Genomic DNA, 215824 nt, shown 5'->3' on the forward strand with positions numbered 1-215824 from the left:
GACCCTTCTTCAGATTCTAATTGATGTGCGACAGGCTCCGGTAACCAAGCGCTACTTTGAGTTTCTTTCACACTGTAAATGGGTCGATTGTAATTGTGTGTTGTCTTTCCGCTGACTGGTTAGCACGCAACAAAAAAGCTTTTCACTGTACCTCGGTACACATGACAATAAACCAAACTAAACCAAGCTGAACTTGTTCAGCTAGGCCTCTGAATTGCCGTGATCGTTTACCTGCGGCCAGCCTTGGAAATTTCACTGCAATTTTGTAAACCCACTTCCTCGAAGGCTCCAAAGGCATCCTGGGAAAGCACCTCGGCCCACTCGTACGCATAATATGCAGCCGCATAATTACCGGCGAAGATGTGCAGAAATGTGCAAGGGACACAGTCCTCCTGAGAGCGTGCGCGCGCGAGAGAGAGAGAGAGAGAGAGAGAGAGAGAGAACACATGGGGCACAACAAGAATGATAACTCACCCACCTCTTTATCTGCGTGAATCCTTAAATATCCTTCCCTCTGCATTTGAAAACACAGAGTGCTAGAGTAACTCAATGGGACAGGCAGCATCTCTGGAGAACATGGCTAGGTGGCGTTTTGGGTCAGGGCCCTTCGTCAGACTGATTGCGGTGTGGGGCGCAGTCGGGAATGGGAGAAAGCTGGAAGAGAGGCAGGACAAAGTCCGGCAAGTGATGGGTGGATACAGGTGAGGCCAGATGGTTAGTCAAAGGGCAGAGATGAAGAGACAGAAAATGTAAGATAAGGGTGGAGAGTTGCAAATTGTGACACCGGTGGAAGGAACGTAGGTGGACGGGGTGGGGCGCAGGGAGGAAAGGGGTGGAAAAGGTGGGTTGGGGGAGGGAAGGGGGGAGGGGGTGGTTAGTTACCTGAACTTGGACAATTCAATGTACCTACCATTAGGTTGTAAACTAGTCTTCCTCTCCTCCTCCCCTTACAATACACAATTGCTTGGTTTACCCGTGATTGTAGATTGAGTCTGGAGTAACTCAGCGGGTCAGGCAACACCTCTGGAGAACATGGGTAGGTGACATTTCGGGTCGGGACCCTTCTTCAGACTGAAAAAGACTCCTGACCCGAAAAGACACTTATCCCTGTCCTTCATAGATGCTGCCTGACCCGCTGAGTTATCCGGCACTTTGTGTTTTGATCTTCTCTGGTTATTTCTTAACAAATGTGATATCCTTCCATATTTCCAAAACTCCCAACTTTATGCCACATCATTTGATGACTTCAGAGCAGCAAATCAACTATTAATTAGTGAAAATATCTGTTATTTCACCTTTCCCGAAGAAATCCAACCTTATTTGTCATTCACTGAGGTGGAACCTTGTCGAAGCTTGCTGGATGTACAAGCAAGTATCCACTATTCCCTGCCAGAGCCCTGTCAACAATCCCAATCGTCTCCTCCACGATTCGAGCAAGTTTGTTCCACCCGCCCTCATTTCCTCGAAGCCTTTTGGCAGAAGCATACAGTAAGTGAGAACTCTACACATATCAATGACTCTAATTACTCACTGGGAGTAGCTTCATCACCGTAAATCTTTCAGCAACTTCATCCATCACTGACATCCACGAATCTGAGCTGGAGAAACGTGGGAGAATTAATGTGTCATGTTTGGTTTGGTTTAGTTTAGTTCAGAGATACAGCACAGAAGGAGGCCCTTCGGCCCACCGACTCCCACCAGCTCATCCTTTCTCTGCTACTTAAAGCAGGTCCTATTTCCTATCAATAGACAATAGACAATAGGTGCAAGAGGAGGCCATTCGGCCCTTCGAGCCAGCACCGCCATTCAATGTGATCATGGCTGATCATTCTCAATCAGTACCCCGTTCCTGCCTTCTCCCCATACCCCCTGACTCCGCTATCCTTAAGATCTCTATCTAGCTCTCCCTTAAATGCATTCAGAGAATTGGCCTCCACTGCCTTCTGAGGCAGAGAATTGCACAGATTCACAACTCTCTGACTGAAATTTTTTTTCCTCATCTCAGTTCTAAATGGCCTACCCCTTATTCTTAAACTGTGGCCCTTTGTTCTGGACTCCCCCAACATTGGGATCATGTTTCCTGCCTCTAACGTGTCCAACCCCTTAATAATCTTACACGTTTCTGATCGAACTGATCATCGACCTGAAATGTTAACTCTGTTTCTCTCTGCACAGATGCTGCCTGATCTGCTGAGTATTTCTAATTATCATTTCAGATATCAGACCTCCGTGATATCTCCTGCATTGCTCAGTGCCTGACCAGGTTTCGAGCTGGGTAGAAATGCAGATGCTGGATCGAATCGAAGGTAGACACAAAATGCTGGAGTAACTCAGCGGGTCGGGCAGCATCTCAGGAGAGAAGGAATGGGTGACGTTTCGGGTCGAGACCCTTCTTCGAGCTGGGAAGCAGTTAACCATTCTTGATTCATGAGGACGTCAAAGGTTACGGGTGGAAAGTAGAATGGGGTTGAAAGGGAAAGATAGATCAGCCATGATTTGAATAGCGGAGTAGACTCGATGGGCCGAACGGCCTAATTCTGTTCCTATGTCTTCTGGTCTAAGATAGATGGGACGACGGTTGGCGGGCTGAGCCGGTCATGGGTGACAGAGTGGATCGGAGAACGAACACGCGCGAATCTGGACTTCCAACCGGATGAAACGGCGCCACACAATGTCGCCGCCATTCACAATGGCGCCTCCACAATGTCGGCGCCGCCATTATTATATGCAAAATTAATTTCACGATGTAATGTTTAATTGCAGATGTGACAATAAATATCCATTAAACCAGTGAACCATTGAGATCGGAGAGTCGTGATGCAGACTCATCTGCCCTTCTGTCCAGATCTAATGATCTTGTACGTTCAACAGCTGAAAACTGAACCTGAATCCTTCCCACTCTGCACTTAGCGCTCTGCAAGTCTGATTCACCCTGTACACCCGGGAGAAGGTTTACCTTGTGTGTAACTTCATATCCAGTGCTGAAAGGAACACCTGTCTCAGTAACACAGACCCTCCCCGGTACTGGTGTGCTGCAAAATAGACACAAAATAAAACTGTGGAATTATATAATATTATTACTTTAAAATATAGATTTTATATCCGTGACCTGCGTGGGTTTTCTCCGAGATCATTGTTTTCCTCCCACACTCCAAAGACTTACAGGTTTGTAGGTTAATTGGCTTGGTAAATGTAAAAATTGTCCCTAGAGGGTGTAGGATAGTGTTGATGTTTGGGGATCACTGGGCGGCGCGGACCCGGTGGGCCGAAAAGGCCTATTGTGGTGCTGAATCTATAAACTAAACTAAAAACTAAAAGATCATGGGGATGATACAGAAAATATCTCGCACAATGCCATAATTCGATATTCTCCGGATATTTTGACCTATTTTCAGGGCCAATCAATCATCCATCATTTGAAATGCATTTCTACTTTACATTAGAAATTCCCTCTTTAGTATAACAGAAAGTGTTGGAGGAACTCAGTGGGTGAGGTGGGACTAGTGTAGATGGGGCACCTTGGTCGGCATGGGCAAGTTGGGCCGAAGGGCCTGTTTCCACGCTGTATAACTCTAGAAAAAGACTGGATATTTTAATGAACTTGAAGGTAACTCTGAGCCTCAGAAAAATTTACCATTTTTTTTGTACTATAACCAATGCACTCTTTTACTTATGTGCAATTGTATTTTTAGATTTTTTTTAGATTTAGAGATACAGCGTGGAAACAGGCCCTTCGGCCCTTCGGGTCCGCGCCGCCCAGCGATCCCCGCACATTAACACTATCCGACACACACTAGGGACAATTTGTACATTTGCCCAGCCAATTAACCTACATACCTGTACGTCTTTGGAGTGTGGATTACTACTCTCAACGTACCTGTACGTCGTTGAGAGTAGTAATCAGTAGCCCAAACCGCAGAATGTTCCAGCTCGTCTTTAGAGGAGAAAAACACAATGTATAAAGAACATAAACAATAAACAGACGCCGACTAAACCTTGAACAATAGCATGTTAGGACCTTATATGGGAAAACTGACTTTGTTCCAACACTCGGCCGTATAAGGGAAAACTGACTTAATTCCAATATTGATTGGTTGTGCCACTTGTAAATAACTGTGAATTCTGCGGTTTTGGGGGATAAAAGGGGCTTAATTCTAGGGGCTGGTGTGACACGTTTCCACTGGCCCCGGAGTCCGCAACTCTGTGTGTGCTTTTAGAAACCTGTCCACGAGATCTCTAATAAACTAACAGGTAAAGTCTGTGCCGTCTCTGATTATTGTCATCCAACTGACCGCGAACGCGAAGTCGAACTCGACAGGAGGAAACCGAAGATCTCGGAGAAAACCCACGCAGGTCACGGGGAGATCGTACAAACTCCGTACAGACGGCGCCCGTAGTCAGGATCGAACCTGATCTCCGGCGCTGCATTCGCTGTAAGGCAGCAACTCTACCGCTGCGCCACCGTGCCGCCGTATGTATGTACGGTATGATTCTGAGACGCAAGGAACTGCAGATGCGGATTAATGCAACAAAAAAAAAAGGCACAAAGTGCTAGAATAACTCAACGGGTCAGGTAGCATCTCTGGAGAACATGGACGTTTTAGTTTAGTTTCGTTTATTGTCACGTGTACCGAGGTACAGTGAAAGGTTTTAATAATAATAATAATAATGCATTACATTTATATAGCGCTTTTCAAACACTCAAAGACGCTTTACAGGGATTTCTAGAACATAGAGAAGTGAATAAATAGATAAATAAGTAAACGAACAGAGAAAGGAGACAGAAGGTGAGGTGACCTTCAGTGGTTGAAGGCAGTGCTGAAGAGGTGAGACTTCAGTGATGTTTTGAATGTGGTGAGTGAGGAGGAGTCTCTGACGGTTTGGGGTAGTGAGTTCCATACAATACAATACAATACAATACAATATATCTTTATTGTCATTGTACCCAGGGGTACAACGAGATTGGGAATGCGCCTCCCATTCGATGCAATAATTTAAGTAATTAACAGCAACCCAACGAAACGAAACAATTGTAACAGTTTTTAGACAGGGTAAAGTGCAAGTTGATCTATGCGTTGTGGCCATCCGGCTCAGCAGGACCGGTTCATAGCAGCTATGGCCCTGGGGATGAAGCTGTTCCTGAGTCTGGAGGTGGGAGCAGTGATGGAGAAAGCCCTGTCCCCCCAGGATCTGAGTTTGGACCGGATGGGGGGGGACAGGAGATTGGCAGCAGCAGAGCGGAGGGTGCAGGTGGGAGTGTGCCTGTGGTGGAGGTCAGTCAGGTAGGATGGGGCCAGATTATGGAGGGCTTTGTAGGTCATGAGGAGGATTTTGTATTGGATTCTCTGGGGGATGGGGAGCCAGTGGAGTTTGTAAAGGAGGGGGGTGATATGGTTACGGATCGGGGAGTGGGTGAGTAGACGGGCAGCGGAGTTTTGAATGTATTGAAGTTTACTGATGATTTTTGAGGGTGAGCCATAGAGGAGGCTGTTGCAGTAGTCCAGACAGGAGGTGTTGAAGGCGTGGATGAGGGTTTCTGCAGCTGTGGAGGAGAGGGATGGACGGAGACGGGCAATGTTTTTGAGGTGGAAGAAGGCTGTCTTTGTGATGTGTTTGATGTGTTTGTCGAAGGAGAGGGTTTGATCAAAGATGATTCCAAGATTCCGGATGTGAGGGGAGGTGGATACTGGGAGACCATCAATATTGAGGATGAAGTTTTGGGTGGATTTGGTGAGCGTTTTTGGACCAATGATTTCAGATTTCAGATTTGTTGCAGTTGAGTTTGAGGAAATTTGATTGAAGCCAAGATTTTATTTCAGAGATGCAGTTTGTCAGTGTAGAGTGTGTGGTGGTGGAGATTGACTTGGTGGAGATGAGGAGCTGGATATCATCGGCGAAGCAGTGGAAGTTGAGACCATGACGGCGGATTAATTGAACAAGGGGGAACAGGTAGAGGATGAAGAGGAGGGGGCCAAGGACTGAGCCTTGGGGGACACCTTGGGGGAGGGGAGCGGTGGGGGATTTACAGTTGTTAATGGAGATGAACTGGTGCCTGTCAGAGAGGTAAGATTTGAACCAGGATAGGGCTGTGCCGGTGATGTTAAAGGAGGTTTCAAGTCGGGTGAGGAGAATGGAGTAATTTATGGTGTCAAAGGCGGCGCTGAGGTCAAGTAGGATGAGGATGTTGAGGTTGCCAGCGTCGGAGGAGAGGAAAGGTCGTTTGTGATTTTGAGGAGCGCAGTTTCAGTACAGTACAGTTTTAGTCGGGACCTTTCTTCAGACGTTCTGCAGAAGTGCGCTGACCTGACCTGAAACGTCACCCATCCATGTTCTCCAGAGATACTGTTTGCCCTGCTGAGCATATTGTGTCTTTTATTGTAGTATGATTTTACTGGATTGATTGCACAATGATGCTTTTCACTGTACGTGTGACAATAAAGTATTTATTAAAGTATACTATTGAGCTATTGCACCAGGGTGATAAATATTTGGGAACATCAACAGCGCTGAGCTCTGTCCAAAGATGGACACAAAAAGTGCTGGAGAAACCCAGCGTGTCAGGCAGCATCTCTGGAGAACATGGATGGGTGGCATTTCACTTCAGTTTAGTTTATTGTCACGTGTACCTAGGTACGGTGAAACTTTTGTTACGTACCACCCAGCCAGTGGAAAGACAGTAGATGATTACAATCGAGCCATTTATAGTGTATGGATACATGCTAAGGGAATAACTAAGTTTAGTGCGAGGTAAAGCCAGTAAAGTCCGATCAAAGGTAGTCCACGGTCGGGTCCAGGCACTTCGGCAGAAGGTCTGAAGAAAGGTCCCGACCAGAAATGTCACCTAGCCATGTTCTCCAGAGCTGCTGCCTGACCCGCTGAATTACTTCAGCACTCTGTGTCTATCTTTCATCAGGTGATGTTTCGGTTCGGGACTCTTCTTCTGTTACGCAAGCCATCAGCGTAGTCCCACCAATTCACAAGTATAAAATCATTTGTAGGAATGTTATAGTCTATACCTTTCAATAGTTGTTCAAAGACGTCCTGTGGCAGCGGCTCCCCAGTCTGGTAGTGGCCGCTGATCAGTGCTATGGTGTTGTTATCATGCACCCAGTTTTCCATGAACTGCGAGGGGAATTCAATAGCATCCCACTCAATGTTGTTGAGTCCGGCTGCCATCACGTAGGGCACTGTGGTCAGCATGTGTTGCAACGCATGTCCGAACTGTGTGGGCACAATTCACAACAAACATAGCCTGAACACAATGATGACAGTCGTCACCCCTTAATGTTATCATTTAAACATTCTAAACAAAACCTGATCAGTGCACACGGGGTCCTTTCCTGCGTTAAGAGAGTCATGGAGTCATTCTGTCATGCAGCAGGGACAAACAGGCACTTCGGCCCGACTTGCCCACTCCGACTGAGATGCCCCATCTACGCAAGTCACACCTGCCCAGGTTCGGTCCATATCGCTCTAAACCTTTCCCTTCCATGTGCCTATCCAACTTTATTTTATAGAGCTGCTACCTCACAGTGTCAGAAACCCAAATCCTGACCTCGGCTGCTGTCTGTGTGGAGCTTGCATGCTCTCCCTGAGACTGTGTAGGGTTTCCTCCACGTCTCAAAGGCGTGCGGGTTTGCTGGTTAATCGGCCTCTGTAAATTGCATCCTAGTGTGCGGGGAGTGGTTGAGAAAGTGGGATAACATGGAACTAGTGTGAATGGGTGATCGATGGTCGGCATGGGCTCAGCGGGCCGAAGGGCCTGTTTCCATGCTGTATTTCCAAACAAGAAAATGCCAGCTCCTGAACCAACCAAAAGACAGTCAGCACTTACAGCCTTAAATAAGAATGAAATCAGTCACAAGAGGCCAGAAGTAGTGCATTCACTGTCTAAGCAGGTGGTAATGAATTCATGATGAATATTGGCAGCAACATTTTCACTGAGATGACAAATGCTAGCCTTGAGCCTTCAACCATGAAATGCTTTCTCAAAAGATTTATGAGGAGGATATCAGGGCTGGAGTATTAAATTTTTAAAGGCAGGCTGCCTAGGTTGTTTTCTTTGGAACAAAGGTAGACTGAGATTTAATTGAGATCTATAAAATTTCGAGAAGGTGAACAGAAGTAACTTGTTTTTCTCACTGGAGAAGGTCTTTCGGTGGGAAGAGTGGATTAAAATTAATTGATGGGAGAGATGGAGAGGATTCTGCAGTTGTACAGGGCCCTGGTGAGACCACATCTGGAGTATTGTGTGCAGTTTTGGTCTCCTAATTTGAGGAAGGACATCCTTGCTATTGAGTCAGTGCAGCGTAGGTTCACGAGGTTAATCCCCGGGATGGCGGGACTGTCATATGAGGAAAGATTGGACTGGGCTTGTATTCACTGGAATTTAGAAGGATGAGAGGGGATCTTATAGAAACGTATAAAATTATAAAAGGACTGGACAAGTTAGATGCAGGAGAAATGTTTACAATGTTGGGGGAGTCCAGAACCAGGGGCCACAGTCTAAGAATAAAGGGGAGGCCATTTAAAACTGAGATGAGAAAAATCTTTTTCACCCAGAGAGTTGTGAATTTGTGGAATTCTCTGTCACAGAAGGCAGTAAAGAGGCCAATTCACTGGATGAATTTAAAAGAGAGTTAGATAGAGCTCCAGGGGCTAGCGGAATCAAGGGATATGGGGAGAAGGCAGGCACAGGTTACTGATTGTGGATGATCAGCCGTGATCACAATGAAAGGCAGTGCTGGCTTGAAGGGCCAAATGACCTCATCCTGCACCTATTTTCTGTTTCTATGATTCAGTAAAACATCGCTATGAGCAGAGGGGGTCGGGAACTCACGGGCTGAAATGTTGGTGGAGGCACATTTAACATTGTGGTGAATATTTGATGAGCTTTCACCCACTGTGACATGGACAGAAGCTGGAAAGTGGAATTAAGTTAGTTAATTCTTGTCAGGCAAGAATATGATGGGCCAAATGGCCTCCTTCTCTGCCACAATGAGAGGCACAATGGTGCAGCTGGTAGAGCTGCTGCCTGACAGCGCCAGAGACCCGGGTTCGATCCGGACCTCGGCTGCTGTCTCTGTGGAGTTTGCACGTTCACCCTGTGACCTGCCTGGGTTTCCTCCAGGTGCTCTGGTTTCCTCCCACAACCCAAAGACGTGTGGGTTAGTAGGTTAATTGGCCCACTGTGAATTGGCCAGAGTGTGTAGAGAGAGTGGGTCAAAGTAACCCAGAACTAGTGTGAATGGGTAGACACAGAAAAGCTGGAGTAACTCAGCGGGACAGGCGGCATCTCTGGAGAGAAGGAATGGGACCAGGCACAGTGAAATTCTTTCCTTGCATTCCCAAGGTATGCAAATAGTCGCCACATAAACGGCAAAACTGACAAAGTTACAAAGCACCCCTGCCGGCTCTTTCTTTGTTTCCCCCCCTCCCTCTCCCTCCCGGGGGTCCTCCATTGCTCCCCCACGCCGGGTCCTCCATTGCTCCCCCACGCCGGGTCCTCCATTGCTCCCCCACGCCGGGTCCTCCATTGCTCCCCCACGCCGGGTCCTCCATTGCTCCCCCACGCCGGGTCCTCCATTGCTCTTCAGTTCCATCTCATTCTGCCACAGAGCAACACAGACTAGAAATGGCTATGAGACACTAACTTATTATTTTATTCACAAAATGCTGGAGTAACTCAGCAGATCAGGCAGCATCTCGGGAGAGAAGGAATGGGTGACGTTTCGGGTCGAGACCCTTCTTCAAATGTCACCCATTCCTTCTCTCCCGAGATGCTGCCTGATCTGCTGAGTTACTCCAGCATTTTGTGAATAAAATAATAAGTGGGTGACGTTTCGGGTCGAGACCCTTCTTCAGTCTGAAGAAGGGTCTCGACCCGAAACGTCACCCATTCCTTCTCTCCCGAGATGCTGCCTGATCTGCTGAGTTACTCCAGCATTTTGTGAATAAATCGATTTGTACCAGCATTTGCAGTTATTTTCTTACACTAACTTATTATGCTGCTCGCCAAACCCGCTCTCCATTTAAATCCAGGCTGTGCAAAAGGCCGCTCAATCGCATGACTAAGAGCAACACTCTACTGCAGGGGAAGGTGATCCTTTTGGTTCTGGATTGGGAAGTTTTAGTCAAGAGTCGAGAGTGTTTTATTGTTACATGTCCCAAACAGAACAATTAAATTCTTACTTGCAGCAGCACAACAGAACATGAAAATATAGTATTCTGTAAACAATATAATAAACGATAGAGTACACACACACATACATACATATACACACATATGTATACATAATACATGCATACAAAGGAAAGCTCTTCAGCGGGTAGTCCGAGGACCATCGGAACACAGCTACCAGCCTTGGAGGACATCTACAACACACGATGCCTCAGAAAAGCCACCAGCATCCACAAAGACTCTTCACACCCCTGCAACAGTCTGTTCGAACTCCTTCCATCGGGCATACGATACAAGCCCTTATACGCCCGCACCTCCAGACTCAGGAACAGCTTCATCCCCAGGGCCATAGCTGCTATGAACCGGTCCTGCTGAGCCGGATGTTCACATCGCGCAGTGATCCGGCACAGATCTACTTGCACTTTATTCTGTCTTAAAACTGTTACAATTTGTTTAGTTGGGTTGTTGTTTAAATTAATACTGACTAGCTAGTTAAATTATTGCATCGTATGGGAGGCGCATTCCCAATCTCGTTGTACCCCTGTACAATGACAATAAAGATATATTGTATTGTATCGTATTGTATTGTGTAGGAAGGAACTGCAGATGCTGGTTTACACTGAAGATAGACACAAAATGCTGGAGTAACTCTGCAGGACAAGCAGCATCTTTGGAGATAAGAAATGGGTGACGTTTCAGACTGAAGAAGTGTCTCAACCCAAAACTTCACCCAATTCCTTCTTAATCCAGCATCTTGTGTCTATCTACATACATACGTGCATACATACAAACACACACACACACACACACACATAAAACAAACAAACGATAATAGTGCAAAAGATGAAAGCAATGCCCCCAAGCCTATGCAGTTGAGAGCTTATTTTGACGTTGCATGGATCCCATTTCCACATTGAACAGAGCAAGGCAAGACTTGATTTGAAGGTAACATCTGGCAATTCCACGTGGTTGGCTTACCTCATGGAAAATGCTTTTGATCTCAGAAAAAGACATGAGTGAGGGTGCAGAACCAGTTGGTGGGGTTTGGTTACACACTAGAAATGCCACAGGCCTCCTGTGTAATAGATTGCTCTTGGCTGTTGGAAGAAAAAGAGACAAAGTAATCACAAAAAGCATGAAAGCAGAAATATATTTGGTACCCTTATGGTGCGTCCTTTAATTTTTCCTTCGAACTTTACCCCCCCACCCCACCCACTACAAAATCAGTCTGAAGAAGAATCCCGACCCAAAATGTCACCTATCCATCTTCTCCACAGATGCTGCCTGACCCGCTGAGTTACTCCAGCACTTTGGGTCTTTTCTGTTAACCAGCATCTGCGTTTCCTTGTTTCAACAAAAACTATTCTTTACAGGGTAATTTTAGTATGCAGTGTTTAACCGTTAGCATATTTGCAAATGACAAATCGTATGTTTGCATCTAACACAACACATGAATGTATTTGAAATGCTTTGAGAATATCTTCAAGACTGTTAAACAGAAATAGTTATACTAATATAATAAAACAATTAGGTGGACAATAATGTACTGCAGATTCTATGTAAGACATAAAGCATGATAAATACTATTTTACTTTACAAATATATGTTACCAACAAAAGACCCTCGCTGTAAATCTTCAGACTATCTTTGATCGGACTTTACTGGACTTTATCTTGCACTGAAAGTTAGTCACGTCATTCCCTTATCATGTATCTATCTGTACACTGTGGAAGGCTCGATTGTAATCATGTATTGTCTTTCTGCTGACTGGTCAGCACGCAACAAATGCCTTTCACTGTAGCTGGGTACACATTTTAGTTTTTCGTTTTAGAGATACAGCGCAGAAACAGGCCCTTCGGCCCATCGAGTCTGTACCGACCGGCGATCCCCGCACATTAACGCAAGCCTACACACACTAGGGACAATTTACACTTATACCAAGTATACAAACCCAAGCCAATTAACCTACAAACCTGCACGTCTTTGGAGTGTGGGAGGAAACCGAACATCTTGGAGAAAACCCACGCAAGTCACGGGGAGAACGTACAAACTCCGTGCAGACAGCACCCGTAGTCGGGATCGAACCCGGGTGTCCGGCGCTGCAAGGCAGCAACTCAACCGCTGCGCCACCGTGCACGTGCCACCGTGCATGTGCCAATAAATAAAGTAAACTAAACTAACAAAGTGGGATTAAAGGAATGCTGATAGCCTGAACATGAGGAATCGAAAGCAGAAAGAAGTGGTGAACCTTTTTCAGATTGGGAGGAAAATATTTATTAATGTTCTGCATTCTATTTCTTTTAAATATACTAATGAACTGGACATAAGTGTGTTTGAGAATATTTCCAAATTAGTGGTTGATGAAAAACTCGGATATGGAGCAAACATGGAGGGTTACAATAAAATGACATGGATTGGCAAGGTTAATCAGCATTTAGCAGATGGCATATGGACTGAGGAAAGGAGACACAATTTAACAGGTGTGATTTTAAAGATGCTTGGGAAAGTATGCTTACAGTTCTTTGAAAAGATAAGTTGAGAGGTTGCTTAAAAGTATGGTATATTTTTGGTTTCATTAAGTAAAGAAACAGATTACAAAACCAAGAATGTTACGTTAAACCTTTTGTATAAACCTATCTTGCCTTCGACTGGAGAATTGTGTTCAGTTTTGGGCATCACCACGTCCAAGCCTTGGGGAGGGAATTTGTAAGAATGGTACCAGGAATGAAGGATTGCTTGAAGTAGTAGGGAGTGCACTTCTTCGAGCCGAGAGAGCGAAGAGGAGATTTGGCAGATTGTGTGCAGTTTTGAAATAAGGGCAATCTGTTTTCAGTGAGGAAGGATTGGTAACCAGAGACACAGACTGATTGCCAGTACAACACTTATAATAATAATAATAATAATAATAATAATAATATTCATTTATTGTCATTGCAACGAGTACAACAAAATTTAAAAATAGCCAATCCTGACGGTGCGTAAAAACATATATGCAATAAATGCAAAAACAAATAAATACAATTATATTAAGTACAAAAGATTTTTTAACAGTGTTGCCTAGTGCAGAAGGTAGTGTTCAGTTCTCGTATGGCCCTGGGGTAAAAACTGTTCTTAAGTCTGTTTGTTCGGGATTTGATCGACCTGAAATGTCGACCAGAGGGCAGATGAACAAACAGACGGTGGCCGGGGTGGGATGGATCTTTTATTATTTTGCCTGCTCTACTGAGGCAGCGTAGGCTGAACAGGTGCTCCAGGGAGGGCAGTGAGCAGCCGATGATCTTCTGGGCCGTCGTGATGACCCTCAGAAGGGCCTTCCTGTCCTTTTCTGAGCAGCTGGCATACCATGTGGTTATACAGTATGCCAGCACACTCTCGATGGAGCAGCGATAGAAGGACATCATGAGCTTCTCCTGCCGGTTGGTTTTCCTGAGGATCCTCAGGAAGTGGAGTCTCTGCTGTGCCTTCTTCACTGTGGTGATGGTGTTGGTAGACCAGGTAAGATCCTCTGCGATGTGCGTACCCAGGAACCTGAAAGCGGGTACCCTTTCCACACAGACCCCATTGATGTAGAGTGGGTCGTATTCTACACTGGTTTTCCTAAAGTCAATTATAAGTTCCTTTGTTTTGGAGGAGTTCAGGACAAGATTGTTCACTGAACACCATGCTGCCAGCCTTTGGATTTCATCCCTGTAGGCTGTCTCATCTCCTCCTGAGATGAGTCCAACCACAGTCGTGTCATCCGCGAACTTGATGATGGTGTTGGTGGGATGGGTGGGGGCGCAGTCGTGAGTGTAGAGGGAGTAAAGGATGGGGCTCAACACACAGCCCTGTGGTGAGCCGGTGCTCAGTGTAATGGTGGAGGAGAGGTGAGGGCCTATTTTGACGGTCTGGGGGCGGTTGGTCAGGAAGTCCTTGATCCATTGGCAGATGGTTTGGGAAAATCCAAGGTCAGAAAGTGGCAAAATGAGGATTTTTTTTTTCTTTTCCAAAAGACACATGTAGTCGGTGTGATTGGAATATTCTTTCTACAAGGCAGAGCCAACAGTAACTTTCAAAAGAGATTGCATTATTATTCAAAGGAAATATTTACAGAACAATGGGGAGAGGAAAGGGAATGGGATATTCATATGAGCAATGGTATAAAGTAATATGTGGTGAAAATATCCATATCTTATAATATGTTGATATTGGTATGTCAATGCGATTGGCCACTGTTGCTCTCAAATTATGATTTATAGTTCAGTAGTCACAGAATAAATAATACCTTGGCAACTCGAAATGCAAAATAAAAGAGATAATTGATAGGAATGCATGGAAGAGTTTCAAATTCGTGATTTGACTCCTGCTTTATCACTAAAGTGGCACAGTGGCATGGCGGTAGAGTTGCTGCCTTGCAGAGACCCGGGTTCCATCCCGACTACGGGTGCTGCCTGTACGGAGCTCGTACGTTCTCCCCGTGACCCGCGTGGGTTTTTCAGAGAACTCCAGTTTCCTCCCGCACTCCAAAGACGTACAGGTTTGTAGGTTAATTGGCTTGGGATAAATGTAAAAATTGTCCCGAGTGTAGGATGTTAATGTGCGGGGATCGCTGGTCGGCATGGACTCGGTGGGCCGAAGGGCCTGTTTCCGCTCTGTATCTCTAAAACTAACAAAATTAAAAATAAAAACAAAAAGAAAATACAGAAAGATTTTCCTATAAAGTATAGGAACATTTATATGACAACAGAACCATGGAAAAAATTCAGTCTAAGTGAAGTTCAACAATATTACGTTCAGAGTTATAATTATGAAAAAGTTTCCAATTACACACAGTCTTCACGGGCTGGCGCATCCAACACAGTTCATAAAGGTAACTGGTAGATTAGTTTAATTTAAGGATACAGTGTGGAAACTGTGGACACAGGCCCTTCGGCCCACTAAGACCATGCCGCCCAATGATCACCCATGCACTAGTTCTATCCTTTACACTAGGGACAGTTTACAGAAACCAATTAACCTTCAAACCTGCACATCTTTGGGGTGCGAGAGGAAACCGGAGCACCTGGGGAAAACTCACACAGGTCACGGGGAGAACGTAGAAACTCCGTACAGACGACACCCATGGTCAGGATCGCACCTGGGTCACTGGCGATGTAAGGCAGCAAGCCTACAGCTGCGCCTGGTATATTTTGCATTGAAATCAGGAGAAGAACTCCCATATGTTCTACAACCCACACTTCACTATCGTTTGCCGGTGCTATTTAATCTCAAATCTCGTACAACATGGTCTGCACAATCTCCAATGTTATCTCAGGTAGGTTAACTCACAAATGAAGGACGCGGTCCAAGATCCCCTTTCCTTTTCATTCGGACGTGAATAAAGATCGAGGAAAAATGAAGCCATGAGGGAGTCTGCAGGCAAAAAATGTGTTTGTTTTAGTTGATTTCATTGACGTTAGTTATTGCAGCCTTCTTGAAACTTAGTGCAGAGTAGACCATGGTGGCGCAGCGGTAGAGTTGCTGCCTCACAGCGTCAGAGACCTGGGTTCGATCCTGACTACGGGTGCTGCCTGCACGGAGTTTGCACGTTCTCCCCGTGACCTGCGTGGGTCTTCTCTGGAATCTCCGGATTCCTCCCACACTCCACAGACGTACAGGTTTGTCGGCTAATCGGCTTGGTGTAATTGTAATGCAACATGAAAGCTTGTTCAGCGTGAATTCCTAGAAAATGGTTGCAATATTCTTCCTGACAGTTATTCAGCCGATTTTACTTCTTATACCTTTCTTGTCATAGACGTCGAAAACCCTGACGTCCGGATGCCAGACTTCGACCTCCGCGGCCGCAGGTTTGATCACGATCCCAAATAAATCCCAACTCAGCTGAAAGAGGCCAGATAGAACGCTGGGAGAAAGAGACGATATTTCTGATTTTGAACCCAACAGGTAAGTCTATCAGTCATCTTGGAATTGGATGTATTAACTTAAATATGACATGGGAGATGGATGGGTTTTTTGATAAGCTGAGAAGGGTGTGTGGAACTATGCTGCCTTAGAGCTTCCAATGTCTCCCCCCTCAACTCCATCCAAGGACCCAAACAGTCTTTCCAGGTGAGACAGAGGTTCACCTGCACCTCCTCCAACCTCATCTATTGCATCCGCTGCTCCAGATGTCAGCTTATTTACATCGGCGAAACCAAATGCAGGCTCGGCGATCGTTTCGCTCAACACCTGCGCTCGGTCCACGTTGGCCAATCTGATCTCCCGGTGGCCGAGCACTTCCACTCCCCCTCCCATTCCCAGTCTGACCTTTCAGCTATGGGCCTCCTCCAGTGCCATAGTGAGGCCCACCGGAAATTGGAGCAACAGCACCTCATATTTCGCCTGGGCAGCTTGCAGCCCAGTGGTATGAACATCGACTTCTCCAACTTTAGATAGTTCCTCTGTCCCTCTCTTCCCCTCCCCCTTCCCAGATCTCCCTCTATCTTCCTGTCTCCACCTATATCCTTCCTTTGACCCGCCCCCCTGAAATCAGTCTGAAGAAGGGTCTCGACCCGAAACGTGGCCCATTCCTTCTCTCCCGAGATGTGGCCTGACCTGCTGAGTTACTCCAGCATTTTGTGAATAAATACCTTCGATTTGTACCAGCATCTGCAGTTATTTTCTTATAGTATCAGAGGACAGTGTGCATTGAATACATCCAGGGGAATTAGAATGAAGATGAGGAGGAGTTTCTTCAACCAGAGGGTGGTGAATCTGTGGAATTTGTTGCCGCAGATAGCAGATTTGGTACTTTTAAAGTGGAGATTGATAGAATCTCAATTAGTGATCTCGAAAGGTTACGGGGAGAAGGCAGGAGAATGGGGTTGAGAGGGAAAAATAGATCAGCCATGATCGAATGGCGGAGCAGACTCAATGGGCTGAATGGCCTAATTCTGCTCCTATGCCTTATGGTTGTGGAAGCGTTTAAGTGTGAGAGTGATTTAAATGGACACATATTACACATGTCAGAAAATAGACACAGGTGTGGCTAGCGAATATCTAAGATGTAGCCTTTGACACTAGTGCTGCAACACAAATATTTTGCAGATGTTAACAAACTGGTGCATTGCCGAGCTGGTACCAACATGAAGAAAGATGAACTAACTCACCGTTCCAAAGGAAAATATGGTCTCAGCTGTTCCTCAGTTACACTGCGGCAATAGGATAAATGAGCACAGTAAAGGACCATTAATGATTAAACAACTTCAATAACACTTGGCATTACAAGACGTTGTACAATTCATTGGGGAGGCCGCATTTGGAGTATTATGTTCAGTTTTGGTCACCCTGCTGTAGGAAGGACGTAATGAAGCTGGAAAGACTGCAAATTTACGAGGATGTTGTTGGGACTCGAGAACCTGAGCTCCAGGCAGAGGTTGGGCAGGCTATGACCGAGGGGTGATCTTATAGAGGTGTATAAAATCATGAGGGGAATAGACAGGGGAATCAAGAACCAGAACATAGGGTTTAAGGTGAGAGGGGAAAGATTTAATAGGAACCTGAGGGACAACTATTTCACCCAGAGGGTGGTGAGTGTATGGAACAAGCTGCCAGAGGAGGTAGTTAAGGTACTTTCACATCACTTAAAAGATATTCGGACAGATATGTGTAAAGGAAAGGTTTAGATGGATATGGGCCAAATGTCAGCAATTAGATGGGGCATCTTGGTCGGTATGGATGAGGTGGGCAGAGGGACCTGTTTCCATGCCGTATGACAGAATGGGTTCATGATTCCTAATGCAGGAAAGGCCCACCTGAACATTTATTAGTATTTTGTTTACAATGATTAAATGATAAAACTAAGGGGTGGCACAGTAGAGCTGCTGCCTCACAGCACCGGAGACACGGGTTTGTTCCAGATCACAGGTGCTGTCAAGCTGTGTGGAATTTGCTCGTTCTCCCTGTGACCATGTACGTTTGCTGCGGGTGCTCCGGTTTTCTCTCACATTCCACTGAGACGGTGGGTTTGTAAGTTAATTGGCCTCTGAAAAATGCCCCCTGGTGAGTAGGGAGTGGATGAGAAAGTGGGATTTCTTGGAACTATTGTGCACGGGTGGGCGATGGTCGGCGTGGACTCGGTGGGCCGAAGGGCCAGTTTCTATGCTGCACCATTCTATCACCATCTAGAGAGCGACTATCTACCTCATTGAAGATCCCAGACTACCTTTAATTGGGCTTTACCCTGGACTTCATCTTGCACTAAACGTTATTGTCTTTAACCTGTGGATGGCTTGATTATAATCATGTATTGACTTTCCGCTGACTGGATAGCGCGCAAGAGAAAGCTTTTCAGCCTACCTTGGTACACGTGACAATAAGCTGAACTAACTAAACTCAATTGTCGACCCAAAATGCTGGGGTAACTCCGCGGGTCAGGCAGCATCTCGGGAGAGAAGGAATGGGTGACGTTTCGGGTCGAGACCCTTCTTCAGACTGATGTCAGGGGAGGGGCAGTTGTCCCACCCCCCCGCCCCCTGTCCCCTCCCCTGACATCAGTCTGACCCGAGACGTCACCCATTCCTTCTCTCCCGAGATGCTGCCTGACCCGCTGAGTTACCCCAGCATTTTGTGTCTACCTTCGATTTAAACCAGCATCTGCAGTTTTTTTCCTACAAAGCTCAATTGTCGAATTGCAAGCAGACGTTCAGACGTTCGCAAAGCTTGCCCTCTTCCCCAACTGGAGCTGCTTGTTTCTGATGTTGGCGTAGCATGCCTCGGTGTACCTGAACAACTTAGTGCTCAGCTGCTCGTCCCAGTAATCCCTGTCCCATTGTTTCAGCTCGCCCTCATAGCCTTGGCTCTCTGCAAACTGCTGCAGGGTCCTCAGCTCCTGCTGTGCCACTGTCGGGGAAGGAGAAGCAAGACAAAGTAACCAACTTGTAACTTAAACTATTTTGAGACAAAACTTAAAAGCATTTTCCAGCCGAATCAGGCCGTTTTTTGAAGTTGATAAAACCTAAAACATCAAGCTACCTCACCTTCAGATACTAAACTTCTATTTTATTATTTTACGGAGAATTACTTACAACACGGAATCAATTATTAGATTCAGGGACATCTGATCCAGGTTCAGGGACAGTTTCTTCCCAGCTGTTATCAGGCAATTGAACCATCCTGGCACCAACTAGAGGGCGGTTCTGAGCTACCATCTACCTCATTGTAGACCCTCAGGCTAGCTTTAATAGGACTTTGCTGGACTTTATCTTGCACTACATGTTATACCCTTTATCCTGTACTTGTACACTGTGGATGGCTTGACCTCCCAGCGGAGCGAGCTGTCCGTAGGGGAATGTTGCCGACTGGCCCGCTGCAGACTGCAGGAGTACATGCTGAGGGACGCACTGAAGCTTGGTGCAGCCAACGCCAAGGTTCTGTGGGGGAGGACCACAGTCTAGGGTCCTTCCACTGCTGGACATGGGGGGCAGGGTGTGGTAGAGACACCCCTCCAAATAAGGGATTCTGTGTAAATTTGGTAATAAATATCTGCATTGAATGTATAACCTCCGGGAATGTTGGATGGAGTTTCTGAAAAGAAAATGTTTTTGTAAATATTTATTACTGGAATAAAGTTTTTTTTGATATTTTAAAAAATAAATTATAGACTGCAGGAGTACGTGCTGAGGGGCGCACTGAAGCTCGGTGCAGCCAACGCCAAGGCTCTGTGGGGGGGGACCACAGTCTAGGGTCCTTCCACTGCTGGACATGGGGGGCAGGGTGTGGTGCCGACACCCCTCCAAATAAGGGATTCTGTAAATTCTGTAAATTTGGCAATAAATATCTGCATTGAATGTGTAACCTCCGGGAATGTCGGATGGAGTTTTTGAAAAGAAAAATGTTTTGTAAATATTTATTACTGGAATAAAGTATTTTTTGGAAATGGTGGTGGTTAATTTTGTACAAATTTTGCATTGAATATCTGTATTGAATGAATATTTAGCCTTCGAGAATGTCGGAGGGAGTTTTGAAAGGAACATGTTTTGTATATATTTATTTATTGAATCTGTCCGCTGACTGGATAGCACACATGTAAACAACCTTTCACAGTTCCTCGGTACACGTGACAATAAACTAAACTACAATTAGGGTCTATCTTCCACATTAAAGGTCCTCCAAATTGATATTGCCGTGCTTCATATCCCTTCAGTCCCCTTTGATGCGATAACATTTATATTCCTATCTTTCTGTCTTGTGTAAAGGAAGCCATCACAACAATTAAAATGCCTGACATGTGACAATTGAACACAAAAGCGAAAAACAATGAGAGTTTACTAAGGCTTCTACCACAACTGTTGCAGTATGGCTTTAATTTCATATCCATCCAGCAGCTGTGGGTAAGAGTGGAATTAAAAAAAGGTTGTGTAGGATGGAACTGCAGATGCTGGTTTACACCAAAGATAGACACAAAATGCTGGAGTAACTCAGTGGGTCAGGCAGCATCTCGGGAGAGAAGGAATGGGTGATGTTTCTGGTCAAGACCCTTCTTCAGACTAGTCAGGGAAAAGGGAAACGAGAGATATAGACGATGATGTAGATAGATAAAGAGCAATGAATGAAAGATATGCAAAAAAAGCAACAATGATAAAGGAAACAGGCCATTGTTAGCTGTTTGTTGGGTAAAAACGAGAAGCTGGTGCATCTTGCGAGAGGGAGGGATGGAGAGAGAGAGGAAATGCCGGGTTTACTTGAAGTTAGAGAAATCAATATCAGATACCACTGGGCTGTAAGCTGCCCAAGCGAAATGTCCACGCTCCCTAGTTTAGAAACAAAGAATGAAGACACAGGTTGATACCAAAGATAGACACAAAGTACTGGAGTAACTTAACGGGTTAGGCAGCATCTCTGGAGAAATAGGATGGATGGCATTTAGGGTCGAGATCCTTCGACAGTCTGAAGAAGGGTCCCGACCCAAAATGTCACCCATCCTATTTCTCCAGAGATGCTGCCTGACCCCTGAATTACTCCAGCACTTTATGTCGATCTTTGTCCCCTAGTTTAATTTGGTTACATTAAAGGCAACTCTAAATACAGGTTTCTATGTTGGAAAGACACAAAATGCTGGAGAACTCTGCTGGTCAGGCAGTATCTCTAGAGAACATGTTCTCCAAGGAAGAAGGGTCTCGACCCGAAACGTCGCCCATTCCTTCTCTCCTGAGATGCTGCCTGGCCTGCTGAGTTACTCCAGCATTTTGTGAATAAATACCTTCGATTTGTACCAGCATCTGCAGTTATTTTCTTATACTATATGTTCTCCAAGGATGCTGCCTGACCTGCAGTTACTCCAGCATTTTGTGTCTTTCCTTGTTAAACCAGCATCTACAGTTCCTTGTGGCTACAGCTTTTATGTTGTCTGATAAATACAGCCACGCAATATTTATGTTACTACAGCATAGTAAAAGTTCCCAAGGTGCCCACAGGAAGATTACAAGTTACAAGTTGACACTGAGCCACATATAACAGTTGATCAAAAGCTTGGTCAAAGAAATAGATTTCCTAAAGCCTCGTAAACAAGGAGAGGTACATAGATAGATTTAAGATGTGAGGCCTAGAGTTTCAGGCTTCAGTAATTGAAGACAAGCTGTCCACAAAGGCACAATAAAACAGATGGCCATCAACCTTTACTGTTGCAGTTTTGAAAATCAATCATTAATCTCAAAAAGCATTCACTCACCCAATTGCAACCACTATTTATTACACTCCACCTCCCTACCTGAAAAACTCCTGTTACGTAGAATGTCAATAAACTCCCAGATCTTCTCCACGCTTCCTGCCATGCTTCTGCTCACCACCAGTTCAGCAGCGTTTTTGTAGCCAAGAATTCTAGCAAACTCCTGCCTGCAACAAAGCAGAAATGAGGCTGTATTTAAATTTTTTTTTTTTTAAAGCACACAAAGTGCAGGAGGAACCCGAGACAGGCAGCATCCCTGACATGGAGAACATGGGCTGGGACCCTTCTTCAGCCCATGAAGACCCTGAGGAATATTCCTCCTCTACCAGGATGAGCAAACCTAAACACAATACTCCAATGTAGCCCTGCCAATGTCTTGTACAACTATAACATAACTTCCCAACGTCCATGCTCAACACCCTGACTGATGAATGCCAATGTACCAATCCCTTTCTTGACAATGCTATTTACCTGTGACGCCATTTTCAGCGAACTGTGTACCTATACTCCTACAGGTGTGTGTGTGTTTGTGTGTGTGTGTGTGTGTGTGTGTGTATGTGTGTGTGTATGTATGTGCGTGCGTGCGTGCGTGTGTGTGTATGTGTGTGTGTATGTATGTGCGTGTGTATGTATGTGCGTGTGTGTGTGCCTGTGTGTGTGTGTATAAGTTTGGTCATCATTCTATATGAAGAATGTCATTAGGATGGCAAGCACGTAGAGAAGATTTACAAGAATGGGGCTTCAATTGAAATATATATATATATATATTTATTTGGAAGACGATACAGGAGTCTGAAAACCATGACCACCAGGTTCAAAAATAGCTTCTTTCCAACAACATCAGGCTCTTGAACACCAAAGAACACTAAGTGTAAGAAAATAACTGCAGATGCTGGTACAAATCGAAGGTATTTATTCACAAAGTGCTGGAGTAACTCAGCAGGTCAGGCAGCATCTCAGGAGAGAAGGATTCCTTCTCTCCTGAGATGCTGCCTGACCTGCTGAGTTACTCCAGCACTTTGTGAATAAATACCAAAGAACACTAATCTCAGCTCTGAACTGTATGGACTGTCTTTGGTTGTACTGACTTTGGGGTTTTTTGCACTCGATTCTCACTCTGCTAAAATCAGACTGATGTCTCACCATCATCCATCACGAACACACACACAATTCTGAAAAGTCAAAGTCTAACTTTTTGAGGTCAAATGGATTGAAATTAGAAATCTAAAGATGAATTATGCATGATAACTTATAGGAGCAATTATGTTGTACAGCTAGGCCATTGTACAGTTGTACAGTTAGGAATTAGGCCATTCGGCCCATCAAAGTCTACTCCGCCATTCAATCATGGCTGATATATCTCTCCCTCTCAACCCCATTCTCCTGCCTTCTCCCCATGACTCCTGACATGATATAGGGAAGGATAGTTTGCAACTCATGCAATAAAGAATTTAAATCTCCAGGATCCACCACGGATTTTTTTTCCATCTCAGGATAAGTAACAAAAACAAAAACATATCTCGTAACTTAGAAGTAAACAGATAAATGTTGTGTACAAGTTACCTCAGCTGACGAATCTCATCGATCAGTACACTGTTGTCATACTGCCCGCCTCTGGCTCGAGAGATAAAGGCTTTGTAAAGACGTTCTTTTAACTGTCTGTTTCTACTGTACAACATTATTGGTTTAAAACTAGGACTGTCCAGGGTCACTTTCCAGGGACCATTCTCTGGATTTGGGCTGCCAAAGGTAAAAAGAAACATGTTGGATTCATAACGATGCAAAGCCTATAATTACATAACATTAATAAAGTCATAATAATCATATGTAACAATATACACAACTCATCAGCAATAATGAACTAATTTCTTCTCCCAGCTGTTTGCTTTGATGCTACCTTCTTCCAGCTAACAATGATCTATTCTACATTCTCCTTGTTCTCTATCCCCTTTGTCCTGTCTTCACACCTTACACTTCCGTATCTCCCTCTCCCCCGACTTCAGGCTGAAGAAGGGTCTCGACCTGAAACGTCCCCCATTCCTTTATCCAGAGATGCTGCCTGACCCGCTGAGTTACTCCAACATTTTGTGTCTATCTTCAGTTTAAACCAGCATCTGCTGTTCCTTCCAGGACCAGGGGTCACAGTTTAAGAATAAGGGGTAGGCCATTTAGGACTGAGATGAGGAAAAACTTTTTCTCTGCCACAGAAGTCTGGGGAAGCCAATTCACTGGATGTTTTCAAGAGAGAAGATTTAGCTCTTAGGGCTAAAGGAATCAAGGGATATGGGGAAAAAGCAGGAACGGAGTACTGATTTTAGATGATCAGCCATAATCATATTGAATGGCGGCGCTAGCTCAAAGGGCCGAATGGCCTACTCCTCCACCTATTTTCCTATCTTTCTATGTTTCTATGTTCAATACAGTTGTGAATTTTGTTTAAAGTCATTAGAAAATATGAAATGGAAATGCAATTATGTCATATGACTGATCTGACTTATTGGCGACGCCACATAGCTGATACTGTACGTCAAGGGGCGGCACAGTGGCGTAGCAGTAGTGTTGCTGCCTTACAGCACGAGGGTTCAATCCTGACTATGGGTGCTGTCAGTATGGGGTTTGTACGTTCTCCCTGTGACCGCATGGGTTTTCTCCAGGTGCTGAGTTTGTACGTTCTACTCGTGACTTATGTGGATTTTCTCCAGGATCTCCGGTTTCCTCCCACACTCCAAAGACGTGCAGGTTTGTTGGCTAATTGGCTTGGTGTAAATGTAACATTGTCCCTCGTGTGTGTAGGACAGTGTAAATGTGCGGGGTTCGCTGGTCGGTGCAGTCTCGGTGGGCCAAACTAAAATCTTCAAAATAGTCATGAGTTCTGTTTATGTTCAAAGGAGAATATGAAATTGAAATGCAATGAGTTAATATCTCTGCTCTGCCTTGTTGGCCACGCCACATAGCTGACACTGTACCTCAAGTCCTACGTTACTTTACAATATTCTTATCTCCTGGTTTCCTTAATGTCCAATCATCTATTTATCTGAAACCTGCATGAAGGCAACTGAGGATTTACAACCCAGCTTCCAGGAGGGAAATTAAGCAGCAAATCTGCAGGGAAATATCAGAAATGTACAAAAGCCAAGAGGAATATTATTGGGAACTTCAACAATCCCAGTGCAGTGATAGCAATAGCAATGGCATAGTGAGCCAGAAGGATGGGGGAATGGGTACAGGGACTGGAGAGGAAAATCTTAAATGTGTTCAGGAGAAACTCTCAGCATAAAATGTTTGTGACCTTGCTCGATTTTTCTCTCGGAAATAAGCTAGGTCCTAATGACTTAATGTTTCAGTAGGTGAACCTATGATCCAATCCAAGGTTCACACAAGGTTCAGAATAGACAATAGACAATAGGTGCAGGAGTAGGCCATTCAGCCCTTCGAGCCAGCACCGCCATTCAATGCGATCATGGCTGATCACTCTCAATCAGTACCCCGTTCCTGCCTTCTCCCCATGCCCCCTCACTCCGCTATCCTTAAGAGCTCTATCCAGCTCTCTCTTGAAAGCATCCAATGAACTGGCCTCCACTGCCTTCTGAGGCAGAGAATTCCACACCTTCACCACTCTCTGACTGAAAAAGTTCTTCCTCATCTCCGTTCTAAATGGCCTACCCCTTATCCTTAAACTGTGGCCCCTTGTTCTGGACTCCCCCAACATTGGGAACATGTTTCCTGCCTCTAATGTGTCCAATCCCCTAATTATCTTATATGTTTCAATAAGATCCCCCCTCATCCTTCTAAATTCCAGTTTATACAAGCCTAATTGCTCCAGCCTTACAACATACGACAGTCCCGCCATTCCGGGAATTAACCTAGTGAACCTACGCTGCACGCCCTCAATAGCAAGAATATCCTTCCTCAAATTTGGAGACCAAAACTGCACACAGTACTCCAGGTCCGGTCTCACTAGGGCCCGGTACAACTGTAGAAGGACCTCTTTGCTCCTATACTCAACTCCTCTTGTTATGAAGGCCAACATTCCATTGGCTTTCTTCACTGCCTGCTGTACCTGCATGCTTCCTTTCAGTGACTGATGCACTAGGACACCCAGATCTCGTTGAACATCCCCTCTTCCTAACTTGACACCATTCAGATAATAATCTGCCTTTCTAATAGCCACGCCACAGAATATAAACAACTCCAACATTAAAAAAATTAAATGGAGAAGGTGGAATTTCAGTGGGATGAGAATAGGCATGCTGTGGGGAAAATGGAATCAAGGCTAGACTGGCAAAATTGAACAATGGAAAGTCTTTCAAGTGCAGCTGTTTCAGCCACAATCTAGGCACATTCCCAGGAGGGAGAAACTCAGGTAAAACGAAAGCTTGAGTTTCCAAGAAGACTAAAAGATAAAAAGTAAAATAGAGAAGAAATGAAAGAACACACATTATCGCTGTCAGGAGTGAAAGAAAAATCGATACAAAATGCTGGAGTAACTCAGCGGGTCAGACAGCATCTCTGGAGAAAAGGAACAGGTGACGTTTCAGGTCGGGACCCTTCTTCACACTGAGACGGAAAGAAAGATTGTTTTCAGACAGGAGGTGAGTGTTCAGTAGAGTTCTCCTCCGTTACGAGGATTCCCGAGTCTGACGAAGGGTCTCGACCCAAAACCGCACCGATCCATGTTCTCCAGAGATGCTGCCTGACCCGCTGAGTTACTCCAGGCACACACCTTGTGCCTTCTCCTGTGTTACTACCGGGACCACTGCTTTTGCTCACATAATAACTGGACTTGAGGTCAGGGCACAACTTCAGCAAGTATTGACAGGCAGATGAAATTTACTGCTGAGAAACATGAAGTGCGATGGAAAGGAGAGTGAAAGTAAAGTTATATAAACTAGAGAGCACAATTCCAAAAGATCAGATCTAGGGGATGGACACAAAAAGCTGGAGTAACTCAGAGGGACAGGCAGCATCTCTGGAGAGAAGGAATGGGTGACGTTTTCATTCCTTCTCTCCAGAGATGATGCCTGACCCGCTGAGTTACTCCAGCTTTTTGTGTCTATCTTCGGTTTAAGCCAGCATCTGCAGTTCCTTCCTAAACAGATCTAGGGGATGTGCGCATAATCCATTGAAGTGGATTCCTAAAAAACAGGAGGTTGAAGAGGCTTTTGGACAGGCACGTGGACATGCAGGGAATAGAGGGGCACGGATCATCTGCGGGCTGGAGATTTGTTCATCGTGGCATCATGCTCGGCACAGACATTGTGGGCCAAAGGGCCGGTTTACTGTGCTGTGGTTTTCTGTGTACTGTGTTCCATGAAGCGGGGCAGGTCTACAAAGAATTAATAATAAGCAAATTTTTACATTTTTTTACATTTAGACTCTTGGTTTTACCGCGTGCTTGATAGAACTTGGAACAGTATAGCGTAGGAACAGGCCCTTCAGCCCACGTCTGTGCTGAACATGATGCCAAGACTAAGCAATCTCATCTGCCTGCACATCATCCATATCCCTCTGTTTCCTGCATATCCATCTGTCTATCTAAAACCCACTTAAACACCACTGCCGTATCTGTCTCCAGTAGCAGTGCAATCCAGACACCCTCCACCTCTGCAGCAGCATGGTGGCACAGCGGTAGAGTTGCTGCCTTACAGCGCCAGTAGACCCAGGTTCAATTCTGACTAAAGGTGCTGTCTGTACAGAGCTTGTACCTTCTCCCCGTGAACTGTATGGGTTTTCTCCGAGATCTTCAGTTTCCTCCCACATTTCAAAGACGTATAGTTTGTAGGTTAATTGGCTTGGTATTGGTGTAAATTACCCCTCGTGTATGTAGGATGCTGGTCGGCATGGACTCGGTGGGCCAAAGGGCCTGTTAATGCACTGTATCTCTAAACTAGACTAAACTGAACTAAACTAAACTGCATATAACAACCTTCCCCACACATCTCCTTTCAGCTTTGCCCCTCGCACCTTAAAGCTACGCCCTGCAGTCTATGATTTTTCCACCCTGGGGAATAAAGCTACTGACTGCCGACCCTGTTGTACGTTTCTGACGTACCTTTTCCCTGTACCAGCCACAGCATTACTTGCGAGGAGTTTACGAGCTGATGGAGGGAGATCTTCAATGCCAGCCTTGTCCGTGAGAAGCAGTGAGTAAGCGTTTGTAGAATCTATAACATTATTGCTAATTATAGTGAGAGAAGGGGGAAAAAAAAGGCTGATTATGGTCCCTTCTCAATTATTTTATATATTTAGCATATTTCTGCAGGGCCTTTTGTAACAATCATTTTTAAAAAATTTGTTGGAACAAAGGAAACGGTGCATCATAGAAACATAGAAACATAGAAAATAGGTGCAGGAGTAGGCCATTCGGCCCTTCGAGCCTGCACCGCCATTCAATATGATCATGGCTGATCATCCAACTCAGTATCCCGTACCTGCCTTCTCTCCATACCCCCTGATCCCTTTAGCCACAAGGGCCACATCTAACTCCCTCTTAAATATAGCCAATGAACTGGCCTCAACTACCTTCTGTGGCAGAGAATTCCACAGATTCACCACTCTCTGTGTGAAAAAAAATCAAATAAAATCTCTGTTGTTAAATAGTGACATTGGAGATATATTTGTGAGGAATTTCTCCACCTCTGCAGTTTCCAGCACAATGCACACATTTTGCCAGAAAGCAACATGATGTCTTGGTTATATTTTGCAACCATGACATTGCTTCACAAGATTGTTTTTTATGGCAGCTCTTTGGGGGGTAGTCACTAGAGCACATGGATCAACATTTGGAAGGGTAGGGAGGGCACGGTGGCGCAGTGGTAGAGTTGCTGCCTCACAGCGCCAGAGACCCAGGTTCGATCCTGACTATGGGCGCTTGTCTGTACAGAGTTTGTACGTTCTCCCTGCGACCGCGTGGGTTTTTCCCAGAATCTCCGGTTTCCTCCACACTCCAAAGACGTGCAGATTTGTAGGTTATTTGGCTTGGTATAATGGTAAATTGTCCTTAGTGTGTGTAGGATAGTGTTAATGGGCAGGGATCGCTGGTCGGCGCGGACTCATTGGGCCTAAGGGCCTGTTTCCACGCTGTATCTCTAAACTAAACTAAACTCTAAACAAAAAAAAGGATTTAAAAACACATTTTGTTTAAATCCAGTCTTTACCTGAGTTACAATTGGTTTGGCAACATCCATTTGTCTCGAATGTGCAGCCAATATTACATGCAAACTGTGAACAAGGAGCATGCAAATGTCTATGCGCACCATATTTTACTGACAGCTCATTTGTTGTATGTCTACCTGAACATGAAATAGCAGAGAAATTTCCCTACGGTGGTGCAGCAGTAGAGTTGCTGCCTTACAGCGCCAGAGACCCGGGTTCGATCCTGACTACAAGTGCTGTCTGTACGGAGTTTGTACGTTCTCCCCGTGACCGCACGATGTTTTCTCCAAGTGCTCCGGTTTCCTCCCACACTCCAAAGACGTATTGGTTTGTAGGTTAATTTGGCTTCAGTAAAAAATGTAAATTGTCCCTGGTGTGTAGGATAGTGTATCGCGGGTCGGCGCAGATTCGGTGGGCTGAAGGACCTGTTTCCGCGCTGTATCTCTAAACTAAACTAAGCTCTGTAAATGCAACAATGTCACAACACCATTTGTTGGGACAGTACATAGTTGTCCATGTGATTAATCCCTGGCTTACAAAATAGGGGTGGCATTGATGGAATGGAATTCAAGAGTGTTCATTTAATCTGCTAAAACCTTAAATAATTGCTCATTGTCAAATTAACATAAATCTATATATTTTTTAAACTAGAGGAAGGACATTATCTCTTGACTATTTTTGCTGTTGTTATCTCTGCTAATACCTACAGGTAAGAGGCATCCAAAGCATGTTGCTATCTGTAGAGAGATTCCGAGATTCTGAATGTTTAATTGTCATATGTACTGACCACAGAACAATTAAATTCTTACTTGCATTAGCACAGCAGGCCTGAAAGCACAATATTCAGATAATACTTAGATAATGGGTGTATGGAACACCCTCGGCCAGAGGAAGTAGTTGAGGCACGTACGATTGCAACGTTTAAGAAACATTTGGGCTGGTCCATGAATAGGATAAGATTGGAGCTATACGGGCCAAATGCAGGCAGGTTTTAGTTTTAGAGATACAGGGCGGAAATTGGCCCTTCGGCCCACCGAGTCCGCACCGGCCAGCAATCCCCGCACACTAACACTATCTCTCACATGCTAGGGACAATTTACACTTGTACCAAACCAATTTGCCTACATACCTGTCCGTCTTTGTAGTGTGGGAGGAAACCGAACATCTCGGAGAAAATCCACGTGATCACAGGAAGAACGCACAAACTCCATAAAAACAGCAGCAGTAGGCAGGATCAAACCCGGGTTTCCGGTGCTGCAAGCGCTGTAAGGCAGCAACTCTAACGCTGCGCCACCATGCAGACTAGTGTAGATGGGACATGTTAGGCCACTGGGCCTGTTTCCTCGCTGACTCTATCAGACTAATCAAAGAAACCACTAGGAAAAATCATACGCTAATCATTTAAAAAATATCGTTCTAAAGTTATTCTTTTTTTTGAGTTAACACAGTTGCACAACCTCATGTGAAATGACTTCTAAAACAATAAAATGTCAGAAACAATTAGCGGTCGAAGGCCTACAGCACTGGAGCCTGGAGTGCACGACAGCCGTACGGGGGAGGGAGGGGGGGTGGGGGTGTGTGTGTGTGCGTGTGCGTGTGTGTATTTGAACTTTGTAGTTTGTTCATTATCTTGTTTACAGTGCACTATGTTTACATATTCTGTTGTGCAGCTGCAAGTAAGCATTTCATTGTTGTGTCTGGAACATATGACAACTAAACACTCTTCACTCACTGCACACCTGAATAGCTCCGAGAGGTTTGCCAACTGCAGCTGAATGTCATTGAAACGGCTCTTGGTTCCTCCCTCAAGTTCAGCTCCACCGTTCCTGGCAGCGCGTAGAGTAGAGTTAATGATACGGACCTGCGCAACATTCAGCTTCTGGCCTCCTGCTATCACCTCCTGCCAAAAATATTGCACGGTGGGAAAGATGCATGTGGTAGTAGCTTCATACGTTACAACAGGCCTATTTTTCCCCACCCCAACCCATTTCAAATCACTCTTTCAACTCTGAAGAAGGGGTCTCAACCCAAAACATCACCTACTCGTTTTCTCCATAGATGCTGCTTGACTGGCTGAGTTACTCCAGCATTTTGTGTCTATCTTCGGGTGTAAATCAGCATCTGCTCCTCCTGTGCTGAACTGTCTATTTTAGAATATAACTTGGGTTCACAGAACTGTATGAGTTTAGTTTAGTTTTTTAAATTTAGAGATACCGCGTGGAAACAGGCCCTTCGGCCCATCGAGTCAGCACAGACCAGCGATCCCCGCACACTAATGCTATCCTACACTAGGGCCAATTTACATTGACACCAAGCCAATTTACCTACAAAGCTGTACATCTTTGGAGTGTGGGGGGAAACCGAAAATCCCGGAGGAAACGCACGCAGGTCACGGAGAGAATGTACAAACTCTGTACAGACAACACCCGTAGTCAGGATTGAACTCAGGTCTCTGGTGCTGTAAGGCAGCAACTCTACTGCTACGCCATCTGCTGCCCATAAGAATAGGGAGATGGATATTTAGGTTGAGGTTAGGAGTCTCTTCACTCAAAGAGCAGTCAGCTGCCACAATTTGCTATCCCAAAAGGCCTGTAGATGCCTTTGCATAGATTCAACGTAAAGTGCTGGATGAGCTTAGTGAGTCAGGTAGCATCTCTGGGGGGAAATTAATAGGCAACGTTTCGTATCAGGCCGTCTGAAGAAGGGCCACAACCAGAAACAGTGCCTATCCATGTCTTCCAGAGATGCTGCCTGATCTGCTGAGTTCCTCCAGCACTTTGCTTTTTGCTCAAGATTCCAGCATCTGCAGCTCTTTGTTTCTCCATTGAATATATTGAAATTGGATGTCAATATGTGCATGAAAACTCAGGGAATTTATGGAAGTGAAGATAGTGGAGTTGATGTGGTGTACCGACCATGATCTCATTAACTAACAGTGGAAGATGCTAAACACAAGCGGCTTGTTCTGACCACTGTTTCTTAAATTGTTCTTGAGGGGGAGCTCTGAATGTGAGTAACTAGTGAACCTGTCAGCTGCATTCAATTCAAGGAAGAAGGCTTCTTAATATATTGTGTAGGAAGGAACTGCAGATGCTGGTTGACAACGAAGATAGACACAAAATGCTGGAATAACTCAGCGAGTCAGGAGAGAATCACCACCCATTCCTTCATTCCAGGGAAGCTGAGTGTCCCGCTGAGTTACCTCAGCATTTTATGTCTATCTTATTAATATATTACTCTTTCCGCCTCCACGTGTAGACTTGTGTGTTGTGTATTTTATTTTAAGATCATCTGAATATTTACATCTTTTCTTGCAGACCTTCGGGAATGAGCTCAGAAGTTAATTGTTGGAAAAGTATAATAATTTGCTGCCCAAAAAATATGAACAAGGGTAATGGATTATTTCCTCTAGGTGACCTCTTATGCCATATTGAAAACATGTTTTCTTGGAATTTTCCTTTACATTTATGTTAGACATTATGAATATGAAGGTTAGTCACCATGGTTACATATTGCAAATTGAAGCAGAAAAAAATCTCCCCTTTAATGTTTCTCCGTGCAGGTACAACAGTGGAATGAACTAGTTATTATAATTTAGAACAATTCAAAATGTCTCAACTCTTCATTTGGGGCAGTATTGGTCTTCCTATCTCTGAACTGTAAGCAAATATTGCAATTTCTAACACAGTGAATAAAATTTCTCAAAGTAAAAAGCAAGGAACTGCAGATGCTGGAATCATCAACAAAACACAAAGTGTTGGAATAACTCAGCCGGTCAGGCAGTATCTGTGGAGGGAAGCGATAGGTGATGTTTTGGGCTGGGATCTAAAGCATGGAATACTTCTCACCACATTCAAACTTGTAACCTAAACAATAAGTTAGTGTTTCACCAAAAGGTCACTACTGAGTTCACTAGGGCGGCTCAGTGGTGCAGCTGGTAGAGCTGCTGCTCCACAGCGACAGAGACCCGTGTTCAATCCTGACCTCAGATGGTGTCTGTGTGGAGTATGTACATTCTCCCTGTGACTGTGTGGGTTTCCCCCAGGTGCTCCGGTTTCCTCCCACATCCCAGAGACGTGTGGGTTTGTAGCTTGATTGCTCTGTGTAAATTGCCCCTTGTGTGTAGGGAGTGGATGAGAAAGTGGAATAACATTGAACACGTGCATGGGTGATCGAGGGCTGGCATGGACTCGGTAGGCCAAACGTGGACACGTTAGAGGCAGGAAACATGTTCCCAATGTTGGGGGAGTCCAGAACCAGGGGCTACAGTTTAAGAATAAGGGGTAGGCCATTTAGAACAGAGATGAGGAAAAACTTTTTCAGTCAGAGAGTTGTGAATCTGTGGAATTCTCTGCCTCAGAGGGCAGTGGAGGCCAATTCTCTGAATACATTCAAGAGAGAGCTAGATAGAGCTCTTAAGGATAGCGGAGTCGGGGGGTATGGGGAGAAAGCAGGAACGGGGTACTGATTGAGAATGATCAGCCATGATCACATTGAATGGCGGTGCTGGCTCGAAGGGCCGAATGGCCTACTACTGCACCTATTGTCTATTGTCTATTGCCTGTTTCCATGCAGTATCTCTCCACTAAACTAAACTAAAACTGCTGAGGTATATTTTCATGTTTTGAATCAAACATTGAAAGAGGCAATGAATTAGAGAACAGAACAGAACAGATGCAGTAGAGCTGCTGCCTTACAGCGCCAGAGACCCGGGTTCCATCCTGACTACAGCCGCTGTCTCTACAGGAGTTTATACGTTCTCCCCGTGACCTGCGTGAGTTTTCTCTGAGATCTTCGGTTTCCTCCCACACTCCAAAGATGTACAGGTTTTTAGGTTAATTGGCTTGGCATAAATATAAAATTGTCCCTAGTGCGTGTAGGATAGTGTTAGTGTGCGGGGATCGCTGGTCGGTGCGGACTCGGTGGGCCGAAGGTTCTGTTTCTCTACGCACGGTATCTCTAAACTAAAGTAAAATAAGCATGGCAAAAGGCCATTCAGCCCATCAAGCCTTTGCCAAATTTCGAAGAGCTATCCAGTTGGTTCCAAAGCTTGCTCATTCTCCATTTTGATAGTCAATGAAGCAGGGATGACATCAAGTTTCTTAAATATATTTGGAGCTCCACCCAACCAGTCAAGGGAAGAAAGTCCCACCACCCTCCACACCTGTGCTCAGTATTAACCCCAAGCACTTCACTTTGGGATCCTAAAGGGAGGTCTGAGTTCAAAACCTCACCGACAATTTTCTTTTCTTACTTAACCATTACCAACTTTCCAAACATGAATACACCTGCAGATAAAATGGAAATAAATTGCAGGACCTACAATTGGGGTTGAGAGGGAAAGATAGATCAGCCGTGATTGAATGGCGGAGTAGACTTGATGGGCCGAATGGTCTAATTTTTCTCCTAGACTTATGAACATGAATTATAAAATGATACAGATTTCATTTGAAACAATTTGTATTTGCCATTTTCTTGTGAATTGAGTTGCACAGTTGACAGTTGAGTTTTAGTTGTATCGGTGCTGCTTGACTTTGGTTTACATTTAATTATTTAATTCATTTCGGCAGAAACAATAGTGGCGCTGAAGAGGCATTTAGATAGGCACGTAGATATACAGGGAATGGAGGGATAGGGATAATGTGCAGGCAGATGAGGTTCATTTGTCTTTGCATCATGCTTGGAACAGACATTGTGGGCTGATGGGCCTGTTTCTGTACTGTTCTATGCTCTATTTAAAACTCAATCTCAGACTTAAAGAAACGTTGTTCATATTCACCTTGTAAGCATTGTACAATATAACATTCTGGGAAAGTCGATTATATTCTCTCACAACCAGTGGCTCTACCTGCAATCCAAAGTATTGGGAGATTAATTTCACTCAAGAAGATTTTGACAATATTCCACAAATAAAGACAAACCTTTGTACATTATGTTATCTGAAGCAATGAAACGACTTCTACTTCCAAAGGAATGGACATAGCAAATATCATTAACATTATTGCTCTTTGATCCCATTAAAATGAGCCAGTTGACAAGGGTAGGTCAGAGACAGAAAGGTTAAAATATTTCCTTCACATTAGAAAATATCTCTCTTGTAATTTAAACTGTGATTTTAGTTTAGTTTAGTCTACTTTAGAGATACAGCGTGGAAACAGGCCCTTCGGCCCAACTCTGAACAACTATCTTTGTACACTAAGACTATCCTACGCAAACCAGGGACAATTTACAATCTTTACCAAAGCCAATTAACCTGCAAGCCTGCACGTCTTTGGAGTGAGGGAGGAAACCGGGGCACCTGGGGAAAATCCACACAGGTCACGGGGAGAACGTACAAAACTCCGTACAGACAGCACCCGTGTAGGCAGGATCGAACCCGGGTCTCTGGCGCTGTAAGGCAGCAGCTCAACCGCTGCACTGCCATGTGGTACATTCTTGTTCCATGTTGGTACATTCTCGTGTCGTGTATTCTTAACTCATTGAATTGGTGGACCCAAATTTTGGTTGGGGCAGACATTGAATGGACGAGAGTATTTTACCAAATCTCTGGTAAAAAGCCAACCATTTTCTTAATGGTTAGGCCTTGGTAAACAAGTTTCTCTTGTGGATTTGGAGAAGACCAAAAAAGTAGTCAATCCATCATGAATATCTGCCTGCCAAAATTGAATAATATTGCATTGAACACAGAGCGCTGGAGTAACTCAGCGGGTCAGGCAAAATCTCTGGAGGACATGGATAGGCGACGTTTTAGGTCAGGACCCTTCCTCAGACTGGAGTCAGTTCAGACAGTTCAGTCTGCAGCAGAGTCCCGAACTAAAATGTCGCCTATCCATGTCCTCCAGAGATGCTGCCTGATACGTTAAGTTACTCCAGCACTTTGTATTCTAGGCAGGATTCCAGCATCTGCGGTTCCTTGCGTCTAAATGTTGCATTCCCTAGAGCAGATAAAGATAAGGATTGTAAAATTAAAGTATTTAAAATTTTGAAGGGGGTTGGAGTAGTGATAAATAGTGACACATTTTTTTGGTTTCTGAATTGAAGAGATAATTATAGGTGAATAAAACCAATTTATACATTTCAGCTCATTCATTCTGGAAGAGCTCACATTTTAACAGGAAACCCGAGACAAATAGCAACATATGAGTCATCGAGTGATACAGTGTGGAAACAGGCCCCTTCAGCCCAACTTGCCCACACTGGAAAACATGTCCCAGCTACACTAGTCCCACCTGCCCACATTTGGCCCAAATCCCTGCAAACCTGTCCTATCCATGGAACATAACAGAAATGACGATGAATTTTGAACAAATGCAAGTTGAGATGCACTTTTGAATGCGCCATACAAACCTGATGGAATGCCTTTCGTAGTGCTGGACTATTCTTTACTTTATTCATATTTGTCACGATTCCCCAGCTGTAATGAAGTGGGAACTGTAGGATTTCCAATCTGTCAAAGACGGCTGACCATGTTTTTTGCAGTTTTCCTAATGGAACAAAATTACTGCATTTTTGTTAATTTTTCCTTGTAATTTTCAACAATTTCATCACCATCTTCAATGTGATAATGCTAAGTGCAAATTCAAGATATGATTTAATCCCTCGTGTTCATCGATTCATTACAAAATGACGGATTGGTGGTTTTAAACTGAGATGATGGACTATTAATGTTAACTCCCATTCATCCATCATTGTCTTTGACAGACAAGAGATGATAGATTGTATTGGAATAGAGGCTTGTGGAGCATGAGTCCAATACAAACAACTTGAAAATATTTGCCAGACTGAGTAAAGGAGAAGAGAACAATTGCTGCCTTACAGAGCCAGAGACCCAGATTCGATCCTGACTACAGGTGCCTGTCTGTCTGGAGTTTGTACGTTCTCTCTATGACCTAAGTGAGTTTTTTATGAGATCTTCGGTTTCCTCCCACACTCCAAAAACGTACAGGTTTGTAGGCTAATTGGCTTGGTATAATTGCAAATTGTCCCTTGTGTGTGTAGGATAGTGTTAATGTATGGGGATCGGTGGTCGGCGCGGACTCGGTGGGCTAAAGGGCCTGTATCTCCAAACTAAACTAAACTAAACTCAATTAAGCTTGACAATTAATAAAGCTCAACATTCCTTCTCATGTTGGATACAAAGATCATGAGCACTGGAAACAGATATCTCATCCTGATCCATTACAGAGTCTTCTGCAGTGAATTCTTGAGAACCTACTGTAAAGGAGGTTAATGCATATTACAGACCAATGGGAAACAGGAAGACAATTTTTCTTTTCACCATTCAGGAGCGGAGGAATCCACATGGTTATTAGAGATGTGATTGTTCAGACATTTCCAGATGAGGTAAGCACAAAGTGCTGGAGTAATTCAGTGGGTCAGGCAGCAACTGCGGAAGGAATGGACATGCAACATTTCGGGTCGGGACCCTTCTTCGGAAGGTGAGATTTTTAGTTTAGAGATACAACATTGAAACAGGCCCTTCGGCCCACTGAGTCCGTGCCGATCAACGATTACCCGAACACTAGTTCAATGTTATCCCAGTTTTACATCCGACACACCAGGGGCAATTTCCAGAAGCCAATTAACCTACGAACCGGGGTCTCTGGCACTGTGATGAGGCAACTCTACCGTTCCGACACTGTGCTGCCTACTGTTGCACTTTGAGAGGTTGAATGCAAGGGGAAGGTACATGCTCCCCTTGTACCTTCCCCCAACAGGGAAGACCCTTAATGTATCTCATGTATATGCTGGGATTGGAGGTGTATGAATCATGCATAGGCAGCTGAGATTAGTTTATCTTGGCATTGTTCGGCACAGACATTGTGGTCTAAAGGGCCTGTTCCTGCACTGTACTTTTCTATGTTCTCAGGGTCGTGACACAAACCATTCCTTCCACAGATGCTGCCTGACCCATCCTGTTACTCCAGCACTTTGTATTTTGCTCAAGATTCCAGCAGTTCCTTGTGTGTCTCCATTTCCTGATAAGGTCTGCATTGTCAAAACTTGAGCAAAGTTTAAAGTCCCATGTTATCTTAAACCATTTGAAAGAACATCTGATGACGCCACAGTGGTGTAGCTGGTAGAGCTGCTGCCTCACAGCGCCAGAGACCCTGGTTCGATCCTGGGTGCTGCCTGTGTGGAGTTTGCACGCTCTCCCTTTGACTGCCTGGGTATCCTCTGGGTGCTCCTGTTTCCTCCCACGTCCCACAGGCGTGCGGATTTGTAGGTTAGTTCGCCTTTGTAAGGAGTGGATGGGAAAGTGGGGTAAGAGAATGAATGAATGAATGAATGAATGAATGAATAAGTTTATTGGCCAAGTATGTGCATATACAAGGAATGTGCCTTGGTGCTCTGCTCACAAATGACAACACAAACATACAGTTAACAATTAAGAATAAAGCATAAACACATCAAAACAATAAGGATACAACATTTCAGTCTAAACATGTGGGTGAAAATAAACCAGAGCAAAAAAGAGGCTACAGACTTTGGTTATTGAGTAGAACTAGTGCGGAAGGGCGATTGATGGTCGGCATGGACTCTGTGGGCCGAAGGGCCTGTTTCCTAGCTGTATCTCTAAACTAATAACATATGGAAAATGATTCCTCAAGAGTAAGCCGAATTGAAACTTAGCCCATCTAACTGTGCAGCATTGCCTTGGTACTGCATTGGATTTCCAGCATAAAAGTAAATCATTTACAGTATTGCATTGAAAGGAAATGCTTACCCATTGCTTGCAAATCTTTTTCTAACTCCTGAAGTCCGTCACGATGTTCCTGAACCAACTTTGTGATTGCAGGTACGACATGTTCTGCAGTGATGGCAGAAAATCGAGGCAGTCCTTCATTGTCAAGTAGTGGATTTTCTGTTTTGCTTCTATGTACCTCTGCTGCTGTGGAATACCTGTTAGTGTAAGGAATACACAAAATGCTGGAGTGACGCAGTAGGACAGGCAGCATCTCTGGAGAGAGGGAATGGGTGACATTTCGGGTAGAGACCCTTCTTCAGAGATGCTGCCCGTCCCGCTGAGTTACTCCAGCACTTTGCGTCTACCTTCGATTCAAACCAGCATCTGCAGTTCTTTCCTACCTGTTAGTATAAAATTGTTAATCTATGCAACTAAAGCACAGCACGATAATTGGGTATTTTTGGAGACACAGAAACTGCAGATGCTCGAATCTTGAGTAAGACACAAAGTGCTGGAGCAACTCAGTGGGTCATGCAGCATCTCAGGAGGACAAGGATAGGTGACGGTCCAGAGAGGGTCCCGACCTGTAATGACACCAATCCATGTCCTACACAGATGCCTTACAGCCGTTGTCTGTACAGAGATTGTACGTTCTCCCTGTGACCGCGTGGGTTTCCTCCGGGTGCTCTGGTCTCCTCCCACAGACCAAAGACGTGCAGTCTTGTAGGTTAATTGGCTTTGGTTAAAAAAAAAAGTTAATTGTCCCTAGTGTGTAGGAGCGTGCTGGTGTACGGAGTGATTGCTGGTCGGCGCGGACCCGGTGGGCCGAAGGGCCTGTTTCCGCGCTGTATCTCCACAATCTATTCTAAAGGCTGCAGAATATCTGGTTGGAAGTCAAGTGTCTCTAGCATTCTCTTTATTTCAGACTTCCAGTAACTTACATTTGTATTTCCCCCTAAAAGATAGGCTGTGATTAACAAATTCACCCTCTTTCATCCGGTGCAACAAAGTTTTGACTAATTAGACAATAGGTGCAGGAGTAGGCCATTTGGCCCTTCGAGCCAGCACCACCATTCAATGTGATCATGGCTGATCATTCTCAATCAGTACCTCCCTCGTACCTACCTTCTCCCCATACCCCCTGACTCCACTATCCTTAAGAGCTCTATCAAGCTCTCTCGAATGCATTCAGAGAATTGGCCTCCACTGCCTTCTGGGGCAGAGAATTCCACAGATTTACAACTCTCTGACTGATAAAGTTTTTCCTCATCTCCGTTCTAAATGGCCTACCCCTTACTTTTAAACGGTGGCCCCTGGTTCTGGACTCCCCCAACATTGGGAACATGTTTCCTGCCTCTAATGTGTCCAACCCCTTAATAATCTTATATGTTTCGATAAGATCCCCTCTCATCCTTCTAAATTCCAGTGTATACAAGCCTAGCCGCTCCAGCCTTTCAACATAGGTCAGTCCCGCCATTCCGGGAATTAACCTAGTAAAACTACGCTGCACGCCCTCAATAGCAATAATTGGTCTCTCTTGCTCTCCAATTTACCATTGACTGTCCCTTAGTTCTCTTCACCCCTCTCCCTTTGTTGCAACTTAAATGATGTTTGAGTTCCAACTTTCCTTTGTTCTGATGATAAGTCCTTGCCTGAAATGTGCTGAATTTTACCAGCATTTTCAGTTTTTACTATGGATATGGAGGATCAGTCTGAAGAAGGGTCTCGACCCGAAACGTCACCCATTCCTTCTCTCCCGAGATGCTGCCTGACCTGCTGAGTTACTCCAGCATTTTGTGAATAAATCGATTTGTACCAGCATCTGCAGTTATTTTCTTATACTGGAGGATAAATATTAAGGTTTGCATCTTATAAACTTGGAATTCTATTAACCAGTGAAAGGGGCAGAAAATTAAAGTGGCAAAGTGTGAGGTAAACTGATGAATTTTAACAAGAGGTATTATTAGGTAAATGGTTCAACGTTATGGGAAATTCAGGAATAGATGAAAACACTAAATTATTTAGAAAATAATTTGGTGAAAACACTTAATTAATAAACATGTGAAATAACTTCCCACTATCAGTGACGGGTAATTATTAATGATTACAACATGCAGCGAGTGAAGGGAAAGTGAAGGAATGAGGAATAAGAAAGTGTACAAAGATAGGCAGAGGCACAGCTGGTAGTTACTGTCTCACAGCACCAGAAATCCAGGTTCGACCCTGACCTCGGGCGCCGTCTGTGCGGAGTTTGTACATTCTCCCTGTGACCGCATGAGTTTTCTCCGAGATCTTCAGTTTCCTCCCACACTCCAAAGACGTACAGGTTTGTAGGTTAATTGGCTTGGGTTTGTATACTTGGTATAAGTGTAAAAGAAAAATTGTTGATTTTGCTGATTGACCTGTGACAACTGCTACACTCCAACAAGGCTCTTTTCCATTGTATGCTATTTTCTTCCCAACGTCATCTCATGAAAATCATAAGAGTTAAAAGAAATAAAGCCACACTGTACAGAATACCTTTCAAATGACGTTAACATCCATAAACACATTAAGATGAGCATCAGTGAATGGATACACCAACTGTATGAAATGAAAGACGTCCCTAATAGCCTCGGCCAATACTCAATGCACTTTGTAACTCTGCTGTGTTCAAATCCCTCTTTATATCACTGGTGTAATAGAGAGGCCGTATAAAACTGCACAAAGCACACTGTTCCACAGTTTTGGTTCATCAAGTAAGAAAATCTTACATTCCCTCAGTTTTGGTACTGAAGGAAAAATGAGTAATTGTATATGTTCCAAGATGACGCTGATCTGGAATCTTGTCTAAATTTGAATTATTGCAGAACTGAGGTGTGTTTTGGCAATCCAATGTGAATTGTTACATCACAGTGCATATTAGCTTTGTTGAGGGGACAATCCTACATAACATTGTAATTGATGGGTTCTCTTTGGTGCTGGAGGGATGTGGTGTGCGTTCATATACGTTACTGCATTCGTCCCAAAGCATATCAATAATACCAGGAGGGCTTGTAATATTTAGGGGCAGCACAGTGGCGCAGTGGTAGAGTTGCTGCTTCACAATGCCGGAGACCCGGGTTTGACCCTGACTACAGGTGCTGTCTGTATGGTGTTTGTACGTTCTCCCCGTGACCATGTAGGTTTCCTCCGGGCGCTCCGGTTTCCTCCCCCATTCCAAAGGCGTCCAGGTTTTTTATGTTAAGTGACTACTGTAAATTGTTCCGTAGTGTGTAGGATAGAACTAGTGTATGGGCGCTCACTTGTCAGTGCGGACTCGGTTAGCCGAAGGGTCTGTTCACACACTGTATCTCTAAACTGTTCATCATTCCTCGAGCATTTCTTTCTTTGCTTATTATTACGGGATACTCAATCTTCTTCTTCAGGATGACTGGCCTCCCTCGTATAAAAGATACACCTACCCGAGTGCCATGCTCCCTCACTACAACGTCAAGTCAAGTTTATTTGTCACACACACATAAATGTGCAGTGAAATGAAAGATTACGTTGGGTTAGTTCTACAAATCTCAGCAGTCAGCTTGAATCCATAACCTTTCCTCTCAGAACCTGCACTCTGCAAAGGCTTGGGCCAAGGATACTTTAACCTAAATCTTACAGAAGTGATTCTTCAACATTTGATTCTAAACCGGGTGCCTTGTACAGTGAATGGTATAAAATGGCATAGAGTATGGTCCGTGGAACTGATGCGCGACAATGCTGGGAACTATATTCCCCTTTGCTCCAGCACCTTGTGTTCAGTTTAGAGATAGTGTGGAAACAGGCGCTTCGTACCACCAAGTCCATGCCAACCATCAATGACCTGTTCACACTCGTTCTATGATATCCCTCTTTCTCATCTACTCTCTACACACTAGGGGCATTTACAGAGACTAAATAACCTGCCGACCCGCACATTTTTTGGATGTGGGAAGGAATCGGAGCACCTGGAGAAAACCCAAGCGGTCACAAGGGGACTACGCACATACAGCACCCGAAGTCAGGGTCAAACCTGGTTCCCTTGGCGCTGTGAGGCAGCAGCACTGCCAGCTGCCCCAGTGTGCCACTCTTACATTCAAGTTTCCAGCATCTGCAGTTCCTTGCATTTCCTACAGCACAATACTGTATTTACCTTTTCCATATGCCATGTTAAAATACTTGGTACAGAATAATATTTAATCAAGGATTATAATTTTGAGAACTTGAAACTTTTGAATAAATAATAATTTTTGGCAAGGGATATATCACTGGAATTTGCTGAGGAAGATGCTGTTATTAAGTGAAAATTTGATACAGGCATTAGTTTCTTTGGGAGAAGGGATACTCCCAATTCATTTCTCAACTCAGAATAATTTAGCTACTTCACATTTATTGTTTTCTTCAGCTGCCGTGTCCATTGTGATGAAGTAGATTTACACCATAATTAAAAGTAGTTAAATCCTATCTCCTTACACGCATATACTTAAAAATGTGAAAAGAAACAGATGCGTCTTCTTATGTTGCTTAAGTAGTAGTTCGCTGGAATTTGCTTGATCAGATGACTAACAGGCAATTTCATGTTCGTAAACCTTCATTTCAATGGCAAACAGCAATGGAGTGTTTATATAAATGACTCAACGAGTCAAATGTCAAGGTAGTATCTTCCAGTGCAATGTTTTTATATCTACTTGCCATTCAAAGCTGTGTAGGTTAATGTTATCCTGAGTACATATTGTTTAAATGAACCTAAATTTGTGTCATGTAATGAAATTCTCCTTCCCAAATCCACTCGTAAAAACAAACCCTTGAAAAGAATTCTGAATAGCTTGGCGTAATGATGCTTTTGTTTAACTTATAGTTGTAGGAACACTGACCCAAGGAATTACTTAGGATAAGCATTTTCTGAAAGGAAGATAATCACCAAATGTGATGGAAATGTTTCGCACTCTGGATTCAAATTATTTGTGTTAATTCAGTTCAATACTCTGGACAATTCTTCAGTAATGTCCTCAACACTCAACACTTGGGGAACACTAATCTGCTTTTTGGTTCACTTGATAAAAAGAGCATAGGGAGCCAAAATGATGTGGTGGAGTCAATATGGATAACGGGCAAATTTATCTGGGTAATATTTCTGATTTGAATGAAGTATGTATCTGGCCCACTTTAAAAATTGCACTCACACATTACACATCAAACTGCCCCAAATGTTTCACAAAATGAATTAGATTTGAGTAATGCTTTATTGTCATGTGTACTGAGATACAGTGAAAAAAAACTTTCTTTTAGATGCTATCCAGTCAAATGATACCATATATGTACACATTAAGCTGTGCAAAAGAGAAAATAAACAGAGTGCAGAACATAGTTTTACAGCTAAAGAGAAAATGCAGATTAAAAAATGCATTATTGCAATGAGGTAGATTGGAAGATAGGGGACTTCATCCCTGCCATGTGAGAGGTCCGTTCAAAAGTCAGTCATACAGCAGGGAAACGGGTCCCTCAACTCATTTGCCCTTGCTGACCATGATGCCCCATCTACAAGTCTGATAACAGCAGGAAATAAACTGTTCTTGAATCGCGTGGTACATGCTTTCGAGCTTCTGCCTTACAGGTATGGGGAGAAGAGCAAATGGCCAGGTGTGAATGGTTTGAGGTGCAATGATTGTTTTATTTTAAAACAGCCAACACTTTAAACCAAACTTTCAATATTAGAAGTAAAAATAGAAAATGCTGTAAGCAGCAAGCAGGCAGCAGTAATGCTGAGAGAACAGTTAAACCTTCAGGTCAAAGACCATTCTTCAGAATCAGATGAAAAACCAAGTTAGAAAGAAGGCAATGATGGGTTGGATAGGACAAATGAAATATCACTGAAAAGGGTTACTCACATAATCCCAATGTTTAGAGATTAGTGAAGGAAGTTCAAAAGGGAGAAAATTAAACAAATGTGAAATGTGGGTCAGAGGTATTGCTGAAACTTGAAACCCAGACGAGAATGCTGGAAATGCCCTGAATATTAGGCAGTGTCTGCAGAGAGAGAAAAAATCAAGCTAATATTAGAATGCAGTAGTTTATTAATTTCTCTAACATCCACATGAGGATGAAGAGCAATGTGTTTCGTGAGCCTTACAGATCAATAGACAGAAACAAAGCTGGATACAACCAGAACTAAAATATGGCTAGGTTTGAGGACGAAATGGTCTTTTGTGAAATATGACACCAAACGTGTATTTTCAATAATCATACAACCTTTCAACAACATTGTGAATGAGCACAGTTGACATAAATCTAATTGATAAGTTATTTTTCTCATTGAAAGGGGAATTTAGTACCAAAAATGGCAGGAATTGGACTCAGCTGTGAATCAGACTGATTCTACATAGCAACAAGCCTCGAACATTTTTAGTTCTACTTTTAAGTGCACCACATTTCATAAATGTCCTTTGCGCTATGAAAAACCGCAGTTTAATTTAGAATATAATTCATGTTCATAAGTTATAGGGCCAGAATTAGGCCATTAGGCCAATCAAGTCTACTCCGCCATTCAATCATAGCTGATCTATCATTCCTTCTCAACCCCATTCTCTTGCCTTCTCTCCATAACCCCTGACACCCTTCCTTACTAATATATCTCAAACAGTTGTTACACTATATCAGTGAGAATGCTAAACGACTACTTAACCTCAAAGGCTGATACCAGCAAATATTAATCTGGATATATAATGGTATAGCTTTTCTGATATGTTCAGTCTACAATTTTATTGTGGCCATTGTTAAGCAGCCTCAGGTTTTGGCACAGTACTGACCGAAGGTAAAGGTCCTGTTAAATGTTTTGGCTCCAGTCTGCACGTGTCCATTTTATTTAGACTGTATCAACCCTAGACTAACCCAGGCTAGTTAACATGCCACATGCATATCTGCTTGACATTTAAATCAACACTTTAAATGTTCAATTTCACCAAAATCCCATGGTTTTATACTCTGGAATATTCCCTGCAGATGTTCCTACCTGTGCCTCTAAAGCACTGTAATAACCTCAGTTCAAACTCCAAGCACAATTTTCCCAGACTACATTCTCTTGATTGATCCTCTAACTTTCTTTTGTTTACTAAACAAGGAACTCGATTCTGTGTAAAGCTTGGTCAGGCTTTTACGAGATCTGGAATTTAATGAACTGAAGGATGCAGCCAAATGAGCAGACACCAAATTCAATTTATGCAGCCTAAGATAAAGAATATCAATTAATTCACAGAGGGCTTCAGAAAAATTAAAAGAAAAAGTAATTGATATTTAAATACAATTATCTTTATTGCTTTATAACTGCGAAATATGTGATGTGAAAAATAAATTACTCAATTGTACCAAGATTAGCTCAGATCCCACTGCGGCACATGACCTAATTAAATCACAGAGAGACACATAGTGTTGGAGCAACTCAGCGGGTCAGGCAGCATCTCTGAAGAAAAAGGATGGGTGACGTTTCGGGTAAGGACCATTCTACACACTAAGTAGGGGGTGGTGGTGAAGAGCTGGAGGCGTGAAAATAAATTGATCCTGGTCTTTTCTCGCCTCCAGCTCTTCACCTACCCCCCCCCACCCCCCCTCCACCTACAGTCTAAAGAAGGGTCCCACCCCGAAACGTCACCCACCCCTTTTCTCCAGAGATGCTGCCTGACCCGCTGAATTACTCTAGCACTTTGAATCTATCTTTGGTATAAACCTGTATTTCCTTGTTTCTACTATTAAACTGACAATGGGAACGGATCCGCCGGGGATAAATGGGTCCCTTTCGGAATGGCAGGCAGTGACCAGTGGGGTACCGCAAGGTTCGGTGCTGGGACCCCAGCTATTTACGATATACATTAATGACTTAGACGAAGGGATTAAAAGTACCATTAGCAAATTTGCAGATGATACTAAGTTGGGGGGTAGTGTGAATTGTGAGGAAGATGCAATAAGGCTGCAGGGTGACTTGGATAGGTTGTGTGAGTGGGCGGATACATGGCAGATGCAGTTTAATGTAGATAAGTGTGAGGTTATTCACTTTGGAAGTAAGAATAGAAAGGCAGATTACTATCTGAATGGTGTCAAGTTAGGAGGAGGGGGAGTTCAACGAGATCTGGGTGTCCTAGTGCATCAGTCAATGAAAGGAAGCATGCAGGTACAGCAGGCAGTGAAGAAAGCCAATGGAATGTTGGCCTTCGTAACAAGAGGAGTTGAGTATAGGAGCAAAGAGGTCCTTCTACAGTTGTACCGGGCCCTGGTGAGACCGCACCTGGAGTACTGTGTGCAGTTTTGGTCTCCAAATTTGAGGATGGATATTCTTGCTATGGAGGGCGTGCAGCGTAGGTTCACTAGGTTAATTCCCGGAATGGCGGGACTGTCGTATGTTGAAAGGCTGGAGCGATTGGGCTTGTATACACTGGAATTTAGAAGGATGAGGGGGGATCTTATTGAAACATATAAGATAATTAGGGGATTGGACACATTAGAGGCAGATAACATGTTCCCAATGTTGGGGGAGTCCAGAACAAGGGGCCACAGTTTAAGAATAAGGGGTAGGCCATTTAGAACGGAGATGAGGAAGAACTTTTTCAGTCAGAGGGTGGTGAAGGTGTGGAATTCTCTGCCTCAGAAGGCAGTGGAGGCCAGTTCGTTGGATGCTTTCAAGAGAGAGCTGGATAGAGCTCTTAAGGATAGCGGAGTGAGGGGGTATGGGGAGAAGGCAGGAACGGGGTACTGATTGAGAGTGATCAGCCATGATCGCATTGAATGGCGGTGCTGGCTCGAAGGGCTGAATGGCCTACTCCTGCACCTATTGTCTATTGTCTATTGGCTCCGGCCAGGCTGGAGCTCCAGAGCCCCTGGCCACAGGAGGCAAATTTGACCCGCCGTTCCGCCGCGGAAGTCCCGATGAGTTCGAGATAGGCCGTCTCACTTGGCCTAGGCGCCACATTTTTGGGGGGACTTCCAGAGGGACTTCAAATGCACTTTTGTAATTTTGTCCGGATTAAAGGAGGTGCCAGTGCATCAGCTGCCAGAAAATCAGTGGTAGACCCGTAGTACATTATACAGAATGCATGATAGACATTTTCCTGAGGGATCAGAAAACTCCTGGAAGGCCAAATCTAACATCACCAACCCACAGCACCATTACCATTCATAACCACATGCATTTAAAAGAAAATCTTGCAATACGAAAATTCCAATGCTTTAAAAAAGCTGTTCAAAAACACTAGCTGAGAGAAGATTTTACATTTACAATAAGCAAATGAATTGCAGTGGAAAGGTGATCCATCACTTCACGTTTTGTACAACTTTAACTGCAGTTTGCACCTTGGAAAATAATACGTCTACCCAGCCATCTTTTAGACGCACAAAATGCAAGAGTTTGTTTGGTGAAAAAAAACTAAATTACAATCAAACCAAACAGGGTTAGAAAAAGGAGTTTATTTAATTTCAATTGCAATCATAAGAAAATACATTTTGTTGATGAAGCGGGATCTTCAAGCTCAAGTTAGTTGATAAAGTTTGATTTATATGAATGTCACATATTTAGCATACAACATGACTTTTTTTACAACGAATGGCAGATTAGTAGCAGTCTGCATCATTTTCCTCAGAGTTCTCAGCAGCTGCCAGTATGTCTTGGAGCAGAGATCGAAGACTGGTCTCAATATGATCACTGCTACATGTGAGGTGCTGGTGCTGGTATTCCAAGTCCAGTGTTATCAAAACTTCCATGACATCCTCCACATTTTTCAAATTTAGGTGATTATGAGAAAGCCAGCTGTGGAAACTTTCACTGTTTGGTTTGTATCCATTCAGATTCTTTACATTTTCAATGTTGTCAGCATGTGAAGCAGTCGTTTTTAGTTTCATTAGTATCTTGCATGCCTTCTGAGCCACTGGCCTATCACAATCCCACAAACCGTGAAATAAGATATCAAAAATTCCCGTATCACAGAGGTTCTGCAGAAAACCTCTCACCTGCGTTGACCTTGTGGTATTTGGCAATGCAGCAGCGTACGGGTTTATTGATAAGTTGAATGGTGACCCATCTATGAAAGCTTCTGCCAGTTCCAGACTATACATTTTGACCTCCCAATCCAAATCATAGCCCCCGACCTTTAAAACAACAGGAACCACATCTGCTAATTCACATGAGCTGAGCTTGTGGCTATTTTTTGCCCAATCGACAAACACTTTAACCACAGCCCTCCTCGGGAACCCTTCTGTATCTTGGTTCAAAATGTCCAACAAACTGGAAAGAACACTCCTCTGGAAGGCAAAAAAAAGTATAAAGTTGTATTTATTTGTTTTTAAAATGTTCTCTGTTCCAGAAATTAATGAGGTAAATCGCTTTGTACAAACATTGAGTGCTTACATCAAAATGGCCTAAGATCAAATATCCAAATATACAATTTTAATTAATATTTATCAGTAAATACAATCTTCAGTTTTATTCTGCCGGTTATATCACCAAATAATACACCAATATATCACCAAAGAAAGTAAAAGGCAGCATCTCTGGAGAAAAGAAAGGGGTGATGTTTCGTCACCTATCCTTTTTCTTCAGAGATGCTGCCTGACCCGCTGAGTTGCTCCAGCACTTTGTGCCCAGCTTCGGAATAAACCAGCATTTGCAGCTCCTTTCTAAATATTTTGGTTCCGGTTATTTAAGTAATGGGGCATTTTCATATCAATTATTTGTGGCTTAAACAGCAGTTGCCATGATTTTGACAAGCTTGTTGCAAAATGTTGGGGTTGTATCTGTTTCTAGGAACCAGCATCAATATGGGAAGCACCATGCTATTTATATTTTGTTCCTTCTTCTCTGCAAACTGCGAAGATCCCCAAAAACCCATTCAAAATGAAACCCCCATGAACTTGCACATATTTCAATTTAGTGTCTTATGGTTTGAGGATCAGATACAGATTGGCAGACCAATCTGTTTATTCAACACCTCTGTTCAATCTGTAAATGTGACCCAAACCTACAGTCAACTGGAACTCAAATTCTTTGCCCTCTTATCACACTGACCTGTCTTCAGAATCATATCTCATTCCAGTTCGCCTCAACATAAGTTTGAGGGATGGCACCTCATCACAAAGAAAGCTCTCTGTCTAAATATACTGAGATTGGTAGGTAAAAGCAGCAATAAAGTACGTCCCAGCTGCTTCCCAAGTAAATGGAACATAACACAACAACAAAAGGACGCAAAGTGGTGGAGTAACTCAGCAGGTCAGGCAGCATCTCTGGAGAACTCTTCTGAGTAACTCCAGCCCTTTGTGTCCATTTGCGTATGAACCAGCTTCTGCAGTTCCTTGTTTCTAAGTAACCTAATCTCAATGCTGATGACTACCTTAAGTCTAGAACATCTGAAAAGCATGTGAAGTAGAATTATTAATTGAACTAAAACATGGGTGTAGATAAAATTTAATTTAAAAATCTGACGCACCTTTTCTTCCATGGACTTCTCATTTGATAAAGTTTGCCAGTTGGGAGAGAGGTAGTCCATCTTTCCCAGTGCAATAATGCCACTTGCACGGACATAACTTTCAGGATCTGAAAGCAGCTCCAAAACAAGATGAGGAAGTCCGCTGGTTCCAATTAACAGACAGAAACTCTGAATTTCTGAAATAAATCCAAAAACATCAAAGATCAAAGTTCAGTACAAATGAGTAAACTCTACTACCGATAATATTTATTGTAGTAAGATCAATTATTTGGCCCTTCGTTTTATCTGCAAACATTTCAGCCTGTTGGGCGACACTTCAGTAACCACTTGAACATTATAATTAAGAAAATGGTTACACCAGGTTAAGCTCAACTCATCCTTAAATGTGATCACGAGATGAGATCTTGGTTAAAGATCACACTTCTGAAAGGGAGACTCGTCATTATGCAGATAACAGCAAGTTAACCAACACATATGACTTGACTATCAATGGGCTGATCTGCTATTTATTAGTTAAATAAACATTACTTTTGTGAGTTAATGATACTTTTATCCGGAAAATATCTTCCATTTGAAAGACAGCTAATACCTTTAAACTGGAAACACAGTTCACCAAGAAATTCAACTGCGGAGTCGCGAATCTCCCAATGAACATCAAACAGTCGTTTCTTTATTATTGATATGAAGTCTGTAGATATAGTGAAAAAAAAGGATATTAATTCAAGATCTGTCAAAATATGCAACCAAAATAAACCATGACAACTTTGGAAACTTCAGCTGGGTTATGTGAAATAGCTCCACACCATATACAAACAAAATTTCTGCACCATCATTAAGGGAGTGAATATTTAATGCAAAAGCACGTTGTGCTATTTATAGTCTCCTTAAATCTTCTAAAATATAAAGGACCATACAAGCTATCAATAATAGTACATAGTTTTGGTACAATAGTACACAGCATTAGAAATTAGACCCAGGTCTGTTTAATGAAATCAGCAACACAAAACATTGAACTATTAAGTTCTAGCTTTGACGTCAGGCACTTCTGTCTAACTCTCCTGAACCTGTGATACCATTCCCCAGGTACCAGGAACATTTCTAAATCTTATTCAAATGTTGCATTTTCCTTAATAAGCCTAAAATTTGAATTATCAGTCTGTATTCTATTTTACAAATGCTAAGGTTTAGATACAAATAATTTTGAGGATTAAAGTCTATAGAAACTAAATTGCTGTTTTGTATTTTTAGTGATTGTAGAAATAGTTTACTGTAAAATATCGAGCGATGGCATATTCAATAGGAAATTATTATAATGCATAAATGAAATCATAACAGTGTAGCTGGACATAAAATTATGGTCCATAAGACTCATTAACTTGTTGCATATGAATTTATGTAGTATTGCTTAAATTTAATTTAAAAATAAAGCTTAGGTGGCAACAAAAGTAAACATGTTACCTAAAATACAGCCACAATAGATAACATTTTCCTACCTCCACGTATAAACTCTTGCAATTTATTTTCAAACATGTGAGAATCTGCAGCTTTAGTACAGCGTAACATCCACTGAAGTAAAGCTTGGAGAGTCTTCTTCAAAACCTAAACATTGCAGATTTGATGAATTACATAACGTTTTACACATGATACTTAGTTCAGGTACAATTGGTATGATTGCATACAGAGTAGCATACTACATGAGAAGATTTGAAATACATTTTGTTTGATTGTCATTGTAGTCATACATGCTGTAGTTGTTGTTCCATTGTGCATCAGATGAATAAACAGATTTACACTGAAATATTATGTATTGGTGCAGGATACAAGAAGGTAATACTCACTGTGCAGTCTGTATCTGGGTTTCTGACATAATCAAGGAGAAGGTTTAATGCAGTCTCAACTTCTTTGACCTCCCCTGTAATTAAATATGTTTTTTTTCAACAATAATTCAATTTATCTCAACACCCCGTAGAAGTTAACAATTTTATAATTCTAAAGAACACAGCAACAAATTCACACTCCTGAACAGAGGTCTACACAGGAAGTGGATTCAGAGAATTGTTAGTGCAAACAATAGTAGGGCTTTGTTGGCCTTTCCTACCCAAACCACCCCATCCCCGGGCACTTTCCCCTGCAACCGCAGGAGATGCAACACCTGTCCCTTTACCTCCCTCTTCAACTCCAACCAAGGACCCAAACAGTCTTTCCAGGTGAGGCAGAGGTTCATCTGCACCTCCTCCAACCTCATCTATTGTATCCGCTGCTCTAGATGTCAACTTCTTTACATCGGCGAAACCAAACGCAGGCTCGGCGATCGTTTCGTTCAACACCTTCGCTCAGTCCGCCTTAACCAACCTGATCTCCCGGTGGCTAAGCACTTCAACTTCCCCTCCCACTCCCAGTCTGACCTTTCTGTCATGGGCCTCCTCCAGTGCCATAGTGAGGCCCACCGGAAATTGGAGGAACAGCACCTCATATTTCGCTTGGGCAGCTTGCAGCCCAGCGGTATGAACATAGACTTCTCCAACTTTAGATAGTTCCTATATCCCTCTCTTCCCCTCCCCCTTCCCAGTTCTCCTTCTATCTTCCTGTCTCCACCTATATCCTTCCTTTGTCCCGCCCCCCTGATATCAGTCTGAAGAAGGGTCTCGACCCGAAACGTCACCCATTCCTTCTCTCCTGAGATGCTGCCTGACCTGCTGAGTTACTCCAGTATTTTGTGAATAAATCAACATATCACATGTTTTTCTTTCTGCATGCCACTGTTCTACCACTGTTATTAAGACATTAAGAAATCATTGCATAAAAACATTTGTAGTCCTTCGGCTCTCAAATAGCAGCACATGATTTTTTCTGAACTTGGCATACCCAACATTTGAAATTTCTAAAGGTGTAATCAGGAAGAAATATAAATTTGAACTAGAAACAGTCATGTTATAGCCAAATAATACTTCAATGTTGTTTCTTTTCATACCTGTCCATTGCACGATTGCACCAATAACATCTATCCCTGCTCTCTGAACCTTGATGCATCCGATCAAATGTCTGCCAATTTTGATACCAGCTGAAGTGGTGGGAACAGCAGTGCCAATACACAACTGCAGAGTAGTTAGCACCGAGTTAATCAAAGCTTGATATGACAAATCTTTCACCTGGGAGGGCTGAGTCAAAAAGAAATTCAAAAATGTTGATTTATTTTACAAGTTGCATGATAAAATCAAGTTATACTAACTTTCAATTCTTGGGGGTTCACTATAATGTGCGTCTCCATAACGCAAATTGGATATAATGTGATTGGTGATTTGAGGAACACTATCTGCATTAAGCAGGCCAAATTGATTGAAATTGACAAGCAATAGCTCCTATTGACACTTGTGCAACGATACTCTTTTCAATAATGTAACATGCAGTAACAAAAATAAACTTATTGCAATTGAAAATACCCTTACTTTTGAAAATCCTTTGTTTTTAATACAACGTAACAAAAAACAAATAATAAATAACTTTGTTATTGCAAGTCTGAAACTCTCTCGCTCCAAACCGCCTTTCCCCCATTGACACAATTGGCTTTATAATGCAATTTTATGCAACACGTTGTTTCTATAGTGTTATAGCAGAACTAACTGTACATAAATAGCACCTTTGGACAAACGTGGAAATTTTCCGCAAGTCAAGATGACCTGTTATTTTGTTCCGTGCGATATAAAATCAAAGATAAGAATAGGATTTCCTTTGACGCCCATAAAATGTTCCATTTATACCCTTGTTGATAATTTAGATTTAAAAGCTGAGAAGACAGCAGTAATGATTAGAAGCACAACGTAACTACTAACCATTTTTAAGAATTCAACGAGATGCGAAAGTGTCTGACAGGTCAAGCTGATGCAGGTTGATTTTTTGGAAAGATGTTGCTCAATGTCAACCCTGTGATTTGAGCCTTCATCCAGCACAACTGTAACAAAACAGATTATTTCAGTATTAAAGAACATCACTTTTGTTTAACACAGATTATATTGACAAACTGTGAACCAAAATGGAGATTTATTTTTTGTAGATGTAGCTATGGTTTCACATTGTTACTTTTGGAAGAGCATAATCTAACAAGTTAACAAATGGAGATGTCAAATATTTCTCTGAAGTGGAAAACACACATCTTTTCTTTGACTACTTGACCAGGTCTTGGCCTATTCTACTCTGGATGCAAAGAAAAGTGTTGCAAGAAAAGTAAACCTCATTAATTCTCTCTTTTCCAGCGGATGAAGTTTCAGCTGTACACTTTTCACTACTTAGTTATTTTCATAAAGTAGGAAACAAGCATGATTACAGCTTCTAAAGAGTTAAAATTTGCACCCCCATAAGCAGTGGATGCCACTCTGATCTGACACTAATCTTCTCCCTTTGAGTTTCAACACTTCCATCTCTCGCCCTCTCAACTCCTTACATTCAGCAGCAGGAAGAATATCCCACCAACTCAATTTCACCAGTTACCCACAGCTTAGGTGTTGACTGATATCTTTAGGCTTGCAAAAGTCTAAAAGAAGTGGTGTGTTTTGCTGCTTTTGTGGTTTCTGTAAAGAGCCGGTGCTCCTGACAATATGGAACAGGTCAGAGTGGAACAGGGAAGAGAACAAGAAATTTGGCAGAGCAGCAGTGGTGAGCGTATGTATGATGTCTTTCAGTGACGGCAGATTTATGTTCTATGGAGCCATATTAACTCTGGGATGATGCCTCAGTAAAAGTCAGGAGATCATATTAATTACCCACTATGATGTGCTACAAGCCCCTCTGCTGCAATGAAAGGTGCAACAATGGGCCTTAGGCAATGCATAACAGCTGGGTCCATAAGGGTGTGAATGGATAGCTCATCACTGCTTCCACAAGAGAATCGCTGGGCATTATGCTGGACACCATTCTTGCTCCACAATACAAAACACAGGCTTTCGGGCAGGTTTCCTCACACATTTCTCTGCAGTTTACATCTTAAAATACCTGCAGTATCCTTGGGTTGTGCAGAAGTCACATTAAAGATGTAATTCAGCGGCTGGAACATTGTTGTCATGGCCTGCATCCTCAGTGACTGTGGACTGTAAAAAAATGCATTCAAAGGAGCTGCTGAAACAGGAGGTATGTAGCACAGTTAGCATTAATGCTAGCAAGAACCATCTTCATGCTACATTCAGATGCAAGTTACAAGCAGTCATTATTTTCTAAAATTACAACATCAGCTGTATAGAGAAACACTGCTGTTTGCAAAGGAAGCAGCTCATCGTGGGAGGCCATTTAAGAAACTTAGTTTGGAAAATGGCAATGCTTGATCTTTCAACGGATACATGCATTCGATATTTATTGTATTAGGACAAATATTACATGACCATGAAATATTTTCATACGCATTGGCCAAATATACAGACAAGCGAGCTACATCAAAACTCCAGGCATCACTGCACAGAGAAGGAAAGGTGACAACTATCAATACTGAGAATCAATAGCATCTCGACATTAGAACCAAGCATTATACATCTTCAACACTATTTTGCACTATTATGATAAAGAGAAAGAGGAGCTCTGTGTTTCCCAACTCAAAGTGGGATTGAGAGAGGTGCCAGACAAGCATTTATCTCATTGAACCTGGCCATAGTCATATGGTCTCTCAATCAATATGTTGAGATTTAGTGTATCTAGAAAGCCACCCCTCTCAATACTGCGGCAAAAGAAACATTTCCATTGCCTGGATTTTCTCAAAAACTTTAGAATATCAATGCATGCTAATTTACCTCGACAAAGTTTTTGAATATTCAAAGCTGGTTTGTCACTTAAAATATGCTCCAAATGTAAATGTATAATTCAATAGAATCAATGTTCACATCCAAAATATTGAGGTAAACTATGCATTGTAATTATCCAAACTAGATTTGATCACCTTAGATATCCTTGGAACTAAAAATGGAAAAAGAATCAATATCTCTAGGGTTCGGAAACAGATTATACTATAAGATTTCTCTTGTGCATTTGTTTTTGCTTTGAAGGCTTTGCATCTCAGCAAACTTCAGGTGGCTCTCTCAAGCATAACGTGCATAATTAGGAAAAGCTTAGTAGCAGTTTATGTGGGTCCTTTACAGACTGAGGCAATAGAAATAATGTTAGTGGAAAAGAAAATGGCAGACAAATCAGACCAATAATACATCTGTTTTCACAGAAGATAATATGTAGTAGTGGACTGTGGGCCTAGAACAAATGAGCGCACATGGACACATTTTTCTTACAGGCTTCACAGGATGGATTAAAATGTTGATTTCCTTGACCAGGGATGAGAGTCATGGAATAAGAGATGGTAATTCAGGATAGGGATGAGATAAATTTGGTCATGCTGAGGGGAGTAACTCTTTGGAATTCTGTAAATGGAGAAACAATCTGCAGATGCTGATCATCCGAAACTAATATAGAAAATATTAGAAACACTCAGGCAAAAGGTTCTGTGGGGTGAGAATCAAAAGTGATGTTTCTGATATATTCTGATTTCACATGCATGGTGAAGAAAGAACATTGCGATATATTGGATTTGCTCATCTACTGCTAAAGTCTATTCATTTCCAAAATACAAAATAAATCTCCTGAATGGGGTGGAAGTAATCTGATGTTGTTTATTATGCATTCTGAAAGATAATTTTAATACATCAACAAGCGATGCAATAAATTGACCCAAATCGTTCATCAGAGATAATTTAGATTGGTAAAATGCTTGAATAGATTTCAATAAGGGAGCGTATTCAATTTATTCCCCCACATTGAAATAAAATTCAGGTCCCTCAAGGACAGCATTAGAACATTTTATACTCTACTGCATCTTGAAAACTCAAGATTATTTCTATCAATATTCATAATGAATTATATTCGTACACAATTAAAAAAATTGGGCCAAAGTACGATTTTAATAAAAGTTGGGGGGGGGGGGATGTTAGTTACATTTCATATGTTCGTATGTGGCTTCATAAAATTATTAAACTTTTCTCTGTAAAAGAAACCTAAACATTCATACCAGTTCTGGAGCTTTAGGATCCCTGATGCTAATGGCAATGCTTCAGCCTGATTCAGTGAGCTCAGTAAGAGGCAAAGTAATTCCCAGGTCTTGGAGTGCAGTACTTCACATCTTGTACTTCTGCAAAATACATTGAAAACAATCCATCTTTTACTCCATGCAATATAAAGAACATTGCACATAAAGCCAATAGGTTATGCCACAATTATCAATAGGCTCTTCTATTGCCATCCTCATGGTCTGCATCACTAAATTAAATAAAGAGCTTGCTGTACTGAAAGAATCCAGGCAGTGCTCATTTCCAGAGACATTACCAAGGCCAATGAGGAACCAGTCAGCCTCCCCTGTTTTCTATCTCTCACACATCACACAATTGACAGCAATTCATCACCACTGAACACAAGCATATAAATGCCATTATGAATAAATAACCAGACGATGGTTTTAGCATATACATTGAAACTGATTAGCGACACAATATTTTTGAATTCAGTATCAAACATTTAAACCCCCATTCAACCCCAGCAGAATATAGGTTACACAATTTTAATACCTGTATAATGTTCTTATTACCCCAAAAAATTCCAACCTTTTCTAAGCATTCATCATTTATTATCAATTGTTGCAATGTTGCTGATTAATAAATATGCCCAGCCTAGTTGAATGATGCTAAACAAGTGAAGGAGCATACTTGATTAGACTCTCAATTGCTTCTGCAGCTATTATCTTGAATCATTTTTGTAAATAAAGTATTTCCAGCATTAATTGGAGAAGTTTAACTCAATGTTTTTTGTTTTGGTTAACACTTTCAATTACTCAGTTTGTGCTTTACACCTCATTATCTTAAATAATAAGCACATATAGGAAGACAATTTTGATTTAAGTGCCACCAAGTGGGATCACAACATGATGTGTGGCAATACATCTTTATATGTTTCACTCTTGGGCAAGACAGTTGTAGGCAGATTTCTTTGAGAGTAATGTATTAGGTTCCACAGACTTTACATCTGGAAATAACACAACTGAAACTGCAATAAATCCATCACACCTTAGTTCTGGTGGATTGCCAAAAAATCTACCATCATAGTGTAACGCAAACCTTTTCATCAGAATGCCATATGACAGATTTTTGGAGACATAGAATATTAAGTAGCTCTTACAAATAGCTCCTGGATTCTTACCTGGATACATTCAAGAGTAGTTCTGCCAAAGGCTGACCAATTGTAGTCAGATCACCATTTAGAAGTAATTTTATACTTCCTTCTATCTTCAGCCACAGTGATGAAAAACAAACTGGACTGCAGGTTACAGAAATCTTCGATAGTAGCTTCAGGGACTGTTGAATGTTGGAAGTGATGTTGGATCTCAGAAACTCGACAATGTGTTCAGTAATTGCACAGACACACTCAGACCAAACAGTTGAGTCCAGTTGAGTAACTGAACCAACTGCATCAGTTAGTTCGATTTCGCTGCTACTTTTCAATGTAGCAAATTCAGAATGTTGTAAAGTGAAAGATAAAATGTTTGCTAAAAGTTGACTTGCCGTTGAGGCCACAAAAATACTTGGATCCTTTTGAAGCCATATAATCTCAGAGATGCAGTCTGTTGGAACAAAGGGTAAGAAAATATAACCTAATGTTGAAATGAAATGCACTTTACTCTGATAAAACAGAAATAAAAGTTAATGTAGGAAAAGTTTTTAGTTAAATAAATTTACATTTTAGTTGTAAGATATTTTAGCTCCCACTGGCTTGCCTGCTTGTGCAAAGAACAATGAGCAATGTCAATTCAGGATATGGACCTTTCATAATATCTGTTAATGATCAAGCAGATCGTATCTATGTATCCTTTAGATAATGTCCCAGGTAATGTCTCTTAAGTGTTGTCAACAGATTTATACCTTTTGTTCAATAAGAGCAAATACTTTTTTCACACAACTCCAAATGTACTCTCTCTGGATGGTGGAAAAGTAAATTGTGAAGGAGGCAACGTAGGATAGAGTGGGCAAAGATCTGGCAAGTAGATTATAAAGCGGGAAAATATGAAAATGTCTATTTTAGAAGGAAAATAATAAATACACATATTATCTAAATTGTGAGAGATTGCAAAACTCTGAGGTGCAGAGGGTTTTGAGTCTCCCTCCTTGTGCATGATGCACAAACGGTTAGTATGCAGCTGAGGCAAATAATATGGTGTAGGGACATATGGATTGGCCAGGTAGTCTAGAACCCTCGGATTGGTTTACGGTCACGGGGTGAGGGAGCGCGAGGTATTTAAATGCCTGGCGCCAAACTGGAGTTAGAGATTAGATTAGTTCGCGAAGTTAGTGTTAGTCCAAGAGTAAGTGCGTTGCGTTTGTCACGGGTTTTACCGACAATAAAGTATTTGAATAATACCGCTCGTTTGGACTCACTACATTGGTGACCTCGAACGTAAGAAGCAAGCAGCAGCATGTCGCAGGCGGGAGCGAGCGCGGGTGAGATTCATCTACCGCCGTTCTGGGCCCATCAGCCGCACCTGTGGTTTGTGCAGGCAGAATCGCAGTTCCATCTTAAAAGGGTGGAGGAAGACCAGGAGAAGTACCACCACCTGGTGAGCTGTCTGCAGGCGGAGGTGGCTGCGCGGGTCAGTCGATACCTGACCAGTCCACCCCAAACGGAGCAGTACGTGGGGCTCAAGAGGCTCCTGCTGCGGACCTTCGGCTGGGCCCAGAACCAGCGGGCTCTGAGGCTCCTCCATTTGCCAGACCTGGGGCAGCGGCTGCCATCGGACTTGATGTCCGAGATGCTGACCTTGGTGGGCGACCATCAGCCATGCATGGTATTCGAAGCGGCCTTTCGGGAGAAGCTACCTGGGGACGTCAGGTTGGTGTTGGCGGACGTCCCTTTTGAAGATCCGGTAGCGTTCGCCGAGAAGGCCGACACACTCGTTAGGGAGCGCAACACCCGAGACGGCTCCGTTAACCGGGTCTCGAGGCCCAGCGGCAGTCGGGGGTGCGGCCGGGAGAGCGACACATCGGCCGCTATTTCGCAGTCGGCCCGCCAAGAGGGGGCGGCGGCGCCTGTTCATTGGCAGCGGGCTCGAACAACAGAGCCGGATAGGCGTGGCTGGTGCTCTTTCCATCGGCGGTGGGGCAGTGAGGCACGAAGCTGTAGATCCCCGTGTTCGTTTCCGGGAAATGCCTGGGCCGATCGAATGTAGAGGCAGTCTCGATTGGCCGTAACCACCGCCTCTACGCTACAGATCAGAGTACCGGGATCGTCTTTCTAGTGGATACGGGAGCGGTCGTGAGTATTGTGCCCCCCTATGACTGCGAAGTTCGAGTGGGGGGGAAGGGCCCGCCCCTCATTGCAGTGAATGGTAGCACCATCCGTACTTACGGTAAAAGGACTATGTCCCTGTCCTTCGAGTCCAGGACTTACCGTTGGGAATTCATCGTTGCGGATGTGGGCCAGGCCATATTGGGTGCAGATTTCCTATGGGCGTTTTCTTTGGTCGCAGACGTCCGCGGGAGGGGCCTGCAACCCTCGGCTGATGTACGGCCCCGGGGTACTGGCCCAGAGGCTTCTACAAGCGCCGCCCCACCCAGCCCAGTAATCCAGGCCATTACCACGGCTCCCGGTCAGTTCGATGCGGTCCTAGCCGACTTCCCGCAGCTCCTCGTCCAGCGTTTCGATGCACCTTCTGAGAAGCACGGGGTCGTTCATTTCATCCCGACCGAGGGGCCGCCGGTTTTTGCCCGGGCACAGCGCCTCCCACCCGACAAGCTGGCCAGTAGTCCGTGGGCCTCCCCCTTGCACATGGTTTCCAAAGCGTCTGGGGGTGGAGACCATGTGGTGACTTCCGTCGACTCAACGCGGCAACATGGCCGGACCGCTACACGATTCCACACATTCAGGACTTCTCAGCTAGCCTGGAGGGGGCTACAATATTTTCAAAAATTGATTTGGTGTGGGGATACCATCAGATCCCGGTCCACCCGCCGGACATTCCAAAAACGGCGACCATTACTCCGTTCGGACTGTTTGAGTGGTTGCGTATGCCTTTTGGCTTTAAAAATGCAGCTCAGGCATTCCAACGTCTGATGGACCGGGTGGGTCGAGGGTTGCCGTTTGTGTTTATTTACCTTGATGATATTTTGATTGCCAGCCGTTCGGTCCAGGAGCACTTGGTCCACCTCCGCACGGTGTTCCAGAGGCTGCAAGACCATGGCCTGATTCTCCATCCGGACAAATGCCAATTCGGCCTGTCAGCGGTGGATTTTTTGGGTCACCGGGTTACTCCGGCCGGTGCCACTCCCTTGCCAGCTAAAGTGGACGCGGTCCGCTCTTTCCCTCGCCCGACTACCATCAAGGGCTTGCAGGAATTCGTGGGCATGGTGAACTTCTATCATCGGTTCGTGACTGCAGCAGCTCGGGTCATGCGCCCCCTTTTTCAATGTCTCGCGGGTAACCCCGCTGAGTTGGTATGGTCCGTAGCTGCAGAGACGGCTTTTGTTGCGGTCAAACAGGCCCTCGCCAATGCCACCATGCTGGTGCACCCGCGCTCCTCCGCCCCCACGGCTCTGACGGTGGATGCCTCAGACGTGGCGGTGGGTGGGGTTTTGGAGCAGCAGGTCGACGGTAATTGGCAGCCCCTGGCGTTTTTCAGCAGGCAGCTCTCTCGAGCGGAGCTCAAGTACAGTGCGTTTGATAGGGAGCTCCTGGCCCTTTATTTAGCAGTCCGCCACTTCCGTTATTTTTTGGAAGGCCGTTCTTTCGTGGCCTACACGGATCACAAACCTCTGACATTCGCTTTTGCTAAGGTTTCTGATCCGTGGTCAGCTCGCCAGCAGCGGCACCTAACCCTGATTTCGGAGTTTACGACCGATGTCCGTCATATTGCGGGTAGACTGAATGCCGTTGCTGATGCCCTGTCCCGGCCGGCCATTCCCTCCGTAGCCGTGGTGGGTAAACAGGTGGATTTCCAGGAGCTAGCGGAGGCTCAGCGCCTGGAAGGGACTGCCGCGGTGTACGCCTCCACAGCCTCGGGACTGCGTTTGGAGCAGGTGGCGTGTGGCCCCACAGGTACCAAGTTGTGGTGTGACGTTTCCCTCCCACGCCTTCGCCCGGTGGTGCCTGCCGCTCTGCGGCGTAAGGTTTTTGAGGCCATTCATGGCCTGGCACATCCGTCCATCAGGGCGACTTCAGCCATGGTGGCTGACCGGTTTGTCTGGCATGGCCTGCGAAAGCAGGTGGCAGCCTGGGCACGCGCCTGCATTCCGTGCCAGACCTCCAAAGTTCATCGCCATGTCCAGCCCCCATACCAGAGATTCGAGGTTCCCCCCGTCCGTTTTTTCCACATCCATGTGGATTTGGTGGGTCCATTGCCCTATTCTAGGGGTTATACTCATCTACTGACGGTGGTTGATCGGTTCACTCGTTGGCCGGAGGCGCTCCCGTTGTCGGACACCTCGGCGGCCTCCTGTGCACGGGCCCTGGCGTTGCATTGGGTGGCCCGTTTCGGTGTCCCGGCTATCATCACCACAGATCGGGGAGCCCAGTTCACCTCGTCCCTCTGGGCCGCGCTGGCACAGCTGTATGGTTCTCGCTTACAGCAGACCACCGCCTATCATCCCCAAGCCAACGGGATGGTTGAGCGCTTCCATCGGCAGCTGAAGGCGTCCCTCTCTGCTCGCCTGACCGGCTACGATTGGGCTGACCAGCTGCCTTGGGTCCTCCTCGGCATTCGTACGGCCCCGCGGGCTGAGCTGGGCACATCTTCGGCCGAGCTCGTCTACGGTTCGCCCCTGCGGGTGCCGGGTGACATTCTCCCTTCCACTCCCGCCTTGCCGCCATCCGTCACGTCAGTCTTGGGCTCCCTCCGGGCACGGGTGGGTTCTCTGGCTCCAGTCCCGACCTCCAGTCACGGAAGCACAGCAGTTCACGTTCCGTCGGAATTGCGGGGCTGTGATTTTGTGTTTCTTCGGAAAGATTGCCACCGCCCCCCTCTTCAGCCGGTTTACCAGGGCCCGTTCCAGGTGCTCAAAAGAGGGACTGTAACCTTCACCTTGCAGGTAGGAAATCGCCAGGAGCTTGTTTCAGTGTCCCGTCTCAAGCCGGCCCATTTGGACCAGGACCTCCCCGTGTTGGTGGCTCAGCCACCGCGCCGGGGCCGGCCTGTGGCCGCTCGACTGGTCCCGCCAGCGGCGCCCGGGTTACCATCTCTCGGGCCTCCGCCGCCTATGGTTGGGCCCAGGCCGCCGTTGTCGATCAAGTGCCCCCCCGTCACCTACATCCTCCGCTCCAGTGGACCCCCCATCGCCTCCAGCGGCGGCGTCCACCCCGCCTCCTGTCACGCTGGGGGTATTGGTTTCCCCCCTCCGTCCACGTTCTGGGCGGGAGGTTCGGGCGCCCGTGAGGTATGGTTTCGAGGGTTCTGGGGGGGGTCATGTAGGGACATATGGATTGGCCAGGTAGTCTAGAACCCTCGGATTGGTTTACGGTCACGGGGTGAGGGAGCGCGAGGTATTTAAATGCCTGGCGCCAAACTGGAGTTAGAGATTAGATTAGTGAGCGAAGTTAGTGTTAGTCCAAGAGTAAGTGCGTTGCGTTTGTCACGGGTTTTACCGACAATAAAGTATTTGAATAATACCGCTCGTTTGGACTCACTACAATGGAAAGTTTACAGAACATTGCACTTTATTGCAAGGGGAATACAACACAAAGTAGGGAGGTTATGCTTCAGTGATATAGGGAATTGGTATGACCACATTTGGAGTGAGATATATCAAAAGTCTCCACAATTTGCACATATACAGAAATAACAAAAAATTAGAAGGTAGATACAAAATGCTGGAGTAACTCAGCGGGACAGGCAACATTTCCGGAGAGAAGGAATGGGTGACGTTTCGGATCGAGACCCTTCTTCAGACTGAGTTACTCCAGCGTTTTGTATCTGCCTTCGATTTAAAGATCAGTCTGAAGAAGGGTCTCGACCCGAAACGTCACCCATTCCTTCTCTCCAGAGATGCTGCCTGTCCCGCTGAGTTACTCCAGCATTTTGTATCTACCTTCGACTTAAACCAGCATCTGCAGTTCTTTCCTAACAAATAATTAATATTTAAACGTATTTCTTGTTGGTTTTTGAGCTATATGAACATCTATGCATGAACTGATTTTTTCCAGTGATCTCTACAGATGCTTAAAATAGGAAATGTTTATATATTTTTTGCATTATCGGTATCACTGGCATAGGATTTACAGGAAGGAGTGATTACCATGTTTGCAGAGAAAGTGAATCAGAGCTTCGTGGTGCAGCATATTCTGGATACCCAAGAGCCATCCGCAGCGTACAGTTGCATCCTTCCATGCTTCTGTCTCAAGGTTTGCAGGATTCCCAAACAGACTGTTCATAATTCCATCAGCCTGGGATAGCAAAAACATTGGAACTATAACATCACTTTAGGCAAACTATATTAAAAAAATTAAAAGAACCCAAAGATAACCCTCTCTGGGCTGGCTTTACTTCTGCAAATTAAAATAGATTTTACTACTTAAATACTCCAAGAGACTTCAATTCCAACTGAAATGAATTTAACAGTGCTGGAAATATTCAGCAGATTATTCAACATCTGAGGAGAAAGAATCAGTCTCTCCATAGATACTCTCCTCATGTGCTGAGTATTCTTCCTTTCCCTGACTTCTTTCTCTGCTCTGTTGAATCCAATGGATGATGACTTTACATTGTGGATAAAGTGAAATGATCAAATTCACACCCAAAACTGGATGATCTATAAACAGCATGAACAGGTCTCTCTCTCTCACCTGGAAGAAGAGAGGAAGGCCTGTTCTTGGTGTATATGGTGCAGGCAGATCTGGCTGTGAATTTGGCAGTTGGATTTCAAAGAGCAGAGACTTTGGCTGGACCAGGGAGAGCAATTAGGGTAAGAGAGAATAGTGATTTTCGTGAGGAAACCTATCTGGAAGACTAGGTTGATCACCTTGGCAGCTGCAGAAATGGTGGAGAAGTCGAGTGGAGTATCATTGATCACGTCTTTATGCCTCCACCTTTTAACTCCATTTATATAACGCATAACCCTCCTAACCCTACTATAGAGCAAAATATCTTAGCTCAAGATCTCTGATGCTAAGTTTCAACATCTATACTTCTCATCTATTGTTTCTCTATCTCGATGGTGCCACAATTCCCTTTACGTGTAAAGGCTACATTGGGTGCGGATTGGAGGGGAAAAGGGAAGTAAATGGAGAGCAAATGTGGAGACACAAAGACATGATCAATAATGGGTCCATGCATAATTGAGAAGATGGGATTAGTGCATTTACATGATAAAGTCCAGGATGACAATGAAAAGCACTGGAGTTTAAATGGAAAGAAGGAGTGTTAAGAATGAAAGGAGTACAGCACAGAATACTTGCTACTTCAGATACCAACCTGACCACAATTTAATCAAATTAATGAATATGCCCTCTCACACACAAATCAATAATCTAAAGCACTGCTTATTTTATAGTATGGTAATTTACCAGACTGCATTCTGTTTGTTTAATTAAGGTGCGTAGTGCAACACATAGTGAATAGAAATGCAAGAACTAAGATGGAGTTCACTGCATTTCAAAATGTTAAAAATATTAGAAAAATGGAGAATTAAAACAGAAAATACTGGAACTACATAGCAGGCCCACAAGTAAGAAAGGAAACGATAACTAAATATTTAAGGTGCACCATTTCTCAGAAAAAATATCCATGCAAAAGATCCACTCGGCATTTCCCTTTTCAATTGTCATGAAGCCGCTGTGTTTTTGCAACATTTTAGACTCTTACTTTACATTTCCAAACATGTTTTTATGATTCTTTCTTTTAAATTAGGGGATCTCTATAAATACCAAAATAAGGGTTGGATTTGATTATCAAGGAAACTACTTCTCATCAAATTAAAAAATCAGAAGGTTGAAAATGAAATATTTTTGGTAATGTTGCAGCTGTACAAACATTGGTTAGGCTGAACTGGAGCTGGTGTACAGTACTGCTTGCTACACTACAGTAAGGATCTGGTAGCATTAGAATGCATGCATGTTACCAGGATGTTGCCTGGAAAGGAGGGCTGTATTTACAAGTAGAGGTCAGACAGCATTGGTTTGTTCCAACTGGAGCATAGGAGGCTGAGTGGTCACCTTACAGATATTTATAAAGTTATTAAGGGCAAAGATACAGTTGGTAGTCAGAGCCATTATCAAAGGGTATGGGAATCTAGAACTCGAATACATAGGTTTAAGGAGAAAGGGAAGAAATGTAAAGGAAATCTGTGGGGCAAGTTTTTCCACTGGGGAGGTGGTAGAGAAACAAAAATTACAATGTTTAAATGGACCAAATGCAGGCAGGTGGGACTAGTGTAGATGGGGCATATTAGTTGGTGTGGGAAAGTTGGGCCAAAGGGCCTGTTTCCACTGTATGACTCTATCACTATGAGTAAAAAACATTCTGGACAAGTGCTTGGAAAAGAAAGTACCTAATGCAGGTGAATGTGATTTGCATAGATTGGCATCACGGTCAACATGGACCATTGGTTTCAACGGTTTGTTTCTGTGCTGTACAGGTCTTTGACTCTGTGATTACTTACCTCCAGTTTACAGAAATGATCTTCAGAAGCTGCAAGTAGGCCAGTCAGTCGCATAATGAATGACAAGATGCTTGGATTAAGGTCCTTCTGCTTAGAAGCATTTACAATATTTATCAGACATGGATTCTTCTGCAGGATGCAAAGCTCCGTTTCTGAAGAAAACACAGAAAAGAAAAATAAATAAAATCTTGAAATCAAATTCTTACTTATTATCACCATCAAATGCAAGGTATATACTTTTCCTTTTTTTAATGTAAATATTTGTCCTATTTTTTTCCCCGTCCTTTTTTCTAATCTTCAACATCTTACAAAGATTATTTTTTGGGGGCACTGATCACTCTCTAGTTCTATACCATGATAGTGTTTGTTCACATTTAATTTGGTTTAGTTTAGAGATAGTTTAGTTTAGTTTTTAGATTTAGTTTAGTCTAGAGACACAACATGGCAACAGGCCCTTTGGCCCATCGAGTCCACACTGACCATTGATCACCCGTTCACACTAGTTCTATGTCATCCCACTTTCTCATCCATTCCCTACATATTGGAGGCAATTTACAGAAGCCAATTAATCTGCAAACTTGCACATCTTTAGAATATATAATGAGGAAACCGAAGCACCCAGAGGAAATCCACACTGTCACAGGGTCATGACCTAGCTGTAATCAGCTTACTAAGGATCAAGCTTAAAAAACAATTTGTGGCTTTGCCACTCTATCTTTCACAGCTGTACAAGTGACATATTTGGATTCCTGGCCGGGAAATCTTAGTATAGTTTACTTTCACGTAATATTTTGATTTTTTTCTGCTCCTAGGTCCCCATTTTTCTGATATTATACAGAACAAATGAGCCTCAAGCACCAATACCTTTAAATACTCATTGCTTATTGTCTTACCATACCGGGATAATACTCCTCTAAAGTCAAGTTACATTTTTTTTACTTGAGTTGTATAAATAGAGGAAGTATTATCCAGGGAACAGATGAATGAAAATGTCAAGTGTAAATAAACAAAACTAAGATCACCTTACCAGGCGCCAAATATGTTACTTTGCAATTATTTTTTTGGTTCTGGCAATAAGAATAGATTATTCATTAAGGATACATGTTCCTTAAAGAAAGACAAGAAATACATGTTCCTTAAAGAAAGTTTGATCTTAGCAACAAACTTTCCAAAAGTTAATCAAATCTTTCATTGTCAACTCAGTTCCCATAACCATTTCTTTCGTAACCATTTCATTCATAACCAATGCTGCCCAAGATTACCAGCTTAAATAAAATGATCACAAATTACCATTTCCTGTTATTGCTTGGAAACAATCAAGTAGCTTCTCCAAACAGGTATCATCAACAACTGACTTTCTGGAGTCTCCTAACACAGCACAAACACGAGGCAGCAGTTCTGCATAGTCGTTTTCCATTGTGCAACTGTTGAAATTCTCTGGAAAAAACAAACAAAAATATAATATTTTGTGCTTTTGCTGGCCATGCACCTTCCCAAGAATGTCTCTAACAGGTTGTAGATTGTTTACATGTCCCACTACAATTAGCTGCCACCTACTTAGCACGTTTGTATACAAAAATCATAAACTAAGATTTTTATACATGTCGGCTGCTATTGGCTCCTACTAATTTCAGGTTACTATTTTACTGGCTATCAAAGATTTTAGATATTCAACACGAGATTTCAAGTTCTGGTTAATTTTTAAATAATATTGCTGATGTTTTCTTGCATGTACATTGAAAAACACAACAATAATTCCAGAGCAATCAAGGCTCTCTTGATCAAGTAAGATAAACAACAAAATGCTGAGATTTTGAAGAAGAAAAAATCAAAATCGTGCGGGAGAAAAACTGTTTCAAAGAACATCTACGAGAATGGCTGAGATAACACAATGTGATAACAAATTTGAATCCAGATTTGAGGAGCTGTAGGCTAGGGCATATTTCTACACATTGGAACTCAAGTAGGATGTTCGTCATCCAGTTAAAGCAGCATCCAAAGCAGCTTCCTTGATTACAACCTAACTACTACTCCAAACAAATAAGTTTTCCACCATAAAATACAATTTACAAAATGCACTCCAGTTACTGCAATATCACCTCCTACACCAAGTAAGACAAAGCCAAGGGGCACCTGGTAACATCACCACTCGCAGGTGCCCTCTAATTTGCACACCATACTGACTTGGAAATATGTCAAAGTTCCTTCATTGTTTGCTGCCTTAAATTCCTGAAATCGCTCCCTAACAACACTGTGTGTTTAAAGGCCCTGTCCCAGTTGAGCCATTTTTTAGGTGACTACAGGCGACTAGGCTGTCGCCGCACGGTCGCCGGGGGTGTCGCCGGTATGGTCGTGAGTAGTCTCCAAAGAGTCATAGCGTTTTTCTGGTCGTCGCTGGATTTTGTGAAGGCTTAACATTTTTCGGCGACTGTTGGGTTGATGCCAATAAGTGTAGCTTGATGTCTCCTGACATGGGCGCTGTTGTAGGTTGTCGCCAGGTGAAGTAGATTGTCGCCAGGTGATTAAGGTTGTCGCCGGTGCTGACTTCGGCGAATTCCAAGTGTGGACTTGATCTGATCATCCATCAGTGCAATGTGTCCATAAATGATGTTAGGTTTTGTATGTTTTTGCACTTGTATTCTGTTTAAAGTTTGAATTTTAAAGTTCGAAGTTTATTGAAATTTATTGAAGTTTATTACAATATTTTTGTATGCACCACCATTCAATGTGATCATGGCTGATCTTTCTCAATCAATACCCCGTTCCTGCCTTGTCCCCATACCCCTTGACTCCGCTATCCTTAAGAGCTCTATCTAGCTCTCTCTTGAATGCATTCAGAGAATTGGTCTCCACTGCCTTCTGAGGCAGAGAATTCCACAGATTTACAACTCTCTGACTGAAAACGTTTTTTTCTCATCTCCGTTCTAAATGGCCTATCCCTTATTCTTAAACTGTGGCTCCTGGTTCTGGACTCCCCCAACATTGGGAACATGTTTCCTGCCTCTAACGTGTCCAACCCCTTAATAATCTTATATGTTTCGATAAGATCCCCTCTCATCCTTCTAAATTCCAGTGTATACAAGCCTAGTCGCTCCAGTCTTTCAACATATGACAGTCCCGCTATTCCGGGAATTAACCTAGTAAACCTATGCTGCACGCCCTCAATAGCAAGAATATCCTTCCTCAAATTTGGAGACCAAAACTGCACACAGTACTCCAGGTGCGGTCTCACTAGGGCCCTGTACAACTGCAGAAGGACCTCTTTGCTCCTATACTCAACTCCTCTTGTTATGAAGGCCAACATTCCATTGGCTTTCTTCACTGCCTGCTGTACCTGCATGCTTCCTTTCAGTGACTGATGCACGAGGACACCCAGATCTCGTTGTACGTCCCCTTTTCCTAACTTGACACCATTCAGATAATAATCTGCCTTCCCATTCTTACCACCAAAGTGGATAACCTCACACTTATCCATATTAAACTGCATCTGCCATGCATCCGCCCACTCACACAACCTGTCCAAGTCACCCTGCAACCTCATTGCATCTTCCTTTCATTTCACACTACCACCCAGCTTTGTATCATCTGCAAATTTGCTAATGGTACTTTTAATCCCTTCATCCGTCATTAATATATATTGTAAATAGCTGCGGTCCCAGCACCGAGCCTTGTGGTACCCCACTAGTCATTGCCTGCCATTCTGAAAGGGACCCATTTATCCCCACTCTTTGCTTTCTGTCTGCCAACCAATTTTCTATCCATGTCAGTACCCTACCTCCAATACCACGTGCTCTAATTTTGCCCACCAATCTCCTATGTGGGACCTTGTCGAAGGCTTTCTGAAAGTCTTATGTGTATATTCTTGACATTTTGACAGAAAATTGATGCATGGTTATTGTATTTCAGAGTAGTTTCTCATGGCATCACTTTCAAACAGTCATGATGCAGAATGATTGGAAACCCTACCGTACACCCCCTTTTATAGGGAAAGTGAGTGAAACGTGAATTGTCTTCAGTTGTCTTCAGTCTTCAGGATCATAGCTTGTCGTGGGTGGATGTAGGTTGACTTCGGTTGTCCCCTCTGTGGTGGTAGGTTATCGTAGGTGGACGTTCTACTTGCGACGATTGGTTTGCCGGTTTTCAGTAGCTTGCCGTAGCTTGACATCGACTAGGTGGTAGGTTGTTGTAGCTTGACGTAGACATTGTCGTAGGGGGGGGTTTCGGCGACCTGCTACGACTATGACAGTCGCCGGTCGCCTTAAAAAACACCTAACTGGGACAGGGCATTATCTGTACCAGGACTGCAGTGGTTAATGAAAGTAGCTCACCACCACCATCTCAAGAACAGTTAAGGTGGGAAACAAATGTACCATTGCATCAATGCCCATAACTAAAACAAAATTGAAAATTTGACTATGAAACTGAGGAGAATTAATAAATGAATGAGGGGTGAATTTATTGAGGCTTGATATCAACTTTGGGGCTCAATGCACACAAAAAGACAATAACCGAGTTTTTTATTGATTCAAATTTGTAATAGCAGAGGCAGTAAAGTTGCAAAAAAAATTTGAAAAACCCAACACTCGAGAAGATAAAGGCAGCAATGTTGGTTTCAATTGGTGTTCGCTGAAGCAAAGGAGTAAATCTTTTCGTATTGCTGTATGGTAATTTGCATATCACTATACCTTATTTGGTACATGAAACATTAAAAGACCTTTGAAACTGCCAATATTTTAGAATGCATCTAAGGGTAAAATGTTATGTGACATATCTAGCTCTTGTGCACAGAAAGATGAAAGTGATTGATAAGGTTTCCATCAGAGGACCTTCATTCCAAAATGTTATATACATATTTCATGAGAATGAGAATGTCTGTATTATTCAGCAACCAATTTTTTTAAAGTACAAGATTTTCTTCAAACACTTGTTACAGATAGTATCACAAGTTCTTCTTAATAATGTTAATTATTCAAACCATCTGGTAGATGTAGCGCCCATCTGGCTCACTAATGCTTTTCAGGGAATTAAATCGGACATTCATTTCAGACAGATGATTCACAAAATGTTGGAGTAACTCAGCAGGACAGGCAGCATCTCTGGAGAGAAGGGTGACGTTTTGGGTCAAGACACTTCTTCAGACTATTGGATACATCAGACCAACCAGTGTGAGTGACTTAACTGTCTCAGATGTGTTTAAGGATGGACCAGAAATACTAAAGTTGCCAGCAACACTCACATTCTGCAATTTTCCAAAATTAGTATACCATTCCACGCAGTGGTTAATAACCCAGGTTGTGAACAAATTGATGCTTTTCTTTGACTACCAATAAGCTCAGCTTGTGTTCAGGGACCATCTCAACATAAAAGGTTTAATGTTGTCACTAATAAATCTAATAAGCAATTCTGGAAGAATTTAATTTACCCAGAGAATAATGACTACCACAATTCAGATGGACTTAAATTAGTTAATTGAAGGGGGAAAGCATCAGTTACAGTACACAGCAACAACCCCTGCAACCACAGTAAAGCATCAAGCACGCATCTATATTAATTTTCAGCAAAAGACAAAGTGTTGGAGGAACTCAGTGGTTCAGGTAACATCTGATGAGAGAATGGACAGGTGCGTTTCAGTTCAGGACCCTTTCTTCAAACTATATTAAATCTTCAATCTTCAAGTCGGAGTAAATCTTCAATCTGAAGATTACACCGAAGATAGACACAAAAAAGTCGGAGTAACTCAGCGGCTCAAGCAGCATCTCTGGAGATAAAATGAATAGGTGACGTTTCGGGTTGAGACCCTTCTTCAGACCAGACCCAACTAGAACTTTGGTGAGGTACCCGTGGCTCCGGCCCGCTGTTACCGGGTGAGGTACCTGTCACTTGGTGAGGTACCCGTGGCTCCGGCCCGCTGTTACCGGGTGAGGTACCTGTCACTTGGTGAGGTACCTGTTGCCGGGTGAGGTACCCGTGGCTCCGGCCCGCTGTTACCGGGTGAGGTACCGGTGGCTCCGGCCCACTGTTACCGGGTGAGGTACCGGTGGCTCCAGCCCGCTGTTACCGTGTGAGGTACCGGTGACTCCGGCCCGCCATCGCCGGCCGCGCAACATGGCCTCCCGCAGACCGTGCCACAGTTGCAGTAGGGGGGTGAGACGGACAACTCCATCGTCACGAATACCCGTGAAATAAATCAATCACCGGCCACAAAACGGAATATTTAATTATCATTTTATTTTTGTCCATCTTGAAGGTACGCTGCCAACGGTTAACGAGCTTCCAGCGTTTGATTCTGTTTCTATGGGCGTCCACCCCTCTGAGCGCTTTGGGGGCGGCGGTGTGACCTCGAGCTGAAGCGGTTGGCTCGGGCTCGGCGCGCGCTCCCGTTCCCGCGCGGGGACGGGACCGTTGTGCGCGCGCACGCATGCAAGTGAAGAAGAGGGACGTTGCACGCACGCATGCAAGTGAAGAAGAGGGACGTTGCACGCACGCATGCAAGTGAAGAAGAGGGACGTTGCACGCACGCAAGTGAAGAAGAGGAACGTTGCGCGCACGCATGCAAGTGAAGAAGAGGGACGTTGCGCGCACGCATGCAAGTGAAGAAGAGGGACGTTGCGCGCACGCACGCAAGTGAAGAAGAGGGACGTTGCGCGCACGCAAGTGAAGAAGAGGGATGTTGCGCGCACGCAAGTGAAGAAGAGGGACGTTGCGCGTAGGAAACGTCTGCCCGCCCGAACAGGACAGGGGCGGCGGTTGCGCGCGCGCGCGGGGCGGGCGGGCGGCGGTTACGTGCGTGCCCGTGCTCGTGCCGCGCGTCCTCTCGCTCTTTTTCTGGCCGCCGATCGAGAGGAGAATGAAGGAAACGAGCGACGGCGAGGCCCCGGAGGCCGAAGATGAGGTGGTGATGGTAGCGGCGGTGGCGACGGCAGCTGTTGCTGCTGAGCCGGCGGTGGAGCCGGAGTCGGCGGTAGAGGTGGAGGTGGAGGTGGAGGTGGAGGTGGAGGTGGAGGTGGTGGTAGTAACAGCAGTAGTAGCAACAGCAGTAGTAGCAGCAGCAGCAGTGGCGGTAGCAGAGGTGGTGGCAGAGGCAGAGCCAGAGGTGGTGGCAGAGGCAGAGCCGGAGCCAGAGGTGGTGGCAGAGCCGGAGCCAGAGGTGGTGGCAGAGGCAGAGCCGGAGCCAGAGGTGGTGGCAGAGGCAGAGCCGGAGCCGGAGCCAGAGGTGGTGGCAGAGGCAGAGCCGGAGCCGGAGCCAGAGGTGGTGGCAGAGGCAGAGCCGGAGCCAGAGGTAGAAGCAGAGGCAGAGGTGGAAGCAGAGGTAGAAGCAGAGGTAGAGGTAGAAGCAGAAGCAGAGGTAGAAGCAAAGGTAGAAGCAGAGGTGGAGGCAGAGGTAGAGGCAGAGGTAGAGGCAGAGGCAGAAGCGGAGATAGATACAGATACAGATACAGATACTGATGTAGAGGCGGAGGCAGAGACGGTGGTAGAGGGGGGGGAGGAGGTGCCGGCGGCGGCCGAGTTGGAAGAGCCGGAGGAAAGCTTCAGCGACCCCGAAGACTACGTGGACGACATCTCCGACGAGGGTAAGAAAGCGGGACGGGACGGGAGGGGAGGGAACTGGTTGTGTGTTGACCGATTTTTGACGCAGCGGTGGCTCTGAGTCCATGTGCGTTTGGGAGTAGTTGGAGCCCGAGGCCTAACGTGTGTCTGGAACCGGCTTTTGGAAACGAGAAGAACCGCAGATTTTGTGCTACGTTGTTGACCCGGTTGCTTACAGATGATTTCAACTAGGCCACGCTGACTTTTGTCATCGCGTAACTGGAGTGCCGTTCATTAATTGTTGCAAACATGGCCTATCTGTCAAGACTAAATTTAAAGATATGACTTTTTTTCATGTCTGTAAATTTTGTGCCTTTTAAATATGCCCTTTTCATACTTAAAGATATGCAGGACTGTGTGTTTCCCTTATTAAAGTGTGTAAAAAATAATGATATAAGAATATATTCCTTATATCACGATCCTGCAACTAATTACATAGTCTATCTGTCATTATTAAAACATATTTTCATATTTAAAGATATGCAGGATGTGTTCCCTTATTCACGTGTGTAAATAATGATAGTGATACAAGAATATATTCCTTGTATCAATATCCTGCATTTCTTTAAATATTAAAATATGTTTTAGTCTTGACAGATAGACTATGTAATCATTTACAATAAGAATATATCACTCATTTGACTGCATCACTACATAATTTTAAATTAGTGTTACCCACTTGCTTTATTCTTGCAGAATGTATTCTAGGATACCTTTTTATGGATAGAGGATTCTTTATTCAAAAGCTCAGTTATCAGAACATTGCCTTTCTTTTATTTCTCCCACTCCCTCCCAATCTAAATATCATATTACACTTTAAGGAAACAGGAATTTCATACATCAGAGAGATGGAATTCTTACCCCAAGGTTTTAATATTTTTCTACCCTGGGATTCTTAACATTTCCTGTCATCGATGTTCACTTAAAATAAAGATTAATTCCTTTATCCTTTACAAGTTCCAACCTTATTGCCAACTTCTCAAATTCTTGCCCACCTCATCTGGAATACTTTGAATATCTCTAATTGGATGCCTTGCATTAAAATTGGTATGAAATGCTGTAGGATTTTTTTGTGAGCTACTCTTCCAACTTCTCAATCGGCCTCTAACCTGATGTAGTGAAACCATCGTCATCCAGAAACTCTCCTGCTTCTACTCTCTGGTATCAACCCACAGTCACGCTGGATAAGATTTACAATATCACCAGATGGGGAGAAGGCAGGAACGGGGTTCTGATTGAGAATGATCAGCCATGATCACATTGAATGGCAGTGCTGACTCGAAGGGCCGAATGGCCTCCTCCTGCACCTATTGTCTTTAGTCTATTGTCTATTATCCTGCCTCCTTCCATTCTTCATCTACTTTCTGAGTTCTAACTTCCACTGTACTTCTGTTTGCTAAATTGAGTTCTGGTTATGTAGTGGCTTGATTTTCAAAATTCTTATCCTTGTCTTGAAATCTCTCAATGTTCTAACTCCTCTGCCTCTGTAATTTTCAACTTTCTAATCTTCCAGAATATTAGCATCACTAATTCTGACCACTTGCTGATTCCTGACTTTAATCCGTATTTATTCGCTATGCTTTTATGCCTTGGTATTATTTCCGTAAGATCCTCAAAGTCTCTATGTAAATCAGTTTGAGGATCAAAATCGGAGGATGACAAATAGCATCCTGAATGCAATCAAATACACCAATTGCCATTATATTTGCTACAACCTATTAAACCTGATCGCAAAGGCACAGGCAATTATTCAACTGTTTTCACTTTAAGTGGAAAGTATTCTTCTGTAACCCGTTTTGGGAATGGAAGCTATTCATAACAGTTCGCACAACACCTGCAATGATACAAAAAAAAGACAATTTAGTTTACTTATGGAAATATTCTATCATTTAAAAAAATATATATTTTATGGGCATTTGTAATATGATTAGTTAGATTTGCTTGTCACTTTAAGTGAGAAAAAAAATCTGAATTAAAGTAACTGAAATTTGAAGCAAGTATGATCAAAATACAGAAACAGAATGTATAGTACATGTTTGAAAATCTATTGATATGTCTTGAGGTTGCTCGGTAACTGAGTCTTCACAGGCAACTCACTAGAGAACTCCAAAGATTCGCTATCCAGAGAGTGAAGAAATCTTTTCACATTTCTGTCTTGATTGGCTGGTTTTTATTTTGAGACTGATCCCTGTTCAAGACTCCTGATCAAGAGGAAACATCCAACTCTGCATTTACTTTGTTTGTCAGGGCCCTCAAGAACTTTTGTATGTTTCACAGAAATCTCATTCCTCTAAATGTGAGTGTAGGCCCACTCAGATCTGTAATCTCAGGAATTGATCTGTTGAATCGTTGTAGCTAAAACAGGTAAGGAGACCCTTAAATTCCAGATGCAATTACACCAGGACTATGCACGAGGGTAGCAAGATGAGGGTTTCAGCCACAGTGCGAGGCTGGATAGATTTGAATTGTTTTCCCTGGAATGTCGGAGATTGAAGGGAGACTTCATAGAAGTACTGTATATAAAATTATAAGAGGTATAGATAGGGTAGACAGCCAGAACCTTTTTTGCTAGGGTGGAGATGTACACCACTCGAGGGCATGGCTCTTGGGTGACAGGGGGAAAGTTTTTTTTCTACACAGAGTGGGGACATGGAACGCATAGTGGCATATAATAGGCTTTTAGAATGGCAATGGAAATGCCAGGAATAGGATTGTATCATTTGCAAGAAGACCTTGGCCTCATGTTCAGCACAAACATTGTGGGCCGCAGGGTCTGTTCCTTTGCTGCACTGTTCTATATTCTATGTAATATGTACTCTGATTTTGTTTAATAATCTCTAGAGTGGCATCTTATTGAAATCTTTCTGATGCTCTAAAAGCATCACACCAACTGATCATATACATTGGGATTTATTTATTTTAATTGTTTTAACAGATTGCAGCATTCCCCCCCCTCTCCCCTCCCTCCCCCCCCAATTACACTCCTGCCGGCATTTTGTCTTGTTTATAAACAAATCAATATTGCAAATGTGATTGTGATTTTTTTTTAAACATTCTTGCAGAGTTGGTGGGTGATATTTTAAAGGATCAACCTCAAGAAGCCGATGGCATAGATTCTGTTATTGTTGTGGACAACGTTCCACAAGTTGGACCAGATCGATTGGAGAAACTTCGGAATGTCATCCAGAAGATCTTTACCAAGTTTGGGAAAATTGCAAATGAATTTTACCCAGAAGAAGATGGGAAGACTAAAGGGTATGTTTCCACTAACGTATACTTCTGCATTTCCAGCAGCAATAATGGTATTTCCGTTGAAGCTTGATTGTAATGAACCAAACCATATTGAGTAACAGCATCACGATATCGTATGTCCAAAAAGAAAATTCTATGATCTGGCCAGCAATTCAGACTGTTGAGGTTTTTTTGTTTGCGGATGGACTTGACACTTTTGTAACACATTGCTACGTATTAAAAGGTTATATGTGTAATCAATAAACCTTGTGGCAATACATTAATATTCAGTTTTTTTCCAGATACATTTTCTTGGAATACAATTCACCTGCTTGTGCTGTGGATGCTGTAAAAAATGCAGATGGATGCAAGTTGGATAAACAACACACCTTTCGTGTCAACCTCTTCACTGACTTTGATAAGTAAATGTGAAATTGTGATATTTTGAGAAATATTTGGTTATTTCTGGTGGGAATAAAAACATTTTAAATTTTAATGTACTTAATTGTGATGTTTTACACACTGGAGACTGCTGAAACATTGGGAAATGGGCAGTTACTGGGGGTGTCAAGTGAGACTGCGGAGTGGTGATTTATGAAGTAAATTTCAGTGTTGCTTAATTGACTTCAAAGTGCCCAGAACCTGCTTGTGGCTGAAACATTCATTAGCAGTATTAAATACTGTGCATAATTTCCTAATATCTGCTTACAATTTGTGTTTCCTTACCAGATACATGAACATTAGTGATGATTGGGAAATTCCAGAGAAACAGCCTTTCAAAGATTTTGTAAGTGATTGTAATATGTTAAATCAATTGCAAGGCAAGCCATTTGCAAGAAATATTCTTGGAAGTTCATTATTTCCCATGTACCACATATTCAACTTCAGGGTTTTTTTGGTTTTGGGTAATGTAAAATGTTTGAGATTCAACGTAGAAATCCAACCTGAACAGCAAGCCCCTAGTAAAAATTCATTAACTTTATCCGCGCTTCGGAAGTACCTATAAAATCCAGGCATCACAGTTGCGTAGCGGTAGAGCTGCTGCCTCACAGTGCCAGAGACCCGGGTTAGATCCTGACCTTGGGTACTGTCTGTGTGGAGTTTGTACATTCTCCCTGTGACCTTGTGGGTTTTCTCCAGTTTCCTCCACATTCCAAAAATGTGCAGGTTAATTGGCTTCTGTAAATTCCCCCTAGTGTGCAGGATGCGAAAGTGGAATAACATGGAACTAGTGAAGAGGTGATTGATATATAGCTGGCACGGACTCGGTGGGCCGAAGGGCCTTTTTCTACACTATCTCTAAACTAAGCTATCTATCTACTCAATGGTACTGATGATTTTAATTCTCCAAATGTTGGCTACTATGGCGCAACTTAAAACAATAAATTTGAGTAGCTATTTTCAGAAGTTCAAACGACTGTTTGCACTAATGAAGGCAATACGGGGAGAAAAGATGAGGTACGAGGGTAAACTAGCCAATAATATAAAGGAGGATAGCAAAAGTTTTTTTAGGTACGTGAAGAGGAAAAAAATAGTCAAGGCAAATGTGGGTCCCTTGAAGACAGAAACAGGGGAATTTATTATGGGGAACAAAGAAATGGCAGACGAGTTAAACCGTTACTTTGGATCTGTCTTCACTGAGGAAGATACACACAATCTCCCAAATGTTCTAGGGGTCGGAGAACCTAGGGTGATGGAGGAACTGAAGGAAATCCACATTAGGCAGGAAATGGTTTTGGGTAGACTGATGGGACTGAAGGCTGATAAATCCCCAGGGCCTGATGGTCTGCATCCCAGGGTACTTAAGGAGGTGGCTCTAGAAATAGTGGAAGCATTGGAGATCATTTTTCAATGTTCTATAGATTCAGGATCAGTTCCGGTGGATTGGAGGATAGCAAATGTTACCCCACTTTTTAAGAAAGGAGGGAGAGAGAAAACGGGTAATTATAGACCAGTTAGTCTGACATCAGTGGTGGGGAAGATGCTGGAGTCAATTATAAAAGACGAAATTGCTGAGCATTTGGATAGCAGTAACGGGATCATTCCAAGTCAGCATGGATTTACGAAGGGGAAATCATGCTTGACAAATCTACTGGAATTTTTTGAGGATGTAACTAGGAAAATTGACAAGGGAGAGTCAGTGGATGTGGTGTACCTCGACTTTCAGAAAGCCTTCGACAAGGTCCCACACAGGAGATTAGTGGGCAAAATTAGGGCACATGGTATTGGGGGTAGGGTACTGACATGGATAGAAAATTGGTTGACAGACAGAAAGCAAAGAGTGGGGATAAATGGGTCCCTTTCGGAATGGGAGGCAGTGACCAGTGGGGTACCGCAAGGTTCGGTGCTGGGACCCCAGCTATTTACGATATACATTAATGACTTAGACGAAGGGATTAAAAGTACCATTAGCAAATTTGCAGATGATACTAAGCTGGGGGGTAGTGTGAATTGTGAGGAAGATGCAATAAGGCTGCAGGGTGACTTGGACAGGTTGTGTGAGTGGGCGGATACATGGCAGATGCAGTTTAATGTAGATAAGTGTGAGGTTATTCACTTTGGAAGTAAGAATAGAAAGGCAGATTATTATCTGAATGGTGTCAAGTTAGGAGGAGGGGGAGTTCAACGAGATCTGGGTGTCCTAGTGCATCAGTCAATGAAAGGAAGCATGCAGGTACAGCAGGCAGTGAAGAAAGCCAATGGAATGTTGGCCTTCGTAACAAGAGTTGAAAGGCTGGAGCTATGTTGAAAGGCTGGAGCGATTGGGCTTGTATACACTGGAATTTAGAAGGATGAGGGGGGATCTTATTGAAACATATAAGATAATTAGGGGATTGGACACATTAGAGGCAGATAACATGTTCCCAATGTTGGGGGAGTCCAGAACAAGGGGCCACAGTTTGAGAATAAGGGGTAGGCCATTTAGAACGGAGATGAGGAAGAACTTTTTCAGTCAGAGGGTGGTGAAGGTGTGGAATTCTCTGCCTCAGAAGGCAGTGGAGGCCAGTTCGTTGGATGCTTTCAAGAGAGAGCTGGATAGAGCTCTTAAGGATAGCGGAGTGAGGGGGTATGGGGAGAAGGCAGGAACGGGGTACTGATTGATAGTGATCAGCCATGATCGCATTGAATGGCGGTGCTGGCTCGAAGGGCTGAATGGCCTACTCCTGCACCTATTGTCTATTGTCTATTGTCTATTGTCTAAGAGGAGTTGAGTATAGGAGCAAAGAGGTCCTTCTACAGTTGTACCGGGCCCTGGTGAGACCGCACCTGGAGTACTGTGCAGTTTTGGTCTCCAAATTTGAGGAAGGATATTCTTGCTATGGAGGGCGTGCAGCGTAGGTTCACTAGGTTAATTCCCGGAATGGCGGGACTGTCGTATGTTGAAAGGCTGGAGCGATTGGGCTTGTATACACTGGAATTTAGAAGGATGAGGGGGGATCTTATTGAAACATATAAGATAATTAGGGGATTGGACACATTAGAGGCAGGAAACATGTTCCCAATGTTGGGGGAGTCCAGAACAAGGGGCCACAGTTTAAGAATAAGGGGTAGGCCATTTAGAACGGAGATGAGGAAGAACTTTTTCAGTCAGAGAGTGGTGAAGGTGTGGAATTCTCTGCCTCAGAAGGCAGTGGAGGCCAGTTCGTTGGATGCTTTCAAGAGAGAGCTGGATAGAGCTCTTAAGGATAGCGGAGTGAGGGGGTATGGGGAGAAGGCAGGAACGGGGTACTGATTGAGAGTGATCAGCCATGATCGCATTGAATGGCGGTGCTGGCTCGAAGGGCTGAATGGCCTACTCCTGCACCTATTGTCTATTGTCCTTTTTTTTAAACCACAGCATATGGTGGGCAAATTTTGTTACTGGAAACATGTCTATTAGAAGCAGTGTAACTTTAACAAGGGAAAAGTTCTGTTTTCAATAATGGCATTTCAAAATTAATGATTTTTTTTGTTGAAAGTCATACATTGTCACATGTTGATAACACCTATGTTTCATGCAGGGGAATCTTCGATACTGGATAGAGGATCCAGACTGCAGAGACCAATGCAGTGTTATCTACGAGTCTGGGGACAGAACAGCTATTATGTGGAATGATATAAAGGAACCTGTTGTCATTGAAGAGCGAGCGGTGAGTATGATCAATCGCCAATCATATTATAAATGCTATGCGCATCTGGATTGTTTTCTGATCATTAAAATGCACTATTATTTTACTTGCATGTGTATAGTGCTTAATGACAATGGGTATGCACAATTAATGTACTGCATATGCCAGCTGCTATGTGGAAGCAGTTAGCATTGATTCAAATACAAGTGTATTTTTAGAGAGTAACATTTAAAATAAGTATATAATTGTATTGAGTCAAAGGATATGACAAATCAGGCTTTTTTGGGAAGAATAGGTAACTGGATTTGACATTTTCCTAACATCACAACTGCTGTGGTTTTGCTTGTGTCATTTGAGCCTGATGGGCTGACGGAAATGTTGCAGTAGTAGTTCACTACTCCTTTACAAATTATCATTCATTGACTAACATTGTAGAAGGTGAACTATATGAAGTTGATTCATATCTTATTACTTTTTTGTTGCTACATGCTTGAATGCATTGTAATATCGTTGTTAGTTTGCAGTGAGCTATTAAGTTCTGCTGAGACTATTGGATTTAAAATTACCAAGAGAGCATTATAAAAAGGATTGCTTAAAGTTAATGTACAAATTCCTGACTTTCAACATCAATAAACGTACGCATGACTGATAGAAATTCGTATCATGATGCCTCGTTGTTAATGACTTACAAATGATCCCACATATGTTGATTGAGACATATCACCCTTCAGTTCTTGCAAATAAAAATTGTGTTTTTGAGGCATTTTATTTAGGATGCAACTCAAACATCTTATAGCTTTCAATCAAAGGTTTAGCAAGGCCAAGAGTGAGCATTTGTAAGTGCATTGCATGTATACATTGGTATATTTAGCCATTGGTGAACTGATGATGTAGCCATTTTTATTGTCATTTTTTAACTGGGCATATGAACTATTTTGTTTGCTTTGGGTAATTGCTGATCTGGGTGGAGCGACCATGACGTATTCCAGATTGTTAATGAATTTTTCTGTGTGCAGCGTTGGACAGAAACATACGTTCGTTGGTCTCCCAAAGGCACGTACCTGGCGACATTCCATCAGCGTGGTATTGCTCTTTGGGGCGGGGAGAAGTTCAAGCAAATTCAACGATTTAGCCATCAAGGAGTTCAGTTAATTGATTTTTCTCCATGTGAAAGGTATTTACTTTAATTAGATGTAGGGCTTAAAGACCCGCACTGTGAGCCCATAAAATGCTAAAATATTTACCTATACCATATCCCTTCAGTAAAATGTTACGTTATTTTGCCCATGCCTAAATCTTCACATTTGTACATAATGCTCTGAAATTTTTCTTCATTTGTTCAGCAGCTGTATAATGTGATTTGCTTTGTAGGAATGTTTTTTTTAGTACAGTAATGTGAGCATGGGGAGTAGACTTATTTCTGCATTGGTCGTGTAGTTGTGTGTGTATTGCTACATATATCTGCTCTGGAAGGCAGTTTGTTCTTTCATCAGCTGATATTCGGTCTTTATCAACAAAAAGATTGCAGACAAAAAATTCTGTGCATTTTTTTGTTATCTCTGAAATTTGAGGTTAGGGAAGCATGTACTCCTCAGGCTGGTTATAATGAACATCAGAAGTGTGTCCACCTCAAGCAATTGCAGATCCGGATTAAATTACTGCCCACTAGAATGTATTATTAAAAAAACTGAATGTAACAAGGATGTATATGAACATTGATTTGTTTTTTTGATTACCCCACAGATATATGGTGTCATTTAGTCCTTTAATGGACACAAAAGATGACCCTCAAGCCATCATCATTTGGGATGTACTAACGGGCCAGAAGAAGCGAGGATTTCATTGTGAGAGTTCAGCCCATTGGCCAATATTCAAGTAAGTATGTTCTCAAAATAGCCTTTGTTGTGCCCGATGGTAGTTAATCTGAGGAAAGCAAGTTTGTAACTGTTTACTTTTTGTATTTTTAAGTCATGTGAATGTGCACAATTTAAACACCTGCACTGTTACCTGTCAGCTATAACTTTTTATGTATCGATTTTTTTTTACTCCTGGAAGCCAGTTATTGCAAAACCAGGAAAAGGAAGAATCGCCCTTCAGTTATTTTCCTTTACTGCACCTCCTGTTGCCTTCACAACCCTATTGAGTGTGTAAGCTGTAGCTGAACAGCCTTATGTCCAATATATAGAAAAGCATTTTGGATTGGTATTCAGAGTCCTGGGCTGTTAATTCACAAATAAGTTTGCATTTTATTTAGCAATTTAAATTCAAACAATTAAACAAATCTGAACACTAAATAGATGTTAACTTAATATAAAAATTATGACCATATATCTGCTAGATTGCCATGAAATCCCATCTGTTTCACTTGTGTTCTTCAGAGAAGGAACTCTGCTACTACCTCTTGTCCTGTCTAGCTTGTATGTGACTCCAGACCCCAGGCTGGAGTTCAATGGACAATTGGGGATGAAAGGAAATGTTGGCCTTTGCAATGAGCAAATGAATAGTTAACAATGACCTGTGAACAAATAATTAAAATGGGTGTGCAAAAGTAACCTGTTTTCTTCTCACCGCTACCCCCTCTTTGTCCTAATTAAGACCATCTTCTTAATTGTTAATTGCCATATTATTTCCTTCTCCCTCTCTCTCAACATGCTCCAGCAAACTTTATGTTGTCCTCTGCATTTTCACTTGCTAACCAAGGCAATATTTCTAGTGTTGTGTTGGTTGTATGATGCCCAGCCGTGGTACTGCATTCTCTAATTAAGGCAGTAATTTGGACTGTAAAAAGAGCTTTCTGTACTTGTAAACTTAACTGGATCTTCTTGAATAGGTGGAGCCATGATGGCAAGTTTTTTGCACGAATGACACAAGATACACTTAGCATTTATGAAGCACCTGTGAGTATATCTGTTAAATTCTAGGATTTTTAGTGCTTGAAGTCAACATGTTATATCATTTTTTTCTTTAAGCGTGTTTCTGAATGGCAGAAATTGAGTAATTTGAATGTAACTTGTGTTGGCATGAGCTACAATTGGTTTTAAGACAAGGAAAGGGGGGGGGGATAGATTGTTTTCAGACCTGTAATTTCAGCACAAGAACTTAAAGTACAGGCTGCATTAAAATATGGTGGGAACGATTTTGCAAACTTCCCAAATAATGACTTTACTTGGCAAATCAAATTAAAACAGAATTTTAAAAATATTTTCTGCAGGCGAGATGGTACTTGTAGGGAGTTAATGTTTTAGGTCAGTGACCATTAACCAAACTGGACAAACTCCAAAATTCAACATGTTGGAAATTGTATTGAGGGACAAAAGTGGAGAAAACAGCAGGGATGCCTGTAGTAGGGTAAAGACTAAAAGGGACTGAATGACACGTGCTGGTGGTGCTGGCGGAGAGAGTGATTGGTGAAGATTTATATGTCTAGAGGAGATTTAAATAGAAGAAGAATGAAAAGTGGAGGGAAAGGAGCAAGGTAAAGAAAGAAAACCCAAAAGGTACACGTCAAAGAAGCAAAACATTGCATATACTGGAAATAGGCACAAAATGCTGGGGTAACTCAGTGGCACAGGCAGCATCTCTGGAGAGAAGGAATGGGTGACTTTTCAGGTCGAGACCCTACTTGGAAATCTGTATTAAAATCATAATTTAGTTTAGTTTATTGTTGTGTGTATCAAGGTACAGTGAAAAGCACTTGTTGCATGCTAACCAGTCAGTGGAAAGATTACAGTCTAGCTGTCCAGTGTATGGATACATGGAAGGGGATAACATTGAGTGCAAGATAAAGTCCAATTAAAGATAGTCCAAGGGTTTCCAATGAGGTAGATGGTAGCTCAGGACCTTTCTCTTATTGTTGATACGATAGTTCAGTTGCCTGATAACAACTGGGAAGAAACGGTCCCTGAATCTGGAGGTGTGTGTTTTCACACTTCTGTACCTCTTGCCTGATGGAAGAGCGGAGAAGAGGGAGTGACCAGGGTGAGAATCATCCTTTATTTCTGCTGGGTTGCACCATAACGTTCATCTCTACTCCATTGGAGCAGATGGATTTCTAGGTCCATCTGCTTGTTCTTCTGAATTGCGTTTTAACAATATAATTAATTTAAATCTAAAGTTTGGATCTTTTCAAACCTATTAGGGTTCATTGTCAAAATTACTAAAGGTGGGCTATTTGGGAGCGGAACTGTTGAATGTCTCGGACAGATTGATGGAGAGAAATGGGAAAATCCAAAGTCTAAGCAATTCTGAATGGAATTGGATTTAAACTGGCACCAAAAGAGGACGTGATTACTTTTTGAAAATCATCTGTGATTTCTTTCTCTTGAATGTGTATATGTAGAATCATGGTTTTACTGCCCACTTGAGGAACACTAGCAAAATTAATTTTCTTTTCCAGTCAATGGGTCTGTTAGATAAGAAGAGTCTCAAGATCTGCGGCATAAAGTAAGTATGCTTTGCATTAGCTGCTAGATTTTTATTGATCTCATAATTACATACACAAATGTTATTGTTTCTGAACTTTTTATTATAAATTGCTGTTCGATCTCTTACGCCTCCATTTCCTTTTCATGCTTTCTCTTTCTGCTGAATTTGATTGCCCAATGCTATCCTACTATTTCACTACTTTGCAGTTGGTTATATCTCAAGCCGCGATGCACAACGACCTGAGCATCAACCCCTCCCTCTGCAATTGGATATTGGACTTTCTAACAAACAGACCCCAGTCTGTTAGATTAGACAACGACACCTCCTCAACCATCACCCTGAACACCGACCGGCGTTCCACAGGGCAGTGTGCTGAGCCCTCTCCTCTACTCCCTTTTCACCTACAATTGCACACCTGTACATGGTTCTAACACCATTATTAAGTTTGCAGATGATACAACGGTGATTGGCCTCATCAGCGACAACGATGAGTCGGCCTATAGGGAGGAGGTCCAGCTACTTGCAACGTGATGCGCTGACAACAACCTGGTCCTTAACACCAAGAAGACCAAGGAGCTCATTGTGGACTACAGAAGGACTAGGGGTGGTACGCACACCCCCATCCATATTAACGGGACGGAGGTGGAGCGTGTTTCCAGTTTCAGGTTCTTGGGTGTCAACATTTCTGATGACCTCTCTTGGACCCACCTCAACACTGATCAAGAAGGCTTACCAGCGTCTCTTCTTCCTGAGGAGACTAAAGAAGGTCCATCTGTCTCCTCAGATTCTGGTGAACTTCTACCGCTGCACTATCGAGAGCATCCTTACTAACTGTATCACATTATGGTATGGCAACTGCTCTGTCTCCGACCGGAAAGCACTGCAGAGGGTGGTGAAAACTGTCCAACGCATCACTGGTTCCTCACTCCCCTCCATTGAGTCTATCCAGAGTAGGCGATGTCTGCGAAGGGCGCGCTGCATCGTCAAGGACAGCTCTCACCCCAACCACAGATTGTTTACCCTCCTCCCATCTGGGAGGCGCTACAGGTCTCTCCGTTCCCAGACTTGCAGGTTCAGGAACAGCTTCTTTCCTGCGGTCGTTACCTTACTTAACTCTGCGCTTCGGTGATTGCTGCCATCCCCCCCTAACCCCCCCTCGGGCACTCCTCCCATCAGTGACTGATCTCGCTCACCGGAATTTCCACTACTGCTACTGAATTACTGTATATCTTATATGTTTTACTATTCCATCGCATGCACTCTGGTTAAGATGCTAACTGCATTTCGTTGTCTCTGTACTTGTACACTGCACAATGACAATAACGTTTGTATTGTATTGTATTGTACAAGGGCTGCTTTTTAATCATAATACGTTTCTCCAACAGGGAATTCTCGTGGTCTCCGGGTGATAATGTTATTTCATTTTGGGTGCCAGAAGATAAAGATATTCCAGCCCGAGTCACTCTAATGCAGTTGCCATCGAGGCAAGAAATGAGAGTTCGCAATCTTTTCAATGTGGTGGAGTGTAAATTACACTGGCAGAAAAATGGAGATTACTTGTGTGTGAAAGTAGATAGAACCCTGAAAGGTATACAGGTATGTGCTTAATCTGTGGATAATGTCATCAAAAGAATTGTATGCCATCTTACTGATTTTGTAACCTCCACCTCACTGTCAGAGCAAGGTTTCAAGGTCAGTTTATTGTGACGTGTACCAATTAAGGTACAGTGAAATTCGAATTTCAGCCATACTAAACAGCCCTACTAAACAAAAAGCAACAAGACATGCAACAACATAAAGTTAACATAAACATCCACCACAGGGAATTCCCCACATTCCTCACTGTGATGGAAGGCAATAAAGTCCAATCTTCCTCTCTTATTCTCCCCCGATCGGGGCAGTCGAACCATCCGCAGTCGGGGCGGTCGAAGCTCCTGCGGCTTGGAGTTCCCGAAGTCGGTCTATGACCAGAGACCGCGAGCTCCGTGATGTTAAAGTCCCACAGACTCCCGCGGTAGATCTCAGTGGTCGATCCCTGGCAAATGGATCGCGAGCTCCGTGATGTTAAAGTCTGCAGGCACCCACGGTGGAGCTCCCAAAGTCGTTCTCCAGCAAAGGCCGCCAACTCCTCGATGTTAGGCCGCAGTGCGGACGGAGATAAGATACGGAAAGAAATTGCCTCTCCGTCGAGGTAAGAGATTAGAAAAAGTCCCCCCCCCCCCCACATAAAACAAGCGAAAGAACACTAATACCATACATTTAACACATACAAACAAACAAGAAAGGAAGGAAGGGACAGACAGACTGTTGGCGAGGCAGCCATTGGTGGCGCCACCTGGCAGAGTAGGATGCTGTGACATTCCTTGTTCATGTGAGGTTCATGTCATACACAATATACACAAACAGTATCTATGACACTAGAGTACATGGTAATGATAAATACAACTGATGATGCAATTGATTATTGCAAAAATAAACCTAAAGTGCAATAATGGAATAACCAACTGAGTATTTGGCAGCATCTTTGGGAAAGGGGTGTGGATGAGTTGACCGATGGAGAACACTGATAGCAGTGCAGAAGAAGCTGTTCTTAAGTCTGGACATTCAGGCTTTAAAGCTCTTTTATCTTCTCCCAGATGTAGAAGAGGGAAAAACTGGGATCAGTGTTGCATTGATCTTTCAAAGAGCCGTGCATGACGATGTAGTCCTTCAGTGCTGTAAAATTTATATTCTCAAATTAGGGAGGAATACTGAATCCACAATTTGAAAGTCTAGCCCCTTGTAACTTTATTCCCCAGTTAATAAGTATGTTTTGTTTTTGCACTGTAGATGATGTGGCGTCATCTGGACTTGGTGCTGCTAGACTGGTGGACTTTCCAAACTTAGATATTATTCCAATTTATACCCAATGTATTTTAATTCCCTTTTTTTTACATGTAGTATAATACATTTTCTGGCGAACGCAGTATGTTTAAAGGACCACAAAATGCTGGAGTAACTCAGCAGGTCAGGCAGCATCTAGGAAAAATCCTTCTCTCCTAGATGCTGCCTGACCAGCTGAGTTACTCCAACATTTTGTGATACCTTCGATTTGTACCAGCATCTGCAGTTATTTTCCTACACTGTGTTTAAAGGGACGATAAGGGGGGAACCGAACCTAGTGTGTTTAAAGAGAGTATGAGAAACAACAGAGCCAGATGCGGAACCATCTGGAATCTCAAACAGTTGGTCAGCTGGTCACTGAAGTCGATTTCTTTCCAGAGATGCTGCTGGTCCCGCTGAGTTACTCCAGCATTTTGTGTCTATCTTTGAATTAAACCAGCATCTGCAGTTCTTTCCTGCATTGATTGTCGAAACTGCTTGTTTCCAGTCAGTGGTGATTCTTGTATCCGATCATCTTGTAGCAACTTCTGGTTGATTTGAGGCTAATGTTCTATTGTAGTTACAATGTAACAGGTTAACTGAAGTCATTGTTCAGGAATTATTGTAAAACTCATATAATTTTAACCTATGTTTTTAAAGACCAGCAGATTTTTATTTTCTGTGTGGATTTGCATCTTGACATTTGTGCTTTAATTCACTCTAAAGGTGATAGTAATAACTGCTGCAAACTATTATGACCTGAAGGAAATTGCATGTGTAATGTTTGATGTCTTTCATTTGCAGGGTCTCGTGACAAACTTTGAAATCTTCAGACTGAGGGAAAAGCAGGTTCCTGTAGACGTTGTGGAAATGAAAGGTGAGTTGTGACTGCCTTATGTGTGTTCTTACAGTGGAGCAAAAATTAAAAATTTCATATTACTGTGAAAGTTCATATGATCCGGTCAACAATTTTAATTGTTCCTTTACGCAGAATTTGGTTTGCATTTTTATAACCCATCTTTTGGAATGAGTTGATAGATTGATACAACACAGTAGGCCCATCTCTGGTGAAAATGTTCCTTTAACCATTTCCCATCCCATTCACATTTGGATGTTGTTATTGAATCTGTTTCCAGGCAGTGCAATTTAGATCATAAGAAATTATTCTTTTTAAGAATACAGTTGTTCTGCTGCCTCTGGTTATTTTTCTAAATTCCTTAAAACAACATTCCAAAGATGTACAGGTTTGTAGGTTAATTGGCTTAGTATAAATGTAAAAATTGGCCCTGGTGTGTGTAGGATAGTGTTGATGTGCTGGCCGGCGCGGACTCGGTGGGCCAAAGGGCCTGTTTCCGATCACTATTACTAAATTAAACCTATTGATGGAAAAAAAATCTTTTTGCCAAGCCCCTTTAATAATTTTTTAATCTCTCCCAAATCTGGCTTCTATGCTCTCAGAACAAAACATTTCCATAGTCTTTCATCACTGTTGCATTATTTTGGAACTTAATTTAGCTGCTTAGTGCTGTGGCTGGATTTTGCCATCGCACTCAACCATTGAAACTTTAGTATGACTATTTCCTTGCAGTTTTATACCTCGATGAGGTCAAATGCATATTTTAGCAACCTCCTTAACATGTCCTGCCATCTTCAAAGATTTATCCCCTCTCTGCTTCTACACCTCCTTTTATTCCATTTAATTTTTATATTGATTCTCCTTATTCTTCATCGCTTCACGACTCCAGTTAAATTTCATCCCCGTGTGCCTGTATCCTTCTAGCGATGGATGATGCTGCCTTTGGCATTATGTCTGAGTTGATTGAAATTTAATTCAGAGTAGAGAAGATCTTGGTTACATGTTATCCAAATCAAAATGTGAATTGTGCCTGCTTTTTTTCATATGATGTAAACCTATGAATCCTTCAACTGAATGTAAAAGCATTGTATCTGTGAAGCTCATCCGATAGAGGACAATTTTACCCAGTGCTTAAAAAAAAAAAAATGATAGTACAGGCTGGCATGGTACCTCTTTAAAAAGTTAAACGTCATTTTTGTTTACGATCAATGTGACACTTATGTTTATTAACCGTACACCTTTTTTTATATACAAAGAAAATCACGGATTGTAAATAATTCATAACTGTTAATTACATAAAGGATCTTTAATTCTTTGACACTTTGCATATATACTAGCTCAAACTGGAATTTACATAATAAATATCACGTCAAGTATTGAGTGGAGAACACTGCTGGAATCTTTCAATTTTTCTGTAGGTGTAAAGACCATTGTAATGAAATTGCTTTTAATTGGCTACAGTTATTTATTTTGATCTATTGGGTGGGGATGGGGAATGATTATGAATTCATGTAAGTGGGTTGGGTATTAAGTTGCATTTGAGAATCTCATTTTTGAGAAAAGGGTGGATGGTTACCTGATTTATGGTTGAAGCAACTTCAATGGGCCTTATTTATAATAACTTGTCTATTCCATATTTTGTCAGAGGGTATTATAGCTTTTGCTTGGGAGCCAAATGGAAGCAAGTTTGCTGTGCTACATGGAGAAATGCCTAGAATATCTGTATCCTTCTACCATGTGAAGAATAACGGCAAAATTGACCTCATCAGTAAGTATCCATTGAATTCATTGGCGACTGTCTTACATTGATGTGGTTTTGATTTCTCCTGTCTCACTCATTTCTAAGCTAACAGTCTGATCAAATTTTCCCTGATATATGTTTTGTGTTTAGTATTTTGTTCAGCTTTATGAATTTCCCAGTGCCCCTATATCGTGTTTATGGTATCTAAACATAAATTGTGCTGAGTACTGACATATTTCAAATCTAAGTAACACTTTGATTTTTTTTAATTCTAAAGATGAACCCAGTGTATGTCCTACATGTGTTTTAAGTATTGTGTGTATTGAAAATAAAGTTAAGTTAGATTGTATTATAGTTCTGTTTTGATTAGGCAAACAGAAGCAAGAACAAAGATGTCCTTTAATTTGAGAGGAGACTTTCAGTTTAAACTCCATACTTCTCTAAACACTGATTTATTACATGTAATGCATTTTATATTTACATTCCATCCACTTGTTAAATGTAATGAGCATAAAATTAGGATGCTACCCAATATGGCTCATAATTTCAATTTACTATTCCTGTGGAATTTGTTGGATTTTGTAATTAGTTACTGTTCAGTTTTATTACTATTAAAACATTGCAATGTTTCTTTCTGATTGCAAAATAACATTTCCCAGAGAAAATAAACTTGACAAGTTGTAGGGAAAAGAAAAGTGTACAATTTATTTTTTGTCAGAATACTTGTAGATTAATAGCCTTTGGGTATTGATGCATGGCATAAAACTGAAATGTTTTTCATAGGTAATTTGTTTTGTTGATCTGTTAATAGTCTTATTGCAAATGATTGGTGCTTGTCAGTCTGTTTTGGTTACAGAATAAAAGTCAAATTTGTTCATTGCCATCATTGATGGCATTGTTAAATGTAATGAGCATAAAATTAGGATGCTAACCAATATGGCTCATAATTTCAAGTAGTGACTGAAGTTAAAATGAAAGTAAAATGTACTTAGTTCATATCTTTTTTCTGCAGAATTGTTTGATAAACAGCAAGGTAACAGTATCTTTTGGAGTCCACAAGGCCAATTTTTGGTAGTGGCTGGTCTGCGGAGGTGAGTAGTATTATGTTATTCAAGACTTTTCTGGATATGTCTTTGTCATGCTATTGAAAAACAAATCCAGGCGGAGAAGAGAGTCAGGGATCAACATCAAAAATAAATTGGACAAATCTCAATGTTCATATTTTATTAGAGGTAGACATATAGCTGATTTTGTGGGGTTTTCATAGTAGGAACACGAACAGAAAGGAGATCATCCAAAGATCTAGGTGGTATAATAGAGTTGCTGCCTTACAGCGCATGCAGCACCGGAGACTCGGATTCGATCTCGAATACGGGTGGTGTCTGTACGGAGTTTGCACATTTTCCCTGTGACCGAGTGGGTTTTCTGAAGTCTTCGGTTTCCTCCCACACTCAAAAGACGCACAGGTTTTTAGGTTTGTAGTGGAGCTGAAGAAGGGTCTCGACCCGAAACATCACCCATTCCTTCTCTCCAGAGATGCTGCCTGACCCGCTGAGTTACTCCAGCATTTTGTGTCTACCTCAGGTTTTTAGGTTAATTGGCTTGGTAGAAGTGTAAAATGTCCCTAATGTGTGTAGAATAGTGTTAATGTGCAGGGATCGGTATGGACTCTGGGCCGAAGGGCCTGTTTCTATGCTGTATCTCTAAACTAAAAAAATCTACTGGAGATGGTATTTTTTGTTTTAAGCATTATATTGGACATGGTGCATCAGCTCACGATGCCCAACAGTTGAGTAATCCTGCAGAGTCCACCATTTTATTGGGCATTGCTTAATGCAAAGCTTGGCATGAGTCGCTTCAGAGGATGAAAGTAATGGCCATGTAGACACGAGGAACTGCGGATGCTGTTTTAGGAAAAAAACACAGTATACTGGAGTTACTCTGCCGGTCGGGCAGCATCTCTGGAAGACATGGATACGTGACGTGCTCAGTCGGGACCGTTCTACGGACTGGAGAAAGGTCCCGACCCAAAAGGTCACCTATCCATGCCTTCCAGAATACTGTCTGACCTGCTGAGAGTTATCCAGCACCTTGTGTTTTTTTATAAAGTGACGGTTATATTATTGAGCACCAATTGAAGTTAACCTATTTTTAAAAGAAAACTTCTAAGTAAAGTAAACATTTGTGAATTGTCACTTTTCCAATCTGAGATTCTTGGAAACCGTTTTGCGGTTAGTGAAATGTTTTTAATAGGGAACTTTTGTTCCTTTGTTGCAGTACATAAAATTAAAAAAGCAATATGTAAATTCATTAACCATTTGTACTGAAATAAGTATCTGTTAGTTGGTTAATATGAGGTATTCTTTATCCGTAGCATGAATGGTGCTTTAGCCTTCTTTGACTCATCAGATTGCACATTGATGAATGTAGCTGAGCATTATATGGCTTCTGACATTGAATGGGATCCAACCGGACGATATGTCGTGACTTCAGTATCGTGGTGGAGCCACAAGGTAAGCTGAATATACTTGCCTCAAATGCCAGGTTTCTTATTAGCACTTGCAGCTCAGGCTGAAGGATCAGCAAGTCCAACTCTTGAGTTTATATTAGATATAATAGCTGTAGTAATGTAATTGATATACAAGGCCGGCACTGTGACATAGCGGTAGAGTTGCTGCCTTGCAGCACCAGAGACCTGGATTCAATCCTGACGGTGGGTACTGTCTGTGCGGAGTTTGTACGATCCCCTATGACCGTGTGGTTTTCTCTGGGTGTTCTGGTTTCCTCCCACATTCCAAAGATGTGCAGGTTTGTAGGTTAATTGGCTTTTGTAAATTGTCCCAAGTATGTCGGATAGTGCTAGTGCATTGGTGATTGCTGTTCGGTGTCGGCCAAAGTGCTTATTTCCACGCTGTATCTCTAAAACTAAAAACTAAAACTCATCATGTATTGAAAGATTGTTAGGACTTATTGTATCCAGTCTGTGACGTAAGTCGCAGGACCTGTGAGTTCTGCATTATGGAAGTGTAGAATCTTCCCTGTGGTACATGAGGGCAAGCTGACATCCCTTGAAGAATCTCCTGGTTCCTTAATGTTGCGCGTTTGGTGGAGACGAGCATTTCACGCACCTGCTTTCGTGTAAGGTATTTCAAACGTCCCATTTTGAGAATGATGTATATCTGCAGCACCTAGGACTCGTTTGTAATGCCGTGGGTGTTGCCGTGTGTTATTAGATGGACAATGCATACTGGATGTGGACGTTCCAAGGACGTCTCCTACAAAAGAACACGAAGGATCGCTTCTGCCAATTGCTGTGGAGACCAAGGCCTTCCACCCTGCTCTCTCAGGATCAGCTTAAGGTATCTGTCAAGTACTTATTTGTATAAACATTTCTAGTGCGACCCCGTAAAAATTTATCTCCGAAAAGATAATTGTCTTGAAGTCCTGCTCTGCTAGCATCATTGGCTGAGAGTTAATTGGGAGAAACGTATGGAAGCCATATATAAAACATCAAATTGTACGGCACAGTAACAAGTGCTTCGACCCCCACTATGCCTGGGCCGAGTATAAAGCCAGATTAAAATAAGCCCATCTTTTCTGCATATGATCCATACCCTGTATGTTCATGTGCCTTTCCAAATTCCTCTTAAAGATCATTAAGATCATCCCAAATGTGGCCTAATCAAAGTGTTTTACAGCGACCTGTGGTCTTGCCTTTATTCATTCAATGCTTCAACTGATGAAGGCAAGCTTGCCGAACACCACCTTGTTTGAATTAAACTACATTTGCCAATTCTGTGCCACATTATCTTTGCCCTGCTGTAGCCTTTGATAGCTTTCTTCACTATTCACAACTCTACCTTTATTTTGTCATCTGCAAAACTGCTAATCGACCTATTTACATTTATGCCATTTTTATATATCACAAGCTTGATCCTGTCTCTGTGTGGCATGGTTATATTCCAAGTGTATAAAATATTTATTGAAATTCAGTTTTTCTTTTAAAAATATTATTTTCAAGTAAAGGTTTCTTCTACATGAGATCATTTTATACCACTGTTACAGGCAATTGTATCATATTAACAATGCACTTAATTTTTATTTCATAATATATGTACATCTCTTTCCAGCAAATCAAGAAAGATTATAAGAAATATTCAAAGATCTTTGAGCAGAAAGATCGTTTGAGTCAGTCCAAAGCTTCCAAGGTAAGTGCTTTGTTGTGAAAACTTTCTAAAATCCAAGCCTGATTCTTGTCACTGCGGGGAATAGTTGGGAAAATTGTTCATTCTATTAAAAAGGATCTTGTTATTTCTTAACATGTAATGATCAAGAATGAAGTGGTTATAACATGGAAGCTGTGGAGGCCCAGTCAATGGATATTTTTAAGGCAGAGATAGATAGATTCTTGATTAGTGCAAGTGTCGTGGGTTATGGGGAGAAGGCAGGAGAATGGGGTTAGGAGAGATGAGCCACGATTGAATGACGGAGTAGACTTGAGGGGCCGAATGGCCTAATTCTGCTCCTATTACCTATGACCTTATGAAGTGTTTTTATAAATTTAGACAAAAAAATACCATTATAACTGCCTTGCCTCTGCCATGTAACTTCAGATGTATTGAACAGATGTATTGATGTGTGTAATGCCATGGCATTAAGTTATAGCAGCTTTATGTTCTCTCCATGGGCAAAGCAACTTCAACAGCATGTAGTCACTATTTGTTTAATGTTAATTAAAATAGCTTCAGTTTGTTGAATTGATAAAACGACTGAGTGCAGTTCTGTCAGGCTTGTCACTAGCAATTTAATTAATTTCTGCCAAATTAAGAATTTTTGGTTAAGAATTGGTTAGCTTTCCTGAATAACGAGACTTGTTCAATTCAGTCTCTTGTTAATCCACTTTCACGTGAAAGTTAGGGTGGATGAATGATGTGTTTCCAAACATTCCTATTTTATACCATTAGCATCTTATTAATCATTTCTTCAAGACAGAACATTTGAAATATTATTTAACCTAGTCTTTCAATAAATATTCCTTTGATTAAGAACTGTCTCATGCATTATGGTATTTTTCTTTAAAGGAATTAGTAGATAAACGACGTAAAATGATGGAAGAATTCCATAAATATCGTGAGACGACCACACAGACTTACGCAGAGCAGAAGTCGCTACGTTTAGAGCTCCGTGGAGGTAATAAAAGTACTATGGCTAACCTGTTCAGTATTAAAATTGATGGATTTAACAACTCTTGCTATAGGTATAATGAAATGAAAAGTTTCTAAGAAACTATTAGGGTGGTACAGTGGTAGAATTGTTACCTTAGTGTCAGACACCCAGGATCAATACTATTACGGGTGCTGTCTGTTCGGAGTATGTACGTTTTTCCTGTGACCCTGTGGGTTTTCTCCGGGTGCTCTGGTTTCCTCCCACACTCCAAAGATGCACAGGTTTGGAGTTTAATTGGCTTCTGTGAAAATTGTAGATTATCACTAGTGCAGGGTAATTGCTGGGCGGTACAGGGTACAGACTCGGTGGGCTGAAGTTTTCCATTGGTCTGTTCTGTATATGAAAGGAAAATAACCTTCCGTTTTAAAATTAGTGCTTTAAGTCGGAAGGGCAGTTGCCTTGTAGCTCCATCAATCAATCTAGTGCTGTCTGTGTGGTTTTCGTGTTCTCCCTGTCATCGCATGAGTTTCCCAGAGACTCTACAGCTTCATTCCATATGTCAAAGGTGCACCGTGTTGGGTTAATTAGCTACCAGTAAATTTACCCTCTGCTAGGTGGTCAGTGGAAGTATCAAGGGTGTTAAAGGTGATAGAATGGGTCATAGGCACCAAGTAAGGAAATTGAATTTGTGTAGGAAGGAACTGCAGATGCTGGTTTAAACCGAAGATAGATACAAAATGCTGGAGTAACTCAGTGGGACTGGCAGCATCCCTGGAGAGAAGGAATGGGTGATGTTTTGGGTCAAGACCCTTCTTCAGATGGGATTAATGGGAATGTTCTGAAAACCAGCATAAACTTAATGGTCCTGCATCGTTAGGAAATATGAATTACGACATCTTTCCATTTGTGAAATAAATCGTGTGAAGATCCATTTGAAATTGGGCTCTTGTGTAAAAGAAAATATTAATTGATCCATTTTATAGACTAATTACTGGGCTCTTGGTTCTGAGTTTAAGCAACTTTGCATTCGAATAAAATTGGAGGTGTGGCAGGAACAAATTGTGAACTATGTGCAGGTTGGCTGCAGCCACCTGGCTACTCCTTGAAACGGCGTCTCGGCTTGCATTTATTTGAGTTTACTTTGCATTGCTTAAGAAGTCTAAACACAGTGAGCAGCCTTAACTTGGTTGCTGACAGATGATTCCAGTGTAACATCTTCATATGGGATTAAACACACAGTACTGGAGGAAATCAGCTGGTCTGGCAGCAGCTGTGGAGGAATGGACAGGTGACATTTCTTCAGACCGATTATAGTAGGAGGATGAAAGCTGGGAAACTGGAACGGATTTTTCCCCAGCTTTCTTCCCCCTGCTACAATCAGTCTGAAGAAGGGTCCTGGCCTAAAAACGTCACCTGTCCATTTCCTCCGCAGATGCCTGAACTGCTGAATTCCTCCAGTACCTAATATGCAATTCCATCATCAATAGTACCTACACTGGACTAAATAGAAATACCACTTTGGTTGCGTAGAATCGGTGAAGTTTATTACAAAAGTGGAAACATTTCTTGAACGTGGGGCCGCGTGCAAACTAATTTGATCAGATAATGTTCCATGCTGTCTCGAAATCGGCAAATATTCAATTTCATTATAGTAAAACTGAAACAGAATTTTACCAGAGTGAAGAGATCTGCAGGATTGGACAAGGGTTCAAATGTTCCTTTGTGAAAATCCAGTTCCTTGAGGGTTACTTTGACTGAAAATGCTTCCTCTTTGCAGGTGTGGACACTGATGAGCTGGACAGTAATGTTGATGATTGGAAGGAGGAGACTTTTGAATTTTTCGTGACCGAAGAAATTATCCCCGTTGAAGATCAGGAGTAGTCTTATACAGGTGAGCGACTGTCATGCTGCACACCCTGGTGGGCATTGTTAGGTGCAGTATGTCCAAAGGAAGTGGTTCACATGCTTTTTTTAAAAGTTTAAGTGACAGACCAAGAAAAATTATAATGGCAAATAAACGTATGGTTGAGGTATGAAAACAAATATTTTGCATCAGGCATGATGGAAAAATCGAAAGAATATATCAAAAGTTGTAGACAACGAATAGTCTAGTGAGGAATCTTTGTATTTGTTAACAGAACACATTATCTCTGACTGATGAGCCAGGGATCTAAAAGAGGTGGCTGCTGAGGTGGTGGATATATTTGTGACAAACTTCCAAAATATACTGGAATAGTGGTCCCAGTGAATTAAAATGTAGAAATTTGTATTCAAGAAAGGGGGGAGAATGAAGAACCACGGTGATGTTGGCGTGCCATCAGTTGGTGGGTTTATGCTGGAATCTAATAGACAATAGGTGCAGGAGTAGGCCATTCGGCCCTTCGATCCAGCACCGACCGCCATTCAATGTGATCATGGCTGATCATTCTCAATCAGTACCCCGTTCCTGCCTTCTCCCCATACCCCCTGACTCAGCTATCCTTAAGAGCTCTATCTAGCTCTCTCTTGAATGCATTCAGAGAATTGGCTTCCACTGCCCTCTGAGGCAGAGAATTCCACAGATTCACAACTCTCTGACTGAAAAGGTTTTTCCTGATCTCCATTCTAAATGGCCTACCCCTTATTTTTAAACTGTGGCCCCTTGTTCTGGACTCCCCCAACATTGGGGACATGTTTCCTGCCTCTAACGTGTCCAACCCCTTAATAATCTTATACGTTTCGATAAGATCCCCTCTCATCCTAATAAAACGTGGCAGCAGGGATCTTAGAATATTATATCATTGGGGGAGGATAGTGTAGTTTTATGATAGAGAAATTGTGTTTGGCGTGGGGGAAATAGGAATCTAATAGAACAAAAGATCTTGAGAAATCTGAATTTCCCCAAGGGTATGACAAGCAAGACAGATGAGATGCAAACCAGCAATTGTAGTGTATCTGGATTTTCAGACGGCATGTTGGCGAATGCTACATAAAAAGTTGTTGCAGGTCAAATTATATTAGAGTGGCAAAGCATTTATTTTTTTTTAAAAAAACAAAGTTGAGTTGAAATATTTGGGTTAGCAGCTTGTTACTTGTGGGATGAGCGGTGAGCCCTTGGATTTCAATTAATAATGGATGGATGAAAGGACTGAAGGTAATGTATCTAGATTTGCAGATGGAACAAAGTGCTGTGAGAGAGCAGAGTCCATGAAAGGACTTCAATGGATTATGTAGTGAGGAAGAAGGAGAAAATAACTCATCTGGATACAACGAACAACTTTTTTTAAAGGCCGACTTATAAAATCGTAGCATTATGAAGGATCCAGGTATTGGCAGATAGGTAGAATGGGCAGCAAGCGTTCTACAGTGCAAGAGGAAGGATGTCTTACTGGGCAGTTAACATCACAACTGGAGGGCACTTTTGGTCGGTGTTCCTGTGAAAACCTATAGCATGAATTCATATGGCTGATTTTTTGGGTTGAAGAATTTGCTTCTGAAAGAACGAGTAAGCGACCCACACATAACTGGAGCTCTGAGGACCAACGCGTGGCCTCATTGGAATATGCCCGTTTTCTGAGGGAGTTCATAAATTAGATGCTATTGTCCAACACTGGAACATCTAGAATGGTACTGGATAATCTCAAAATAAATTCTCATTTGGGATTGAAACAAGAGATTTCTTAATTTCTCAGAATAAGAGACTTCTTGATACTCTGTCCTGTCATCTGGTGTGTTCTAGTCTGGGATTGATACATTTTGAATCAGTTCATCTGAGGATTGTGGACCTGAGATAGAGCCTTGTGGACCTGAGATAGAGCCTTGTTCTTATTGAAAGGCAGAGTAACCTTTGGCAAAATGGACCACTAATTTCTTTGTTCCAATGGTGCACCCAATTTATTTCAAACTGGGTCAAAAAATCTGCTTCATAGTTCGAAAAATGTTTTGGCTGCAAATATTTGTGCTGTGACTTTAAATAAAACTTTTATAATTACAATTTTTGACCTTGCAAATTTTAATTTCAAATTGTAAGAATTTCCTAACATAAGCTACAATCCTGGAGTTTTATTCTATTAATGCAAACTATAATTTTTTTGCAAAACGTTCTTGCATGCACAACCTTGAAACATCTCAAAGTACTTTACAATCATAAAAATCCTTTTGAATTGAATCATTGTCATCGGATTGTGGTTAGTATGGGTCAGGGGTCATGGGGTGAAGGCAGGGGTCATGGGGTGAAGGCAGGGGTCATGGGGTGAAGGCAGGAGTCATGGGGTGAAGGCAGGGGTCATGGGGAGAAGGCAGGGGAAGGGAGTTAAAAAGGAAAGGTATATCAGCCATGATTGAATAGTGGACTAGACTTGATGGGCTGAAAAGTCTAATTCTGCTCTTATCCCTTATGAAGCATGTTGGCTAATGTGCAATGTCCAAGACACAGCAATGATGAAATCATCTGCTTTACTACTACCGTGAGGAATCTGTTTTAGCCAAGAAATTGTGAAAGTAGTCCTATTATCTTTCAAAATTAAGAGACTTTTAGATAGGCATATGGATATGCAGGGGGAGGATATGGAATATGTGCAGGTAGATAAGAGATAATAATAATAATAATGCATTTTATTTATATAGCGCTTTTCATATACTCAAAGACGCTTTACAGAGATTTAGAGAACATAGAGAAATGAATAAATAGATAAATAAGTAAATAAGTAAACGAACAGAGATGGCCTTGGAATCATGTTTGGCACAGACATTGTAGACCAGAGGGCCTGTTGTTGTGCTGTACTGTTCTATGTTAAAACCACAGCATTGGATCTTTAATATCACAACTGTGAGTAGTTGGGATCTCCATAATATCTCATGAAAGGCAGCACTGGTTAAAAATCATATTCCTCAGTCATGCAGTGGTACAATTGTTACTGCTTTTTGTTTAAACATCATGCATATACAAAAATTTTGTTTTTTGTCTTTTCCCAGTGCCACCCACCATACTTTCAGCTGAAGCTGATTTCTCCTGTGACACCTGGAATTTGTCCTTCGCATTTGGGGAAGTTGAATTCGCTCCACTCTTGCAAAGATCATCACAGTGCCTTTTCCTATATCAGTTTCCGTGGTAGTGATAAAGACACTACCTTTACTTTTAATAATTGTGAATAAATTTCACAACCTAGCAGTGGCTCTACAGTTTACTTTGTGTTAATGTCACTGGTCACTGTGGAGGCTGTTTTATGTAAGTATATTATTATTGAGGCACTCAAAAGTTTCCTGTAGCCATGGGCTATTTTTACATCCATGGTAAATTAAAACTGCATTTTGTATGGAGGAATCTTGAGACTGCAGTGAGGGTTAATACATATTTTTGTGTCCACTTACGGCACTACAGTGGACTGTATCCTCCTCCATTCAGGTTATATCTGACATCAAATGGGATAAAAATAAAGCTTAGTAACACCAATTATGTTGTATTTGCGTATTGATTGTTTTAACTTCAGTATTAATTCAAAGAAAACTGAATGTTTTGCTGACTTTGTGCATAATCAGCACCATTACGGGTTTACCTTAGTATGACAAGCCATTGCAAGACATGTAACAGTTGGGAGAGTTTTATAGCACTCTGCCAGTCCACAATCTACTCTGTCTCACTGGGCACAATATTTTCCTGACATCATACTAAACCTGAGCTTTTATATAATAGCACCGGACATGGGTTTGATCCCGACTATGGGTGCTTGTTTGTACATTCTCCCTGTGACCTGCGTGGGTTTTCTCCGAGATCTTTGGTTTCCTCCCACCAAAGGTGTACAAACCAGTGATTCCTGCGCACTAACGCTATCCTACACACACTAGGGATAATTTGCAATTGTACCAAGCCAATCAACTAATAAACCTGTACGTCTTTGGCGTGTAGAAGCAAACCGGAACACCCCGGGAAGACCTACGCGGGTCACGGGGAGAACGTACAAACCCCGTACAGACAAGCATCCATAGTCAGGATCGAACCCGGGTCTCTGTCACTGTAAGGCAGCAACTCTACCATGCTGCGCCACCGTGCCGCCCAAAACCATGCCGTTCAAACATTTACGCCTTAAAGTACGGCAAATGCGTAACATTTTTCACTATAATCTAACGCACAAATCTAAAGTAAAATAATGATCAATTTGAATACATATTGCATTGTCTAAAGGACTGACTAAAGCAGCACTTCTCATTCTAAAATTTGGTGTTGAATTTTTATTCTCAAACGAGTTCTGAGGAAAGTTTTTTTTTTTTAAATGGTGGAAGAGAAGCAATTAAGATTCTGGGCTGATTGAAAATGTGCGAAATAAGGATTTAACTTGGAAGATGGTATAAAAATATCTGAAAATCACAATAGATCTTGTCATGTTAAACTTTGTCAACCAACTAAATATATGGGCTGGAAAATCTTATTTGTAGTGTGTATAAAATATATAAATTGGGACTAATATCAAAATTTACGGATATGTTGAATATAATTATAGAATAGACCAAGTGGACCCGTTGGGCCCAAACCTCTCCTGCATTGGTGCAGCACCCTCTCCTCCCCCTTTCCCCCCTATTCCCCTCCCTCCCCCCACTCCCTCCTCAACCCCCTTAGCCTCCTCCCTCCACCCCCTCCCTCCCTAGGAGATAGATTTTAACTTTAAAATGTGAATCACTTAAAAAAATATTACACCGATTTCAATAAAACTACTTGCATTACCATTAAAGCGATTAAGGTGGGCCTAAAATTGTCGCGCTATCGTGTACCATTTTGGCTGTAGTTCGATCACAAACAAACGAGAGTTTTAGTATATAGATGATTCCAGTTGGTTATTACTACATATAGCATGAAAAACAATGCAATCTGTCCTGTAGGCTTTCTGTGAAGTGGATGTGAATTGCTCATTCTGTTACCCGTGGGACTGTGCCTCACTTATCTTAATCATTCACTACAAAACGCCTTTTTAAATACTCTTTTGATGGAATATTTATGTAGCGTGGGTTTGTAGTCAGAACTGGTTGTTTCAATTATTAAAATTAGTTTCAAAGATTGTAATGGAAATTGGACGGCAGATTGAAATTATTTATGTTCAAATATGGTGTGGTTGAAAGGTCACAGAATTATAGAGCGTGGAAACAGGCCCTTCAGCCTATCGTCATCATAGACATAAAATGCTGGAGTAACTCAGCGGGGCAGGCTGGGCAGAAGGAATGGGTGACGTTTCAGGCCGAGACCCCTCTCCAGAGATGCTGCCTGTTACTCCAGCATTTTGTGCCTACGGTTTAAACCAGCATCTGCATTTCCTTCCATACTGACCATAGAATACACGTCCATGCCACCAGCACTTGATCCATTGCCTTCTATGCGCTTTTATCTAAATGCTGAGAGCACCTACCTCCCACCAGTTTATCGAACAGTGCGTTCCAACTTGTAGCCATCCTCTGGGTGAAACAAATGTTCTTCTGATTCCTTTAATCATTTCCTCACAGAAACCACCTGATCTATATACTTCCATTCCCTGCATATCCATGCCCCAATCAAGCCTCTTAAACGCCCCCCCCCACCACCACACTGGCAGCGTGTGGAAGCATTTGTCACCCTCTCTTTTAAAAAAAATTAAAAAAATTACCCTGCACATTTTAAACTTGGCCCCTCTCCTTAAAGCTATACCCTCTAGTCTTTGACACTGGAAGGTGGGGAAAAAAAAGGAACAAAGATTATGGGAACTGGAAAAAAGATTCCGACTGTCTACCCACCTCTGACTCAATGATTCTATATTCTTCTCTCAAGTCTCCCCTCAACCTTTGGCTTACCAGAGAAAACAATCCTATTCTGTCCCACCTCTCCTAGTTAGTACCCTATTTAGGTAATTGAAGGGCCAAGTTTGAAGTAGATGAGCAGGGAAGTTCTTTTACAAAGGGTGGTGGGTGCCTGGAACGTATTAGCTAGGAGCGGTGATGAAGGCAGATATGACAGTAGTGTAGAGGAGGCTTTAACATGGGCACATACATATACGGGGAACAGAGGGACAGGGAGCATGTTCTGGCAGATGAAATTAGTTTATCTTGGCACCTGCGTTTATCTATGTTAACGTTTGCTTGGAAAATTAAGCAGGCCAATCTGTCAGAACGAAGTATGATTTTAGTTCAACCTAAAACCAATAGCCTTAATGTACATAAGAGTTATACAGCATGGAAGCAGGCCCTTCGGCCCAACTTGTCCACGCTAACCAAAAAGCCCCACCTAAGCTAGTTCTATTTGCTTGCGTTTTGCCTATATCCCTTGAATCCTTTCATATCCATATACCTGTGCAAATGTCTTTTAAATGCTTGCCTCAAATATCACCACTGGCAGCTCGTTCCACGTACCCACCACGCCTCTGTGTGAAAAGGTTCATTTTAAAATCTTTTCCCTGGTATTCCATCCCTGCTACTAACACTGAACTTTTGTTTACCTCGGCCTGTTTATCTAAACCTTTATCTAAGGAACGTCTTATCTGTTCTTTTTTCAAATCCCCACTTACGCTACTTATTCAAAGAACACCAATAAATTATTCAAATAGGCTTTCTATGAGGAAAGCTTTTAGTTTAACCGAACGAAGCCGCCTCGCAACGTCTGAATCAGCATATTAGAATCTCTGGATTAATATTAACCTTAATAACTTCAGGGAATGCCATTTTCCACAGATGTCAAAGAGTCAAACAGCGTGGAAACAAGACCATTGGTCCAACGTGCCCATGTCATCGAGGATGCCCCATCTACAATAGTCCCACCTGCCTGTGTTCCTCTAAACCTGTCCTATCCATGTACCTGTCTAAATGTTTTCTTAAACATGATAGTACCTGCCTCAACTACCTTCTCCGGTAGCTCATTCCATATACCCTCCACCTATTGTGTGTAATAAAAGGTTTCTCCTCGGGTTCCTATTAAATCTTCCCTCCCCCACCCCCCCCCCCCCGTAAACTTTGGTGGTAACTTTTGTATCCTTTTATCTGTGTCATTTTAAAATCCAAATTTGATATTCAGTTCATTTTATTTTGGCAACTTTGCTCAGCGCATATGCCCACCCCACTTTGTGTAAAGTAAAGGTCCCCATTAAATCTTTCCTCCTCTCTCCTTAAACTGTGATGGTAACTTTTATATCCTTTTGTCCCTGTATCTTTTTTTTTTAATCCTTGGACGCTTTGCTCTGCACCTTTTCATATATACGTTTGTTTTCTCAGCTTTCCATTTCTGCTGAAGGGACTTGTGAACTCCACCAGTCGATTCGGTTTCATTCCCGAGATAGACAATAGACAATAGACAATAGGTGCTGGAGGAGGCCATTCTGCCCTTCGAGCCAGCACCGCCATTCAATGTGATCATGGCTGATCATTCTCAATCAGTACCCCGTTCCTGCCTTCTCCCCATACCCCCTGACTCCGCTATCCTTAAGAGCTCTATCTAGCTCTCTCTTGAATGTATTCAGAGAATTGGCCTCCACTGCCCTCTGAGGCAGAGAATTCCACAGATTCACAACTCTCTGACTGAAATTTTTTTTCCTCATCTCCGTTCTAAATGGCCTACCCCTTATTCTTAAAATGTGGCCCCTGGTTCTGGACTCCCCCAACATTGGGAACATGTTTCCTGCCTCTAACGTGTCCAACCCCCTTAATAATCTTATAATAACCTTTACTTTACACAAAGGGGTGGGCATATGCGCTGAGCAAAGTTGCCAAAATAAAATTAACTGAATTATAAGACGGGACCTGTTTGATCAACTGACCACTTCCAACGTTCTCTAACGTTTGTTTTTCGATTTCCAGCATCTGCAGCAGTTTTTTGTTTTTTGTTTTTGTGTGTGTGTGAGGGAGGGGGAAGAACAATGGAGGAATCGCCGTGAGGGAGGGGGAAAGAACCAAGGAGGACCTGCCTGGCCACGGGATGGGAGAGAACAAAGAATGACTTTGTAACTTTGTCGTCGTTCTTTACATGTGGCGAGTATTGCATTCCTTAGTATAAGAAAATAACTGCAGATGCTGGTACAAATCGAAGGTATTTATTCACAAAATGCTGGTGTAACTCAGCAGGTCAGGCAGCATCTCAGGAGAGAAGGAATTGGTGACGTTCCTTAGGGTTGCATTCCTTAGGGTCTGCAAGCAAAGGATTTCCCTGTGACCTGTCACTTGTGACAATAAAGTATTCATTCATTGAATCTCAGCCTCCAATGTTTGTGTCTGTTCGGCCCTGTTCCACTTCGCTCAGTGCACACTTTACCTGCAGAGTTGTGTAGCAACAACATTGCTCCTCCCTCCACTGTTAACGTTGACTGGTGTAGATTTTTTTTTTTTTTTTGTTTCCTGGGTTTCTATAGCTACACACTCAGCTGCCACTGCCTTTTGGTAATTATTTCCCAGGTCTCAAAGACGTCTTCTTCTTCAATCGGCCGGCGTTGCTGCTTCTGAATGTTTTCTTCCCTATTTTGATACTTTGGTGTGTTGGGAGAAGTTGTTGGCCTGAGGTTAATTGCAGTGACACCGCCAAGATGTTCCCGACCGCTCAACAATCCCTGGGGACACGGGTCCTGCCTCAAGCAACGGTATCAGGAAACAGATGGAACATAACCGAGGGGAAAAGTTATCCGCGGTAATATTCACAACTGTAGAAGTGGACAGTCTGAGAATTGAACTCCTGGCCGACAGTGATGGGCGATATCTGCTGGAAATTGTGTGTGGAATAAAATCTCTGCAGCCATGAAGGAGCTGGAAGAAGAGACTCGGGTTTATCACCATCTCACGGTGAGTAACATCGCTGGAGCAAGTAGAATCGAAGTTAAACTTCGTATTGTTGAGCCTACTTCTTGTTTGTAAAGTTCTCGTTTGTTCAGGGTTGTCAGTGGCAATTAAAAATTGAAAGCTAGCTTCATTGAGTTACATGGTTTCAGCATGTTGTTGCCAAATAAAACAAGCCTGGGGCAGAAAGTTGGCATGAGTGTTAGAGTCAAGGGTGACTTGATATGCTTCATTACGTTTAGTTTTTTAAATTTTTTTGTTGTCACGTGGATAGGTACAGTGAGAAGCTTTGTTTTGATCAGATAATACTATACATAAATACAATCAAGTCAAAATCAAGTACCTGCTTTTGTTACCAAAGTGGATAATCTCACATTTAATAATAATATTACCTCATACCTAATAATAATAATCATTCCCCATAGCCCACTCATCCAACCTGTCCAAGTCACACACTGGAGCCTCTCTGACCGCCTCCCTCTTGCTTCTCACACTCCCACTCAGATTTGTGTTAATGGCAAATTTGAAGATTTTACATTTCTGCAGCTATGTAAAGAGAGTCCCGGAGTTCTCACCATCTCACTTTGAGCAATAGTCATAGAACCATACAGTGAGTAAACAGGCCCTTTGGCCCAACTTGCCCATGCTGACCAACATGCCCCATTTACACTAGTCCTGCCTGCCCAGGTTTGGCCCATATCCTTCTAAACCCATCCTATCCATGTACCTGTCCAAGTGTCTTAGATTTTTTTAGATTTTAGATTTAGAGATACAGCACAGAAACAGGCCCTTCGGCCCACCGGGTCCATGCCGCCCAGCGATCCCCGCACACTAACACTATCCCTACACCCACTAGGGACATTTTTTTTACAATTGCCCAGCCAATTAACCTACATACCTGTACGTCTTTGGAGTGTGGGAGGAAACCGAAGATCTCGGAGAAAACCCACGCAGGTCACGGGGAAAACGTACAAACTCCGTACAGATGGCGCCCGTAGTCGGGATCGAACCTGAGTCTCCGGCGCTGCATTCGCTGTAAGGCAGCAACTCTACCGCTGCGCCACTGTGCCGTATTTTAAATGTAGTGACAGTCCTTGCCTCAACTACATCCTCTGGTATATACCCAGTACCCTTGATATTTAAAAAAAGTTGCCCCTCATGTTATTATTAATTCCTCATCACCTTAAACCTATGTCCTCTGGTTCTTGATTGTCTTACTCTGGGTAAAAGACTGTCTGAAGAAGGGCCTCGACCCAAAACGTCACCCATTCCGTCTGTTCAGAGATGCTGCCTGTCCCGCTGAGTTACTCCAGCATTTTGTGCCTATCTTTGGTGTAAACCAACGTCTGCAGTTACTTCCTGCACATCCTGTGAATTTACCCTATCTATCCCCCTTGTGATCTTAAACACCTCTGTAAGATCACCCCTCATCTTCCTGCGCTCCAAGGAATAAAGTCTGAGTCTGCCCAACCTCTCCCTATACCTCAGGCCCTCAAGTCGGCACGGTGGCGTAGCGGTAGAGTTGCTGCCTTACAACGAATGCAGCGCCGTGGACTCGGGTTCGATCCTGACTACGGGCGCCGTCTGTACGGAGTTTGTACGTTCTCCCCGTAATCTGCATGGGTTTTCTCCGAAATCTTCGGTTTCCTTCCACACTCCAAAGACGTACAGGTATGTAGGTTGATTGGCTGGGCAAATGTAAAATTGTCCCTTGTGAGTGTAGGATAGTGTTAGTGTGCGGGGATCGCTGGGCGGCGCGGACCCGGTGGGCCGAAGGGCCTGTTTCTGCGCTGTATCTCTAAATCTAAATCATCCCTGCACCCTTTCCAGCTTAACAATATTTTTCTTTCAACAATACTGATGGAGTTGGGCGGAATCAAAGTTAAACTTTTTGCTGTTGGACCACCTTCTTGTTTCTAAGTTTTCCCTCGTCTGCATCGTTGGTATAGATTGTGACCAGTTATGATTCCGGCATCTGAACCTGTTACTCCACTGATCGTGGCCTGCCACGCGGAAAAGGACACATTTATTCCACCTCTTTGTTGACAGTCTGCCAATTAGTTTCCAATCCATGTCTGCATGTTAACCACAGCCCCATCTCTTACATGGGGGCCTCGTCAAAAGTCTTTGAAAAGTCCAAGTACACCGCATCCCCCACTTCTTCTATGTCCACATTCCACTTCTAGGTTACATTCCAAACAAATTCCAGTAACTGGAATTTCAAGCATGAGTTCCCTTTCATGAATGTATGCTGACTTTCACCAATCCAGTCAACCCTTTTCCAAGTTCCCTACTATTACATCGTTAATAGTGGACTCTGGCTTCTCCCCCCCCCCCCCCCCCCCCCCCCCCCCCCCAACTATCAGGTCAGATACTAGAGAGATACAGGATGGAAACAAGGCCCTTCAGCCCAACGAGTCAGAAAATAAACTGCAGATGCAGGTTCAAATCGAGTCTGAAGAAGGGTCTCGACCCGAAACGTTACCCATTCCTTCTCTCCCGAGATGCTGCCTGACCCGCTGAGTTACTCCAGCATTTTGTGTCTATCTTCGGTCCAATGTGTCCATACTGACCAAGATGCCCCATTTAAGCTAGTCCCATGTGGCTGCATTTGGCCCATATCCATCTGAACATTTCTTATCGATGCACCTGCCCAAGTGTCTTTTAAACGCTGTTATCGTACCTGCCTCCTTACCTCGTCTGGCAGCTCGTTCCACACACCCATCTGAGTGAAAATAATTCCCCTCAGGTTCCTGGTAAATCTATTCCCTGTCACTTTAAAACTCTGTCCGCTGGTTCTTGATTCTCCGACTCTGGGTAAAAGACTCTGTGCATTTACCCTAACTAGTCCCCTCATGATCTTATACACCTCAACATGGTTACCCCTCATCTTCCTGCACTCCAAGGAATAAAGTCTTAACCTGCCCAACCTCTGACACAAGACCCTGTGCATTCACCCTATCAATTTCCCTCAATAATTCCCTGTTTTCTCTCTCATAGAAACATCGAGAATAGGTGCAGGAGGCGGCCATTTGGCCCTTCGAGCCTATGCGCACCGCCATTCATTGTGATCATGGCTGATCATCCACAATCAGTAACCGGTGCCTGCCTTCTCCCCATATCCCTTGATTCCGCTAGCCCCTGGAGCTCTATCTAACTCTCTTTTAAATTCATCCAGTGAATTGGCCTCGACTGCCTTCTGTGCCAGAGAATTCCACAAATTCACAACTCACTGGGTGGAAAAGTGTTTTCTCTTCTCAGTTTTAAATTTCTCCTCTCACCTATTTTAAATAGTGAGATGAAGGAGATGCCAGCAGTCAACAAATTATTTTTCCGCGCTGCCTTTAACATAGCAAAATCTCCCTAAGGCAAATTATGGGAGAATTATTAAGCGAAATTAGCCGTCAAACCACTTGACATATTAAAGTAGTTAACATAGCCAAAGAGATTGGTCTTAAGGATCATAAAAGCAGAGAAGCAAGGAGTTTGAAGGAGAGAAACCATGCGGTGGCACTGCAGTAGAGTTGCTGCCTTACAGTGAATGCAGCGCCGGAGACCCAGGTTCGATCCCGACTACGGGTGCTGTCTGTACGGACTTAGTACGTTCTCCCTGTGACCTAAGCTGGTTTTCTCCGAGATCTTCGGTTTCCTCCCACACTCCAAAGACATACAGGTTTGGAGGTTAATTTACTTGGTAAATGTTTTTTTTTTAAATTGTCCCTCATGGGTATAGGATAGTGTTAATGTGCGGGGATCACTGGTCGGTGCGGACCCGGTGGGCCGAAAAGGCTTGTTTCCGCGCTGTATCTCTAAACTAAACTAAACTAAAAGAAATCCAGAATGTAGGGCCTCAGCAACGGAACGTTCAAGGTAAGTGTGAGGAGATTTCATATATTATATCATATATATACAGCCGGAAACAGGCCTTTTTCGGCCCTCCAAGTCCGTGCCGCCCAGTGATCCCCGTACATTAACACTATCCTACACCCACTAGGGACAATTTTTACATTTACCCAGCCAATTAACCTACATACCTGTACATCTTTGGAGGGGGTTTGAGGACATACTTTTCATCTTGAGGGTGGTTGAACACTGGAACACACTTCCTGAGGGGATGGGAGAGGCTGGTACACCCACAACATTAATCAGCAAGGAATGAGCATTTGGAATCTCATAGCAAAGAAGACTACAGGTCAAATGCTGGGAAATTGGATTAGTACACATAGCTGGACACAAAGTGCTGGAGTAACTCAGCGGGTCAGGCAGCATCTCGGGTGAAAAGGAATAGGTAACATTTAAGGGTCGAAACCCTTCTTTTGAAGAGCTGAGTTGGGATTATTGTCACGTGTACCGAGAGGTGCAGTGAAAAGAGGTACAGTCGGGGGAGGGATGAAAAGTTTCAGAACAAATAAGAGCCGGCACCGATGACTAAGAAAAGGCGGAGCCCACAATGTTCCATTGTTGGCTGTGGAAGAGGTGATATATGGGTGCGAACAGTGAAACTGGCAGGAAGACTGGGGTGAAGGAGGGGCGGAGAGAGAAGGAAAGCAAGGGTTACTTGAAATTAGAGAAATTGGGTTGTCAGGTGCCCAAGTGAAATATGAGGTGCTGTTCCTCCAATTTATGTGTGGCCTCACTCTGACAGTGTAGGAGGCCAGGGCAGGAAGGTCAGTAGAGGAATGGGAAGGAGGATTCAAAATGTTTGGCAACCGGGAGATCGCAGAGACCAAGGCGGACTGAGCATAAATGTTCAGCAAAATGATGGCCCAGTCTGCGCTTGGTCTCGCCGATACAGACAGGGATTTGATGGCGGGACAGACATGGTGAGTTGCAGCATCTGTTTTAGTGCTGCATGGCTCTAAGATGCATTCATTGCGAGTTGAGGCATGGATAGCTGACCTTATTATAAGGTCATAAGTGATAGGAGTAGAATTAGTCCATTCGGCCCATCAAGTCTTCTCCGCCATTCAATCATGGCTGATCTATCTCTGCCTCCTAACCCCATTCTCCTGCATTCTCCCCATAACCTCTGGCACCTGTACTAGTCAAGAATCTATCTATCTGCCTTAAAAATATCCACTGCTCTTGGTTGCAAAGAATTACACAGATTCACCACCCTCTGACTAAAGACATTTCTCCCCATCTCCTTCCTAAACGAACGCACTTTAATTCTGAGGCTCTGACCTCTAGTCCTAGACTCTCCCACTAGTGGAAACTTCCTCTCCACGTCCAATTATTGCAAGCCGAATGCCAGAGACCGTTAGATGCTAGATGCATGTAGGAATAGACAAACGTAGCACAACTTTTAATTGTCTTAACTTGGGTGTTAAGCAGTCCAGCCCCTAAGCATTGAAATCTTGCCCTCGACCCTCTCCAACACGCTCGCTGTCTCTCCTTTTTAACCTCCACCTTGTGCAAAGCTTTTGTTGATCTGTCCCTCTTTTGTGATGCAAGCTGGAAAGGATTATAGTGTTCATTGGGCCGTGAAAATGCAAATGTTGTTTTCTTTGGGCCTTCATCTCTGATGCAGAAACAATGTTTTTTTTTTGTTGATGCGTGCAGTTTTGATCAAAAACTTTCTCTAAAACACTTGCCAAAGTTTGATCAGATTTGGAACCATGGAATGAAGCACACAAATACCACACCCAATAAAAGTTTAAATGGTTAGATATGGTGCCACTTTTAACATCACATTTTATTTATAACTTTACGTGCATGTGATGGGTATTTAGATTGGTTTAGAGATATAGTGCGGAAACAGGCCCTTCGGCCCACCGAGCCCGTGCTGGCCAGTGATCCCCGCTCATTAACACTACCCTACACACACTCGGGGCAATTTTATGTACAAAAAAAGCCAATTAGCCTACAAACCGATACATCTTAGGAGCGTGGGAGGAAACCTTTTCAGTCAGAGTTGTGAATCTGTGGAATTCTCTGCCTCAGAAGGCAGTAGAGGCCAATTCTCTGAATGCATTCAAGAGAGAGCTAGATAGAGCTCTTAAGGATAGCGGGGTCAGGGGTATGGGGAGAAGGCAGGAACGGATTAAACGGGGTACTGATTGAGAATGATCAGCCATGATCACATTGAATGGCGGTGCTGGCTTGAAGGGCCGAATGGCCTACTCCTGCACCTATTGTCTATTGAAGCCAAAGATATCGTAGAAAACCCACGCAGGTCACGGGGAGAACGTATAAACTCCGTACGGACAGCACCCGTAGTCAGGATCGAACCCGGGTCTCTGACGTTGTAATCTCTAAGGCCGCAACTTTGCCGCTGCGCCACCGTGTTGCCCGAAGATTCTGAACAAAGTCTCAATGAGGTATAGTATTTAGACAATAGAGTTACAGCACAGATGAGGCCCTTCGGCCCACCGAGTCCGTGCCGACCAGCGATCAACCCCGTACGCTAGCACTATCCTTACACACTGGGGACCATTTCCAATGTACAGAAGCCAATCAACCTACAAACCACCTTTACGCCTTTGGAGTGTGGGAGGAAACCGGAAATAGATTGTCTGCATAAAGTCTTGGAATTTGTTATCTGGATGAAATCTCACATTTTTATTCGATAATGTTTGTTTTTTTTAAATCAGAAAACATGTGAAAGGGCGAGTTTCAAAGCAATGATCCAATCGAGGTGTCAGTGCTATGTTTAATTGGGAAAACCTGAGGTTGGAATTTAGATTGCAGTGTTACACTAGACGTTGTATTGTTGTAGACACTTGCGCGATGCATTCTTCAATTCCGTCAACAATACTTTGGAACAGAATGGCACAGTGAGTGCATGCAACTGGGTAGTGTTGCCCGTGAGGTACACAGATCGGTTTTGCAGGTTATCCATCTGTGAAGCCCAGTTGTAGTCAGTGTTTCTAGGTGCCGGAGCTGTCACTGGCGCTGTTCAATTCCCAGCTGTTTATGTTGGCCTTTTATGTTACAGAGGTGCCGGAGCGGAGTTCCAGTGAGCCCCGCCAGGCAGGGCACTGCCCCTGGGTGTATTGTCCAAGAAAGGTGCTTCAAAAAAAAAAGCAAGGCGTTTCTGTGCCGTGGGCATCAAAGTTTAAGGGAGGCATGTCGCAGGATATTTCCAGAAGTTCCCCGGCGGACTGACCATTGTGGGGTTGGCGTTGCAGTGGGAGCAATGTGGTTGTCTGCTGCAGAAAGCACAAGGCCTTGCAAATGGTACGAGGGCAATAGAACCACTAAGGTTCAACCGAATCAAGGAAGAGTTGCTTCTCTGTCTCTCTGTGTCTCCGCCCCTCTCTCCCCGCCCCTCTCTCCCCGCCCCTCTCTCCCCGCCCCTCTCTCCCCGCCCCTCTCTCCCCGCCCCTCTCTCCCCGCCCCTCTCTCCCCGCCCCTCTCTCCCCGCCCCTCTCTCCCCGCCCCTCTCTCCCCGCCCCTCTCTCCCCGCCCCTCTCTCCCCGCCCCTCTCTCCCCGCCCCTCTCTCCCCGCCCCTCTCTCCCCGCCCCTCTCTCCCCGCCCCTCTCTCCCCGCCCCTCTCTCCCCGCCCCTCTCTCCCCGCCCCTCTCTCCCCGCCCCTCTCTCCCCGCCCCTCTCTCCCCGCCCCTCTCTCCCCGCCCCTCTCTCCCCGCCCCTCTCTCCCCGCCCCTCTCTCCCCGCCCCTCTGTCCTCCTATCAGGCAAGAGGTACAGAAGTGTGAAAACGCACACCTCCAGATTCAGGGACTGTTTCTTCCCAGCTGTTATCGGGCAACTGAACCGTCCTACCACCAACTAGAGAGTGGTCCTAAACTACTATCTACCTCATTGGAGACCCTCGGACTATCTTTGATCGGACTTTATCTTCCAAATTCCCTTTATCAGTACACTGTGGATGGCTCAACCGTAATCATGTGTTGTCTTTCCGCGGACTGGACAGCGTGCAACAAAAGCTTTTCACTGTACCTCGGTACACATGACAATAAACTAAACTCAAGATCATATCTGTAACTGTTCTATGTCCTGTAGTGTCATCTTTTCATTGTCCACAACACTGACAAATGTTGATATTTTATATCACGAACAGCGGAGATCCCAGCCTTGATTCCTGTGGTAAATGAGTTCAAAAGTTTTAGGAGCAGAATTAGGCCATTCGGCCCATCAAGTCTGCTCTGCCATTCATTCATATCTGATCTATCTTTCCCTCTTAACCCCATTCTCCTGCCTTCTCCTCAAAAATCACTGACACCCCAGATGGACAGGTATGGGCAGGGAAATGGCAGGTGGAGTTTAATTCGGCCGACTTTGGGAGATCAAATGGAAGAGGAAAGTATACAGTTAACGCCAGGATGTTTAACAACATTGACATTCAGAGGGATCTTTAAAAATAGCGATGCAAGTACTGCTTGGTATGCTACCTTATGTCTACCCATCTGAAAATCAATTTCCCCCTCACCTGTATCCACCTATCACTTGGGATTGATGTAAAAAGCTGGAGTAACCATGGGCAGCAAGGTGGCGCAGCGGTAGAGTTGCTGCCTTACAGCGCCAGAGATCCGGGTTTGATCCCAACCACGGGTGCTGTCTGTACGGAGTTTGTACGTTCTCCCCGTGACCTGCGTGGGTTTTCTCCGAGATCTTTGCTTTCCTCCCTCACTCCAAACACCTACAGGTTTGTAGGTTATTTGGCTTGGTATAAATGTAAATTGTCCCTAGTGTATGTAGGGCAGTGTTAGTGTGCGGGGATCGCTGGTCGGTGCGGACTCGGTGGGTCGATGGGCCTGTTTTTGTGCTATATCTCTAAACTAAACTAAACTAAACTGAAAACAGAGGGTCAGACACCATCTCTGTAGAAAAGGAATAGATGATGTTTCGGGTCGAGACCCTTCTTCAGACCTTATCTCCAGAGATGACCTGCTGAATTACTTCAGTTTTGAAGAAAGGGTCTGAATACCATAAACGTCACCCATTCCTTCTCTCCAGAGTTAGACAATAGACAATAGGTGCAGGAGTAGGCCATTCGGCCCTTCGAGCCAGCGCCACCATTCAATGTGATCATGGCTGATCATTCTCAACCAGTTGCTGCTGGTCCTGCTGAGTCACTGCAGTTTTGTTTCTATCTCCAGTTTTTTGTGCATATCTTTGGTTTTAAACCAGCATCTGCTGTTCCTTCCTCCACCTGCCATTTGCCAGGCCAACAACTCTCTTGTGCGGTGAGCCGTGATCCCACGGTCCAGGCTGCTCGGCAGTGAGTGGGCTCCATGGCTGGGGATTGTGGACAGCTTCATATGTGGGCAGACCCCACGGACTCTGCGGTCTCTCCCATCACTTCTCGTTGAATGTGATGGAAGCTGTCCGTCTCCAGGTCTCTTTGCCGGCCTCGCTGTCCCAGTTCAGCCATCCCTGTAACAAGCTCACCATTTTAGTTTCAGAGGTACAGCGTGGAAACAGGCCCTTCGGCCCACCCAGTCCACGCCGGCAATCGATCACCCCAGTTCTGCGTCATCCCACTTTCTCATCCACTCCTTACACGCCGGGGGGCAATTTAGCGAGAGCCAACTAGCCGACAACGCCTCGCGGTCTTTGAGATGTGGGAAGAAACCGGAGCGCCCGGATGAAACCCACGCAGTCTCAGGGGGGAACTTGCAACGTCCGAGGTCACGATCGAACCAAGGGTCTCTGGCGCTGTGAGGCAGCAGCTCTACCTGCTGCGCAACAGTGCGGCCCTTCATGATAACGTTCTGCCTCCAACCAAAGTAACAATGTAAAACAAATCGGCGGTGCAGTGCTGTTGCTGCTTGACAGCGCCGGAGACCCAGGTTCGATCCTGACCAAGGGTGCTGTCTGTACGGAGTTTGCACGTTCTTCCTGTGACCGCGTGGGTTTTCTCCGGGTGCTCCGGTTTCCTCCCATACTCCAATGACTCTAGGTTAATTGGCTTCGGTTTAAACAAATCCTAAATCGTTGGTCGTGTGCAGGATAGTGCCTGTGTACGGGGAGACCGCTGGGTGGCGCGAGCTCGGTGGGCAAAGGGCCTGTTTCCGCGCCGTATCTCCAAAGTCTAAACGATCTGACTGTTACCTCATTGGTGCTCACGGGACGTTTTATCACCGGATCGAATGCAGCGTTTCCATGGAGACGGCTCAAAAGCATTTCTCTTCGTCTCTGAACCGAGCTGTGTCTTTGCTGAAGCTGTAAACGATGCGGCACAGATACAAACCTTCCTGCCTGGGCACTACCTTGCGGCTCGCTGAAGCACCACTTTCTATCAAGGAAGGGGCTGCATCATAGAATGCTGCATTATTGCCACGGATACATCTATTATGGAAACAAAGCAGCGAGACTCTGTTTGAGACGAAGTGAAGTAAAAAGCACAAGTCTCGCAATGTGCCGGAAGGACGTGAATTGGGGTATTGGTGGCAGGCGATGGTCAAGATGGGAAGGGTATTTTGGATTGGTGACGTAGGAGTGAACGGTTTGGCTCTGTGCTGCCTGAAGTTCCACGTTAATGGGACTCGTGTCAGTGTTCTGCTCTAGAACACCGTCACATTGTGTCATGGGCAGGACAAGGTGGTAACAGGAGACATGACCCGGTCTCACCTCCTACCTGGACTCACTCTGCCCCAGGGACCTACGGCGATGAAGATAAGGCTACCTGGGGCATTTTGTTGTTGGGTGTTTGGCTTTCTTTACATCTCAGTTGAAGAACGTAAATAAGACCCAGTCTGTAAAATAAGAACGTATTAATGGACATCGTAATCTGGATTGGGTCACAGTGTTGGAACCGCAGGCTTGAGGCTCGAGAATTCTCCGACTATTATTGTTTGTCTTAAATTCTTCATGTACAAAACAAAAAATGGGACCAAAAATGCAGTATGAATCTTTCTGAAAAAATAAAGGTAGGATTTTACAAAACGGAGAATTGACAATAGACAATAGGTGCAGGAGGAGGCCATTCGGCCCTTCAAGCCAGCACCGCCATTCAATGTGATCATGGCTGATCATTCTCAATCAGTACCCCGTTCCTGCTTTCTCCCTACACCCCCTGACTCTGCTATCCTTAAGAGCTCTTTCACTGACTATTTCACTGTAATCTGATTTCACTAACTTGAACTCATTGGCGGGATGGTTCAGTTGTCTGATAACAGCTGGGAAGAAACTGTCCCTGAATCTGGAGGTGTGCGTTTTCACACTTCTGTACCTCTTGCCTGATGGGAGAGGGAGTGACCGGGGTGTGACTTGCCCTCGATTATGCTGCTAGCCTTGACTATTTCATATCGTCTTTCTTATTGTTAACTATAATTGAAGTATCAAGTGATACTTGTCAACAGCCTTTATGAAATCAAAGCACAAGAGACTGCAGAATGCTGGAATCAATCTTGAGTAAAAAAACAAACTGCTGGAGGAACTAAGTGGTTCAGACAGCAACTGTGGAGGGAAATGGGCAGATGAAGTTTTAGGTCAGGACCCATAGTTTAATTTAGTTTAGAGATAGAGCGTGGAAACAGGCCCTTTGGCCCACCGAGTCTGCGCCGACCAGCGATCCCCGCACAATAACACTATCCTACGCACACTAAGGATAATTTTATAATTTTACCAAGCCAATGAAAACCTACAAACCCGTAAGTCTTTGGAGTGCGGGAGGAAACCGGAGCTTCCGAGGAAAACCCTTTGCAGTCACGTGGAGAAGCTGCAAAGTCCATACAAGCAGCACCCATAGTCAGGATTGAACCCAGGCCTCTGAAGCTGTTAGGCAGCAACTCTACCACCGTGCCACCGACCCTGCTTCAGGCTAATTTAATTTTTTCTTGAGATCAAAGCAAACTCATGCATCTGAAGAGTGCAAGGCCAATTGGGGAGCACAGTAAAGGGGACCACACAGAGGCCGAGATAATGAGATCGTGATCTGGATCATCAATGGGACTGTTTGTTCCACTTTGCGGTCAAATGAAGACACATGCAACTGCAGATGCTGGAATCGTGAGTAAATGACAAAGTGCTGGAGTAACTGGTATGCAGGGTCCTGGTGCAAGATGCCGCCCATCCATTCCCCCTGGAGATGCTGCCTGACCCGTCGAGTTGCTCCGGCACTTTGTGTTGGACTCCACTTTGCTGTAACTTGGTGCACATTGAAGGAAAGGAGAGGGGATCTTATCGAAACGTATAAGATTATTAAGGGGTTGGACACGTTAGAGGCAGGAAACATGTTCCCAATGTTGAGGGAGTCCAGAACCAGGGGCCACAGTTTAAGAATAGGGGGTAGGCCATTTAGAACGGAGATGAGGAAAAACCTTTTCAGTCAGAGAGTTGTGAATCTGTGGAATTCTCTGCCTCAGAAGGCAGTGGAGGCCAATTCTCTGAATGCATTCAAGAGAGAGCTAGATAGAGTTCTTAAGGATAGCGGAGTCAGGGGGTATGGGGAGAAGGCAGGAACGGGGTACTGATTGAGAATGATCAGCCATGATCACATTGAATGGCGGTGCTGGCTCGAAGGGTCGAATGGCCTCCTCCTGCACCTATTGTCTATTGACTATTGTGATCTGGATCATCAATGGGACTGTTTATTCCACTTTGCTGTCAAATGAAGACACATGCAACTGCAGAGGCTGGAATCGTGAGTAAATTACAAAGTGCTGGAGTAACTGGTACGCCCACAGAAAATCCACGCAGATCACGGGGAGAAAGTACAAAACTGCATTTAGACAGCACCCGTAGTCAGGATCAAACCCGGGTCTCTGGCGCTGTGAGGCAGCAACTCTACTGCTGAACCACCGTGCTGCCCCGTTTAGAGAGATGGCTCAGAGTCAGGCCCTTCAGCCCACCTAGCCCATGCTGACCATCAATCTCCCGTTCACACTAGTGCAGTGTTATCCCACTTCTCACACACGAGGGATAACTTGCTGAGGACAATTAACCTACAAACACGCACATTTTTGGGGGGGAAATGGAGCATCCGGAGGAAATCCACGCGGTCACGGGGAGAACGTCCAATCTCCACACAGACAGCACCCTAGGTCGGGATCAAACCTGGGTCTCTGGCGCTGTGAGGCCGCACCTCTGTTAATATAAATCACCAGGTTTAAAATGGTAGCATGCTGATCAGTGAAAATGCCCTGTTAATAGGCCGGTGGTTTCTGTGCCTGCTTATTTTTCACATTTAATATACGGCCTGACTTCACTCATTTCACGCTCTCATTCCACTCCTACCTTCGGGAAGAAGGGACGGGAGTCTGAAAACTATGACCGCCTGGTTTAAGAACAGCGTCTTCCCAACAACCATCAAGTTCTTGAACAGCACACGGCATTATCCCCAACCAGGAATCTACAGGAAAGATGGAGGTCAGTCTGAAGAAGGGTCTCTCAGTCTGATGTCTGAAGAAGGGTCTCTCAGTCTCAATCAGTCTGAAGAAGGGTCTCGACCCGAAACGTCACCCATTCCTTCTCTCCAGAGATGCTGCCTGACCCGCTGAGTTACTCCAGCATTTTGTGCCTACCTTCGATCTAAACCAGCATCTGCAGTTTTCTTTCCCACACTACTTGCCGCTCCACTGCGAATTCTCCTCAAGGTATGTCTACTTTGAAGAAGTTCTCCTCCTCTCTTCGAAGAGGGTTTAGCAACACGCTCTCTCACTGCCCCCCCCTCTGCGATTCCTCCTGCCCTCCAACTCTACGACCACCAGTCTGAAGAAGGGTCTCGACCCGAAACATCTCCCATTCCTTCTCTCCAGAGATGCTGCCTGGCCCGCTGAATTACTCCAGCATTTTGTGTCAATCCAGGAAAGATCTATGCACGAAGGATGAGTTTGTTTCTGCACCAGTATTGTGGTCGTTAATTTATTGAATTTTTGTTTATGATATATTATTTATGTCTGTTGTGCTTTCCGACTTGCTATGTTGCTGCAAGTAAGAATTTCATTATACCCTTGTTGGTACATTTGACAATTAACTTCTTGACACTTGATTTGATTTAGGAATCATTTACTGAGTTCTGTAGATGGACACAAAGTGCTGGAGTAACTCAGCGGGTCAGGCAGCATCCCTGGAGAGAAGGAATGGGTGATGTTTCGGGCCGAGACCCTACTTCAGACCCAATATGTCACCCATTCCTTCTCTTCGGAGATGCTGCCTGACCCGCTGAGACACTCCAGCATTCTGCGTCTATCTTTGGTTTAAACCAGCATCTGTAGTTCCTTCCGGTATGGGGAGAAGGCAGGAACGGGGTACTGATTGAGAATGATCAGCCATGATCGCATTGAATGGTGGTGCTGGCTCGAAGGGCCGAATGGCCTCCTCTTGCACCTATTGTCTATTGACACTGAGTTCTGTAATCACATTTAACATTTAAAAACATTTGTTGTATTTTGTGATGGATGGTAGAAAGGCTAATATTGCACTATAAATGCAAAGCTTATGAGAAGACACTTCTCAGATGTCCTACACTTCAGGTTATTTTTAGATAAATGTGGTGTTTTGTCGCTCTGTATTTAAACTACAGTTTCCTCAAAGATGTGATCGATGGCCTGTGAGAGCAGACGTATGCATTTGAAACAAAAATCCCTGTAAATGTATTTCTGTGAGATGCTGCCTTCTCTGTAATCTAGATACAATAAGATGAGAGTTCTGTATGGAGTTCCAGCCATGTTGTGTTCAGATGCTATGATTAATTAGCACAATCTACTTTTACTTGAATATTTCCAGGTGGCTCTCAGAATTCGTCCCATCAATGAATTGGAACTTGACGATGGAGCCACCATTGTCGCACACAAAGTGGATGATCAGGTACGTCCTTCCCTGCTTCCGACACCACTGAATTTGTTCTCTCTGCTGAAGTGAGTTATTAGTGTTAAAACGTCTCGATAAACATATCACACTTGTGAATTATCACAATTTTCTATCTCAAGGATGTTAACAAACCATTTATCTGGAGTCCTCGTTCTTCACGAAACGGGGCTTCCCCTCCTCCATTATAGATGAGGCTCTCACTAGGGTTTCTTCTACATCCCGCAGCTCCGCTCTTGCTCCCCCTCCCCCCCCACTCGCAACAAGGACAGAATCCCCCTCGTTCTCACCTTCCACCCCACCAGCCAGCGGATCCAACATATCATCCACCAACATTTCCGTCACCTACAACGGGACCCCACCACTGGCCATATCTTCCCATCCCCTCCCCTCTCTGCGTTCCGCAGAGACCGTTCCCTCCGTAACTCCCTGGTCCACTCGTCCCTTCCTACCCAAACCACCCCAAAACCGGGCACTTTCCCCTGCAACAGCACAAACAGACTCAAGAACAGTTTTTACCCCAGAGCCATACGTGAACTGAACACTGTCAAACACTGATACGAGCTGTTACACTGACATTCAGCACTAGGTTACACTTTTTAAACTGCACTACAATGTGATCCATATTCATTCCTGTATTTATGTATTATTTATTTATCAACTACTCGCTTGTTTGTTACATTTTGTATTTGCATTTATTGTATATATGTTTTATTTCTCATGTGTTATGCACTGTCAGGATTGCTATTTTAATTTCGTTGTACCTGTTGCAATGACAATAAAGGAATTCTATTCTATTCTATTCTATCGTTGGAGCAAAACACAAGGTGGTGCTGGAGGTACTCAGCAGGTGGAGTCTTTGTGTGTGGGAAGGAACTGCAGATGCTGGTTTAAGCCGAAGATAGACTCAAACGGCTGGAGTAACTCAGTGGGGTCAAGGCGGGATCTCTGGAGAAGATAGACTCAAAAAGCTGGAGTAACTCAGCGGGTCAGGCAGCATCTCTGGAGAAAAGCAATAGGTGATGCTCTGGGCCCAGACCCTTCTTCAGATTGAGAGTCAGGGGAAAGAGAAACGAGGGACGTAGGCAGTGATAAAGGGAGATATAGAACAGAATGAAAGATAACCAGAGAGCAGGAGGAATCACAGAGGGGGAGCAGCGAGAGAGGATGTTGTAGAACCTTCGTCGGGGAGAGGAGAACTTCTTCAAAGTAGTCAACCCCTTGAGGTATAGTTTTTAGTTTAATTTAAAGATACAGCATGGAAACAGGCTCTGCGGCTCACTGAGTCCATCTTGACCATCGATCCATGCTGACCATCGATCCATGCTGCCCACCGAGTCCATGCTGACCATCGATCCATGCTGACCATCGATCCATGCTGACCACCGAGTCCATGCTGACCACCGAGTCCATGCTGACCATCGAGTCCATGCTGACCACCGAGTCCATGCTGACCATCGATCCATGCTGACCATCGATCCATGCTGACCATCGATCACCCGCTCACACTAGTTCTTCATTATCCCACTTTCTCATCCACTCCCCACTACACACGAGGGGTAGTTTACTGAGGACAGTTAGCCTACAAACCCGCACGTCTTTGGGATGTGAGAGGAAACCGAAGGAAACTCACGAGGTCACAGGGAGAATGTCCAAAACAATATTTATATATATTTCAGCACAGAGATAACTATATACAATAACTGTACTTTGTCGAAGTCATCGGATTTAACATTGGATCTTAAAAATTGCCCTTAATCTAAACTAGAAAGTATACATAATTAATGGTAAACATACATGCATTTATACAGGCACCCTCCTGCATTTACACACACACCCTCCTGCATTTACACACACACCCTCCTGCATGCACACACGCACCCTCCTGCATGCACACACGCACCCTCCTGCATGCACACACGCACCCTCCTGCATGTACACACACGCACCCTCCTGCATGTACACACGCACTCTCATTCTGTTTCTCTCTGCTGAAATTAAATGTCAAAGGTTGGGTGGGGGGGGGGGGTGGTTGGAAATGGGAACAGAGTGAGGTTGTTGGGAGGAGAAACATGAATATAATCCCTGTTTGACCGTGATAATCATCTTCAACAATCAAACGGCACATTTCATTTTATCAGCAATTGTTAATTATGCACTGGCACTTAATTCATGTGACCTGAATGTTTAAATATTTGCAGTGTTCACCTTTTAATAAGCATATCATGTCTACTTAATGAGGAAGATATGCCAATGAAAACTTCATTGAGAGACGTACATGAAATATGAATTATTTGAAAATTCATGGAAGACCCCCTTAATCTAGCACCACCCTACACACGAGGGACAATTTACAATTTATAGAAGCCAATTAACCGACAAATCTGTACATCTTTGGAGTGTGGCAGGAAACCAGACAAAACCCACGCAGGTCACCGGGAGAACGTGCAAACTCGGCACAGACAGCACCCGCAGTCAGTATCGAACCCGGGTCTCTAGCGCTGTAAGGCAGCAACTCTACCGCTGTACCACCAACTAGGGGCGATTTCACAGATGCCAATTAACCTAAACACCCACACGTCTTTGGGGTGTGCAGCAAACTATTCGGCCTAGTGAAGAGTGACGGGGTGTCCCTTTAAATAACCCAGTGGTGGTCGGCCAGGTGCTGTTATAGGCTTCTTCCCTGTGAGTGCCTCATATTTCTTCATCATAAAAACATGGTCCAGTTGGAAATACTCCAAAGAAGCTTTGCACAGGTGGCAGCAGCTGCTAGAGCAGCTGCCTCACAGCACTGGTGCCCTGGGTTCAATCCTGACCTTGGGTGCTGTCTGTGCGGAGTTTGCACGCTTTCCATGCGACCGCGTGGGTTTCCTCCCACATCCAAAAGACATTAGACTTTAGAGATATAGCGCGGAAACAGGCCCTTCGGCCCACCGAGTCCAGGCCGACCTGCAAACACCCCGTACACTCGCACTATCCTACACACTAGGGACAATTTACAATTTTACCAAAGCCAATTAATAGACAATAGGTGCAGGAGGAGGCCATTCGGCCCTTCGAGCCAGCACCGCCATTCAATGTGATCATGGCAGATCTCTCTCAATCAGTACCCCATTCCTGCCTTCTCCCCATACCCCCTGACTCCGCTATCCTTAAGTGCTCTATCTAGCTCTCTCTTGAATGCATTCAGAGAATTGGCCTCCACTGCCTTCTGAGGCAGAGAATTCCACCGATTCACAACTCTCTGACTGAAAAAGTTTTTCCTCATCTCAGTTCTAAATGGCCTACCCCTTATTCTTAAACTGTGGCCCCTGGTTCTGGACTCCCCCAACATTGGGAACATGTTTCCTGCCTCTAACGTGTCCAACCCCTTAATAATCTTACATGTTTCGATAAGATCCCCCCTCATCCTTCTAAATTCCAAATTAACCTACAAACGTTTACGTCTTTGGAATGTGGGACGAGACCGGAGAAAACCCATGCGGTCACGGGGAGAATGTACAAATTTCGTGCAGGCAGCACCCGTAGTCAGGATCGAACCCAGGTCTGGCGCTGTAAGGCAGCAACTCTACCGCTGCGCCACCCATATGTGCAGGTTTTGGAGGTTAATTGGCCCTCTTTTGATTGTCCCCAGTGTGTAGGGAGTGGATGTGTGAAAGGGATAACGTAGAACTAGTGTGAACGGGTGATCGATGGTCATCATGAGTCTGAGGAAGGGTCTCGACCCGAAACGTCACCCATTCCTTCTCTCCCGAGGTGCTGCCTGACCTGCTGAGTTTCTCCAGCATTTTGTGAATAAATACCTTCGATGGTCATCATGACTTCAACGAAATAATTATCGGGCTTGCATTGTAAAAGCCACCCCGCGGTTTGATCAAATCATCTACGATACAAGTTGTGTGAATCCTCTTCTACTTTGAGACCAGTAACTATTTATTGTGCACTGTTGTCATACTGTGGTACTGTTCAAAGATATAAAAGTGACCCCACAGTGTTTGGCGTGTGCTGATAACGTGTTGTGCTGTAGATAAATACTTTTATTTGCCTCACACCTTATCACATCCCTGCAGAAGATGCCTCAGAGCACTTCACACGTGGTGGATTGCTTTGAATGGCTACGTTACAACGTTCTCAACAAGATGAGACTATCAAACCCATATGTATTTATCCACCCTGCAGCTGATCGCAATCTATTGGACAGCACTAACTTCTCCCACACCCTTTGGGTGGTAAAACACATCTTGACGCTGAGCTGCCTTTAAAAAATGGAGTTAGTTGCTTCATTGTGCTGGAAGCACTGAGGATCGACAGCTAACAAAACGCTGGAGTAACTCAGCGGGACAGGCAGCGTCTCCGGAGAGAAGGAATGGGTGGCGTTTCGGGTCGAGACCCTTCTTCAGACTGAGAGTCAGGGGAGAGGAAGAGCAGAGATGTGGAAGGGTAAGGTGTGAAAATGACATCGAAGAAGACAATGCTTAAAGGGAATGTAGAATGGTTCACTGATGGCCGAGGGGCAGGTGACAACCATCCCTCAGCCACCATCCCTGGAGATGACCAAAATGTGCCGGGAGGAACTGCAGACGCTGGTTTACACCGAAGATAGGCGCAAAGTGCTGGAGTAACTCAGCGGGTCAGGCAGCACCTGTGGAGAGAAGGAAAGGGTGGCATTTCGGGTCGAGACCCTTCATCAGATTGAGAGTCGGGGGAGAGGGGAACTAAAGATATGATAGTGTAAGAAAATAACTGCAGATGCTGGTACAAATCGAAAGTATTTATTCACAAAATGCTGGAGTAACTCAGCAGGTCAGGCAGCATCTCGGGAGAGAAGGAATGGGCGACGTTTTGGGTCGAGACCCTTCTTCAGACTGATCAAAGATATGATACCCTGACTCTCAGTCTGACAGCACCCATCGTCACGATCGAACCCGGGTCTCCGGCGCTGGAGAAACTAGTGCGGACGGGTGATCGATGGTAAGCACGGACTTCGGTGGGCACGAGGGGGCCTGTTTCCACGCTGTATCTCCGAACGAAACATAATTTGGCCCGAGAACAATTGTTCTAATCCCAGTGCATCATATCTCAGAGTAACCAGTATTTGGACATGATCTACCTATTAATGATTTAGGTGGTGCAAAGGCCCCACTTTGTTTCTTCATTCATCTACTGGCAGTGAAACAATGGACATGCTGTGACTGTCCTGCCATGACATTGTCGTGGCTGTTTGTGACTGATTCCCAGGCATTGCTTTATTCCTTTCTCAGACTGTCCAGGCTGGCTGCGGATGTGTATTTGTGGCCCATCAACAGTTTTCTTTCATTGGGTCTTCCAATAGAAACGACACAACAGTGCAAATCCCCCAGTGAACAATGCTCCCCATAGATGCACTCAAAGAGCTCCACACAATCGGCTTGCTTCACTCTGTGAAAACAAGATCCACTCGTTAATTGGCAAGGAATTGTTCCTCCCTTCTGGTTCAGTGTCCATGGGAGCATTTGCAAATATGTTGATTCTGCTTTTAGTTTCTGCATCAGTCTGAAGAAGGGTCTCGACCCGAAACGTCACCCGTTCCTTCTCTCCTGAGATGCTGCCTGACCCGCTGAGTTACTCCAGCATTTTGTGAATAAATACCTTCGATTTGTACCAGCATCTGCAGTTATTTTCTTATACTGCTTTTAGTTTAGTTTAGAGATACAGCGCGGAAACTGTCAGAGGGTGGTGAATCTGTGGAATTCATTGCTTGTCATAGAAGATTATTAAGGGGCTGGACACGTTAGAGGCAGGAAACATGTTCCCAATGTTGGGGGAAGTCCAGAACAAGGGGCCACGGTTTAAGAATAAGGGGTAGGCCATTTAGAACTGAGATGAGGAAAAACTTTTTCAGTCAGAGAGTTATAAATCTGTGGAGTTCACAGCCTCAGAAGGCAGTGGAGGCCAATTCTCTGAATACTTTCAAGAGAGAGCTTGATAGAGCTCTTAAGGATAGCGGAGTTAGGGGGTATGGGGAGAAGGCAGGAATGGGGTACTGATTGAGAATGATCAGCCATGATCATATTGAATGGTGGTGCTGGCTCGAAGGGCCGAATGGCCTACTCCTGCACCTATTGTCTATTGTCATTGGGTATTTTCTTAAGGTGGGGATTGACAGAATTTTGATTGGTACGGTTGGTGTCAGGGGTTAGGGGGAGAAGGCAGGAGAATGGGGGTTAGGAGGGAGACATATGTAGGAAAATAACTGCAGATGCTGGTTCAAATCGAAGGTAGACACAAAATGCTGGAGTAACTCAGCGGGTCAGGCAGCATCTCTGGAGAGAAGGAGTGGGTGATGTCACCCATTCCTTCTCTCCCGAGATGCTGCCTGACCCGCTGAGTTACTCCAGCATTTTGTGTCTACCTAGGAGAGAAAGATAGATCAGCCATGATTGAATGGCGGAGTCGACTTGATGGGCCGAATGGCCTAATTCTACTCCTATTCCTTATGACTCCAAAAAATGTTGTCCCATCAAAACAGAAAGCAGCTGTGCAGAGGAATGTTGTAAGCAGGAAGACACATCCTTAGCAACAGTAAATACGGACAAACGTTCTTCCAGCTATTGTTCTGCTTTTGTTTGTGTGGCTCTTCCTTGAAAGCGATTATTTTCAACTCTCAGTGCAGCTTACTGTAAATTTGTGAAAGGTTAACCTAGAGTTACTGTAATTTCGCTTGGTAATTGCAGGTAACTAAAACACAACAATGTGGGTATTGACTCTTTGTTGGAGAGCTCTAGATGCACAAGAGTCTTTTACCCACAGTAGGGGAATCGAGGACCAGAGGACATAGGTTCAAGGTGAAGGGGAAAAGATTTAATAGGAATCCGAGGGGTAACTTTTTCACACAGAGGGTGGTGGGTGTATGGACCAAGCTGCCAGAGGAGGTAGTTGAGGCTGGGACTATCCCATCGTTTAAGAAACAGTTGGACAGGTACATGGATAGGACGGGTTTTTGGAGGGTTATGGGCCAAGCGCAGGCAAGTGGGACTAGGGTAGCTGGGACATTGTTGGCCAGTGTGGGCGCGTTGGGCCGAAGGGCCTGTTTCCACACTGTATCACTCTATGACTCTAGCTCTCATCAATAGTGTTAACTGTCTTTAAAGCTCTGGAGGGAGGGTTGTAGAGGTAGTAAACTCTCAGGGAAAAGGTAAAGTGGAAACTTGTTGCCCCAGAAACGAGGAACTGCAGATGCTGGTTAATGCAGAAAGGACCCACCAACTCTGACCACCCATTGCCATCCTTTCCCGAGGTCAGATCAATCCTAGGGGTCATTCCTGAAATGGAAGGTGGCGCAGCGGTATTGTTGCCTTACGGTGCTTACTACAGGCGCCGTCTGTACGGAGTTTGTACGTTGTCCCTGTGACCACGTGGGTTTTCTCCAAGATATTCGGGTTCCTCCCACACTCCAAAGACGTACAGGTTTGTAGGTAACTTGGCTTGGTATAAATGTAAAATTGTCCCTAGTGTGTGCAGGATAGTGTTAATGTGCGGGGGTCGATGGTTGGGGCAGACTCGGTGGGCCGAAGGGCCTGTTTCCCTGCTGTTGATCTAAACCAAACTGAAGATAGACACCAAAAGCTGGAGTAACTCAGCGGGACAGGCAGCATCTCTGGAGAGAAGAAATGGGTGACGTTTCGGGTCGAGACCGAGACCCGAAACGTCACCCATTCCCTTCTCTCCAGAGATGCTGCCTGACCCGCTGAGTTACTCCAGCGTTGTGTCTCTTGGTCTCGGCCCCTCTTGGTCTCGACCCGAAACGTCACCCATTCCTTCTCTCCAGAGATGCTGCCGTTCCCGCTGAGTTACTCCAGCTTTTTGTGTCTATCTTCAGTGTAAACCAGCATTTGCAGTTCCTTCTTACATATAAAAACTAAATTAAACAGTTTCACAGGAGAGAGCCTGTTTCCAAATGGACAATAATGATTCTTGGAACCGTTGCAACGGTCTTCAAAACAATCGCTGACGATAGACACACAATGCTGGAGTAACTCAGCGGGTCAGGCAGCATCTCTGGAGAGAAGGATTAGATGACGTTTCGGGTCGTGACCCTTCTTCAGACTCAGGGAAAAGGGAATCGAGAGATATAAATCTAAACTAAATGGCCCTTTAACTCCGTTTATAAGAAAAAATAAATTCCCTCAAGCCCTTCTTTAACTCTTTGACTACAATCTTCAGTTCATAACTATTAGTTACCTCTCTCATTCCCTCTCTCTCCATCCCTCCCCCACCCAAGTCACACTGGCTTCTCGTTCTCAACTAGCAAACTGCTAACATCCTTTATCATCGTTACTTTTTTTTGCATATCTTTCATTCATTTGTTCTATATCTAACCACATCACCGTCTATATCACTCGTTTCCCTTTCCCCCTCACTCTCAGTCTGAAGAAGGTTCTCGACCCGAAACCTCTCCCATTCCCATCTCTCCAGAGATGCTGCCTGACCCGCTGAGTTACTCCAGCGTTGTGTGTCTATCTTCGGTTTAAACCAGCAGGTGCAGTTCCTTCCCACACAAAACAATCGCTGATATTGTTTTAACATTGGAAGCCTGGCGTATACTAAATCTTTTTTATATTTGATTTAATATGTAAAGTGATAGTGATATTCAGGCTATAAAATATGCAGTAAAGTAAATTGAAAGTGGATTACTTGCACTGGTTGGAATGCAGTGCCAATGGTTATGAACTGAAGATTACAGCTAAAGAGTTGTATAAGAAAATAACTGCAGATGCTGGTACAAATCGAAGGTATTTATTCACAAAATGCTGGAGTAACTCAGCAGGTCAGGCAGCATCTCGGGAGAGAAGGAATGGGTGACGTTTCGGGTCGAGACCCTTCTTCAGACTGACAGCTAAAGAGTTGATGAAGAGCTTTAGGGAATTTATTTTTCTTGTAAAAGGAGCTAAAGGGTAATTTAGTTTCGTTTTAGTTCAGTTTATTTTTTGTCACGTGTCACAGTGAGAGGCTTGTTCTACGTGCTACCCAGTCAAAACAATACCGCATGTGTAGGAAGATGTAAATTTGTGGCGTAAATCTTCCAACTTCCAACCTCCTGCTTTCTCGTTCCTCTCCATCACAACTTGGCCCTGAAATCCTGGACACTTCCTCTTTGAAGTTCACGATAGTGATGGAGCAGAAGAACATGCTGTTGGAACTTGGTCTCCTTCGAGCCCTCCACAGTGTACAGGCACAGGGTAAAGGGGATAATGTTTAGTGCAAGATGAAGTCCAGTAATGATAGTCCGAGAGTCTCCAATGAGGTAGTTGGTGGGACAGGACCATTCTCTAGTTGGTGATAGGATGGTTCACTTGCCTGATAACAGCTAGGAAGAAACTGTCCTAATCTAAATTGGGACATGGTTAAAGATAATGAACATTTTATTGGAACGTCGAACCGTACAGCACGAGGACAAGTCCTTCAGCCCGCAGTGCCTGCGTTGAACATGATGCCAAGGCGAACTGAAAATAGACGCGAAAAGCTTCCAACACATGCCGTTGAACTAATCTCCCCTACCTGCATTTGGTCCATATCTCTCTGTTCCCTGCATATCCATGTGCGCATCTAAATGTGTTGGAAGGAACTCCAGATGCTGGTTTAAACTGAAGATAGATGGAGTGCTGGAGTAACTCAGCAGGACAGGCAGCATCTCTGGAGAGAAGGAATGGCCGATGTTTCGGGTCGAGACCCTTCTTCAGACATGAAGGTGACCACTTCTTCAGTCATAAACTTTCTTCATGTCTGAAGAAGGGTCTCGACCCGAAACGTCACCCATTCCTCCTTCAGAGATGCTGCCTGTCCTGCTGAGTTTCTCCAGCACTTTGTGCCCATCGAAATGCCTCTCAAACACCACAGTCACGTCTGCCTCCTCCACCATCACTGCCCTTGGCAGCGCGTTCCAGGCCCCCACCACTCTCTGTGTTTGAAACGATAACTTGCCCCATAGACCTGCTTTGACCATTACCCCTCTCACCTCAAAGCTAAGCTCTCTAGTCTTTATTATCCTTTAATTCATCCCTTTACCCTCCGCACTTTGTCCTACCAGCAATCCCTTTGACTTTTAAACAATTTCGCTGAATGCCAATGATTGTATTCATAGGAGTGGGTGTTTGATTACTGTGTCTTTGGCATGTTTCAGCTTGCTCGCCCTGTGTTTCTACAGCTGAAAACAATCATACGCTGAAGGAATGAGACAATGAATTATAAATGGATTTTCTCCAAAGTAATTTATGAAGTATTATTACCTTTGCAGAACCACGAACCTTCATTACTGTTCTATTGTTTGCCTGTCCGCGGTGATTGAATAACACCTTGTTTGATTTATTTTTCGACGTGTAATTCCACTGTTGTTCTGAACGTCAGTGCATAATCAGATATTATCGAACCTTTGGAGCTAAATGATGGGGTCTGAGGCTCGTAATTCAAGTCGCTGCCTTCCATTGCCCGCCTCCCCTTGATCGCGTGTCTCATTCCCCATTTAGAGGGCTTCAGACCACAGGTTTCAGAATCAGAATTAGAAACGTAGAAATATAGAAAATAGGTGCCCTTCGAGCCAGCACCGCCATTCATTGTGATCACGGCTGATCATCCACAATCCGTAACCTGTGCCCAACCTCTCCCTATATCCCTTGATTCCACCAGCCCCCCAGAGCTCTATCTGACTCTCTCTTAAATTCATCCAGTGATTTGGCCTCCACTGCCCTCTGTGGCAGAGAATTCCGCAGAAGAATCACAATGAAACATTTCTGGCCAAGTATGTACACACACAATGAGTTTGACTTGGTATTCTGCTTGCACATGGTAAAAGCACGGTGTACTGTACAGCAGACAATTAAATAAACCCCAAAACATTATAATTTAAACGTGTGAAAGTAAAGCACCGGAGTAAAAAGTGTCCTCAGACGTTTGGATGTTGAGCAGAGCATCTGCCCGTGGGAAGAAGCTGTTTTTATGTCCGGCTGTCTGTGGTGGCGGCTTTGATCGTCCGGACTCACCTCACAGGGGGAATGACTTCAAGGAGTCTGTGGCCAGGGTGCGAGATGATCTTATCGCTGCAGAGTGGCGCTGGCACCCGTCCGCCATCCGCCAAACCACTGAGTTCCAAACCCAAGTCCAGTCCAAGAAGACTGACGCAAGTTCTGTAAATGAACAGAATAGGGCCTCCAAGGACTGGTGCAAAATAATCCATACAAGGGACAAATTGTGCTCATAAAATGTAGACACAAGGGACTGCAGATGCTGATTTGTTTAATTTCTATTAAGTAGTGTCTCTCTCGCTCTCACTCTCTCTCGCTCTCACTCTCTCTCGCTCTCTCTCTCGCCCTGTCTCTCTCGCCCTGTCTCTCTCGCCCTGTCTCTCTCGCTCTGTCTCTCTCTGTCTCTCTATCATTCTCTGTCTCTGTCCATTCTCTCCCTCTCCCTCCCCCTCTCCCTCCCCCTCTCCCTCCCCCTCTCCCTCTCCCTCCCCCTCTCCCTCCCCCTCTCCCTCCCCCTCTCCCTCCCCCTCTCCCTCCCCCTCTCCCTCTCCCTCTCCCTCCCCCTCTCCCTCCCCCTCTCCCTCTCCCTCTCCCTCTCCCTCCCCCTCTCCCTCTCCCTCTCCCTCTCCCTCCCCCTCTCCCTCCCCCTCTCCCTCCCCCTCTCCCTCTCCCTCCCCCTCTCCCTCCCCCTCTCCCTCCCCCTCTCCCTCCCCCTCCCCCTCTCCCTCTCCCTCTCCCTCTCCCTCTCCCTCTCCCTCTCCCTCTCCCTCTCCCTCCCCCTCCCCCTCCCCCTCCCCCTCCCCCTCTCCCTCCCCCTCTCCCTCCCCCTCTCCCTCCCCCTCTCCCTCCCCCTCTCCCTCCCCCTCTCCCTCCCCCTCCCCCTCCCCCTCCCCCTCCCCCTCTCCCTCCCCCTCTCCCTCCCCCTCTCCCTCCCCCTCTCCCTCCCCCTCTCCCTCCCCCTCCCCCTCCCCCTCCCCCTCCCCCTCTCCCTCCCCCTCTCCCTCCCCCCTCTCCCTCCCCCCTCTCCCTCTCCCTCTCCCTCTCCCTCCCCCTCTCCCTCCCCCTCTCCCTCTCCCTCTCCCTCTCCCTCTCCCTCCCCCTCTCCCTCCCCCTCTCCCTCTCCCTCTCCCTCTCCCTCCCCCTCTCCCTCCCCCTCTCCCTCTCCCTCCCCCTCTCCCTCCCCCTCCCCCTCCCCCTCTCCCTCCCCCTCTCCCTCTCCCTCTCCCTCTCCCTCCCCCTCCCTCTCCGGCAGGTGGGACTAGTGCAGCTGGGAGATGTTGGCCGGTGTGAGCAAGTTGGGCAGCAGGGCCTGTATCCACGATGTTTCACTCTATGACTCGATGTCCTCTGGCAAAACATTCGGAGTAATAATTTGGCCCAATCATTGTCTGGTTCGGCACGTCACCCATCCTGCTGGGCCCACTTTGTTTAAAAAATTTTTGGTTAAATATAGAAACGCCGGAAGATTGGACCATATGGAACCGATTATAGCAGCTTTTAAAAGCATAATTTGCCTTAAATGACCCCAGTACGTGCAGGAGGGTGCTAATTGGTCGCCGCGCCACATGCCAGTGTTAATGTTATTTGTGGAGACTCCTTGGTGCCCAGAGCTAACAGCATTGCCTCAGACTGAAGGGCCTTACACACGAGGGGGCCCTTACTTCACGCACCGGCACTGGAACACGGGCAGCACGGTGGGGCAGCTGGTAGAGCTGCTGCCTCCCAGCGCTGGAGACCCATCTTCGATGCTGACCTCCGGTGCTGTCTGCACGGAGTTTGCGCGTTCTGCAGGTCTTCTCCATGTTCGCCGGTTCCCTCCCACCGCATCCCCGAAGACGTGCGGCTTTGTAGGTTAATTGGCCGTTGTGAATTGCCTAAATGTAGAAACAAAGAACTGTGCGGCACGGTGGCGCAGCGGTAGAGCTGCTGTCTCACAGCGCCAGAGACCCGGGTTCAATCCCGACTGCGGGTGCTGTCTGTACGGAGTTTGTACGTTCTCCCCGTGACCACGTGGGTTTTCTCCGGGTGCTCCGATTTCTTCCCACACTCCAAAGACGTGCGGGGGTTTGTCGGTTAATCGGCTTCTGTAAATTGCCCCTCGTGTGCAGGGTGGGACTAGTGTCTGGGGGTGATTGTTGGTCAGTGTGGGCTGATGGGCCTGTTTCCACGCTGTATCTCCAAACTAAATGAAACTAAACTGCTGATGCTGGTAAAACATACAAAACAACACACAGAGTGCCGGAGTGACTCAGCAGGTCAGGCAGCATCTCTGCAGTGCTGGAGAGAGGAGACCTTCAACGTCGGCAATCCTACTTTGCAGTGGAGCAGTCGACATGCAGAAACAAGGAACTGCAGATGCGGATTTAATACGCGAAAAGACACAAAGTGCTGGAGTAACTCAGTCAGTCAGGCAGCACGGAGAAAGCTTGGAGATGGGGCTGATATCATTGGAGAAATGTTATTAAGTCAGGGGACCAGAATGAGGCCATTCGGCCCATTGTCATCTCAGCCATTCAACCATGGCTGATCTATCTTTCCCTCTCAAAAACCATTCTCCTGCCTCCTCCCCGTGACGTTTGATGCCCTAAGAGCCTGTGATTCTGAGGCTGTGTCCTCCAGTCCAAGACTCTCCCACTAGTGGAAGAGTGAGATGGCACAGGCAAGTGTGAAGGGGGAGAGCTGGCTGCTCAAAGGATTTAGATTTAGATTTAGAGATACAGCACAGAAACAGGCCCTTCGGCCCACCGAGTCCGCGCCGCCCAGCGATCCCCACACACTAACACTATCCTACACACACTAGGGACAATTTTTACATTTACCCGGTCAATTAACCTACATACCTGTACGTATTTGGAGTGTGGGAGGAAACCGAAGATCTCGGAGAAAACCCACGCAAGTCACGGGGAGAACGTACAAACTCCGTACAGACGGCGTCCGTAGTCAGGATCGAACCTGAGTCTCCGGCGCTGCATTCGCTGTAAGGCAGCAACTCTACCGCTGCGCCACCGTGCAGACCAAACACAGGTGGGTTCCTAACTCTGGGCTGGAAACTGCTGAGAGCGGTCACCATGAAGTCATTCCATGTATTGCAATAGCAACAAATGCAAGAAAGTCGGCAGAATGCGGGGAAATCTCAGAAGCCGCTGCACTTTGTTCAGGATCTTGCATCACTTAGATGGCCTGTGCTTGGTGGACCCTAGAATGAATACCATGGACCACCTGATCCATGTAATTAATAATAATAATAATAATAATAATGCATTACATTTATATAGCGCTTTTCAAACACTCAAAGACGCTTTACAGGGATTACTAGAACATAGAGAAGAAAATAAATAGATAAATAAGTAAACGAACAGAGAAAGGAGACGGAAGGTGAGGTGACGGTCAGTGGTTGAAGGCAGTGAATGTGGTGAGTGTGGAGGAGTCTCTGACGGTTTGGGGTAGTGAGTTCCAGAGGGTGGGAGCAGCGATGGAGAAAGCCCTGTCCCCCCCAGGATCTGAGTTTGGTCCGGATGGGGGGGGGGGGGGGACAGGAGGTTGGCAGCAGCAGAGCGGAGGGTGCAGGTGGGAGTGTGTCCGTGGAGGAGGTCAGTCAGGTAGGATGGGGCCAGGTTATGGAGGGCTTTGTAGGTCATGAGGAGGATTTTGTATTGGATTCTCTGGGGGATGGGGAGCCAGTGGAGCTTGTAAAGGACGGGGGTGATATGGTCACGGATCGGGGAGTGGGTAAGTAGACTGGCAGCGGAGTTTTTAATGTATTGAAGTTTACTGATGATTTTTGAGGGTGAGCCATAGAGGAGGCTGTTGCAGTAGTCCAGACGGGAGGTGATGAAGGCGTGGATGAGGGTTTCTGCAGCTGTGGAGGAGAGGGATGGACGGAGACAGGCAATGTTTTTGAGGTGGAAGAAGGCTGTCTTGGTGATGTGTTTGACCAGAAGGAGGGGGTTTGATCAAAGATGATTCCAAGATTCCGGATGTGAGGTGAGGTGGATACTGGGAGACCATCAATATTGAGGATGAAGTTTTGGGTGGATTTGGTGAGCGCTTTTGGACCAATGATGATGATTTCGGATTTGTTGCAGTTGAGTTTGAGGAAATTTGATTGAAGCCAAGATTTTATTTCAGTGATGCAGTTTGTCAGTGTAGAGTGTGTGGTGGTGGAGATTGACTTGGTGGAGATGAGGAGCTGGATATCATCGGCGAAGCAGTGGAAGTTGAGACCATGACGGCGGATTAATTGACCAAGGGGGAACAGGTAGAGGATGAAGAGGAGGGGGCCAAGGACTGAGCCTTGGGGGACACCTTGTGGGAGGGGAGCGGTGGGGGATTTACAGTTGTTAATGCGATCTTGTTTGTGTAGGAAGGAACTGCAGATGCTGGTTTACACAGCAGATAGACACTAAATGCTGGAGGAACTGCGGGTCAGGTAGCATCTTTGGAGAAAGGGGATGGGTGACGTTTGGCTCGGAATCTGAGAGTCTAAAGAAGGGTTCCGACCTGAAATGTCACCGATTCCCTTTCTCCACAGATGCTGCCTGACCCGCTGAGTTACTGTCGCCTAGTCGGTGGGCTGAAGGGCCTGTTTCCATGCCGTATCACTGAAATAAAAATAAACTAGATTTTAACCAGGCTAAAAAGACAAAGTCTCACACCTTATGAAGGTGTGCATCTGCATGAGTGGGATGCTGAGATTTCTTTGAAGATGTAGTTATCAGATAAATTTCCTATCTACAAAATATTATAGTCATTTTTGTCATAAGTTCTAGGAGCAGAATTAGGCCAATCGGCCCATCAAGTCTACTCCGTCATTCAACCGACCCATCTCTCCCTCTCAACCCCATTCTCCTGCCTTCTCCCCATAACCCCTGACACCCGTACTGAGCAAGAATCAGTCAATCTCCGCCTTAAAAATATCTATCGACTTGGCTGTGGCGATGAATTCCACAGATTCACCGCCCTCTGACTGAAGAAGTTCCTTCTCATCTCCTTTCTGAAGGCACATCCTTTTATCCTGAGCCCGTGGCCTCTGGTCCTAGACGCTCCCACTGGTGGAAACTCCACCTCCACAGTCACTCTATGCAGGCCACCTTTTGACTTTATTTCCTGCGTTTTCTTTTGCAGATGGTAGTTTTGATGGATCCCACGGAAGACCCGGATGACATCCTACGAGCCAATCGCTCCCGTGAGAGAACGTTTATGTTTGACATGGTGTTTGATGACACTTCCACGCAGGTACCCGACCTGAACTGAGCGACCAGTTTATGTGCTCACCGGAAGGTGCAAAACGTTGCAAGGAAGGCCAAAGTTTAGATGGGCAATGTTCCAAAAGCCTGTAATGCAAACAAGTCAGTGGGCAGACAGAGGAGAACACGATGCAAAGGCATTTAGCACATGTGGCACCTCAATGGTTAATGGTTTATTTATTGTCACGATCAGTTACAGTTTAGTTTATTGTCACGTGTACCGAGGTACAGTGAAAAGCTGTTGTCTCGTGCCATCCAGTCAGCGGAAAGACAACACATGGTTACAGTCGAGCCATTTACTGTGTATAGATACATGATAAGGGAATTGCGTTTAGTGCAAGGTAAAGCCAGCAAAGCCTGATCGAGGGTAATCTGAGGGTCACCAAAGAGGTAGACAGTAGTTCAAGACTGCTCTCTGGTTGTGGTGGGATGGTTCAGTTGCCTGATAACAGCTGGGAAGAAACTGTCCCTGAATCTGGAGGTGTGGCGTTCTCACAATTCTGTACCTTTTGCCCGATGGGACAGGGGAGAAGAGGGAATGGCCAGGATGCGACTGGTCCTTGATTGTGCTGCTGGCCTTGCCGAGGCAGCCTGAGGTGTAAATGGAGTCAATGGAAGGGAGGTTGGTTTGTGTGATGGTCTGGGCTGCGTCCACAATTCACTGCAATTACGTGGTCCTGGATAGCTCACACCCTCTAGTCCTGGCAACATCCTCGTGACATGTCTGAGATCCCATTCTTTGATCAACACTGAGATTTATACCTTTACTGAATACCACAAACTTAAATTTCACGATAGAGAAAGAATATATCAGTTTTTACACTTTAAAGATGGTGGGTTTAAACATTTCCACTTCTAATTAGTATAAAATAAATATTCTACTTTTTCTCTGACTGTTTCAATAGGTAGACAATAGATAATAGGTGCAGGAGTAGGCCATTCGGCCCTTCGAGCCAGCACCGCCATTCAATGCGATCATGGCTGATCATTCTCAATCAGTACCCTGTTCCTGCCTTCTCCCCATACCCCCTGACTCCGCTATCCTTAAGAGCTCTATCTAGCTCTCTCTTGAATGCATTCAGAGAATTGGCCTCCACTGCCTTCTGAGGCAGAGAATTCCACAGATTCACAACTCTCTGACTGAAAAAGTCTTTCCTCATCTCCGTTCTAAATGGCCTCCCCCTTATTCTTAAACTGTGGCCCCTGGTTCTGGACTCCCCCAACATTGGGAACATGTTTCCTGCCTCTAACGTGTTCAACCCCTTAATAATCTTATACGTTTCGATAAGATCCCCTCTCATCCTTCTAAATTCCAGTGTATACAAGCCTAGTCGCTCCAGTCTTTCAACATATGACATTACTCCTTGATGCGTTTGATGGTGATATTGGAAGGTTAATGGGGGCCTTCCGAACTTCCAAGAACCTGCAGGAAATTTGTTCCCGTTGTTGGGGGGAGCCCAGAACCAGGGGTCACAGTTTAAGAATAACGGGTAGGCCATTTAGGACTGAGATGAGGAAAAACTTTTTCACCCAGAGAGTTGCGAATCTGTGGAATTCTCTGCCACAGAAGGCAGTGGAGGCCAATTCACTGGATGCTTTCAAAAGAGAGTTAGATTTACTGCAGCTCTTAGGGCCAAAAGAATCATGGGATATGGGAAGAAAACAGGAACAGGGCACTGATTTTGGATGATCAGCCATGATCATATTGAATGACTGTGCTGGCATGAAGGGTCAAATGGCCTCATCCTGCACCTATTTTCTATGTTTCTATGTTTCAAGTCCAGTGGGCATAAAAGCTGTTCTCGATATCAGCTCTGAAAACTCTTTTGTCCGTTGCCTTTAGGAGGATGTTTACTTGGCCACTACTAAGGATCTGATTAAAGGTGTCATTTCGGGATACAATGCTACAGTGTTTGCGTATGGACCCACAGGTGACGTGGAAACCTATTTTTAAACCATAGTTCAGTTCCATCATTAATTTATTTGAAGTCCACCTCTTTGTTGTGTTCTGCTCTCACAGACCAAAGCGTTTTTCGTTTGAGGGAAGGACAATATTATGGAGTTCCAGAATAACGTTGAAACAAAGAACTGCAGATGCTGGTTCATACCAAAGACTGACACAAACTGCTAGAGTGACTCAACGGGTCAGGCAGCAATCTCTGGAGAAAGAAGGACAAAAAGTGCTAGAGTGTTGAAGAAGGGTCCCGACCTGAAATGTCACCCATCCTTTTTTTTCTCTCCAGTGATGCTGCCTGACCCATTGAGATCCTCCAGCACATTGTGTCTACTCTAGAATAATGTTGTTGGGTTTTGAAAATCCACTCCCTTTCTCATCTCTGTGCTCGTTAATATGCAAAAGGACACAGAGTGCTGGAGCAACTCGGCAGGTAGCATCTCTTCGAAACATGGACAGGTGACGTTTTTGGTTAAGATCCTCCAGTCTGAGGAAGGGTCCCGACCAGAAACGTCACCTGACAGCGTGGTTCAGAGATGCTGCCTGACCTGCTGAGTTACTACGGCACTCTGTGTCCTTCTGGGTTGTTAAATTGTTAGCAGGGACTCTACATTCAAGCCCTGGAGATGGTTTTGTATCTCTGCCATGGATAACAGAGACTGACAGATTCGTGATTAGTAAGGGTGTCAGGGGTTACGGGGAGAAGGCAGGAGAATGGGGTAGAGAGGGGAAGATAGATCAGCCATGATTGAATGGCGGAATAGAATCGATGGGCCGAATGGCTTAATTCTGCTGCTGTTACTTATGAAGTTATGAACATATAACCATTCAGACCAAAATGATACTTTGAGAGACAGTGAGAGGAAACATTAAGCCATAACTGCTAGATTATTGGAACATACAAGGAGACCAAATAGCATCATAGGTTCTAGGAGTGGAATGAGGCCATTCAGCCCATCAGGTCTACTCCGCCACTCAATTGTGGCCGATCTGTCTCTCCCTCCTCACCCCATTCTCCTGCCTTCGACCCATAACCTCTGACTGTGACCGCGTGGGTTTTCTCTGGATGCTCCGCTTTCCTCCCACACTCCAACGACAGGCAGATTCGTAGGTTAATTGGCTTCTGTAAATTGTTCCGAGTGTGTTGAATAGCGTACGGGGTGATTATTGGTTGGGGGGGACTTGGTGGGCCGAAGGGCTTGTGTCTCTAAAGTCTAAAAGATAAAGTACTGGATGGACTCAGTGGATCTGTGGAGGGGATGGACAGGCGATGTTTCGGGTCTGGTCCCGACTCAAAATGTCACCCGTGCATGTCCTCCACACGTGTTGCCTGATCCGCTGAGTTCCTCCAGCACCTTTATGTGTTACCCAGGCTGGGGAACAGGCAGCAACTGATGGAAATTTAAACAAGCCTTTATTTCATACAGGAGCCGGTAAAACCTACACCATGCTTGGAATGAACTGCAAACCAGGAATCTATATCCAAACGTTGAATGACCTTTTCAAGGCGATCGAAGCCACAAGTGAAAACATGCTTTATAACGTCTCAATGTCTTACTTGGAGGTAAATCAAATGCCAATTTGGGAGGAGCGGGAATGTCAGTGACGCAGTTATTAACTGCGGCACAGTGGTGCAGCGGTAGAGTTGTGTGGGAAGGAACTGCAGATGCCGGTTTACACCAAAGATTGACACAAAATGCTGGAGTAACTCAGCGGGACTGGCAGCATCTTTGGAGAGAAGGATTCCCTTCCATCCAGAGATGCTGCCTGTCCCGCTGAGTTACTCCAGCATTTCGTGTCGAGCAGCGGTAGAGTTGCTGCCTCACAGCGCCAGAGACCCGGGTTCGATCCCGACTACGGGTGCTGTCTGTACGGAGTTCGCACGTTCTTTCTGTTTGCGTGGGTTATCATCCGGGTGCTCCGGTTTCCTCCCACCCTCCAATGATGTGCAGGTTTGCAGGTTAATTGACTTCGGTTAAATTGTAAATTGTCCCTAGTGTGTCGGATAGTGTTAGTGTACAGGTGATCGCTGGTCCACGCGGAGTCGATGGGCCGAAGGGCCTGTTTCTGCGCTGCAACTCTAAAGTCTAAAAGTAATCTCCAAAGAGCATCCAAAGGTTGACCAAATTGTACATTTACCAAATGGATTTACAAAAGAGAATTTGAATGAAGATTGATCAAAAGGCGTGCCCTTGGTGGGCTGAAGGGCCTGTTTCCGCGCTGTATCTCTAAAAAAGACTCCAATTTTTATCGCATTTGCATTCTTAGCTCAAGCTGAGAAGGACGAACATCTTTTCAGACGTGATGATCAGTGCACGACTGATTTTCTGTCATTTAATTCCTGCTAATTTTATTCCCTTGCTGGGAAGAAAAGCAAGCTTGAGTTTATATTTATCACCCCTTTCACATTAAAGTACTTTAGCACAGAATAATTAACTGAGCATGCAGGTATTGTTGTGTGGACATGAGCAGAGCACGTTATTGTCCCATAAATATTGAATATATAAACGAGCAGATAAATTTGATGGAGTTGCTGGAAATGAATGTTGAACAACATTCTGCTTTTCTTTTCACGATGCCCATTGATTATTTTCATTCATTGATTGATTGATTGATTGAAAAATGCAGCATGGAGACAGGTCCGTTAGACCAGTACGTCCACTCTGCCCATCGAACACTCGTCCACGCCGGTTCTACGCTCTCCCACTTTCTCGTGCACTCTTTTACACACTCGGGGCAATTTCCTGAAGCCAATGAACCTACACATTAAGGGCCTGTCCCAGTCACGCGATTGTTAAGGCGACTGCCGGCGACTGTCAAAGTCGTAGCGGATCGCCAAAATTTCCTTTTACCCAATGACAATGTCCACGACAATGCCCACGACAATGACCACGACAATGACAAGTCAGGTCGATACAAGTTACTTTTTTTGTGAAACGAGCACCTGGCTAAGAGATTACACCGTCTTCGGAAACATCGCATAATTCCCACGCTCACCTAACCGTCAAACTGTCGCCTCCAATCTACCTGTCAAATGTCCTGACGGTAAATAAATTGGTTAAACAAAACTATCTTCTGGTATCTTCAAATGCCTTTTCTTAATTTAATATTACGTGCTTCTAAATGCATCTGCGACAACCTAGCAAACCTGGGGACAGCGTGCGACAGACAGCGCCTGCAATAAGCCACGATACCTGGCGACAAGCCAGCTGTCGCCCAGAAATTTCTAGCAGGTAAATTTTTCCGAGATCCGCTACGATTCATTGAAGACTCCTCACGATCATGCTCGTGACACCCCAGTGAATGTTCGGCGACAGCCTAGTCGCTGGCAGTCTCCTTAAAATCACCTAAGTGGGACAGGCCCTTAAGGGTTTAACTTTCCAATGTTGATGATGTGCATGATTTTAAACGCAGTATTGGACGCTGTCAGAAGGGGGCAGTAATGGTTGAACCTGCTGCCAGCTCAACTACACTAAACTTCACACTTCTGCACTGCACATTTTGCTTGGGCAGCTTACACCCCAGCAGTGCGATTATAGATATCTCTAACTTCAAGTAACCCTTACTTTCCCTCACCCTCCGTCCCTCCCCCACCCTGGTTCTCCGACTAGTCCCGATCTCAGTCCCGATCAAGTTTTACTGATTATATGTCTCCTCAGCTAACAATGAACTATTCTACATTTTCTTTGATCAGCGTCCCCTTTGATCGGTGTTTTCACACCTTAGCCTTCCATTTCTCTATGTCTCCCTCTCCTCTGACTCAGCCTGAAGAAGGGTCTCGACCTGAAACGTCACCCATTCCTTCTCTCCAGTGATGCGGCCTGTCCCGCTGAGTTACTCCAGCATCTTGTGTCTGTCTTCACACTTCCAATGTCCCGTAAAACTGAACGTTCTCTGGATCAAACCTTGTACCGTACCATGTGGGAAGGAACTGCAGATGCCGGTTTAAACTGAAGATAGACGACAGAAAGCTGGAGTAACTCAGCGGAACAGGCAGCATCTCTGGAGAGAAGGAATGGGTGAAGTTTCGGGTCGAGACCCTTCTTCAGCTTTTTGCATCTAACTTGTACCTGACCGTTTCTGTAGTTTAGTCACGGTAGATCTGCAGAGCTCTGAAATTAAATTTAAAAGGTCTAATCTATTTTCTTATCTCAAAATGCTTCCTGCCATGTTAATGTCAAAGCAAGGCAATAATAAGTGGTCGGGAATGTGTAGGAAAGAAACTGCAGATGCTGGTTTAATTAAAACCAGCAGTTTGTTTCCTATTTAAACCAGCATCTACAATTTTTTACTTGCACAATTTGCCGCTCCACCGCAAAATCCCCTCGAGCTATGTCAACTTCGAAGAAGTTCCCCTCCTCTCTCCGACAAGGGTGAAGCAACATCCTCTCTCAAGTCTGAAGATGGGCCTCGACCCGAAATGTCACTTCTTCATTCTCTCCCGAGGTGCTGCCTGTCCCGCTGAGTTACCTCAGCGTTTTGTGCCCCCCATAAGTGGCTGAAAAGGTGCAATTACTTAGGGGGGAAGAATGGTGTTGAAGAATGACGCAGTTTCTCAACTTTCGTTTTCATTTCAGATCTATAATGAAATGATCCGCGACCTCTTGAACCCTTCCTCAGGGTTTCTGGATTTGAGGGAGGACTCGAGAGGCGGGATTCAGATAGTTGGCATCACTGAATTCTCCACCAGCAATGCGATGGAGGTAGGCTCTGCAATAATAGATTTAGTTGCAGCGTGCAATGGTGTCAAGTTAGGAAAAGGGCACGTACAACGAGATCTGGGTGTCCTAGTGCATCAGTCACTGAAAGGAAGCATGCAGGTACAGCAGGCAGTGAAGAAAGCCAATGGAATGTTGGCCTTCATAACAAGGGGAGTTGAGTATAGGAGCAAAGAGGTCCTTCTGCAGTTGTACAGGGCCCTAGTGAGACCGCACCTGGAGTACTGTGTGCAGTTTTGGTCTCCAAATTTGAGGAAGGATATTCTTGCTATTGAGGGCGTGCAGCGTAGGTTTACTAGGTTAATTCCCGGAATGGCGGGACTGTCATATGTTGAAAGACTGGAGCGACTAGGCTTGTACACGCTGGAATTTAGGATGAGAGGGGATCTTATCGAAACGTATAAGATTATTAAGGGGTTGGACACGTTAGAGGCAGGAAACATGTTCCCAATGTTGGGGGAGTCCAGAACTAGGGGCCACAGTTTAAGAATAAGGGGTAGGCCATTTAGAACGGAGATGAGGAAAAACTTTTTCAGTCAGAGAGTTGTAAATCTGTGGAATTCTCTGCCTCAGAAGGCAGTGGAGGCCAAGTTTCTGAATTCATTCAAGAGAGAGCTATATAGAGCTCTTAAGGATAGCGGAGTCAGGGGGTATGGGGAGAAGGCAGGAACGGGGTACTGATTGAGAATGATCAGCCATGATCACATTGAATGGTGGTGCTGGCTCGAAGGGCCGAATGGCCTACTCCTGCACCCATTGGCTATTGGCTATTGTCTATTCTGCCTGACCCTCTGAGTTACTCCAGTTACCCTCTGAGTTACCCTCTGAGTTACTGAATATGTACTCGGCAGTGGGAAGGTTCTCGGCCTTAGTTATTTAATTGGCATCATCCGCGATTACTTATATATTGCGATCTCGAGCACTGTCTGTGTGGAGTTTGCATGTTCTCCCTGTGACCGTGTGGATTTCCTCCCACATCCCCCAAAGGCGGGCGGGTGTATAAGTTAATCGGCCTCTTGAAATTGCCCCCAGTGCGTGGGGTGCGGAGGTGAAAGTGGGATACAACTAAGGTTGCCAACTTCCTCACTCCCAAATAAGGGACAAAGGGTGACGTCACCGCCCCGCGCCCCCAGCCCTGCCCGGGCGGCCGCCATTGGTGGAGCAGGAGCACGTGGCCGCTGGCTGGGTGAGGTCACATGGGGCGCGGGGCGGCGACGTCACCCTTTGTCCCTTATTTGGGAGTGAGGAAGTTGGCAACCCTACTAATACGGGGACAAGGACTAATTTAGCTCAAACTGCGAGACGTCCCGGCTAATACGGGACAGTTGGCATCCCTAGATACAACAGAGCTCGTGTGAATGGGTGATGGAAGGTTGGCTTGGACACGGTAGGTCGAAGGGCTTGTTTCCACACTGTGTGACTCTTTGACTCGCTATTTCTTCTGGTTCTGTTCGCTGTGATCCAACGAGGTTCCGGGCCAAAGACCTTACCAGTCAAATACTTTTTGCTTTGAAACACATACAGTAAGGTCCAGCATCCCTGCCCACGGTGGTAAGCTATCAAAATGCATTAACCACTCGTTGTAGAGCAGCTTGCTGTTGAAGTCAGCACATGACGTCAGTGTTAGTTGGGTTTATTTTCACCGCTGGTTTTTTTTTTTGCAGCAAAAACCTACCTCCAAACCGTTCAGGAAACTTAGGTGGAATTACAAGTGAGCTTTTTTCTCTTTTACATCATCTTCAGATCATGCATCTGCTGACAAAGGGAAACCGCCAGCGGACGCAGGAGCCGACAGCGGCCAACAGCACCTCCTCGCGCTCCCACGCTGTGCTGCAGGTGACCGTCAAGCAGCGGAGCCGAGTCAAGGACATTACAGAGGAGGTCCGCATTGGCCGTCTCTTCCTGATCGACCTCGCCGGGTCCGAGAGAGCATCTCAGGTAATCTTGGGGGTCTTCTTCTCCTGTCGTATGTCTTTTAGACCTGCAGCTCCGTTGAGGTGAGCCAGGCCAACGGGTCAATCGGACCTCGTTCACCATCGGGTGGCTGGTATTTGGGGAAACTGGTGACTATGTGCTCCACTGTCTGTGTTGGGTCCCCACACTCGCATGGGGCACTGTCCACGAGACCCCACCTCTTCAACGCTACTCCATAGCAACCGATGCCTGTCCTCAAGCGATTGAGGGTTATCCACTGCCTTCGGGGCAGGTCCTGGCCATAGAAACATAGAAAGTAGGTGCAGGAGTAGACCATTCGGCCCTTCGAGCCTGCACCGCCATTCAATATGATCATGGCTGATCATCCAACTCAGTATCCCGTACCTGCCTTCTCTCCATACCCCCTGATCCCTTTAGCCACAAGGGCCACATCTAACTCCCTCTTAAATATAGCCAATGAACTGGCCTCAACTACCATCTGTGGCAGAGAATTCCACAGATTCACCACTCTCTGTGTGAAAAAAAACTTTCTCATCTCGGTCCTAAAAGACTTCCCCCTTATCCTTAAACAGTGACCCCTTGTTCTGGAACAAGGGCCAGGGACGTCCATGGGTTCGCCGATGTAGCGGTGTGGCCTCGATGGTTCCGCTGACTTCCACTGGTCTCTCCATCTCGTCTTGACCCAGGTGGCCTTGGAAGTTGTCAACCGGTGTTGTACAGAGCAGCTCGTGGGCTTGCACGTCAAAGGGGCTCCGTGACTTGAGGCGCACATGTCGTGGTGTCATGGGGGTAAAAACACAGGACAATGAATGGCGGCACAGTGGTGCAGCGGTAGAGTTGCTGCCTCACAGCCCCAGAGACCCAGGTTTGATCCTGACTGTGGGTGCTCGACTGTACATAGTTTGTACGTTCTCCCATTGCAAAGACGTGCAGGTTTGCAGGTTCATTGGCTTCTGTACAAATTGTAAATTTGTCCCAAGTGTGTGGTATATAAATGTATTCCTTATAGCCTTACGAAGTCCGTTCTCCTGCCTCCGACTAGCCAGGGATTTGCGTGTGTCAGCCTTGCGCCTTAATACGCAGCGGGTAAAAACATCTTGTCGCGCCTTCCCCCCCCCCCCCCCCCCCCCCCAACAGACTCAGAACACCGGCAAGCGGATGAAAGAGGGGGCACACATTAACCGGTCGCTGCTTGCTCTGGGGAACTGTATCAACGCGCTGAGTGAGAAAGGAGCCAATCGTCCCCAGTACGTCAACTACAGGGACAGCAAACTAACCCGTCTACTCAAGGTATCTGAAAGCCTCCAACTCTACCATGGCAAGCAACATTTACTGTAAGCATTTAGCACTCGACCTCCTTCTGCACGATGTGACGCAGGAATTTCACTCTGATCCATACCTCCCTGCACCTTGGCTAATCCTACCTATCGTTTTAGAAACATAGAAACATAGAATATAAGGGCCATTCGGCCCTTCGAGCCAGCACTGCCGTTCAATATTTACGTGGCTGGTCATCCAAAATCAGTACCCTGTTCCTGCTTTCTCCCCATTTCCCTTCATTCCGTTAGCCCTAAGAACTAAATCTAACTCTCTCTTGAAAAGATCCAGTGAATTGGCCTCCACTGCCTTCTGTGGCAGAGAATTCCACAGATTCACAACTGTCTGGGTGAAAAAGTTTTTCCTCATCTCAGTCCTAAATGGCCTACCCCTTATTCTTAAGCTGTGACCCCTGGCTCTGGACTCCCCCAACATTGGGAACATTTTTCCTGCATCTAGCCCATCCAATCCCTTAAGAATTGTGTATGTTTCTACAACATCCCCTCTCATCCTAAAATTCCAATGAATATCAGCCCAGTCGATCCAGATAGCGTTTTTTTAATCAAATAGCGTTGTCCAATCCCAATTTTACATGTTTCTATAAGATCCCATCTCATCCTTCTAAATTCCAGTGAATATAAGCCCAGTCGATCTCCATTGACCTTCGATTTTAACCAGCATCTGCAGGTTTTTTTCCCTACTGATGATTTGTTTATGTTTTATTGTAGGACTCCTTGGGTGGAAACAGCAGAACAGTCATGATTGCTCACATCAGCCCGGCCAGCAGCTCGTTTGAGGAGTCCAGGAATACGTTGATGTACGCTGACCGCGCCAAGAATATTAAAACCAGGGTACGAGGAAGAAAAATAAACTAAATCCAACTCGTTCAGCTGTGGTTCTGTGTAGTGGGAGAAGTGGCTGCACTGGTTTTCTCTCCAGTCTTTGCAAGAGGATGGGGAGTGCGGGTTTGTATGCGTGAGTGTGCGAGCGCGTGCGTGAGTGTGCAAGTGTGTGCGTACAAGTGTGCAAGTGTGTGCCTGTGACTGATTGAATGAATGAATGAAATAGCACTGAAATAGGCAGAGACGAGAGAAAGATACAGAGTGCAGAATATAGTTCCCAGCATTGGAGTGCATCAGTTCCTTAGACAAAGTATAATGTCCGCAATGGGGTCTAGGTGAATCAGACAGTGCCCTAGCTTGTGGAAGGACCACTTCATAAGCCTGATCACAGAGTGGAAGAAGCCGTTCCTGAGTCTGGTGGTGCGCACTTTCGAGCTTCGGTATCTTCTGCCCGAACAAAAATCTTGGAGAAGAAGGAATGGTCGGGGTGGGACAAGTGTTTGGTTGTGTTGGCTGCTTTGCAGAGACAGTGTGAAGTGTAGGTGGAGTCAAGTGTGGGGAGTGTGGGCTGTGTGATGGACTGGGCGACATCCACAATTCACTGCAATTCCTTGTGGTCTTGAGCAGAGCTGTTCCCAAACCAAGCTGTGATGCATCCCAACACTATACTTCCTATGTCGCATTGGGAACATGCCACATTTTTCTTTTAGTTTAGTTCTTTTAGTTTAGAGAAACAACGCATAAACAGGCCTTACGGCCCATCGAGCCCGCGCCGACCAGCGATCCCCGCACACTAACACTGTCCTACAACACTGGGGGACAATTTACAATTTTACCAAGCCAATTAACCTAGAAGGGTCTCGACCCGAAACGTCACCCATTCCTTCTCTCCCGAGATGCTGCCTGACCTGCTGAGTTACTCCAGCATTTTGTGAATAAACCTACAAACCTGTTTATTCACAAAATGCTGGAGTAACTCAGCAGGTCAGGCAGCATCTCGAGAGAGAAGGAATGGGTGACGTTTCGGGTCGAGACCCTTCTTCAATCCTTCTTTAAATCGATTTGTACCAGCATCTGCAGTTATTTTCTTAACCTACAAACCTATGCGACTTTGGAGTGTGAGAGGAAACCGGAGCACCCAGAGAAAACCCACGCAGGTCACAGGGAAAACGTACAAACTCCATACAGACGGCACCCCTGGTGAGGATCGAACCCGGGTCTCTGGCGCTGTAAGACCACATCTCTTCCCGCAGCGCCACCGTGCCCCCCAATCTCCTGAGGATGAAGAGGCATTGGCTTGCCACCTTGGCTGCCGTTTCAAGATGGTTGATCCACGACATATTGTCAGTAATATTTTATCCTTCATACTTTTACCAGAGGCCGCTGGAGAGAGGAACGCAGGACACTTAGCTCAGGACTACAGAGCACTGTTAAGACAACATTTTAAGCAACTGCACCCATGTGAAATGCCACACTCAAAATGTGCTGTTGTATTTATTCACAAAATGCTGGAGTAACTCAGCAGGTCAGGCAGCATCCCAGGAGAGAAGGAATGGGTGACGTTTCGGGTCGAGACCCTTCTTCAGACTGATGTCAGGGGGGCGGGACAAAGGAAGAAATGCTGTTGTATGATTGCCATCCTTCAGAGAGATTCAGAGGAGCAATAAAATAATCCACTCTTATCAAGATGGAAACCGAAGTGAAAACTTTATTTTGCGCGCGATGTACTTTATTAACTCTGTCTGCGCTTATATAAGAACGTTTATCGAGTTGGAACATCTGAAAGTTAATTAAATGTTTCTGAGACGTAGTTACTGCAGTCATTGAGGGAAGCATAGCAATCTTAGCAGAACAAAAGCCCACAATAGGTCGCGACAATAAACAAGTAAAACGTTTTACTAATTTCAGCTGAAGATTTTTAATTGGCGCGTATTGTATTAAGCAACGATGATCATCTGGTGTGCAGACAAGTGTCCACTTGCACCTCAATAGAATTTGCTTTAGTTTTTACTTTAGATTTTACTTTAGAGATACAGCGTGGAAACAGGCCCTTCGGCCCATCGAGTCCGTGCCAACCAGCGATCACACCGTACGCTAGCACAACCCAACACACTAGGAACAATTTTACAGGAGCAATTTAACCTACAAACCTGCACGTCTTTTGAATGTGGGAGGAAACCGGAGCACCTGGAGAAGCCCACACGGTCACAGGGAGAACGTACAAACTCCGTACAGACAGCACCCGTGGTCAGGATCGAACCCGGGTCTCTGGCGCTGTAAAAGCAGCAACTCTACCTCTGCTCTACTGAGAATAATGTTACCTCTGACAGTGCAGCACTCTCTCATTGCTGTAGCCAAGTGGAAACCTAGGTTTAAGCTCCAAGCTCACTCATAGAAGCAGAGAGTCATACAGTGTGGAAACAGGCCCTTCGGCCCAACGTGCCCACGCCGACCTGCAGGCCCCATCTAAAATAGTCCCGCCTGCCTGCGTTTGGCCTGTATCCCTCTAAACCTGTCCTATCCAAGGACCTGTCTAAATGTCTCACTCCAAAGGTTTGTGTTTTTTTGGGGGTTTGAGACACGCCACGTATTTTAGTAGATGCAAAAAGAAATTTGATAAAAAATGAAATGTTTGCTGTTGCCATGGCAACAGGACTCAGCCGATATCATCGTTGTCATTGTTTGGTGTTGGCTAGTACACATTGTTCTGACTGACACAATGTACCACAGGTTCCAGCTAATGCAATTTCCCTTGTAGATATCAATCAGTCTCCTTTGTCCCGACCTTAACAATATGATGAGCTTTTGAAGGCACTGGGCCTGTACTCGCTGGAGTTTAGAAGGATGAGAGGGGACCTCATTGAAACTTACCGAATAGTGAAAGGTCTGGATAGAGTGGATGTGGAGAGGATGTTTCCACTAGTGGGAGAGTCTAGGACCGGAGGCCACAGCCTCAGAATAAAAGGATGTTCCTTTAGGAAGGAGATAAGGAGCAATTTCTTTAAACAGAGGGTGGTGAACCTGTGGAATTCATCGCCACAGAAAGCTGTGAACGCCAAGTCAGTGGATATTTTTAAGATTGATACGAGTATGTTTTGGGGAGAAGGCAGGAGAATGGGTTTAAGAGGAAAAGATTTAGATTTAGATTTAGATTTTTTTTTAGATTTAGAGATACAGCGCAGAAACAGGCCCTTCGGCCCACCGGGTCCGCGCCGCCCAGCGATCCCCGCACATTAACACTATCCTACACCCACTAGGGACAATTTTTACATTTGCCCAGCCAATTAACCTACATTCCTGCACGTCTTTGGAGTGTGGGAGGAAACCGAAGATCTCGGAGAAAACCCACGCAGGTCACGGGGAGAACGTACAAACACCGTACAGACGGCGCCCGTAGTCGGGATCGAACCCGAGTCTCCGGCGCTGTATTCGCTGTAAGGCAGCAACTCTACCGCTGCGCCACCGTGCCGCAATTATAGATCAGCCATTATTGAATGGTTCGAGTAGATGGGCCGAATGGCCTAATTCTCCTCCTATCACGTATGAACTTATGAACCTGTTTCTGGTTGTGTTTACTTCATTTTGCCCGCTACTAATTGCAGAATTATTCCACTGCAGGTGAAACAAAATCTGCTGAACATCTCGTACCACATCACTCAGTACACCAACATCATAGCCGATCTGAAGAAAGAGATCGAACGACTCAAACTGAAGATTGACCAACAAGGACCAGAGCAGAGAAAATCGGAAAAGGCCAACATAAGGGATATTCAAGGTAGGTTGGGCCAGTGATAGTCCCACAAAGCTGGAGTAACTCAGCGGGACAGGCAGCATCTCCGGAGAGAAGGAATGGGTGACGTTTCGTGTCGAGACCCTTGTTCAGACAGTGAGTAGACCGAGAGTCAGTGTGAGCTCGAGGATCACTGATTGCCTTTTGCAATAAAACCCAAAATCCCTCATTTCAAGTGTAGGAAGGAAATGCAGATGCTGGTTTACACTGAAGATAGACACAAAATGCTGGAGTGAATCAGCGGGAACGGGTGAGGGAGGTTTGGGTCAGAACCCTTCCTTTAAGTAAACTTTGTGAGAGTTTCTGCCTCCACCATTTCCTCAGGTAGTGCGGTCCGACCCGAAGCCTCACCTATTCCTTCTCTCCAGAGATGCTGCCTGACCCGCTGAGTTGTTCCAGCATCTCGGCTCCACCCCGGATTTCAATGTTGGGTTATAAGCTCCCCGGGCGGAACATGAGGAGCTGTTCCTCCAGTTTGTGTGCGGCCATTGCCTGAGAGATCCACACGCAAACTAAACATTGAATTCTCCAATTTTAGGTAACCCTTCAAACCCCCCTCATTCTCCCCCAAAGCCGACCCACCCCCCCCCCCCTTCCCCTCTCCCTCAGCTTCTCTGTGCCCCACCTGGATCTCCCCCTAATTCTCCACCCCCCCCTCCCCCCCACCCCCACCCCCTTCCCTCAGGCTTTACAATACAACAAACATCTCACATCTTCCTTCCTTTCTTATCTCTGACCTTTGTTCCAACCATCAGCCCATTAACCCCCCTCCCCCTCCCCCCTATGGCGACCTATGACCTGGCATACTTTGTCCTGCCTCTTCCCTTTACCAACTTCCTTCTCCTTGCCCAGCCCCCCCCTCCCTCCCCCACCCCCCCCCCCCCCCCTCCCAACCCCCACAATCAGTCTGAAGAAAGGTCTCGACCAAAACGCCACCCAGCCATGTACTCCAAGGATAGACACAAAATGCTGGAGTAACTCAGCGGGGCAGGCAGGGTTTCTGGATAGAAGGGATTTCCTTCTCTTCAAAGATGCTGCCTTGTCCCGCTGAGTTACTCCAGCATTTTGTGTCTATCTTCGGTTTTAAACCGGCATCTGCAGTTCCTTCCTACACATGTTCTCCAGGGATGCTGCCTGACCCGCCGAGTTACTCCAGCACTTTGCGTACTTTTCTGCATTAGCCAGCAGTTGCTGTTCTTTGTTTCCACTCTTCCGTATTCCTTGTTTCACCTTTCTGAGCGTTTTGTGTGATTTAAAAATAGGTGATTACCACCGTTGTTTCACCTTGATTTATTGTAAAGGGAAATTTGATAATGATTCGTCCAAGGTCACTTTGGAAATTGGACTTGTTGTGAGTCAATCTGATGTAATCCTAGATATCAGGGAAATCAGGCAAGGTTATTCTGGGAATGAGTCATAGTCACACAGCATGCAAACAGTTGGGCCAAAGGGACTGTTTCTGTGCTGGAAATGTAGGAAGGAACAGCAGATGCTGGTTTAAACCGAAGATAGACACAGAATGCTGGAGTAACTCAGTGGGACAGGCAGCATCTCTGGATAGAAGGAATGGGTGACGTTTCGTGTCTGAAGAAGGATCTTGACCTGAAACATCACCCATTCCTTCTCTCCAGAGATGCTGCCTGTCCCGTTGAGTTACTCCAGCTTTTTGTTTCCATGCTGTATGTCTCTATGATTCTATCAAGATGTTCTAACTTGTAAAATAACCTGACATGTAGAGAGGAACGGTTTGGAGGGATGTGGGCCAAAACAGGGGCAGGTGTAGATGGGGCATCTTGGGTCAGCGTGGGCAAGCTGGGCCGAAGGGCCTGTTTCCATGCTGTGAGACTCCTGACTTTATAAGATAAGGGAAGAACAAAAATTCAGTCTTCTCTGGCCTTGATGTGAAGTCAGGGAAGGACTCGACCTGAAGCGTCACCCATTCCCTTCTCTCCAGAGATGCTGCCTGTCCCGCTGAGTTACAATAGACAATAGGTGCAGGAGGAGGCCATTCGGCCCTTTGAGCCAGCACCGCCATTCAATGTGATCATGGCTGATCATTGACAATCAGTACCCCGTTCCTGCCTTCTCCCCATAACCCCTGACTCCGCTATCATTAAGAGCTCTATCTAGCTCTCTCTTGAAAGCATCCAGAGAATTGGCCTCCACTGCCTTCTGAGGCAGAGAATTCATTTTGTGAATTCAAGATAGCGTTTTGTGTATATCTTCGGTTTAAACCAGCATCTGCAGTTCCTTCCAACACATTTCCAACCACTGACTGTTCTACTGAGAGCCAATATCTTCTAATTGACTTCAGACATCACAATTACACCGATTCAACCTTGTAAAAGCGGCACTGAGCAGCAGAATAATTACCCAATATAGAGTTCTGCCTTTATAAAACGCCGTATCCATGACTGGTCGGATAGTCCGTCGCTTTTCCATATGGTGCTTGGCACATTTTCCCTGTTTAATAATTCAATAATAAAGCACATACCTGCCACATTTTATGATTGTCTCATATTTCCTCGTCGAGATGCGTTTCAATATTTAGTTCACTGACCTGTGAGCAGATCCAGCTGTTTTAATCTGTGGTGTTACATCGACAACATAACATGAGATGGAGTCTGAGGAAGGGTTCCCGACCCGAAACGTCACCTATTCCTATTCTCCTGCCCCGCAGAGTTACTCCAGCACTTTGTGACTATCTTCGGTATAAACCAGCATCTGCAGTTCCTTCCTACATATAAAATGAGATGGATTTATTCACAAAATGCTGGAGGAACTCAGCAGGTCGGGCAGCATCTCGGGAGAGTAGGAATGGGTGACGTTTCGGGTCGAGACCCTTCTTCAGACTGAAGAAGGGTCTCGTCCCGAAACGTCACCCATTCCTTCTCTCCCGAGATGCTGCCCGACCTGCTGAGTTACTCCAGCATTTTGTGAATTAATTCGATTTGTACCAGCATCTGCAGTTATTTTCTTATAAAATAAGATGGATCTTATAACTTCGCAGGAGATTTGTTGGGTATAAAAAAAACGATTGTTTATTAATAAAATATTTTGGCAACTGCTGTGAATATTTTATTCTGTATCTTCATTTAACAATATTTGAGCATTTGCAACTGAGTTCATGTCTTTTTGCTAATACATTTAGCTTAGTTTAGTTTAGAGATACAGTGTGGAAACAGGCCCTTCGGCCCACCGAGCCCATGCCGACCAACAATTTCCCGTACTCTAGTTCTGTCCTACATGCCAGGGACAATTTACAGAAGCCAATGAACCCGCACGTCTTTGGAGTGTGGGAGGAAACCGGAGCACCCGGAGAGAACTGACATGGCCACGGGGAGAACGTACAAACTCCGTACAGGCAGCACCCGTAGTCAGGATGGAACCCGGGTCTCTGGCGCTGTAAGGCAGCAACTCTACCACTGTGTCACCATGCCACCCTCTGACAACAGATGTGGCCAGCAGTATTGTTGGTGCACAGCTGGAGAGGTTTGTCAAAGAGGTTCAGAAATCAATCACAAGGACTTTATTCCTTGTAGAGCAGGAGGCTGAGGGGTAATCGTACAGAGGTCTATCATGAGGGGAATAGATAAGGTGAATGCACTTTCACCTAGACTGTCTCTTACCCAGGCTGGTGGAACAAAACAACAAGACAATAGGCACAGAATGCTGGAGTAACTCAGCGGGTCAGGCAGCATCTCAGGAAAGAAGGAATAGGTGGCCTTTCCGGTCGAGACCCTTTTTCAGTCTGAAGAAGGGTCTCGACCTGAAAAGTCACCCATTCCTTCCCTCCAGAGATACTACCTGTCCCGCTGAGTTACTCCAGCATTTTGTGTGTATCTTCGGTTTAAACCAGCATCTGCAGTTCCTTCGAAAAACACGAGGACATTGGTTCAGGAAAGCACTCAGCCGCTTCCCATGTTAGCTCAGTGAGATGCTGCCTGCAAGACCAGAATTCCCAACACCTCAGCTGGAAAAGAGTGCCGAGAGGATTTAGAAGGTTTAGCACCTCATATTTCGCTTGGGCAGCTTGCAGCCCAGCGGTATGAACATTGACATCTCCGACTTTAGATAGTTCCTCTGTCCCTCACATCCCCCCCCCTCCACCTTCCCAGTTCTCTCCCTGTCTTCCTGTCTCCACCTGTATCCTTCCTTTGTCCCGCCCCCCCTGACATCAGTCTGAAGAAGGGCCGAAACGTCACCCATTCCTTCTCTCCCGAGATGCTGCCTGACCCGCTGAGTTACTCCAGCATTTTGTAATACCTTAGAAGCTTTAGGAGATAGCTTAATATAAGAAAATAACTGCAGATGCTGGTACAAATCGAAGGTATTTATTCACAAAATGCTGGAGTAACTCAGCAGGTCAGGCAGCATCTCGGGAGAGAAGGAATGGGTGACGTTTCGGGTCGAGACCCTTCTTCAGACTGATGTCAGGGGGGCGGGACAAATGAAAGATATAGGTGGAGACAGGAAGATAGAGGGAGATCTGGGAAGGAGGAGGGGAAGAGAGGGACAGAGGAACTATCTAAAGTTGGAGAAGTCGATGTTCATACCACTGGGCTGCAAGCTGCCCAGGCGAAATATGAGGTGCTGTTCCTCCAATTTCCGGTGGGCCTCACTATGGCACTGGAGGAGGCCCATGACAGAAAGGTCAGACTAGGAGTGGGAGGGGGAGTTGAAGTGCTCGGCCACCGGGAGATCAGTTTGGTCAATGCGGACCGAGCGCAGGTGTTCAGCGAAGCGATCGCCGAGCCTGCGCTTGGTTTCGCCGATGTAAATAAGTTGACATCTAGAGCAGCGGATGCAATAGATGAGGTTGGAGGAGGTGCAGGTGAATCTTTGTCTCACCTGGAAAGACTGTTTGGGTCCTTGGATGGAGTTGAGGGGGGAGATAAAGGGACAGGTGTTGCATCTCTGCGGTTGCAGGGGAAAGTGCCCGGGGTTGGGATGGTTTGGGTAGGAAGGGACGAGTGGACCAGGGAGTTACGGAGGGAACGGTCTCTGCGGAACGCAGAGAGGGGAGGGGATGGGAAGATATGGCCAGTGGTGGGGTCCTGTTGTAGGTGACGGAAATGTTGGCGGATGATTTGTTGGATCAGCTGGCTGGTGGGGTGGAAGGTGAGAACGAGGGGGGATTCTGTCCTTGTTGCGAGTGGGGGGAGGGGGAGCAAGCGCGGAGCTGCGGGATGTAGAAGAGACCCTAGTGAGAGCCTCATCTATAATGGAGGAGGACATCTCTGACGCCCTAGTGTGAAACACCTCATCCCGGGCGCAGATGCGGCGTAGACGGAGGAATTGGGAGTTGGGGATAGACCTTTTGCAGGGGACCGGGCGGGAAGAAGTGTAGTCCAGATAGCTGTGCGAGTCAGTGGGTTTATAGTAAATGTCCGTCACTAGTCTGTCTCCTGTGATGTGATTAGGAGGTAGCTTTGTTTCTAAAGTCATTCACGGTGTGAACTTTGTGATGTGCTTGCAGCGGAGGTCCAGCAGCACTCGGTGGAGTACAAGCAAGGGGAAACGAACAGACTGCGGGATCAACTCATGGCTGCTTTTAGGCAACAAATGGACATCCGTCGCAGTCTCATGGAGCTGGACAATACCACCATGGAGCTTCGCATCGATGCATCCAGACACCTGCTGACCATCGCTGAGTGAGTCCCACTGACATCCGAATCACACCCCTCCAGGATCTCAACTGTGCTGATTGCCTGCACTTTGCATAACAAATGATGTGTTTGCGTTTGAGTTTAGCTTACTGTCACGTGCACCGAGGTACAGTGAAAAAGTCTTTTTGTTGCGCGCTAACCGGTCAGCGGAAGGACTGTAGGAAAATAACTGCAGATGCTGGTACAAATGGAAGGTATCACAAAATGCTGGAGGGACTCAGCAGGTCAGGCAGCATCTAGGAGAGAGGGAATGGGTGACGTTTCGGGTCGAGACCCTTCTCCAGACTGATGGACTGTACATCGTTACGATCGAGCCGTCCACAGTGTGCAGATACACGATGAAAGGAATAACGTGAATAACGTTTAGTGTAAAATAAAGTCCAGGAAAGCCCGATCAAAAATAGTCTTGAGGATCTCCAATGAGGTGGATGATGTGTTTATTAGCCTTGTAGGATTCAATGATTTTAAGTATGTACAGTATGTGACATTACACATCTAAGAGGATATGGACCAAACGCAGGTAAATGGGACTTGCTTAGATGAGGCGTCTAAGATCAGCCATGACCACAATGAATGGTGGTGCTGGCTCGAAGGGCCAAATGGCCTCCTCCCGCACCTATTTCTTATTTTCTATGTAACTTGGTCGGCATGGGCAGGTCGGGCCGAAGGGCCTGCTTCCATGCTGCATGACTATGACACCAGAAAAAAATCCTAAGCCTTTGTTGATTTTCCACCCTGGGAGACCAAATGGATATTAAGACACAAAATAGCGTTCAGCTCCTTGGTCACGGGAGCCTGTTGCACATCAGTTAGAGTCTGTAGAAGGGTCTCGACCCGAAACGTCACCCATTCCTTCTCTCCAGAGATGCTGCCGGTCTCGCTGTGTTACTCCAGCGTTTTGTGTCTATCTTTGTGCACATCAATTGGATCCTTGCTGATTGGTGATTAGTTTCATGTATTCATCTTCTCTCAACAGACACAGAGTGCTGGAGTAACTCAGCAGGTCAGGCAGCATCTCTGGAGCACATGGACAGGTGGCATTTTGGGTCGAGACTCTTGTTCAGTGACACCTGGTCCCCCACCTCGCCCACCCTGCCAATTCCCTCCCGCAGGCCTCAGAATCCACAACTCTTCAAACCTGTCTTTTTCTTTCTTATCTCTGGCCTTTGCCCCAACCATCTGCCTATCACCCCCCCCCCCTCCCCCATCCCCTCCTCTTATGATGACCAATTACCTGCAACACTTTGTCCTGCCTCTCCCCTTTTCCAGGTATCTTCCCTTCCCCCCTCCCTCTCCACAATCAGTCTGAAGTGGGGTCTCGACCTGAAACGTCACCCATCCATGTTCTCCACAGAAGCTACTGTACCTGACCTTCTGAGTTACTCCAGCACTTTCTGGCCTTTTGTGTAAAACCAGCATCAGCAGTTTCTTTTTTTCTACATCTTCTCTCAATATTTTCAGTCTATATTGTCACGTATATCGAGATACAGTGAAAACCTATTGTTGCATGCTAACCAGTCAGTGGAAAGACTGTACATGATTACAATTGAGTCATCCACAGTGTACAGATACATGATGCATGGAATAATGTTGTGTGCAAGATAAAGTCTGATTAACGATCGACTGAAGGCCTCCAATGAGATAGTTAGTAGCTCAGGACCGCTCTCTAGTTGTTGATAGAATGGTTCAGTTGCCTGATTTTGATGTTTGATTAAAAAACGCTATCTGGATCGACTGGGCTGATATTCATTGGAATTTTAGGATGAGAGGGGATCTTATAGAAACATACACGATTCTTAAGGGATTGGACAGGCTAGATGCAGGAAAAATGTTCCCGATGTTGGGGGAGTCCAGAACCAGGGGTCACAGTTTAAGAATAAGGGGTAGGCCATTTAGGACTGAGATGAGGAAAAACTTTTTCACCCAGAGAGTTGTGCACCTGTGGAATTCTCTGCCACAGAAGGCAGTGGAGGCCAATTCACTGGATGTTTTCAAGAGAGAGTAAAGATACAGCTGTTAGGGCTAACGGAATCAATGGTTATGGGGAGAAAGCAGGAACAGGGTACTGATTTTGGATGATCAGCCATGATCATATTGAATGGCGGTGCTGGCTCGAAGGGCCGAATGGCCTGCTCCCGCACCTATTTTCTATGTTTCTATGAATATACAAGGCACATTCCTTGTATGTGCACATCCTTGGCCAATAAACTTATTCATTCATTCATTCATTCATTCATTCATTCATTCATTCATTCATTCATTCTAGTAGCTCAGGACTGCTCTCTAGTTGTTGATGGAATGGTTCAGTTGCCTGATTTTGATGTTTGATTAACAAATGGCAGTTCCAACTTTTACCTCTGCATTATGTTGCCTTTGACAGCAAAAGCTGCAGGATATACCTTTAATAAAAAGGCACTTGTAGTCAGTCCGCTGCCTTCTCGACTTCAGTCTAAAATAGCAGGGGCTGAGTGGTTGAATCCTTTCTGCTCAGTCTGCTGCACTCCATCTTATCAACACGGAGCAGCTTTAAAGCTCTCCTGAAGCAAACACTGTCACACAAAGCCGCCCCCCGATGGGGTTTTTATTCCTCTGAGGCTCGTGCCGTATGTGAGTGGTATTAGGTCTGGGAGAACAATCCGTGACGATGACTAACTTTCTGTCAAAAGCCCAACTGTGCTTTAAGCCCACACAAAGCTGTGCCTGCTGATTGGGATAATTGTGCTGTCAATACTGAAGGTGAATTGGAAGTACATGATCCCCAGTGCAGTGGAAGTATTCAATGAGCTGTGTGGGTAGTGTGTTTAAGAAGAAACTGCAGGTGCTGGTTTAAACCGAAGATAGACACGGAAAGCTGGAGTGACTCAGAGGGACCGGCAGCATCTCTGGAGAGGAGTGGGTGACGTTTTGGCTCGAGACCCTTCTTCGGACACATTCCTTCTCTCCAGAGATGCTGCCGGACCCGTTGAGTTACTCCAGCTTTTTGTGTCTATCTTGGGCAGTGTGTTTGGGAGGAAAGCAGCAGAAATCATAGCAGTAGAAACCTCGACCCACAGTGTATGCTTATTGTGATCACAGTCTTTTTCAAGAGTGTCGCTGCTGCTTCTGTTTAAATATTCTAGCTATTGCTTCCATAGAAACATAGAAAATAGGTGCAGGAGTAGGCCATTCGGCCCTTCGAGCCTGCACCGCCATTTAATGTGATCATGGCTGATCATCCAACTCAGTATCCCGTACCTGCCTTCTCTCCATACCCCCTGATCCCTTTAGCCACAAGGGCCACATCTAACTCCCTCTTAAATATAGCCAATGAACTGGCCTCAACTACCTTCCGTGGCAGAGAATTCCACAGATTCACCACTCTCTGTGTGAAAAAAACGTTCTCATCTCGGTCTTAAAAGACTTCCCCCTTATCCTTAAACTGTGACCCCTTGTCCTGGACTTCCCCAACATCGGGAACAATCTTCCTGCATCTAGCCTGTCCAACCCCTTAAGAATTTTGTAAGTTTCTATAAGATCCCCCCTCAATCTTCTAAATTCCAGCGAGTTTCCTGATTACTTCAGTTTTAACGCTGAATTTACTTTAGACTTTCGAGATACGGAGTGCTCCACCGAGTCCGTGCCGACCACTAGCACCACCCGACAGTCTAGGGACAATTTGCCTTTTTTTAAAACTGAAGCCAATTAACCTACAAACCTGTACGCATTTGGAGTGCTTGAGGAGACCCGTGCACCCGGCGAAAACCCACGCAGTCACGGGGAGAGCGTATAAACTCCGTGTGCACATCCTCCCTACGATTGCGTGCGTTCTCCCTGTGACTTACAGCGCCGGAGACCCAGGTTCGATCCTGACTGCGGGTGTCTGTACAGATTTTGCACGTTCTCTCTGTGACCGCGTGGGTTTTCTCCGGGTGCTCCGGTTTCCTCCCACACTCCTAAGATGTGCAGGTTTGCAGGTTAATTGGCTTCTGTAAATTGTCCCTGGTGTGTGGGATAGTACGAGTGCCTGGGGCCGATATCTGGTCCATGCAGACTCGGTGGGCTAAAGGGCCTGTTTCCACGCTGTATCTCTAAAGTCCAAAGCCTTCCCTCAGCTGCTTGCCTCCATCATTCCCCCCCCCTCCCCAACTTAACACCAATCTCGGTCCACCACGCACTGACTCTAACCTCAGACCAAGAGCCCCTTGGCCTCCACTTAAATCTTTCAACCAAAACTACTAAATACATGGATTATGTGCAGCCTTGGAATCATATTCGGCCCACATAGACCTTGTGGGCTGAAGGGCCTGTTCTTGTGCTGTACTGTTCTGTAAAATAGTTTAGTTTAGCTTTTTAGTTTAGTTTAGTTTATTGTCACATGTACTGAGGTACAGTGAAAAGCTTTTTGTTGCGTACCATCCAGTCAGCAGAAAGACATGATTTCAATCAAGTCGTCCACAGTGTACAGATGTGGGATAAAGGGTTAAATGTATAGTGTAAGATAAAATTCCGATTAAAGATAGTCCGAGGGGCTCCAATAGGGTTGCCAACTGTCCCATATTAGCCGGGACATCCCGTATATTGGTTTGTCCTGTACAGGACCGCCCTTGTCCCATATTAGGCCCGGACGCTGTAGGCCCGGATGCTGTAGGCCCAGACACTGTAGGTCCAGACAGTATAGGTCCGGACACTTTAGGTCCGGAGGCCCGGGCGCTGCCTAACGAAGGTTGCGTAGCAACCCGCCTCCCGGCCCGGGTGGCCGCCATTTGTGGAGCGGGAGCACCTGGACGCTGGCTCAGTGAGGTCACATGGGGCGCGGCAAGGTGACGTCACCTTGTCCCTTATTTGGGAGTGAGATAGTTGGCACCCTTAGTCCCCAATGAGGTAAATGGTTGCTCAGGACCGTTCTCTTGCAATATCTCAATACATTTTTGCTAAAATTGCACATTTAAAGGCAAACATAAATTATTCTAATTAAAAAGTAACACCAAACTACAAAATATATTTTTCTCCCAAAAATACCCATTAAATAAAGTACAGCAGGGTGTATGAGATCTGGTAATAGATTAATCTTCATATTAACCAACAGAGGCATTTAATAATGTTTGGCTTTGACGGAGATTTGTGTGAGATATATACATTGGTGTTTGCAGCATATTTCAGAGGCTTGGACAGCAAACTGAACTCATAGACTGCGCGTGATACACCATCCATTGTTTGAACTTGGCCTTGAAAGATTCAATTACAATGAAGCGAAGCGAGAGAGTTATTTGTTGCTGAACGTTCTGATTGTACCGCAGAGTATCTGAGGAATGAGATAAACCCTGCAGGATTGGATGTCGGTAATATCAGGAGAACGCCCCTTGCTTTGACATAGTGTGGGGGAGAAGGTTCTCCTTTATAATCTGACAGGGGCTTGCAGTAAAGCAAAGTCACAGTTTCTAAAGGTTGAGAGACTTTTGTCGGCATTATCTTCTGCTTTAACCATTTATGCAGTGTCCCCTTTCAAGGACACTTTGATGTTCTTTGATTCACCCATCCAGTTTTTTTTTTGGTGTACGTATGTGTGCATGTATGATCTACATAAATATATACACATATATATATGTTTAAGGTGAAAGATTTCATAGGAATCTGAGGGGTAATTTATTCACACAAAGGGCGGTGTATGAATGGAATGAGCTGTCAGAGGACGTAGTTATGGCTGGGACTATCCTAACATTTAAAAAACAGTTCGATAGGTACATGGATAGGACAGATTTGTAGGTGATGTGGGCCAAACGCGGGCAGGTGGGACTAGTGTAGATGGGACGTTGGCCGGTGTGGGCAAGTTGAGCCGAGGGGGCTGTTTCGATGCTGCATCACTCTATGACTCTATTTATGTGTATTTGTGAGTATGTGTATATATACACGCACCGAACTTTCTTTTTTCTCTTGTTTATTCTATTGTTTACAGTATACTATGTTTACATATTCTGTTGTGCTGCTGCAAGCAAGAATCTCATTGTTCTGTCTGGAACATCTGACAATGAAACGCTCTTGACTCTGACTGCGGCATTGCCTCTCATCATGAACAAGGATTGGCAAGAGCTGCCCCTTTTACAGAGTGTTGAAATGAGGGCTAATCCCAATTCTCTGGCCAAGGGCACCACGCCAAACTGGAGCCAGCAGCATCGTAGAGAGGTCCGCCCTTTCCAAGTCAAGATCAAGCCAAGGGCGACACGGTGGCGCAGCGGTAGAGTTGCTGCCTCACAGCGCCAGAGACCCGGGTTCAATCCTGACTACGGGCGCTGTCCGTACAGAGTTTGTGTGTGATCTCCTTGTGACTGCGTGGGTTTTCCGCAGGTGCTCCGGTTTTCTCCCAAAGATAGACACAGAATGCTGGAGTAACTCAGCGGGACAGGCCTTGTGGAGAGAAGGAGGAATGGCTGACGTTTCGGGTCGAGACCCTTCTTCAGACCAAAGACGTGCATGTTAGTAGGTTAATTGGCTTCTACAAATCGCCCCAAGTGTGTAGGGTAGGACTAGTGTGCGGGTGATCGCTGGTCAGCGCGGACATGGTGGGCCGAAGGGTACTGTTTCCACACTGTACTGTAAACTATACTTATATCTACGTGATTAGATTCGTCCTGTGCAGGGCTAATGACAGGAAGCAGTTCGACACACACACACACACAAAAGAAAAGACATTTTTTAACTTCATTCTGAAAGGATGTTCATGTCAGCTCAATTGGTTTTCAAATAAATTAATCAAGGGCATGAAGCGAAACGAAACTGAAACACACAGCTGTCAGGATATTGACCCTGTCTTATTCTTAGAACAGGCTCAAAGGACTGAGGAGCCTATTGATGTTGCTACCGGATCCAACACATGAGCAGCTTAGTTTATTTTGTTCGGGTTTTTTAACGGTTTGCACCGACCATGGAATGTAGTAGGTGAACTCATTGAAACTTACAGAATAATGAGAGGCAGAAGAAAAACACAAGAACACAAGAAAATAGGAGCAGGAGTAGGCCAACCGGCCCCTCGAGCCCGCTCCGCCATTCAATACGATCATGGCTGATCCTACCCCAACCCCCCTCCCACTATCGCCCTTCTTCCCACCCAAAAGAACAGTGTGATCTCCTGGGAGAGGCGAAAAACCGGATTAAAAACCCAGGCCAATTTGGGGAAAAAATCCGGGAAATTCCTCTCCGACCCCAAGCTAGGCGATCAAAACTTGTCCAGGAGATTACTCAGGCCTTACTATACTAACCATAGCTCATGTCCACTTCCCTGCCCGCTCCCCGTAACCCCTAATTCCCTTGCCTATTAAAAAACAATCTATTTCTGTTTTAAATTTATTTAACGTTCCTGCATCCACAGCTCCCTGAGGCAGCGAATTCCACAGACTAACCACCCTCTGAGTGAAGAAGTTTCTCCTCATCTCAGTTTTAAAAGAGCCCCCTCTTATTCTAAGACTATGCCCCCTAGTTCTGGTCTCCCCGATCATCGGAAACATCTTTAGCGCATCCACCCGATCAAGGCCCCTCACGATCTTATACGTTTCAATAAGATCACCTCTCATTCTTCTGAACTCCAATGAGAAAAGTCCCAACCGACTTAACCTTTCCTCATATGTCAACCCCCTCATCCCTGGAATTAACCGTGTAAACCTTCTCTGCACTGCCTCCAGAGCAAGTACATCCTTTCTTAAATATGGACACCAAAACTGCACACAGTATTCCAAATGCGGTCCACAGATAGAGTGGATGTGGAGAGGATGTTTCCACTGGTGGGAGAGTCTGGGACCACAGGCCACGGCCTCAGAATTAAAGGGCGCTCTTTTAGAAAGGAGGTGAGGAGGAACTTCTTTGGTCAGAGGGGAGTTAATCTGTGGAACTCATTGCCACAGAGGGCTGTGGAGGCCAAGTCAGTGGATATTTTTAAGGCCGAGATAGACAAATTCTTGATTGGAACGGGCGTCAGTAGTTAAGTGGAGAAGGCGGGAAAATGGGATTAAGAGGCGGAGATCAGCCATGATTGAATGGCGGAGTGGACTCGAGGGGCCGAATGGCCTAACTCTACTCCTATAACTTGGAGCTCGAGCACTGTGGTAAATTGTAGAATTGCTTCATAATTAATGAAAATATTAAGATATTAAATCGGCTGTCCGCCGACCATTAACACCCGTTCGCATTAGTTTAGTTTAGTTAGTTGAGTTTATTGTCACGTGTATTGGGGGTACTGTGAAAAGCTTTGGCTGCGGGCTATCCAGTCAGCACAATTACTATAGTGCTGTATTATCCCACGTTCTCATGCACTCCCGACACACCGGGGTAATTTACAGAGGGCCAATTATCCTACAAGCCCGCCCGTCGTCGTGAGGTGGGAAGAAACTGGAGCACCTGGGAGAAACCCACGCGGTCACAGGGAGAACGTGCAAACTCCACACAGACAGCGTCCGAGGGCAGGATTGGACCCGCGACTCTGGCTCTGTGAGGCGGCGGCTCTACCAGCTACGCCAACTCTGCTGCCCAGCGACGCCGCTGCAACGGTGGCGCAGCGGTAGAGTTGCTGCCTTGCAGCGAATGCAGCGCCGGAGACTCAGGTTCGATCCTGACTACGGGCGCCGTCTGTACGAAGTTTGTACGTTCTCCCCATTACCTGCGTGGGTTTTCTCCGAGATCTTCGGTTTCCTCCCACACTCCAAAGACGTACAGGTATGTAGGTTAATTGACTGGGTAAATGTAAAAATTGTCCCTAGTGTGTGTAGGATAGTGTTAATGTACGGGGATCGCTGGGCGGCGCGGACTCGGTGGGCCGAAGGGCCTGTTTCCGCCCTGTATCTCTAAATCTAAAAATCTAAATTTCAATGAAAGTAGCAATGATAGTAAGATAACCATAAAGTTTATTCCCATGTCCAAAATCCACATTGGCAAAGACCGCTGGCAGCTGGTGTTACTTATAGATATTAACCTAATGCAATTTTCAAGTCCTGTTGAATATTCATCATGCACTATAATCTGCATTAATTGATGGTAACTGAATTTGAGTATAATTAACCAAATTGTTACACAGTTCAGAGAGCGTTGGAATATATATTTGTGAAGATGCACTTGGTTCTGTTTTTCATCCAGGCGGCATTAAATACATTAAAAAAAGACACAAAGTACTGGAGTAACTCAGCGGGTCAGGCAGCATCTCTGGAGAACATGGATAGGTGATGTTTTGGGTCGGCACATTTCATCAGACTGATTGTGGTCGGAGGGGAGAAAGCTGGAGGAGAGAGGTTGGGGCAAATGTTTGGCAAGTGATAGGTGGATACAAGTGGGGGGGGGGGGGGGGGGGGGGCAGGATTAATAGGTAGATGGTTGGACCAAGACCAGAGATGAAAAGACAAAAATGTGAGGTGAGGATAGGGAGGAAGAGGCAGGAAATGTGAAGCCAGAGGAAGGAATAAAGGCGGAAGATAGGGGAAGGAGGGGAGGGAGTAATGGGTGTGCATCTAGTTGGGGCGCAGGGCAGACTGCATTGATTATATCTTGATTTGTGTCCGCAAACATTGCAGTAGAGTGGTGCAGCAGGTAGAGCTGGGATCAGCCCCGACTTTGGGTGCTGTCTGTGCGGAGTTTGCACGTTCTCCCAGTGACCGCGTGGGTTTCATGGAAACATAGAAAAATAGGTGCAGGAGTAGGCTATTCGGCCCTTCGAGCCAGCACTGCCGTTCAATATGATCGTGGCTGATCATCTAAAATCAGCTCCCCGTTCCTGCTTTTTCCCCACATCCCTTGATTCCCTTTTGCCCCAAGACCTGAATCTAACTCTCTCTTGAAAACCTCCGGGTGTCCCGGTTTCCTCCCACATCCCAAAGACGTGCAGGTTCCCAGGTTAATTGGCCCCCTAGTGTGTAGGGAGTGGGTGAGAAAGTTGGATAACGGAGCTGGGAGAGACGAGGAGGAGGGAGACGACGGGTGTGCGGAGTGGGCCGGCAGGAGAGGGAGAGTAGGCGAGGGGGCGCCCCCATCCTCCGGGACACACGGGAGAGGAGAGGAGGGGAGGGGAGGGGAGGAGAGGGGAGGAGAGGAGAGGAGAGGAGAGGAGAGGAGAGGAGAGGAGAGGAGAGGAGAGGAGAGGAGAGGAGAGGAGAGGAGAGGAGAGGAGAGGAGAGGAGAGGAGAGGAGAGGAGAGGAGAGGAGAGGAGAGGAGAGGAGAGGAGAGGAGAGGAGAGGAGAGGAGAGGAGAGGAGAGGAGAGGAGAGGAGAGGGGAGGGGAGGAGAGGGGAGGGGAGGGACGTCGGATCACGCGCCGAGCCGGTCCAGGGTGAGGGAGGAGGCCCTGCAGCAGCCTGGGGCTCTGCTGGGTCGGGACCCACTCCAGTACATCGAAGGCGTGGACCGGACTTTGGCTCTTGACTTCAAATGGCACCAAAGTATGGCGACTTGTGCAGTGCACACGTGACAATAAAGCAACATTGAAGCACAGGTTCGACCTCATATTTCGCTTGGGTAGTTTACACCCCAGCGGTATGAACATTGACGTCTCTAACTTCAGATAGCCCTTGCTTTCCCTCTCTCTCTCTCCATCCCTTCCCCCTTCCCAGCTCTCCCACTAGTCTTCCTTTCTCCGACTACATCCTATCTTTGTCCCGCCCCCTCCCCTGACATGTCGAACTGTTTATGTATGTGCTGTTATGTTTGTGTGCCATTGTATGTTTGTTTTCTTAGTCCCTGAACGGATGTACAGCACTTTGGTCAACGTGGGTTGTTTTTAAATGTGCTATATAAATAAAAATTGACTTTACTTGACTTGACTTGACATCAGTCTGAAGAAGGGTCTCGACCCGAAACATCACCCACTCCTTCTCTCCCGAGATGCTGCTTGACCCGCTGAGTTACTCCAGCATTTTGTGTCTGACATTGAACCATATGTGAGTCCATTTCACTGCATGCTGTAAGCCTCCCTAGGTTTGATGGCAGTGCGGTGAACTCAACACAGTGCCTTTTGCATGGGGAAATAGTCACTTCAGAATATCTGTTTAACTTGCACTATGGTGGTGAGTTTTGTTTTGAATCATTTGGTATTGTACATATTATTGTAAGTAATTGAATAGAATATTTTTGGTGAAACCCCCCCCCCCCCACTGCCTTTTGCACAAGGAAGTGCATGATTGAAGGTGGAAGTGCATGATTGATTGTTCTCACCAATTGGTCCAATCGCATTTATTGATTGATTGTGTTACAATTCAATCATTTAGCAGGTTAAAAAAATATGCTCTGCCTGACAGAATTCCCAAGCCACGGTAAGTTTGAGGTGACCTGCATCACAGGTAATTTATATCAATGCATGTAATCCTCGACTTACAAATGTTCAATTTCCAATTCTTTACTGGAGTGCATGTCGTGAATTTATTTTTCACTGTAACAAATCGAATCATGGAGTCATCGAGAGTCATCCAGTCAGGCAGCACAAAAACAGGCCCTTCGGCCCAACTTGCCCATGCTGACCAAGGTGCTCCATCAACAAGAAGGGTCTCGACCCGAAATGTCACCCATTCCTTCTCTCCAGAGATGCTGCCTGTCCCCACTGAGTTACTCCAGCATTTTGCGTCTACCATCAACACCAGTTCCACCAGCCTGCGTTTGGCTCATATTTAGATTTAGAGATACAGCGCGGAAACAGGCCCTTCGGCCCACCTTGTCCGCGCCGCCCAGCGATCCCCGCACATTAACACTATCCTACACACACCAGGGACAATTTTTACATTTACCGAGTCAATTAACCTACATACCTGTACGTCTTTGGAGTGTGGGAGGAAACCGAAGATCTCGGAGAAAACCCACGCAGGTCACGGGGAGAACGTACAAACTCCGTACAGACGGCGCCCGTAGTCAGGATCGAACCTGAGTCTCCGGCGCTGCATTCGCTGTAAGGCAGCAACTCTACCGCTGCGCCACCGTGCCGCCCATCTCTCTAAACTTTTCCTATCTATGCACCTGTCCAAATGTCTTTAAAAATTTGCACAGTTTAGAGGGAAATGGGTGAAATATAGGCAGGTGGGACAAGTGTGGATGGGGCAAGTTGGTCAGTGTGGGCAAGGTGAGCCAATGGGCCTGTTACCACCTGCGTCAACCACCTCCTCTGGCAGCTCGTTCCGTACACCCACCACCCTCTGTATGATAGAGTTGTTCCCTCAGGTTCCTGTTAAATCTTTCTCCTCTCACCTTAAAGTAGTGCACCAATCTTTGCCCAAAGGAACACATTGTGCCAACACTCACAAAGAACTTTGGGGGCGAACGACATTTTGCTGGCTGAGACATTTCTCCAGTTAAATCGAGGAATATCTGTCACAGGCTGATCAATTTTGTGTTTTTGTCTTTCTTCAGCTGGGAAAGGGAGCGAGCCAACCGTTCTGGGAAGTGGTGGGAAGAGAACTGGGGCGAGCGCCGAGCGAAGGGGCAAGAGGGGGAGGAGCGGGGAGGCCGAGCGGCGGACGGGGTGGATGTGACTGAGCCTCTGGAGGTTGCTGTGGCACGGGAGGAAATCGGCACGTTGTTAACCGAGCAACAAAAGACAGAGGCACTTAAGGTACCCAGCACACTAACACTCCACCACACACCAGGGACAAATTTACAATTTGTACAGGCGACAATTAACCTACAAACCTGCACGCCTTTCCAATGTGGGAGGAAACCGGAGCACCCGGAGAGAACCCACACGGTCACAGCGAGAGCGTACAAACTCCACACAGGCAGCACACGTGATCGAACACAAGAACACAAGAACACAAGAAAATAGGAGCAGGAGTAGGCCAACCGGCCCCTCGAGCCCGCTCCGCCATTCAATACGATCATGGCTGATCCTACCCCAACCCCCCTCCCACTATCGCCCTTCTTCCCACCCAAAAGAACCGTGTGATCTCCTGGGAGAGGCGAAAAACCGGATAAAAACCCAGGCCAATTTGGGAAAAAAATCTGGGAAATTCCTCTCCGACCCCAAGCTGGGCGATCGAAACTTGTCCAGGAGATTACTCAGGTCTTACTATACTAACCATAGCTCATGTCCACTTCCCTGCGCTGGATCTCTGGCGCTGTAAGGCAGCAACCCAACCGCTGCACCACTGTGCCACCCCACAGGTATTCTCTCCACAAATGCTGCCTGACCCGCTGAGTTACTCCAGCGCTTTGTGCCTTGTCAAGATACCAGCATCTGCGGTTCATAAGATCATGTGATAGGTGCGGAATTAGGCCATTCGGCCCAGCAATTCTACTCCACCATTCAATCATGGCTGATCTACCTCTCTCTCTCTCTCCTAACCCCATTCTCCTGCCATCTCCCCATTAACCCTGACACCCCGTACTAATCAAGAATCTGTCAATCTCCACTTAAATATATCCAATGACTTGGCCTCTACAGCCTTCTGTGGCAAAGAATCCCACAGATTTACCACCCTCTGACTGAAGAAATTCCTCCTCATCTCCCTCCTAAAAGAATGCCCTTTAATTCTGAAGCTGTGACCTCTGGTCCTAAACTCTCCCACTAGTGAAAACATTCTCTCCACATCCACTCTATCCAAGCCTTTCGCTATTCGGTACGTTTCAATGAGGTCCCCCTCCCATCCTTTCTAAACTCATTGTGGGGTTTCCTCGTTCCCCCCACAATGATTGTCCATGTTTGCTTTGTTTCTCAGTGCGAGCTGGAGCAGAAGTTGGGGGACATCAAGGCTAAAGTCTGCAAGATGGAGGAGCTGCTGCCGAGGTGCATCAGCAACAAGGATCAGCAGGAGATCATGAGCCTGCTGTGTAAGGTGCACGAGCTGGAGGTGGAGAACACGGAGATCCAGTCGAACCTGCTGAGGAAAGAGAGTCTCCTGCAGCAGAAAGACTTTGTGGTGCAGCGCTATCAGCAACATCGAACTCTCTGCAGTGAGATTATACGCCAGCAGCAGCAGCTAATAAACGGTACGGTAACAGATCAAATAATATAAGGCAGTGTCGGAAAATTACTGCAGATGCTGGTACGGATCGAAGGTATCACGAAAAGCTGGAGTAACTCAGCGGGTCAGGCAGCATCTCAGGAGAGAGGGAATGGGTGACGTTTCGGGTCGAGACCCTTCTTCAGTCTGAACCCGATACGTCACCCATTCCTTCTATCCAGAGATGCTGCCTGCCCCACTCAGTTGCTCCAGCATTTTGTGTCTATGATTACAATCAAGCCTTCGACAGAGTACAAACATGGGATAAAGGGGCTAACTTTTAATGTAAGATAAAGTCCAGTAAAGTTCAATTAAGATAGTTCGAGGGTCTCCAATGAGGTAGATGGCAGCTCAGGACCACTCTTTAATTAGGGTCCGAGGGTCTCCAATGATGATATTAATCATTATATTGAACTCACTGAGATGATGATGGATGCAGAATTGAATCCAGTCGAGCTCACTGTACAAAGCTACATCATCCTGATTAGCCTGGTTAAATCAATCCCAATATCCTGAAGAAGGACTCAAAACATTACCTTTCCATGTCCCATGTCCTCCAGAGATGCTGCCTGACCGGCTGAGTTACTCCAGCATTTTGTATTTTATTCAGGATTCCAGCATCTGCAGTTCCTAGTGCCCCCAGTGTCCCTCCTAAGGTTCAGAACCCACGACTGGTGGAGTTCTCTGAACAGAATCTCGCCAAAACCAGTCAACCAGCTTCTCCCACTTGTATGTGTGGGAAGGAACTGCAGATGCTGGCTTAAACCGAAGACAGACACAAAAAGCTGGAGTAACTCAGCGGATCGGGCAGCATCTCTGGCGAGAAGGAATAGGCGACCTTTCGGGTCTTCAATTCTCGTCTCGACCCGACACGTCACCCATTCCTTCTCTCCACAGATGCTGCCTGTCCCGCTGAGTTACTCCAGCTTTTTGTGTCTATCTTCTACCACTTATATATTCAATAAAATGACACAAAATACTGATGAAACTCAGTGGGCCAGGTAGCATCTCTGGAGAACATGGATGGGTGATGCTTTCTTCAGACAATCTGAAGAAGGGTCCTGACCCAAAATGTCACCTGCCCACGTTCTCCAGGGATGCTGCCTGTCCCGCTGAGTTACTCCAGCACTTTGTGTCTTTCCTAAGGACTTGCTCTACTGTGAACTCACTAAGGTGCTGGAAGTGTCTAAAATCGGTTCTTCTCGAGACAAGGTGTCTGGGAACATATAGGGAATGATATGTAATTTAATGAGTGTAAGACCTGCAGTATAAGGAAATGTGTCAGAAGGAACTGCAGATGCTGGTTTATACTGAAGGTGGACACTAAATGCTGGAATAACTCAGCGGGTCAGACAATAGACAATAGGTGCAGGAGTAGGCCATTCGGCCCTTCGAGCCAGCACCGCCATTCAATGTGATCATGGCTGATCATTCTCAATCAGTACCCCGTTCCTGCTTTCTCCCCATACCCCCTGACTCCGCTATCCTTAAGAGCTCTATCTAGCTCTCTCTTGAATGTATTCAGAGAATTGGCCTCCACTGCCCTCTGAGGCAGAGAATTCCACAGATTCACAACTCTCTGACTGAAAAAGTTTTTCCTCATCTCTGTTCTAAATGGCCTACCCCTTATTCTTAAACTGTGGCCCCTGGTTGGGAACATGTTTCCTGCCTCTAACGTGTCCAACCCCTTAATAATCTTAGACGTTTCGATAAGATCCCTTCTCATCCTTCTAAATTCCAGTGTATACAAGCCTAGTCGCTCCAGTCTTTCAACATATGACAGTCCCGCCATTCCGGGAATTAACCTAGTAAACCTACGCTGCACGCCCTCAATAGCAGCAACTCTGGAGTAAAAGGATGGATAATGTTTTGGGTAGGAAGCCTTCTTCAGACATCGGAAGGAACTGCAGATGCTGGTTTATACCGAAGACATAGGTGTGACGAAGGGTTCTGAAACGAAATGTCACCCATCGTTTTACTCCAGAGATGCAGTGTAAGGAAATGCCTCGTTGTGAACCAGAAGGTGATTGTTATTCCATTTCACGTCATGGCAAGTACGTCTTAAATCATGTAATACTGAAATAAACAGCAGTGTGCCATTTGATTTCTACGTCGTCATATTTTTGGAAATTTGTCTCGCACACTTCCTGAATGTGCGCTACCCACAAGAATTATTCTTGCATTTGTAATATATTAAGAGGTTCATTGGCCAAAGTCATTAAAAAAAATAAAATCTAGCATCTTGTTTTCCTTCATACATATTTATTTACACGCAAAAGACACTTGGTAATATAAATCACCTCAGTATGTCGAGCAGTTGCTTCAATTTTTTATCCATTGCGGCAGCCCACTGCCTCCTGGGACCTGTGTCGATTATATATTCCTGCAGAAAAGAGCTAGGTTCATGCACTGAGAGCCTGTGTATCCTGTGCAAATATATTAAATTAAAAACCCTGATTACCCAGTCAAAACATCTTCGTTATGAAATACGGTGCTAACAAATATCGGTGAAGGTCTTGCATTGCTCTATAATTTAGTTTAGTTTAGAGATACAGGCCGACCAACAATCACCGTACACTAACACTATCCTACATACATACACTGGGGACAATTTACAATTTTACCGAAGCCAATTAACCTACAAACCTGTACGCCTTTGGAGGGTGGGAGGAATCTGGAGCACCCGGAGAAAACCCACGCAGGTCAAGGGGAGAACGTACAAACTCCGTACAGACGGCACCTGCAGTCAGTATCGAACCTGGGTCTCTGGCGCCGTGAGGCAGCAACTCTACTGCTACGCCACCGTGCCGCTCCGAATCTGCAGATCTGCAGGCTATTGGCACTAAAATAGCAGGATTTCGGCTATACAAGGCTCTGGGCCTTACTGAGGTGTCAGGAAGCAAGGTATAAACGCAATACATTCAAGCAACTAGGGAGGCACAGTGGAATTGCAGCCTCACAGCATCAGAGACCCGGGTTCGATCCTGGCTATGGGTGCTGTCTGTACGGAGTTTGTACGTTCTCCCTGTGACCCCGTGGGTTTTCTCCGGGTGCTCCGGTTTCCTCCCACATTCCAACGACGTGCAGATTTGTGGGTTAATGGGCCTCTCCGTACATTGTCCCCAGGGTGTAAGGAATGGATGCGAAAGTGGGATAACATAGATCTAGTGTATGTATAGGTGATCGTTGGTTGGCACGGACTCGGTGGGCCAAAGGACGTGTTTTCACGCGGTATCTCTAAAACTGACACCAAAACTAAACAACTGACTCCATCATTAGGTGTTGCAAACTGTCTTGTTCCTCGTTATTTTGAGTGTGCCCACTTGATAGATCCTAATTGGCTTTAATTACACTTTTTAAAGACCTTGCTTGTGAAAGTTTATCCCACAGCTGCAGCACTTAAGTTCGTGGTGTAATTTAAAATAATGTTTGAATCTCCTGTGCGAAATTCAAGTGACGATCACGTTAATTAAAGTACACATTGATAAAAATTTTACTTTTAATATATTTTTACGTGTTTGGTGATTAAACATTTGCAGAGGTGTGAATGTGAATGAATATTATTAGGCAACATGTCTTCTATCCATTACATGCAGTGGTTACAATTAGTTTTTTTTTGGCAAATAGCTTTTTTTTAGTAGGAGTAGAATTAGGCCATTCGGCCCATCAAGTCTACTCAGCCGCTCAATCATGGCTGATCTATCTCTCCCTCCTAACCCCATTTCTCCTGCCTTCTCCCCATTACCTCTGACACCCATAACTAAACATATCTAGTTTAGTTTTGAGATACAGTGCAGAAGCAGGTCCATCTCACCAATGCCAACCAAGATGCCCCATCTAAGCTTGCACCATTTGACCAATGTCCCTCTAAACATTTTCTATCCATGCACCTGTCCAAGTGTCTTTTAAATGCTCACCTCAACTAATTACCTCCTCCGGCAGCTCATTCCATACACCCACCGCCCTCTAATGGAATGCAAAATGGGTGCACTAGACAGCTGTTGCCAGAACCAATGAAAGTCAGCGATCAAAAATATAACAGCGAGTCTATTAATTTGCCAAAGTGGGGTGGCAGATGACAAATGGTAGAAATAATAGCAATGCTTTGAGGACAAGTTGCTCATCTCCCTTGAAGGTTGAGAGATAATTTAATTGTGACGCTTAAGAGGATAAAGGATATGATAGAGTAATCACAGTAAAACGATTTTCTCCAGTGAAGTCACGGGTCTGGAAATTCTTTGTCAAGGACCGGTGCTTTTGTTTGCAGTGTGAAGAGTGTTTAATATCCTCAATGCATAAGTGATATGAGGAGAATTAGGCCATTTGGCCCATCAAGTCTACTCCGCCATTCAATCATGGCTGATCTATCTCTCCCTCCTAACTCCATTCTTTTGCCTTCTCCTCACAACCCCTGGCACTCAGACTAATCCACGAGGGCAGAGAGGGCTCTTCTTGATTCACCACAAGAAACGCTTCGATGAGCAGACTGTTATTGAGCTCAAAATGTGAGGATGCAGAAGAGGTTTGTCAGAACGCTGAAGATAGACAAAAAATGCTGGAGTAACTCAGCGGGTTAGGCAGATCTCTGAAGGGCGGCACGGTGGCCCGGCGGTTGAGCTGCTGCCTTACAGCGCCAGAGACCAGGGTTCGATCCTGACTACGAGTGCTGTCTGCACGTAGGTTTTTGTACGTTCTCCCCATGACCTGCTTGGGTTTTCTCCGAGATCTTCGGTTTCCTCCCACAAAGACGTACAGGTTTGCAGGTTAATTGGCTCGGTATCAATGTAAATTGTCCCCGGTGCGTGTAGGATAGCGTTAGTGTGCGGGGATCGCTGGTCGGTGCGGACTCGGTGGGCTGAAGGGCCTGTTTCCCCACTGTATCTCTAACCTAAACTAAGATGCATAGGTGGCGTTTGGGGTTGAGATTCTTCTTCAGACTGATTATAGTAGGGAGTGTGGGGGAAAAAACATTATCAGATTGCTGCCTGAATTAGAGTGTATTGGCGATAAAGAGAAGTTGGACAAATGTGTATAAGAAAATAACTGCAGATGCTGGTACAAATCGAAGGTATTTATTCACAAAATGCTGGAGTAACTCAGCAGGTCAGGCAGCATCTCAGGAGAGAAGGAATGGGTGACGTTTCGGGTCAAGACCCTTCTTCAGACTTCAGGGGGGCGGGACAAAGGAAGGATATAGGTGGAGACAGGAAGATAGAGGGAGATCTGGGAAGGAGGAGGGGAAGAGAGGGACAGAGGAACTATCTAAAGTTGGAGAAGTCGATGTTCATACCACTGGGCTGCAAGCTGTCCAGGCGAAAGTTGGAGAAGTCGCTCGCTGCTCCACCTCAAGTGAAGGAGTTCCCTGATAGGCAGATTCTTGAACAAAGACGAGAGATAGAAGCATGTACGAGCCCAAGAAGGATACATCGTTGCAAACTGTGAAGCTAGTTGAAGGACTTTTGGTGGAGGGGTCGGGGAGAAAAAGTAAGGGGAAGGAAGGTGTATGTACATTAGCAACTATTGGAGAATTCAATGTTCATACAATGACGTTTCGGGTCGAGACCCTTCTTCAGACTCAGACAATGGACAAATGTGCATTGTTTTCTTTCGAATGTTGGAGACTTGATAGGGTGGCACGGTTGCGTAGTGGTAGAGCTGTTGCCTTACTGTTGCAACACCTTCATTTACTTAATTCCTGACCAGAAACATCATCAGTCCATTCCCTCCACAGATGCTGCCTCACCCGCCGAGTTACTCCAGCGTTTGTGGTTTCTAGATTCCAGCATCTGCGGTCCCTGTGTCTGCTTCTCCTTAAACAAGTGTATAGAGGGTGGTGAATCTGTGGAATTCATTGCCACAGGAGTCTGTGGAGGCCAAGTCAATGGATATTTTTAAGGCAGAGATCGATAGATTTGATTAGTATGGGTGTCAGGGGTTTTGGTGAGAAGGCAGGAGAATGGGGTTAAGAATGGGGTTAAGATAGATCAGCCATGATTGGATGGTGGAGTAGACTTGATGGGCCGAATGGCTTAAATCTGCTCTTATAATTTATGAACATTCAGTTTTCTCGAAAGGATTTTACCGGGTTATAATCTGATAACTGCCTCTCAGAGGATATGCTTAGGAACGCCATAAGACGGGTTAAAAACAAGGCCATTCAGCCCATCTAGTCTACACTGCCATTGGATCATGGCTGATCTATCTATCTCTCAACCCCATTTTTGAGCCTTATCCCTGCAACATTTGATGCCCTTCCTAATCAAGAACCTATCAAACTCTGCCTTTAACATACCCAATGTCTTGCCCTTCACAGCCGTGGGCCATCTGTCCCTGTTCCTCCTCCCTCACCTCCATCCAGGGACCCCAGCACACCTTCCAGGTGAGACAGAGGTTCACGTGCACCTCTTCTAACCTCATCTACCGCATCTGGACCTCCCGATGTGGCCTCCTGTGCATCGGTGAGACAAAGTGTAAACTTGCCAACCGAATTCGACAGATTCCTTACTCTCTGGCAAAATAAATCCCTCCTTATCTCCGTTCCAATGGTACGTCCTTTTATTCTGAAGCTGTGCCCTCTGGTCCCAGCTGTTATCAAGCAACTGAACCATCACACCACAAGATTATTAAGGGGTTGCACACGTTAGAGGCAGGAAACATGTTCCCAATGTTGGGGGAGTCCAGAACAAGGGGCCACAGTTTAAGAATAAGGGGTGGGCCATTTAGAACTGAGATGAGGAAAAACCTTTTCAGTCAGAGAGTTGTGAATCTGTGGAATTCTCTGCCTCAGAAGGCAGTGGAGGCCAATTCTCTGAATGCATTCAAGAGAGAGCTGGATAGAGCTCTTAAGGATAGCGGAGTCAGGGGGTATGGGGAGAAGGCAGGAACGGGGTACTGATTGAGAATGATCAGCCATGATCACATTGAATGGCGGTGCTGGCTCGAAGGGCCGAATGGCCTCCTCCTGCACCTATTGTCTATTGTCTAACTAGAGAGAAGCCCTGAACTGCTATCTAGTGTTATTGGTGACCCTCGGACTATCCTTGATTGGACTTTACTGGACTTTATCTTGCACTGAATGTTATTCCCTTATCATGTGTCTGAATGGCTCGATGGTAATCATGTGCTTTCCGCTGACTTGTTAGCAAGCAACAAAAGTTTTTCGTTGTACACGTACAGTACACGTGACAATAAACTAAACTGAACTGAACCAAACTCTCCCACTGCTGGATACGTCCTTAATACATCCAGTGAACCTTGGAATGAATCTGAATCAGGTTTTTGGTGGTTTCGAGTCCACCAGCGCACTTGTTATCTGACAGCTGTACATGGAGCCTGATGCTTCTTGCTCTTATGCCCTAGATCATAACATTGAAGTTCCACAGCATCTACAAAACCTGTACACGACGTATAGGCAAGAGACGGAGGAGGGGATGCTGGACAGTCTCATCACCCTCCACACCATCACCTCCAACACCCTGAAGGTAACTAACTGTACCTTGAGTCTGAAGAAGGGTCTCGACCCGAAACGTCACCCGTTCCTTCTCTCCAGAGATGCTGCCTGTCCCGCTGAGTTACTCCAGCTTTTTGTGTCTATCTCATTTTTAGTTTAGTTCAGAGATACAGCAGGGAAACGGGCCCTTCGACCCACCGGGTCAGCGCCGACCAACGATCTCATTAGCACTATCCTACACAATCGTACAATTTTACCAAGCCAATTAACCTACAAACCTGCACATCTTTGGAGCGTTGTGAGGAAACTGGAGCACCCGGAGAAAACCCACGCAGGTCACGGGGAGAACATACAAAACCTACAAATCCGTAGTCAGGATTGAACTCTGGCACTACTCTACCACTGCACCACCGTGCCACTCTTAAATTATTTGGAAGAGACACCCGACAAGGCATTGAGGTTTATAAATGTGTAGGAAGGAACTGCAGATGCTGGTTTACGCTGAAATAGACACAAAGTGCTGGAGTAACTCAGCAGGTCAGGCAGCATCTCTGGAGAAAAAGAACAGGTGACGTTTTGGGTTGAGACATTTCTTCTGATAGTTTAGACATTTTCAGCCGTGCATTTCCAAGTCATGGTCAACAACTTCTTAACGATCTTCTTCCAGGATCGCACAATTCTGAATGTCGCTCGCCAACTAAACCTCGAAGACTACGTGTTGTCGTTGGAAGGAAGGAAAGAGGACACGATGCCAAGGACTGTTCATGAAAACAGACAACTGCTTCATGCCCGGATTAAGGATTCAATGCCTCCAATACTTCCTGAACTTGAGAGGTAACATTTGTAGGACGTTCCCCAGAATAGGTTAGTTTTTACTTTAGTTCAGGGATAGAGCGTGGAAATAGGCCCTTCGGCCCATGGAATCCATGCTGACCATCGATCACCCATTCCATGTTATTCCACTTTCTCATGCAATATTAATTCATAATCAAGGACTAGTTTCACCCTGTCCACCACTCCCTCTTCTCCCCTCTCCCATCAGACAAGAGGTACAGAAGTGTGAAAATGCACACATCCAGATTCAGGGATAGTTTCTTCCCAGCTGTAATCAGGCAACTGAACTGTCCTGTGAACAACTAGGGAGCGGTCCTGGGCTACTACATTGGAGACCCTCAGACTATCTTTGAGTGGACTTTACTGGACGTTATCTTGCACTAAACGTTATTTCCTTTATTATGTCGTTGATCACTGTGGATGACCACAGTTGTAATCATGTGTTGTCTTTCCGTTGACTGGTTAGCATGCAACAGAAACTCTGCAGAGTACCCTGGCAATAAACTGAACTCAAACTCTTATTAGGGTTAGTTTTACATTAGGCCAATTAACCTACAAACCCGCACGTCTTTGAGATGTGGAGGAAACCGGAGCACCCGGAGGGAACCCACGTGGTCACGGGGAGAACGTACAAACTCCACACTGACAGCACCCGAGGATCGAACCCAAGGTTTCTGGCGCTGCGAGGCAGCTGCTGTGCCACTTTGGCACAGACTCTGTTGAAAAGATGCAGAAACTAAATTAGACAGTGAATCAACATCTAATGGAGATGGGAAATAGTTTTGCTTCCGCATTTAATCATTGGAAACCTAATTGACAGATACTGTAATTGATCTAAGCAATTGATGGTGTGTTTTTTACATTCAAATGCTTTCTGCATTTTCATTAAACCACTCAAGCACGGCACGATGGCGTAGCAGTAGTGCTACTGCCTTACAGCGCCAGAGACCCGGGTTCGATCCTGACTATGGGTGCTGTCTGTACGGAGTTTGTACGTTCTCCCCAGGAAACATGTTTCCGATGTTGGGGGAGTCCCGAAGCAGGGGCCACACTTATATTTAAGAATAAGGGGTAGACCATTTAGAACGGACATGAGGAAACACTTTTCCACTCAGAGTTGTGAAGCTGTGGAATACTCTGCCTCAGAAGGCAGTGGAGGCCAATTCTCTGGAAGCTTTCAAGAGAGAGTTAGATAGAGCTCTTAATTGTAGCGGAGTCAAGGGATATGGGGAGAAGGCAGGAACGGGGTACTGATTGTGGATGATCAGCCATGATCACGGTGAATGGCGGTGCTGGTTCAAAGGGCCGAATGGCCTACTCCTGCACATATTGTCTATTGACCTGTATGGGTTTTATCCGGGATTTTCGGTTTCCTCCCACGTTCCAAAGACGTACAGGTTTGTAGGCTTGGTATAAATGTAAATTGTCCCTAGTGTGTGTAGGCTAGTGCTAATGTGCGGGGATCACTGGTCGGTCCGGACTCGATGGGCCGAAGGGCCTGTTTCCGCGCTGTATCTATAAACCAATCAAAACTAATGTTGTCAAATATGTCGAAAAAGAAATAGCTAAGGAAACCAAATTTCAAGACCGCAAGCATCTATCGATACCTTTCTCTTCACTCGTGGTGAATTATTTAAGCAGTTGTCCCCTGTTGAGTGATTTTTCTTGCGTCCGTGCTGCAGATGTTACAGGCCAGACGGCACATGTTCACCTTCTGCATAATTCATCTTATGGCATCGTTCCCAGTCAGTGAACACGAAGGGATAAAATTGATTGCTCCTGTGTGGAAGGGAAAGTGTTTATGTTCATAAGTGATAGGACCAGAATTAGGCTATTCAGCCCATCAAGTCTGCTCAACCCCATTCTCCTGCCCTCTCCCCATAACCCCTGACACCCGTACTAAACAAGAATCTATTTCTGCCTTCACATTATCCACTGACTTGGCCTCCACAGACTTCTGTGGCAATGAATTCCACAGACTCACCACCCGCTGACTAAAGAAATTCCTCCTCATCTCCTTCCTAAAGGAATGTCCTTTAATTCCGAGGCTGTGACCTCTAGTCTTAGACTCTCCCACGAGTGCAAACATCCTCTCCACATCCAATCTATTCAGACCTTTCACTCTTCAGTAAGTTTACTCAAACTCTTTGCAGTCACGTCACGCGATTAGTTCTCGCGTTTATTTTGTGAAGTACACATTTACACCATTAGCATGGGTCCGAGGATCCTTGTGTTTTATCAGTGTGGTTAGTTTAGAGATTCAGTTTGAAAACATGCCGTTCAGCTCACTGACCCTACCCGGATCATCGATCACCCATTCACACCAGTTAGAAACATAGAAAATAGGTGCAGGAGTAGGCCATTCGGCCCTTTGAGCCTGCACCGCCATTCAATATGATCATGGCTGATCATCCAGCTCAGTAGCCTGTACCAGCCTTCTCTCCATACCCCCTGATCCCTTTAGCCACAAGGGCCACATCTAACTCCCTCTTAAATATAGCCAATGAACTGGCCTCAACTACCTTCTGTGGCAGAGAATTCCACAGACTCACCACTCTCTGTGTGAAGAAATGTTTTCTTATCTCGGTCCTAAAAGACTTCCCCCTTATCCTTAAGCTGTGACCCCTGGTTCTGGACTTCCCCAACATCGGGAACAATCTTCCCGCATCTAGCCTCTCCAACCCCTTAAGAATTTTATATGTTTCAATAAGATCCCCCCTCAGCCTTCTAAATTCCAGCGAGTATAAGCCCAGTCTATCCAGTCTTTCCTCATATGAAAGTCCTGCCATCCCAGGGATCAATCTGGTGAACCTTCTCTGTACTCCCTCTAAGGCTAGAATGTCTTTCCTCAGATTAGGAGACCAAAACTGTACACAAAACTGTTCTATGTCATTGTGAGCAGTTTTGGGCCCCATATCCGAGGAAGGACGTGCTGGCGTTGGGAGAGGGTCCAGAGGAGGTTTACGAGAATAATCCCACGAATGATTGGGTTAACATATGATGAGCCTTAGATGGCACTGCTGGGCCTGTACCCACTGGAGTTTAGAAGGACGAAGGGGAACCTCACTGAAACTTATTGAATAGAGAAAGGCCTGGATAGAGTGGATGTGGAGAGAATGTTTCCAGTAGTGGGAGAGTCTAGAACCAGATGTCATAGCCTCAGAATAAAAGTAGGTACCTTTTGAAAGCAGATGAGGAGGAATTTCTTTAGTCAGAAGGTGGTGAATCTGTTGAATTCATTGCCACAGACGGCTGTGGAGGCCAAGGCAATAGATATTTTTAAGACTGAGATTGACAGATATTTGATTAATAAGGACATCAGGAGTAATGGGGAGAAGGCAGGAGAATGGGATTGATAGGGATTGATAGATCGGCCATGATTGAATGGCGGAGTAGACTTAATGGGCCGAAAGGCCTAATTCTGCTCCTATTACCTCTGACCTTATGAAATGTTTTATCTTCTCCTAGAAGGTATGAACATGAACTATCCCACGTTAGCGTCTGCTCCCGACGCACACAGTTGGGCCATTTAACGGAGGGCCTATTAACCTGCAAGCCCACAGGTCATGAGGAAACCCACCCTGTCATAGGGAGAGTGTGCACATTCCACACAGACAGCACCCGTGGTCAGGATTGCACTCGAGTCTCTGTCTCCGTGAGCATTCTTCCATGGATCCAAGTCCCGAGTAAAAATAGCATAGAGAACAATGATCTTCGTACGATCAACAAAGGAGCTGGTCATGGAGAACGTGGAGGGGCGGCACGGTGGCGCAGCGGTAGAGCTTCTGCCTCCCAGCACCAGGGACCCGGGTTCGATCCTGACTCCGGGTGTTTGTCTGTACGGAGTTTGTACGTTCTCCCCTTGATTTGTGTGGGTTTCCTCCATGATCTTTGGTATCCTCCCACACTCCAAAGACGTACAGGTTTGTAGGTTAATTGGCTTGGTATAAATGTAAATTGTAACCAGTGTGTGTAGGATAGTGTTAGTGTGCGGGGATCGCTGGTCGGTGCGGACTCGGTGGGCCTGTTTCCGCGCTGTATCTCTAACCTAAACGAAACTAAACTAAACAGTCGTCTTATTTTCCCACTCATCCACTAGAGAGCTTGGATTACAATTGGATTAGAACCTGGGGCATTCACAAGGTCCTGGTGCTTTAAGGTTATGACAACGACCTTCAGCTCAGGATTTCACTTGCAACAACTCTGATTCTCTTTGGAGATACTCCTCAGAACCTACTTCTTTGATCAGGAATTTGGCCAGCTGCCACAGACTCATAGAGTCTTACAGTGTGGAAACAGGCCCTTCAACCCAACTTGCCCACGCCGGCCAACATGTCCCAGCTACACTGGTCCCACCTGCCTGCTTTTTGGCCCATATCCCTCCAAACCTGTCCTATCCATGCTCGTGTCTAACCATTTCTTAAACGTCCTGCTATTTCCGAGTTCGTTCAACGTCGACCGTTGCTTGTTATCAATCCAGCGACATCATTATGGTTACAATATTCTTTGCTGTGGAAGCTGCTGCATAAAAAAGAACTTGTCATCTTGTCGTTGTTGATTAGAAATAAAATGTTGATGGCGTGTTTTTTTCTTCAGTGATGCCAATAGGGTGTTCAAAGCCACGACGCAGTCACGACATGTGAAACCGTTGCCGAATCTAACACCACCTCCCATCCGTCTGACTGCTCCTCTCTTACTCCAGGTGGGTAGTCAGCCGTTAAATCATTCTGCACAACGAAAACACGCACACGCACGCAGCGCAAATATCACCGGAGATGACAATCCAAAATTACAACAACAACAAAAAATGCTGCATGTAAATTCACACGTTCATGAATCAGAGGAGCAGAAGGGCGGCACGGTGGCACAGCGGTAGTGTTGCTGCCTTATAGCGCCAGAGACCTGGGTTCCATCCTGACTACGGGTGCTGCCTGTACGGAGTTTGTACGTTCTCCCCGTGACCTGCGTGGGTTTTCTCCGGGATCTCCGGTTTCCTCCCACACTCCAAAGACGTGCAGATTTGTAGGTTAATTGGCTTTGGTAAAATTGTAAATCGTCCCTAGTGTGTGTAGGATAGTGCTCGTGTACGAGGATTGTTGGCCGGCGCGGATTCGATGGGCCGCAGGGCCTGTTTCCGTGCTGTAACTCTCAACTAAACTAAAGTAAAAATTAGGCCATTCGGCCCGTCAAGTCCACTCCACCATTCAATCACAGCTGATCTATCTTTCCCTCTCAATCCCATCGCTGGAGGATGAGGGGTGATCATGTAGAGGTGTACAAGATCATGAGAGGAATAGACTGGGTAAATGCACAGCGTCTTTTGCCCAGAGTAGTGGAATCAAGAACCAGAGGACAAGGGTATAAGGTGAGGGGGGAAAGTTTTATTAGGAACTTGAGAGGCAACTGTTTTTACAAAAAAGGTGGTGGGTATATGGAACGAGCTGTCAGAGTATGTAGTTGAGGCAGGTACTATCACAACATTTAAGGAACATTCAGACATGTACATGGATAGGGCAGGTTTAGAGGGATTTGGGCCAAACGCAAGCAGGTAGGCCTAGTGTAGATGGGGCTTGTTGGTCAGCGTGGGCAGGTTGGGCCGAAGGGGCCTGTTTCCACGCTGTATAACTCTGACTCTACAGTAAATGCACAACCACTCTGGTGGGAGGGAAATGGTTCACTGAGGGAAATTTAACACAAACATGTCAGTCAAACTCTGTTGTATCCTCTTACAACGTAAGATCAGGGGGAATTAGGGAAAAAACATTACTGCGGACATGCTAGAATTGTCCTGATGGGCAGATTGAATCAGAATGACCTCAGTGTTTGTGGTTGATGATGCAATGGGGTAAGGTGACCGGAAATGTTAGTATGGTTTCCGGTCCCATGCCTGATCCTTGTGCTGAGAAAAACAGGAAATACTGGAGATATTAAACGGATCAGGCAGCAAGAGTGGAAAGAGAAACTGTTTATAGATAGATATGTATATCTACAGCAATCTTAGGCCCCCCTCGGTCAGGGCTGACCATGGGTGATGCATCCTAGTTGGCTGCTTGCTCCACACCTCTCGGCTAGAGCAGCGTCGCTTGTGGCTGAAGAGACCAATGCGGGAGTGACAGTCTCTGTCGCAAAGGTCACATTTGTGTGCGGTCTCTGGTCCGTTGAAGTTGCTGCGCTCAGTTCTGCGTGCCCGCTTGTCTGCCGCTGCGTTCATCAGTTTCTCTTCCCCCGTTTTGAGATGTTGGTTCAGGGTACCTCTCCACCTTGCAAGGCTCTCCCAGGACTCCACATCGATGTCGAGCGCCTTCAAATCTCTCTCTATATGTATATATCTATAGATATAGATATAGAGATATAGAGAAACAGTTTATACATATAAACATTTATACATAGACTAGACAAAGTGGGCCCAAACCTCTCCTGCATTGGTGCAGCACCCCCCCCTCCCCCCCCCCCTCCCCTCTCTCAACCCCCCCCTCTCCCTTCTCCCCCACTCCCTCCTCCCCTCCGCTCCTTTTAAACTTTAAAATGTGCATAACTTTAAAACTATAACACCAATTTCAATAAATCTACTTGCATTATCACTAAAGTGACAATGGTGAGTAAGGTGGGCCTAAAACTGTCGCGCTATCGTGTACCGTTTTGGCTGAAGTTCAGTCACAAACAAGATAACAAACGAGAGTTTTAGTATATAGATATTTATTCACAAAATGCTGGAGTAACTCAGCAGGTCAGGCAGCATCTCGGGAGAGAAGGAATGGGTGACGTTTCGGGTCGAGACCCTTCTTCAGACTGATGTCGGGGGTGGGACAAAGGAAGGATATAGGTGGAGACAGGAAGATAGAGGGAGATCTGGGAAGGAGGAGGGGAAGGGAGGGACAGAGGAGCTATCTGAAGTTGGAGAAGTCGACGTTCATACCACCGGGCCGCAAACTGCCCAGGCGAAATATGAGGTGCTGCTCCTCCAATTTCCGGCGGCCCTCACTATGGCACTGGAGGAGGCCCATGACAGAGAGGTCAGACTGGGAATGGGAGGGGGAGTTAAAGTGCTGGGCCACCGGGAGATCAGTTGCGTTAATGCGGACCGAGCGCAGGTGTTCAGCGAAGCGATCGCCGAGCCTGCGCTTGGTTTCGCCGATATAGATAAGTTGACATCTAGAGCAGCGGATGCAATAGATGAGGTTGGAGGAGGTGCAGGTGAACCTCTGTCTCACCTGGAAAGAATGTTTGGGTCCTTTGATGGAGTTGAGGGGGGAGGTAAAGGGACAGGTGTTGCATCTCGTGCGGTTGCAAGGGAAAGTGCCCGGGGTTAGGGTGGTTTGGATAGGAAGGGACAAGTGGACCAGGGAGTTGCGGAGGGAACGGTCTCTGCGGAACGCAGAGAGGGGAGGGGATGGGAAGATATGGCCAGTGGTGGGGTCCTGTTGTAGGTGACGGAAATGTTGGTGGATGATATGTTGGATCCGCTGGCTGGTGGGGTGGAAGGTGAGAACGAGGGGGATCCTGTCCTTGTTGCGAGTGGGGGGATGGGGAGCAAGAGCGGAGCTGCGGGATGTAGAAGAGACCCTAGTGAGAGCCTCATCTATAATGGAGGAGGGGAAGCCCCGTTTTCTGAAAAACGAGGACATCTCGGAAGCCCTAGTCTGAAACACCTCATCCCGGGCGCAGATGCGGCGTAGACGGAGGAATTGGGAGTAGGGGATAGACTTTTTGCAGGGGACCGGGTGGGAAGAAGTGTAGTCCAGATAGCTGTGCGAGTCGGTGGGCTTGTAATAAATGTCCGTCACTAGTTTTTCTCCTGTGATGGAGATGGTGAGGTCCAGAAACGGGAGGGAGATGTCAGAGATAGTCCAGGTATATTTAAGGGCAGGATGGAAATTGGAGGTGAAGTGTATAAAGTCAGTGAGTTCTGCATGGGTGCAAGAGGTAGCACCAATGCAGTCGTCGATGTAGCGGAGGTAGAGTTCGGGGATGGGGCCAGTGTACGTCTGGAACAGGGATTGTTCGACGTACCCGACAAAGAGGCAGGCGTAGCTAGGGCCCATGCGAGTGCCCATAGCTACGCCTCTGGTTTGGAGGAAGTGGGAGGAGTCAAAGGAGAAGTTGTTGAGGGTAAGAACCAGCTCTGCTAGGCGGAGGAGAGTGTTGGTCGATGGGGATTGGCTGGTTCTATGGTCGAGGAAGAAACGGAGGGCTTCGAGACCATCCTTGTGGGGGATGGAAGTGTAGAGTGACTGGACATCCATGGTGAAAATGAGGGAGTGGGGGCCTGGGAACCGGAAGTTATCCAGGAGATGGAGAGCGTGTGAGGTGTCTTGGACGTAGGTGGGGAGGGATTTGACCAGGGGGGATAGGATGGAGTCGAGGTAGGTAGAGATAAGCTCGGTGGGGCATGAGCAGGCAGAGACAATGGGTCTGCCGGGACAATTGTGTTTGTGGATTTTGGGTAGGAGGTAGAATCGGGCCGTGCGGGGCTGGGGAACTATGAGATTGGAGGCACTGAGGGGTAGTTCGCCGGAGTTGGTGAGGTCGGTGATGGTGCTGCTGATGAAGGTCTGGTGTTTATCGGTGGGGTCATGGTCCAGGGATAGGTAGGAAGAGGTGTCTGATAGTTGTCGTCTGGCCTCGGTGCGGTAGAGGTCAGCACGCCAGACTACCACAGCCCCTCCCTTGTCAGCGGGTTTAATTATTAAGTCCGGGTTGTTGCGGAGTGAGTTGAGGGCTGCACGTTCAGGAGGGGAGAGGTTGGAGTTAGTCAGGGGAGTGGAAAATGTCACAGTCACAATGTCATGTTAACATGTCACAGTACAGTACAGTACAGGCCCTTTGGCCCACAATGTCTGTGCCAAGTTACGATGCCAAATTAAACTAATCTCCTCCACCTGCATGTGACCACCCTTGGCAGCACATTACAGGGACCCACCACTCTCTGCAGAGCACCTCAGAAAAAACCCCACACGGTCACAGGGAGAACGTACAAACTCCGTACAGGCAGCTCCCAGAGTCAGGATCGAACCCGGGTCTCTGGCACTGTAAGGCAGCAACTCTACCGCTGTGCTACTGTGCTGCCCATGCCCACTCTATGCCCCTATTCCAATTGGACTGTATAGAGTCGTACAGCATGGAAACAGGCCCTTCGGCCCAACTATGGCAAGAGGCTGGAAAGCATGAATGAACAGATGCCCAGCTGTACAAGAGATTCATCCTGACACCATGCACTTAAAACTCATGTTCTTTCATCAATTTACCCCTGGCTGAGCGGCAGCTAAAACATCCAACTCTGAGAAGTCTCAGATCAAAAATGTCAGCCAGCATTCAGAGGTTGAATGAAGGACTGCTTGGTTTGGAAGGAGTCATTCTCTGCACCGCAGGACTGAACTAGGAGTTGGACAAAGTCATTCTCTGTCTCAAGGAGTCATTCTCTGTCTCAAGGTAGCAATGGGAAATAAACTTGCAAACAGCTTTGGTGTGGAAGCAAGGATGCTGGTTCACACCAAAGATAGGCACAAGTAACTGGTGCTGGAGTAACTCAGCGGGTCAGGCAGCATCTCTGGAGTAGAAGGACTGGTGGACCCTTCTACAGGCTCACAAGCCGAAACGTCACCCATCCTTTTTTCTCCAGAGATGCTTCCTGACCCGCTGAGTTACTCCGGCACTTTGTGTCTATATTTGCAACCTGCTTTGCCAGTTTGCAAGCAAACCAAAACAGAGTCTGAAGAAGGGTGTCGATCCGAAACGTCACTTATTACTTCTCTCCAGAGACGCTGTCTTGTGTCACTCCAGCTTTTTGTGTCTATCTTCGGTGTAAACCAGCATCTGCAGTTCCTTCTTACGGAATTTGTAATTTCTTGGTCTGCTGCCTTGATTATTTATGTGGAAGATAAGGATTGAATATGCATGGCTCGACTGTGGCATTTATTTTGGCAGGTTGACTATCATATATTGTGTGGGAGACAAATTCTTCTGACTTGGATTTCTCTCAGCATCCATTAAATATGCTTTGGTTTAAGATATATCTTCCTGCATACAATCCAACTCAATAAATCAGGCTTTGATTTACAGTCATCAGTAGATTCTTAATCCAGAGCTCCCACTCATACAGAATGATGGTTCTCATTAATGGCAGCAAGTCTGCAATTAACATAAATCAAGTTTCTTGGCTCAGTACTAGAGTGTGAAAAGGTATGGGCTGCTTAGTACTACTTTCACAGTTTAGTTTAGTGATCCAGCGTGCAAACAGGCCCTTCTGCCCACCGTGTCCCCGCCGACTAACAATCACCCATACACTAGTTCTACCCTACGCACCAGGGGCAATTTACAGAAGCTAATTAACCTACAAACCCACGCATCTTTGGAGTGTCGTCAGAAACCGGAGCACCCAGTGAAAACCCACGCGGTCACAGGGAGAACATGCAAACTCCGCACAGACAGCACCCGAGGTCAGGATCGAATCGGGGTCTCTGGTGCTGTGATGCAGCAGCTCTACTGTCATCAGGTGACTTATCAGGTGACTTTTCATTCGGTTCAATGTGAGCTGAATTACTGTAGGAAGGAACTGCAGATGCTGGTTTATACCAAAGATAGACACAAAGTGCAGGAGTAACGGCACTGTGGCGCAGTGGTAGAGCTGTTGCCTTACAGCGCCAGAGTCCTGGATACGATCCTGACTACGGGTGCTGTCCATACGGAGTTTATACATTCTCCCAGTGACCTGTGTGGGTTTTCCCCGGGTGCTCCGGTTTCCTTTCACACTCCAAAGACGTACAAGTTTGTAGGCTAATTGGCTTGGTATAATTGCAAATTGTCCCTAGTGTGTGTGTAGGATCGTGTAAGTGTGCGGGGATCGCTGGTCGGTGCGGACTCGGTGGACCAAAGGGCCTGTTTCCGCTCTGTATCTCCAACCTAAATTAAGAAGCTGTATCGCTAAACCAAACTTAACTCAATGGGTCGGGCAGCATCTCTGGCGAAAAAGAATGGCTTCAGATCAGTTCAGTTTATTATCACATGTACCGGAGTTCAGTGAAAAGCTTTTGTTGCATGCTATTCAGTCAGCGGGAAGACAATACATGATTACAATCGGGCCATTTAGTGTGTGTATAGATACATGATAAGGGTAGTTCAAGGTAAAGCCAGATCAAAGATAGTTTCAGGTAGGAACCCTTCTTCAGACTCCCCGAAACATCACCCATCCTTTTCCTCCAGAGATGCTGCCTGAGCCGCTGAGTTACTCCAGCACTATGTGTCTCTCTTTTTCTGGGTGAATTTTACCTTCTTGTGCACTGTTTTTTGTTCTCTCTCTGTCCTTATCAGAAGCAGAGTCTGATGGGCCTGAAGGATTGGAGCAGGAGTCAAGCACCCAACACGCCGTCTGATGGGGGGAGCAGCAAATCAGAGCTGTTTGTGGTGAACAAGCAGCCGGGTGCTGGAAACCTGCAGGAAATCACCCTGGGAACGAAGAGCATCGCGGTCATAGCGGCAAAGAGGCGATCACGGGCAAACGCGGCCGACCCTGCTCTAGAACCCACGAGGGAGAAGGGGAGGAGGATTCAGTCTATGCGCTCTGCCGAGGAGACCGAGAAGGAGAACTGGCGTCACGTCGACTCCAAGAAAGACGCGTTGAACATTGAAATGAAATCTGTCGGCAAAGTCGGCAACCTCTCGCCCAAGATGGAAGGGATTGTCTTTGGAAACAGCCCAGACTTTGGCAATTCCTCCCCACTGACCTCAAGTGTGTCGTGGTCCAAACTGAAAGGGTCGAGAAAGACGGATCAAAGGGAAGATTCGACTGAAATGAAAGAAAGAAAGAAGAGATCCAGACTGTTTGAAATAAATTCTCAGAGGGTAAGACTGGTCGAGATCGGAACTGCTAATGGTGATGGGTTGAACATGGTGATCATTCCATAGTAACGTTCATAAGTGATGAGAGCTAAATTAGGCCAATCGGCCCATTGAGTCTACTCCGCCATTCGATCATGGCTAACCTACCTCTCCCTCCCAACCCCATTCTCCTGCCACCCGTACTAATCAAGAATCTGTCTATCTCTGCCTTAAAAATATCAATTGACTTGGCCTCCACTGCCTTCTGTGGCAATGAATTCCACAGATTCACCAGCCTCTGACTAAAGAAATGAAGTAAATGAAACTTCAAAAGTACTTCTACAGACACATAATCCAGTGCCATCTCTCACCCCTGCACTGCTGCAATACAAATAGCAATAAAATCCTTCTTGGACTCACACAGGTTTTTATCAACACATACCAACGTACACATGAAACACATTTTTTCAGCTGAGTGCACTGTGCAGTCTAATCTGTGCCACGACTATCAAAGCGATAAATAACCAAGTAGTCTGCATTATTTTGGGTGGTTCTGGAAGAAGAAAGAATGTTTTACCAGAGGACTCACAGAACTGAAAGAATAAAGAATGCTGTAGGAAGGAACTGCAGATGCTAGTTTATACCGAAGATAGACACAAAAAGCTGGAGTAACTCAACGGAACAGGAGAACAGAATGTGTCCGAGGAAGGGTCTCGACTCGAAACGTCACCTATTCCTTTTCTCCAGAGATGCTGCCTGACCCGCTGAGTTACTCCAGCTTTTTGAGTATGTCTTCTGCAGTTCCTTCCTACACAGGTAATTTTTTGGGTCGGTTCTGAGGAAGGGTTCCGACCCGAAACATCACGTGTTCCTTTTCTCCGTAGATGCTGCCTGACCCGCTGAGTTGCTCCAGTACTTTGTTTCTTATCTTCAGAATAGAGAATGCTGCTGGCTCGGCCCTTTAGGTTTGAACTGGTTCTAAACCAGGCTTGAGGAGAGATTTTCTAGAATGCTGGAAATAATTCGTAACAAAGATCATTAACTTTGGGTCAATGTTCTGAACTCTCGTATATTTTAATCCGCCCCCCCCCCCTTCCTATTTCCACACTCACCTTTCTATCCTGGGCCTCCTCCACTGTCAGAGTGAACCCACCAGCAAATTGGAAGAACAGCACCTCATATTTTGCTTGGACAGCTCACAACTTCTAATTTCAAGTAACTCCTGCATTCGCTCCCCTCCCCTCTCTCCCTCTCTTCTCCCACACCCCCCTACCCCCTCCCACCCTAGTTATGTAGTTGTCCTCGCTCCCAGTTCCACTAGTCGCCCGCTTGTATCCCTCTTGTTGTATCATCTTCCCCAGCCACCAATGGGCCATAATGAGCTCCACCCTTCCTGAGATCATCTGTTTCTGGCCCTGATTTTCTTGCCTCTAGTTTCCCCCAACACCCTCACACCTTTACTTCCAATCTAAAGAAGGGTTCTAACCCGAAACGTCACTTACTCCTTTCCTCCAGAGACGCTGCCCGACCCGTAGAGTCACCCCGGCATTTTGTGTCTATCTCCGATGAGCCTTGGTTATCTTTTTTAATGGCTTTCCTCTCCCAGGCGATACTGTGCCTGATGTGGAACACAAAGTACTGGGGTAACTCTGCGGGTCAGGCAGCATCCCTGGAGGACGTTTCAGGTCGGAGTGAAGGCCCGAAATATCACTATCCATGTACCCCAGAGATGCTGCCTGATCCACTGACTTACTCCAGCACTTTGTGTTCTACATAAGATTCCAGCGCCTTGTGTCTGCCTGCGCCTGGTTGTGTACAAATGTACAAATGTATCAGGTCTGGAGAACCTTCTGCTTTGATAAACAAATTGTCTCTTCCCAGCTTTTAGCTTCGATGTTGATTTTTTACTAACTTGCTACTCTTTCAATAGTGTCATGGGTTATTTAATATCCAGCCAAAATGGTACACTGACTCTTGATTCAAACCACATCTGAAAGATAACACATCCATCATTCCTTCAGCGCACCACAGAATTGTGAGGTGATGTGCCAACATCTTTGTGTGAAGTTATGAAATCCATAATCTGATTCGCATCCGAGGCAAGAGTGTAATTAAATGAGCCAAATTGTTGAGGTCGAAAGCTGATAATCAGAACTATTTGCTGGATCCTGATCTTGTAAACATGTTGTTTAGGTCAGAGATACAGCATGGAAACAGGCCCTTCGTCCCACCGAGTAAACGCTGACAATTGATTGCCCGTTCACACTTGTTCTATGTTATCCCACTTTCTCATCTATTTCTGACACACTTGCGACAACGTACAGCGACCAATTAATGTGCAAACCCACACGTCTTTGGGATGTGGGAGGAAACTGGAGCACCTGGAGGAAACGCACGTGGTCACAGGGACAAACGTGCACACAGACCGCTCCCGAGATCAGAATTGAACCCTGGTCTGTGGCACTGTGAGGCAACGGATCTACCAGCTACTGTGCTGATCATTCTCAATCAGTACCCCGTTCCTGCCTTCTCCCCATACCCCCTGACTCCGCTAACCTTAAGAGCTCTATCTAGCTCTCTCTTGAATGCATTCAGAGAATTGGCCTCCACTGCCTTCTGAGGCAGAGAATTCCACAGATTCACAACTCTCTGACTGAAAATGTTTTTCCTCATCTCAGTTCTAAATGGCCTACCCCTTATTCTTAAACTGTGGCCCCTTGTTCTGGACTCCCCCAACATTGGGAACATGTTTCCTGCCTCTAAAGTATTGTGTCCCAACCTCACATCTTCCTGTTCTGAATTCCATTTATCACATTTTTCACAATCTTTTTAATGCTCCCATCTACAGTATACTGCTTGACTTTGTGTCATTGGAATACGTGTAGCTTTCCAGCCCATCATCCAGTCTGAAAAAGGGTCCTGACCCGAAACGTAACCTGTCCCTTTTCTCCAGAGATGCTGCCTGACCCGTTGAGTTACTGCAGCATTTTGTGTCTATCTTTGGATTTGGAGATTTGTCATCTAACTTGCCGTTGATTTCTTTCATCACTATTATTAAGGCAGGCCCCTGCTCCCATTAATCATTAAATTTCTCAGGATTTCCTGACAGCTATCCTCTATCTCCACATTTCAAGATTTTCCTATTTATAATTTCACGATTATCCATTTTGAGATGCCACTTTACACCGGGCTATCTGCCCTTTGTGTTTATTGCTTGATGTTTTGAAAGGTTTTTCCCTGTATTTGTCTGGTGGATTCTCAGTTACAATTGGCCTTGGGTATTTAATTTTTTGCCTGTTATCAAATGCATACAACATTCTATTCAACGCTCTATTAAAAATATTGAAATTTTAAATGGATAATAAGGTTGTACAATAGATGGTTATAGTGATGCCACTTGTTTTACCCCTCTACTCTGCCTCGGTAAGGCCAGCAGCATAATCAAGGACCAGTCTCATCCCGAACACTCCCTCTTCACCCCTCACCCAGCAGGCAAGAGGTACAGAAGTTTGAAAACGCACGCCTCCAGATTTAGGGACAGTTTCTTCCCAGCTGTTGTCAGGCAACTGGCCCATCCTATCAACAACTAGAGAGTGGTCCTGACCTACCATCTACCTCATTGAAGACCTGCGGACTATCTTTAATTGGATGTTACTCGACTTTATCATGCACGAAGCATTGTTCCTTTTATCCTGTTTCTGTACGCAGTGGACTGTTTGTTTGCCTTTCAGCTTACTGGACAGAGTGCAACAAAAAAGCTTTTCACTATACGTTGGTACACATGACAATAAAGTTTAATTTAGTTTAATTTGTTTGAGTTTAGTTTATTGTCCCGTGTACCGAGGTACAGTGAAAAGCTTTTGTTGCTAACTAACAGTCCCTCCCCACGATCTTCTAACTCTAACGCTTACCTTTAAATCATGCGCTAATGGTTAGTGCATCATTTGCATCTAAAGCAGTTTTTTCTTCTGCTCCATAGGTTCCTAAACTCCGGTCAAACCCCTCACGGCCACCCAACATCAAGAGCGTGTCCGATAACAGGTTCTCGTTAACCCCACACCTCTCCCAGAACTCTAATCTCAAGCCGAGCGTCGTGCCAGTAAGGAACGCCAACCTGCCAACGGCGGCAAAGATCAAATTCCCACTCAACTATCATTCAGGTGATTCTCCCTTTGCTTGGTGCTACTGCTCTCCCCTGCTTACGGTCTACATCAGAAGAAGGGTCTCGACCCGAGACATCACCCATTCCTTCTCTCCAGAGATGCTGTCTGTCCCGCTGAGTTACTCCAGCATTCTGTGTCTATCTTCGGTGTAAACCAGCATCTGTAGTTCCTTCCTACTACATTTTAATAACTTGCTGCCAGTCTCCTCTCCTTTCTAAAATCCGACAACACAGGAACCCAAGGAAAGCAAAGAAGACCTGTCAGAATTATGAACCAAAACTCATAAGGATTAATCATAGAACGTTGCTCTGTTTATTTTTTAAGTTTCTGATTATCCTTCTAACGTTGTTTTTAAATCCTTAATGTTTAAGTTAAAAAACATCCTGGGTGCTCTGATAACCTGGTCCCAGATTCAATTAAATTATAGATTTTTAAACATTATTGTGGCATAGCAGTAGAGTTGCTGCATTAGGTATTAGAATTAGGTATAGCTGACAATAAATTAAACTAAACTAAACTCCTAACACGTCAGGTGAAAAAGTCTCCTCATCTTCTCTCTAAACCTTCCAGTAATTAGGATCTGAATAAGGGGCCCGACTTGAAACATTGCCTCTTCATGTTCTCCAGAGATGCTGCTTGGCCTGCTGAGTTGCTCCAACAACTTGGATAGAGTGGATGTGGAGATAGAGATAGGCTTGGATAGAGTGGATGTGGAGAGGATGTTTCCACTAGTGGGAGAGTCTACGACTAGTGGACATAGTCTCAGAATTAAAGGACGTTCTTATAGGAAGGAGATGAGGAGGAATTTCTTTAGTCAAAGGGTGGTGAATCTGTGGAATTCTTTGCCACAGAAGGTTGTGGAGGCCAAGTCAGTGGATATAATTTAAGGCAGAGATAGGTAGATTTTTGATTAATACGGGTGTCAGAGGTTATGGGGAGAAGGCAGGAGAATGGGGTTAGGAGGGAGAAATAGATCAGCTATGATTAAATGGCGGCGTAGACTTGATGGGCCGAATGGCCTAATTCTACTCCTATCACTTATGATCTTATGATCTAATGACCACTGGGTGTCTTTTTTAAAACTAATTCATGCTGACTGTCCATTAATATCTCGTTTGTTCTCTAGGATGGATTCCAATAACTTGCTCATCACTAAGTTAAACTAACTAGCCTGCAATTACACGGTTTATCTGTCCTTCCCTCCCTCCCCTTTTAATGTTCATAGTCCTCCAATCCTCCAGCATCACTCCAGTGTCAGTACTCACTGAAAGACTATAGTTGAAGCCTCTGCAATTTCTTTGCACGTTTCTCTCAACAGCTTGAGATTTATTTTATTTGCACCTGGCAGTATTTCATTTTGAAGAACGATAAATCCCTTAAAAATTCCTCTTTTACTGTGCTATTTGATATTTTGCACCCATTCGCCCATTCGGCTGACACACAATGTCGGCATCATCTCCCTCTATTGTGTAGACGGTTGCAAACTATTATTAATAGCCGTGCCCACATTTTCCAACAGCAGCTGCCCTTTGAAGCAATTTTTAAAAGAAAATAGACGCTAATGTAGGTTTTAATGGAAAGATTGAAAAGAGTCTAACGATAATCTTTGATGATTTGCAGGTGAGAGCCAGTTGCAGAGGATTGAAGTCAGTAACACTGCACCAAGCACCATTCACCAGAAAAATGCCGAGGGGAGTCAGGGGCTAATCTTGCCGAAGCGAGTGAGAGGTCAGCTATTCGTGTTTATGTATAATAACAGGTGCACATTAACTGCAGAACATACAACTGCATGAAATAGGGGCGGGCCACAACGCCACTCGTACCTGCTCCACTGTTCAATATGACCATGGCTGATCCGATTGTAACCTCAATTATCACAGCAATAGACAATAGGTGCAGGAGTAGGCCATTCGGCCCTTCGAGCCAGCGCCACCATTCAATGTGATCATGGCTGATCATTCTCAATCAGTACCCCGTTCCTGCCTTATCCCCATACCCCCTGACTCCGCTATCCTTAAGAGCTCTATCTAGCTCTCTCTTGAAAGCATTCAGAGAATTGGCCTCCACTGCCTTCTGAGGCAGAGAATTCCACAGCACGGAAAACAGGCCCTTCGGCCCACCGGGTCCGCACCGACCAGCGATCCCCGCACACGAGCACTATGCTGCCTGTCCTGCTGAGTTACTTCAGCATTTTTATGTCTACCTTCAGTGTAAACCAGCACCTACGGTTCCTTCCCACACAAAGTACATTTTCAGTTCAGTTCATTGTCACGTGTACTGAGGTACAGTGAAGAGCTTTTGTTGCGTGCTAACCAGTCAGCAGAAAGAATACACGTGATTACAATCGAGCCATTTACAGTGTATAGATACCTGTACATGATAAGGGAATAACGTTTAGTGCAAGGTAAAGCCAGCAGTCCGATCAAGGATCATCGGAGGTACACCAAAGAGGTAGATGTTGGATCTTTCACTCATTTGACTGAATAATGCATTTCACCTCGAATTTTTTTTTTAGATATGGCTTCTGTAGACCTTTGTCAGGATTTACCCGTAAATATTGTCTAAGCTGCACATATTCAAACTTCTTCCCACATGACGGAGTGCAGCAATTTCCTTCCTACAGATAATGAGATTTTTAAGCAGCATAGGCAGGGAACTTCCTATCCAGCAGCCAAACGGCAGCTGACAGCCATGAATCTATGATGACCCGAGAAGTTAGATTAATGTTTGGGTTGCCGCAGATTTAAATGTGAAATATTGATCCGATTAAACATAAAGCAAGGGAACTGGTGCAGAAAATGAAAGACCACGTACCAGTGTTATTGATGAGCCTTGGCTGTTCCTTTATTTATTTTTATTACCTGAATTGGAGTCGACTGTGAATCAATGCAGCAGAGGGTAAACACGGGTTAAATGGAAATAATTTATTCAGTCACGGTGACTGGTGGGGTCACACCTTCTGAAACAAAAGCAGAATTCATGACTCGAATGCCTTAAATCAGTGACGTGGCTGGTAGAGCTGCTGCCTCACAGTGCCAGAGACCCGGGTTCAATCCTGACCTCGGATGCAGTCTGTGTGGAGTTTGCATGTTCTCCGTGACCACGTGGAGTTCCTCTGAGTGCTCCGGTTTTCTCTTACAACCCAAAGACCTGCAGGTTTGTACGTTAATTGGACTGTAAGTTGCCCCTAGTGTGCAGGGAGTGGATGAGAAAGTCGGATAACATGGAACTAGTGTGGAAACAAGGAACTGAAGATGCTGGTTTGCAAAAAAAAGGCACAAAGTGCTGGTGTAACTCAGCAGGTCAGACAGCATCTCTGGAGAACATGGATAGGTGGCGTTCTGGGTTGGGACCCTTCACCAGAGGAGTGTGAACGGGTAATGGATGGATGGTGGTGGGCCGAAGGGCCTGTTTCCATGCTGTTTCTTTCAAACAAAATCCTTACATTCTGATTTGATTTTTTATGTTAACAGTGGCTTGCTTGCTTTCCATTTGGCATGTTAACATCGGGGCGGCACGGTGGTGCAGCAGTAGAATTGGTGCCTCACAGCGTCAGAGACCCTGGTTCGATCCTGACTACGGGTGCTGTCTGTACGGTGTTTGCACGTTCTCCCCGCTTGGGTTTTCTCCGGGTGCTCCGGTTTCCTCCCACATTCTAAAGGCGTGCGTGTTTGTAGGTTAACTGGCTCCTGCAAATTGTCTCTCGTGTGTAGGATAGAACTGGTGTACGGGGTGATCGCTGGTCGGCGAGGACTCAGTGGGCCGAAGGGCCTGTTTCCACGATGTACCTCTAAATCAAGCTTAAAACGTTTGAGCAGTTTTATTGGGTGGTTTCTGCAGCAGCTGGCGTATTTGAGTAAAAACCTCCCGAGCAGAACTCAAACCTCACCACAAATATTAACGTTTTTCCTGTCCCAGAAGAGACTCCAGACTCTGTGGCTTTGTAACCGCTGCCTGCTGAAGGGAATGTTACCCGGGCCAGCTCTGCTTTCCAGAGCTGCCTCTCACACTGCCCGTCCAGCGAGTAGATTCAATGTCAAGACTGCTTGATTCCAGGCTGACTTCCAGCTTAAAGATGAAATGAGCCCAGTGGGGAATAAATGGAACCAGAAAGGGAATAAAGATGTCATTATCCCTCTTGCTCCTATTCCCCGGGCAGGTCCGATGCTTAGTTACTATTTCCTTGCCTCTTTACTTTGCTATCTGCTCTGATTGAAATTCCATTCAAAACATTATTCATTTGGTAGTTTTCAACAGTGCATTGATAAGGTTAATAAAATGCAATTTTAACAAGGTATTTGGTATTAATTATATCCGTGAGAACTACATTCGGGCAATGTTTAATGGAGAAGTGTGGGTGCAAGTATTTTTTACACAATTAGTTAGTTTGTTTAGTTTATTGTCACGTGTGCAGCAAAAAGCTTTCGTTGGTGCAGAAAGACAATACATGATTACAATCGATCCATTTACACTGTATGATAAGGTAGCGGCACTGTGGCCATTTTGTCCATATCCCTCCAATCCCTGTACATGCATGTGCCTGTCCAAAAACCTCTTATATGCCACTATTGTATCTACCTCCTCCACCACACCTGGGAGTGCGATCCAGGCACATACCACCCTTTTAGTTTAAGGGTAGACCCAAAATGCTGGAGTAACTCAGCGGGTCAGGCAGCATCTCGGGAGAGAAGGAATGGGTGACGTTTCGGGTCGAGACCCTTCTTCAGACTGAAGCTAGGGGAGGGGGCGGGACAAAGATAGGATGTTGTCAGAGACAGGAAGACCAGTGGGAGAACGGGGAAGGGGGAAGGGGAAAGAGTGGGACCGAGGAACTATCTGAAGTTAGAGAAGTCAATGTTCACCGCTGGGGTGTAAACTGCCCAAGCGAAATAATGAGATGCTGTTCCTCCACTTTGCGCTGGGCCTCACTATGACAATGGAGGAGGCCCAGGACAGAAAGGTGAGATTGGGAATGGGAGGGGGAGTTGAAGTGTTTTCCTACCCCTTTTGTTTAGCTTAGTTTAGTTTAAACATACAGGGCAGAAACAGGCCCTTCAGCCCACTGAGACTGCACCAACCAGCAATCAAGACTCTTCCTCAAACCTGGAGTAACTCAGCAGGTCAACTCTGGAGAAAAGGTCTTCTGGAGAAGAAGGGTCTCGACCCGAAACGTCACCTACTCCTTTTCTACAGAGATGCTGTCTGACCCGCTGAGTGCAGTTTAGTTTAGAGATACAGTGCAGAAACAGTCCCATCGGCCCACCGAGTCTGCAGCGACCAGCTATCTCCGTACACTAGGACTACACACTAGGGACAATTTACAATCTTTACCGGAGCCAATTAACGTACAAACCAGTGCGTGTTTGGCGGGTGGGAGGAAACCGGAGAACCCGGAGAAAACCCATGCGGTCACGGGGAGAACATACAAACTCCATATAGACAGCACCCGTAGTCAGGATCGAACCAGGGTCCCCGGCGCGGTAAGGCAGCAACTCTACCGCTGCGCCACTGTGTCGCCCGGAATCTCACATCACGTATCAGTGCTATTAATGAGACCATTAATTTCCATTTTTCTGTTTCAAGTGCTAATGGTGGTAATGGAGATGAAAGCAAGGGTGATGTAAATCAGATTATTTTTCCTCTTTTCCCACTACAATTGCAGGGCCAGGTAACGTCGCCAGCACGCAGCAACTCCAAAGGCATCCCGGAAACGTCAAAAAAGGAAGTAATTTGCTTTTTAGACCCCACAGGACATCTGATGCAAATCTACATATCAGAGGAGACAGTAAATACAGGAAATGAACAGTTCCGAGGAAGCACGTGGGCAATGGAGACGGCCGATTCGTGAAATAAGACGCAAGGATTGAGGACAAATCTGAAATGAACTTAAACCAGGATCGTGACATTGCCTGACCTGATGCGAATTCCAAAGAAATTCATTTGAGACATTTCCATTTTGTTTTTGGCGAAGAAAAAAAGACGCAGGGAAATCATTTCCTGCATTCCTTCAATCCAGAGTGCAAATGACTTCAAGTAGTATGACTACGGTTGAGCGTGCTGACTTAATGAACAAGGATCCAAGCATGGGTGGACTGTACATGAGCGGAAACTCCAAAAAGCTTCAGGAGCAATTCCTTTGAGGGCTATTGACCAGTCGATCGTTGGTACTGTAGGCAATGAATTAACTTTGTTGCCATTTGGGTCAGCAAAGCTATTGGCAGCTATTAGAATTTACAATGATTGTATCTTGTAACAAACCACAAAAAAATTGTAAATTTCTTAACATTTTAAGCTGCGATTACCGAAGCATCTGAATAAATCTACCAAGAGTATACTTTTTGTTCTGCATCATATAAGTTTTCACATTTCCTGTTGCGACTTATTTCAGATGATCGCTGGCAAGAGTCAAGAGCAAGAAACAAGGAACTGTAAATGCTCGTTTATACCAAAGACAGACTCAAAGTGCCGGAATAATTCAATGGGTCAGGCAGCATCTCTGGAGAAAAAGGATGGGTGATGTTTTGGGTCTCAACTTCTCTCCAGAGATGCTGCCTGACCTGCTGAGTTACTCCAGCACATTGTGTCTATCTGATACTTAATGTATTTTTCACATGAAGTAATCAATTGTATGAGTTGTACTCCAATCAATATGCATGACAATACAAAATAGTCTGAGAATAATAAGGGATTGTAAATTACATGAATGATAGCGAGTAAAATAATAGTATAATGTAACTGACTAACAACTGTGCAAAGGCATACATATGTGGTCAATGTTTGACAGGACCCATTGTAAAACAAATGGCATCAACGTTTAAAGATTTATTGCTGGAAATTGGCTCCATCTGCACACATTTTCGATGTCGTGATTACTTCCAGGTTGCTAAGTACCTATGAGGAATTTGGCGTAGACCCTTCTGTGCACAATCCCTGGCATCAGTTGATGGTGTTACCATGTGCATTGTGGCCATTTCTGCAATTGCCTAACTAAATTGATTTTTCAAGTTGAGACCTTTGTTTATTGGGTGTAAGAGAGGGCGGCACGGTGGCGCAGTGGTGGAGCTGCTGCTTTACAGCGCCAGAGACCCGGGTTCGCTCCTGGCTAATGATTCTGTCCTGTACGACATCTGTACGTTCTCCCTGTGACCACGTTGGTTTTCTCCAGGTGCTCCGGTTTCCTCCCACATTCCAAAGACCTGCAGATTTGTCGGTTAATTGGCCCTAGTAAATTGACTGGTTAGTAAGCAACCAAAGCTTTTTCCTGTACCTTGGTACACGTGACATTAAACTAAACTCAAGTAGTGTGTGTGATGTTAAACTGGGATCCGAGCATCTCCAGGCTGTGTAACTCTCAAGTTGCAGAGATAACTGCCTCAGTCATCATCTTTCCACTCGCATTGTGCGAGGCCACTCCTGGTGTGGGATTGATCAGTGAGTGATGAACGACCACACACATTGTAGGAGCAATGAACTGCAGAAAAGGACACAAAATGCTGGAGTAACTCACCCAGTCAGGCAGCACCTCTGGAGAACATGGATAGGTGACGTTTCGGGTTGGAACCCTTCTTCAGACTGAAGGGTTATAACCGGAAACGTAAATCTATCCATGTTCTCCAGAGCTGCTGCCAGTTGAGTTTAGCTTAGCTTAGTTTAGTTTAAACATACAGGGCAGAAACAGGCCCTTCAGCCCACTGAGACTGCACCAACCAGCAATCAAGACTCTTCCTCAAACCTGGAGTAACTCAGCAGGTCAACTCTGGAGAAAAGGTCTTCTGGAGAAGAAGGGTCTCGACCCGAAACGTCACCTACTCCTTTTCTACAGAGATGCTGTCTGACCCGCTGAGTGCAGTTTAGTTTGGAGATACAGCGCAGAAACAGTCCCATCAGCCCACCGAGTCTGCAGCGACCAGCTATCTCCATACACTAGGACTACACTACACAGTCGACAGGAGAATTAGTTTAGTTTAGAGATACAGCGCAGAAACAGGCCCTTCGGCCCACCAAGTCTGTGCTGACCAGCAATCCCCGCACACTAACACTATCCTACACACGCTAGGCACAATGCTACCAAAGCCAATTAACCTACAAATCTGAACGTCTTTGTAGTGTGGGAGGAAACCAGAGCACCCGAAGAAAACCCATGCAGGTCACGGGGAAGAACGTACAAACTCCGTGCAGACAGCACCTGTAGTCAGGATCGTACCTGGGTCTCCGGCGCTGTAAGGCAGCAACTCTACCGCTGCGCCACCGTGCCAACCATCTGCCCTGTGACCAGCCCTTCACTGACATGACTGCTGCAACATCTTCATGCAATTCCTGACGGGAACTCTACACACAACCCGATTTTGCAGATGATTCTAAGGTAAATTGACATAATGTTATTTTCAACAAACCTTTGCCCAAATTCCCGTGTTTTCCGGAGATCCAGGTGGGCATTAGTAATATATACATACATTTATATTATACATTATACATATATATTCAAGGTGTGTGGGAGGGGGGAAGGAAGATTTAACACGAACTTGTGATACAACCTTTTTTACACAAAGAGTGGTAGGTGTATGGAACGAGCTGCTGGAATGGGAGTTGAGGCAGGTACTATCGCAACGTTGAAGAAACATTTCGATAGGTACATGGGTAAGATAGGTTTAGAGGAATATGGGTGAAATGCAGCAGGTGGGACGAGTGTAGATGGGCATGTTGGTCGGCATGGGCCGAAGGGCCTGTTTCCGTGCTGTAAGACTATGACTATATATACATATCTATTTAAGGTGTGTGGGGTGGGGGGGGGGGGGGGGGGGGGTGGGAAGATTTAATAGGAACCTGAGGGGCAACTGTTTTGACACAAAGGGCAGTGGGTGTGTGGAACGAGCTGCCGGAGGAGGTAGTTGAGGCAGGGACTATCACAAAGAAACATTTTAGACAGGTGCATGGATAGGATAGGTTTAGAGGGATATGGGCCAAATGCAGCAGATGGGACCAGTGTAGATGTGGCACGTTGGTCGGCGTGGGGAAATTGGACCGAAGGACCTGTTTCCATGCTGTGTGACTCTATACAGCATATGTGAAGTGCATGAAAAGAGAGTGAATTCCAATATCCAGGCACATAACTTCCTCTACTGTGGTACGTCTGAATGTTTATAATTTACAAAATTGGTTACCATAGTAAAAAATGCAATTTGTTTTTATGGACCAAATTTCATTGTAGAATTTTATCACACCAATGAATGTTGAGAAAGCTTGTTCCAAATAGAGCACTGCCAAGAAAGGATCACATTGATAAATTTATGCTTTTCCAAGGGTTTTCAGATAGTGATAAAGAAAAGACTTGGACCTCTGCAGTGTCTTGCAATGTCTCTGAGAAACCACCGCCAGATCTTTCCTCATGCTGTACTGAAGCAATGGTAAAATGCTTTGGATGAGATATGTCGATCTGGCAGCAGAAGTTGAGCTGCGAGGATGGAGGGCAAGAGTACGTCCGATAGAGGTGGATTGTAGAGGTTTCATAGTGTGATCGACCACGTCGCTGTATGGACAGCTAGGAATTTGTGGACGGAGTTTGCGTCAGGCCGTAAAGGAGATGTCATAGGGAGCAGCTGGTGAATTTGGTGGAAAAGAAATAGTCAGAGGGTCGTTAATTTGTGGAACTCGTTGCCACAGAAGGCTACGGAGGCCAAGTCAGTGGATATTTTTAAGGCAGAGATAGACAAATACTTGATTGGAATGGGTGTCAAGGGTTATGGGGAGAAGGCAGGAAAATGGGATTAGGAGGCAGAGATCAGCCATGATCAAAGATAATAGAGCAGAGCAAGATGGACGACTTGACCCTAAAAAACTTAGTATGTCATGGCGCCATTTTAGTAGGCAGAAACGTGCTGAAACATTTAAAACGAAAAACAACAAAAATCTGTGAATTGATAGATGAGACATATTCTGCATTTTATGTTTTTATGGTTCCCCAAAACACTGATTACACTACGAGAGGCATAGCGAACGGCGGGTTTTGCCTACTAAAATGGCAGCCGTTCGCTCCTTTGCGTGCCACACTTCAGTATAGGCGATTTCGACGGAGTGGTTCATCTTGCCCCTCTAGTATCTTTGGCCATGATTGAATGTCGGAATGGACTCGATGGGCCAAATGGCCTAATTCTACTCCTATAACTTGTGAAATGGTGTCAGTTGGGTTCAGAAAGGAAATGTATAACATGCAGTAGGTGTATTTCTTTGTAAGTGTATCCCGGTTTTATGCAAGGTTGATATTTGTGACGCTAATCTGTTTAATGATGGGTTAGGATAAATGGAAGACAGGAAGCGAGCATTTAGCATTTGTTTGAGTGAATTTATCATCTGTAGTTTCCTTGATTTAGTAGATATTGGTAGCATAGGTGGCGAGAGCAGGTATTGAGGGGGGTTTTTCGGGGACGCCAGAACCAACCGCTGAGGTGTCGTGGGCCTAACTCAACGAAACACCAGTGAAGGGAGGTATCACAAAATGCTGGAGTAACTCAGCAGGTCAGGCAGCATCTAGGAGAAAGGGAATAGGTGACGTTTCGGGTCGAGACCCTTCTTCAGACTTAAGATAATAGAGCAACGATGGACGACAATAGAGCAACGATGGACGATGGATAATAGAGTAACCCGAAACGTCACCCATTCCCTTTCTCCTAGATGCTGCCTGACCTGCTGAGTTACTCCAGCATTTTGAGATACCTTCGATTTGTACCAGCATCTGCAGTTATTTTCCTAGTGAAGGGAGGTGCCCACTTGATAACCCCAATGATATACTTGCATCTACACGATCAGATTTTATGTGCTTGTTGACATGTTGTAACAGGTAGCTGATTATTGCATATGGAGTAAGTTATTGTCTTCAGCACAAATTTGTAGAAACAGTTTAGATACTCCTTTGGCTTTGGGCTTGGTTTTCTTGGTTGAGCGCATATCCTGGTGTTATAGCACAAGTACTTTGTGTTTCAATTGTAATCAGTTGGAAGCAAAATAACTTGCAACTCTGCTTAAAGAAGAGAATGGAGTTCATCATGATCTCTGAGCCTATATTTGTTCCTAATCAGCACAGCTTTAGAACCAGTGTATCTAGTCATTATCTCATTTTTGTTTGTGAATATTCACTGTTCCCACATACGCTCCTTACTTTATTACAAAAGCTAGTATATTTCAAAAAAATATTTTCATCCGCTTCTTAGTGTTGTGGGATTTCCTGAATTCATGAGAGGTTCAATAAAAATCCACGTCTTATTTTAAGATTGAACATTTTTTATTTAGATACACATTAAGGAAACTGTTCCTTCGGCTCACCATGTCCATGCCGACCATCGATCTCCCATTCACACTAGTTCCATGTGTAAGAAGGAACTCCAGATGCTGGTTTACACCAAAGATAGACACAAAATGCTGGTTACTCAGCGGGTCAGGCAGCATCTCTGGAGAAAAGGGATAGGTGACGTTTCAGGTCGAGACCCTTCATCGCGGTGAAGTGCTGCACGGTGGCGCAGCTGTAGAGTTGCTGCCTTAATGCTCTTGAGACCCGGGTTCAAACCCGTCTCCGGGTACTGTCTGTACGGAGTTTGTACGTTCTCCCCATGACCGCATGGGTTTTCACTGAGATATTCGGTTTCCTCCCACACTCTAAAAACGTACAGGTAAGTAGGTTAATTGGCTTGGTATAAGTGTAAATTGTCCCTAGTGTGTGTAGGATAGTATTAATGTATGGGGATCGTTGGTCGGTGCAGACATGGTGGGCCGAAGGGCCTGTTTCCATGCTGTATCTCTAAACTAAACTAAATCAACTAGTTCTGTGTTATCCCACTTTCTCACACACCAGCGTTATAATTCCAACTCAGGTGGTGGGTGATGAAAGAAAACTTGGTAGCTGTGTCCTTATGTTCTACTGTCGTCCTTCTAGGGTAACAATTGTGGTTTTGGAAGGTTTGATTGAAGAAGTTATGGAGATTGAGAAAATAATGGAGTTAATTCCTGATCATTTGTGGATATGCTTGCTGATACATTTCTTGGGCTCTGTACTGGGCTAACTCACCATCATATTTTCATTTTGATTTCTTGGCTATTATTTATCCCTAACCAGCAGTTTAGTTTAGTCTAGAGGTACAGCGCAGAAATAGGCCCTTCGGCCTACCGAGCCTGCGTTGACTAGCGATCCCTGTACACTAACACTATCCTACACACACACTAGGGACAATTTACCAAAGCCATTAACCTACAAACCTGTACGCCTTTGAAGTGTGGGAGAAAACCGCAGCATCCGGAGAAAACCCACGCGGTCACAGGAAGAACATACAAACTCCGTACAAACAAGCACCCGTAGTCAGGATCAAACCCGGGTCTCGGGCACTGTCGGGCAGCAACTCTACCGCTGTGCCACTGTAAAACCCCAGTTTATCTGGTCATTATCTCATTTCTGTTTGTGAATAATTGCCTTCCATCGCCCGGCGCGGCTCGGCCGCTGGACTTAACATCGCCGGCGTGGCTCGGCCGCGGGACGTTTCAGTGCCCGGTGCGGCTCGGCCGCGGGACTTAGCAGCGCCCGGTGCGGCTCGGCTGCGGGACTTAGCAGCGCCCGGTGCGGCTCAGCCGCGGGGCCTTCCATCGCCCGGCGCGGCTCGGCCGCTGGACTTAACATCGCCGGCGCGGCTCGGCCGCGGGACGTTTCAGTGCCCGGTGCGGCTCGGCCGCGGGGCCTTCCATCCCCTTGCGGGGGCTGTGCGTGTCGGTCGCCTCGGCAGGGGTCGAGCTGCCTGTCCGTGGGTGCGGGGGGAAGAGAGTGGAAGTTTTGTTGCCTTCCATCACAGTGAGGGGGTGTTTGGAGTCACTGTGATGGATGTTTGTGTTGGGGTCGTGTGTCCTGTGTTCTTTTCTTTTTTTGCTGTGTTTTGTGACTGCTGAAATTTCATTCGGTATTTATACCGAATGACAATAAAGTTCTGTTCTGTTCCCAAATTGGCTTCTATATTTCTTTTGTTGTAAAACTGACATATCAAAAACAATTTGATCGTCTGAAGAAGGGTCTCGACCCGAAATGTCACCCATTCCTTCTCTCCAGAGATGCTGCCTGTCCCGCTGAGTTACTCCATCATCTTATAAGTGTTTTGGGACTTCCTGATGTCATGGAAGGTGCTATAAAAATCCCTTGTTCCATTATTCTTTGCAAAGTATGATCTAATGCTTTGGCAGTATAAATTAATTACTTTTTACTCTACATCCCAAGAAAATTATCGGTAAGTTACTTCCTAAGGTAATGCTCTTCCACAATCTCATTCTTCCTCTTGTTCAGCTCCTGATCTTCTCCTGTGAAGGAAAATAACTGCAGGTGCTGATTCAAATTGAAGGTAGACACAAAATACTGGAGTAACTCAGCGGGTCAGGCAGCATCTCAGGAGAGAAGGAATGGATGACGTCAGTCCGAAGAAGGGTCTCGACCCGAAACCATTCCTTCTCTCCTGAGATGCTGCCTGACCCGCTGAGTTACTGCAGCATTTTGTGTCTACCTTCAATTCTCCTCCTGTGAACACTCCTTGCATTCATCACTGTTGCAACATCTACCTGAATCATTGATGTGATTCCCACAGCTGTTTTTAACATTTCTGTTCATCTCGCTACACTGTGAATGAAATTGTCTACCTACTGCCCTCCGTACTTATTCTGTCAAAGTAATCTCATTCAACTCCCTGCACTCCCTTTTAAACCTGATAATTTTACTGACCGTCACTCCTGCTGACCCTGTTACTTGATCAATAACCACCATCTGTTGGACCATATGTTCTCCATACTCTGTACTCATTCACCAAGGCTCCTGTTGTTCATGGTCTTCCAGTTCAGTTTAGTTTATTGTCACGTGTATCGAGGTAGAGTGAAAAGCTTCTGTTGCGTGCTAACCAGTCAGCAGAAAGACAATACATGATTGCAATCAAGCCATTTACAGTGTGTACATATATATGATAAACGAATAACGTTTAGGGCAAGGTAAAGCTAGTAAAGTCAGATGAAAGATAGTCCGAGGGTCACCAATGAGGTAGATAATAGTTCAGGACTGCTCTCTAGTTGTGGTAGGATGATTCAGTTACCTGATAAAAGCTGGGAAGAAACTGTCTCTGAATCTGGAGGTGTGCATTTTCACACTTCTATACCTTTTGCCTGATGGAAGAGGGGAGAAGAGGGAGTGGCCGGGGTGTGACTTGGATTTACTACAAATAATCTAGATATACCGTATAATATTAGTATTTAATAAACAATATGTGCTGGAAAGCTGCTGTACATTGACTCAGCTGAGTAATGTAAGAAAATAACTGCAGATGCTGGTACAAATCGAAGGTATTTATTTCACAAAATGATGGAATAACTCAGCAGGTCAGGCAGCATCTCAGGAGAGAAGGAATGGGTGACGTTTCGGGTCGAGACCCTTCTTCAGACTGATGTCAGGTGGGCGGGATAAAGGAAGGACATAGGTGGAGACAGGAAGATAGAGGGAGAACTAGGAAGGGGGAGGGGAAGAGAGGGACAGAGGAACTATCTAAATTTGGAGAAGTCAATGTTCATACTGCTGGGCTGCAAGCTGCCCAAGTGAAATATGAGGTGCTGTTTCTCCAATTGACTCAGCTGATGCTTGGAAAGTTGACTTGCTGCTTCCATAAGATGTTTTTTTCTGCTGTACATCACAAATATGATGACCTAACCAACTCACGTTTCCATGCTGCCTTTAACCTTGTAAACCTCCTACAACACGGGACTCTAATCTCTCTATAATGCCGTTTATTTCTCCCTTTCCCCTGACTCTCAGTCTGAAGAAAGGTCTCGACCCAAAACGTCGCTCTTTCCTTCTCTCCAGAGATGCTGCCTGACCCGCTGAGTTACTCCAGCATTTTGTGTCTGTCTTTGGTGGAAACCAGCATCTGCAGTCCCATCCTACATAATTGGTACTAACGTGGCCGCTTTGCAGCTGTTAATTTCTCCATGTTCGTCAGGAAAGATGCAGCTGGTATTAGCTTGCTCTAACTGTTTACCACCTCCTCTCGCTCAATGCACTTTATGAAGAGAATTAACACGGCATTAAATTCCGTGTATGATTCACCCTGTGCCAGTTCACATACATCACAGCATCAACTGGAGGTGGATTCTTATTTGCATCGACTATGTTGCCGGCTGTGTTTCTTGTGCCAACTGTTACCCCACATGGCCTCAGCGCAAGCTGCCTGCCTGTTAAATTATTTATGTTTGTGATGTGTGGAAAAAAGGTTAAAAAAAAAAATATATATACATATAAAATATATGCAGCGATGGGTGACTAAGTGGGCTGGGACCCAGCTATCAATAAATAGTCTGCAATTCTCTCACTTGATCTTTACACAGAGCTGGGATTAAGACATTGAATCCCAGAATAGAATGGACTCGGAGTAGTGACCTTGTCTTGAACCGGCATTTGAGCTTAACCCAGACTGAATGTTGAATGGGTCTCCATCCCCAATAGCCCAGGATCCGTGGCCATACTTACATCAGTTCCGAGAAATTTGATGCTAATTGAAACTGATTATGCTTCATGAAGTGTTGGAGTGTTTTGTCAATGATTTGATTCACTCATGTTTAAGTTTAGTTTAGATACAGGGCAGAAACAGGCCCTTCGGCCCACTGGTCCGTGCCGACCAGCGATCCCCGCACATTAACACTATCCTACACACATTAGGGACAATTTTTACCTTTATCAAGCCAATTAACCTACATACCTGTTCGTCTTTGGAGTGTGGGAGGAAACCGAAGATCTCGGAGAAAACCCACGCAGGTCACAGGGAGAACGTACAAACTCCGTACGGACAGCACCCGTGGTTGGGATCAAACCGGGGTCTCCGGCGCTGCATTCGTGCAAGGCAGCAACTCTACCGCTGCGCCACCGTGCCGCCCGAATGTTGTGTGATGTAATTTAAGGAAGCACTAAAGAGATCTGAAAAACACCACCTCTGTCTGATAGCAGTGGCCACATTGTACTCAAGGATTAATCTGCCCAGAAATTAATTGTGTACCTCCAAAGAAATCTGTATCTGTGTTACAAAAATGGCTTAAACTGGAGTCAGGCAACTTGGTCAGCAGAGACAGGTTGGGCCGAAGGGCCTGTTTCTGTGCTATATAGTTCTGCGTCTCAGAGTAAGTTTTCATACATTACTAAGAATCTTAGCACCTATAAGTCCGTAAGTCATAGGTGCAGAAGTAGGCCATTCAGCCCATCGAGTCTACTCTGCCATTCAATCAAGACTGATATATCTTTCCCCTCTCAACGCCATTCTCCTGCCTTCTCCCCATAACCTTTGACACCATTACTACTTAGGAGCCTGTCAATTTCCGCTTTATAAATATCTGAAAACTCGGCCTCCTCAGCGGTCTGTGGCAATGAATTCCACAGATTCACCACCCTCTGGCTAAAGAAATTCCTGCTCATTTCCTTTCAATTCTGACCTGTCAGGAAATTCGCCCATTCATTTTGTTGGGATTATCCTTTGCTCTGACCACTTGATTTCCAGCATAAGACTCCCCAAATGAAAACAATATTAGCAGAATATGCAAAATTCATCATCAGTGGGATTTTCATCCTCAGTGATCCGAAAAGTGAGTTTTTATTCAGTCGCAGAATAACCATGCTTTATTAATTATGTTTCCACTAAAACCACACTATGTACAGGCAACATCAAAAACGACCTGCTTTATCTCCACCAAGCTCTGTGGCACGGTGGCGCAGCGGTAGAGTTGCTGCCTTACAACACCAGAGATCTGGGTTCGATCCTGACCACGGGTGCTGCCTGCACGGGAGTTTGTCTGTTCTCCCCCTGATCTGTGTGGGTTTTCCTTGGGTGCTTTGGTTTTCTCCCACAATCCAAAGCCGTACAGGTTTGTAGGTTGATTATAAATTGTCCCTAGTGTGTGTAGGATAGTGTTGGTGTGCGGGGATCACTGGTCGGAGCAGACCTAGTGGGCCGCAGGGGCCCATTTCCGCACTGTATCTCTAAACTAAACGAAATATCCTTTGACCTCAAAATCACCTCAACCTACAAACTGGGAATGAGTTCCCCTGGAGGTCATGGAAATAATCTCTCCCAGCTTCCTTGCCTCAGGATCACTTTAGGCTGCTGCTCCTGATCTCTGCAACATCTCGCAGCATGCTGCACTGGGACGGTACCCCAGGCTCCTTAATCCAGGAGAGGAGAGCCTGACTACATTTTCCTTCAGAATAGCAGCAGGTAGAGTAGGGATGGCCAATTGCCTGCCATGGTGCAACATTCCTAGGTTGCACTTGTGTCTTTGCTGAGATTTAGACTTTAGAGCTACAGCGCGGAAACAGGCCCTTCGGCCCACTGAGTCCGCGCCGACCAGCGATCACCCTGTACCCTAGCTCTATCCCAACATGCCAGGAATAATTTACAATTTTACTGAAACCTATTAACCTATACACCTGTATGTCCTTGGAGTGTGGGAGGAAACCAAAGCACCCGGTGAAAACCCACGCTGTCACAGGGAGAACGTACAAACTCCATACATAGGTTGTAGGAGCAGGCTTAGGCCATTTGGCCCCTCAAGTCTACTTTGCCATTCAATCATGGCTGATCTATCTTTCTCTCTCAGACACCACCTGTAGTCAGGATCAAACCCGGGTCTCAGGCAGCAGCTTTACCACTGCACCACCCCTATGTCAATGTACCATCCCTAAGCCACTGTGCCGAGATCTCTCTCGCTGCCTCCTCCCAAGAGCAATAGGTGATCATCCTGGAAGATCCCTGGCTCCTTTTCACTAATAATATGTGTCTTGACCCGAAACGGCACCTATTACTTCTCTCCAGAGACGCTGAGTTACTCCAGCATTTTCTGTCTATCTTCGATGTAAACCAGCATCTGCAGTTCCTTCCTACACATGTCGTTGGCTCCGGTGAGTACTGTATTTCACCCACTTGCCCAGGTTCGCTGGGAATACTCTGCGGCCCCTCTCCCATCACTGAAACGTGCATTAATTTAGCAGCAACTCAACCTCTGCAAATGGAAGGGCAATGGCTGCAATAATTGTAACGTGCTGACAGATGCAAGAATTTGCAAGATAGGGAACATTGTGCTGAAATTGCCATTCTCAGTTTCCGTTTGGTGTTACTCAAGGAAACCTTGCTGTGTTCAGGCTTTATGTAACAGCATTAAAATGACCCACTTTGTGATTCTTAACACCACTGAAAGATAGCAATCCATTCTGTAGCCCGCTAAATCTGTTCCTCTCTCCACAGATGCTAAATATTTCCAGCCATTTCTATTTTTGGTTCAGATTCTTGCAAGTAAAATTATTATCCTTTTGCGTTGCTGAAGTAAAACCAATTGTCTTTGCAAAAACAGGGAAGTTGAAATTTCGTTTTTACTTAATTTTGTTCAGTCAAAGAAAATGGAATACAAGTAAAATTGTTCATTTTGAAAAGGGGATGTTTCCTATTAAGGAATGCAAGATAAGCAAGATGTTGGTGGAAAGTTATTTGGTGCCAAAACATCAAACAAGATTACTGCATTAAATTAAATCCACTGACTTTGTGTCCTAACAATCTTGTCTGAGGATTAAAAAGGCATTTATTTATTCAGTCAATTGTAGCTCTGTATTTCTTTTCCTGAGCCTTCCACAATTGACACTGGTAGGCAATGGAAATTAAACTGCATTTAAGTTTTGCAAGTTTTAATGAAATGGTTTTTTTTTGCATTTTAAAATTATAACATAAATATGTTAGATGTAAAAACAAGACTAATGTAACTTTCAAAAGCAAATTTGAATGAAATTAAGCAACTAAGTTATTGAAAACTGATTGATGGGTATCTGTGCAGTGGCCGAAGGTGATCATTTAAATCCTAATTGGAATTAAACAGGGA

At 45.1% G+C, this 215824-nt stretch overlaps 4 protein-coding genes across 8 annotated transcripts in view; 2 read left to right on the forward strand and 2 right to left on the reverse strand.

The window, feature by feature from the left end:
- LOC144604217 (uncharacterized) overlaps positions 1–19002 on the reverse strand; it is a 20895-nt gene extending 1893 nt beyond the window's left edge. The window contains exons 1-8 of the mRNA XM_078418431.1: positions 18922–19002; positions 17308–17349; positions 15488–15571; positions 11159–11277; positions 7017–7221; positions 2957–3032; positions 1532–1598; positions 232–392 (exon numbers count right to left, since the gene is read on the reverse strand). Coding sequence (XP_078274557.1) covers positions 232–392; positions 1532–1598; positions 2957–3032; positions 7017–7221; positions 11159–11277; positions 15488–15563 — 704 coding nt within the window. The 5' untranslated portion in view covers positions 15564–15571; positions 17308–17349; positions 18922–19002. The remainder of the gene's footprint in view (positions 1–231; positions 393–1531; positions 1599–2956; positions 3033–7016; positions 7222–11158; positions 11278–15487; positions 15572–17307; positions 17350–18921) is intronic.
- Positions 19003–47451: 28449 nt separating this feature from the next.
- brat1 (BRCA1-associated ATM activator 1) lies at positions 47452–72905 on the reverse strand. 4 transcript variants are annotated; one of them, XM_078417685.1, is made up of 14 exons: positions 72745–72905; positions 68108–68254; positions 66818–66969; positions 64457–64604; positions 58380–58800; positions 57199–57318; positions 55152–55246; positions 53996–54114; positions 53137–53323; positions 52004–52077; positions 51659–51764; positions 50755–50853; positions 50166–50341; positions 47452–48984 (listed from the first exon to the last, which is right to left on the reverse strand). In XM_078417685.1, the coding sequence occupies exons 2-14, from the start codon at positions 68232–68234 to the stop codon at positions 48298–48300; spliced, it is 2511 nt and encodes an 836-aa protein (XP_078273811.1). In that variant the 5' UTR covers positions 68235–68254; positions 72745–72905; the 3' UTR covers positions 47452–48297. The 4 variants fall into 4 exon arrangements, with proteins under 4 accessions (XP_078273811.1, XP_078273809.1, XP_078273810.1 ...); XM_078417683.1 differs by having other exon boundaries at positions 72691–72905; XM_078417684.1 differs by having other exon boundaries at positions 72764–72890.
- Positions 72906–73593: 688 nt separating this feature from the next.
- On the forward strand, positions 73594–102225 carry eif3ba (eukaryotic translation initiation factor 3, subunit Ba). 2 transcript variants are annotated; one of them, XM_078417682.1, is made up of 20 exons: positions 73594–74114; positions 74145–74388; positions 77467–77659; positions 77938–78057; positions 78365–78422; positions 81637–81765; positions 82761–82918; positions 83488–83619; positions 84575–84641; positions 86141–86187; positions 87555–87765; positions 89836–89908; positions 91533–91655; positions 92641–92719; positions 94003–94141; positions 94862–94987; positions 95759–95836; positions 96710–96818; positions 98572–98685; positions 101748–102225. In XM_078417682.1, the coding sequence occupies exons 1-19, from the start codon at positions 73665–73667 to the stop codon at positions 98673–98675; spliced, it is 2640 nt and encodes an 879-aa protein (XP_078273808.1). In that variant the 5' UTR covers positions 73594–73664; the 3' UTR covers positions 98676–98685; positions 101748–102225. The 2 variants fall into 2 exon arrangements, with proteins under 2 accessions (XP_078273808.1, XP_078273807.1); XM_078417681.1 differs by having other exon boundaries at positions 73595–74388.
- Positions 102226–107182: 4957 nt separating this feature from the next.
- Positions 107183–203236, forward strand: LOC144604218 (kinesin-like protein KIF19). The gene is made up of 20 exons (XM_078418432.1): positions 107183–107549; positions 122178–122258; positions 138380–138490; positions 140345–140432; positions 141883–142019; positions 145033–145158; positions 146917–147111; positions 148246–148398; positions 149154–149276; positions 152886–153042; positions 158537–158711; positions 171069–171270; positions 172373–172643; positions 180017–180138; positions 180775–180941; positions 185538–185643; positions 192249–192779; positions 196735–196915; positions 198539–198646; positions 202581–203236. The coding sequence occupies exons 1-20, from the start codon at positions 107505–107507 to the stop codon at positions 202718–202720; spliced, it is 3219 nt and encodes a 1072-aa protein (XP_078274558.1). The 5' UTR covers positions 107183–107504; the 3' UTR covers positions 202721–203236.
- The last annotated feature ends 12588 nt before the right edge of the window (positions 203237–215824 follow it).

This window comes from Rhinoraja longicauda, chromosome 21 (assembly GCF_053455715.1).
Source record: "Rhinoraja longicauda isolate Sanriku21f chromosome 21, sRhiLon1.1, whole genome shotgun sequence".
NCBI classification, from domain to species: domain Eukaryota; kingdom Metazoa; phylum Chordata; class Chondrichthyes; order Rajiformes; family Arhynchobatidae; genus Rhinoraja; species Rhinoraja longicauda.

Bases quoted from the DNA above. Each gene is read 5' to 3' on its own strand.
- brat1 (XM_078417685.1), bottom strand. From the start codon at position 68,234: ATGGAAAACGACTATGCAGAACTGCTGCCTCGTGTTTGTGCTGTGTTA. The intron at 64,605-66,817 runs GTAAGTAATCAC...TTGCTATCCCAG, and splicing joins ATCATTTCTGTAAACTGGAG to GCTGATGGAATTATGAACAG. The intron at 57,319-58,379 runs GTAAGAATCCAG...TGTATTTTGCAG, and splicing joins CTACTCTTGAATGTATCCAG to AAGTACAAGATGTGAAGTAC.
- eif3ba (XM_078417681.1), top strand. From the start codon at position 73,665: ATGAAGGAAACGAGCGACGGCGAGGCCCCGGAGGCCGAAGATGAGGTG. The intron at 91,656-92,640 runs GTAAGTATCCAT...TTTTTTCTGCAG, and splicing joins CGGCAAAATTGACCTCATCA to AATTGTTTGATAAACAGCAA. The intron at 92,720-94,002 runs GTGAGTAGTATT...CTTTATCCGTAG, and splicing joins GTAGTGGCTGGTCTGCGGAG to CATGAATGGTGCTTTAGCCT.
- LOC144604218 (XM_078418432.1), top strand. From the start codon at position 107,505: ATGAAGGAGCTGGAAGAAGAGACTCGGGTTTATCACCATCTCACG. The intron at 122,259-138,379 runs GTACGTCCTTCC...TTTCTTTTGCAG, and splicing joins CACACAAAGTGGATGATCAG to ATGGTAGTTTTGATGGATCC. The intron at 180,139-180,774 runs GTAACTAACTGT...ATCTTCTTCCAG, and splicing joins TCACCTCCAACACCCTGAAG to GATCGCACAATTCTGAATGT.